The sequence below is a fragment of the Scyliorhinus canicula genome, chromosome 1, assembly GCF_902713615.1.
Source record: "Scyliorhinus canicula chromosome 1, sScyCan1.1, whole genome shotgun sequence".
Lineage (NCBI taxonomy): Eukaryota > Metazoa > Chordata > Chondrichthyes > Carcharhiniformes > Scyliorhinidae > Scyliorhinus > Scyliorhinus canicula.
The window spans coordinates 22,965,843-23,240,145 of record NC_052146.1 but is presented as its reverse complement, the minus strand read 5'-3'; the positions used below and the strand labels follow the sequence as shown (position 1 = coordinate 23,240,145).

General features: G+C 46.5%; 2 protein-coding genes across 4 annotated transcripts; one reads left to right on the top strand and one right to left on the bottom strand.

Annotated features, from left to right (window-relative positions):
* Positions 1–35,548: 35,548 nt before the first annotated feature.
* On the top strand, positions 35,549–37,835 carry aplnra (apelin receptor a). Its single transcript, XM_038822197.1, has one exon. The coding sequence runs from the start codon at positions 35,566–35,568 to the stop codon at positions 36,661–36,663; it is 1,098 nt and encodes a 365-aa protein (XP_038678125.1). The 5' UTR covers positions 35,549–35,565; the 3' UTR covers positions 36,664–37,835.
* Positions 37,836–104,779: 66,944 nt separating this feature from the next.
* morc2 (MORC family CW-type zinc finger 2) lies at positions 104,780–273,846 on the bottom strand. Of its 3 annotated transcripts, XM_038821895.1 has the most exons (26): positions 273,467–273,846; positions 226,055–226,108; positions 209,415–209,449; positions 205,835–205,903; positions 204,238–204,328; positions 202,705–202,813; positions 200,856–201,015; positions 198,654–198,765; positions 196,386–196,511; positions 195,294–195,373; positions 186,633–186,715; positions 177,552–177,637; positions 171,694–171,834; positions 170,375–170,529; positions 167,799–167,927; positions 152,629–152,734; positions 152,220–152,331; positions 146,855–146,929; positions 143,046–143,414; positions 136,278–136,436; positions 119,697–119,745; positions 117,817–117,958; positions 114,668–114,862; positions 112,618–112,711; positions 108,379–108,567; positions 104,780–105,044 (listed from the first exon to the last, which is right to left on the bottom strand). In XM_038821895.1, exons 1-26 carry the CDS (start codon positions 273,532–273,534, stop codon positions 104,976–104,978), a joined length of 3,057 nt encoding a protein of 1,018 aa, XP_038677823.1. In that variant the 5' UTR covers positions 273,535–273,846; the 3' UTR covers positions 104,780–104,975. The 3 variants fall into 3 exon arrangements, with proteins under 3 accessions (XP_038677823.1, XP_038677999.1, XP_038677912.1); XM_038822071.1 differs by lacking the exon at positions 209,415–209,449; XM_038821984.1 differs by lacking the exons at positions 226,055–226,108; positions 273,467–273,846 and adding an exon at positions 218,435–218,456.
* Positions 273,847–274,303: the final 457 nt, after the last annotated feature.

The following is a 274,303-nucleotide window of genomic DNA, read 5'->3' as shown; positions in this document are numbered from 1 at the left end:
AGGGGGCGGTGTATGAATATGGGGAGAAGGCGAGCAGGGTGTTGGCACACCAGCTCCGAAAGCGGGACGCGGCCAGAGAGATTGGGGGAGTGACGGATAGAGCTGGGAAGGTGGTGTGGAGGGGGGTAGATGTTAATGGGGTCTTCAGGGACTTCTATGGGGAACTGTACCGGTTGGAGCCCCCGGTGGAAGGGGGTGGAATGGGGCGCTTCTTGGACAAGCTGCGATTTCCGAAGGTGGAGGAGGGGCAGGTGGAAGGACTGGGGGCGCTGATCGAGCTGGAGGAGTTGGTTAAAGGGATAGGGAGCATGCAGTCGGGGAAGGCGCCGGGGCCGGGTGGGTTTCCGGCGGAATTCTATAAAAGGTATGTGGACCTATTGGGCCCCCTGTTGGTCCGGACCTTTAACAAGGCAAGGGAGGGGGAGGCTTTGCCCCCAACTATGTCACGGGCGCTGATTTCCTTGATCCTGAAGCGGGACAAGGACCCTCTGCAGTGTGGGTCATATAGGCCGATTTCGCTGCTAAATGTCGACGCCAAGCTGCTGGCAAAGATCCTGGCCACAAGAATAGAGGATTGCGTGCCCGGGGTCATTCATGAGGACCAGACGGGGTTTGTGAAGGGAAGGCAGTTACGAAGGCTCCTCAACGTTATTATGATGCCGGCTGTGGAAGGGGAGGCAGAGATAGTGGTGGCATTAGATGCGGAGAAGGCCTTTGATAGGGTTGAGTGGGAGTATTTGTGGGAGGTGTTGGAGAGGTTTGGGTTTGGGGAGGGGTTTATCCGGTGGTTGAGGCTGCTCTACGAGGCCCCGATGGCGAGTGTAGCCACGAATAGGAGGTCGTCGGAGTACTTTCGGCTGTACCGGGGGACGAGACAGGGGTGTCCCCTGTCCCCCTTGCTCTTTGCGTTGGCAATTGAGCCCCTGGCCATGGCATTGAGGGAGTCGGGGAACTGGAGGGGCCTGGTGCGGGGTGGGGAGGAGCATTGAGTGTAGCTTTATGCGGACGACCTGTTGCTGTATGTGGCGGACCCGGTGGGGGGGATGCCGGAGGTGATGAGGATTCTTAGTGAATTCGGGGGTTTCTCTGGGTATAAGCCGAACCTGGGCAAGAGTGAGTTGTTTGTGGTGCATCCAGGGGATCAAGAGGAGGGGATTGGTAGGCTCCCACTGAAGCAGGCTGGGAAGAGCTTCAGGTATCTAGGAGTCCCGGTGGCTAGGAGCTGGGGGGCCCTGCACAAGCTCAACCTCACAAGGTTGGTGGAGCAGATGGAGGAGGAGTTCAACGGTGGGATGTGTTACCGCTGTCACTGGCAGGGAGGGTGCAGTCCGTCAAGATGACGGTGCTCCAGAGGTTTTTGTTCATGTTCCAGTGCCTCCCCATCCTTATCCTGAAGGCCTTTTTTAGGAGGGTCAACAGGAGTATTACGGGATTTGTTTGGGCGCATGGGACTCCGAGGGTGAGAAGAGTGTGTGGGCACGAGCCTGGAGGTGCTGGTAACGGCGCCGTTGCCGCTCCCTCCAATGAGGTCTACCACGAGCCCGGTGGTGGCGGCTACCCTCAAAATTTGGGGTCAATGGAGACGGCATAGGGGAGAAGTGGGGGGCTCGATGGAGGCCCCGATACGGGGGAATCATCGGTTTGTCCCAGGGAGCAATGATGGCGGATTCCTGGGCTGGCACAGGGCAGGGGTTAGGAGGCTGAGGGACCTGTTTGTGGAGGGGAGGTTCGCGAGCTTGGGGGAGTTAGAGGGGAAGTTTGGGCTCCCCCCGGGGAACATGTTTCAGTACATGCAGGTGAGGGCGTTTGCCAGGCGGCAGGTGGAGGGGTTCCCCTTGCTGCCCCCACGAGGGGTGCGGGATCGGTTGCTCTCGGGGGTGTGGGTTGGAGGAGGGAGGATTTCGGACACATACCGGGTAATGCAGGAGGTTGACGAGGCCTCGGTGGAGGAACTAAGGGGAAATGGGAAGAGGAGCTGGGTGAGATTGAGGAGGGGATGTGGGCGGATGCCCTGGAGAGAGTGAATTCCTCCTCTTCCTGTGCGAGGCTTAGCCTCATACAGTTCAAGGTGCTGCATAGGGCCCACATGACTGGGACGAGGATGAGTAGGTTTTTCGGGGGCGAGGACAGGTGTGCTAGGTGCTTGGGGAGCCCAGCGAACCACGCCCATATGTTTTGGGCGTGCCCAGCACTGGGGGAGTTTTGGAAGTGGGTAGCAAGGACGGTGTCGAGGGTGGTGGGATCCAGGGTCAAGCCAGGCTGGGGACTCGCAATCTTTGGGGTTGCAATGGAGCCGGGAGTGCAGGAGGCGAAACAGGCCAGTGTCCTGGCCTTTGCGTCCCTAGTAGCCCGGCAGAGGATCTTGCTCCAATGGAAGGATGCGAGGCCCCCAAGCGTGGAGGCCTAGATCAATGATATGGCGGTGTTCATTAAATTGGAGAAGGTGAAATTTGCCCTGAGGGGATCAGTACAGGGGTTCTTTAGGCGATGGCAGCCTTTCCTGGACTTCCTGGCGGAACGGTAGGGAAATAGGCCGGCAGCAGCAGGAATCCGGCGGGGTAGGGGGGGGGGGGGGGGGGGGGGGTTTGGATCGGGGGGGAGGGAAAACTGTGTACATGGGTTTGTGGGATGTGGCGGGTGTTATCTCTTTCCCTTTTGTTGTTTGGGTGCTCTTTTGTTTTGTTCTTTTGTTTGCAGTTGCTTTTGAAGTTGGGTGGGTGTTGTTCTTGGGTTTTTACTGCGGTTGTTTTGTTAATATTGTTGTGATGTTTGTATTTTGTAAAAATCTTAATAAAAATTATTTTTTTAAAAAATGATTGTTTGTCTTGATTTCAGGGTTATAATGTCTTTTCCTTCCATAATCATTTCCACGAAGTCCCCAGATTCCTCCTGGGTGCATTTCCATTAAGGCAGCATGGTAGCACAGTGGTTAGCACTGTTACTTCACAGCTCCAGGGACTCGGGTTTGATTCCCGGCTTGGGTCACTGTCTGTGTGGAGTCTGCACGTTCTCCCCGTGTCTGCGTGGGTTTCCTCCGGGTGCTCCGGTTTCCTCCCACAAGTCCCGAAAGACATGCTGTTAGGTGAATTGGACATTCTGAATTTTCCCTCCGTGTACCCGAACAGACGCCGGAATGTGGCGACTGGGGGCGTTTCACAGTAACTTCATTGCAGTGTTAATGTAAGCCTACTTGTGACAATAAAGATTATTATTAAAACCATCTGGGACATTATGAGCTAGCACACTGCAATCAGGATTTTACTGTTTGCCAGCTACAATATTTGATCACGTACAGGATAGCAGATCAAGGGAAGAAGACTATAAACCCATAGGGGTAGTTTCAGGTGGGGCATAAAGCTTTGCATCATTGAGAGGTGGCTGAATGTTTGGACTAGTATACCAAAGGTGATCATAGAGCCAAATACTTCAAATCTCTTCAAGGTCAGATTGGACAAGTATCCAATAGAAAATGGCACAACATAATACAGTACTGACATAACAAAAGGCAACAGGACACTGGATTAAATAGACCTGAGGAGTTGGGTGTGTAAGGTTGTTTTGGGCAGTAACACAAATGGCTCAAGAGAAAATCAACAGCCTCCTTGGGCAGTTAAAATAGCAAAATGTAATACTAATTCTGATTTTGAACACATCTATTCCAAACCCCAGTGTGGTTTCAGAGCTAGAAGATCTACAACTGGCATGATCTTCTTCGGCCTACAACTGCAAGATAAAGGAGCTACTATATATTGCCTTCATCAATCTCACCAAGGCATTCACCATATCTGCAGAGGGTGTGCATTTGCAGACCAAGACTGATGGAAAGCTGTTAAATCTTGCTTACCTGAGATCCAAGACCAGCCTCATCAGAGCGCTACTCTCTGCTGACGAAGCCACACATTAACGTTCCATCCTGAGCTTCAGCAGTTTGATTTGACCATCAGTATTAGGAAGACAACTGCCATGGTCCAGGTTGCTGCCATTCCACCATCTATCAGCATTGACAGCATGACATTAGAGACTGTTGAGAGCCTCACATATATAGGTTACACAATCACTAGCAATCTGCACCTCAATGCTTCAATCAACACATGCATTGCAAAGGCTGCAGTTGTTTTTTTCAAGCTGAATAAGGAGTGTGGAGCAACAGCAATCTGACTGAGAACACCAAACTGCGAGGTCACCAAGCCTATGCCCTTGGCACACTCCTCTACTGTGGTGCGTTCTGGACAACATATGCCAGGCAGGAGAAAAGCCTTCACTATCTGAGGGGGATCCTTGGTATCTTGGGGTGGAATGGTGGCACAATGGTTAGCACTGCTGCCTCACAGCATCAGGGACCTGGCTTCAATCCCGGCCTTAGGTGACTGTATGTATGGAGTTTGCACTCTCTCCAACCATGCTGTTACCCCCGGTGCCGATGCCGACCACCACTCCAGCAAAATTCCCCGCCGTGCAATCAGAGAGGCGAAGGCCATGACATCGGCCTTCCTCCTCTCCATGAGCTCTGGCTTCTCTGAGACCCCAAATATCGTCACCAAAGGGTCCGGATCCACCTCCTCCTCCAAAATCCTGGCTAAGACTGCGAACACTCCCGCCCAGAATCTTCCCAATTTTTCACAACCCCAAAACATGTGGGCATGATTCGCTGGCCCCCGCCCACACCACTCATTTGCTACCCCCTGAAAGAACTCACTCATTCTCGCCCGAGTCATATGCACCCTGTGCACCACCTTGAACCGTATCAGGCTCATCCTTGCACAAGAGGAGGTCCCTTTTACCCTTCACAGTGCCTCACTCCATCCTCCCCAGTTGATCTCCATTCCCAACTCTGCTTCCCATTTCTCCTTGATCTTCACCACCCACTTGCCTCCCTGCTCCCCCCAGCCACTTATATATCCCATTTCGTCCCTTCCCTCCCACATCCGGAAGCAGCAGTAGCTCCAGCAGGGTGTATCCCGGCAATCTAGGGAACCCCCTCCAGACCTTTCGTACAAAGTCTCTAACCTGCAGATACCTAAACTCACTACCCCTCGGCAGCTCTACCCTCTCCCTTAGCTCCCCCAGACTTGCGAATCCTTCCTCCAAATACAAATCCCTCAACTTGACCAGCCCCACTTCCCTCCAGTTCCTGTATGCACTATCCATCCCCCCCGGCTCAAACCCATAATTCCCGCACAGCGGCGTTAGCACCGACATCCCTTCCACCCTAAAACTTTAACACACAGTTGATCCCACAGCACAAAGCACCATCTTGCGAGACAGACAGAATGTTGCCACTGCATTATTTGCTTTTATCTTCTGTGATACTACCAAAGAAGAATATCACCTTATGGTCTCTGAGCCTGGAGATTTCCTCTGTTTCTATCCATCCATACTATCTTCCACGTGAATTCACTTCAGCCATCATCACAGAGTTCTACATCCCACCCCAGGCAGAAGTGAAGAAGGAGCTGGACAAACTGTACACAGTTATAAACAACTAAGAAACAGAACACTGGAGGCCTTGTTCATTGGGGCTGGGGACTTCAACAAGACCAATCTAAAGAGTGTACTGCAAAAATTCCACCAGCACATCTCCTGTCCCACCAGAACACTCTTGACCACTGCTACTCAAATATCAAGGGCGCTTACCGTTCCTTCCCCCGACCGCACTTTGGGAAGTCAGACCATAAGACTGTGCTCCTTCTCCCGGCATACAAGCAGAAACTCAAGCGGGAGAATCCGGCTAAGAAGGTTGTGCAGTGCTGGTCTGAGGAGACAGAAGAGCACCTATGTGACTGCTTAGAGACAGTGGACTGGTCCATATTTAAGAACTCAGCGACAAACATAAATGAGTATGCCACCACCGTCACACACTTCATCAGCAAATGTGTGGACGACTGTGTGCCAAAGAAAGCAGTACGCACGTTCCCCAACCGGAAACCATGGCTCAATCGCGAGATTGACTCCCTCCTGAAGGACAGGTCTGAGGCGTTCAAGTCAGGTGACCCTGACCTATTAAAGAAATCCAGGTACGACCTCCGCAAAGCCATCCGAGATGCCAAGAGAAAATATCAGGCCAAGCTAGAGTCACAGACTAGCGTTACAGACTCTCAGCGGGCGCGGCAAGGCCTAAACAATATAACGGGCTACAAAGTGAAGTCGAGCAGTATCTCTGGCAGCAGCGCACCCCTCCCAGATGAACTCAATGCATTCTAAGTTTGGTTCGAGGAGGAAACCATCGATCCACTATCGAGTGCCTCAGCAGCCCATAATTCACCCATACCCACCATCACAGCTTCTGAAGTCAGATTGGCTTTCCTGAAAGTGAACCCTCGGAAGGCGACGGGTCTGGACGGGATCCCTGGTCATGCACTAAGAGCCTGCACGGACCAGCTGTTAGATTTGTTCGCGGACATCTTTAACCTGTCCCTACTCCGCTCCGAAGTCCCCATGTTGCTATATTTATCTGGTTATAAATACAGCAGTCAATATGGTCGCCTTCCTTAATCCTAATTATGTTTGCTCTAGAGTCGCCAGGTATTTTTCGATACCGCCACGAGGTTCAAACGCGAATACTGATCAAAGACTCGATACACCAGTTAGTTAGTTCAAAGTCAATACTATTTATTTACACACGCAGCAATATCTACTCATGCACAAAATACTACAAACTAAGCTATCTCTAACACTAACGCCTATACTTAACTTCGGGTGCCCACTCAGTCAGAGGAACAATGGCCGTTGTTCGGATCTGAGGCTGTTGGGTACGGAGAGGTAACAGGAGAACAGCTAAGGTCGTCCATCTGATGGCGAGCGTTGACCTTGGACTGACTTGCTTCTGGTGCAGCTGGTGGACGGGTCTCTCCGCTTCGAGAGCCGAGTCCAAGAGAGCGATTCTCTCTCCTGGGGCTTCTTCTTATACCTGAAGGGGCTTCGCGTGCTTTTGGGCGGGCCTTGAACTTGGCCCCAATCAATTGGGCCGTATCTTGATCGCTCGTATTGATCTTGACCAATATGTCCTAGGTGGCCATTGGCTTTGCTTTGTTTGTGTCTTTCTGGCGCCGGGATGTCTGAAATAGTTTCGGTTACTTGAGTGTCATTCCTTTGTTCCCGGAGATGGCCCAACCAATATGTTAATTGACCTACAGTTTCAGTCTCGTCTGGGAGTTGCCTTCTCAATACGCATCCAGGCTCTGTGCCTGCTTGCTTTCCTAACATTGTCCATATTTCCCTACAGCTATTGCAATCATCCATTTTGTATTCTGGAAGTGGCCATCCCAGATGGCTACACCCACTTGCTTCAAGAAGACCACCATCATACTGGTGCCAAAGGAAAACCAGGGAACGTGCCTCAATGACTAACGCCCGGTGGCTCTGAATTCAGTCACAATAAAGTACTTTGAGAGGTTGGTCATGAAGCGCATCTCCTCCATACTCCCAGAACGCCTAGATCCACTGCAATTCGCATACCGCCGCAACCGGTCCACAGCAGACACCATCTCCCTGGCCCTACACTCATCCCTAGAGCAGCTCGACAACAAGGGCTCCTACATCAGACTCCTATTTATTGACTACAGCTCCGCCTTCAACGCCATAATCCCAGCCAAGCTCATATCAAAGCTCCAAAATCTAGGACTTGGCTCCTCACTCTGCAACTGGATCCTCGACTTTCTGACCGATAGACCACAATCAGTAAGAATAAACAACACCTCCTCCACAATACTACTCAATACAGGGGCCCTGCAAGGCTGCGTACTTAGCCCCCTACTCTACTCCCTGTACAGACGACTGCGTGGCAAAATTTGGTTCCAACTCCATCATCAAGTTTGCTGACGATACGACCATAGTGGGCCAGATCTCGAATAACGATGAGTCAGAATACAGGAGGGAAATTGAGAACCTAGTGGAGTGGTGCAGCGACAACAATCTATCCCTCAATGCCAGCAAAACTAAAGAGCTGGTCATTGACTTCAGGAAGCAAAGTACTGTACACACCCCTGTCAGCATCAACGGGGCCGTGGTGGAGGTGAGTAGCAGTTTCAAATTGCTAGGGGTACACATCTCCAAAATTCTGTCCTGGTCCACCCACATCGACGCTGTGCTGTTCCTTGTGTCTTAATAAAGCTTGTAGTCTTAAAGTTGAAGTAGATGCTTTATTGTGAGTTCGTTCTCTCTTCAGTGCTTAACTTAAAGTTACTTCTGTGCTGCTAGTCTGTCTTGCTACCAGCTCCCGTTCCTCTGAAATGTGTCCTGACTTCATGTTCGTGTGTATTTATATCTCTCCCATGATCCCTCTCGTGCTTGTTCAGTTGTATTGCATCTACACAGATGTACAATCACCACATCCCCCCTTTTTTCTTTAAATATTTTCTGTACATTGTTGAAGAAAATTGTACAAAACAGTTAGATTACGTATGATATGTGTATCTATACAAGTGATGATGATATTGGATATTTTACAAAGCCAATTAATATTTATGAGTCCAATCTTAATAAAATCATTTATGAGTCCAAACTTGATGAATTTGTTTGTTGAGTTTTTTCTTTTTCGTTGTTGACGTGGTGATATTGATATTGCAACTCCGTTGTGAGTGGTGTCGGTGTTTTTGTTTTCTAAGTAACCAATAAGTCATCCCAAGGTGTTTGAATGGTCGAACCACTGATGTTGACTGACATGGACTTTGTTCTGTGCTTGTGGTATCGATTTAGTGTGTCATCTGCCTTGAAAGCTGGTGTGCTTGCTTGTTCTGGAGCATATGTGAATTTGTGAGATTCGTTGTCATGCCAATGGCATGTTTGTAGTCTTGTCATTGTTTTGCAGTGTGCTGTGGCATTGTCCTTCATGTGCAGAGTTGTACAGGTCATTGTTTCATTGTTGTTGTTTCTGTCGTTTATGTCTTTGTTGTTTTCGTTGTCATTCTTAGAACATAGAACATAGAACATAGAACATACAGCACAGAACAGGCCCTTCGGCCCTCAATGTTGTGCCGAGCAATGATCACCCTACTTAAACCCACGTAACCCGTAACCCAACAATCCCCCCATTAACCTTACACTACGGGCAATTTAGCATGGCCAATCCACCTAACCCGCACATCTTTGGACTGTGGGAGGAAACCGGAGCACCCGGAGGAAACCCACGCACACACAGGGAGGACGTGCAGACTCCACACAGACAGTGACCCAGAATCGAACCTGGGACCCTGGAGCTGTGAAGCATTGATGCTAACCACCATGCTACCGTGAGGCCCCTTGTTGCTGTTTTTGTCATTTCTGTCTTAGTTTTCTTCATTGTCGTTCTTGTTGCTGTTTTTGTCATTTCTGTCTTTGTTGTTTTCGTTGTCGTTCTTGTTGCTTCTGTTTTTGTTGTTTTTGTTGTTGTTCTTGTCGTGCTTGTTGTTGTCTTTGTTATGCTTCTTGTTGTTTTTGTTGTTCTTCTTGTAGTTTTTGTTGTTGTGCTTGTAGTTTTTGTTGTTGCTGTTGTTGTTCTTGTTTCTGCAGTGCTTCTTGCGATTTTTGTTGTTCTTATTGCGCTTCATGTTGCTTTTGTTCTTGCTGTTGTTGTTATTGTTTCTGCTGTGCTTCTTGTGGTTTTTGTTTTTCTTGTTGTGCTCAATGAGTGTCCCATGTGGATAATGTGAGTCATTGTCACAGTTATTGGTGCAAGTGTCCTTTGTGGTATCTGTTACATTGAACATTTCGTCTAGAGAATGGTGAGAATGATCTGATGTTGCATTGATGTTGGTGACATCAGTCATTTGTGGTGGATTTGATTCCTCTTCTTTGCTTCCTTTGTACTCCTCTTCTGGAGTCATTTGTGGTGGATTTGATTCCTCTTCTTTGCTTTCTTGGTGCTCCTCTTCTGGAGTCAAAATATTCACGATTTCATTCTCTTGTGGGTCTTGGTGCTCCTCTTCTGGAGTCAAAATTTTCACGATTTCTATTGACATGGTCTCTCTGGACTCATGAGTAGCCCTACTCTGTGCTTCTGTACAGACGAGCTGAGATCTGTCAGTCTCGCTGTGATCCTGCACCTCCTGTATGTCGAGTGTGATCACATTGTCACTGTTTTTACATGCAGTGGGCAGATTTACATTGTCTTCTTGATTATGTGAGCTTGGTAGACTTTCATAGTCTGCTTGTGGTTGCTCAGATACGGTGGGTTGACCTTCATGGTCTTGTTCATGCATGGTGTTCGCTATGAAGTGTTTGCTTGCTTCCATTTTGGAGTCTTTCAACGAGTTGTCTGTGGAGGCTTGTGTCACTCTCTTTGTGGAGGCTTGCGTCGCTCTCTTTGTGGAGTCTTTCATCGCTCGCTCAATGGAGTCCTTCATCACTCTCTCTGTGGAGCCTGTCATTGCTCTCTCTGTGGAGTCTTTCTGTGCTCTCTGTGTGGCATCGTCTTCGTCTTGGGTATTGCTATCATCCAATGTATCGACAATCTGCCATGGCACCATGGCATTGGATTCATCTACCATGAGTAGAGTCGTGTTGAGCTTTGCGACCATGTTGCTGATGCTGTGATCAGCATATCTGAATAATTCAGCCAACTCAGCCATGTCTGAGTAGTATTGTTCAAAAAACGAATCATCTTTTTTTGTTTCGGATTTAGTATCGTTCTCTTCACTTTGGGTGCTGCAGACAGCTTGTTCCAGGGTGTTGTGAGAGTTATTTTCAACTGCTGGTGTAAGTTCAGGCTTTGTTCTGTCTTTTGAAGTAAGAAAATTGGGTTTTACAGCTTTAAGTTTCTTGTTTTCAATTTTCAGATATTTCCCTTTTAAGTGGGCATGGTCCAGGTCCTCTGACATCATGACGCTTGTGACGTCATGCGTAGGAATCGATTGTGCATGCGCAAATTGATCTTCCTTTACTGTGCGGTTTTTTGTCTCTGAGCATACAGTACTGTTCAGATTCCATACAGTGCTCTTCACATTTTTTTAGTATTGCTTCTAATTTGGTGTTGTCTTCACCTTTCAAGTGTTTAAAGCAATTATAGATTTCTCTAGCTTCATGTCCTGCGATGAGCAGTGCTATTTTCATTTCTTCTGAGGCTGCTTTTAAATCATTAGCTATGATATATATATCGAACATTTGTTTAAATATTTTCCATTCGTTAGTTAAATTACCGGTTGTGTTCAGCTAAGGTGGGGTTCCAATCAATATCATCGAATTAGCGAAGTCTTCCCACGTCGAATGTCCGGTAGGAGTTTCCCCTGCCATTTTGGTCTTTCTGTGTCTGCAGCTTGTGTAATCTTATAGTAAGCATTCTGAAGCCAGTTCTGCTACCATGTGTTATTCCTTGTGTCTTAATAAAGCTCGTAGTCTTAAAGTTGAAGTAGATGCTTTATTGTGAGTTTGTTCTCTCTTCAGTGCTTAACTTAAAGTTACTTCTGTGCTGCTAGTCTGTCTTGCTACCAGCTCCCGTTCCTGTGAAGTGTGTCCTGACTTCCTGTTCGTGTGTATTTATATCTCTCCTGTGCTCCCTCTAGTGCTTGCTCAGTTGTATTGCATCTACACAGATGCACAATCACCACAGACGCTACCACAAAGAAAGCGCAACAGCGCCTATACTCCCTCAGGAAAAGAAGGAAATTCGGCATGTCCACATTAACGCTTACCAACTTTTCTCCCTGCTGGCTGGTTTAAGGTGGCCAGTGAACGGGAATGAGATGGGGGGAGGGGCTGCGCCCATCGGAGCCTGGTAGAACAGGTTTCGGTGTGTCTAACCAGGGTGAAATGTTGGGGGAAGGAACCATACTTTTCACTGTACTTCGGTACATGTGACAATAAATCAATCAATCAATCAATCACTCCTACTCATTTTTACAGATGCACCATAGAAAGCATCCTATCTGGCTGCATCACAGCCTGGTATGGCAACTGCTCAGCCCAAGACAGTAAGAAACTACAGAGTCGTGAACACAGCCCATTATTGACTCTGTCTACACATCAGGCTGCCTTGGGAAAGTGGGCAGCATAAACAAAGACCCCTCCCATTAGGGATATTCTCTGTTCCAGCCTCTTCCTTCAGGCAGAAGATACAAAAGTCTGAGAACACGCACTAACAGATTCAAAAGTAGCTTCTTACCATTCTCCTGAATGACCTTCTTATGAACTGAACTGATCTCTCCACACATCTTATCGACTGAATAGTACTATACTCTGTACGCTTCACCTGCTGTCTGTGTCTATGTATTTACATTGTGTATTTATCATATGTCCTATGTTATTTCATGTATGGAACGATCAGTCTGGACTGTATGCAGTACAATACTTTTCACTGTACCTCGGTACACATGACAATAAATCTGAATCTAAAAAAAATCTAAAAATCTAATTAAAGCAGTTTTTTAAAAAATGAAAATGTATATTTGGAAATACTCCTGTGAAGCACCTTTTGACTACATTAAAGGTGCTACATAAATGTAAATTGCTTGTTCTGTCAGTTACCCCTGACAAGCTTCAGGAGAGTCCATGTTCCTCTGTTACTGCTACTGCCTCTGGGGCAGCACGATGACTCTATAGTTATAATAATGATCTTTATTAGTGTCACAAGTGGGGCAGCACAATGGTGCAGTGGTTAGCACTGCTACCTAATGGCTGGCATGTGGCACAGTGGTTAGCACTGGGACTGTGGCGCTGAGGACCCGGGTTCGGATCCCGGCCCTGGGTCACTGTCCGTATGGAATTTGCACATTCTCCCCATATCTGCGTGGATTCACCCCCTCAACCTAAAGATGTGCAGGTTAGGTGGGTTGGCCACGCTAAATTGCCCCTTAAATGGAAAAAAAAAAATAATTGGGTACTCTAAATTTATGGGGAAAAAAAGCACTGCTACCTCACGGTGCCGAGGTCCCAGGTTCGATCCCAGCTCTGGGTCACTGCCCGTGTGGAGTTTACACATTCTCCCCATGTTTGCGTGGGTTTTGCCCCCACAATCCAAAAATGTGCAGGGTTGGTGGATTGGTCACGCTAAATTGCCCCTTAATTTAAAATATGAACACTGCGATGAAGTTACTGTGAAAATACTCTAGTCGCCAAACTCCAGCACCTGTCCGGGTACACGGTGGGAGAATTCAGAATGTCCAATTCACCAAACAAGCACGTCTTTCGGGACTTGTGGGAGGAAACCGGAGGACCCGGGGGAAACCAACACAGACATGGGGATGACGTGCACGGTTGGGTGGGGGGGGGGGGGTGGGGGGGGGGGGTGGGTGGGGGGGGGGGGTGGGTGGGGGGGGGGTGGGGTGGGGGGGGGGGGTGGGGGGTGGGGGGGGGGGGGGGGGGTGGGGGGGGGTGGGGGGGGGGGTGGGGGGGGGTGGGGGGGGTGGGGGGGGGGGTGGGGGGGGGGTGGGGGGGGTGGGGGGGGGGTGGGGGGGGGGGGGGGGGGGGTGGGGGGGGTGGGGGGGGTGGGGGGTGGGGGGGTGGGGGGGGGTGGGGGGGTGGGGGGGGTGGGGGGGGTGGGGGGGTGGGGGGGGGTGGGGGGGGGGTGGAGGGGGGGTGGGGGGGGGTGGGGGGGGGGTGGAGGGGGGGTGGGGGGGGGTGGGGGGGGTGGAGGGGGGTGGAGGGGGGTGGAGGGGGGGTGGAGGGGGGGTGGAGGGGGGGTGGAGGGGGGGTGGGGGGGGGTGGGGGAGGGGGGGGGTGGAGGGGGTGGGGGGGGGTGTGTGGGGGGTGGGGGGTGGAGGGGGTGGGGGTGGGGGAGAGGCGGAATCAGCCATGATCATAATGGATGGCAAAGCAGGCTTGAAGGGCCGAATGGCCTCTTCCTGCTTCATTTTCTATGTTTCTATGCATATGATTCTTATTTTAAAGAATACAATGAAATTTCCTCAATGTTTATATACTAAGTAAAAACAAAAAGGTCTCAACTTTAAAAAAAAAAATTTTAATTCAAATTTTTACATTTTAACAATCACACAACACAACATTTCCAACAGACACAGCGCTGAAAAAGGTCTGAAAACTTATCTTTGTGACGAACAGCTTTTCAACTATTAGCTGTCTAGTAAACCTTGGTTGAGTATCTGCCAGGCCCCCTGTTTTACCAACCATTTGAGGAGAACAAAACTGGATGTGACGCAGTGTTCTAAATGAGGTTTGTACAAGGACAGTTTGGTACTCATTTTCTATTTATATGCCCTGGGAATTTAACCAAACACACCCCAATTGCTTTTGCAGCACTGACCATGAACCTTCAGGAGATTCTTGTAGCAGTCTTAATTTTGCTCAAATGCCTTCCGTACACAATCCTACAGTACAAATTGGGGACCCTACTAGACCGTGTCAGTCTACTATTTGCTAGCTAAATACTGTATAACTATCTATGGATGGTCAAAGATCTTTTTCTATTAGAATGTTTAACATTTGAATAAGCACGTTTGGCATACTACGGAGATGGACAGACTAAAGAAGGCCCCAGGTTCCCTCTCTAATGCTGAGTTAACAGTCCACCAGTGCAATGGATGCTAAAATGTACATCAGTGTTGTGAGTAAGGAAGGAGAAATTCAGCCAAGATTCCCACACCTGATTGTTATCCAAATTGATATTGTAAAGTACTTGTACATGAACATTGGATCAGGAAAGGATTGGTTTCACCTGCGAAGTGGCTACAAGGTCAATGAGCTTGCTGACACCCACCGTCAGAGCTGACCCATGAACTATGACCAATTCAGTGAGGTACCAGACAAATCCAAACGGCAGCTGGTGCCTTCAAAGAAAACGAGGGACAAAATTGAGAAGAAGGAAAAGAAAGCTCCCATTTATCTTCTGACAATTGTGAGTTGGCTCTTCATGATCTTTTCTAATAGGTTTTTTTGAGAGGTAATTAAACAAAGAAAACCTACCCTGCCCCCACTCAATTTGACATTCCTGTTTAAGTACACAAGCCATTCAAAACATCCTCTTAGGTCTGAAAGCATTGGTAACGAGATGCAATTAATTACAAGAATTTCTTCTCATTTGCAGCACAGTAATGTGTAGTGACAGGTTTGCTGTTGATGAGTTGACCAAATAGTTTGATGATTTATTTAGCAGGTAACACAGACCATGGTTTAGTGAAGATAAGAGAATACGTTGTAAATATCAACAAGTTACTTGCCCAGTTAACAAACCATTGTTAGGACGGCACATGGTGCAGTGGTTAGCACTGCTGCCTTTGGTACTGAGAACCCAGGTTCGAATCCTGGCCCTGGGCCACTGCCCGTGTGGACTTTGCACATTCTCCCCATGTCTGCGTGGGTTTCACCCCCACAACCCAAAGATGTGCAGGTTAGGTGGATTGGTCATGCTAAATTGCCCTTGGATTGGAAAAATGAATAATTACTCTAAATTTATTTAAAAAAAACTTTTGTCAAATAATTTTGAAGTGCCCAGTTATTTTTCAGTTAGCAAACTTTAGCAGAATTTCTTCTGATTAAAACAAAATGGTCCCCACATGCTATATGAATAGAAGTGTCTGCATTGTTGTGAGTTGTGACGAACAGAGCCATTAGGGGAGCTATGGAAAGGTTCTAAACTTTGCCTACTGCAGACTGCACAGTGGTTAGCACTGCTGCCTTATGGCACTGAGGACCCCAGTTAGGTCCGGGCCCCAGGTCACTGTCCATGTGGAGTTTGCACATTCTCCCCATGTTTGCATGGGTCTCACCCCCCACCCCCACCAAGCCAAATAGGAGCAGGGTAGGTGGATTGGCCATATCTTATTAAAACAGTAAAAATATGTACAAGGCCAAACGGTACAAACACTAAATTTGCGTTGGAGAAACAGGGTACCCTCCCCCTAGGTACCATACACGTATTATGGAAACAGTTCAGAACACAGTTTTACAAAAAAACAAACGGTACAAGCACTAAACTTTGCGAAATCGCCCCTTAATTGGATAAAAAATAATTGGGTACTTTCAATTTTTTTAAACTCTGCCTTCTGTATTCTTAGATTGGGAGCTCAATGCGTCTTAAAATCACGCTGAATTATTCACATGTTAGTACAACAATTGACTGCATCTTTAACGACTTTTGACTTGCATTTTCAGCGCTATTGCCCTGTATGTGAAAATTATCAGCACGATCGGCGTTAAGGCCAGTGCATCCCCCAAAGGTTGCTTGGATTGGCACCCACCCATCAAAAGATGTCAGCTCCTTGTCACAACAACTGGTTCCCGTCAATAACATCACCTGCTGTTTAAACAGCAGCTTCAAAGACATTCTCTACACACTAAAACTTTCCCATCCCCAGTGTTCCCGGTTTTGTCCCCACCAGTAAACCATCTGCTCCTCATCCGGCTGCTCAGGAATCCAGTCCCCAAACGGCCCTATTAAGACCTTCCTTTGCATCCATTTTTCCAAAGTTTATCTTGTACACAAAGCTTAATCCAGGAAAAGAGAAACGACAGCATTTTAAACAACGGGATGGAGGAAAGTCTGCTGGATTGCCTGATCCATAGACAGACACCCTGGTGTCATGGGTAATCGTTCTTTGCCCGGAACAATCTCGGATTGTCCTAAACTAACGGTCCATTTCCCGCATCTTAAATAAATAATAAATAAATCTTTATTAGTGTCACAAGTAGGCTTACTTAACGGGCCAACAGGAGCAGATGACCAGCCTCAAGTTGTCAAACAACAAATTGCCTGTATTTTAAGACTATTATTTGAAGCTGAGCTGACTTCGATTGAAATCGAGTATGAAATTAACATCGAGCCCCCCCTCCCCAGGCCGAAACGCTGCTGTCTTCTCCCGTGTAACAGTTTCACTGTTGCAACCTTTTCTCTGGTTCAATAAATATTTTGTTCAAGTGAACTTTTTTTTAACGATACAAAGGAGCTGACTTTGGGATGTTTTTCTCTCCGAAATAAATGAGCAAAAAATAGAAAACGACACTTCAGCGATAAGCCTGTTTTTTCCCTAATATAAAGAAATCTCCGGAGAAATGTTTAAGTAATTAAGACGCGTTTGAAATTGCACCTCGGGACGGGAGAGGAAGCAGCTTGCTGCTTATCTTCCTTTAATAAGCTTTGTCTTTTCCCCACAACATGTACTTCTGATGATGTAGGATGGATAGTTTGTGTGTAGGAAATGGTCTTAAGGTCTCGGTGAAATATTATCGGTGTGTCACCGGTTAACCCCCGGAGTGCTGGAGCATTGTTTCCATCCATCAGCACAGATTGCAGCCGATCAATCACCCAGAGAAAGAACAGAAACTGGCTGGCGAAAGGTCTTCCCTTCACGGAACCAAAACAGTATGAAAACAAACAAAATAATTAATTCCAAAGCGCCAAGGAAAGAGCGATCTTCCCTGACAGTTTATTTTCGGAGTTTATCAAGAATAACAACTTGAAAACGCCCCCAGACGCCTCGCAGAGACATTTTAAAACAAAATATGACACCCAGGCCAGCCAGAAAATAAGAGATTAGGTCAAGTGATCAAAACCTTGATCAAAGAGGTAGTTTTTAAGGAGTATCTTCAACGCTGAAAGCGAAGGTAGAGGGGTGTAGGGAGCTGCACAGGATAATGAAGGAACAATAGTGGAACCGTAAAATTGGGGACGGCCAAGAGGAATTGGGAATTAGAAGTGGACAGAGATCTTTTAATAATCTTTATTAGTGTCACAGGTAGGCTTACATTAACACTGCAATGAAGTTACTGTGAAAAGCACCTAGTTGCCACGGCGCCTGTTCGGGTACACAGAGGGCGAATTCAGAATGTCCAATTCACCTAACAAGCACGTCTTTCGGGACTTGTGGGAGGAAACCGGAGCTCCCGGATGAAGCCCCTGCAGACACAGGGAGAACGTGCAGACTCCGCACAGTGACCCAAACCGGGAATCGAACCCGGGTCCCTGGCGCTGTGAAGCAACGGTGCTAACCACTGTGCTACCATGCCGCCTCAGAGAGTGGTGGGGCTGGAGAGGTGACAGATGTAGGGAGTGGCCAGGTTTTGGAGAGATTTGAAACCAGGATGAGAATTATAAGATTTCAGTAATGTTTAACCGGGAAGCAATATAGTTCAGCAAGAACAGGGCTGATGGCAGAATGGGATTTGGTGTGAGTTGGGGTGTGATCAGCAAAATTGGATCACCTCAAATTTGTGTGGGAGGTTAGCTAGGAGTGCATAAGTAGCAAAGGCAAAAATTGCTGTTGTTTTCTTCCCATAACAGTTTAATTTTTGGAAGAATTCAAACATTGTCTTGAATTTCCAGAATTTATTTTATAACTATATTTTTAATATATTTTTTAATTCATTCACAGGATGTGTGCATCACTGGCTGGGCCAGTATTTATTACCCACCCCTAATTGCCATCTATTTCATAGGGCATTTAAGAGTCATTAAATTGCTGTAGGTCTGGAGTCACATGTAGGCCAGACCAAGTAATGACAGCAGATTTCCTTCCCTAAAGGGCATTAGGGAACCAGATGAGTTTTTATGACAATCAACAATAGTGCCATGGTCATCATTAGACTTTTAATTTCAGATTTGTACCTACTGCCATGGTGGGATTTGAAGTAAATTTTATTTTTTTAAATAATAAACAGGTGGAACTGACTTTGGGATGTTTCACTTTGAGGGAAATAACTGAGCAGAATATAAAAAAATTACACTTCATCAGCTGGTCTGTTATTCACAACAGAATGTGAGGCAGGGGCACAGTTGGGTGTCGGGCAGCATGGTGACACAGTGGTTAGCACTGCAGCCTCACAGCCCCAAGTTTGATCCCGGCTCTGGGTCACTCTCATGTGGAATTTACACATTCACCCCGTGTTTGCATGGGTTTCACCCCCACAGCCCAAAGGTGTGCAGGGTAGGCGGAATGGCCACGCTAAATGGGTAGTACAGCAGCACAGTGGTTAGCACAGTTGCTTCACAGCTCCAGGATCCCAAGTTCGATTCCCGGCTTGTGTCACTGTCTGTATGGAGTCTCCCCGTGTTTGTGTGGGTTTCTTCTGGGTGCTCCGGTTTCTTCCCACAGTCCAAAAGATGTGCTGGTTAGGTGGACTGGCCATGTTTAAATTTCCCTTAGTGTCCAAAAAAGGTTAGGTGGGGTTAGATGGTCTTTCCAAGGGCCGGTCCAGACTCAGTGGGCCGAATGGCCTCCTTCTGCACTGTAAATTCTATGATTCTATAAAATTGCCCCTTAATTGGAAAAAATGAATTGGGTACATGGTTTCAATAATATTAAAGCTGGGAACTACACATTCAGGGGTGTGTGACTTTTCATAAGAACAGGCAGGAAGAAAGGGATGGTAGGGCAGCTTTATAAGGGTGATATGGAATAAGTACGAAAAATGATCTTGGATCAGAAGATGTAGAATCCACATAAGGGAGGCAAGATATAGAATCATAGAATTTACAGTGCAGAAGGAGGCCATTCGGCACATCAAGTCTGCCCGGCTCTTGGATAGAGCACCCTACTTAAGCCCACGCCTCCATCCCATCCCCGTAACCCAATGTAACCTTTCTGGACACTAAAGATTGGGTTGGATTGGATTTGTTTACTGTCACATGTACCAAGGTACAGTGAAAAGTATTTTTCTGCGAGCAGCTCAACAGATCATTAAGTACATGAAAAGAAAAGGAAATTAAAGAAAATACATAAAAGAAAATACATAAAAGGGTAACACAAGGTACACAATGTAACTACATAAGCACCAGCATCGGATAAAGCATACAGGGGTGTAGTGTTAATGAGATCTGTCCATAAGAGGGTCGTTTAGGAGTTTGTTTTTGAGTTTGTTCGTGCATGTTCTCAGACTTCTGTATCTCCTGCCTGATGGAAGAAGTTGGAAGAGTGAGTGAGCCGGGTGGGAGGAGTCTTTGATTAAACTGCCCGCTTTCCCCTGGCAGCGGGAGATGTAGATGGAGTCAATGGATGGGAGGCAGGTTTGTGTGATGGACTGGGCTGTGTTCACGACTCTGAAATTTCTTGCGGTCCTGGGCCGAGCAGTTGCCATACCAGGCTGTGACGCAGCCAGATAGGATGCTTTCTATGGTGCATCTGTAAAAGTTGATAAGAGTTAATGTGGACATGCCGAATTTCCTTAGTTTCCTGAGGAAGTAAAGGCGCTGATGTGCTTTCTTTGTGGTAGCGTCGACGTGGGTGGTCCAGGACAGATTTTTGGTGATGTGTACCCCATGGAATTTGAAACTGCTAACCATCTCCACCTCGGCCCCGTTGATGCTGACAGAGGTGTGTACAGTACTTTGCTTCCTGAGGTCAATGACCAGCTCTTTAGTTTTGCTGGCATTGAGGGAGTGATAGTTGTCGCTATACCACTCCACTAGGTTCTCTATCTCCCTCCTGTATTCTGACTCATCGTTATTCGAGATCCGGCCCACTATGGTCGTATCGTCAGCAAACTTGTTGATGGGGTTGGAACCAAATTTTGTCACGCAGTCGTGGATGTACAGGGAGTAGAGTAGGAGGTTAAGTATGCAGCCTTGTGGGGCCCCGGTATTGAGGACTATTGTGGAGGAGGTGTTGTTGTTTATTCTTACTGATTGTGGTCTATCGGTCAGAAAGTCGAGGATCCAGTTGCAGAGTGAAGAGCCAAGTCCTAGGTTTTGGCTTGATATGAGCTTGGCTGGGATTATGGTGTTAAAGGCAGAGCTGTAGTCAATAAATAGGAGTCTGACGTAGGAGTCCTTGTTGTCGAGATGCTCTAGGGATGAGTGTAGGGCTAGGGAGATGGCGTCTGCTGTGGACCGGTTGCTACGGTATGCGAATTGCAGTGGATCAAGGCGTTCTGGGAGTATGGAGGAGATGCGCTTCATGACATACCTCTCGACGCACTTCATTACGACTGAAGTCAGGGCCACCGGATGATAGTCATTGAGGCCCGTTGCCTGGTTCTTCTTTGGTACCAGTATGATGGTGGTCTTCTTGAAGCAGGTGGGGACCTCGAAGTGGAGTAGAGATAGGTTAAAGATGTCTGTGAATAGGCAGAGACTACAGGCGGAACTGGGGGCATTATCCACGAGCAGGGCCGTGGAACAGCTTGGGAAGGCGAGAGGAGTGGTGTACGAGCATGGGGAAAAGGCTAGCAGACTGTTAGCGCAGCAACTCAGGAGGAGGGAGGTGGCCAGGGAAATAGGTAGAGTGAGGGGCGAGGGGGGGCGCAAAGTGGAGGACCCGGCAGAATTGAATAGGGTATTCCGGGACTTCTATTGTAAGCTGTATACTTCGGAGCCGCCGGAAGAACTGGAGGGGATGAAAAGGTTTCTGGACGGGTTAACATTCCCAACAGTAGGTGGGGGCGAGTGGAAGAGCTGGGGGCCCCAATTAGAGTAGAGGAGGTTTTGGGGGGCCTTAAGGCCATGCAGTCGGGGAAGTCCCCGGGGCCGGATGGATACCCAGTAGAGTTTTATAGGAAGTTCTCTGAGCTGGTGGGCCCGGTCTTGGCGAGGGTTTTCAATGAGGCAAGAGACCGAGGGACCCTGCCGCCGACAATGTCACAAGCCACCATATCTCTGATATTGAAGCGGGGTAAAGACCCGGAGGCGTGCGGGTCCTACAGGCCAATCTCCCTGATTAATGTAGACGCCAAGCTCCTGGCAAAGGTACTGGCGGGTAGAATGGAGGACTGTGTACCGGAGGTGATTGGGGAGGATCAAACGGGGTTCGTGAAAGGTAGGCAGTTGGCGGCCAATCTGAGGAGATTACTCAATGTGATAATTTTTTATTTTTTTTTAAATAAATTTAGATTACCCAATTATTTTTTCCAATTAAGGGGCAATTTAGCGTGGCCAATCCACCTACTCTGCACATTTTTGGGTTGTGGGGGCGAAACCCACACAGACACGGGGAGAATGTGCAAACTCCACACGGACAGTGACCCAGAGCCGGGATCGAACCTGGGACCTCAGCACCGTGAGGCGGTTGTGCTAACCACTAGGCCACCGTGCTGCCCCTACTCAATGTGATAATGATGCCCCCGGCGGGTAGGGAGGTGGAGGTAGTGGTGGCAATGGATGCCGAGAAGGCCTTTGACCGGGTGGAGTGGGACTATCTATGGGAGGTGCTCGGACGGTTTGTGTTCGGGGAGGGATTGGTAGATTGGATCAAATTATTATACCCGGCCCCGAGGGCCAGCGTCAGGACCAACAGAGAAGTGTCGGAGTACTTTAGATTGTACCGAGGGACCAGACAGGGCTGCCCGCTCTCCCCGCTGCTGTTTGCGCTGGCCATAGAGCCGCTGGCGATTGCGTTGAGAGCCGCAGAGGGTTGGAAGGGGATGGTGAGGGGCGGGGTTGAACACAGGGTTTTTCTTTATGCAGACGACCTGCTCCTGTACGTGTCGGACCCAGTGGCCGGGATGGGAACTATACTCGGAATGCTGAGGAAGTTCGGCCAGTTCTCAGGATACAAATTAAATACGGTCAAGAGTGAAATGTTTGTGGTCCAGGCAAGGGGCCAGGAGAACAGATTGAGAGGGCTACCGTTTAGGCTGGTTGAGGAACATTTCCGGTATTTGGGAATCCAGGTGGCACGAGACTGGGGCAGGCTGCATAAGTTAAATTTGGCCAGGGTGGTGGAGCAAATGAAGGGAGAGTTTCGGAGATGGGATGCACTCCCGCTGTCGCTGGCAGGGAGAGTGCAGACTGTAAAGATGACAATCCTCCCTCGATTTTTGTTTTTATTCAGTGCCTCCCGATCTTTATCCCACAGTCCTTCTTCAAAAGAGTTAACGGGCTGATCATGAGCTTTGTCTGGGCGGGAAAGTCCCCGCGGGTGAAGAAGGCGATGTTGGAGAGGAGCCGCAGCGAGGGAGGGCTGGCTTTGCCGAGTCTGATCAATTATTACTGGGTGGCCAACATCGCTATGATAAGGAAGTGGATGGTGGGTACGGGGTTTATTTGGGAGCGGGTGGAGGCGGCTTCGTGCAGGGGCTCCAGCTTGGAAGCCCTGGTCACGGCTCCTCTACCGCTGCCACCGGCCAAGTACACCACCAGCCCGGTAGTGGTGGCGACCCTGCGGATATGGGGCCAGTGGAGGAGGCATGTGGGGGAGATGGGGGCGTCTGTCTGGGCGCCAATCTGCGACAACCATCGGTTTGCCCCCGGCAGTATGGATGGGGGGTTCCGAGTATGGAGGCGAGCGGGGGCGGGAAGGGTGGGTGATATGTTCCTGGAAGGGAGCTTCGCGAGTTTGAGGAGCTTGGAGGAGAAATTTGGGTTGGTAAGGGGAAATGATTTTAGATACCTACAGTTGCGTAACTTTGTTCGTAGACAGGTCCCATCTTTCCCACGCCTCCCGCCAATAGGGATCCTCGACAGAATAGTCTCTACGAGGGAAGAAGGGGAGGGCAGAGTCTCTGGTATAGGTGCTCATGAGGGAGGAAGGGTCCCAGACGGAGGAACTGAAACTTAAATGGGAGGAGGAGCTAGGTGGGGAAATGGAGGATGGGCTGTGGGCAGAGGCCCTGAGTAGGGTAAATTCGACCGCGACATGTGCTAGGCTCGGGCTGATCCAATTTAAGGTCGTTCACCGGGCCCATATGACGGTGGCTCGGATGAGCAAATTTTTCGGGATAGAGGACAAATGCGCTAGGTGCGCGGGAGGACCAGCGAACCATGTTCACATGTTTTGGGCATGCCCTAAGCTGAGGGGGTACTGGGAGGGATTTGCGGGGGTCATGTCCCAGGTGCAAAAAACAAGGGTGGTGATGAGTCCAGGGGTGGCAATTTTTGGGGTTTAGAGTAGAGTAGGAGGGAAAATATGGCGGGTAGTACCGGTGGGAGGGGAGCGGGCTTGTGCAATATGTTACGATGGAAGTATTGAAAGTACGTGGATGTTTGCACATTTTTGCCTTTTTTGCTTTCTTTCTGATGATGTCTGTAACTGTTTATAAAGCCAAAAACTACCTCAATAAAATTGTTTATTTAAAAAAAAAGATGTCTGTGAATACCTCTGCCAGCTGGTATGCGCAGGCTCTGAGTGCACGACCAGGTATCCCGTCCGGGCCCGTCGCCTTCCGTGGGTTCACTTTCAGGAGGCCGATCTGACTTTGGAAACTGTGATGGTGGGTATGGGTGAATTATGGGCTGCTGGGGCACTCGACAGCGGGTCGATGGTTTCCTGCTCGAACTGAGCATAGAATGCATTAAGTTCATCGGGGAGGGGAGCGCTGCTGCCAGAGATACTGCTCGGCTTCGCTTTGTAGCCCGTTATGTTGTTTAGTCCTTGCCACAACCGCCGAGAGTCTGTCTGTGAATAGCTTGGTTTGATATTCTCTCTTGGCATCTCGGATGGCTTTGCAGAGGTCGTACCTGGATTTCTTGTATAGGTCAGGGTCGTCTGACTTGAACACCTCAGACCTGTCCTTCAGTAGGGAATCAATCTCGCGATTGAGCCATGGTTTCCGGTTGGGGATCATAAGTACAGCTTTCTTTGGCACGTAGTCGTCCACACGTTTGCTGATGAAGTCTGTGGTGGTGGTGACATACTCATTTAAGTTGGTCGCTGAGTTCTTAAATATGGACTAGTCCACTGTCTCTAAGCAGTCACGTCGGAGCTCTTCTGTTTCCTCGGACCAGCACTGCACAACCTTCTTAGCCGGATTCTCCCGTTTGAGTTTCTGCTTGTATGCCGGGAGAAGGAGCACCATCTTATAGAACATAGAACATAGAACAGTACAGCACAGAACAGGCCCTTCGGCCCTCGATGTTGTGCCGAGCAATGATCACCCTACTCAAACCCACGTATCCACCCTATACCCATAACCCAACAACCCCCCCTTAACTTTACTTTTTAGGACACTACGGGCAATTTAGCATGGCCAATCCACCTAACCCGCACATCTTTGGACTGTGGGAGGAAACCGGAGCACCCGGAGGAAACCCACGCACACACGGGGAGGACGTGCAGACTCCGCACAGACAGTGACCCAGCCGGGAATCGAACCTGGGACCCTGGAGCTGTGAAGCATTTATGCTAACCACCATGCTACCGTGCTGCCCTGATCTGAGTTCCCAAAGTGCAGTTTTCCAAAGAGCAATTCAGCATGGCCAATCCACCTAATCTGCACGTCTTTGGACTGTGGGAGGAAACTGGAGCACCCGGAGGAAACCCACGCAGACACGGGAAGAATGTGAAAACTCCCCACACAGTCTCCCAAGATCAGAATCGAAGCCGGGTACCTGGCACTGTGAGACAGCACTGCTAACCACTGCTAACCACTGTTAAACACTGCTAACCACTGCTAACCACTGCTAACCACTGCTAAACACTGCTAACCACTGCTAACCACTGTGCCACTGTGCCACCTTAGGAAAGGCAAAAGAAAGTTGGCCATTATTTCAAAGGGAATGGAGTATAAGAATAGGGAAACATTGCTAAAACTATACAAGATACTAGTGGGACCACACCTGAATTATTGTGAACAGTTTTGGTCTCCTTAGCTAAGAAAGATATACTGGCATTGGAAGCAGTCCAGAAAAGGTTCACATTGTCTAAATATCATTCTCCGTCTCCCTCAACAGGGCAACCACAATTACTGCCAACGTTCCTGAATTAACTAGTTGGATTGGATTGGATTTGTTTATTGTCACGTGTACTGAGGTACAGTGAAAAGTATTTTTCTGCTTGCAGCTTAAACATTGAAATAATTTAGAACATAGAACATAGAACAGTGCAGCACAGAACAGGCCCTTCGGCCCTCGATGTTGTGCCGAGCAATGATCACCCTACTCAAACCCACGTATCCACCCTATACCCGTAACCCAACAACCCCCCCCTTAACCTTACTTTTTAGGACACTACGGGCAATTTAGCATGGCCAATCCACCTAACCCGCACATCTTTGGACTGTGGGAGGAAACCGGAGCACCCGGAGGAAACCCACGCACACACGGGGAGGACGTGCAGACTCCACACAGACAGTGACCCAGCCGGGAATCGAACCTGGGACCCTGGAGCTGTGAAGCATTTATGCTAACCACCATGCTACCGTGCTGCCCAAATTAGAACATAGAAAGAAAATACATAATTGGGCAACACAAAGAACACAATGTAAATACATAGACACCGGCATCGAGGGAAGCCTACAGGAGTGTAGTATTAATCAGGTCAGTCCATAAGAGGGTCGTTTCGGAGTCTGTTAACAGCAGGAAGAAGCTGTTTTTGAATCTGTTAGTGCGTGTTCTCAGACTTTTGTATCTTCTGCCCAATGGAAGATATTGGAAGAGTGAGTAAGCCGGGTGGGAGGGGTGTTTGATCATGCTGCCCGCTTTCCCCAGGCAGTGAGAGGTATAGAGAGTCGGTGGATGGGAGAGGACATTTACGTTTCAAACCCCTCACGCCATTGTCCCTCCATGATTGGTTCCCAAAGGTGGCTCATACTGACTGTGGTTCCACAAGTTCTGGTGGACTTTCAGTCTAAACAGCGGGCAATGACATTCCTTTTAACTGTAAAAACATCACAGCCCAGGCCAAACCTCTCCTCACCAAAGGGCCATTTTTTTTTTAAACAGACAATTTTATTGAGGTATTTTTGGCATTGTAAACAGTAACGATATACATTAGTGTGCAGATACCAATTACAAAAAACATAGTGCAAATAAACCACTCTCGCAGATAGACCTACCTATTCCTCCCCCCTACTCTACACTAATCTACACCCCCCCCCCCCCCCCCCCCCCCCCCCCCCCGCTGACGATCAGTTCCCCGCGAAGAAGTCAATGAATGGTTGCCACCCCAATAGTGATCCTCGTAAGGCGAACTTGATTTTTCCAAGCCGAGAAAGCTTGCCATGTCCGACAGCCATACTTCGGTCCTTGGGGGCTTTGAGTCCCTCCAGGCCAACTGTATTCGTCGCCGGGCTATCAGGGAAGCAAAGGCCACAACGCCGGCCTCTATCCCCTCCTGGACTCCCGGGTCTTCCGACACCCCAAAAATCGCCACCTCTGGACTCATCGCCACCCTTGTTTTCAGTGCCCGGGATATGACGTTCGCAAATCCCTGCCAGTATCCCCTGAGTTTTGGGCACGCCCAGAACATGTGGACATGGTTCGCTGGTCCTCCCCCACATCTAGCACATTTGTCCTCCAGCCCAAAGAATTTGCTCATCCGGGCCACTGTCATGTGGTCCCGGTGAACCACCTTGAACTGAATCAGACCGAGCCTGGCACATGTTGCGGTTGCATTTACCCGTCTGCCCATACGCCTCCCTCCAACTCCCCACCAAGCTCCTCCTCCCACTTGAGTTTCAGTTCCTCGGTCCATGCGTCCTCCGCTCCCATAATCTCCTTATAAATATCCGAGACTCTCCCCTCTCCTACCTCACCCCTGGAAATTACCCTGTCCTGGATCCCCCTTGGTGGAAGGCGTGGAAAGGACGGGACCTGTCTACGTACGAAATCCCACAGCTGCAAGTACCGAAAGTCATTCCCCCTCACCAGCCTGAACTTCTCCTCCAGTGCCCTCATGTTCGCGAAGCTCCCTTCCAGGAACAAGTCGCCCATCCTTCCCACCCCCGCCATCCGCCACGCACGAAACCCGCCATCCATCTTCCCCGGGACAAATCGGCGGTTGTCACATATCGGGGACCAGACCGACGCTCCCACTTCCCCCGCATGCTTCCTCCATTGGCTCCAAATCCGCAAAGCCGCCCCCACTATAGGGCTGGTGGAGTACCTGGCCGGCGGGAGCGGCAGGGGAGCCGTGACCAGGGCTGCCAAGCTGGTGCCCCTGCACGAAGCAGCCAAAAGGGCCATTTTTACCCCCACAGGGTAATTAAATCCGAGATCCTGATCCTAAAATGGATGAACTCTGCTGGCTTCACCCCACATCCCGATTTAAGAATCAGGCCAATTGAAATGTCCTTATTCCAGTGTTCAATTAACAAGGCACAGGTTGGGATTAAACCCGGAGGGAAAGCTTCCTGCTCTCTATGGCTCTCCACCACAGTGTGGTCCACGAGAAGAAGCCCAAGACTAGAAATTGGAACTTGTTGAGACAGACAACACTTTTTGGAATCTTAGGGGTTATCATCCGAATTGTTGGGTCATGTTTATGATTATTTTGAAGGAAATTTTGTAAAATTGCCCGTGTCTGTTAAGCTTTGGGCAAGAAACGACTCCACTCCGAAACTACTGCCTTGCCCAGGGACAGGGTCAACCCTCCAGCTGCGCCAGTATTACAGAAATGTCAGGGGAAATGGTGATTTAAAGAACAGTTAATGTGCTTTTAAATGGGACTTGTTCCTCAAATTGATAGAATTCAGAGTATTTGGGATTTAAACATTGCTAACACCTTTTTTGGTTTCTCATTAACATCCTCTTAACTTCGTTAGACAAATGTGAACAGGCCCAGATCATACAACAAATGGAGCAAGTTCTCTGTGACTTTTCACACTTGATTTATCCAAGCAGTTATTCTCACCTCTTCACAATCACCAACCAGTGAAATTCAGTTACTAATTGTGTTTACAATGCTCCAATCTCTTATCATGCATCACATTACTTTTCTATTTAATATGCACAGGACATTGAGCAGTTGACCATTTACCCTATGAACAGGCGTTCTCCAGAGGGTATCTGTTTCTCTGATTACTTTTTGGGGTCTGCTTATTGGGTGCTATAGAGGGGGTTCCTGATGCATTTCTAGGGTCTAAGGCTCACTGTTTAAGTCGGGTGCTGTCTGGGGGTCTGTGGCAGTTGGGTGCTGCCTGGGGGTGTGTGTCAGTTGGGTGCTGTCTGGGGGTCTCTGTGCCAGTTGGGTGCTGTCTGGGGGTCTCTGTGTCAGTTGGGTGCTGTCTGGGGGTCTCTGTGTCAGTTGGCTGCTGTCTGGGGGTCTCTGTGTCAGTTGGGTGCTGTCTGGGGGTCTGTGTCAGTTGGGTGCTATCTGGGGGGGTCTCTGTCAGTCGGGTGCTGTCTGGGGGTCTGTGTCATTTGGGTGCTGTCTGGGGGTCTCTGTGTCAGTTGGGTGCTGTCTGGGGGTCTGTGTCAGTTGGGTGCTGTCTGGGGGTCTCTGTGTCAGTTGGTGCTGTCTGGGGGTCTGTGTCAGTTGGGTGCTGTCTGGGGGTCTGTGTCAGTTGGGTGCTGTCTGGGGGTCTGTGTCAGTTGGGTGCTGTCTGGGGGTCTCTATGTCAGTTGGGTGCTGTCTGGGGGTCTTTGTCAGTTGGGTGCTGTCTGGGGGTCTCTGTGTCAGTTGGGTGCTGTCTGGGGGTCTCTGTGTCAGTTGGGTGCTGTCTGGGGGTCTGTGTCAGTTGGGTGCTGTCTGGGGGTCTGTGTCAGTTGGGTGCTGTCTGGGGGTCTGTCAGTTGGGTGCTGTCTGGGGGGGTCTCTGTCAGTCGGGTGCTGTCTGGGGGTCTGTGTCATTTGGGTGCTGTCTGGGGGTCTCTGTGTCAGTTGGGTGCTGTCTGGGGGTCTGTGTCAGTTGGGTGCTGTCTGGGGGTCTCTGTGTCAGTTGGTGCTGTCTGAGTGTCTCTGTGTCAGTTGGGTGCTGTCTGGGGGTCTGTGTCAGTTGGGTGCTGTCTGGGGGTCTGTGTCAGTTGGGTGCTGTCTGGGGAGCTCTGTGTCAGTTGGGTGCTGTCTGGGGGTCTCTGTGTCAGTTGGGGCTGTCTGGGGGTCTGTGTCAGTTGGGTGCTGTCTGGGGGTCTCTATGTCAGTTGGGTGCTGTCTGGGGGTCTCTGTGTCAGTTGGGTGCTGTCTGGGGGTCTGTGTCAGTTGGGTGCTGTCTGGGGGTCTTTGTCAGTTGGGTGCTGTCTGGGGGTCTGTCAGTTGGGTGCTGTCTGGGGGGGTCTCTGTCAGTCGGGTGCTGTCTGGGGGTCTGTGTCAGTTGGGTGCTGTCTGGGGGTCTGTGTCAGTTGGGTGCTGTCTGGGGGTCTCTATGTCAGTTGGGTGCTGTCTGGGGGTCTTTGTCAGTTGGGTGCTGTCTGGGGGTCTCTGTGTCAGTTGGGTGCTGTCTGGGGGTCTTTGTCAGTTGGGTGCTGTCTGGGGGTCTGTCAGTTGGGTGCTGTCTGGGGGGGTCTCTGTCAGTCGGGTGCTGTCTGGGGGTCTGTGTCATTTGGGTGCTGTCTGGGGGTCTCTGTGTCAGTTGGGTGCTGTCTGGGGGTCTGTGTCAGTTGGGTGCTGTCTGGGGGTCTCTGTGTCAGTTGGTGCTGTCTGGGGGTCTGTGTCAGTTGGGTGCTGTCTGGGGGTCTCTATGTCAGTTGGGTGCTGTCTGGGGGTCTTTGTCAGTTGGGTGCTGTCTGGGGGTCTGTCAGTTGGGTGCTGTCTGGGGGTCTCTGTGTCAGTCGGGTGCTGTCTGGGGGTCTCTGTGTCAGTTGGGTGCTGTCTGGGGGTCTGTGTCAGTTGGGTGCTGTCTGGGGGTCTCTGTGTCAGTTGGGTGCTGTCTGGGGGTCTCTAAATGTTGGGTGCTGTCTGGGGGTCTGTCAGTTGGGTGCTGTCTGGGGGTCTCTGTGTCAGTTGGGTGCTGTCTGGGGGTCTGTGTCAGTTGGGTGCTGTCTGGGGGTCTCTGTGTCAGTTGGGTGCTGTCTGGGGGTCTCTGTGTCAGTTGGGTGCTGTCTGGGGGGGTCTGTGTCAGTTTGGTGCTGTCTGGGGGTCTCTGTGTCAGTTGGGTGCTGTCTGGGGGTCTCAGTCAGTTGGGTGCTGTCTGGGGGGGGGGGTCTGCGTCAGTTGGGTGCTGTCTGGGGGTCTCTGTGTCAGTTGGGTGCTGTCTGGGGGTCTCTGTGTCAGTTGGGTGCTGTCTGGGGGTCTCTGTGTCAGCTGGGTGCTGCCTGGGGGTCTCAGTGTCAGCTGGGTGCTGTCTGGAGGTCTCTGTGTCAATTGGGTGCTGTCTGGGGAGCTCTGTGTCAGTTGGGTGCTGTCTGGGGGTCTCTGTGTCAGTTGGGTGCTGTCTGGGGGTCTCTGTGTCAGTTGGGTGCTGTCTGGGGGTCTCTGTGTCAGTTGCGTGCTGTCTGAGTGTCTCTGTGTCAGTTGGGTGCTGTCTGGGGGTCTCTGTGTCAATTGGGTGCTGTCTGGGGGTCTGTGTCAGTTGGGTGCTGTCTGGGGGTCTCTGTGTCAGTTGGGTGCTGTCTGGGGGTCTGTGTCAGTTGGGTGCTGTCTGGGGGGGTCTGTGTCAGTTGGGTGCTGTCTGGGGGGGTCTGTGTCAGTTGGGTGCTGTCTGGGGGGTGGCCTGTGTCAGTTGGGTGCTGTCTGGGGGTCTCTGTGTCAGTTGGGTGCTGTCTGGGGGTCTCTGTGTCAGTTGGGTGCTGTCTGGGGGGTCTCTGTCAGTTGGGTGCTGTCTGGGGGTCTCTGTGTCTGTTGGGTGCTGTCTGGGGGTCTCTGTGTCAGTTGGGTGCTGTCTGGGGGTCTCTGTGTCAGTTGGGGCTGTCTGGGGGTCTGTGTCAGTTGGGTGCTGTCTGGGGGTCTCTGTGTCAGTTGGGTGCTGTCTGGGGGTCTCTGTGTCAGTTGGGTGCTGTCTGGGGGGTCTGTGTCAGTTGGGTGCTGTCTGGGGGTCTCTGTGTCAGTCGGGTGCTGTCTGGGGGTCTCTGTGTCAGTCGGATGCTGTCTGGGGCTCTGTGTTAGTTGGGTGCTGTCTGGGGGTCTCTGTGCCAGTTGGGTGCTGTCTGGGGGTCTCTGTGTCAGTTGGGTGCTGTCTGGGGGTCTCTGTGCCAGTTGGGTGCTGTCTGGGGGTCTCTGTGTCAGTTGGGTGCTGTCTGGGGGTCTCTGTGTTAGTTGGGTGCTGTCTGGGGGTCTCTGTGTCAGTTGGGTGCTGTCTGGGGGTCTGTGTCAGTTGGGTGCTGTCTGGGGATCTCTGTGGCAGCTGGGTGCTGTCTGGGGTGGGTCTGTGTCAGTTGGGTGCTGTCTGGGGGTCTCTGTGTCAGTTGGGTGCTGTCTGGGGGTCTCTGTGTCAGTTGGGTGCTGTCTGGGGGTCTGTATGTCAGTTGGGTGCTGTCTGGGGGTCTCTGTGTCAGTTGGGTGCTGCCTGGGGGTCTGTGTCAGTTGGGTGCTGTCTGGGGGTCTCTGTGTCAATTGGGTGCTGTCTGGGGGTCTCTGTGTCAGTTGGGTGCTGTCTGGGGGTCTCTGTGTCAGTTGGGTGCTGTCTGGGGGTCTCTGTGTCAATTGGGTGCTGTCTGGGGGTCTCTGTGTCAGTTGGGTGCTGTCTGGGGGTCTGTGTCAGTTGGGTGCTGTCTGGGGGTCTCTGTGTCAGTCGGGTGCTGTCTGGGGGGTCTGTGTGTCAGTCGGGTGCTGTCTGGGGGTCTCTGTGTCAGTTGGGTGCTGCCTGGGGGTCTGTGTCAGTCGGGTGCTGTCTGGGGGGTCTGTGTGTCAGTCGGGTGCTGTCTGGGGGTCTGTGTCAGTTGGGTGCTGTCTGGGGGGTCTGTGTGTCAGTTGGGTGCTGCCTGGGGGTCTGTGTCAGTTGGGTGCTGTCTGGGGGTCTCTGTGTCAGTTGGGTGCTGTCTGGGGGTCTCTGTGTCAGTTGGGTGCTGTCTGGGGGTCTCTGTGTCAGTTGGGTGCTGTCTGGGGGGTCTGTGTGTCAGTCGGGTGCTGTCTGGGGGTCTCTGTGTCAGTTGGGTGCTGTCTGGGGGTCTCTGTCAGTTGGGTGCTGTCTGGGGGTCTGTGTCAGTTGGGTGCTGTATGGCGGTCTCTGTGTCATTTGGGTGCTGTCTGGGGGTCTGTCAGTTGGGTGCTGTCTGGGGGTCTCTGTGTCAGTCGGGTGCTGTCTGGGGGTCTCTGTGTCAGTCGGATGCTGTCTGGGGCTCTGTGTTAGTTGGGTGCTGTCTGGGGGTCTCTGTGTCAGTTGGGTGCTGTCTGGGGGTCTGTGTCAGTTGGGTGCTGTCTGGGGATCTCTGTGCCAGCTGGGTGCTGTCTGGGGTGGGTCTGTGTCAGTTGGGTGCTGTCTGGGGGTCTCTGTGTCAGTTGGGTGCTGTCTGGGGGTCTCTGTGTCAGTTGGGTGCTGTCTGGGGGTCTGTATGTCAGTTGGGTGCTGTCTGGGGGGGTCTCTGTCAGTTGGGTGCTGCCTGGGGGTCTGTGTCAGTTGGGTGCTGTCTGGGGGTCTCTGTGTCAGTTGGGTGCTGCCTGGGGGTCTGTGTCAGTTGGGTGCTGTCTGGGGGTCTCTGTGTCAATTGGGTGCTGTCTGGGGGTCTCTGTGTCAGTTGGGTGCTGTCTGGGGGTCTCTGTGTCAGTTGGGTGCTGTCTGGGGGTCTCTGTGTCAGTTGGGTGCTGTCTGGGGGTCTCTGTGTCAGTCGGGTGCTGTCTGGGGGGTCTGTGTGTCAGTCGGGTGCTGTCTGGGGGTCTCTGTGTCAGTTGGGTGCTGTCTGGGGGTCTGTGTCAGTTGGGTGCTGTCTGGGGGTCTCTGTGTCAGTTGGGTGCTGCCTGGGGGTCTGTGTCAGTTGGGTGCTGTCTGGGGGTCTCTGTGTCAATTGGGTGCTGTCTGGGGGTCTCTGTGTCAGTTGGGTGCTGTCTGGGGGTCTCTGTGTCAGTTGGGTGCTGTCTGGGGGTCTCTGTGTCAGTTGGGTGCTGTCTGGGGGGTCTGTGTGTCAGTCGGGTGCTGTCTGGGGGTCTCTGTGTCAGTTGGGTGCTGTCTGGGGGTCTCTGTCAGTTGGGTGCTGTCTGGGGGTCTGTGTCAGTTGGGTGCTGTCTGGGGGTCTGTGTCAGTTGGGTGCTGTATGGCGGTCTCTGTGTCATTTGGGTGCTGTCTGGGGGTCTGTCAGTTGGGTGCTGTCTGGGGGGTCTGTAAATATTTTGGGTACTGTGTGGGGGTCTGTGTATAATTTGTGGCTGGTTTAGCACTGGGCTAAATTGCTGGTTTTGAAAGCAGACCAAGGCAGGCCAGCAGCACGGTTCAATTCCCGTAGCAGCCTCCCCGAACAGGCGCCGGAATGTTTTTCACAGTAACTTGATTTGAAGCCTACTTGTGACAGTAAGCGATTTTCATTTCATTTCATTTCATTTGGGTGCTGTGTGGGGGTCTGTGTATAATGTGGGTGCTGTGTGGGGGTCTGTGTATAATGTGGGTGCTGTGTGGGGGTCTGTGTATAATGTGGGTGCTGTGTGGGGGTCTGTGTATAATGTGGGTGCTGTGTGGGGGTCTGTGTATAATGTGGGTGCTGTGTGGGGGTCTGTGTATAATGAGGGTGCTGTGTGGGGGTCTGTATAATGAGGGTGCTGCTTGGGGGTCTGTGTATAATATGGGTGCTGTGTGGGGGTCTCTGTGTCAGTTGGGTGCTGTGTGGGGGTCTGTATATTTTGGGTGCTGTGTGGGGGTATGTGTATAATGTGGGTGCTGTGTGTGGATCTGTGTGTAATGTGGGTGCTGTGTGGGGGTCTGTGTATAATGTGGGTGCTGTGTGGGGGTCTGTGTATAATGTGGGTGCTGTGTGGGGGTCTGTGTATAATTTGGGTGCTGTGTGGGGGTCTGTGTATAATGTGGGTGCTGTGTGGGGGCTGTGTATAATGTGGGGGTCTGTGTATAATGTGGGTGCTGTGTGGGGTCTGTGTATAATGTGGGTGCTGTGCGGGGGTCTGTGTATAATGTGGGTGCTGTGTGGGGGTCTGTGTATAATGTGGGTGCTGTGTGGGGGGCTGTGTATAATGTGGGTGCTGTGTGGGGGTCTGTGTATAATGTGGGTGTTGTGTGGGGGTCTGTGTATAATGTGGGATCTGTGTGGGGGTCTGTGTGCAATGTGGGGGTCTGTGTATAATGTGGGTGCTGTGTGGGGGTCTGTGTATAATGTGGGAGCTGTGTGGGGGTCTGTGTGCAATGTGGGGGTCTGTGTATAATGTGGGTGCTGTGTGGGGGTCTGTGTATAATGTGGGTGCTGTGTGGGGGTCTGTGTATAATGTGGGTGCTGTGTGGGGGTCTGTGTATAATGTGGGTGCTGTGTGGGGGTCTGTGTATAATGTGGGTGCTGTGTGGGGGTCTGTGTATAATGGCGGTGCTGTGTGGGGGTCTGTGTATAATGTGGGTGCTGTGTGGGGGTCTGTGTATAATGTGGGTGCTGTGTGGGGGTCTGTGTATAATGTGGGTGCTGTGTGGGGGTCTGTGTATAATGTGGGTGCTGTGTGGGGGTCTGTGTATAATGTGGGTGCTGTGTGGGGGTCTGTGTATAATGGCGGTGCTGTGTGGGGGTCTGTGTATAATGTGGGTGCTGTGTGGGGTCTGTGTATAATGTGGGTGCTGTGTGGGGGTCTATTTTTTAGTGTTCGCCTTTACAGATAACATTGTTTGCGCGAACGAGCTAATTTTGTGCAGAATAAAGTGACAGAATAAATCTGGTGGAGACAGATAGTCCCCGCTCCAGATCCAACTGGTGAAGAAAATCATTCCCACGTTGCGCATTGAAGACCTCAAACCCTGAGAGTGAATGAAAACCTGACAAAGTTCAACTCCTGGCGAAGGAAAGTACGGCTGGCATCCTGCCTCCTGATGTGATTGAAAATGAAATAAACCGCCTGTGGGGTGGGCGGGGACTTGTTGGTAACAGACCAAGTGAGTGTCTCTTTAAGAGTTGGAGTGGGTGTGTGTGTGGTTGGAGCTGTCCCTTTAAGAGCTGCTGATTGGTGATTGGGAAGGGGTTAGTGTTGGCAGGGGCGGACCCTGGGGTATATCAGCTCCAGCAGCAGCCCCACAGTCAGAAGCCACAGTCAGAAGCTACTTTGCGATGGATGTGTTTGTGATTCCGCTGGAGGAGGGCGATAACGACAATGACAGTTCCTATTATGACAGCGGGCCGCAGTGTGACTACACCGAGTGGGAGCACTCGTCCTCCTTGGTGCCCATCCTCTACATGCTGGTGTTTGTATTCGGGCTGTCGGGCAATGCAGTGGTTATGTGCACCGTGTGGAGGTCCCGCACCAAGAGGAGGTCAGCAGATATTTACATTGGCAACCTGGCCCTGGCTGACTTGGCCTTTGTGCTCACCCTGCCTCTGTGGGCTGTGTACTCGGCTCTGGACTATCACTGGCCATTCGGCTGGATTCTCTGCAAACTCAGCAGTTACCTGGTGATGATCAACATGTACGCCAGCGGCTTCTGCCTGACCTGCCTGAGCTTTGACCGCTACCTGGCCATTGTGCACTCTCTATCCAGTAACAAGGTGCGCTCCAGGAGGACCACACTCCTCTCACTCACCCTCATCTGGTTCCTGGCTGGCATCTTGGCCCTGCCAGCCTTACTCCTGCGCCGGACCAAGGGCAGCGAGAACCAGACGGCCTGTGCCATGGACTACAGCTGGGTGGCGAGTGAGAACACCGAACATTTGTGGGTGGGGGGGATCAGCCTGTTCGCCAGCACCATGGGCTTCCTGCTGCCTTTCCTCCTCATGTCCACCTTCTACTGTGCCATTGGCAACACGGTCACAAGGCACTTCCACAACGTCAAGAAGGAAGAGCAGAAGAAGAAGCGCCTGTTGAAGATCATCACCGCCCTGGTTCTGGTGTTTGCAGCCTGCTGGCTCCCATTCCACATCATCAAAGCCATTGACGCCTTCATCTGGCTGGAATTGATGGACATTCCCTCCTGCCCCTTCGATGAATTCCTCCACTTGGCCCATCCTTACGCTACCTGTATGGCCTACATCAACAGCTGCCTCAACCCCTTCCTCTACGCCTTCTTTGACCAGCGTTTCCGATCGCAGTGTCTGTGTGTGCTGCGCTGTTCCAGGTTAAAGAAAGCTCTGCACGCCCCCATCACCTCCATCTCCTCCAGCATGAGCAATCCCACCAAAACCGAGGCGCCTTCTTCTGCCACTAAAGTCTAACATTCCCCAGGAGAGAGACAGACACTCCAGGTCACCCCCAAGTACTTTCCCCTTCCTGCCTGTTCATCAAACCAATGTCCTCACCCACCCGGGACAAACTGCACCCGGGACAAACTGCACCCGGGACACACCCGGGACAAACTGCACCCGGGACAAACTGCACCCGGGACAAACTGCACCCGGGACACACCCGGGACAAACTGCACCCGGGACAAACTGCACCCGGGACAAACTGCACCCGGGACACACCCGGGACAAACTGCACCCGGGACAAACTGCACCCGGGACACACCCGGGACAAACTGCACCCGGGACACACCCGGGACAAACTGCACCCGGGACACACTGCACCCGGGACAAATTGCACCCGGGACACACCCGGGACAAACTGCACCAGGGACAAACTGCACTCGTCCCGCACTGGACCAGGGACACACTGCACCCGGGACGAACTGCACCAGGGACACACTGCACCCGGGACACTGCACCCGGGACAAACTGCACCCGGGACACACTGGACCCGGGACGCACTGGACCCGGGACGGTCCCGGGACGCACTGGACCCGGGACGGACCCGGGACACACTGGACCCGGGACGGTCCCAGGACACACTGGACCCGGGACAAACTGCACCACCGACATTTGGGCATTAGGAGGCTGGAATCGGCCAGTAATTCTCTCAATTCCCAAAGCAACCTCTTCCCAGGACATCCTGGAGATATTCCTGCTCAGTGCTCAAGCTCAGTGCTGGAGGTGATATTTTAATTCTAAGAACTTTAGGGATGTTGTGAATGGGGAGAGGGATTCTCCAAGGACAGGAGCTGGTTTCTTCTGTCTCAAGATGTCTTATCTTCCAGTGCCTTGTTTCCCCGCCACCTTCCCCATCTCTCTCCTCTTCTTCCTCCCTCTGCCCATCCCTCCCTCCCTCCCTCTGGCCTCTCCTCCCTTGCTCCCAGTGTGGTTTGAAATCAGTTCAGAACCCGGCTTGTACCTGAAGACAGAGCGACAATGAGTCTCGGAGTGGATGCTCCCTCTCCCCGGAGTGGGTGTTCTCTCCCCGGAGTGGGTGCTCTCTCCCCGGAGTGGGTGCTCCCTCTCCCCGGAGTGGATGCTCCCTCTCCCCGGAGTGGATGCTCTCTCTCCCCGGAGTGGATGCTCTCTCTCCCCGGAGTGGGTGCTCTCTCTCCCCGGAGTGGATGCTCTCTCCCCCCGGAGTGGATGCTCCCTCTCCCCGGAGTGGATGCTCCCTCTCCCCGGAGTGGATGCTCTCTCTCCCCGGAGTGGATGCTCCCTCTCCCCGGAGTGGGTGCTCTCTCTCCCCGGAGTGGATGCTCTCTCCCCCCGGAGTGGATGCTCCCTCTCCCCGGAGTGGATGCTCCCTCTCCCCGGAGTGGATGCTCTCTCTCCCCGGAGTGGATGCTCCCTCTCCCCGGAGTGGGTGCTCTCTCTCCCCGGAGTGGATGCTCCCTCTCCCCGGAGTGGGTGCTCTCTCTCCCCGGAGTGGGTGCTCTCTCTCCCCGGAGTGGGTGCTCCCTCTCCCCGGAGTGGGTGCTCTCTCTCCCCGGAGTGGGTGCTCTCTCTCCCCGGAGTGGATGCTCCCTCTCCCCGGAGTGGATGCTCCCTCTCCCCGGAGTGGATGCTCCCTCTCCCCGGAGTGGATGCTCTCTCTCCCCGGAGTGGATGCTCTCTCTCCCCGGAGTGGATGCTCTCTCCCCCCGGAGTGGATGTTCTCTCCCCCCGGAGGGGATGCTCTCTCTCCCCGGAGTGGATGCTCTCTCCCCCCGGAGTGGGTGCTCTCTCTCCCCGGAGTGGATGTTCTCTCCCCCCGGAGTGGATGCTCTCTCTCCCCGGAGTGAACTCTCTCAGTGAACATGCTGCCGATGTGAAGTCAGCCAGCTCTGGGAGAGCTGCTTTGCTGTGTGTCTTTGCTGTTTCCCAGCGCTCCCATGGCAAATTCACCAGGGCCAGATTTAAAAGGGAAATAGTGGGATGTATTTACTTTTACTTTTACATTTACCTTTTGCTTTTGGCGCTGCGTTAGCTTGTGCTGAAACGCTCGATAGGAAACTGAAATGTATTTTAGAATTATAACCTGCTGTTTTTGCTAATTTCCCAGTTAAAAGCATTGTATGACAATAGTATAATTGCTGTGTAAGCACAATAAACCTCAGAATTGATTTAATTTTAATTATTGATTCCTTTATGGAAAATCAGGGATCCAAACATTAAAGGAAGCAAAAGGACAGGTTTTACTCCGAATCACACGATTGTGAGGCCATTTGGCCCATTGCGACTGTACCAGTCCTCCAAATGGAGCATTCTGTCTTAGTGCCTTTCCCCTGTACCGCTGTATACTGTTTCTATTCAAGTCAACATCTCTGGGATCATAGCAAATGACTCACCTTTTTCTTATTTTGTAATTGTCCGGCCCGTTTTGCTCCTCGGCAAACACCATCCAGGTAACTTTGCAACCAGTTCCGGTTTTGATTTTATACTAATCGAGTTTTTAGTGCCGTTTTCAGTCTGCTATTAAACTGTGAGCTGATCAGATAGATCAATGTCTAGCTAGAAGTGAAAGTAAAAGTATTCTAAAAACAAAATAAGTAGGATGTGCCACTTTTAACATCACATTCTGAATTTCCTGGAGTGGGGTGCACTGCAGACAGTCAAAAAAGGTATGTGCTGTACTTTGGGAAAGGGCATGTGGGGAGAAAAGGGTGCACAGTGTTGCTGATCTTGAATACAGGTGCAGGATTGTGGACTACACCTACACACACTTTCTGTGAAGCAAACTATTTCCATGCCCAGTGTAATGAACCCAACAACGGGGAAAATTTTAGCTCCAGCCTTCGAATACTACTAGCGTTTCTATAATTGATCTTTCTTTCCCCCCAAATTTCCTCATCTTCTTTCAAAATGCTGGATCTGACTAAGAGACAATTGCATGACAACCTGGCAGCTCACCCCCTCTTTAAATGAAATGGAAATAGAAATGGTGGAAATGCAAGATGAGTAGATTAAGAAGAAACATGGTGATTTTTGTTTGGTGGTAGTGACTTCATCAGAGATAGGAAAACAAACAAGTCCCTTTCTAGTTGGCTAGTTAGTTTACAGTTTATTCTCATGAAACTTAAACAACTTTTAACGGGTCTCAGTGCAACAGGCTCACAAGACATCTGTTTCTTGTGACCACTACTTCTTCTAAGCCAATCTGCCACATTTCCCATGCATTCCGAGCTGGGATATGGCACCAGCACAATTTTCACAAGGTAAAAATAGCCTTAACTTCTGTCAATTTGTGCATTACATTCCCTAGAGTTAGATAAATGAGTGTGTCCTTGTGTGGAGAGAGTGTTCACCATATTAAGCAAATAGAAACTTTACCTATGTATATTTCTCATTCACTTGATTCAGAGACTCTTGCTGACTACTGCATTAGCATTTTGGTGCATATCAAACCACCAGTTAACCAAAAATAAATGCCCTGTTATGTCCATTTGTAACAGTCACTAAGCCACTCTGTTTTGGTAAGATCTATAGAAGGGGTTTGCTCAGCATCCCTTGTCATTGATTTGATGAGCAGCTAACCTATCTTTTTGTAGATGCAGCTGGAGCTTCTGTTTGTTTCTGATAGGTTCTGTTGCTGAGCGCTGTGGGGTGTAACTGAAATGTTTTTGGATCAATTATGAGCGCACTATAAGGATTAGTGGATTGTGTTGTGGCTGATTGGATGAAAGTTGGTGCATTGATTTGTGATAAGTATCAGTCAGACACTGGAGACTGTTAAATCTTATTTGTCATCATACCTGATGTTGCTGTACTACTTTGTATATTACATTTTACTTATTTGATTTGAATTGTTTCAGAGCTACTGAATCATTGTCTAACTGTGGATCAGTTTGACAACTTATATAATTACTACAATATCGGTCTATTATTGTGCTATTGTATAACGTGAGCTTGTGTCTTCCTTCAAAACCCTTTCTGTAAAAGTGTTCAATTGGAGAGTAAAGCTTCAAACATGTGTGGGCTGTGTTTTTCTTATTGCAGTTTAATATAACTAAATCAGCAATGCAGCGGCTCCTTCACATCTGTCTCAATTTGATCTCTTTAATTCACATTTTGCACCATCTCTGTATCTTGTACTCTGTCATTCTGTGTCTGTCCCTCACAGTTTCATTCATTCATCCAGTTTGTCTATTTTCCTCCACACTGTTTGCTGTTCAGTTCCATACTTTCCGCACTATCTCAGTTACTAGATATTTTCCTATCTTTCTTACTCATTATCATGCGTTCTCTGTATTGCTTCACATAAGCTGCTTTATGCAATTTGAAGAAGAAAATATCTTGCATTTATATTGCACCTTTCACTGTCTTGTGTTGACTCAAAGCACTTCACAGACAATTAGGTAGTTTTGAAGTGTTGCCACTGTAGTAAACATATCAGCCATTTTCTACACAGCAACCCCCCACAAACAGCAACACCACGTGTACCCTAAAATGAGATGCCATGCTAGCTAATGAAAGTATCATGTTCTACTACTCAGAGCTATGATCTCAGGATTAATGTATCAGGTCAACAGCTCTAATTTAGCCACTTTCAGTCATGGATGGTTGTGGATAATTAAGCAACTCGGAGGTGTATTGGGAGGAGCTTCAATCAATGTACTCATGGAATTCATGTATTCATCCTCCGTGATGGTAGAGCCCAGGACGTGAGTTCAAAAGACGAAGCTAAAGTGCTTGCTACCATCTTAAGTCATTGGTGCCGAGTTGGCGATCCTTCTCTGTGTCTTCCTGAGGTCCACACCCTCATTTTAAAAAACTGTGTATCAAAGAAGGTGACAGCACATAAACACCCCGCAAAACATATTTTCAAACAATCATCTCTACAGTTTGTAGAACATTTTCCCCTTTCTCACGCCCCCCCCCCCCCCCCCCACTCCCCACGTGATGAACAACTCCTCAAATATGGTCATGAACATCCCCCACCTTTTCTCAAACCCCTCTGCAGAGCCCCTTAACTCATACTTCATCTTTTCCAACCGCAGGAAGTTGTGCAGTTCGCCCGAGCAGGCTGCTATCCCCGGTGGCAATGCCGACCACCACTCTGTAAAATTTGTCAGTACAAATTTGTCAATACAAATTTGGCAATCAGAGAGGCAAAGAACACGACATCGGCCTTCCTCCTCTACATGAACCCTGGTTTTTCCAAAACCCCAATTATCGCCACAAACGGATCCACGTCCACCTCCTCCCTCACTATCTTGGCTAAGACCGCAAACACTCCCGCCCAGAATCTCTCCAATTTTTCACAACCTCAGAACATGTGGCGTGACTCACTGGTCCCCGCCCACACCTCTCGCACTCATCAGCCACCCCTGGAAGAACCCACTCATTCTCGCCCGAGTCATATGCACCCTGTGCACCACCTTAAACTATTATCAGGCTCATCCTTGCTGAAGAGGAAGTACCATTTGCCCTATGCAGTGCCTCACTCCATACTCCCCAGTTGATCTCCCCTCCCAACTCCTCTTCCCATTTCTCCTTGATCTTCACCACCCACCCACCTCCCTGCTCTCCCAGCCACTTGTATATATCCCCAATTATTCCCTTCCCTCCCACATCCGGAAGCAGCAGTCACTCCAGCAGGGTGTATCCCGGCAACCTAGGGAACTCCGTCCAGACCTTTTGCGCAAAGTCCCTAACCTGCAGATACCTGAACTCAGTCCCTCTCGGGAGCTCTACCCTCTCCCTTAGCTCTTCCAAATTGGCAAACCCTCCCTCCAAATACAAATCCCTCACCTTGATCAGCCCCACTTCCCTCCACCTCCTGTAAACACTATCCATCCCTTCCAGCTCAAACCCATGATTCACACAGCAGCGTTAACACCGACATCCCTTCCACCCGAAAATGCCTCCTCAACTGATTCCATGTCTACATTATGGACTGCACCACCGGGCTCCCTGAATAGCTACTCGGCGCCATTGGCAACACTGCTGTCACCATGGCCCTTAGGCTGGACCCATTACAAGTTTCCTCCTCCATCCTAACCCACTCTACCCCTTCTCCTTCCCACCACTGCCGCACCTTTTCCACATTCGCCGCCCAAAAGTAATAAAGCAGATTTGGCAACGTCAACCCCCTCCTGCTGTTTCTGCCTCTGTAGCAGGGTCCTCCTGAACGTCAGCATCTTTAACGCCTGCCTCTTTACTTCCTCCAACTGTGGAAACTGCAATTCGCCCAGAAACCATCCCATATCCCCCTCCTCTCCCCCCGGGTCCATCTTATACAGCCCCTGGTAATACTCCCTAAACACCTCATTTATCTGCTCTGACACCACATCCCAAGCCCCACTCCGTATCCACAATATTTTTGTGGTGTGCTAGCATGCGGCTCGCCTTCTCCCCTTACTCATAATCCACCCCTCTTTCCATACATAGCTGTCCTACCGCCCTTCCCATTGTCAGCCTGTCAATCTGCCCCTGCAACATTTTCTTCCTCGCCAATCCCTCTGTGGTGGGCAGCCTCAAATATTCCCTGCCGCCTCCACTATCTCGCTCATTTCCCTATCCGTGCGAGCCTTGAGATTTCCCCCCGGACCTTCAGTGCTTTCCACAAAATGGCCGCCAACACCGGCCCGTTCTGATTCAACTCTACATACTCCTTAACACACCGAAGGTCGACGCCCTCATAGATACTGGTCTTCACCTAATGCAGTGACATTAAAGAAATGTTCTGGACACAAAGAATACAAATCCCAACCACATCTGGGCCATGATTTATTTTAGTTCTCACATGGGATGTGGACGTCACTGGCAAGGTCAGCAATTGTTGCCATCCCTAATTACCCTCAAACTGAGTGGCAGTTAACCGTCACATGATGTAGGCCAACCTGGGTAAGGACACCAGCTTTCCTTCCCTTTTTAAAAATAAATTTCGAGTACACAATTATTTATTTTCCAATTAAGGGGCAATTTAGCGTGGCCAATCCACCTACTCTGCACAGCTTTGGGTTGTGGGGGTGAAACGCACGCAGACATAGGGAGAATGTGCAAACTCCACACGGACAGTGATCGAGGGCCGGGATTTGAACCCGGGTCCTCAACGCCGCAGTCCCAGTGCTATCCACTGCTCCACATGCCGCCCTCATGGTCAACATTTGACTTAATTCCAGATTTTTATTGAATTCAAATTTCGCCATCTGCCATCATGGGATTTTGAACCCAGGCCCCCAGAACATCATCCTGAGTCTCTGGATCACTATTTGTAGTCTAGTGACAATACCACTCCACCACTGGCTCCCCTGATGCCCTGAGTGTTGGAACCAGCTGCATCCCTAGCGAAGCTGTCTAGTGTATTTATGGATCTACCTGATAATCAATGCAAGCTAGAAAAAAATCTGGCTTCTGAATATCATTAAATAGAATCAATATAGGTGGAAATAAGGACTAGCAGGAGTCCGAAAACATTTTATAGACCCCCTAACAGTAGCTATACCATTGGGAAATGCATTAAACAATAAATGATTGGAGCTTGTAACAAAGGCAATGTAATAATCGTGGGGGAACGTTGATTTTCATATAGATTGGGACAATCAAATTGGTAAGAAAGGTTTAGATAATGAGTTTATAGAATGCTTTCATGACAGTTTCATAGATCAATTGTTTGTGGATACCACTAGGGGCTATCTTAGAGCTATTACAGTTTAATGAGGCAGGGTTAATCAACAATATGATGGTAAAAGATCATTTGGGAAATAGTGATCATAATACCATTGAATTCCATATTAAGCCTGGAAGTGACATAATCCAGTTACAAACAAGATTTTTAAACTTAAGCAAAGTACAAGAGGCAGGAAGGGAGAGCTGGCTACGGTTACTTGGGTAAATAGACTAAAAGTTATGGAGGTAAATGGACAATGGGGATCATTTAAAGAAACAATTCAAAATTGTCAACAAAAATACATTTAATTGAAAAACAAAAACTCAATGAGAAAGACCATCCATGGCTAACTCAGGAAATGAAGGATAGTATTAGATTAAAAGAAGAAGCTTGCAATATTGTAAAAAAAAAACAGCAGCAAGTCTGAGGATTGAGAGTGTTTAAGAAACCAGCAGAAGGCCATCAAAAAGTGAATAAAAAGGGAAAGAATAGAATGTTGTAAGCTAACCAGGAATGCAAAAACAGATTGCAGGAATCTTCCTAAGTATAGAAAGAGGAAGAGAGTGGCTAATGTTAAAGCAGACAGTAGAAATGATCATGGGGAATTAGGTAACTGCAGAGGCATTGAACAAATATTTTGTGTCCGTCTTCACAGTAGAAGACACAAGTTTCATACCAGAAATAGATGGTAACCTGGGGTCTAAAATAAGTAAGGAAATTAAGGATATTAATATCAGCAGAGAAAAAGTATTGGTGACGGGATTAAAACCTGACAAACTGCAGGGACTAAATGGCCCATCCCTAGGGTTCTAAAACCGGACATCGTTAAGTGGAGGGCACAGTAGACAACCACAAAGCGGAGACTCTCTGGGGTGGGGGGGGGCAATTGCAGGGCAGGCATTGAAGTTGCATTTTCAGCTGTTCAACGCACCGCTCAAAGACAGCACAGGTGGCATCATTATAACGGGTCTCCGCACTGACGCCACTATCCATGACCTCAGCGGGTATCCCATGTCCCCCAAGAGCCAACCTGTCATCCTTGGGTGGTTCTTGAAGAGACTGGGGATCTCCGAGTGCCCTAGGATGTAGCTCCTTGGGAAGTGTGCACAAATGTGCATGATACGGAGGTGGTAGTTGCACATAATCTGAACATTCAGGGAGTGCCCTGTTCATAAAGGGCGACACCTGATGCTCCGGTGTATGCAGAGCGACATGTGTGCCACTGATTGCCCCATGGAGCTGGGCCTCCCGGCAATGGTGCCCAATCCTGCAGCCCGGGCATCTTGGTGGGCCTGTTCCAGCTCAAAAATGATTAGTCTAATACCTTTTTTTAAAATAAATTTAGATTACCCAATTATTTTTTCTATTAAGGGGCAATTTTAGCGTGTCCAATCCATCTACTCTGCACATTTTTGGGTTGTGGGGGCGAAACCCATGCAAACACGGGGAGAATGTGCAAATTCCACACGGACAGTGACCCAGAGCCGGGATCGAACCTGGGACCTCAGCGCCGTGAGGCGGTTGTGCTAACCACTAGGCCACCGTGCTGCCCCGATTAGTCTAATACCTGAGAATACATGGTTTCCATGACCTCCTGATGCACCTGTGGCAAATGCCGCATAGGTCCCCACTCAAGCCCTGGAATGAATCGGTGGTGTAAAAGTTGAGGGGACTTTCACAGTCATTGGGAGCAGGTGTCCTCCACTGGGTGCAATGTCCGCGAGAACGTGGCACAGGTGTTGCAAAGTCTCTCTCCCGAGTCTCCTGTGGCACTTGCTGTCCGGCATGTCATTGAATGATCAACAAAGCCTGTACACCTTGGCTGTCGCTGGCCTCCCCTTCTCACTCCCTCCTCAGCCTGATGGGTGCCCAGGTCTTCAGGGTGTGCTGCGGCACCCTGCACATGGGGTGCCACCTCCAACCTGCTTCATTACTGCTGCTTTCTCCGGCATCTGGCCACCTTGGCTACCTTCAGCAACACGAGGGCAGCCGCTACGGGATGAACTCCAGCAATCCTTTTGGTATCTGTAAGGAATTGGAGAAGGAGATGGACTGACAATCAGTTAGGACTTCCATCCCGGGTCCCCGAAATCCTCCAAGTCTCTCCCATCCTTACGTATCCCGCCTTCTCTCAGAGTGCCAGTCAGCAAGTCAGTTGTGCTGACAAACCTTGCTCTGCACAATAAGGAGACATAAGACATGAGACCCTAGACCTCTGTCGGGAACATTTTGGAGACCGTGCACAGGTGTTCTCCCCTGATCCACACACTTATCCTTTGGTCACGAGAGAATTCCTAGCGTTGAAGGCCTGTTTTTTAGTGTTTGATTGTTGGCAGCTGCCTCTATCATGCTGATGCTCCTAGAGTTCAGGACACTGGCCAGACTTCAAAGTTTGCTGGACCTGCAGTGCACTATTTTGAGACAAGGCAGGTGTTCCCTTGAGGAGGCACTTGAGAGTTGAGGAGTGTGAAGTTGCATCACAACTAACAAAATGAATAACTCAGTTGAAATAGCATTTAGCTGTGAAGCTAGAGGCTGCTCACAGTCAAAGGGAGTGAAATTGTCTTTCATGAGAAAAGCTGCAGCAGGGCTCTGACCTGGAAGTGTTTGGTAGGACACACAGACTGCAGCTTGGTTCTCCACAGTATTTAAGGTTGGCTTGAAGGCCCCGCAGGCGCAAAGACCCTCATCCCCTCCCCATCCCAGGGGTGACGCCCAACATAGAACGCTTCAGGCCCCTAACCAAGCCAAACCCCCTCCCCCCACCCCAAGCACTGGGGCAGGGATTCTGGTGCCCTTGAGCTGCATGTCGGAAAATGGAAATGGCGACTCACCTCCTCACGTCACCTCGGCAGCCATTGAACCAGCTTCACGTTTTTGAAAAGGTGTACTAAAAGATGCCCACGTGATTTCTCACTGGGGAGTTGGTTAGTTCCAGGGAATACCCTGCGTTCGATTTCAATCTCGTTAATAAGATTGAAACGGATGCAAATTGGAGCCCGATGTGCGGCAATTTTGATCAACAAGCGAGTGCCCCTATCGGCCACCAGAATTGTGGTGGACCTCAATGGTAGGTATGTGATAGTAAGTGGGTCCTTGGCAGGAATTTTGATAGTTATGGTAAATGTATAAGCCCCTAACTGAGGGCGGCACGGTGGCGCAGTGGTTAGCACTGCTGCCTCACGGCGGCGAGGAGCCAGGTTCCATCCCGGCTCTGGGTCACTGTCCGTGTGGAGTTTGCACATTCTCCCCGTGTTTGCGTGGGTTTCACCCCCACAACCCAAAGATGTGCAGGGTAGGTGGATTGAACATGCTAAATTGCCCCTTAATTGGTAAAAAAAAATGAATTGGGTACTCTAAATTTATAAAAACAAAAGAAGAAAGGGCATTGAGGGCAGAATACCAGTGTTTGGTGGGGCGATCCTGGACAGATCGCCGCTACTGTAGGATCCTAACAACTAGGAAGCAGCTCTAAATGCACTTTGACTTGGTCTCCGCCGGAAAGGCTGTGAGACAGCTGCAACGCACGAGGGGTGTAGTGTATAAGCATGGCAAGAAAGCAGGCCGTCTGTTGGTGCTCCAGCTGAGTCGGCAGGCGGCCTCCAAGGAGATTGTACAGACTCAAGGGGCAGTTTAGTGACCGCACCAAGGGAAGTCAATGTGGCACTTGAGGCTTTCTATGGGGATCTTTATAGATCAGAGCCTCCAGAGGGCGCATCGGACATGGCGGAGGTTTTAGACAGGTTGCTCTTCCCGAAAGGAGAGGGCGAGAGTAGGGAGGGGTTAGAGGCCCCGCTAGGCTATGAGCAGGTGCTGAGGATGATTGGGTTCATGAAGATGGATAAGGCTCCGGGCATTGGCAGAGAATCCCGTTGAGTTTTACAAAAGATGTTCAGACCATTATGGTTATCATGTTTGACAACGCTTTAGCTCGTGGTTCCCTGCCTGATACACTTTCACAGACCTCCATCTCCCTCATCTTAAAGAAAGATAAGGACCCCACGGAGTGTGGTTCTTACGGGCCTATATTGCTGCTGAATGTGGATGACAAGGTATTGGCTCAGGTATTGGCTTTGCATTTAGAGCCATGTGTCCCAGGTATAGTTGCAGAAGACCAGACAGGATTTGTGAAGGGACAGCAACTGTCGGCTAATATATGACGGGTTCTAAACGTTGTCCTCTCGCCTTATTCGGCCTCCGAGCCTGAGGTGATTATGTCTATGGATGCAGAGAAAGCATTCAACAGGATAGTGTGGGAATACATCACTGAGGTGCTTGGGAGGCTTGGATTCAGGCAGATGTTTATTTCATGGGTGCAGCTTCAGTAGAGGGTCCCCATGGCTAGGGTTCACACCTTAATGTGACAAGCTCAGGATACTTCACACTGAGCACCGGTACAAGACAGGGGTGCCCATTGTCTCCGCTCCTTTTTACCCTGGCGATAGAACCCCTGGCGATAGCACTGATGCCTTCCGGGGATAGAGGGGGATAGATCGGGAAGGGAGCATAGCGTGTCCCTGTTTGCTGTGACCTGCTCTTATATCTCACGGATCTGGTCTCCTCTACAGATTAGGAAGCTGCTGAGGAAATTTGGTTCCTTCTCGGGCTATAAGTTAAACCTGGGAAAGTGGGAATACTTTCCGGTTAGTGTCCCGTGGAGGGGAACCGATCTGGGGGTATTACCCATCTGCCAGACCAGAGGTAGCTTCCGGTATCTGGGTATCCAAGTGGCAGATAATTGGTCTTGGCTTCATAAGTTAAACTATACCAGTCTGTTGGGTAGGGTGGGATCTAATTTGCAGAGGTGGGTAGATTCCCGATGTCCCTGACGGGTAGAGTCCAGAAGATCAAAGTGAATATTCTGCCGAGGTTCCTATTTTTGTTTCAATAACTCATAATTTTCTTGCTAAATCGTTCTTTGCGAAGGAGAACTGATGTGTTATGTACTCTGGGATAACACAGGCTGCAACTGGATGCAGCTTTGACCAAAAGATACTCCAGACCTTGATGTTAGTTCAATCTGATTTATTGAACAAGTAGCACAGTTCTCTACGAGTTTGACTCTCTGCTGACCTAAGTGTGGTTACTCTGTCTGACTGGACCAGACTAGCTCTTAGCCATGTGCTGGAGGTGTGATACTGTACATACACCCTGACTCACTCTGTAGATGTTCATCAGTGGAAAGAGGCGGAGTGTGAGTGCCTCATGCCTTTTATAGTGAGATACCACCCCTGAGTGTCCTGTCTGCTCATTGGTCATGTCCTGTTCACTGTGTTCATTAGCTGCCTGTCTGTATATCATTATCTGCATGTTTGCATATCACGACAGTGAACAAGTGAGTGAACCCCTTCACATGGGTGAGTAAGGCACCAAGAATTTGCAGGATGTATTTCCAGAGGGACCGGCAGTAGGGGGGCTTAGCACTGCCCAACTTCCTCATTTTTACTGGGCGGCCAATGAGGAGAAGGTGTTGGGGTGGTGTAGGGTATTGGATACCATGTGGGGAGGATAGAGGCAAGTTTGTGTAAGGGATCAGCCTGGGACTGTAGTGACAGCATCACTCCCATTCTCTCCAGCGAAGTACACCTCGAACCCAGTGGTGATTTCTACTTTGAGGATATGGAGGCAGCTCAGACAACATTACAAGCTGAGTGGCATGTCGTTATTGGCCCCTATATACAGGAACCATTTGTTTGCACCATTGGGTTTGTAAACCATTGGGCAGCAGGGTAGCATGGTGGTTAGCATAAATGCTTCACAGCTCCAGGGTCCCAGGTTCGATTCACGGCTGGGTCACTGTCTGTGTGGAGTCTGCACGTCCTCCCCCTGTGTGCGTGGGTTTCCTCCGGGTGCTCCGGTTTCCTCCCACAGTCCAAAGATGTGCGGGTTAGGTGGATTGGCCATGATAAATTGCCCGTAGTGTCCTAAAAAGTAAGGTTAAGGGGGGGGTTGTTGGGTTACGGGTATAGGGTGGATAAGTGGGGTTGAGTAGGGTGATCATTGATCGGCACAACATTGAGGGCCGAAGGGCCTGTTCTGTGCTGTACTGTTCTATGTTCTATGTTCTATTACAGCACAGTACAGGCCCTTCGGCCCTCGATGTTGCGCCGACCTGTGAAACCCCTCCAAAGCCCATCTACACTATCCCCTTATCGTCCATATGCCTATCCAATGACCATTTGAATGCGTTTAGTGTTGGCGAGTCTACTACTGTTGCAGGCAGGGCATTCCACGCCCTTACTACTCTCTGAGTAAAGAACCTACCTCTGACTTCTGTCCTATATCTATCTCCCCTCAATTTAAAGCTATGTCCCCTCGTGCTGGACATCACCATCCGAGGAAAAAGGCACTCAATGTCCACCCTATCTAATCCTCTGATCATCTTGTATGCCTCAATTAAGTCACCTCTTAACCTTCTTCTCTCTAACGAAAACAGCCTCAAGTCCCTCAGCCTTTCCTCGTAAGATTTTCCCTCCATACCAGGCAACATCCTTGTAAATCTCCTCTGTACCCTTTCCAATGCTTCCACATCCTTCCTATAATGCGGCGACCAGAACTGCACGCAATACTCCAAATGTGGCCGCACCAGAGTTTTGTACAACTGCAACATGACCTCAGGGCTCCGAAACTCAATTCCTCTACCAATAAAAGCTAACACACCGTACGCCTTCTTAACAACCCTCTCAACCTGGGTGGCAACTTTCAGGGATCTATGGATATGGACACCGAGATCTCTCTGCTCATCCACACTACCAAGAATCTTACCATTAGCCCAGTACTCTGTCTTCCTGTTATTCCTTCCAAAATGAATCACCTCACACTTTTCTGCATTAAACTCCATTTGCCACCTGTCAGCCCAGCTCTGCAGCTTATCTATGTCCCTCTGTAACTTGTAACATCCTTCTGCAGTGTCCAAAACTCCACCGACTTTAGTGTCATCTGCAAATTTACTCACCCATCCTTCTACGCCCTCCTCCAGGTCATTTATAAAAATGACAAACAACAGCGGCCCAAAACAGATCCTTGTGGTACACCACTAGTAACTGGACACCAGTCTGAACATTTCCCATCAACCACCACCCTTTGTCTTCTCCGAGCTAGCCAATTTCTGATCCAAACTGCTAAATCATCTTGAATCCCATGCCTCCGAATTTTCTGCACTAGCTTACCGTGGGGAACCTTATCAAACCCTTTACTGAAATCCATATACACCACATCAACTGCTTTACCCTCATCCACCTGTTTGGTCACTTTCTCAAATAATTCAATAAGGTTTGTGAGGCACGACCTACCCTTCACAAAACCATGTTGATTATCTCTAATCAAATTATTCCTTTCCAGATGATTATACATCCTGTCTCTTGTAAACTTTTCCAAGACTTTGCCCACAACAGAAGTACGGCTCACTGGTCTATAGTTACCGGGGTTATCTCTACTCCCCTTCTTGAACAAGGGGACAACATTTGCTATCCCCCAGTCTTCTGGCACTATTCCTGAAGACAAAGATGATTTAAAGATCAAAGCCAAAGGCTCAGCAATCTCCTCCCTAGCTCCCCAGAGAATCCTGGGATAAATCCCATCCGGCCCTGGGGACTTATCTATTTTAACACTTTCCAGAATCGCTAACACCTCCTCCTTATGTACCTCAAGCCCTTCTAGTCTAGTAGCCTGTATCTCAGTATTCTCCTCGACAATATTGTCTTTTTCCTGTGTGAATACGGACGAAAAATATTTATTTAGCACCTCTCGTATCTCCTCGGACTCCACGCACAACTTCCCACGACTGTCCTTGACTGGCCCTACTCTTACCCTCGTCATTCTTTTATTCCTGACATATCTATAGAAAGCTTTAGGGTTATCCTTGATCCTACCTGCCAAAGACTTCTCATGTCCCCTCCTGGCTCTTCTTAGCTCTCTCTTTAGAGCCTTCAAGCACTCTAACTGAACCATCACGTCTCATCATTACATAAGCCTCCTACTTCCTCTTGACAAGCGTTTCAACTGCTTTAGTAACCCATGGTTCCCTCGCTCGACCACTTCCTCCCAGCCTACCAGGTACATACTTATCAAGGACACGCATTAGCTGTTCCTTGAACATGCTCCACATTTCCATTGTGTGCACCCCCTGCAGTTTTCCTCTCCAGCCGATGCATCCTAAGTCTTGCCTCATCGCATCATAATTGCCTTTCCCCCAGATATGACTCTTGCCTTGCGGTATATGCCTATCCCTTTCCATCACTAAAGTAAACGTAATCGAATTGTGGTCACTATCACCGAAGTGCTCACCTACCTCCAAATCTGACACCTGTCCTGGTTCATTACCCAGTAAATCCAATACGGCCTCGCCTCTCGTTGGCCTATCTACATACTGCATCAGGAAACCCTCCTGCACACAGTGGACAAAAACGGACCCATCTAAAGTACTCGAACTATAGTGTTTCCAGTCAATATTTGGAAAGTTAAAGTCCCCCATAACAACTACCCTGTTACTTTCGCTCATATCCAGAATCATTTTTGCAATCCTTTCCTCTACATCTCTGGAACTTTTCGGAGGCCTATAGAAAAGCCCTAACAGGGTGACCTCTCCTTTCCTGTTTCTAAACTCAGCCCATACTACCTCAATATTCGAGTCCTCATCAAATGTCCTCTCAGCCACCGTAATACTGTCCTTGACTTTTAAGGTATGGGAAGAGAAGGGGCCAGTGTGCTTTAGAGACCTGTTTATGGAGGAACGGTTCGCCAAATGGAAGACGTTTATGTCAAAATTCCCACTCTCAGGAACACACGTGTACTGATACTTTCAATTGCGTGACCTAGTTCATGGGGCTTGTCCTGCTTTCCCCTTAGCATTGCAACCCTCCCTCCTGCAGCAAATCTTACGGTTGGCGAGGGATGAGGGGGCGAAGGTCTCAAATATCTATCTCATTGGAATCTGCGCCGCTTGATCGGGTGAAGGCGAAATGGAAGGAGTTGGGAACCATCCCAGATGAGGATGTGTAGAATGAGGTCCTCTGTAGGGAAAATTCCACCTCCTCTTGCACACAGTTCAGTCTGATCCAAGTGGTGCTCAGAGCTCATCTAACCAAAACTAGGATGAGTGTTTTTTTAAAAACTGAGCTGGAGGGCAGGTATGATGGGGCACTCATGCGCCCACCGATCATACCCACATGTTCTGGTCATGTCCAACGGTGTTAACCTTTTGGGTCTCCTTCTTTAATAAGAACATAAGAACTAGGAGCAGGAGTAGGCCATCTGGCCCCTCGAGCCTGCTCCGCTATTCAATGAGATCATGGCTGATCTTTTGTGGACTCAGCTCCACTTTCCGGCCAGAACACCATAACCCTTAATCCCTTTATTCTTCAAAAACCTATCTATCTTTATCTTAAAAACATTTAATGAAGGAGCCTCTACTGCTTCACTGGGCAAGGAATTCCATAGATTCACAACCCTTTGGGTGAAGAAGTTCCTCCTAAACTCAGTTCTAAATCTATTTCCCCTTATTTTGAGGCTATGCCCCCTAATTCTGCTTTCACCCGCCAGTGAAACAACTTGCCCACATCTGTCCTATCTATTCCCTTCATAATTTTATATGTTTCTATAAGATCCCCCCTCATCCTTCTAAATTCCAACGAGTACAGTCCCAGTGTACTCAACCTCTCCTCGTAATCCAACCCCTTCAGCTCTGGGATTAACCTAGTGAATCTCCTCTGCACACCCTCCAGTGCCAGTACGTCCTTTCTCAAGTAAGGAGACCAAAACTGAACACAATACTCCAGGTGTGGCCTCACTAACACCTTCTACAATTGCAGCATAACCTCCCTAGTCTTAAACTCCATCCCTCTAGCAATGAAGGACAAAATTCCATTTGCCTTCTTAATCACCTGTTGCACCTGTAAACCAATTTGTTGCGACTCATGCACTTTCACACCCAGGTCTCTCTGCATAGCAGCATGCTTTAATATTTTACCATTTAAATTATAATCCCGTTTGCTGTTATTCCTACCAAAATGGATAACCTCACATTTGTCAACATTGTATTCCATCTGCCAGACCCTCGCCCATTCACTTAACCTATCCAAATCCCTCTGCAGACTTCCAGTATCCTCTGAACTTTTTGCTTTACCACTCATCTTAGCGTCATCTGCAAACTTGGACACATTGCACTTGGTCCCCAACTCCAAATCATCTGTGTAAATTGTGAACAATTGTGGGCCCAACACTGATCCCTGAGGGACACCACTAGCTACTGATTGCCAACCAGAGAAACACCCATTAATCCCCATTCTTTGCTTTCTATTAATTAACCAATCCTCTATCCATGCTACTACTTTACCCTTAATGCCATTCATCTTTATCTTATGCAGCAACCTTTTGTGTGGCACCTTGTCAAAGGCTTTCTGGAAATCCAGATATACCACATCCATTGGCCCCCCGTTATCTACCGCACTGGTAATGTCCTCAAAAAATTCCACTAAATTAGTTAGGCATGACCTGCCCTTTATGAACCCATGCTGCGTCTGCCAAATGGGACAATTTCTATCCAGATGCCTCCCTATTTCTTCCTTGATAATAGATTCCAGCATCTTCTCTACCACCGAAGTTAAGCTCACTGGCCTATAATTACCCGCTGTCTGCCTACCTCCTTTTTTAAACAGTGGTGTCACATTTGCTAATTTCCAATCCGCCGGGACCACCCCAGAGTCTAGTGAAATTTGGTAAATTATCACTAGTGCATTTGCAATTTCCCTAGCCATCTCTTTTAGCACTCTGGGATGCATTCCATCAGGGCCAGGAGACTTGTCTACCTTTAGCCCCATTAGCTTGCCCATCACTACCTCCTTAGTGATAACAATCCTCTCAAGGTCCTCACCTGTCATAGCCTCATTTCTATCAGTCACTGGCATGTTATTTGTGTCTTCCACTATGAAGACCGACCTAAAAAACCTGTTCAGTTCCTCAGCCATTTCCTCATCTCCCATTATTAAAACTCCCTTCTCATCCTCTAAAGGACCATTATTTACCTTAGCCACCCTTTTTTGTTTTATATATTTGTAGAAACTTTTACTATCTGTTTTTATATTCTGAGCAAGTTTACTCTTGTAATCTATCTTACTCTTCTTTATAGCTTTTTTAGTAGCTTTCTGTTGCCCCCTAAAGATTTCCCAGTCCTCTAGTCTCCCACTAAACTTTGCCACTTTGTATGCTTTTTCCTTCAATTTGATACTTTCCCTTATTTCCTTAGATATCCACGGTCGATTTTCCCTCTTTCTACCATCCTTCCTTTTTGTTGGTATAAACCTTTGCTGAGCACTGTGAAAAATCACTTGGAAGGCTCTCCACTGTTCCTCAACTGTTCCACCATAAAGTCTTTGCTCCCAGTCTACCTTAGCTAGTTCTTCTCTCATCCCATTGGAATCTCCTTTGTTTAAGCACAAAACACGAGTATTTGATTTTACCTTCTCACCCTCCATCTGTATTTTAAATTCCACCATATTGTGATCGCTCCTTCCGAGAGGATCCCTAACTATGAGATCATGAATCAATGCTGTCTCATTACACAGGACAAGATCTAGGACCGCTTGTTCCCTTGTAGGTTCCATTACATACTGTTCTAGGAAATTATCGTGGATACATTCTATAAACTCCTCCTCAAGGCTGCCTTGAACAACCTGGTTAAACCAATCGACATGTAGATTAAAATCCCCCATGATAACTGCTGTACAATTTCTACATGCATCCATTATTTCTTTGTTTATTGCCTGCCCCACAATAATGTTACTATTTGGTGGCCTATAGACTACTCCTATCAGTGACTTTTTTGCCTTACTATTCCTGATTTCCACCCAAATTGATTCAACCTTATCCTCCATAGCACCGATCTCATCCCTTACTATTGCCCAGATGTCATCCTTAAATAACAGAGCTACACCACCTCCCTTACCATCCACTCTGTCCTTCCGAATAGTTTGATACCCTCGGATATTGAATACCCAGCCGTGACCATCCTTTAACCATGTTTCAGTAATGGCCACTAAATCATAGTCATTCACGATGATTTACGCCATCAACTCATTTACCTTATTCCAAATACTATGAGCATTCAAGTAAAGTATACTTATGTTGGCTTTTTTACCTCTGTTTTGAATCTTATCACCTCGATCAGTAACCTCTCCAAAATTATATTTCCTCTTAACTTTTCTCCTAATTTTCCTTGTCGTTGAACCCATATCTTCATGTAACAACCTGCCGCGTCGCTTACCATTAATGTTGTTACTTCCTGTTTTATTCCTTTTAGTATTACTGGGCCTATTCACTGAGCTACCCTCAGTCACTTTACCTTGTACTGTGGCCTTTTTGATTTTTGACTATGTCTCCTCTGCCTTGCACTTTCCCCCTTACTTCCTTTTGCTTCTGTTCCTATTCTACTACCTTCCAACTTCCTGCATCGGTTCCCATCCCCTGCCACATTAGTTTAAACCCTCCCCAACAGCTCTAGCAAACACCCCCAGTTGGTTCCAGTCCTGCCCAGGTGCAGACCATCCGGTTTGTACTGGTCCCACCTCCCCCAGAACCGGTTCCAATGCCCCAGGAATTTGAATCCCTCCCTCTTGCATCTCTCGAGCCACGCATTCATCCTATCTATCCTGACATCTATCCTGACATTCCTACTCTGACTAGCTCGTGGCACTGGTAGCAATCCTGAGATTACTACCTTTGAGGTCCTACTTTTTAGTTTAACTCCTAACTCCCTGAATTCAGCTTGTCGGACCTCGTCCCGTTTTTTACCTATATCGTTGGTGCCTATGTGCACCAGGACAGCTGGCTGTTCACCCCCCCCCCCCCCCCCCCCACAGAATGTCCTGCAGCCGATCCAAGACTTCCTTGACCCTTGCACCAGGGAGGCAACATACCATCCTGGAGTCTCGATTGCGTCCGCAGAACCGTCTGTCTATTCCCCTTACGATTGAGTCCCCTATCATTCTAGCCCTGCCATTCCTGCCCTGCTGTGCAGCAGAGCCAGCCACGGTGCCATGAACCTGGCTGCTGCTGCCTTCCACTGGTGAGCCATCTCTCAACAGTATCCAAAGCGGTATATCTGTTTTGCAGGGAGATCACCGCAGGGCACACCTGCACTGCCTTCCTACTCTTGCTCTTTCTTTTGGTCACCCATTTTCTATCTCCCTCAGTAACCTTCACCTGCGGTGTGACCAACTCGCTAAACGTGCTATCCATGACGTCCTCAGCATCGCGGGTGCTCCAAAGTGAGTCCATTCGCAGCTCCAGAGCCGTCAAGCGGTCTAACAGGAGCTGCAACTGAACACACTTCTTGCACGTGAAGGAACCAGGGACAGTGGACGTGTCCCTGAGCTCCCACATCGCACACATGGGAGCATGACACGGTTCTGGGATCTCCTGCCATGTCTTAAACCTTAGCACCATGTCAGCAGTTTGTAACATTGATCTGGAGCTTTGTCTGTTTGTGTTTCAGGGTATCGGGCTCACTGGGGCTGTGGAAAAGGGTAAAGGCGGATGCTCTCGCCTTTGCTTTGCTGATAGCCTGAAAGCACATTCTGCTGGGACGGCGAGCTTCTGCTCTGCTTAGTGCCTCGGTCTGGTTGGGTGACCTTATGGACATTTTAATATCTGGAAAAGGTTAAGTATACCATTAAGGAGGGCGGCACGGTGGCGCAGAGGGTAGCAGTGGGACTGCGGCGCTGAGGACCCAGGTTCGAATCCCGGCCCTGGGTCACTGTCTGTGTGGAGTTTGCACATTCTCCCCATGTCTGCGTGGGTTTCACCCCCACAACCCAAAAAGCAGCGCATAAGAGTGATCCTGCACAGGGCGGCACGTGGCACAGTGGTTAGCACTGCTGCCTATAGTGCTGAGGACCTGAGTTTGAATCGCAGCTCTGGGTCACTGTCCGCGTGGAGTTTGCACATTCTCCCAGTGTCTCCGTGGGTTTCGCCCCCACAACCCAAAGATGTGCGGGCTAGGTGGATTGGTCATGCTAAATTGCCCCTTAATTGGAAAAAAATAATTGGGTGCTCTAAATTTATATTAAAAAAAGAATGAACTTGCACAGAACTCTGTTGTTCAATAGTGCCACCGGTTTCCTTACCTCACCCCAGAATCAGAGTTAAATTTAGGAACATTGCTCAGGTGCCCAGACCAGGGCCTTATTAAGCTGAGTGAGGGCCTATCCATGCAGTAGCATAAAATGGAAACATCAGAAGCACAGTACTTTCTCAAGTCTAAAACTGTCACTACCCGTGTGTAAATGGAGACAAATTCAGAACACACAGCTTGAAAATATAGTGGTACTAAATGTACTCTCAGTTTCTTCCTGCAGACCAAAGAACAAAGAACAAAGAAAAGTACAGCACAGAAACAGGCCCTTCGGCCCTCCAAGCCTGTGCCGACCATGCTGCCCATCTAAACTAAAATCTTCTCCACTTCCTGGGTCCATATCCCTCTATTCCCATCCTATTCATGTATTTGTTAAGGTGCCCCTTAAATGTCACTATCGTCCCTGCTTCCACCACCTCCTCCGGCAGCGAGTTCCAGACACCCACTACCCTCTGTGTAAAAAAACTTGCCTCGTACATCTCCTCTAAACCTTGCCCCTCGCACCTTAAACCTATGCCCCCTAGTAACTTTTCACAGTAACTTCATTGAAGCCTACTCGTGACAATAAGCAATTTGCATTTGCATTGCATTGCAATTGGCCCCTCTACCCTGGGGAAAGCCTCTGACTATCCACTCTGTCTTTGGCCCTCATAATTTTGTAGACCTCTATCAGGTCGCCCCTCAACCTCCTTCGTTCCAGTGAGAACAAACCGAGTTTATTCAACCGCTCCTCATAGCTAAGGCCCTCCATACCAGGCAGCATCCTGGTAAATCTCTTCTGCATCCTCTCGAAAGCCTCCACATCCTTCTGGTAGTGTGGCGACCAGAATTGAACACTATACTCCAAGTGTGGCCTAACTAAGGTTCTATACAGCTGCAACATGACTTGCCAATTCCTATACTCAATGCCCCGGCCAATGAAGGCAAGCATGCCGTATGCCTTCTTGACTACCTTCTCCACATGTGTTGCCCCTTTCAGTGACCTGTGGACCTGTACACCTAGATCTCTCTGACTTTCAATACTCTTGGGGGTTCTACCATTCACTGTATATTCCCTATCTGCATTAGACCTTCCAAAATGCATTACCTCACATTTGTTCGGATTAAACTTCATCTGCCATCTCTCCGCCCAGGTCTCCAAACGATCTAAGTCCTGCTGTATTCTCTGACAGTCTTCATCGCTATCCGCAATTCCACCAACCTTTGTGTCGTCTGCAAACTTACTAATCAGACCAGTTACATTTTCCTCCAAATCATTTATATATACTACGAACAGCAAAGGTCCCAGCACTGATCCCTGCGGAACACCACAAGTCACAGCCGTCCAATCAGAAAAGCACCTTTCCATTGCTAGTCTCTGCCTTCTATGACCTAGCCAGTTCTGTATCCATCTCGCCAGCTCACCCCTGATCCCGTGTGACTTCACCTTTTGTACCAGTCTGCCATGAGGGACCTTGTCAAAGGCCTTACTGAAGTCCATATAGACAACATCCACTGCCCTATCTGCATCAATCATCTTTGTGACCTCTTCGAAAAACTCTATCAAATTAGTGAGACACGACCTCCCCTTCACAAAACCATGCTGCCTCTCATTAATACGTCCATTTGCTTCCAAATGGGAGTAGATCCTGTCTCGAAGAATTCTCTCCCGTAATTTCCCTACCACTGACATAAGGCTCACCGGCCTGTAGTTCCCTGGATTATCCTTGCTACCGTTCTTAAACAAAGGAACAACATTGGCTATTCTCCAGTCCTCCGGGACATCACCTGAAGACAGTGAGGATCCAAAGATTTCTGTCAAGGCCTCAGCAATTTCCTCTCTAGCCTCCTTCAGTATTCTGGGGTAGATCCCATCAAGCCCTGGGGACTTATCTACCGTAATATTTTTCAAGACGCCCAAGACATCGTCTTTTTGGATCTCAATGCGACCCAGGCTATCTACACACCCTTCTCCAGACTCGACGTCCATCAATTCCTTCTCTTTGGTGAATACTGATGCAAAGTATTGATTTAGTACCTCGCCCATTTCCTCTGGCTCCACACATAGATTCCCTTGCCTATCCTTCAGTGGGCCAGCCGTTTCCCTGACTACCCTCTTGCTTTTTATGTACGTGTAAAAAGCCTTTGGGATTTTCCTTAACCCTATTTGCCAATGACTTTTCGTGACCTCTTCTAGCCCTCCTGACCAGACAAAGAATTTGGGTTAAAGTGGCAATTAAAATGGAACGAGGGACTTATCCACAGTTCCCCATCAGTACTTGACCAATTTAAATATGCTCCAAATGGGAAATCAAGTCCCAATCAGCTAATATGACCTGAGCAGGGCAGCAACGATGTCCTTCCCACCAGCCCAATCCTGTCAGGACCCAAGTTCAGGCTGGAAGGTCACTTTCACATTTTTCCTTGTGAGCCAAGAGAAACAACAGGGTGCCTGCACATTACACTCTGCTCCTTTCAATATCACTTCAAAGAGCACTGCCAGCTGGGTAGGGTCAGATCCCGCTCACGGTGCGAGGCCGGTTGGCACGGTTATGGTTGATAGGTGGAGGGGAGGGGGGGAAGAGACCCCCAGACCGAACGGTAATGTGGAACGTGCAGCGGTTGGGTGGGTGGGCGGGCGGGCGGGGGGGGGGGGGGGGGGGACCAGTGAAGCCGGCAAGAGTGTTTTCACATTTGAAAAGGTTGAGAGCAGGCGTGGTGCTGTTGCTGGAGACCCACTGGCGTGGTGCTGTTGCTGGAGACCCACTGGCATGGTGCTGTTGCTGGAGACCCACTGGCGTGGTGCTGTTGTTGGAGACCCACTGGCGTGGTGCTGTTGCTGGAGACCCACTGGCGTGGTGCTGTTGCTGGAGACCCACTGGCATGGTGCTGTTGCTGGAGACCCACTGGCGTGGTGCTGTTGCTGGAGACCCACTGGCATGGTGCTGTTGCTGGAGACCCACTGGCATGGTGCTGTTGCTGGAGACCCACTGGCATGGTGCTGTTGCTGGAGACCCACTGGCATGGTGCTGTTGCTGGAGACCCACTGGCATGGTGCTGTTGCTGGAGACCCACTGGCATGGTGCTGTTGCTGGAGACCCACTGGCGTGGTGCTGTTGCAGGAGGGTGAAGGACCAGGTGAATGGTGGCACGGTAGCACAGTGGGCAGCACTGTTGCTTCACAGTGCCAGGGTGCCGGGTTTGATTCCCGGCTTGGGTCACTGTGTGGATTCTGCACGTTCTCCCCATGTCCGCGTGGGTTTCCTCTGGGTGCTCCGGTTTCCTCCCACAAGTCCCGAAAGACGTGATGTTAGGTAATTAGGACTTTGTGAATTCTCCCTCACTGTACCCGAACAGGCACTGGAATGTGGCGACTAGGGGCTTTTCACAGTAACTTCATTGCAGGGTTAATGTAAGCCTACTTGTGACAATAAAGATTATTATTAGACTTCGGAAGGGTTGGGTGAATAAAGAACAAAGAATAAGACAACCCAGGAACAGGCCCTTCGGCCCTCCAAGCCTGTACCGGTCATGATACCACCCGAGTTGAATCCCGGCCCTGGGTCACTGTCTGTGGGGAGTTTGCACATTCTACCCATGTCTGCATGGGTTTCACCCCCACAACCCAAAGATGTGCAGGTTAGGTGGATTGCCCCTTAATTGGGAAAAATAAATAATTGGGTACTTTAAACTTTAAAAAAATGATACCGCCCTTGGCCAAAACCCTCAGCATGTCCTTCTGCCGTATTCCTCTATATCCATCCTATCCATATATCTGTCGAGGTGCCTTTTCACCAAAATGGGGAGGTCTCGCCATTGGTGGTTTGGGAGGTGTTAAAGGTGATGGTAAGGGGTGAGATCATATAGTATAAAGCACAGGTGGATAGGGAAGCAAAAGAGAGTGGCTGGTCGATGAAATCTTGGAAATTGATGCCAAGTATGTGGAAGATCCCACTCTGGAGCCTTCGGTCGGTAGAAAAGAACTGCAGTTTACATGGAATGCGGTACACCAGGTGAGGCAGGCGGAGGGGATGGTGTACAAATATAGGGAGAAGGCCAGTTAGTTGTTAGCGGGTCAGCTTTGCTGGCAGCCGGCCACCTGGGAGATTGTTCAGGTCCGGGATGGGGCGAGGAGGTTGGTGATGGCGCAGACCAAGTGAACAGGGCACTTGAGGGTTTTTATGAAAGGTTGTATAGGTCGAGCCCCTGGAGGATGGGTCAGGTCTGAGGGACTTCTTGGGGGGGCTGGAGTGTCCTAAAGTAGGAGAGGAGATGAGGGGGGGGGGGGGTGGAGTGTCCTAAAGTAGGAGAGGAGATGGGGGGGGGGGGGGCTGGAGTGTCCTAAAGTAGGAGAGGAGATGAGGGGGGGGTGGGGGCTGGAGTGTCCTAAAGTAGGAGAGGAGATGGGGGGGGGGGGGGGGCTGGAGTGTCCTAAAGTAGGAGAGGAGATGGGGGGGGGGGGGGGGGCTGGAGTGTCCTAAAGTAGGAGAGGAGATGGGGGGGGGGGGCTGGAGTGTCCTAAAGTAGGAGAGGAGATGGGGGAGGGGGGGGGGGGGGCTGGAGTGTCCTAAAGTAGGAGAGGAGGAGAGGGCAGGACTGGAAGACCCAGTGAACAAAGAACAAAGGACAAAGAAAAGTACAGCACAGTAACAAGCCCTTTGGCCCTCCAAGCCCGTGCCGACCTTGATGCCCGTCTAAATTAAAATCTTCTACATTTCCGGGGTCCTTACCCCTCTATTCCCATCCTATTCATGTATTTGTCAAGATGCCCCTTAAACGTCACTATTGTCCCTACTGGAAGGCCGTGTGCAGGCGGTGAGGCACCTCCGGAATGCAGGTGGCTTGAGATTGGGTCCAGCTCCGTAAATGTAATTTCACAAGCTTGGTGGGTAAGGTCAAGGTAGATTTGTTGAGATGGGACAATCTCCCCCTACTGGAAAGCCGTGTGCAGGCGGTGAGGATGAATATCTTGCCGTGGTTTTAAATTTTATTCTAGTGTTTCCTGGTCTTTGCCAAAGGTGTTTTTATGGGGAGGGAGAACGGTTGATTTGGTTGTTTGTTTGGACAGGTAAGGTAGTGAGGAAGACGGTGCTTCAGAGAGGGTGTCAGTCGGGGGGTTTTGCCCCACAACCCACAGACGTACAGGATAGGTGGATTGGCCACGCTAAATTGTCCCTTAATTGGGGAAAAAAAATTGGGTACTCTAAATTTAGAAAAACAAGGTATATGCAGGTGTGGGATTTAGCAAATAAGGTTTTCCTGACGTTTCCAGTGATGCCAGTGGCTGGCGGGACCTGATGGAGTTCCTGTATCCTGAGAAGGTTAAGTTTGCTTTGAGGGGGCGAGACGGGGTCTATTTAGTCTTCGCTTTAAAATACCTTTGGCATTTTCACTGAGTTTGGTATTAATTGGTGGAGTGAGAGGGGTATTGTTCTTGTGTTCTTGATGTTTTGTATTGTTTTGTTTTATATATAAAATGTTTTTCTTCAGAAAATATTTTATTGAGGCATTTATAGTTTTAAAATTTTTAACATTCTCTACACATGTAAAAACCCCACAATAACACACCCAACTCCCCCATCCCTAAACCCTAACTACCCATACATTAGATTCCTTGCTCTTATAAGTCACTTCCATGCCTTCCCACCCTGGCTGACGATCAATGTTCCTTGAACATAGAACATAGAAGGGGGCCATTTGGCCCATCGAGTCTGCACCGACCCACTTAAGCCCTCACTTCCACCCTATCCCCGTAACCCAATAACCCCTCCTCACCTTTTTGGTCACTAAGGGCAATTTAGCATGGCCAATCCACCTAACCTGCGCGTCTTTGGACTGTGCCGGAGCCCGCAGTGCCAACAGCGGCCACAGTGTAGCCAGAGCCCGCAGTGCCAACTGTGGCCACAGTGTAGCCGGAGCCCGCAGTGCCAACCGCGGCCACAGTATAGCCGGAGCCCGCAGTGCCAACCGCGGCCACAGTATAGCCGGAGCCCCCAGTGCCAACCGCAGCCACAGTGTAGCCGGAGCCCGCAGTGCCAACTGTGGCCACAGTGTAGCCCGTGGCCACAGTGTAGCCGGTGCCCATAGTGCCAACTGTGGCCACAGTGTAGCCGGAGCCTGCAGTGCCAACCGCGGCCACAGTGTTGCCCATGGAACCTGGCTGGGCACGGGAGTATGCGCCGTGCTACAATGTTGGCCTTCCACCCCCCTGCAGACAATGGTGTTTAGCGTTTGACCAGCAATGCTGGCCGCCATGGTTATGGTCACAGCTCTGCGGGATTCCCTGTGGCTGCGTGAGCGGGGGCCCCTCGGAGAGGAGGTGGATGCTGCAGCAGCGGAGCGGGCAGCAGCGGAATGGCCAGCAGAGGACTGGGCTGCAGAAGAACGGTCTGCAGAGGGGCAGGTGGAGGCCGCACAGGCTGGAGGGATGGCCGCCCAACAGGCTGAGGAGGAGGAGTTGCCAAGGAGGCACCGCATTAGGCTCCGTGTGTACTGGCACCGCCTGTCAGGACCAGGCATGCCGTCGGAGACTCCGGCTGAGCAGAGAGACAGTGCGACACATCAGCCAGATGATGGTACACCTGACACCGCGGGAGTATGGGAGAGGACACCCGCTCCTGGTGACCGTCAAGGTGTGGGTCGCTCTGAAGTTCTATGCGATAGAGTCCTTTCAGTCGCCGAGTGTCCTGTCCGCGACCTCACAGATCTCGGCGCACAGGTGCATCTGCACCGTCACAGAGCCCTATATGCCCTGGCACCTCAATACATCCATTTCCATGTGGACTGAGCCCACCAGAATGCCCGGGCAGTGGGGTTCGCTGCCATCGCCGGGCGATAGACGGGGTGCATGTTGCCCCACGGGTACCTGCAGATATCAGGCTGCTCTACACTAACCAAAGGGGCGACTACTTGATGAACATCCAGCTGGTCTTTCCCGGTGACTCCTGACATGTTGAGGCCACCTCTCCTGCCCTCCCTCCCGGCTGCGGGGTTGGCTCCTTGGCGACGGGTTACCCGCTGCGGCCGTGGCTGCTGTCACCTATCCGGAGGCTACAGACCGACACAGAGACCCGCTACAACGACGCCCATACAGCAACCAGGAGTGTGATCGAGCAGTGCATCAGCATCCTGAAGGTGAGGTTCAGGTGCCTGGACCGGTCTGGAGGGGCCCTCCTGTATGATGCTGAGAGGGTCGCCCACATCATGGTGGCCTGCTCCATCCTCCACAACATCGCGCAGCAATGTGCTGGAGGAGGATGAGGAGGAAAGGCAGGCCTCATCCCATGAGGAAGATGCGGGGGAGGGGGACAATGAGCAGGACATGGGGCCCGGGCAGGCATGGGAGGTCACCTAACATCATCGCCAGGGCCAACAGCATGGGACGCTCTGATCGCCTCCAGGCTCACCGACTAGGAGGGAGGGGGTGGAGAGGGGTGCTGGGGGTGGAGAGAGCAGGTACGGGGGTGGCCAGGAGCATGGTCCCCCCCGCAGGACCTGCTCTGGTCTCCCCCCCCCCCCCCCCACCTCTGCCCAGCCCACCCCCACACCCATCAGGCAGAGCATCGAGGCAGGTTTTAATGGTGTTCACAGGTGTTTATTGTGCGGAAATAAATACACAGTCTGCCATGGCCCCTGTAACTAAACTGTGCCCTGCACCCGTGCCAACCTAACTGGTGTCTAACTTTCTGGCCTTACAGGTCCTAACACTACGTCTAGGTGGGTCCCCAGATGGTACAGCAGGGGTGGAGGCGTCCTGCTGTGACTCCTGCTCTGCTACAAGGGTCCCCGTTGATGCGCGTCTCCTGCGGCGATCTGGCCTGGATGGGCCTGGCCGCTGCTCGGATGTCCTGGGTGGTGTGGTGCCGCTGTGTTCTGCCCACTGCCCACCGGGGGGGGGGGGGGGGGGGGGGGGGTAGGTAAAGAGTCCGAGGTGCTGCAGTGTTCCGGCATCTCCCCTGCGGGAGTCACCAGCACGTCTCCCAGAGCCTCCTCCTCCCTCGGGGTGCCCGATGGCCCCTGGGCTACTCCATTGGGCACGGATCCAAGCAGAGCCATCCCCTCAAGCCCCCTCCCCCCCTCCTCCCCCCCTCCTTCCCCGCCCCCCGCTCTCTGCCCCCCCCCCCCCCCCCAACCTGGCACTGCCAGCCCTGGAGGCCCACTCTGGTCTGCTCACGGCCATGGAGCACAGGGAGTGGACCATCTCTGTCTGGGACTGCGCCACATCACGCTGCAACTGTGCCACCACACTGAGGGTTTGTGCCACATCAGCCAGTGACTGGGCCACCTCCCTCTGGGACGGGGCTGCCACACACAGTGCCTGCTCGACACCGGTCAGCGCCTGGGCAATGCCTTACAAAGTTCCCAGCCATGGCCTGCTGTGACTGGCCCACGCTGAGAAGCACTGCTGCAATCACCAGGTGGCTCTAGCACATGGCTGCCTTTGAGAGGGCAGCCCTGTCCTGGGCCTCAGCCACCACCTGCACAGAATTCACCGGGCGTTGGGCACACCGATCCATAGTCGAAACCGTCGCCACCAATGCCTCCACCTCTGGACGCCACCCTTAGCTGTGTTGCCCTGGATGGCAAACATGACCGGCACCATATCCTGCTCCTGCATACGGATGGATTCTTCCACTTGTGTCTGCAGTTGCTGGAATATCCGCTGTCATCCCCTCTTGTGGTCCCTGGTGTCTGACTGCATCTGCACTGTGGGTAGAACTGGATGTTCCAGAAGCCCAGCACCTGTCTGGGTGACAGTGGGTTCCTGGGACTGATCTGTCCTCCGATCCTCCAGCCCCTCGGCTGCTCCTACCACCCCCAGCTGTACCGGATCCGATGTGTGCTGTGCACAAGATAATGTCCCAGGAAGACCGATGTCTTGGCCTGTCATGGCGGCAAATTTGATGGAGTGGCTGTTGGCATCTGCACCGGGGGGGTAGCAGTTTGGTTTGGTGATCTGTACGACTTCCTGCGATTAGAGAAGACAAAGTATGAGTTTTTAAAAATAAATTTAGAGTACTCAATTGATTCTTTACAATTAAGGGGCAATTTAGCATGGCCAATCCACCTACTCTGCACATTTTTGGGTTGTGGGGGCGAAACCTACGCAAACACGGGGAGAATGTGCAAACTCCACACGGACAGTGACCCAGAGCCGGGATCGAACCTGGGACCTCAGTGCCGTGAGGCAGCAATGCTAACCCACTGCGCCACCGTGCTTCCCAAGATAAAGCATGAGTTAAAGGGCTCTTCAGAAGGGTTGGTGGAAAGATGGGGGATGATTGTGACTGTGTTTGAGGAGCTGTTCATCGCGAGGGGGGGGGGGGTGAAAAAGAGGAAAAGTCTTTACAGGCTGTATAGTTGATTGTAGGGAAGCATGTTTCCCGGGGTCTTTGTTCGCTGTCACCTGTTTTGATACATGTTTGTTATAAAATACATTTTAAAAAAAAGATGTGTCCCTGGAGCCTCTTCACTAATGTGCCCAACCGAGGTGATAGTCTCTGTGATGGTGGAAGGTGTAGGAAACAGCTGTGACGGAAAGTCCATGTCCTCCTCTGACCCGAACTCCGGGGTGTCCTGAGTCTCGGGCGGAGGGCTGGTGTTCGGGCTGCTCTCCCCGTCAAGCACTCGGTTGTCTGGGGTGGGGGGGGGGGGGGGGGGGGGGGGGGAAAACCGGCTCTAGCACTGCAAGGGGGTAGGGGGCTCCGGATGGACCGGCCCATCTCCGCAAGTCCTGTAAGACACAAAACAACATGTTAAATTAGACAGCGGTCGGATGGGGGAGGGGGGGTTGAGAGGTGTGTGGGGTGGGTGTGGGATTGGGGTGGGAGGTGGGTGTGGGATGAGGGAGGGGTGAGGGAGGTGTGGGTGGGGGGTGTGTTCAGACATGTGTCATGGGGATCCGCATCTAAGCAGGGTCTCACTTCTTCCTCAGCCACCGCCAAACTCCACCTCGGTGACCTCCCCTCTCCTCTGGCCCGCCGACTAGTCCAGTGCCCTCTGCTCGGGCATGGTGAGGGGCCGCAGTTCTGGCGTTCCCCCTCCGGTCTGATCTCGCTCCTGGCGGTTGTGCGTGGCCTTTTCCTGGGTGGGGGGTGCAGTGTGGGGCAAACAGGAACAGCGAAATCATGCAGCCCAGGGTTGGGTAGATGGTGGGCTCAGCGTGGGGCAAACAGGAACAGCGAAATCATGCAGCCCAGGGTTGGGTAGATGGTGGGCTCAGCTTGGGGCAAACAGGAACAGCGAAATCATGCAGCCCAGGGTTGGGTAGATGGTGGGCTCAGCGTGGGGCAAACAGGAACAGCGAAATCATGCAGCTCAGGGTTGGGCAGCTCAGGGTTGGGTAGATGGTGGGCTCAGCGTGGGGCAAACAGGAACAGCGAAATCATGCAGCCCAGGGTTGGGTAGATGGTGGGCTCAGTGGCCAGGACGCCCGGCCATGGCGGCTGACATGGGTGGTGGTATGTGGGGCAGGGTGGGGGTTTGCCATCCTCCGGGGGGTGGGGGGGGGTGGGGGGGGGGGTTAGTGCAAGGGGCATGAAGCAGCCAATTCACCCTATCAGTCCTGAGGAGTTTGTAGAGTTTCTTCCGGCACTACATGCCAGTCCAGACAATGTTGCCCATGGCGCTTATTGCCTCTTCCACCTGCGCCCAGGCACGGCGAACGGTGGCACCTACCGGCCTTCCTCCCTGCCAGGGTACAGGGCCATCTGCCTCTCCTCCGCGGCATCCATGAGGGTGTCCAGCTCAGCGGCCCTGAACCATGGCGCTGCTCTCCTTGCAGCCATCTTGTTGGCTGGAACGGTATGAATGGGGGGGATGGACTGTTTAAGTGAGGCTGTGGCGTGTGAGCATCATCTGCGCCAATCACGGACCCGGTGAATCCGACACCCTTTCCCGTGGAATTGATTGCGTTCCACGCGGCGATGGTTCGAGCCCATTTAAAGTAGCTGAATAGGTGTAGCTGTTGCGCTGTGGTTTCGGTCGTAAAACGCCACGGTTCCCACGCCGGGGTCAGCACTTAGTCTCAAAATCGGAGAATCCAGTCCTTAGTCTCGGAAACGGAGAATCATGCCCAAGAAAGGAGGTTGGAAGACATAAACATTAACAGTCTGTATGGTTCAGACAATGCAATTGTCCACTGAACTATTGAGGGTTGGCATTTTTAAACCTTTACAAGAATGTAAAGAAAATATTCAATACGGACACAGCTCTGATTGCTTCCTGCTGATAACACAGTGATTTAGGTCGGTTTTTCCTTCATTTCCTCTGACTCTTCCCCACAGAGTTGATCAGATTTGTTTGCTGCATGGTATGGTTTGGACACATTAAGTGTGTGGTTTGTACTCCTAGCTTGTTGGATTCAACAATTATAGAGGGGGAATCCTTTAAAACATTAGCTAAAATGATTCTTGACAATTACTGAACTTGTAGAAATATGAGTAAGTTATAATTGTTTGAATACTGTCCATGGCTGTTTCAAATGTTATGAATAATGTAATAATAATAATAATCGCTTTTTGTCACAAGTAGGCTTCAATGTAGTTACTGTGAAATGCCCCTGGTTGCCACATTCTGGCGCCTGTTCGGGGAGGCCGGTACTTGAATTGAACCTGCGCTGCTGGCCTTGTTCTGCATTACAAGCCAGCTATTTAGCCCACTGTGCTAAACCAGCCCCTAATGTACTACACGTTTTGATACGAAGGGTACATTTGTTGAGATTGAAACAATAACGTATCTGAGAGCAGATGTGACAAAGGAGTTTGAATGTAGGACAAAAGTCATGGGACAGTTAATTCATTTGGAGTTATTGATTAATGTCTAATTAACCAATCCCCTGTTAAGTGACTGACACTTTCCTGAACGAATCAAGGGGGTCTCAGCTGAGAATTAAAACCAATGAAACTAAGTAAGGGGCTAAACCCAGATAAGGATTCCCTTATGTGATCCGTCTAACTGTTGAGCAGAGAAAATTATAGCTGTCGAAGAATAAACATTTCAACAAAGGCCTTTGTTGAAATTACTTTTAATTTTGTAAAGTCACTTATTTCTTGAAGTTTTTGTTTCTACTTGTTGGTGCTTCAAGGACATTTCAAGGGACAAGGAAAAATCATTTTCCAATTAATTTTGTGTAAATGTACAAAAATGTATTTTTAAGAAATAAATTTTGCTTGCATTCATGCAACCGGACTGACTTATCTATGAGTGAGAGATAAGACGAATCTTACTGGCGATCCAGCCAGAAGAAGACAAAGGAAAAGATACTGAATCGCTTTCCGGAGTAGCGGACACGAAAGAACGGAGGCGAGGTAAGATATCGGCAAATCTGTGACCGTGTAGAAATCGAGTTCCTTAAGTTTTCTTTACAAAGCGAATGTGTCCGCTGTGATTGAAAAATGGGGAACTGTTGTGGTAGGCAGGGTCCGAAAGAAGTTTCTTTCGAAGACAAATTTCAGACAGTGAAAATTTACACAGAACAATGCTTTGATTTGCCTCAGGTCGGTAAGAATATTGAACAGTCCATTTTAAAGATATATGATTCTAAGGGACAATGGTCTGATAATATTCAAACAGCTTGGAAACACATAAATAAAAAGAAAGATAAAGAGCAAATGAAGTGGTGTTTGATTACAATGAGTCAGATTCACAAACGGAATGAGAAAGTTAAAAGGACGAATTATGACCGTGAGATTAAATAACAGAAAGAGCAGGTGCAAACAATTTGCGAAGAACTAAACAGACATTGAGCAAGAAGTGAGCGTTTGGAGTTATTAGAACAAGAAAATGCAAGGTGGGGCAGCACGGTGGCACAGTGGTTAGCATTGCTGCCTCACAGCGCCGAGGTCCCAGGTTCGATCCCAGCTCTGGGTCACTGCCTGTGTCGAGTTTGCACATAGAATCATAGAGTGCAGAAGGAGGCCATTCGGCCCATCGAGTCCGCACCGGCCCTTCGAAAGAGCACCCTACCCAATCCCACACCTCCACCCTATCCCCGTAACAGAGTAACCCCACCCAACACTAAGGGCAATTTTGGACACTGAGGGCAATTTTTTAGCATGACCAATCCACCTAACCTGCACATCTTTGGACTGTGGGAGGAAACCGGAGCACCCGGAGGAAACCCACGCACACACGGGGAGAACGTGCAGACTCCGCACAGACAGTGAACCAAGCCAGGAATCGAACCTGGGACCCTGAAGCTGTGAAGCAATTGTGCTAACCACCATGCTACCGTGCTGCCCATTCTCCCCGTGTTTGTGTGGGTTTCACTCCCATAACCCAAAGATGTGCGGGGTAGCTGGATTGGCCAAAATAAATTGCTCCTTAATTGGAAAAAATGAATTGGGTACTCTAAATTTACAAAAAAAGAAAACGCAAGATTTAAGAGTAAGATAAATAGTCTAAACCTAGTGGAAAATGGGTTACAATATGAAAAGAAAGAAGTGGAAAAATTAAGACAAGCCGAATCTAACATTCTTTGGAGTTGTGCTCCGGACTGGTTGGGATCCTTGGGACCCTCAGTGGTACAAGGTCTGGCTGTATTTTGTGGACTTATTCTTGCTGCATATCTTGCATTTTTGATAACCAAATGTGTCTGTAAGAGAATGACCAGAAACCCTGCAGTAGCAATACCTTAACAGAGCAGGGGAGGCTCTTTTTATTGGTTCCTTATTCCTGATATTATTACTAAATCTACTAATGTAAAGGTTTGTAACTCTTTTAAATGCTTGTAACCCATTCCAATCTTGATGGACAGGGTCCATCAAAGACAATTGTGAATGTGTTGTACTGAGCTTATATTCCTTTCGCTTTACTATTATTATACTATTATATTATTAATTTATTAATTCATTTATTTTATTAAGTTTAAAATAATAAAAAGGGGGGAGAATGTTGGATTCAACAATTATAGAGAGGGGTCCTTTAAAATGTTAGCTAAAATTATTCTTGAAAATTACTGAATTTGTAGAAATATGAGTAAGTTATAATTGTTTGAATACTGTCCATGGCTGTCTCAGATGTTAATGTATTACAAGTTCTGCTTGGAAGGGTACATTCGACAAGATTGAAACAATATCCTAGCTGAGACCAGACGTGATTTTGGAAGTTTGAACGTGGGACAAAGTCATGGGACAGTTAATTAATTTGGAGTCATTGATTAATGTTTAATTAACCAATCACCTGTTAAGTGACTGACACTTTCCTGAACGAATCAAAGGGGTCTCAGCTGAGAATTAGAACCAATGAAACTAAGTAAGGGGCTAAACCCAGATAAGGATTCCCTTAAGAATGTGATCCATCTAACTGATAAGCAGAGAAAATTATAGCCGTTGGAGAATAAACGAAAAATGGCAGTGACTTAGTAGTAATGCCACCAGACAAGCAATCCAGATACCCAGGCTAATGATCTAAAGACATGGGTTTTAATCCCACCCTGGCAGCTGTGGAATTTAAATTCCATTAATAAATCTGGAATTAGAAGCTAGTCTCCATGAAATCATTGTCGATTGTTGTTAAAAGCCCATCTGATTCACTAATCTCCTTTTGGGAAGGAGACCTCCTGTCCTTACCTGATTTGGCCTACATGTAACTCTAGACCTACAGTAATGTGGTTGATTCTTAAATGCCCTCTGAAATGGCCTAGCCAGGCATCCAACCGTGACAAAAAGGAACAAAACTGAATGGATCACCTGGCATCAACCTTGGCATTGGCAACGGTAAACCCAACCCTGCAGTGTCCGACGTACTAACATGTGGGGGCTTGTGCCAACATTGTGAGAACCGTCCCACAGACTAACCATGCATTACCTCAGCTACGAGGAGAGATTGAATAAACTGGGATTGTTCCCCCTGGAGAGATGGATGCTGAGGAGCGACCTGATTGAAGTTTATAAAATTATTAGGGATATGGATAGGGTGAACAGTTGGAGGCTTTTTCCCAGGGCGGAAATGACAATTACAAGGGGCACAAATTCAAGGTGAGGAGGGATAGGTTCAGTGAAGATGTGCGGGGGAAGTTTTTTACACAGTGGGTGGTGGTGGCCTGGAATGCACGGCCAAATTAGGTGGTTGGGGCAAATGCATTAGCCACCTTTAAGACTTATCTGGATCGGCACATGAACAGTTGGGTATAGAAGGATAGAAGCGATTGGTCTAGATAGAACACATGATCAGTGCAGGCTTGGAGGGCCAAAGGGCCTGTTCCTGTGCTGTATTGTCCTTTGTTCTCACATTTGTCTGGATTAAACTCCATTTGCTTGTAATTTGAAGTTTATTATTTGCATCCTTTTAAAATGTGGGCACGTGTGATCATTTGTTTTATTTGATGATTCCTGTTTCATTTTCACTGCCATTTTTTAAGAGTTAGCATAGGACTGGAATTGGATCATCCACCTAGCTGTGCTCTTAACAGTCTCACAGGCAGATGGAGCTGGGGGTTGGTGGTGGGTTGGGGGGGGGGGGGGCGTTAGCGGGTATCGGAAAGGTATTGGGTGGAACTAAAGGGTAACAGAAATTTCAAAACAAAGGATTGACAAAAATCACTTGAGAAACAGGAACAGAGGAAATATTTAAATAAGGAAGTTTTGAATAAGATTTTAGTGACATGGGAACACAATTCTTTTCATCATATAAAGAATATGAATGTGTGCCACTTGTGTCGGCAGGGAAGGAGTTGTTAACCATGTTTACAATTAATTCCAAAAGGTCCTGCTGGTCTGGGAGCTGAAAATAAGATTATGCAATTAGCAGCTTTGACGGGTAGAGTCTGCAATTGGACTCAAAGGTGCTTTTATAAATTATTTAAAATTGTTTAGGGAAGTGTGTGAGGCTGTTCCAGCAATTCCTGTCTAATCAGTAGCCCTTTTAATAAAATAGGGAAGAGGAATTATAAATCGTGACCATTTCCTTTCTCAAGACAGATGGCGAAAAAGTTGGCCTCTAAACACTCAATTTAACACAAACAAGAGTCTGTATTTAGCTCCATTCATAGTCACACTCCTTCAGCAGCCCTTTCACATTTTACCTCAGGCTCATTGAAGTGAGAATAATGACGGACAAAAGTTTAGCAACGTTTGTTTAGAAATTTGCTGATTTCTTTTTTAAAAAAAGGCAGGGGCATCTCGCCCGTGTTGCCAAATGATTTCCTTTTCTCCAGAGCCGTTCTGGTTTGTTGCTGTTGATTTCTCCCAATAAAAAGGGGCCCTGTGTGCGTGTGTGTGTGTGTGTGTTGGGTGTTCTGTGTGCCGAAGGCTCGGCCCCAGGCCACCTTCCTCCTCTTCCTCAGGAAGAAGACTGGGATCCAAACAGAATGGAGTGGGATTTGAAAAACAAACAGCCAATTTCACCGTTCACAGATAAACACTTTTACTCCAAACCCAGCCAGCTGTCGGAGATTTCCTGAGACCCGAGTCTCCTTGGAGACACGTTTTTAGGACTTGCTTCATTCGTTTATTCTGGCTTCAGAAGGGAGTTGCACACAATGTTGACTCATTCAACTAGACTTTTATCAAAGAGTTTGAACACGCTCCTATCAGAAGCTACCTCTGAAAGAATTAAATATTTTCTTTAGAAGCCAATGGGCTCAGATCTGTTGAAGAGAGGAAAGTTTAGTTTGAGCATGTTCCAAAGGGGAAAGCGAACAAATGTCTGAAGTTGATAGACAATAAATCCAGCTGCATTTATTAATTTTTAAAACGCACACCTCATCAAAGGATGGTAGCATTTAGAAAGGGAATCAGTGGAAGCAACGTGTGGTCGGTGGAGAAGACAGGCAGGGACTAGGGTTGCCTCCATAATGGGTACATATGATCAAGTGGTTGGCATGGCGGACCCTCGCTCACGGTAGCACAGTGGTTAGCACTGTTTCTTCGTACGCCTGGTTCCCAGGTTCGATTCCTGCTTGTGTCACTATCTGTGTGGAGTCTGTACATTCTCCCTGTGTCTGCGTGGGGTTTCCTCCGGGTGCTCCGGTTTCCTTCCACAAGTCCTGAAAGACGTGCTGTTAGGCGAATTGGACATTCAGAATTCTCCCTCCGTGAACCCAAACAGGTGCAGAAGTGTGGCGACTGGGGAATTTTCACAGTAACTTCATTGCAGTGTTAATGTAAGCCTACTTGTGACAATAAAGATTATTATTAAGAAAAGAATGTGGAGGAGGAAATAGGAAAGATTAACAGGGAAATAAACACAGACAGAGAGGGGGCTTTTAAAGGGTGAGGGGATGTGACAAGGTGCTTTGTCAGATAATCCAATTCTTGTTGCAAATGAGTCCTAACCAATGATATGCTGCTTAATTTGAATTCAACCCAATGATCAACATCTGGATTTGGATTTGTTTATTGTCACATGTACTGAGGTACAGTGAAAAGTATTTTTCTGTGAGCAGCTCAAACAGATCATTTAGTACATGAAAATAAAAGAAAAAGAAAATACATAACAGGGCAACACAAGGCACACAATGTAAATACATCGAAACCGGCAATTAGATGAAGCATACAGGAGTGTAGTGTTAATGAGGTCAGTCCACAAGAGGGTAATTTAGAAGTCTGGTAACAGTGGGGAAAAGGCCGTTTTGAATCTGTTAGTGTGTGTTCTCGGACATTTGTATCTCTTCGCCCAATGGAAGAAGTTGGAAGAGTGAATAAGCCGGGTGGGAGGGGGTCTTTGATTCTGCTGCCCGCTTTCCCCAGGCAGCGGGAGGTGTAAATGGAGTCAGTGGATGGGAGGTGGGTTTGTGTGATGGACTGGGCTGTGTTCATGACTTTCTGAAGTTTCTTGCGGTCTTGGGTCGAGCAGTTGCCATACCAGGCTGTGATGAAGTCAGACAGGATGTTCTGGAAAATCAATGTGGACAAGCCGAATTTCCTTAGTTTCCTGAGGAGGTAGAGGCGCTGTTGTGATTTCCTGGTGGCTGCGTCAATGTGGGTGGATCAGGACAGATTTTTGGTGGTGTGCACTCCTAGGAATTTGAGGCTGTCAAACCGATTCGGCCCCGTTGATGCTGACAGGGGTGTGTACAGTACTTTGCTTCCTGAAGTCAATGACCAGCTCTTTTGTTTTGCTGGCATTGAGGGAGATTGTTGTCATTACACCACGCCACTGAGTTCTCCAACTCCCTCCTGTATACTGACTCGTTGTTGTTCGAGATCCGACCCACTATAGTAGTATCTTCATGCAAATTTGTAGATAGAGTTGGAACCAAGTTTTGCCACACAGTGTGTTTGTATAGGAAGAATAGTAGGGGGCTAAGTACGCAGCCTCACGGGGCCCCGGTATTGAGGACTATTGTGGAGGAGATGTTGGTGTTCATTCTTACTGATTGTGGTCTGTTGGTCAGAAAGTCAAGGATCCAGTTGCAGAGGGAGGAGCCAAGTCCTAGGTTTGGAGCTTTGATATGAGCTTGGCTGGGATTATGGTGTTGAAGGCAGAACTGTAGTCAATAAATAGGAGTCTGATGTAGGAGTCCTTGTTGTCGAGATGCTCCAGGGATGGGTGTAAGGCCAGAGAGATGGCATCTGCTGTGGACCGGTTGTGGCAGTTTGCGAATTGCAGTGGATCTAGGCATCCTGGGAGTATGGAGTTGATGTGCTTCATGACCAACCTCTCACAGCACTTCATTATGATTGAACAATGATGAACATGATAGATCATTACCCATGTGTCCAAGAAGCGGCTTGTTAATCTGTGTTGTTCAGATTTTGGGGTGAGCTTTCCATCGCCCTATAAGAAGCTGTTGGTGCCATTCCGTGGGCAGAGAAGATGGTGGTCGTGTATGGTCTTGAGAATTGGAAATGTGGCTTCAAGTACGGGAATGAACCTTCAACCAGAACGAATCTCTGAAGACAGAGCTTTGAAATACAGTGAGGTACAACTGCTGGGGGAGGGGGGAGGGGGGAGGGGGGAGGGGGGGGGGGGGGGGGAGGAATGAGATGACTGACACTTCACCTTCAATCCCTCTGAACTGCAGTTGGTGTAGGTGAACCAGACAATTCCCCCGTTTTGATGCTTCCGTTTCCTGTCCAGATTTCTTTCCAACTGCTCTTTTCTTCAAAAACGATCTTCATTTCCCAAATGTCTCAGGCTAAAGATATGCTTAAAGCACAACATTGTGGATACTGAAAATCTAAAATAAAGTTATCTATATTGTACTCTTCCCCTCAGAAACTTGCAAGACCTGAATTTATTTTGCCTAAAATAAGACTAGAAATACCAGTCAAATGTCAGTAGAAAAAGTGATGCCAAATTTAAATGTCAGATCTAAAATAGATTCTTCTTTCCCTCTTCTTCCTTCTCTCTCCCCCCACCCACACACACACACGCGTGCTGCTAACCAGCCTTCTGTTTTGAGCATCTAAGTTTACTTTGCGTATTTCTATAATGCTATTAATAAAGCAATCTAGGCACATTTGACTAAATGCAACTCTGTAAAATGCAAGATGGAAAAGTACTGCCTTTTTTTTACATGGAAAAGTAGTCTGATTCCTTCCACTGTTCATTCTGCCCTTCAGTTTCTGCAATGTAGAAATGGTGCACAATTTGTAATCATAATTCAGTGTTATTCCCTGTAAGTACTATTTATATGTTTAATAAAATTATTTTGAAAAAAACCAATGATGAACATTGTTCCTATATTGCAATCGTTACATTGGCGACAAATCTCACTGGGACATCCAGGGATTGTGTAATTGCTGGATTAATGCAATCCTTTTTATTCTGTACCAGGTTGGTCAAGAAAGCTGTGACAGAAAGCTGTGCCAACAGCCTTCCTACCTATATGAAAAGGAAGTAAGAAATCAGCATGGATTGCCAATGAAAGGAAGAAAATATTCCCCTCAGCTGTGCAGACAAAAACAGCTAACATCCCCGGGCTATCTGACCTTGTCCCGCTGCAAAAATTAAACTCACCGGTGGACCTAGAATCCATTTTAAAAAGCACCTTGCAATCAAGTGTACCCACACAAGGAACTTTCGTAAATAAAGCTGGTTCCATCGTATTTCTGAAATGTTATCTTCTTAAAAGTCTCAACAAGCCTTTAATGTTCATGGACTTTGGACAACACCAACACCAGACCCATTTGAGTATTGCCCTCTGTAATTGTTTCTCCGGCACCCAAACGTATATTTACCTCCCCAGTCTCACCCTCCCCCCCCCCCCCCCCCCCCCCCCCCAAACAGATGCCTACTTATGTGTTGTAAATAATATTGCCAATTGTACAGAGTTGCTGCTGTTGAGCTGGTGCATAATTAAATTAGTTAGGCAGATCCTGCCTAACTAATTTAGTGGAATTTTTTGAGGACATTACCAGTGCGGTAGATAATGGGGAGCCAATGGATGTGGTATATCTGGATTTCCAGAAAGCTTTTGACAAGGTGCCACACAAAAGGTTGCTGCATTAGATAAAGATGCATGGCATTAAGGGTAAAGTAGTGGCATGGATAGAGGATTGGTTAATTAATAGAAAGCAAAGAGTGGGGATTAATGGGTGTTTCTCTGGTTGGCATCAGTAACTAGTGGTGTCCCTCAGGGATCAATGTTGGGCCCACAATTGTTCACAATTTACATTGATGATTTGGAGTTGGGGACCAAGTACAATGTGTCCAAGTTTGCAGATGACGCTAAGATGAGTGGTAAAGCAAAAAGTGCAGAGGATACTGGAAGTCTGCAGAGGGATTTGGATAGGTGAAGTGAATGGGCTAGGGTCTGGCAGATGGAATACAATGTTGACAAATGTGAGGTTATCCATTTTGGTAGGAATAACAGCAAAAGGGATTATTATTTAAATGATAAAATATTAAAACATGTTGCTGTGCAGAGACCTGGGTGTGCTCGTGCATGAGTCGCAAAAAAGTTGGTTAACAGGTGATTAAGAAGGCAAATGGAGTTTTGTCCTTCATTGCGAGAGGGATGGCGTTTAAGACTAGGGAGGTTATGCTGTAATTGTATAAGGTGTTAGTGAGGCCACACCTGGAGTATTGTGCTCAGTTTTGGTCTCCTTAACTGGGAAAGGACGTACTGGCGCTGGAGGGTGTGCAGAGGAGATTCACAAGGTTAATCCCAGAGCTGAAGGGGTTGGATTACGAGGAGAGATTGAGTAGACTGGGACTGTACTCGTTGGAATTTAGACGGATGCTGGCCGGGGGGGGGAGGGGGGGGGGGGGGGCCTCCTTCATGAAATGTTTTTAAGATAAAGATAGATAGTTTTTTGAAGAAAAAAGGGATTAAGGGTTATGGTGTTCGGGCCGGGAAGTGGAGCTGAGCCCACAAAAGATCAGCCATGATCTAATTGAATGGCGGAGCAGACTCGAGGGGCCAGATGGCCTACTCCTGCTCCTGCTCCTAGTTCTTATAATACCTTACCAGTTATTTTATTTTTTATTACTTTTTTTGGGTATGTTTGTGTGTGCCCTTCTCTTCTCTCTATATATAATCTTATTCTGTGTACATAACGGTAAATATACTTTGTTCAAAAACCCAATAAAAAGAATTTATTAAAAAATTAATGAAATTGGAGTTTGTTTTTCAGAAAAAGTTACAAAATGTTCTGGAAAATGCTGATGGGTCCTAAAAAAGCCACGCAGGAGAGGACAAATCTGTACAGACTGTATAGTTGATTGTAGGGAAGCATGGTTCCCAGGGTGTTTGCTGTAACATGTTTTGATACATGTTTGTAATAAAATACATTTAAAAAAAAAAGCTAAGCATGAACTACCATCACAATTTATACTGACAGGACTCTGGAATAAAAAGAAATGGAAATCTTGCTCTCCCCTTCATCCAGTGGCTCCTCCATGGTTGTTAGTAAATCAATAGTATCAATATGGAGGTCTTTCTGGCTCATTAAGTCTGACCCTCCTGCTGTTTGGTCACATGCTGAGAGGAGGGGTGGTGGTGGTGCGCTGGGTGGAGCTCCTCTCTACTCCTGAGTCTGTCAGAGGTTATAGAAGTGCAGAATGAATGCATCATGGTTGGGGGGGGGGGGGGGGGGGGGGGGGGGGGGGGTGAGAGAGAGAGAGTGAGTGATAGTGGGGTGACTGGGATGCTCCAGTTTTCTTCTCCACACTCCCGTTCATGCCCTCGTGGGCCTGAAATGGAGACTGCAGACTCCATCAGTAATGCTGAAGACCTTCGGTGACTGTGGGCAAACAGGATCATTAAATTTTAATTTTATAAAGTTCTTGTTGCTTTGCTCACAGTTAAGAAAGAAAAAATAAGTAGGTATTGACAACTAACATTCTTATTGGAGATCGGCTGAATCACTTTGACCAAAGTATACGATACAAAAGCGAAATTGATAGAAGTTTTCAAAATCGCGAAGGGTCTGAAGAGCGTAGAGACAGAGAGACTGTTCCAACTCATGCAAGGATGGAGAATTTGATTGGATTTGATTTATCATCTCGTGTACCGAGGTACGGTGAAAGGTATTGTTCTGTGTACGGTCCAGGCAAATTGTTCCATACATGAATACATAGGACATACTATAATAATGAATAATTATAGAACATACTAAAATAACGATTATAAAGATAAAGAGGACGTGTAGCGTACAGCGCACATGAGAGAACACATTTAAAGTAATTGGCAAAAGATACAAAAAATTAAATGAGATCTTCCTTTAATGCAGAGTGCGGTTAAAGGCTGAACCATTTTGCCTGAGTGCAGGTGGAGGCCAGTTTAAGCGAGGCATTCAAAATGGAACTTTAGACTGTTGGATGACAAGGAACACAGTGCAGGGAAGGAGGCAGGGGAATGGCACTAAGATTGGTAGAGCCAGTGCAGAAGTGATGGGGCGAACGGCCTCCGCTGTAACAATTCTGTGATACTATCATTCTGATAACCCAGTTGGGCTGAATGCCATGTTTCTTTATGTAAATTCCATGTCGGTTCTCTGATGCCATCGGGTGGAGGCAAGACGGATGGAAAGGATTCCTGCAGTGCTGTTTTTAATTTAAGATTTTTAATTAAAATTTCTTAATTTGCATAATGGATAATTTAAAATTATTTTGAAACCAAAGATTTACCTTTTGAATTGAAAGGATGAATTGTAACACATTAGAAGCAGAGAAAAGCTTCCTCAATCGCATGACAAGCTCGCAACACCCCCTTGTGGCCAGTGTAAACTTTTCAATTTCCCAGATTGGCCATCCTTGTAAATTCAATGATAATTTGAATGCAGTTTTGTGGACGCTGGCCAAATAGGTACCAGGTTGAAACAATTGTAAACTCTCCTAGGTGGGACCCCAACATTGTAATATTTTGCACAAAATGCCCACCTGCTGACATTTCCGTAAACGTTGCTGGGTGCCCTGGCTCAGAATACAAAAAGGACAATAGATGTACTGAATATTGCCACAGAAGGTCATATCCTCTCTGCTCTACTCTGATTTTGCCAACAAAAACAGCAGTTTTCAGTTGCCTTTGAGATGAAGAACAGCTATGGCTTCTGCACCTGTAATAAGCAAACAAGTCACCAGAAAGTGTTTAACCATATTATAGGTGAACTGCATCAATCTTCTCACTCCAGGGAGAGTTATTCCTTAAAAACATTCACTTTGTGTGATGAGCCTCAAGTTCTGGATCGTTACTGGGGAGAAAATACTAAAGCATGTGATGACTGGAAGATTTTAGGAATATTGGATTCTACATATTGTGTAATTTAAAGGTTAAAAGCCTGGGGGTTAGAGTGTTTGACTGCAGTGGTCATTAAAAAATAATTCTGTTTTGCAGGGCGTGGGTGTTTTTAGAAGGCAGAAGATGAAATTGACAAAGGAATGTGTTTTTTAGTCTGGGCTAATGGACTATAGTTTGACTGGGAAAGTCCCTGGGGAGCTAATTGCTTTGCAGCCTGCAGGGATCATTTGTTTTCCAGCTTGGAGCGATGAGGTCATTGCTGGGTGTAGCCAAGGAATGCAGAGAGACATTCTGAAAAGCTTTAGAGAGGCAGTTTCTGGAGAAAGCTTTGGAGAGAGGAGTTAAATTCTGATCTTCCTGACACTGAGTCCACAATTCTTCCGCAGTGAGATAGTTATAAAGGAGAGCCATGTAAAGCAGAGCAGTCTTGTCTGGGGACATGGAAGAAGCTGAAACACGCTGAGTGAGCCAGCTTTTTGAAGATATTTAGCCAGAGTCTGAAGGGGTTCTGAGAGGAGTCCAAATCTGTTCTTGTGATACAAGTATTAAGTATTACTCTATACCATGTTGATTTTAAAGATAGATTGAGATTATTGTTCAATGGTAAATTGAGTATTAGTGTTTAAGGGGTCATTGTAAGCTGTTCTTTTTGGGTATGAAGTTAAAGTTAATATTGTATTCACAATAAAGTTTTGTTTACATAACCCTATGTCTTCATGCAATCAGTCCTGGAGGTAATCATTCTTTCCACACAGTCTGACAAATAAACTAAAATATTGGCGATTCAGTCCAGTAACTTAGCCACTTGTTGGGATCGGGTCTGCGATCGTAATAAGAGCAAGTGCCTTCTCACGATCCCCACTTGTGAAACATGGTGCACAATAATGGTTTTTAAAAAATAAATTTAGAGTGTCCAATTATTTTTTTTCAATTAAGGGGCAATTTAGTGTGGCCAATCCACTTAATCTACACATCTTTGGGTTGTGGGGGTGAAACCCACCTTGACACGAGGAGAATGTGCAAACTCCACACGGACACTGACCTGGGGCCGGGATCGAACCCAGGTCCTCAGCACCGTCTGCAGCAGTGTGTGCTGCAGTGCCACCCAGTGTACAATGATGGTATTGCATCATACTGGAGTGTCCAACTTTTCATTGTTGGTTTGTGCTGATTTAACCAGTGGCTTACATTTAAACTTTTCCCCTGGACTGGAGATGAGAAACATCCACTGCTCTGGATCACAATCTTTTGCTCGACAGCCATAGATGTGGCAGAGGTTAGGAACAAGTAGGCATGATGCACATCCTGGCTCATATGGTGTATTTCCATGTTGATGTAAGCCATGGTACTTGTCTTTCAACATGAAAAACACTTTCTAAGGCAGAGAGAATACAAAAAATCTGTAAAAGGAATTTTATTCTATGGAACTGCTGTATGATTCTCATTGTAAAGACAGCAGGTTAAAGTCCAATAGGTTTGTTTTGAATCACTAGCTGCATATGGCGTTCGACTCATCAATCGACAGTCGCAACGCGCCCGAGCAAAATACCGCACCGACCTTCTCAGAAGACAAACACGGGACACAACCAACAGAGTACTCTTCGTCGTCCAGTACTTCCCTGGAGCGGAAAAACGACAACATCTTCTTCGCAGCCTTCAACATGTCATCGATGAAGACGAACATCTTGCCAAGGTCATCCCCACTACTTGCCTTCAAACCGCGCAACCTCAAACAAACCATTGTTTGCAGCAAACTACCCAGCCTTCAGAACAGCGACCACGACACCACACAACCCTGCCATGGCAATCTCTGCAAGACGTGGCAGATCATCGACATAGATACCACCATTACACGTGAGAACATCACCACCAGGTACGCGATACATACTCGTGCGACTTGGCCAACGTTGTCTACCTCATACGCTGCAGGAAAGGATGTCCCGAAGCGTGGTACATTGGCGAGACCATGCAGACGCTGTGACAACGGATGAACGGACATCACGCAACAATCGCCAGGCAGGAATGTTCCCTTCCAGTCGGGGAACAGTCGGGGCATTCAGCCTCTGATCTTCGGGTAAGCGTTCTCCAAGGTGGCATTCAGGACGCGCGACAACACAGAATCGCCGAGCAAAAACTTATAGCCAGGTTCCGCACACATGAGTACGGCCTCAACTGGGACCTTCGATTTATGTCGCATTACATTCACCTCCCACCATCTGGCCTGGGCTTGCAAAATCCTACCAACTGTCCTGGCTTGAGACAATTCACACCTCTTTAACCTGTGATTATCCCTCTCTCCAGTCTCCGTCTGAACCTGTAAACAGTTAATTACCTGCAAAGACTCGCATTCAAAGTATCGTATTGCATCTTTGACTTTGACTATATATATGTTTCTGGAACCCACCTCTTCATTCACCTGAGGAAGGAGCAGTGCTCCGAAAGCTAGTGATTCGAAACAAACCTGTTGGACTTTAACCTGGTGTTTTAAGACTTCTTACTGTGATCACCCCAGTCCAACGCCGGCATCTCCACATTATTGTGAAGAAGGTACTGAGATTTTCGAACATTCACAATGCTTGCTACCCGCTGGTAGAGTTACTAGGTTCCATTCCAAATACGTGATCAATAAGCCATTGTTACCCTCTTCATTTTCATTTCCAAGCGGCATTGTGGCTTCTCATATTTCCTCTTTTCTGCATTATTCCCATGCTGAGTTGATACACCTCCAACTCATTCTTTCCCACTCTCCGAACTGTGGAACTCTTTGCTTTTCTTGGTCTTTTATCCCCACTCAAAATCTTCAGCGTTTATACCTAAATTTGACATTACCGATTTAATTTCTCAACCACCTTGCCCTTTGCCACCTCGTTGGGTTAAAGTTCACCCCATGGCTCATCTTCGTTTCACTAACTACAGTGTCACAAGGCTGTGGCTTTTTTGAAAATATTATTTTCCAACTTCCAACTGGCTGGAAATATTGCAGTGTGAGCTGAGACAGAGCAAAGTGCTTAAAAAGGCAACTCCACATTCCAAGGTGAGGGTGAGAAACAAACAAGTCACCCTCATGAGTGGGGACATTTCTGCTAATCTGGAAAAGCACTGAAACTTGTAACTGTAAGGAAGACGCTAAAAGGCAATGGAGTGAGTATTGAAATAATGACCTCCACAGCAAGAAGCTTCCAAAATCTCTTGGAAATACACAATGGACGAAGAGTTACAAGGAGAGACTTGCACCGTTGTTAGGTTGAAGAGAGGGAACCCAACTCACCTGGTCACAACAATAGTTAAGATGACTTTTTTTTATTTTCCATAAATAAATGGATAGCATAGTGGTTAGCACTGTTAATTCACAGCATCAGGGTCCCAGGTTCGATTCCCAGCTTGGGTCACTGTCTGTGCAGAGTCTGCACATTCTCCCCGTGTCTGCGTGGATTTCCTGCAGGGGCACTGGTTTCCTCCCAAAAGACATGCTTGTAGGGTGAATTGGACATTCTGAATTCTCCCTCCGTGTACCCGAACAGGCGCTGGAGTGTGGCGACTGGGGTATTTTCACAGTAACTTAATTGCAGTGTTATGTAAGCCTACTTGTGACAATAAAGATTGTATTATATTATTATATATAAATAAATTAAAATCAGTGTTAAAATATTCTGGTTTAGATAACTATGTTAATCTATTGAAGTATCAGGGAAGTTTTTAAACAGGCTGAGTTCACATTAGCCCTCACGCATTAATACTGTGTTAGACTTGACAAGACTGTCTTGTAAGCCTTTTCTCATACTTGTTACTTCTCCAGTTTTCTTCTCATCTTACCTGTGGCTAGGGTTCAATACCACATACTGCAATCGGCCATAAACATGTGTTGCTTTCCAACAGCAGTTTAATAAATAGTCATCAGGAATAACATGGGAATGCTGTCTCACAGGAGCGCCGAGGTCAGTTAAATAAAATTGGTACAAAAATAGACTCCAGGTTTTGGCTTGGTGATTGTCCCTTTGAATCTTGTCAATCATTTTCCGTGTGGTGCATCGGGCTTGTAGCTATTTTTTGAATCTGACTCTCCTTTGTTCAAATCCACAATTGGTGGTGGACTATATATTTGCGGGAATTGAGAATATCATTGAAATTTTCCACTAAGGTTAGATTGGCCTCTGCATTGGGGAGAAATAGAAGGGGAAGAATCCTAGATAATGGGCTGGATTCTTTGTTTTGGGGACTATGTCCACACGTCGCCGTAAAAACTGTGGCCTTTCACGCCAGAAAAACTGGCGGGAAAGGGCCATATATTCATAGCCCTGCAGGGGGCTAGCAGTGAACCAGCGTGAAACTAGCAGCTTTTGCTGCAGATACAGGCACCTTCAGGTCAGAGGTCAGAGGTCAGAGGTCAGAGGCCGTGCGTGCGCACGGTGGCGGCCTCCAGCAGCCGCGCCATGGCGGACTCAGACCACAGAGCTGGACCTTAAACACAGTGCCCCCAATCGGCCACGCACCTGACCTGGACCGCCTGCCCAAAAATACCCCGATATCCCGAAGGTTGCCACCATAGGGTCCGGCCCGACCTCCTCCCCCACAATATTTGCTAGCATAGAACATAGAACAGTACAGCACAGAACAGGCCCTTCGGCCCTCAATGTTGTGCCGAGCCATGATCACCCTACTCAAACCCATGTATCCACCCTATACCCGTAACCCAACAACCCCCCCCCCCTTAACCTTACTTTTTTTTATTAGGACACTACGGGCAATTTAGCATGGCCAATCCACCTAACCCGCACATCTTTGGACTGTGGGAGGAAACCGGAGCACCCGGAGGAAACCCACGCACACAGGGGGAGGACGTGCAGACTCCACACAGACAGTGACCCAGCCGGGAATCGAACCTGGGACCCTGTAGCTGTGAAGCATTTATGCTAACCACCATGCTACCCTGCTGCCCGAACACTCTCGGCCCAGTATCTCTCTAACTTCTCACAGCCCCAGAGCACATGTGCATGGTTTGCTGATCTCTACACTTCTCACTATCTGTTGCCACTTCCTGAAAGAAGCCTCTCATCCTCGCCCGAGTCATGTGCACCTTAGTACCACCTTAAACTCATCCTCGCACATGAGGCGGCGAGGTCTATAAAGCTGCAACATAACTTGCCAATTTTAAAAATCAATGTCCTGGCCAATGAAGGCAAGCATGTCATATGCCTTCTTGACTACCTTCCTCCACCTGCGTTGCCACTTTCAGTGACTGTGTACTTGTACACCCAGATCCCTCTGCCTATCAATACCCTTGAGAGTTCTGCCATTTACTGTATATTTCCCATCTGTATTAGACCTTCCAAAATGCATTGCCTCACAATTGTCCAGATTAAACTCCACCTGCCACCTCTCCGCCCAAGTCTCCAACTGATCTATATACTGCTGTATCCTCTGATAGTCCTCATCGCTATCCGCAATTCCACCAACCTTTGTGTCGTTCGCAAACTCACTAATCAGACCAGTTATATTTTCCTCCAAATCATTTATATATATATATATATATATATATATATATATATATATATATATATATACACACACACGTATATTACAAACAGCAAAGGTCCTAGCACTGACCCCTGAGGAAAGCCACTAGTCACAGCACTCCATTCAGAAACGCACTCTTCCATTGGTACCCTGTGTCTTCTATGACCGAGCCAGTTCTGTATCCAGATTGCAAACTCACATCTGATCCTGTGCAACTTCACCTTCTGTATCAGTCTGCCATGAGGGATCTTGTCAAAGGCCTTACTGAAGTCCATGTAGACAACATCTATTGCTTTACTCTCATCAATCACCTTCGTAACTTCCTCGAAAAACTCGACCTCCCCTTCACAAAACCATGTTGCCTCTCCCTAATATGTCCACTTACTTCCAAGCGGGAGTAAATCCTGTCTCAAAGAATCCTCTCCAATAATTTCTCTACCACAGATGTAAGGCTCATCGGCCTGTGATTACCTGGATTATCCTTGCTACCCTTCTTAAACAAAGGAACAACATTGGCTATTCTCCAATCCTCTGGGACCACCCTTGTAGCCAGTGAGGAGGCAAAGTTTTCTCTCAAGGCCCCAGCAATTTCCTCTCTTGCCTCTCCCAGTATTCTGGGGTACGTCCCATCAGGTCCTGGGGACCTGTCTACCTTAATGATTTTCCAAGACCCCCATTACCGCCTCCTTTTTGATCTCAACATGATCCAAACTATCTACTCAAACTATCTACCAAGTCCTTTTCTTTGGTGAATACTGACGCAAAGTACTCATTTAGTACCTCGCCCATTTCCTCTGGATCCATAGATTCTCCCCCTTGTCCTTGGGTGGGCCAACCCTCTCTCTGGCTACCTCTTGCTCTTTATACATGTATAAAAAGCCTTGGGAGTTCCCTTAATCCTGCTGGCCAATGACTTTTCGTGACCCCTTTTAGTCCTCCTGAATCCTTGCTTAAGTTTCTTTCTACTTTCCTTGTATTCCACACTTTGTGTGTTCCCAGCTTTCGAGCTTTGACAAATGCTTCCTTTTTATTTTTGACTAGGCTCACAATATCTCTCATTATCCAAGGTTCCCGAAACTTGCCATACTTACCCTCCATCCTCACAGGAAAATGCCGGTCCTGAATGCCTATCAACTTATGCTTGAAAGCCTCCCACATGCCAGGTGTTGATTTTTTAAAAGTATAAATTTAGAGTAGCCAATTATTTTTTCTCCCAGTTTATTAGGGGCAATTTCACGTGGCCAATCCACCTGACCTGCAAATCTTTGGGTTGTGGGGGCGAAACCTACGCAGACATGGGGAGAATGTGCAAACTCCATACGGACAGTGACCCAGGATCGAGACTTGAATCTGCGTCCTCAGCCGCAGTCCCAGTGTGCGCCACATGCCACACCTATCAGATGTTGATTTGTCCTCAAATATCTGCCCCCAATCTACATTCTTCAGTTCCTGCCTAATGTCGCTGTCATTAGCCTTCCCCCAATTTAACACGTTCACCAAGAGGATTACACATATCTGTATCCATCGGTATCTTAAAGCTTACTGAATTGAGGTCACTGTTCCCGAACTGCTCCCCCAGTGAAACATCGACCACCTGACTGGGCTCGTTCCCCAATACCAGGTCCAGTACAGCCCCTTCCCTAGTTGGACTATCTACATACTGTCTCAAGAAGCCCTCCTGGATGCTCCTTACAAACTCTGCCTCATTCATGCCCCTACCACTGAGTGAGTCTCAGTCAATATAGTAGAAGTGAAAATCACCCACCACAACAACCCTGTTACTTTTAATATGTTTCCAAATCTGGCTACATATCCATTCCTCTATCTCCCACTAGCTGTTGGGAGACCTATAGAAAACCCCCAACATTGTGAGAGCACCCTTCCTATTCCTGAGCTCTACCCATATTGCCTTGCTGTATGATCCCTCCGAGGTGTCCTCCCGCAGTACTGCTGTGATATTCTCCTTAACCAGTAGTGCAAATCCCGCACCACTTTTACATCCTCCTCTATCCCGCCTGAAACATCTGTATCCTGGAACGTTAAGCTGCCAATCCTGTCCTTCCCTCAACCAGGTCTCTGTAATGGCAACATCATAGTTCCAAGTACTAATCCAAGCTCAAATTCATCTTGCACCTGTTCTTTCTCGCATTGGAACAAATGCACTTCAGTCCACCAGACCCTCTTTGATAAGCAACCACAGCCTGCCTGCTCTTCCTCCGAGTCTTACTGGCCCTACTGTCTAGTTCCCCTTCAGTTAATTCATCTTTGCTTTAGTTCCCACCCCCCTGCCAAACTAGTTTAAATCCGCCCGTGACACTAGCAAACCTCCCGGCCCGAATATTTATGCTCCTCCAATTTAAATGCAGCCCATCCTTCTTGTCCAGGTCCCACCTGCTCCAGAAGAGATCCCAATGGTCCAGACATCTGAAACCCTCCCTCTTACATCAGCTGTTTAGCCACATCTTGAGCTGCACTATCTTCCTATTTCTAGCCCACTGTCACATGGCACAGGGAGTAACCCTAGAGTTCTGCTTTTTAAACTTTCTACCCGACTCTCTAAAATGCTGCTGCAGGACCTCGTCACTCTTCCTGCCTATGTCGTTAGTAACAATATGTACCATGACTTCGCGCTTCAGAATGCTTTCTACCCATTCAGAGGCATCCTGGACCCTGCCACCAGGGAGGCAACATACCATCCTGGAGTCTCTTTCACGTCTACAGAAGCGCCTTTCTCTACCCCCAACTATAGAGTCCCCTATAACAGGGTCTGGTTTAGCACAGTGGGTTAAACAGCTGACTTGTAATGCACAACAAGGCAGCAGCGTGGGCTCAATTCCCACACAGGTGCCGGAATGTGGCAACTAGGGGCTTTTCACAGTAACTTCATTGAAGCCTACTTGTGACAATAAGCAATTATTATTATATTGTATTATCTTTTGCTCTAGTGCCCTTTGTCCCTCCCTGCTTAACAACAGAGCCAGCCATAGTGCCACTGCTCTGGCTGTTGCTGCTGTTGCTATCCCCTGACAGACCATCTCCCCCAACAATATCCAAAATGGTATGCTTGTTGGAGAGAGGGACGACCATTCCACCCAATCGAATCCTTCTGCGCATCCATGGACACTACGACTGGTATCCGTCCTCTCGACGGGGTCATAATCACGTTCAACAATCGCCTTATATTACAGAGTTGCCTGCCCTTGACAAAAATGATTGGTCTTCCACAACCATCCCCAGGGCACAATCTTCCATCCTTCCCCGCCCACCAGCTTGGTCAGCACTTTTACAGCCGTGTTTAACAGCGATATGGACTGTACGACCCACATTCTAACGGGTCCTTCCCCCTCTTCGGTATTAATGTAATCATTGCCCGAATCATCTCCAGCAGCTCCCCCTTCTCCAGTGCCTCACTATCCCCCAGCAGATGCAGTGCCAGTTCTGTCGCAAACTCCTTATAAAATTCCGCCTAGTAATCATCCGGCTTCGGGGCCTTTCCCGACTTCATGCCGCTTATACTTTCCAATACGTCCATCAGCCCCAAAGGTTCCACTAGCGCCTGCCTCTTCCTCCAGCTGGGGGAACTCCAGCCCAACCAAAAACCACCCCTTATCCCTCTCTTCACCCCCCGGATCCACCCTGTACAGTTCCTTATAGTATTCCCTAAACGCCTCATTTATCTTCCCCGGCTACAGCGCCATCTCCCCTGCCTCTGTCCATACCCTCAAAATTTCCCTGGATGCTGCCAACATATGACTTCCCTTCTCCTGAACTCATATTGCACCCCCCTTGCCCTGCTCAGCTGTCCCACCGCCCTCCCCATCGTCAACCTATCAAATTGCCCCTGTAGCTTTTTCCTTCTTGTTAATCCATCTGCAATGTCACTGGTTAGTCACTGACTAGCACAATGGAAGATGGTTGTTGGACACACCAGAATATTTGTTTTAACAGTTCCTTAAAGTAGTGTCCAGCTATCTTCAGCTACTCCATGAACAATCTTCCCTCCATAGTAATGCTATAAGTGGGACTGTTCACTGATGATTGCAGGGTTCAGTCCCATTCACAACTCCTCAGATACTGAAGCCGTCCATGGTCACATGCAGCATGATACAGGCAAAATTCAGGCTTGGGCAGCTAAGTTGGAAGTAACATTTTTGCCACACGGGAGATAGTGGTCAAGTCACTGGAGTAGTAATCCTGAGGCCCAGGTTAATGTTCCTGGGACATGGGTTCATATTCCACCACAGCAACTTGTGGAATTGTAATTGAATTAATAAATATGGATTATAACGTTGGTGACCATGACAACTATCATCGATTAGTGTAAAAACCCATCAGGTTCACTAGTGTCCTTTAGGACAGAAAATCTGCCATATTGACAAAGTCTGGCCTATGTGACTCCAGATTCATAGCAATGTGGTTGACTGTCATCTGAAATGGCCAAGCAAGGTTCAAAGACAATTAGAGATGGGCAAGAAAAACCAGGCTTCCCACAGGGTTCAGTATTGGGGCCGCAGCTGTTCACCATATATATTAATGATCTGGATGAAGGGACTGGGGGCATTCTAGCGAAGTTTGCCGATGATACGAAGTTAGGTGGTCAGGCAGGTAGTGCTGAGGAAGTGGGGAGGCTGCAGAAGGATCTAGACAGTTTGGGAGAGTGGTGCAGGAAATGGCTGATGCAATTCAACGTGAGAAAATGTGAGGTCTTGCACTTTGGAAAAAAGAATCCAAGCATAGACTACTTTCTAAACGGTGAGAAAATTCATAATGCCAAAGTACAAAGGGATCTGGGAGTGCTAGTCGAGGATTCCCTAAAGGTAAACATGCAGGTTGAATCTGTGATTAAGAATGCGAATGCAATGTTGTCATTTATCTCAAGAGGATTGGAATATAAAAGCAGCAAAGTGCTACTGAGCCTTTATAAGGCTCTGGTTAGGCCCCATTTGGAGTACTGTGTCCAGTTTTGGGCCCCACATCTCAGGAAGGACATACTGGCACTGGAGCGTGTCCAGCGGAGATTCACACGGATGATCCCTGGAATGGCGGGTCTAACATATGATGAACGGCTGAGGATCCTGGGATTGTATTCTTTGGAGTTTAGAAGGTTAAGGGGAGATCTAATAGAAACTTACAAGATAATACATGGCTTAGAAAGGGTGGACGCAAAGAAACTGTTTCCGTTAGGCGAGGAGACGAGGACCCGTGGGCACAGCCTTAGAATTAGAGGGGGTAAATTCAGAACAGAAATGCGGAGACATTTCTTCAGCCAGAGAGTGGTGGGCCTGTGGAATTCATTGCCGCGGAGTGCAGTGGAGGCCGGGACGTTAAATGGCTTCAAGGCAGAGATAGATAAATTCTTGATGTCGCGAGGAATTAAGGGCTACGGGGAGAATGCTGGTAGGTGGAGTTGAAATGCCCATCAGCCATGATTGAATGGCGGAGTGGACTCGATGGGCCGAATGGCCTTACTTCCACTCCTATGTCTTATGGTCTTAAACACCATACCCCATGAAAAAAACACAAGTGGCAGGTAATGAGGGAAAATCCAACCATGTCCTCTTGACAATCAACAGCATTATCACGGAATCTCTCACCATCAACATCATTAAGATTAGAAGCTGAACATAAATCCCGTGGCTGCAAGAGCTGGTCATTCTTTGGGAAGTCCATGCTGGGTCACTCACCTCCTGACTCCCCAAAGCCTGTCCATTATCTGTAGGGCACATCAGGACCGTAATGGAAACCTCTACACCTACTGAGCGCAGCTCCAACACTCAAAAAGCTTGATATCAAACAGAACAAATCAGTGCATATACACAAGGCTCTTTAACCAGATGCACTGCAATAACTTTCCAAAGCTCAGTCAAAAACCCCTCCAACCCCATGACCTCCTCCACCAACTAGAAGATCAAGGGCAGCAGATGTGAGGGCACGCCAGCACTTGCAAGCTCCGCTCCAAGTCACACAAGATATTGACTTTGAACTACATCATCATTCCTTCAGTCACTGAGCCAAAATTGTGGAACTCCCTCCCTAACAGCATTGTGGGTACACCTACACCACATTGACCACAGTAATTTAAGGTGGCAGCTCACCATCACCGTTTCAAGGGCAATTAGGATGGGCAACAAATGTTTGCCTTGCCAGCAATACTCAGATACCACAAATGGATAATAAGTGCATTCGTTTTTTAAAATAGGACTACGTAAGCATATTGGAGTAGAAACTATTTTTTGTTCTACTTGCCCTCACCCGACATGTTAGTTATGTGTATCCAGGTGTTGGGTTATGGTGTGGGATTGAAAATGATCAAAGTGACCCATTAATTGAAAGAGCAAAGGTTTTTCAAATGTCTTTGTTAGGATCCAGCCAGGTGTGAAGCTTCAAGAAATTGTCAAATTAGTTTTTTCCATGCAAGGTTAAACCAGGCTGTTGTTCAATAAGTCAGTGCACAGGTCAGTTTATAAGACCAGCACATTCTGAAGTACTGCCTAATATATCTCAATTATTTATATTTATCTTGCAATGTAAGCTGTAGCTTTCAGTCAAACTAGAGCATGGGGATCCTAGAAATTATTACCAATTACTAGCTTGCTGGGGAAAACATCAAAAATGTTAGGGCAGCACGGTGGCGCAGTGGTTAGCACTGCTGTCTCACGACACTGTGGTTCCAGGTTTGATCCCAGCCCCGTCCGTGTGGAGTTTGCACATTCTCCCCGTCTTTGCGTCGGTCTCACCCGCACAATCCAAAGATGTGCAGGGTAGGTGGATTGGCCACACTAGAACATACAGTGCAGAAGGAGGTGAAGTTAAAACTCACCACTATTCTTAGAATTCCCCCTATACCAAAAAAAGGTCGATATTCTAAATGGTGAACAGGGATTCTCGCTCCCTGACTCCAATGCAGGCTTCTGTGGGTGCTATTCAGGTCAAACTATCTTTTCAAGTTATCCCCCGGTATAACCCATACCTTCACCGAAGAATTTTACCTACTTACCCCTTAATAGCATTGATGTCCTGGGTCCTGCGTTATTAAGGAAGTGAAGTAAGCTAATAACCACTTTTTCAGGTTAAGTTATTTTTATTATTATATTTTTTCTTTTAAAAGCTGCAAACACTTTCTTTACAGAAAGGAAAAAAGATCTTGCTTCTGGCTGCTGCTGGTTGCTTCAAGCCCACCGTGGCAATCGATCGTCTTAAAATCTGGTCTTCTTGAGTTGTATTCGCTGGTGAACTCGGTTGCTGTGTCCTGTTCTTCCCATGCACCGAGCTGTGAGAGCTGGCTCTGCTAGCTATCTCTAAGCTGACTCTGACTCCTGTTTAAATTCTAGTCTTCCTTAGAAAACTCGGCTGCTTGCCTTGTCTTTCCCATGACCGAGCTCTCTCTCTCTCTCTCTCTCTCTCTCTGAGTTCTCCTCCCCTTCTCTCCTGTTGCTGGTGCTGTTCTCTGTGCTCTGCTGCTGCTCCCTGGGTTTATATTCTCTTTCTGAGAGTTATTAAGTTTTAACAACTTTATTGTAAATGGGCTTGTTTCACTTTGATAGTTTATAAGTATCTTTGATGTAAACATCTTACTACAACTAATTATTCATTTTGGGCATATCGTCTCCTCTCAGATCTGATTAAACAATGCTTTGGTTTCAATAGGTGTTACTTTTAATTCTGTGATTTCAAATCGTTTAATTTTCCAATTGTCCCCAGCTCATAACTTTGCCTTTGATTTTGACTTACATGATGTTTCTCGTAGACAGGTCGTCTCCAATTTTCTTTTAATTGTTTGATGTTCATAGAATTTTACACTTTAAAATTGACACCAAATTCGACTGAGTATCTTCCATCCTTTCCAGCTGTTTACTAAGAGAGTTTATTTCAATTAAGGTGTGAAACTTTGCTTTTAGCGGTATGCTAGAATTTAACTTGGTTATGACTTGAAAGACTTGCCTGTTTTAAACATTCGTCACTTAATGCAATTGAAACTCTCATCCATGCTTTTTCAGATGCTTCCTGAGATAGTTACATTCCATGAAGGTGTGAGCCATTGTTTTAGCTTACCACATGAGACCGGTGTGTTTGATTAGCCTGCTTGTGAGCAAGAATCTGCATTTTACAACCCTGCTCTTTGAAGCTGCTATGAAACTTTTGTGGGATCTTTCCCTGTATCCTCTCAAACCAGATATTGCCAGACTTCCATGTTTCAAATGACACATTTTTCTGTATTTTCAAGAACAGAGGCCATTCGGCCCATCGAGTCTGCACCGACCCACTTAAGCCCTCACTTCCACCCTATCCCCGTAACCCCAACTAACCTTTTTGGTCACTAAGGGCAATTTATCATGGCCAATCCACCTAACCTGCACATCTTTGGACTGTGGGAGGAAACCGGAGCCTCCGGAGAAAACCCACGTAGACACGGGGAGAATGTGCAGACTCCGCACAGACAGTGACCCAGCGGGGAATCGAACCTGGGACTCTGGCGCTGTGAAGCCACAGTGCTATCCACTTGTGCTGCCGTGCTGCCCTAAATTTCCCTTTAATTGGAAAAAATGAATTGGGTACTGTAAATTTATATACAAACTGTTAAAGATGTTGGGGGGGGGGGGGGGGGGGGGGTGAGTCCAAAATACAAATGGTGCTAGGGCATTGAACATATTCTTACACTTACCTTGTCTGAGCGCCAGACCTATACAATACAGCCACTAGGCGAGCTAGATGCAGGATGAAGTTGCCCTAGTCTACTTGAAAAATGCCATACCCGACCCAGCGTCTAGTTCTTGCTGTCCCCAGGGAGTCATTTCCGGTTGAATCAGTCTTGTGATTTAAATAGATTGGCAGTGGCTACTGAAATTGACAAAACTCACTTTGAGGCACCCAAAATGTTTACTTTTTCTGCTTGGATCATGATTCCAGAATTTTCCGATTGGCCAGGTTAACTAACCTTACACCTCGTAAATGTAAAATAGATTAAGATAACATTGAGTTAGAACAGTTTTAATACATGCACAATGAACATTATTTTCTCAATATAATTTATACATTTGCTATCATTTTAGCAATCGGTAAACTGGTTTTTTAGAAGATGGGATTGATTTAAAGATGATTATATAAAGTATGAATCAGCAATGGTTAAGTGCAGAATGGACTTCATCTTATTGTGCAATATTATTCAAAGCTTAAAGAACAGAAACTACTGGAAATATTCAGTAAATCTGCGTTGTAACCCTGCATGGGGATCATCCAACTGGGGATACAATCATAGAATTTACAGTGCAGGAGGCCATTCGGCCCATCAAGTCTGCACTGACCCTTGGAAAGAACACCCTTCTTAAGCCCACACCTCCACCTTATCCCTACAATCCCACCCAATCTTTTGGACACCAAGGATGATTGTTCCCTACTGCTGATTGGGTTGTGAGTTAACCAGCACTCGTATAACAGGTCAGAAAGGAGTGAGGACGCGGAGATGTGTAACCCGGTCCTGTCTGAATACTGCTGTGCCGCTGAATAAACACCTTTCTTATGAACTCTTTGGACTCCCCCGTGCCGTTACTTCAGTCCAGCAGCATTTTCTCTGAAGACAGAAACAATGTTTCTGGTATGGTAATGTTTCAGGTCTTGGACAGTTCATCAGAACTGGCAAAGTTCACAGGGTCCCAGGTTCGATTCTGGCTTGGGTCACTGTCTGTGCGGAGTCTGCACGTCCTCCCCGTGTGTGCGTGGGTTTCCTCCGGGTGCTTCGGTTTCCTCCCACAGTCCAAAGATGTGCAGGTTAGGTGGATTGGCCATGATAAATTGCCCTTAGTGTCCAAAATTGCCCTTAGTGTTGGGTACGGTTACTGGGTTGTGGGGATAGGGTGGAGGTGTTGACCTTGGGTAGGATGCTCTTTCCAAGAGCTGGTGCAGACTTGATGGGCCGAATGGCCTCCTTCTGCACTGTAAATTCTATGTAATGACACTCTGCTTCCTGACGCCTATCACTTCAATTTTCTACCATGGTCCCACTCTGACTTTTCTGCTCTTGGCCTGCTGCAGTGTTCTGATGAAGCTCAAGGAACCACACCCACCGTACAGCCTTCTAGACACAACCCTGAGCTCAACAAATTTAGAACATTAACTTGTTGACATGTCATTTGCTCGCTGGTTTCTTTATTCCTTTATTTTCCTTTCACACATCTTGTTCCTTGTCCCATTACCACTCCTCTTAGTTTTTCAGCATGAAACCTTTTATCATTTGATCTGCCTTGCCCTCCACCCCATCAGACTTTTCCTTTTATTCTTCTTTCCTCCGTTTACTTACTCAGTACTTACTAAAATGTTAACTTTTCGCCCATGAATGGTGTCAGGCCTGAAACTGTTTCTCTCACAGATGCTGTAGCCTCGCAGATTTTTTTTAAACAGCACTTTTCTCCCTAGGTTTCCAGCACATGTATTTTGCTTTCTTTTTTTAAAAATAATTTTTATTCAAAATTTTCATAAAATATCAACAATAGAAAGTAACAATTTTTTTTTTTACAAAGAACAGAATAAACAGTCACCCCCCCCCCCCCCCCCCCCCCCCGGCGCATACACAAAGGAAGAGGTAAATTAACACCCGCCATTCGCACAAACCCCCCCCCCCCCCAACGTATACATAGAAAAAGAAATAAATCACGTCCGCCATTAGCATAGAACTATGCCCGTCCCTTCGGTCCAAAACAATGAAACGACCCCCCCCCCCCCCCCCCCCCGGGCTGCTGCTGCTGCTGGCCTTTTCCTACCGTTCTGCCAGGAAATCCAGAAATGGCTGCCACCTCCTGTAAAACCCCTGCACTGATCCCCTTAGGGCAAATTTCACCTTCTCCAATTTAATAAACCCCGCCATATCGTTGATCCAGGCCTCCACACTTGGGGGCCTCGCATCCTTCCATTGAAGAAGAATCCTCCGCCGGGCTACTAGGGACACAAAGGCCAGAACACGGGCCTCTTTCGCCTCCTGCACTCCCGGCTCCACTGCAACACCAAAAATTGCGAGTCCCCAGCCTGGATTGACCCTGGATCCTACCACCCTCGACACCGTCCTTGCTACGTACTTCCAAAATTCCCCCAGCGCTGGGCATGCCCAGAACATATGGGCATGATTTGCTGGGCTCCGAGCACCTGATACACCTGTCCTCACTCCCGAAAAACCGGCTCATCCTTGTCCCAGTCATGCGAGTCCTATGCAGTACCTTAAACTGTATGAGGCCAAGCCTCGCACAAGAGTTCAACTTCCCCAGGGCGTCTGCCCACGTCCCCTCCTCTATCTCCTCACGCAGCTCCTCCTCCCATTTACCCTTCAGCTCCTCGACCGAGGCCTCATCCATCTCCTGCATCACCTGTACGCTGCCGAGATCCTTCCCTCACCAACCCACACCCCCGAGAGCACCCTGTCCTGGACCCCACGCGGCGGCAGCAGAGGAAACCCCGCCACATGACAAACGCCCTTACCTACATGTACCTAAAGGCGCTCCCCGGAGGGAGCCCGAACTTCCCCTCCAGCTCACCCAGGCTCGCAAACTTCCCGTCTACAAACAGGTCCCTCAACCTCCTGATACCCACCCTGTGCCAACTCAGGAAGCCGCCATCAATTCTCCCCGGGACAAACCGGTGGTTGCCCCGTATCGGGGGCCCCACCTCCCCCCGTGCCTTCTCCATTGCCCCCAAATTTTAAGGGTAGCCGCCACCACCGGGCTCGTGGTATACCTCGTTGGAGGGAGCGGCAACGGTGCCGTTACCAGCGCCTCTAGGCTCGTGCCCATACAGCACGCCATCTCCATCCTCTTCCATGCTGCCCCCTCCATCACCCATTTACGCGCCATCGCTGCATTGGCAGCCCAATAGTACCCACAGAGGTTGGGCAGCGCCACCCCCCCCCTATCCCTGCCCCGCTCCAAGAACACCCTTCTCACCCTCGGGGTCCCGTGTGCCCACAAACCCCGTAATGCTCTTGTTAACCCGCCTGAAAAAGGCCTTCGGGATAAGGATGGGGAGGCACTGGAACAGGAACAGAAATCTCGGGAGCACCGTCATTTTGACTGATTGCACCCTACCCGCCAGAGACAGCGGCAACATGTCCCATCTCTTGAACTCTTCCTCCATTTGCTCCACCAACCTTGTGAGGTTAAGCTTATGCAAGGCCCCCCAACTTCTGGCCACCTGAACCCCCAAGTACCTGAAGCTCCTCTCTGCCCTTTTCAGTGGGAGCCTGCCAATCCCCCCCCTCCTGATCCCCTGGGTGTACCACAAACAGCTCGCTCTTCCCCAAGTTGAGCTTGTATCCTGAGAAATCCCCAAACAGCCGGAGAATCCCCATCACCTCCGGCATTCCCCCAACCTGGTCCGCCACATACAACAATAGGTCATCCGCATAGAGCGACACTCGGTGCTCCTCCCCACCCCGGACCAGCTCCCTCCAATTCCCCGACCCCCCCCCCCCCCCCCCCCCCCCCCCCCCCCCAGTGCCATAGCCAGAGGTTCAATTGCCAGTGCAAAGAGCAGGGGGGACAAGGGACACCCCTGCCTCGTCCCTCGAAATTGCCGAAAATACTCCGACCTCCTCCTATTCGTGGCCACGCTCGCCATCGGGGCCTCATACAACAACCTCACCCAACAAACTAACTCCTCCCCAAACCCGAACCTTTCCACACCTCCCACAAGTATCCCCACTCAACCCTATCAAAGGCCTTCTCTGCATCCAGCGCCACCACAATCTCCGCCTCCCCTTCTACCGCCAGCATCATTATAATGTTTAAGAGCCTCCATATGTTGGTGTTCAGCTGCCCCATCTTCACAAACCCCGTTTGATCCTCGTGGATAATCTGCGGCACACAGTCCTCTATCCTCGCGGCTAAGATCTTTGCCAACAGCTTGGCGTCCACATTCAAAAGTGAGATCGGCCTGTATGACCCACACTGCAGGGGATCCTTGAGCCGCTTAAGAATCAAGGAGATCAGCACCCGAGGCATCGTCAGGGGCGAAGCCCCCCTTCCCTTGCCTCGTTAAAGGTCCTAACCAACAGGGGGCCCAGCAGGTCTGCATACATCTTGTAAAATTCAGCCGGGAACCCATCCGGCCCCGGCGCCTTCCCCGACTGCATGCTCCCTATCCCTTTGACCAGCTCAACCGGCGTCCCCAGTCCCTTCACCACCCTCGGGAATCTCAGCCTGTCCAAAAAGCACCCCCCCCCCCCCCCCCCCCCCCCGAGGGTTCGGACCGATACAGTTTCTCATAAAAGTCCCTGAAGACTCCATTAATGTCTACCCCTCTTCGCACCACATTTCCTCCCCGATCCTTAACTCCACCAATCTCCTTAGCCGCATCCCGCTTACGGAGCTGGCGTGCCAGCATCCTGCTCGCCTTCTCCCCATATTCATACACCACTCCCTGTGCCTTCCTCCACTGAGCTTCCGCCTTTCTGGTGGTCAACAAGTCGAACTCAGCCTGGAGGCTGCGCCGCTCCCTCAGCAATCCCTCCTCCGGAGCCTCCGCGTATCTCCTGTCCACCCTCACCATCTCCCCCACCAGTCTCTCCCCCTCTCTCTGCTCCCTTCTCTCCGTGGGCTCGAATGGAGATCAACTCCCCCCTAACCACTGCCTTCAGCGCCTCCCAGACCGTCCCCACTCGGGACCTCCACATTGCCATTGGTCTCCAGGTACCTCTCGATACATCCTCAAACCCGTCCCCCCACCTCCTCGTCCGCCAGCAGCCCCACCTCCAAGCGCCAAAGCAGGCACTGGTCTCTCTCCTCCCCCAGCTCGAGGTCCACCCAGTGCGGGGCATGGTCGGAAATGGCTATCGCCGAATACTCAGCATCTTCCACCCTCGCAATCAGCGCCTACTCATAATGAAGAAGCCGATCCGGGAATAGGCCTTATGCACATGGGAGAAGTATGAAAATTCCCTGGCCCTCGGCCTCGCAAACCTCCATGGATCCACCCTTCCCATCTGGTCCATAAACCCCCTCAACACCTTAGCCGTCGCAGGCCTCCTACCCATCCTGGAACTGGATCGATCCAGTGGCGGATCCAGCACCGTGTTGAAATCCCCCCCCCCCATTATCAGACCCCCCGCCTCCAAATCTGGAATCCGGCCCAACATGCACCGCATGAAACCCGCATCGTCCCAATTCGGGGCGTATACATTATCCAGCACCACCCGCTCCCCTTGCAGCTTGCCACTCACCATCACATACCTCCTGCCACTGTTTGCCACCACATTCAACGCCTCAAACTACACCCTCTTCTCCACCAGGATCGCCACCCCCCGATTTTTTGCATCCAGCCCCGAATGAAACACTTGGCTCACCCATCCCTTCCTCAATCTAACCTGATCTGCCGCCTTCAGCCCCTTCAGGTACGCAAACACTCGGGCCCGTTTGTTCGGCCCATTCAGTCCCCTCACATTCCAGGTGATCAGCCGGATCAGGGGACTGCCTACCCCCCTCCCCCGTCGACTAGCCATCACCCTTCCGTAGTCCGCCACGTGCCCGCGCCCCCCGCTCAGCCCATTCCCCACAGTGACAGACCCCCACCCCGACCCCATCTACAGGCTCCAGCTGTCTGGGCCATTCCAGCAGCAACCCGGTACCCCCCCCCCCCCCCTCCCTCCCCCCCCAGCTGCATAACCCCATCCATCGTACTTCCGTAAGTCAGCCGACTCCTGCTGCTCCCGCCACCCCAATGACCCCCCCCTCCACCCAGTGCAACACAACCACCTCCCCAGTGCCGGCCCCGCCCACCGCCCCTCTAGCACGGGAAAAGACGGGAACATGACCCAACAGGACCCCACCCAAACTCTCAACCAGTGAACAAAATACAGACCCCAAGCATGACAAAACAGCCAAGTAAACAGATAACAGTCCCAAACAAGCAAAAAAAAGGACAGAACAGCAAAAAAAAAAAAATCATCCAATAGAACCGATAAAGCGAAAGGATACCAAGGAGGACAAAGCCTCCGGGCTGTATACAACATTCCCCAGCCCTCAGTCCAAGTCCAGCTTCTCTGCCTGAACAAAAGTCCAGGCCTCCTCCAGGGAGTCAAAATATAGCTGGCAATCTTTATACGTGACCCACAGGTGTACCGGCTGTAACAAGCCAAACTTGACCCCCTTCTTGTGGAGCACTGCCTTCGCCCGGTTAAAGCCAGCCCTTCTCTTCGCCACCTCCGCACTCCTGTCCTGGTATATCCTGACCTCCGCATTCTCCCACTTGCTACTCCTCTCCTTCGCCCAACGCAGCACACACTCGCCGTCGACAAAGCGTTGAAAACGGACCAGCACCACCCGAGGCGGCTCGTTTGGCCTGGGTTTCCTCAGCAGTACCCGATGGGGACCCTCCAGCTCCAAAGGCCCCTGGAACGACCTCGCACCCATTAGCGTGTTCAGCATCATGGCCACATAGGCCATCAAATCCGAACCTTCCAGCCCCTCTGGGAGGCCCAGGATCCGCAGGTTCTTCCGACGGGCCCGGTTCTGCATCTCCTCCATCCTCGCTGACCACTTCTTATGGAGTGCCTCGTGTGACTCCACCTTCACTGCCAGGCCCAGGAGTTCGTCTTCGCTCTCCGAGGCCTTTTGCCGAAGCTCTCGGATTTCCACACCCTGCGCTGTCTGGGTGGGTCGCCATGAGCTTGTCCAGGGAGGCCTTAAACGGCTCCAGAATCTCTGCCTTCAGCTCCTTAAAGGAGCGCTGAAGCAGCTCCTGCTGCTCTCGCGCCCACTGCTGCCATGCTGCTGCTGCTTCCCCGCCCGCCGCCATCTTGCTTCTTCTGCCTCGCACCTTTCTCTGCTCCAAAGCCGATTTTTTGACCGCTCCGCTCCTAGTCCAGGCCATCCACCAGCGGAGAATCTTAGAGGAAGTATTCCCACACGGGGAAAAGTCCAACCATCACCGCTACGGGCCCTTAAAAGAGCCCAAAAGACCGAAAAAAGCGGGAGCTACCAAACGTGCGGCGTAGCTCCGTATCACCGCAACCGGAAGTCGTATTTTGCTTTCTTATTATTATGCAAAGCTTTCCAATCCTGAATATTTGCGTACAAGAGTGACTCTACCTCAGGGACAACTTTTTCTCATCAGCTGTACTGGATCTCAACAACCTGGTAATGAAGCATTCAGGTAAAATGATTCCTGGTTTCTATTTGGCCAGCTAAAGGTGTGAGGTGTTTCTCCTCCCTCACTTTTTCTCTCACTAAGTGGCTTGTCATGAGTATTTTACAACCTATCTCAACTGCACAAAGATTTGAAGCCATGAACCCATATCATATAAATCTGTGTAGTGTGATGGGATATTAATCATCTTCAACCTAGTTTTGCAAAGAAAACATTTGGCTAAGGCTAATAATGTTCAAACTTTCTGGATCAAAGCAGGGAACAGTGATGCTAGAGGAGGATAGTCCCACAAAAAAAACTTACTCCAACTTACCTTGCACGTTACTGAATGAAATAGTTCAGTTGACTACCCTCAGTTTGGAGTGAGAAAGTTGTGGGTTCAAGACTTTCACTCAACACTGACATTCCAGACATGAGGGAGTAAACATTTGGAATTATACATGACAATAGTGGTCCATAGTATCCCTACAGTGCAGGAGGTGGCCATTCGGCCCATTGAGTGTGCAACGACCTTCCGACAGAGTGTACTACCCAGGCCCACTCCCCTGCCCTATCCCTGCATATTGATCATCAGCAACCCACCTAGCGCGTGCTTCTTTGGACTGTGGGAGTAAACCGGAGCACTCGGAGGAAATCCACGCAGACACGAGGAGAAAGTGCAAACTTCACAGTCACCTAAAGCTGGAATCGAACCCGAGTCCTTGCCCCTGTGAGAAAGCAGTGCTAACTACTGTGCTGCCCACATCAACTGGCAACATCAGCTCCATTCACCCTGGTTGTAAAGTACATTTGTCATGAGGGTAATGTCAAGCTTAGATGTAATGCACAAAGCAGCTGAATCGGCTAATACCACCATCAATAAAACATGAAGAATGTGTTGGGGTACTAGAGGCATGGCAATATCCATGGAACTATGTCCTGACATATCAGCAATTTTAGCAGAGGAAACAAGAGAAGGGAAGTGTACAAGGAATACATAGAAATTTCAACACGGACAATTGTAGACTGGTGTTGTAACCTGGAAAGTTTATGGGAAAATAAACAGTGGCAAGATATGCATGAGACTGAGACTGGCAAAAATGGTACAGTTGTATTTTTAATAAATATAATACAAAATTCCAAGCCCATTGAACAAGGTGTAAAACTTTAAAGCTAAAACCTCAAAATGAAGTAACTTTTTTCTAAAACACTGCTAACATTTTTTTAGTCCACTTTGCAGTGTGCCAGATAGAGTTTCTATCTACCACTTGGTGGCAGGCATGGATGCATCCACTTCAGTCCACTTTTGTGATTAGTTCCTCAATGTACGCATCAAGCTCATCATCTGTGTTAATTTCAATATCCTGTTAAAGCAAACATAATGATCAATAAAAACCAATATCCAGTCCTTTACTACACCGTTTCACAGAATGATGAAATGCAAGGACAGTGTAAGCAAATATACATTTCTGAAATGGCTTTCTCCTCTCCTGTAGTAGCCGACTCCAGCACAAGTACACTTTCACTTGTTCTGCAGTATTCAAGTATCTTACTCAAGTGTACATTCTTCATGTGTGACTAGACAGCAGGGACAGGAAGCTTTTAACAGAGCCCAGTGCTGTTTGTGCACTGCCCATTACAGGGTGCTGGATGGTATTCATAGATGGGAACAATAGCTGACTTTCTCCTCTCATTGTGGTCAATTGTGGATCCTCAGCTGAGATCATGGACTGGGAAAGACAACCTTCAACATGGCTCAGTTGAAATAAGTTTTCATTAGATAAGCTGAAGTGAACAAACTCCAAAACATTAACAACACTAAACTAGGGCAGTCCAGAGTAAATTCCAAATGAACTCTCAGCAGCTCATTTCACCAATCTCAACCGTCTGCACTGAGATGTGTTAGTTGGGTTCCAACTTCTTTTCCGGGCAAACTGTTTAATGATTGCTAACATTTGCCTTGAAAAGGCCGTTTTAAAATGCATGTTTCCATAAAATTCTCAAGGACTGTACACAACACTGAGCATTTGCCTCCTGTCCAGTCACAGATACAGGTTTTCATTCCACAACAGGCCTTCTGACCCGAGTTGTGGCTAGAGGATTTCTCCAGCCTAACACCACTTCAAATTATGGAAGGGAGACAGGACAGAAGATCTTTCGGTCAGTTGTGTTCATGTCAGCTTCTGCAAGAGCAACTCAATTGGCTCCACTCACCCATCTATTAACAGTAAACCTGCAGCTTTGTTCTCTTCACATTGAAAGCCAAATGAGGGAAGAATCTATCAGATTTGAACATTTACTGGAAAACCTGATTATTGAAATTGGAGGCATAACATTTTTGATGCATTTAGTACTGAAATGTGTTTGTGTAAGATTAACGATCGTCTTGTATTGCAATAATTTTGCACCATTCCATTTTTGGTGTGTTAAGTATCTCAGCTTTCAGCTGTGTTTTCTTAGAGAGCTCAGGTATGGGTACAATAGGCAAAATGATTTCCTTCTGGGTGTAATTTATCCATTTTGGGACTACGTTCCGCGGTGAGGGCGGGAACGTGGAATGTTTCCCACTGTGGAGGATGGCAGGAAAACGCGCCAATTCTTCCGGCCCTGACCTGATTAATTATCCACCCAGGTGCTTTACACCATGTTCAGTGGCAGGGCAGGCCTGGGTGGTGGGTAGTCTGTCATCCTATCCAGGCGCCAAGGTGCCCAACATGATTGAAGAAGGCGGACCTTCTGAAAATGATAACGGATTTGCAGAAACATTTTCAGGCTGTAAGATGGACCCCTCTCCTGGACACCTAATCTGGAAGGTCCACCTGTAGATGCAGCCCCACCCACGTTTGTGGTGGTGCAGTAATGCGGGCAGCCTCCATCCTGAACTCCAGAGGCAGCTCCAGGCATTATTCAGGTGAGTTCCAACATCAACTGGTCACATTTTCCTGCAATGTTGCACGCTGGCATATTTTCCAGCCAGCATTGCGGAGAATCTGACATGGTGGGGAGTGGGGCCCTTCAACTGCATCCCATTAACAGGAGGTTCATGCTGGCCCATGGTAGCTTTTCCAAGCTACCATGGCAAGCACTAGCGGAAGACCCAGCGTGAAATCAATTTCCGTATCTCCCCCAACACCCACCATCGAACTGTCCAGCGGGCAGCTTGGGAGAAATCTGCCCGTGATTTCTGTGATGAACAAATGTGCCAAGTAGCGTTATGCAAGGGAATGGCCTCATCCTCTTCTTCATACTGCCCCTTAATGATACCATCTGAAGATACAGAGTCAGCTTCCACTTGCACACTAATGACAAACTCTTAACTTGCAGTCCATCTGCTGCTGAAACCCGAACGTGCTTTTGTCACCTGCGGACTTGACAATTTCACTGTTCTCCTGGCTACCCTTCTGATCTTCAGAACCAGCACCCAAAACTCTGTTGCCTGCATCTTAAGTCATATCAACTCCCACTTTCCCTACATTTTCTCTCAATTCCCCACTCCCATGCCTCACATTTACAATTCTCACACTGGCAACCCTCTTTCCTAACCCTAACGTCTTTAAAAAAATTAATTTATAGTGTCACTGGCTGGGTCAGCATTTATTGCCTTTCCCGAGTTGCCCTTCAGAAGGCGGTGAGCTGTCTTCTTGAACTGCTGCAGTTCCGGAGGCACAGGTACACCCACTGTGCTGTTAGGGAGGGAATTCCTGGACTTTGACCCAACGAGAGTGAAGGAACGACAATATACCTCCCAGTCAGGAAAGTGCCTTAGAGGGGAACCTCCAGGAGCTGGTGTTCCCAGGTTTCTGCTGCTCTTGTCCTTCTAGATGGTAGTAGCTGTGGGTTTGGAAGGTGCTGCCTAAGGAACGTTGATGAGTTACTGGAGCGCATCTTGTAGATGGTACACATGGCTGGCACTGTTCGTTGGCGATGGAGAGATTGAATGTTTGTGGAAGGGGTAGCAATTAAGCGGACTGCTTTGTCCTGGACGGTGAGAGTTTCTTGAGTGTTGTTGGAGCTGCACTCATCAAGAGTATTCCACCACACTCCGGACTTGTGTCTTGTAAATGTTTAACAGGCTTTGGGGATTCCTAGCCTCTGTCCTGCTCTGGTAGCCACAGCATTTATGTGGCCAGTCCAGTTCAGTTGGGGATTGCTTCCCTGGGGTGCGAGAGCGGGAGGGAGTCAGTGGTTGTGTGTGTGGGTGGGTGAACGTAGAAGGTGTGTGGAAGGGAGGGAGATGGTGGGAGAGGGAGGCAGAGGGAAGGGAATGTGTTTTTTTGGCTCACACCGAGTCTCGGGGTTCTCATTCACCCTCACAGAATAAGAGGCACTCTCACCCACAGCAGGCGAGAGAGTGACTCCCAGAGCACTTGGAGTGAGCCGGACATGCAGACTCTCACCCTTTCACCAACCCGTCATTATTTCTGACTTTTAAAAATTATCAATTATTCTAACTCTTGTTTGCTCAGCAATTTATTTCATTTTCATATGTCAGCTTCTCATTAAAAATTGAGTTGAATGGTGTGTCAAACCTTATCTTTCCGGAATTTGCTTTGTGATTCATGCACTAGAACACCCAGATCCCTCTGCACCTTAGAGCTCTGCAATCTCTCGTCATTCAGATAAGAATTATTTTTTTCTTGCTATATAAACGCAATATCCATAATCTCGAACATCTACTCATTCAACAAGCAGTGTTACCTCTTGAACTTTCCTCAACAGCTCCACTATGTTATTCCGCAGTTTACAGAGTTTTTCCTGCGCATCTGTTAGCTCTGCATCATTCTGTTGCAACTTTTTTTCAGTTGCTCGGACACGCTCTTCAGCCCGGGTCTGGTAGGCAGTGCAGAGGTTCTTCAAACCCTCCTCATACTGTTCAAAATAATCTTTCTGTTTTTGTGTGAGAAGAAAATATATCATTTCAGAGTAGCAATTAAAAGAAAGCGTCTTCAATGGATCTGTAATTTTATCCATCAAAACCTTTACCTCTTCGGTGCAAATACTTTCCCCGCCAAGTAAAGAGCGTTTGGGTTCAAATCCCACTCTGGAGATTTGAGCACAAACGTAAGCTGACACTCAATGCAGCACCGAATGCTGCAATGTCAAAAGCACACTGGTTTGGATCAACAATTTGTCACATGGAAAGTGGTGATTGCATACTATTGTCTGCCATTCCATTTTGCATTAACTTGTGCTGCTAATGTTCCTCCCCATGGATCGTCTGCAACTCTAGACATGTATATTAGAAAGGATCTGGGTCAGAGCAGCAATACCAGCCATGCGCCACAAAACGCTGGGATGCATTGGCAATTCTCTATGTTTTCAGTCACAATTTTACCATGATGGAGAGATATCAATTCAAGACATCAGACTTTCCCAAAAGGTGAGGGAGGGCTTCAGTGTGGATAGTCAGCCAATCAACAAAAAAAAAATGTACATCAAAGCATCCTCTGCTTCTAATAAAGTGTTTCATAACAAATTAATTACTCTTGAAGTGCAGCCATTATAATGTCCACAAATATGACAGGATCTCATAAGCACAAAATAAATTCTTCTCTGATGAACTTTACTTTTCCTCAAAATGTGCAACAGGATCTTTTCCATCCACCCGAACAGTCTTGGCTTACCATCTCAACCAAAAGACTATGAAACATATTGTCCGATCTTTTCTTACCCAAGAGGTAATTTAGCGTGGCCAATCCACCTATCCTGCACATCTTTGGGTTGTGGGGGTGAGATCCACGGAGAGAATGTGCAAACTCCACATGGACAGTGACCCAGGGCCGGATTGAACCCGGGTCCTCGGCGCTGTGAGGTAGCAATGCCAACCACTGTGCCACCGTTCTGCCCCATATTGTCCAATCTTGAGACAGAGTATGCTGGCAGCGGCAGGAAGGTGGAATATTTCCTGCTGTGGAAGCAGATGGAAAAACATGCCAAACCTTCTAGCCTTGACCTCATTAATTATGCAGCTTGGTATTTTACGCCGTATTCAGTGATGGAGCAGGCCTGGATGATGCGTGGTCTGCCGTGTTTGGGTGCCATATTGAAAAGGCGCCCAACATCACTGACCCACCAATAAAGGAAAAAGATGGACCACCTGAACAAGATGTCAGATCTTCAGGCGCACACCGAGACTGGAAGATGGATCTTCAGGAACATTGAGGTAGGAAAATGGATCCCTCCAGGCACCGAATCTGGAAGATCCACCTGCAGATGCAACGTGGGCCTATTCTCTGGTGGTAGCCCCAGGCATTGTTCAAGTGAGTCCAGACATCTGCACACCATATTGCTCCAAATGTGTTGCACGCCGATACTACAGAGAATCTGTTGTTCGGGTCGGGCCTTCAACTGCGTCCCATTAACGGGATGCAAGTGAGGTCGAGGCTGTACCCAATTCATTTTTTTACAATTAAGGGCAATTTAGCTTGGCCAATCCACCTACCCTGCACATCTTTTGGGTAGTGGGGGCGAAACCCACGCAAACACGGAGAGAATGTGCAAACTCAACATGGACAGTGACCCAGAGCCGGGATCGAACCTGGGACCTCAGTGCCGTGAGACAGAAGTGCTAACCACTGCGCCACCGTGCTGCCCTTTTGCGGTTTTTCTGATCCACCATGGTAGGCACTAACGGAAAATCCGGCTTTAAATTCAGGGCAGCGCGAAACTGATCTCTGGGCCTCCTGCCAGCCATCGAACCGGCTGGCAGGGTTGGGTGAATTCCGTCTAATATCTCAGTACTGCACTGAAGTACGAGTCTTGCTTATGTGCTCACATACTGAAGTGGGCAAGTACCCACATACAAAAATTATACCAAATTAGCCAAGTTAATTCTTGTGCAAATCCTACTTGATTTATACTGCAACACTTGCTGAACAGGTAGCAAGTCTTTAGCATCTCCTAAAACCACCACATGCTAATTTCTACTTCAGATGGTTCCCCCCAGAGGATTTAAATATCTTGTAGTTTCCATTTCCACTTCCTTTAGAGGCAGCTATATGGGGCCAACTTCCCCCAATTGATTGTAGCTATTAGATGGGATCTTGTTTGGTGGTCTGCGCACCCCATTTCATGGCTTGGGAGGATCGCCCTAATTAAAATGAACATATTGCCCAGATTGTTATATTCTTTACAAATGCTGCCTATTCTGCTGTTGGCTAGTCATTAAAGAAATTAATGGAATGAACAGTACATTTATTTGGAACAAAAAGAAACCTCGTCTGAAGTCTGCTGAGCTCCAGTTACCAGATGCTGGGTCTTCAGAGCTTTGAGGTTGGTCCCCCAACTAGAAGGGAGATCTAAACTCACTTCCACTCTCTCTCATTTCCAGGGCAGTCCAGACTTCTCACCTGCTCTTATCGCCCATGGATTTGATACCTGAAGAGATAGAGGCATTTGTAGGCTGGGAGACATGTTCAGAGATGCCTCCTCATCATCCTTTGAGCAGCTATGTCAGAAATTTGGCATCCTAAGGCAATCCATTAAAAAAAAATATTTACAGCTTACAGGCTTTATCCTTAAAAGGACTTCCCTGCATCTTGACTCCTCAATTTCCACAGTGGAATGAATCCTGATTTCTGTGGAACCTAAACAATTGATTAGTAAGTTCAATGATGTTTTGAACTCCACGGTCTGCATCACCACACAACGTCCTGCAGGCACTGGAAAAACTTAGCTATCAAGATTGATGAGGAAACATGGGATAATGTCGGTAGAATTTCTGTTTACATGAAGGAGACCCAGTTCAAGATAGTAAACCGTACTCGTATTACGGGTAGTTTTAGACACAGGTCAGATCCTGCCTCATCCCCGGTGTGCCTAAAGTGCCAGGTAGTTGAGGACGATAATATACATCGTCTATGGGCCTGTGTCAAGATTCAATCCTATTGGTCATGTGCGGTCAGGACTGGAGAGAATTTGAGAGAGCGTTAGAGTCTAATCTGTATTTATAATTCTGTGCCTCTTGGATGGGAGAATCACAGATTCTAACGAGAAAAGGCTATAAAATATTCTGACCGTTGCTGTAAAAATATCCTATGCTCCTGGATTAGTGACAAATACCCTTCTATCCAAAACTGGCATAGGATGATCATGGAATATATCCCTGTGGAATTTTGTACATCTGTTCATCGCTCTAAATCCGATGCATTTCATAAAGTATGAACCCCCCACAGTGGGGCAGTCGGTTAGCCCTGCTGCCTCACGGCGCCGAGGTCCCAGGTTCGATCCTGGCTCTGGGTCACTGTCCATGTGGAGTTTGCACATTCTCCCTGTGTTTGTGTTGGTTTTGTCCCCATAACCCAAAGATGTGCAGGGTAGGTGAATTTGACCACGCTAAATTGTCCCTTAATTGGAAAAAATTAATTGGGTATTCTAAATTTTTTTAAAAAAAATCCTTATGTTCCACTTTGGCTGACTTGCCTTTGCAAAACTTACCCTGAGCGAATTCATTTTATTTTAGTTCAACTCAATTTAATCCATTTCAAGTTGTTAGCCTGAATTCTAAATTCAATAATTTGGAGTGTGTTTCCTTCTGCACTATTAGGATTTTGCCCTCTTTTCCCCACTCACAGTGACATCTTGTTGTTGGATTAATCCAGCATTTAAGCTAGAGGCTCTGGTTCTTCAACTGACCTGTTCCGAATCTATTCTATACAGTGTTGCTTGTGTTTAGGCTTGCAATAACTCTTGTTCTGTCTGTACCCATTTTGCTTCAATTCATCTGTTATTTGTTGTGTTAATTATTTTTAAAAATAGGAAAAAAACCTAATAAAAAATATATTTAACAAACTACCCTCTACCCCAACCGATGCAGTTTCTGAAAAATCACAGAACGTATACAATACAGAAACTGGGGTGGGAGTAAGAAAGTGTGTGGATGGGGAGGGGAGCACAGACATGTTAATAAATGTTTCACACCTTTGTGCTAAAACTTACCAGCGGAAATGAAGCCAGCTCTTCCGGTGTCATTGAACTCAACTCCTCCTTTGTTATCCTGTAATTTGGTGGCAGAAAATATCGCAAAGCGTTTCTAAGTAGAAGGAAAAAAATAATTTTAATTAAACTATATTCATCCTTCCGTGTGGAGTTTGCACATTCTCCCCATGTTTGCGTGGGTTTTGCCCTCCACAACCCAAAGATGTGCAGGCTAGGTGGATTGGCCATGCTAAATTGCTCCTTAATTGGAAAAAATTAATTGGGTACTCTAAATTTATATAAGAAAAAAAAGAAAACTATATTCATCCTTAAAATACCATACATAAACTTGAGAACAGATTGGCGCAATACCTCATCTCAAGCATAACCACATGGCTATGTGTCTGGTGCCGATCCATGAACTGAAAGCAAGCAGCCACACAAATACTGAAGTTTGAAGTAATAGTGGGAGCTTCCCCCGGCATTCAATTGATCAATTTACTGTGTAATGTAGTCATGATCCGTAAGATCTAGGTTCAATTCCTGCAAAGATGTGAAGAGCGTTCAAATTTCAACTGCCACAGAAGTGAGGGATATTATCCTCAACTCCAGTATACGAAGACAAATGGGCAGGAGTTTCAACTCCTGATTAATACCCTGTGACCCCTGCTGGAAAATGCAGAGAAGGACAAATTGTGACTGGCCTCAGATCTAATATCTGATATCTAATATTGGACATCAAGAATTACCATTTGGGCAAGGGCCACCAAATGCGATGTATCCCAGAATAAGCCTTAAAAGGAGCGAAATATGGAGAAATGTTCCTCATTTGTTTCTGAAGGAGAAAGTGGACAATCAGTACACATCAGTTTTAATCAGAACAATGCCACAATCATGTTCCTTAGGGTTTAGACATTTACCGTGACCTTCAAATGGAAGGTAGACATGGTGAGGTGAGAGTGACTACCCTTAATATCAAGGCAGCATTTAACTGGGTATATATCAAGTAGTCCCAGCAAAACTGGAGTCAATGGGAATCAGGGCGGTAAACTCTGGTTGGAGTCATACCCCTGGGGCTGGTTTAGCTCACTGGGCTAAATCGCTGGCTTTTAAAGCAGACCAAGCAGGCCAGCAGTACGGTTCAATTCCCGTACCAGCGTCCCTGGACAGGCGCCGGAATGTGGCGACTAGGGGTTTTTCACAGTAACTTCATTGAAGCCTACTCGTGACAATAAGTGATGTTCATTTTAATTTTTCACCTAGCGCAAAGGAAGTTGATTGTGGTTGTTGGAAGTCAATCACCTCAGTTCCAGGACATCACTACAGGAGTTCCTCAAGGTTGGGCTCTAGGCCCAATAATCTTCAGTTGTCTCATCAACTATCTTCTTTCCATCATAAAGGTCAGAAGTGGGGATGTTTGCCGATGATTGCACAATAGGGCGACACGGTAGCACAGTGGTTAGCACCACTGCTTTACAGTGCCAGGGCCACAGGTTCGATTCCCAGCACGGGTCACTGTGTGTGCGGAGTCTGCATGTTCTCCCTAATCCTGTGTGGGTAACAGCTCTGACTTTCATCTACAAGGCAAGACGCCAGTGTGATCAATAAGGTGGACTCCATTCAGGACAAAGCAGCTCACTTGATTGGTACCCATTTCCTAAACATTCAACTCTTCCACCTCTGATGCACAGCGGAAGAAGCGTGAACCACCTACAAGACGCACTGCAGAGACACTGCAAGGTTCCTTAGGCTGCACCTTCTAAACCCATGACTACTACCATCATGAAGGACAAGAGCAGCAGATACCTGGAAATACCACCACAGGAGTTTCCCCTCCAAGCCACTCACCATCCTGACTTGGAAATATATTCTTCACTGTCGCTGGGGCAACATCCTGGAAATCCTTTCCCAACAGCGCAGTGGGTGTACCTGTACCACATTGACTGCAGCAGTTTAAGAAGTCAGCTCACCACCACCTTCTTAAGGACAATTAGGAATGGATACTAAATGCAGGCCTCGCCAGCAATGCCTTCATCCCGTAGAAAAAAGTAATGAGCCATCATTCTCTCACCTGAAGCTGACCACTAGTGCTTCGACAGTCTCTTTGCTAGTTGTCGGTTGTGTAGTGTCTGGCTCCATCCTGGTGCTGTCTGAAGTTGATCCCGTTTCCACAGAGATGTCCTCCTCCACGCCCAGTGTGTCAGGTGTTGGGTATTCCGGAGATGGTGGTTTCATCAGCCTCACATCCATACTTGCCTTCTCAACCCTGCAGGAATAAAACACATCAAAATGAGACAATTAAAACACCAAAAATGATAACCGATACAGTTACCATATGCCCGTTGGCTGCTTTTACAGCGATTAACCGGTTTTGCAAACTACTTATGGTCATTTGCAACATTTTAGAAATTGAGATTTGTGTAAACACGAACACATTAGAAGGCATAAATCAATCAGGGGCGAATCGGTGCCATGCTGACAGATGGACTTGGGAAGGACTGGCCAACAGGCTGGCCGGATGGATCAAGACACGCATCAGAGATGGACATCCAAAGGCAGTCCGACTGACATCCAAAGAAACACAGCAATCGAGTGGAAGACGAAAAGTGAAACAGACTGAAGGAAGAAAACTGATTGGAGAACCAAAGAATCAAACAGATTGAGAGCTGGCTATGTTTTAATCATGATTCTGCTGACTCCAAATTGTTTTTGGAAATGATTTTATGAGTGGGTCGCATAAAATTAAATCAATTTCCAAAATATAAAAAAAAAGGTTAATGGCATGTTATCCTTCATCTGGTCATATAGACCTAGCTAGTTTGCACCTGGAGTATGGGTATTGCACATCAGGAAGGATATATTGGCATTAGAGATAGTGCCGCACAGATTCACAAGAAAGATACCTGGACGAAAAAGATTAATTTATAAGAACAGGTTAAATAGACTGGTGTTGAATTTGCTCAAATATAGAAGATATTTCCACAGTGGTCTGACCAAGGTGTTTAAGATGATTAAAGGATACAATAAGGAATGGAGAAATCGTTTTGTCTGATGGAGGAATTCCAGCACAAAGAACAACATGATTTTAAAACATGAGCCAACCTGTTTAAAACATCCCGCACAGAAAGGCAGTGGAAATCTAGAACTCCTCTTATTAAAAGGTTGCTGCGGCTAGGTCAATTAAAAATTTAAAAACTAAGATTTCTGTTGGGTCTGGGTATTAAAGAATAGAGACACAAGTCAAGTGAATGGATTCATGTTACAGATGAGACATGGTTTCACTGTACAGAAGTAGAGGCTCGAGGCTGACTGGCCTACTCTTTTCATTGCATTTATTACCACTGTACCGCTACTTGATCTGCTGCTGAAAATACTTGGAAATCTAAGCCAAATGCATTCCATGCAATCCCAAAATCTTGACCATGCTGACATAAATCTAAGCTGTCTAGGTCAAAGTAAATGGGGTTCCACCTCATAATAAGTGTGCGTATATTCCTTACTAGACAAATGAAAAGGTGACATTTCTTCGTTTCTTTGAATACTCAAGAAGGGGAAAGAGTTCTACATGTGTCAGATATTGTATTGCTCCGAATAAAAAACTGGATCTTCAAAACATTGCGACGAGTGTGAGAGCCTACAGCACAATATCGCTTTATACAGTTAGCAAATTCAGAATGAAGTTGGTTCAGGCACGTAGTTTCAGCACATTGTTTGGCAACGTTGAAGGATGCTTTTCTTTGCTTCAAAGATCTTCTTCACTTGATCTAGCACTAAAGGCCAACACTGGGTACCAAAAGCAAAATACTGATCCAATCGCAACAGTTTGCATTAGAAATACAAACGTTCGGGCAGCACGGTGGCCTAGTGGTTAGCACAACCGCCTCACGGCGCTGAGGTCCCAGGTTCGATCCCGACTCTGGGTCACTGTCCGTGTGGAGTTTGCACGTTCTCCCCGTGTCTGCGTGGGTTTCGCCCCCAAAACCCAAAAATGTGCAGAGTAGGTGGATTGGCCACGCTAAATTGCCCCTTAATTGGAAAAAATAATTGGCTAATCTAAATTAAAAAAAAAGAAATACAAACGTTCAAAAGAATAGAGCAATATGAACGTACGAATTAGCAGCAGTAGGGCATTCGATAAGGCAAATTACTGCGGATGCTGGAATCTGAAACGAAAGAGAAAATGCTGGAAAATCTCAGCAGGTCTGGCAGCATCAGTAGGGAAAGAGAAAAGCTTTGACAAAGAGTCATCGGACTCGAATCGTTAGCTCTTTTCTCTCCCTACAGATGCTGCCAGACCTGCTGAGATTTTCCAGCATTTTCTCTTTCGTTAGTAGGGCATTTGAGCCTGCTCTGCCATTTAATCAGATCATGACTGATCTGTTTGTCGCTTCAACTCTATTTTCCCCGTCTGCTCCTAAAACCATTGAGTGGCTCATCAATCAAGAAATCTGTTTTACTCGGCCATAAAATTAATCAAGGACTCTCCCCCCACTGCTCTCTGGAGAAAATAATTCTATAAGCTCATTATTCTTTGATACACTTTGAGACTCCATTACTAGAGAGCACACAGATCCTAGTTCTAGTGAGAAGCTACTGTGATGGAAGGATAGATTTGTTTGAATGCATATTTTCAGGTTCCAAGTATTGAACATTGTTCAAAACATTGCATTACTTTGGAAAATGACATATGACAAAACAAACATTGAATAGTTTGGATGTCTGCAGATCAGATCTTTTATAAACTGAGCAACTTAGGTGCCAAGTCAAGACTTTCCATCAGACACCACCAAGGTTTATAGAGAGGAGAGAAGACAGAGTTGATCAGAAAGTGGTGGCAACAACACAGTGAACGAGTTTTAAAATACACTTTTCTGCATAAGGAAAGCAAAACTGAGAGAAGGTGAGGAGTCCGCTGCTATGAAGTCCTGGGTCAAAGCCAGTTGACGTAGAAGACAGTATGATTCCAAAATAATCAGATGAGGTAGAACAGCTCTGGAAATAGGACAAGTGATTTGCTACTCAAAACGGCATTTTCATTGTTTGCAGAGCTTCCAAAACAACACTGGTTCTTGGACAGATGACATACTGCAACAAATTGGTCCTATTTATAACTGAGGTTTATTCCAGGTTACTGAGGGACTGCCACATTGAAACAGCATATGTGCGTCTGGTGCTGTGCAGCAGGGAGAGAGAAGGAAAGAAACAAAATAATATTCTCACCATCTGTCTCTTGGAGTGGTTGCAGTTGGAACATAATCAAACTTGACCTTCCACCGAACAGACTGTTTATTTGCCGCAACATCAGTAACTCGCCCGGTGTACCACTCCTTATTCACCTTTACTTCTACAAGAAGCCCTCGGTCTGCACAGGAACAACAAAAAGTTTCAACAACAAATATGTGGGGAAGGTGCCAGAGGACTGGAGAACAGCTAATGTAATAATAATTGCTAATTGTCACAAGTAGGCTTCAATGAAGTTACTGTGAAAAGCCCCTAGTCGCCACATTCGGTGCCCGTTCGGGGAGGCTGATACGGGAATTGAACCCGCTGCTGGCATTGTTCTGCATTACAAGCCAGCTGTTCAGTCCACTGTGCTAAACCAGCTCCATATGTGGTCCCACTATTTAAGAAAGGCTGTCGAGACAACCCAGGGAACTACAGACCAGTGAGTCTCATGTCAGTGGTTGGGAAACTACTAGAGATGATTCTGAAGGAGAGAATCTATCTCCACTTGGAGAGGCAAACTTTGATCACGGATAGTCAGCATGTCTTTGTCATGTAGTTTACATGGATTTCAGCAAAGCCTTTGACAAGGTCCCACATGGGAGACTTATTAAGAAGGCAAATGCACATGGGATACAGGGTAATTTGAGACATAGGGTGATGCTAGACGACTGATTTAGTGTCTGGAAGCCAGTGGCGTACCACAGCAATCTGTGCTGGGCCCCCCATTGTTTGTCATTTATATGAATGACATAGATGACTATGTGGGGGGTCAGATCAGTAAGTCTGCTGCTGCTGACACAAAGATTAGCCGGGTGGTTAACTGTGAGGTTGAGTGTCTTGGTTTACAGGAAGATATAGACGGGATGGTCAAACGGGCGGATAAGTGGCAGATGGAATTTAACCCTGAAAAGTGTGAGGTGATAGACTTTGGAAGGAGTGATTTAACAAGAAAGTATATTATGAAAGATCTGACACTGGGAAGTTCCGAAGAACAAAGGGACCGTGGCGTATTTGTCCATAGATCTCTGAAAGAAGGGCAAGTTATAGGGTAATGAAAAAAACATATGGGACAAACGGAGCACAGATTACAAAAGCATGAAGGTCATGATGGAGCTGTATAGAACTTTGGTGAGGCCAGAGCTGGAGTACTGTGTGCAATTCTGGTCGCCACATTATAGGAAGGATGTAATTGCACTGGAGGGGGTAGATTCACCAGAAGGTTGCCTGGGATGGAACATTTAAGTTATAAAGAGAGGTTGGATAGGCTTGGGTTGTTTTCGCTGGAGCAGAGAAGACTGAGGGGTGACCTGGTTGAGGTGTGCAAGATTATGAGGGGGATGGACAGGGTGGATAGGGAGCGGCTGTTCCCCTTAGTAGAAGGGCTAGTTACGAGGGGACACAAGTTCAAAGTGAGTGGTGGGAGGTTTAGAGGAGAAACCTTTTACTCAGAGAGTGGTGATGGTCTGGAATGGACTGCCTGGAAGGGTGGTAGAGGCGGGATGTCTCACATCCTTTAAAAAGTACCTGGATGAGTACTTGGCACATCATAACATGCAAGACTATGGGCCAAGTGGCATTAGGTAGGCAGATCAGGGCCTTTCAGGCGTCGGTGCAGACATGATGGGCCGAAGGGCCTCTTCTGCACTGTAGTATTCTGTGATACCCATTACATTGAGGGAAAGAGTTTTTAAAAGCACACAGTACTCCTTACAAAATCTTCCAAACCTATCCCATGGCATGGCCACAAGGTTAACTTGTTTCCCACAGAACATTAACACACACGCCAGAAGGATGACCAACACATTCCACCAGTTCAATATTCTTCAACAAACAAGCAATGCACTCGATCAGAAAATAGAATCACATATTCTCACCTTTTGAAGTGTTGATCTCCTCCTCAACCTCTCCTCCACTATCTGAAATCTTGTAACAAAATACACAGTTAGACACTTCTCATGGGCAAGTACAAATCCTAGCTCGATAGTTCACAGAAGTAAAAGTTGCTTCCATCTACAACAAAACAGCAGGCACAAATACACTACTATATTAATTTAGATCCTACAAGAAGAAAGGAATAACATGCAAGATTAAAGGGACACTGTTTTAACTAAGTGTTGAAAGACAATTCCTGCCACCTTACTATAGTCCAAAAATAACAGTAAAATACCTTTTCCTGATTGTTTTATAGGCTTCAGTGACATTTTATGTGAAGCAAGTGGACTGTTCTCACAAAACCGGCCTATTTCTTCCCTTTCTTCTCATATAGTTACGAACTGTCACCATTACCAGGGTACTCTTTTAAACTACTCAACAGAAGGAAAATAGTTCAAAACACTGTAATGCTGCACACTGTCGTGGTGGCTGTGGGGATGGAGTGGGGAAAATTGTGCCCTGTATCACGAAATGATCCAACATGTTGGATCTCCAACTTTAAGCACTGTGTTGTTAATTTAAAAGGTGTTGATGTCTCGACTAGTCAGTATAGGGGGCTCTAGGCTCCATATAAGCTAGGAATGTGTCAGGTTTCAAAACTAGCCTATGCTGAGTTAGTAGTTCTTTAGCTAGCCTATGATCGGAGTGCTGAAATTGAAGCTCAAAAGTACTTTCAGTGAGGAGATATTGGCTGTGTCTCTGCTGCATTTAATTAAGCTGGAAATGTTTGTTGATACTGGATGAGGAGTCTTGGACTCAGCTGCAAAAACATTCCCATTTTAGGTTCACCTAAGTACTTATTATTTAGGCAAGATACTGGATGGTGAACAGCATCATGATAACATTCTCAGCAGCTCAGGAAGCCAAGTGAAAAACGGCAACAAAAAAAGTGATCTGTCTGGGAACAGTGCAATGAAGCATTCTGGGAAGAGTGTCCTGCAGTCAGCATTGCAGTGAAGTACAGGGTCAGGATCCGACCCGGGTGAGACCAGGCAGCATGAGGCCTAGAAAAGTCCCAGGAAAAGCAGCAAGAGCGCACCGAGGGAGGAGCAAGAGCACCAGGGCCCTGACCTGGGCAAGGCTAGGCAGCACGGGGTCCAGTTTAAAGGTTGTCTAGAAGGATCGTTTAGATTCATTTATTTGGAGAAAGAGGCAAGACTTCAGTAAAGAGCACAGAGAGGGGAGGCTGGAGTAAAGAGTGGAGAGAGGACCAAGACTTCAGTAAACAGTGCGGGGAGAGGGGGCAGGAATTCAATAAACAGCGCGGAGAGAGGTAGGTGAGTTCAATAAAATGTGTCGAGAAGAGAGAGTTCAATAAAAAGTAGAGAGAGAGAGAGAAGCCTAGAAGTGGGCAGCACCTAGGTGAGTGGAAGAGGAGACTACTGCACCAGACAGTCAGCAATACCTAGAGTTTGAGTAGAGGCTACAATGCAGAGAGCTGGTTGCTAAGTAGTGCAAAAGTTGTTTTTCTCCAATTTAAAGCTACATTAAAGAAAATAAAGAGTTCTACTTTAAAAAAAATAAAATTATTTTACTTGGAATAAATTTAACGTAAGCGTGTTTTAACTTAAAGTATGACTGGGAGGGCAGCACGGTGGCGCAGTGGGTTAGCCCTGCTGCCTCATGGCGCCGAGGTCCCAGGTTCGATCCCGGCTCTGGGTCACTGTCCGTGTGGAGTTTGCACATTCTCCCAGTGTTTGCGTGGGTTTCACCCCCACAACCCAAAGATGTGCAGGGTAGGTGGATTGACCACGCTAAATTGCCCCTTAATTGGAAAAAATGAATTGGGTACTCTAAATTTATTTTTTTTAAAAGAAGAAAAAAAAGTATGACTGGGGTGCTCAGTCCTGTGTTTTGTGTGGCCTGCAGCATATGTGAATTCCTAGACGCTCCGTGCAGTCTGGATGACCACATTTGCATGAAGTGCCACTGGTTTGACCAGCCTGAGAGCTGGGTTTGGAGTTACGAGCGTTGGCTGGATGCACAGTGGTACATCCGTTAAGCTGAGAGGAAGCCAAGAGGTTTGTGGATAGCTCGTTTTTAGATGTGGTCACCCCACAGCTTAAGGGAGTGCAGTCAGAGAGGGAATAGGTGACCACCAGTCAAAAGGGGGGGGGGGGGGGGGGGGGGCAAGGCAGGTAGTCAGGAAATGCCCCAGAGTACATTGTAAAATGGTGAGAATGATTATTCCTCTGAGGATGCGGCCAGAGCCAAGTTCACAGCACTGTGGGTGGCTCGGCTGCACAAAGAGGGAGGATTAAGAGTGGAAGAGCAATAGTGATCGGAGACTGAATAGTGAGAGGCGCAGTCAGGCATTTCTGTGGGCTGCAGACACGGCTCCAGAATGGTGTGGTGCCTCTTTGGTGCTAGGGTCAGGGATGTCATTGAGTGGCTGCAGGGCATTCTGAAGGGGGTGGGTGAACAGTCAGAGGTCATGGTTCACATTGGTACCAACGACATAGACAGAAAGAGTGATGAGATTTTACAGCAAGAATTTGGGGAGCTAGGTAGCAGATTGAAAAGCAAGACCTTAGAGGTTGCAAACTCTGGATTACTCCCACTGCCACATGCTAGTGAGCATAGGAATAGGAGGATAGAACAGGTGAATGCGTGGCTGAAGAGATGGTGTAGGAGGGAGGGCTTTAGTTTCTTGGATCGTTGGCTCTGTTTCTGGTGAAGGTGGCACCTGTACAAGTCAGACAGGTTGCATTTGAATCGGAATGGGACCAATATCCTTGCAGGGAGGTTTGTCAATGCTGCTTGGGGCAGGGGATTTAAAATAATTTGGCTGGGGGATGGATCACAGTGTTGAGGTACAGTACGGCGTCATGCACAGCTAAATATAGAAGAATAACCGGATCAGTCTGGAAGGCTTAGCAAAGATAGACCTGTGAAGGCACTGTAAATAGGGCAAGACTGGCTGGTATTTACTTTAATGCATGGAATCTTCTAGGTAAGGCCAATGAACCGATGGCAGCATATCATCATTGCTATAACAGATGTGGAGATGCCGGCGTTGGACTGGGGTGAGCACAGTAAGAAGTCTTACAACACCAGGTTAAAGTCCAACAGGTTTGTTTCAAACACTAGCTTTCGGAGCACTGCTCCTTCATCAGGTGAATGAAGAGGTAGGTTCCAGAAACATATATATATATATATAAAGTCAAAGATGCAAGACGAAACTTAAAATGCGAGCATTTGCAGGTAATTAAGTCTTTACAGATCCAGAGAGGGTAATCCAGAGGTTAAAGAGGTGTGAATTGTCTCAAGCCAGGACGGTTGGTAGGATTTTGCAAGCCCAGGCCAGATGGTGGGGTAGGGCGGGGTGGGGGGAGGAGAGAGAGAAAGAGATGTGATGCGACATGAATCCAAGGCCCCGTACTCATGAGGCCGTACTCATGTGTGCGGTACTTGGCTATAAATTTCTGTTCAGCGATTCTGTGTTGTCGTGTGTCCTGAAGGTTGCCTTGGAGAACGCTTACCCAAACATTAGAGGCTGAATGCCCTTGACTGCTGAAGTGTTCCCTGACTGGAAGGTAACATTCCTGCCTGGCGAGTGCCACGCAATGTCCGTTCATCCGTTGTCGCAGCGTCTGCATGGTCGCGCCAATGTACCACGCTTCGGGACATCCTTTCCTACAGCGTGTGAGGTAGACAACGTTGGCTGTGTCACACGAATATGTACCGCGTACCTGGTGGGTGGTGTTCTCACGTGTAATGGTGGTACCCATGTCGATGATCTGGCACGTCTTGCACAGATTGCAATGGCAGAGTTGTGTGGTGTCGTGGTCGCTGTTCTGAAGGCTGGGTTGTTTGCTGCAAACAATGGTTTGTTTGAGGTTGCATGGTTGTTTGAAGGCAAGTAGTGGGGGTGTGAGGATGACCTGGGCAAGATGTTCATCTTCATTGATGACGTTTTGAAGGCTGCAACGAAGATGTCGTAGTTTTTCCACTCCAGGGAAGTACTGGACGACGAAGGCTACTCCGCTGGTTGTGTCCCGTGTTTGTCTACTGAGGAGGTCGGTGCCATTTTTTGCTGTAGCGCGTTGGAACTGTCGATCGATGAGTCGAGCGCCATATCCCGTTCGTACGAGGGCATCTTTCAGCATCTGTAGATGTTGGTTACGCTCCTCCTCGTCTGAGCAGATCCTGTGTTAACTGAGGGCTCGTCTATAGAGGGTGGCTTCTTTAATATGTTTAGGGTGGAAGCTGGAGAAGTGGAGCATCGTGAGGTTATCCGTGGGCTTGCGGTAAAGCGAAGTACTGAGGTGACCGTCCTTGATGGAGAGGAGTATGTCCAAGAATGCAACCGATTTTGGAGAGTAGTCCATGGTGAGTCTGATGGTGGGATGGAACTTATTGATGTCATTGTGTAATCGTTTCAGTGATTCTTCGTCGTGGGTCCAAAGGAAAAAAATGTCATTGTTGTATCTGCTGTATAACGTCGGTTGAAAGTCCTGTGCAGTGAGGAGGTTTTGTTCAAACTTGTGCATGAAGATGTTGGCATATTGAGCTGCGAATTTGGTCCCCATGGCTATTCCATGTGTCTGGATGAAAAACTTGTTCTGATCCAGAATGAAGCAGATGAGTTCCAGAATTGAGTCTGGAGATTGGCAGTTGTCGGTGTTGAGCACTGAGGCTGTTGCAGCAATGCCGTCGTCATGGGGGATGACGAGACGTCCATTGTGACGAGGAATATTCCTAGTTGAACTGATCCAAGCGTGCTGAGTTTCTGTAAGAAGTCAGTCATATCGCAACAGAAGCTGGGAGTTCCTTGTACGATGGGTTTCAAGATGCCCTCGATGTAGCCTATGTACGATAGGACGGCCTTGTGTATTTTCGGGAGGCAGTAGAGATCTCCAACGCGGGGAGTACGTGGGATGAGAGCATTTAGGGTGCTCTGAAGGTCTGGATCCAAGGTCTTGATCAGTCTGTTGAGTTGGCGAGTGTGTTCCTTGGTCAGATCTGTGGGTAACTGTCTGTAGTGTTCCTGGTTGTTGAGTTGTTTGTACACTTCTTTGCAGTAGTCCATTCTGTTCAGTATGACCCCTCCTCTGTCTGCTGGTTTGATGACGATGTTGGGTTGGTCTTGAGAGCGCGGATGGCGTCGCGTTGTGCTTGGGTGACATTCATGGCTGACTTGTGAATGCAACTAATGAATCTGGCATTCACGCTACACCTGACGGCTTGAGCATACATGTCGACGCTAGGGCAGTGGCCTTCCGGAGGGATACAATTCGACTCTTTCCTTTACAGTTGCCGCACCGCAGATCTCTCGGTCTGCTGTTCCCGGTTCATTGGTTGTCTCATTGGGTTTGCTGTCACTATAACAGACATGGTTGAGGAAGGGGGTGGTCTGGCAGCTCAATATTCTGGTATAGAATCTTCAGGCGGGGAGGGTGGAACTAATACGTTAGCAGGCTACTCAATTGTGGCCATATGGGTGGAAATCAAAAAGAAAAAGGGCCAATCACGTTGCTGGGAGTGTATTATAATCCCCCACAGGGAGAGACAGAAGAGCAGATATGAAGGCAAATCTCAGAGAAGTGCAAAAACAATAGGGTAATAAGTGATTTCAACTTCCCCAATATTATTTGGACTAGTGTGAAAGGCTTAGGAGGTGTAGAATTCTTAAAGCGCACCCTGGAGAGCTTTTTGATCCAACACGTAGAAAGTTCTACAAGGGGGGGGGGGGGGGGGGGTTCCTGACCTAGTTTTAAAATTTAAATTGTTTTTTTCACTTTTTCCAATTATGGGGCAATTTAGCGTAGCCAATCCACCTAGCGAGCACTTCTTTGGGTTGTGGGGGCGAAACCCATGCAACCCACTGGGAGAAAGTGCAAACGCCACACGGACAGTGACCCAGAGCCGGGACCTTGGCACCATGAGACAGCAGCACTAACCACTGTGCCATCGTGCTGCCCTACTTGACCTAGTTTTAGAGAATTAAGTCGGGCAGGTGGTAGTAGTGTCAGTGGGGGAGCATTTCCGTGATGGGGACCATGGGTGCAATTCAGCCACAGTGTTGCGCCTGGCCCAAAGAAAAGCCCCAACAAATGCCGGAGAATAGTGGGGTGAATCTCAACATTGCAGCTGCTAAGAATCACCCTGCCAAACACGCCCGAAAGCGGACTTATTTTCTGCTGAATCACACCCCGTAACTTATTAAGGTGGTTATGAAAAAGGACAAAGATGGACCGAAAATGGACCTGGTGGCCTGCACCCTAGGGTATTAACGTTGCAGAGATAGTGGATGCATCGGCTATATTTCAGAGTTCCCTGGATTCTGGAAAAGTCTCGGTGGATTGGAAACACACTAATATGAGGCCCCTATTCAAAAAGGGAGAGAGGCAAAAAGTAGGAAACTATAGACCAGTTAGCTTGACCTCTGTGGTGGGGAAGTTGCTGGAATCAATCAGTACGGAGATGACTGAACATTTGGAAAGACAAACCTCAATCCATCATTGTCAGCATGGCTTTATAAAGGGAAGGTCATGCTTGACAAACTTGCTCGGGTCCATGTGTGAGGGGGGGGGGGGGGGGGCATGGTAGCATAGTGGTTAGCACAGGTGCTTCACAGCTCCAAGGTCCCAGGTTCGATTCCCGGTTTGGGTCACAGTCTATGCAGAATTTGCACTTTCTGCCCGTGTCTGCGCGAGTTTGCTCCGGGTGCTCCGGTTTCCTCCCACAGTCCAGAAATGTGTAGGTTTGGTGGATTAGCCATGCTAAATTGCCCTTAGTGTCCAAAAAGGTTGGGTTGAGTTACTGGGATAGGGTGGGGGTGTGGGCTTAGGTAGGGTGCTCTTTCCAAGGGCCGGTGTCGACTCAATGGGCCGAATAGCCTCCTTCTGAACTGTAAATTCTATGATTCCTTTGAAGAGGTAACCAGCAAGATGTGTTATGGGCCAGGGTTTAGAGAACCCCGAAATGTATCATTCAGTTCACCTGACCTACAACTTTGAATAGATTGTAGTTATGGGGAACACACAGGCCTACTTTGCAGGTGTGGTGCTTCAGAGAGCTAAAGTACTTTTAAATTAAAACAATGTTTATTTATGAAACCAGTTAACACTTTATAAACCCACAGTAAACATCTTATCAATACCAATCATCCCCACATATACAATATTTTGTAAGTAACCCTTAATCTTTCCCTGCAACATCCATAAGACAAAAGACCCTTTTTAACACAGAGGTCAGGTTTAAGTTCTCTACTGAGAGCAGTTATCATTTTGAAATCACCCAAATGATATGGAGACAGTCTTTAGATTGCAGAGATCCTTATACAGCTGCTTGCTTTTCCTGCAGCCATCTAGCTCTCAAAATGAAACTAATACGCACCCTGTAGCAGATAGACCAAAGTGAAAGTAAAAGCAGACAGACAGCCCAGCTCCACTCACTCTCTGACATCACTGCAGCCATCTGACAAACACCTTAAAGGTACACCCACTACAGCTATTTTAAAAACACCCATTTCTTAAAGGTACTCTCACATGACAGATGGAAAATGGGGAACCTGTGGATATGGTATATCTAGACTTCCAGAAGGCGTTTGGTCAGGTGCCGTATAGAAGACTGATCCATAAGGTGAGATCGCAGGGGACTGGGGGTAGAATACTAGATTAGATTGAGGATTGGCTGACTGACAGAAAGCAGAGGGTGGGGATAAATGGGTCCTTCCCTGGCTGGCGATCTAGCGTAGTGCTGCAGGGGTCAGTCCTTGGACATCAACTGTTTACAATCTATATAAATGATCTGCAAGCAGGGATTGAGTGTAACATAGCAAAATGTGTGGATTACACTAAAATAGGTCAGAAAACATGTAGTGAAGAGGAAATAAAGATTTTCATACATACTCTAGGAGATTGGGCCAAAATTTGGCAGATGGAGTTGAGTGTGGATAAGTGTGAGGTTATCCATTTTGGTGACAAAATAGAAAGGCAAATTATTATCTAAACGGAATGCAGATTCAAGATGCGTCTGGGCAGAGGGATCTGGGTGCCTTTGTTCATGAAATGCAGAAAGTCGGTATCCAGGTGCAGCATGAAATTTAAAAGGCAAATGGAATGTTGCCGTTTATTGCAAAAGGACTTGAATATAAAAGTAGAGAAGTGTTGTTGCAATTGTATAGAGTGTTAGTGAGATCACATCTGTAGTACTGCGTCCAGTTTTGGTGTATTTATTTGAGGAAGAACGTGGTGGCATTGGAAGCAGTTCAGAGAAAGTTCACCAGATTGATTCCGGGAATGAAGGGGTCGACGTACGAGGAGAGATTAAACAGTTTGGGCTTATACTCGCTGGAGTTTAGAAGGATGAGAGGGGATCTGATTGAGGTATATAAAATACTAAAAGGGATTAATAAAGTAAACGTAGACCAAATATTCCCCCTTGTGGGGCGATTTTTATAGGATAAGACAAGATCTGGCCAAAGTGGGCTGGCAGCAGCTACTTATAGGAAAATCCACATCAGAGCAGTGGAAATCATGATCCTATACCAGAAAGTTCAGAGAACCCTATATATCAAGGGAAATACAAGGTTGGGTCAGGGACAAAAACAAGGGAGATTTATGGCAGATACAGAGGGCTGAAAACAATGGATGCCTTAAGTGTGCAGGAAGTGCAGGGGATACTTAAAAAAAAGTTCAGGAGATCCAAGAAGGGGCATGAAAAATCTATAAGTACCACGGTGTTTGATAAGTATATCAAGGGCAAATAACCTGGGAAGGAGTAGGGCCTATTAGCGACCAAAGTGGCAATGTGTGTGGAGCCGAACGACGTAGGAGGTATTCAATGAGTATTTTGCATCTGTGGTCACTATGGAGAAGGACGATGTAGGTATAGAAAGCATGGAGAGGGACTGTGAGTTAATTGAACAGATTAGCACCAGAGGAAAGTGTTATGGCGGCACGATAGCACAGTGGTTAGCATTGTTGCTTCACAGTGCCAGAGATCCAGGTTTGATTCCCAGCTTGGAACACTATGCGGACTCTGCACGTTCTCCCCGCGTCTGCATGGGTTTCCTCCGGGTTCCTCCTACAAGTTCCGAAAGATGTGCTTGTTAGGTAATTTGGACATTCTGAATTATCCCTCAGTGTTTCCAAACAGGCGCAGAGTGTGGCGACTGGGGGCTTTTCACTGTAACTTCATTGCAGTGTTAATGTAAGCCTACTTGTGACACTAATAAAGAGTATTATTAGCAGTTTTAGCGGGCTTAAAAGTAGATAAATCCCCAAGCTCAGATATCCTATGCTGCTGTGTGATGCAGGAGAGGAGATTTCAGGAGCTCTGGTGCTAATTTTCAAATCCTCTCTGGCCACAAGAGAGGTGCCAGAGGACTGGAGGACAGCTAATGTGGTACCATTGTTCAAGAAGGGAAGTAAAGAAGAACCAGATAATTACAAGTCAGTATGTCTAACATCAGTGATAGGGAAATTAATGGAAAAAATTCTGAGGACAGAATTAATCCACACTTGGGAGAGGCAAGGATTAATCAAGATTAGTCATCATAGCTTTATCAAGGAGAGATTGTGTTTAATAGATTTGATTGAATTTTTCAAGGAGGTGTGTAGATGAAGGATGTGCACTTTGTAGGCTACATGAACTTCAATTAGGCTTTTGACAAGGTCTCGCATGGGAGATTGATCAAGCTGCGAAAGCCCATGGGATCCTGGGCAATTTGGCAAATTGGATCCAAAATTGGCTTAGTGGTAGGAGGCAGAGGGTGTCGGTTGAAGGTTGTTTTTGTTTTTGTGACTGGAAGCCGGTGTCCAGTGGTGTATCGGCGGAATTGGTGCTGGGTCCCTTGCTGTTTGCAGTATATATTAATGATTTAGATGGGAAGGTGGGTGGTCTGATCAGTCAGTTTCCAGATGACATGAAAATTGATGGTGTGGAGAGAGGAGGAAAGCGTCAGGTCACAGAACAACATAGACAGGCTAGTCAGATGGTCAGAACAGTGGCAAATGGAATTTAACCCTGAAAAGTGTGAGGTGGTGCAGTTTTTGGGAGGATAGGTCGATGAGGTGGTTTTGTGAAGGGTAGGTCGTGCCTCACAAACCTCATTGAGTTCTTCGAGAAGGTGACCAAACAGGTGGATGAGGGTAAAGCAGTTGATGTGGTGTATATGGATTTCAGTAAAGCGTTTGATAAGGTTCCCCACGGTAGGCTATTTCAGAAAATACAGAGGAATGGGATTCAGGGTGATTTAGCAGTTTGGATCAGAAATTGGCTAGCTGATAGAAGACAAAGAGTGGTGGTTGATGGGAAATGCTCTGACTGGTGTCCAGTTACTAGTGGTGTGCCACAAGGATCTGTTCTGGGGCCGTTGCTGTTTGTCACTTTTATAAATGACCTGGAGGAGGGCGTAGAAGGATGGGTGAGTAAATTTACAGATGACACTAAAGTCAGTGGAGTTGTGGACAGTGCAGAAGGATGTTACAAGTTACAGAGGGACATAGATAAGCTGCAGAGTTGGGCTGACAGGTGGCAAATGGAGTTTAATGCAGAAAAGTGTGAGGTGATTCATTTTGGAAGGAATAACAGAAAGGCAGAGTACTGGGCTAATGGTAAGATTCTTGGTAGTGTGGACGAGCAGAGAGATCTCGGTGTCCATGTCCATAGATCCCTGAAAGTTGCCACCCAGGTTGAGAGGGTTGTTAAGAAGGCGTACAGTGTGTTAGCTTTTATTGGTAGAGGAATTGAGTTTTGGAGCCACGAGGTCATGTTGCAGTTGTACAAAACTCTGATGCGGCCGCATTTGGAGTAGTGTGTGCAGTTCTGGTCGCCACATTATAGGAAGGATGTGGAAGCATTGGAAAGGGTACAGAGGAGATTTACAAGAATGTTGCCTGGTATGGAGGGAGCGGAGCTACTGATTGGTTGTTCCGGGGAGATTTGCATACGTGCATTGCGGTCAGCCTAATTTGGAGGTGTACCTGCGATAGAGACCCAAGGAGTTCGAGTGCAAGCAAGCATCCAGCAGAGGGCAGCAGAGCGGAGCTACTGATTGGTTGTTCCGGGGAGATTTGCATACGTGCAGTGCGGTCAGCCTAATTTGGAGGTGTACCTGCGATAGAGACCCAAGGAGTTCGAGTGCAAGCAAGCATCCAGCAGAGGGCAGCAGAGCGGAGCTACTGATTGGTTGTTCCGGGGAGATTTGCATACGTGCAGTGCGGTCAGCCTAATTTGAAGGTGGTTTGTGAAGGGGCTGTTGTCAAGTGACAATTACACTTCCTCAGTGTTTCCCTCCCTACCCCCTCCTCTAACCAAACAAAAAACAACCGTGGTTGTCGGGAAGGTAAGTGTCTCTCTTTAAAAACTTACCTTGAAGGGTGACATCACAGCAAAGCAGTGACCTGATTGGCTGGCAAGGAAAGTGCACCAATTAGCAGTTGCTGGGAGAAATTTAACTCTTCGTGTGTTGGTAAGTATTGTGATCGGTAAGTAAAATCTTTATTCCTTTCACTTATTAATTATTTGATACTATATTTGTAATCAGTTAAGGTAAAGGGTAAAAATGGCAGGAGATCCCAGACCTGTGTTATGCTCCTCGTGCGCAATGTGGGAGTTCAGGGACGCGGCCGATGCCCCTGACTTCTTCATGTGCGGGAAGTGTGTCCAGCTGCAGCTCCTGTTAGACCGCATGACGGCTCTGGAGCTGCGGATGGACTTACTTTGGAGCATCCGCGATGCTGAGGAGGTCGTGGATAGCACGTTCAGTGAGTTGGTCACACCGCAGATTAGGATTGGTGACGGAGACAGGGAATGGGTGACCAAAAGGCAGAGGAAGAGCAGGAAGGCAGTGCAGGTGTCCCCTGCGGTCATCTCCCTCCAAAACAGGTATACCGTTTTGGATACTGTTGGGGGAGATGACTCACCAGGGGAAGGCAGTAGTAGCCAGGCTCATGGCACCATGGCTAGCTCTGCTGCACAGAAGGGCGGGAAAAAGACTGGCAGGGCTATATAGTCATAGGGGATTCAATTGTAAGGGGAGTAGACAGACGTTTCTGTGGTCGAAAACGAGACTCCCGAATGGTCTGTTGCCTCCCGGGTGCTCGGGTCAGGGATGTCTCCGATCGGCTGCAGGACATACTGAAGGGAGAGGGTGAACAGCCAGTTGTCGTGGTGCATATAGGCACCAACGATATAGGTAAAAAAAGGGATGAGGTCCTACAATCAGAATTTAGGGAGTTAGGAGATAAGTTAAAAAGTAGGACCTCAAAGGTAGTAATCTCAGGATTGCTACCAGTGCCACGGGACAGTCAGAGTAGAAATTCAAGAATAGTCAGAATGAATACGTGGCTTGAGAGATGGTGCAGGAGGGAGGGGGTTCAGATTTTTGGGACATTGGAACCGGTTCTGGGGCGGTGGGACCATTACAAACCGGATGGTCTACACCTGGGCAGGACTGGAACCAATGTCCTAGGGGGTGCTTTTGCTAACACTGTTGGGGAGGTTTAAACTAATGTGGCAGGGGGATGGGAACCAGATTAGGAAGTTAGAGGTCAGTAAAGAAGCAGCAACTAAAGCCAGTAAGGTACGAGACAATAAACTCAATGTGACTAAGGGGAAGAGTAGACAGGGAAGAGATGATGAACGCAAAGGTGGTCTGAGGTGCATTTGTTTTAATGCGAGAAGTGTAGCAGGTAAGGCAGATGAATTTAGGGCTTGGATCAGTACCTGGGAATATGATGCTATTGGTATTACTGAGACTTGGTTGAGGGAAGGGCAGGACTGGCAACTGAATATCCCAGGGTATAGATGCTTCAGGAGGGATAGAGAGGGAGGTAGAAGGGGTGGAGGAGTTGCATTACTCGTCAGAGATTATATCACAGCTGTGATTAAGGAGGGCATGATGGAGGATTCGAGCACTGAGGCAATATGGGTGGAGCTGAGAAATAGGAAGGGTGCAGTAACATTGTTGGGACTTTACTACAGGCCTCCCAAAAGCGAGCATGAAGTAGAGGTACCAATATGCAGACAGATTATAGAAAAATGTAGGAGCAATGGGGTGGTTGTGATGGGAGATTTTAACTTCCCCAACATTGAATGGGATTTGTGTAGTGTTGGAGGCGTAGATGGAGCAGAGTTTGTAAGGAGCATCCAGGAGAGTTTTTTAGAGCAGTATGTAAATAGTCCAACTCGGGAAGGGGCCATACTGGATCTGGTATTGGGGAACGATCCCGGCCAGGTGGTTGATGTTTCAGTCGGTGATTACTTTGGGAATAGCGATCACAATTTCGTAAAGTTTTAGAATACTCATGGACAAGGACAAGAGGGGTCCGAAAGGAAGAGTACTAAATTGGGGAAAGGCAGAGTATAACAAAATTCGGCAGGAGCTAGGGAATGTGGATTGGGAGCAGCTGTTTAAGGATAAATCCACATTTGAAATGTGGAAGTCTTTTAAGGAAAGGTTGATTAGAGTGCAGGACAGACATGTTCCTGTGAAAATGAAAGATAGAAACGGCAAGATTAGGGAACCATGGATGACGGGTGAAAGTGAGAGACTAGCTAAAATGAAAAAGGAAGCATACATAGGATCGAAGCAACTCAAAACTGAAGCTTTGAAGGAATATCGGGAAAGTAGAACGAATCTCAAGCGCGCAATAAAGAGGGCTAAAAGGGGTCATGAAATATCTTTGGCTAACAGGGTTAAGGAAAATCCTAAAGCACTTTATTCGTATGTAAGGAGCAAGAGGGTAACTAGAGAAAGGATTGGCCCACTTAAAAGACAAAAGAGGGAATTTATGCGTGGACTCAGAGGAAATGGGTGAGATTCTTAATGAGTACTTTGCATCAGCATTCACAAAGGAGAGGGACAAGACGGATGTTGAGGCTAGGGATGGATGTTTAAATACTCTCGGTCAAGTTGTCATACGGAAGGGGGAAGTTTTGGGTATTCTAAAAGACATTAAGGTGGACAAGTCCCCAGGACCGGATGGGATCTATCCCAGGTTACTGAGGGAAGCGAGGGTCGAAATAGCTGGGGCCTTAACAGATATCTTTGCAGCATCCTCGAGCACGGGTGAGGTCTCGGAGGACTGGAGAATTGCTAATGTTGTCCCTTTGTTTAAGAAGGGTAGCAGGGATAATCCAGGGAATTATAGGCCTGTGAGCTTGACGTCAGTGGTAGGCAAACTGTTGGAGAAGATACTGAGGGATAGGATCTATTCACATCTGGAAGAAAATAGACTTATCAGTGATAGGCAGCATGGTTTTGTGCAGGGAAGGTCATGTCTTACAAACCTAATAGAATTCTTTGAGGAAGTGACAAAGTTAATTGATGAGAGAAGGGCTGTAGATGTCGTATACATGGACTTTAGTAAGGCGTTTGATAAGGTTTCCCATGGCAGGTTGATGGAAAAAGTGAAGTCGTATGGGGTGCAGGATGTACTAGCTAGATAGATAAAGAACTGGCTGGGCAACAGGAGACAGAGAGTAGTGGTGCAAGCGAGTGTCTCAAAATGGAGAAGGGTGACTAGTGGTGTTCCACAGGGATCCGTGCTCGGACCACTGTTGTTTGTGATCTACATAAATGACCTGGAGGAAGGTATAGGTGGTCTGATTAGCAAGTTTGCAGATGATACTAAGATTGGTGGAGTTGCAGATAGCGAGGAGGACTGTCAGAGAATACAACAAAATATAGATAGATTGGAGAGTTGGGCAGAGAAATGGCAGATGGAGTTCAATCCAGGCAAATGCGAGGTGATGCATTTTGGAAGATCAAATTCAAGAGCGGACTATATGGCCAATGGAAGGGTCTTGGGGAAAATTGATGTGCAGAGAGATCTGGGAGTTCAGGTCCATTGCACCCTGAAGGTGGCAACGCAGGTTGATAGAGTAGTCAATAAGGCATACAGCATGCTTGCCTTCATCGGACGGGGTATTGAGTACAAGAGTTGGCAGGTCATGTTACAGTTGTATAGGACTTTGGTTCGGCCACATTTGGAATACTGCGTGCAGTTCTGGTCGCCACATTACCAGAAGGATGTGGATGCCTTGGAGAGGGTGCAGAGGAGGTTCACCAGGATGTTGCCTGGTATGGAGGGTGCTAGCTATGAAGAAAGGTTGAGTAGATTAGGATTGTTTTCGTTGGAAAGACGGAGGTTGAGGGGGGACCTGATTGAGGTCTACAAAATTATGAGAGGTATGGACAGGAACAAGCTTTTCCCAAGAGTGGGGGTGTCAGTTACAAGGGGTCATGATTTCAAGGTGAGAGGGGGAAAGTTTAAGGGAGATGTGCGTGGAAAGTTTTTTACGCAGAGGGTGGTGGGTGCCTGGAACGCTTTACCAGCGGAGGTGGTAGAGGCGGGCACGATAGCATCATTTAAGAAGCATCTAGACAGGTATATGAATGGGCGGGAACAGAGGGAAGTAGACCTTGGAAAATAGGAGACAGGTTTAGATAAAGGATCTGGATCGGCGCAGGCTGGGAGGGCCGAAGGGCCTGTTCCTGTGCCTTACTTTTCTTTGTTCTTTGTAAGGCTGAAGGACTTGAGGCTGTTTTCGTTAGAGAGAAGGTTAAGAGGGGACTTAATTGAGGCATACAAGATGATCAGAGGATTAGATAGGGTGGACATTGAGAGCCTTTTTCCTCAGATGGTGATGTCCAGCACGAGGGGACATAGCTTTAAATTGAGGGGAGATAGATATAGGACAGATGTCAGAGGTAGGTTCTTTACTCAGAGAGTAGTAAGGGCGTGGAATGCCCTGCCTGCAACAGTAGTGGACTCGCCAACACTAAACGCATTCAAATGGTCATTGGATAGGCATATGGACGATAAGGGAATAGTGTAGATGGGCTTTAGAAGGGTTTCACAGGACGGTGCAACATTGTGGGCCGAAGGGCCTGTACTGCGCTGTAATGTTCTATGTTCTAAGGCAGCATATGGGGTACTTATAGAGCAGGAATGTTATAATGGAGCTGTATAAAACGCTTGTTAGGCCACAGCTAGAGTACTGAGTTCAGTTCTGGTCGCCATACTATAGGAAGGATTTGATTGCACTAGAAAGGGTGCAAAGGATATTCACCAGGATGTTGCCTGGGCTGGAGTGTTTCAGCTAATGAAGAGGGTTAGGCTGGGATTGTTCTCCTTACAACAGAGAAGGCTGAGGGGGGAACTGATTGAGATGTACAAAATTATGAAGGATAAGGAAGGTAGGAAGCCACTTTCCCCTTTAGTTGAGGGGTCAATAACCACAGGGCACAGATTTAAGTAAAGGAGAGGAGATTTGAGGACAATAATTTCACCCAGAGGGTGGTTGGAATCTGGAGCTCGCTATCTGAGGGGTGAGAGGCGGAAAACCTGTACAACATTGAAGAAGCATTTAGATGAGCAATTGAAATGTCATAGCGTACAAGACACGATTTTCTTTCTGTGCTGTAAAACTCTACGACTCTATTGGGAGCAAATAACCTGCTCATTTTCCAAGTGACTGAAGAATAAATGGCACAGAGACACTCAAGGGAGGAAATGAATGAGTGGGTAAACAAGGGGGCTGGATCTCCAGTTTGACAATACTACCTCCACAACATCGGTTATGTCCTTTTTAAGGCGCTTTGACTCCGAAATCTTTGCTGATATCTTCACTTTCCTTTCCTCTTGCTCCTCTTCCTCTTCGTCTTCCTCCTCCTCTTCCTCACTGCTTTCTATTACCGTATTCCTTTTTCTTGTCCCTGCAGACTATGGAAAGATTTTCAGTTTTTAAAAAAAAAGCTCTGGAATTAAAAAGTGCTGAAATAAAATTGTCTGACAAATTCCAGGCAATTCGGAGTAGGGCATTTTTTGACTAATTTCTTGGGGGCAGTATTCGAAGTTCCCTGCTAGTTTTCTTGATTCCCCTTTTAATCAACTCGTGCCGTAACCTGGGTTAAATGGGAGAACAATCTCCCAATGCCTCTGGTCCTATGCAAGCACCTGCTGGAAGGAATGTGGAGGCCAAATTAGTTCCTTGGGCTTTTCTCAGGGCCCCATTCTCCCTTGCTCAACAAAATACCTGACTTCTGCTTGGTACCTTGCCTAATCCAGAAATAGTGGGCGGGATTCTCTGATCCTGAGGCTAAGTGTTGATGCCGTCGTAAATGCCGTCCCTACAGGGGGCCAGCATGGCACTGGAGCGACCCACGCCGCTCCAGCTGCCAATCCCAGCGTCAACTGGGCGCCGCGGGGTCCGCGCATGCGCAGTGGCACCGGCACCAACGAGCACATGCACAGTGGCTCCTTTCTCTGCGCCGGCCCCGACACAACATGGCATAGGGCTAGAGGGACCGCGTGGAAGAAAGGAGGCCCCCAGGCCGTGAGGCCAGCCCGCCAATCGGTAGGCCCCGATGGTGGGCCAGACAAAAGTGGAGCCCCTCCCCCGGGGTCGGACCCCCACCCCCCAACTTGAAAGTAAAAAGCTATGTATCACGAGACTTCAGCCAGAAATATATTGCTGAATTAATAGATGATGCAATACAAGTCAAGCAGGCAATGCCAGCAGATTACCAAACAGAACGTTAAAAAAAATAAAGGATTAAATTTTTTTTCATAATAATCGATACAAAGCAGAAGAAAACAAGAGAGAGGAAAAAAACCCAATCAAATCTAAAGGTGAAACACACAACCCATAATTAACTTAAGTACTAAACCTAACTTAAATGTACTAATAACTGATGATGACTTAAAAAAGGCAATAAATGATTGCAATCTTAGATAGAACCTCTCCACCGACCCCCTGATGGTGGATTTGACCTTTTCCAAATGCAGAAATGGCATCAAGTCTTCCAACCAAGCAATATTCGCCTCCAGGCTGTCAGCAAGGTAAAGGCAACAATATCCACCTCTACCCCAGACTGAATCACCGGCAAATCTAACACACCAAGTTTGGCCACCAGCAGACACGGATCTAAATCCGCATGGAGTATCTCCGACACGGTATTAAAGAATGAAGCCTAGAAACTTACGAGTTTGGGACAAGACCAAAATATGTGTGTATGACTAGCTGGATCAAGAGAACGGCGACCATCTGCATTTGGGAAGAACCCATTCATCCTTGCTCTAGTCAAGTGTGACCTGTGTAACACCGTAAACTGAATCAAGTTCAGCTGGGCACATGATGTCGGGGAGTTAACCCTGTGAAGTGGGGGGGGGGGGGGGGGGGGGGGCGCGCAGTTACTACTACGAAGATGCTTACCTGTAAATATGTATGTTAATTTTTGCGTGTTTGTTTTTGTTTGTTTTTTTTTTGTTTCTCTCTCCTAACAATTTGTAATTTGTTCAATATAAAATACGAAAACTGAATAAAAACATTTATAAAAAAAAAAACCCTGTGAAGTGCATTGCATCAATCCCCATCAGTAAGAACGGGGCCAACCTAAACCGAGCAAACCTCCCCTTCAGAAACAGGTCCCCAAACTGCTCCAGACCCTTCAATTCCCAAGATTTAAATGCTGGGTGAAACCCAGACAGCAGGAAAAGTGCTTGTGGCAAATAGGGACTAACAAAGAAAGGAAAAGGAGATTAAAATGCTGTCTTGTTTCCAAATCCTGAGAGGAGACTACCACTGGGTTTGAGGAAAATCTGACAGCAGAAAAAGGCCATGGTGCAGCGGTTATGGCAAGAAGAGTAGAAGTAGAGCAGGAACGAGCCTCCATCTGTCCCCAAATAGAATTGGGATCACTAATCCACAACAGTATTTTTTGAATGTTAGCAGCTCAGGAATAGAACAATAAATTGGGGAGGTCCAAGTCCCCCTTGTAAGCAGAATGCTGCGGAATCTTACCTGCCCAAGTAAAAGAGGATATGAATTTATTAACTGTGATAAAAAAGGACCTGGGAGAAAAATGGGAGGATACTGAAAGAAAAAGAAAAACCTCGGGATGACGTTCATTTTAATAAGTCTGAACCCTACCTGCCAAGGAGGAAGGCTATTCCACCATTGCAAATCTGTTTTGTTACTATTAACCAGAATCATGTAGTTCAACTTACGAAGTGAGGCCCAGTTGTGGGCCACCTGACCCCGAGATAACGAAAAGTTATCTTAGATAAGTAAAACATAACGTCCCCAATTGCTTCCCAGGGGAATTAACTGGGAAACATTCACATTTGCTTAAATTCAATTTATACCCAGAGAAGGAGCCAAAGGTGTTAAGCAACTTCATTATGTCGTCGATGGAGGTAGCTGGGTCAGTAACATAAAAAGTAGATTGTCCACGTAGAGGGATAGCCGATGTTCCACCCCATCCCGATAAATACCATTCCACTGACTCAAGGGCCTCAGCGCTCTAGAGAACGGCTCTATTTATTACCAGAGTGAACAGGAGTGGAGAAAGTGGGCAGCCTAGTGCCCTTATTCAAGGGAAAAGAGAGTTCAGAGTGTTTGTACAAACACTGGCAGTTGGGGAATTATATAGCAGGCTAATCCAGGATGCAAATTTATGAATCTCAAATAAATACTCCCACTCCACTGCATCAAATGCCCTTTCAGCACCCACAGAAACTATCATCTCAAGCTCGGATAGTGAGATGGGGGAAAGGATTTAGCTCTTGCGGCTAAAAGGGTCAAGGGGTTTGGAAAGAAAGCGGGAGTGGGAAACTGAATTTGCATGATCAGCCACGATCATATCGAATGGTGGTGCAGGCTCGAAGGGCAGATTGACCCACTCCTGTTCCTATTTTCTATGTTTCTATGATAATATTTAAGAGGCAACAACAGTTTTCCCTTCACGAAGCACCTTTGATGTAAGGCTCCAACTGCAGCGCCAACACCTTAGCGAGTAGCTTGATGCCTGTACTCAAGAACGACATAGGACAGCAGTACGAACTACACTCTGTCGGGTCTTTGTCTTTCTTACGAAGCAGGGAAATGAAAGCTTGAGTGAGGGTCGGAGGTCGTGACCCCCAGGATAGGGAATCATTAAACATGTCCAATAACAATGGCACAAGTTCAGGGAACATCTTGTAGAATTCAATTGGAAAGTCATCCAGGCCAGGGGCCAGACTGCGTCAGCCCAATACATTTTAAAATCTCGTCTGAGCATAGCAGGGAGTCCAACTCACTTTTCCTATCCACCTCAACCATTGGGTTGGGTAGCCCATCCAGAAAGTCAGACACGACCGATTTATCTGCAGGGGGCTCCGATCTATAAAGATCGTGGTTAAAGATTTAAAAACCACATTGACCCGGGCAGGGGTGGAAACGAGGTTGCCACCCGAATTAAATATCTGAGTGATCACTCGGGAGGCTGTCTGCAGTTTTGAGTTGGTGAGCCAGAAGACGACTGGCTTTCTCCCTGTACTCCTCGAACGTACCCTAGAGTGTTGTAACTGATGTACCATCCTCCCAGTAGACAATAGCTCAAACTGGATCTGTAATTTATTTCCTATATGCCAATAGCTCCGGAATAGGATCAAGCGAGTACTGGTGATCCACCTCTAGAATGGAATCCATCAGACTCTGCTGCTCCCGCCTAGCTGTCTTCAACACATACACCCTGCAAGAGATAACCTCCTCTGGAGGACTGCCTTAAGATTCTTCCACAGTGTGGAAGGTGGAATTGAATCGCACCCATTAGATTTTATATACTCGTCTATGGCTGTTTACATTTTATCAGCTAAGAGTGTAGTGTCAAACCTACAAAGTGAATGCTGGGTGGGATCAGACTCTAGCAACAAATCAATGAAGTATGGAGCATGGTCTGAAATAACAATTGCTGAGTACTCAGCCGTCACCACCGAAGGAGGGAGACCCTACCAGCACCACCACCACCTCCATCTCCATCTGAGCCACGGCCATCCCAATGGAACCAGGGATTTAGGCTTGGAACGATCCAACCTAGGCTCCAAAAAATAATTCAGTTCGTCACCTAAAATGAATTCGTCACCGAAGATGAGTTTCGGGAGGGAGACCAGCAGGGAGTTAATAAAATTTGTATCATCCCAGTTCGGAGTGTAAATGCTGACCAGAACATCTGGGGTGCTCAAGAGGGAACAACAAACAACGCACTGACAACTGGGGTTGGCTATAATCTTAGAGGAGGACAACTGAATTCTCTTGTTAATTAAAATCACTGTACCCGGGCCCGGCCATCAAAACCAGAACAAAAAACCTGCCCCAACTCCAAACTGTCTGATATGGTCTGGTCACTGACCCACAAGTGGATCTCTTGCTAACAAAAACCACATTGGATGTTAAACACTTGAGATGGGCAAATGCCCTCGATCTCTTCACTGGGCCATTCAACCCGCCCCCCGCCAATCTGGAGACAGCCATTGCCACCAAGTGAGATTAACCAAGGGGCACTGAAAAGGTGAAGCAAAAAGATCCAAGATATCCACCAAACCAAGTCAAAAGACTGGACAAAGAAAAATCAACAGGCATAGATAGATAGATAGAGAAATACAGCACAGAACAGGCCCTTCGGCCCACGATGTTGTGCCGAACTTTTGTCCTAGGTTAATCATAGAATTTTGGACAATTTTTCATGGCCAATCCACCCAACCTGCACATCTTTGGACTAGTCAGCAAATTACCCCCCCCCAACTCCCAACATCATCACCATTGAATGTGACCACACCCAAAAGCAAATAAGAGTGAGGCAAACGAAAACCCTCCCTACTACTAAAAGTTACATTTAACAAAGCCAAACAAAACAAAAACTCTAAGCTCATTTTCTAAAAAACCTCTAGTGAGCTGCAGCAAACCCTTCAAAACCACTCACGTTAACTAGTTAGGAGAGACTCTCCCACTGAAGAAGAAATAAAATAAAAGACTCCCAAAACCCTATTTCCCTTGCACGCCCCACATGCGACTAAATGTTGCGCCAAGCTTTTCTTCCCTTTTTTAAAAAAAGGAAAGGAAACCATATATTAATATAAAGAACAAAAACCCAACAATAACAAGTAAAAAATAAGCCCAAGAACAATAAATACAACATGGCTGTCAACAGAACCATAAACCACATTATCTTTTAAGAAACCTTTTACCTTTTAACAAAAGCACCTTCATCCCCTGGCATATTGAAAAAAAATAACCTCTGTCCTCGAATGTTATTCTAAGACGGGCTGAATACACCATCCCAAACCTGATTTCACTTTTATACAGGGTGGCTTTCAATTCATTGAGCGTGGCTTTTGTTCACCAACTCAGTGCCTATGTCCTGATATAACCTAATGGAGTGGCCTTCCCGCTTGAAATCACGGTGCTCCCTTGCCCACCACAGAATCATCTCATTCTCCGTATAACTGCAAAATCTCGCAATCACCACATGCGATGGATCTTCAGATCAAGGCTTTGGCTGGAATGAGCGATGGGTCCGGTGGAGATGCAAATCCACCCTCACCCACCACCTTAAAGAACATGTCCAAGAAATATTCTGTGGGGATATGGCCCGCAACCCCCCTTGGCAACCCCAAAATCTTGTTCTGCCTCCTGGACCTATTTTCCAGGTCATTCAACTTGGCTCTGTGATTTGTTTGTATCAGCTATCGGTCAGATTGGACTCCAGCGTGGCAATCCGATCACTATGAGCCGATAAATCCACCATTTATACTTAATAGTGGCTCTCTGGACTTCGACGGTCTAGTTAATTTTTCCCAGAGCCCCATGAATAGGGGCCAAAGCCTCATCGACTGATCTTCTCAGCTTCTCTGACACGATTTGTCGGTAGTTCTCATACTCATTCGCCAAGTTATTGGTGAGGACCCGGCCGTTAATGGAGTGGCAAGGGAGAGAGAATCTGACTCGGCTATCTTACTTGGCGTTGAGCTCCAAGAAGCTTCAGGCTCCAATGACAATTTGTTTCCTCTAAGCTTTCTTATCCTTGTTTTTTCAAGGTATTTCAGTAAAGACTGAAGTCCGCTCCAATAATTAATATAAGTTTCCACGGCACAAACAACCTGTGGTGCCTAGAAGTTCAGTTCTCCAGCAGGAGTGGCACTGTGGTGGTACAGTGGTTAGGACTGCTGCCTCACAGTGCCAGGGACCTGGGCTCGATTCTGATCTCAGATGACTGTGTGGAGTTTGCACTTTCTCCACGTGTTTCTGCATTACGCCACCAGGAGTAAAAACAAAACAGATCTAGAACCTTGAATATATGATATAACACAAAACAAAGGCCAAAAATGGATGGTGAAGCAAATGGAGAATTTGTATGGTGCAACCGAAGGTTTTTCGGAGGCTCAGTTTAAGAAGTCTTGTTGAAACAATTTAAGGCATTTATTCTGCATGCAACACGTACTGACTTATAAGTCAAAATAACTGCCTATTCCCCAGCATGGATACCCGTCACATTGATAAGCATCTTTAAATACCTGTGCTCCCCTACTATGCGTCTCCTTCCTGAGCCCCAAGTTCTTTGCTCCTTTCCCCGGTTGACTCTTCAAGCTTGCAGAGACAGCAGGAGCATTCCTCAGAGAGGTAGAAGGCTGAGCTCCAACTCTGGAAGAGGCAGCACTTTGTTTAGCAGAGACTAATGGTCGCTGCTGGGACCGTCCTGTGTTGACTGCTGCTTTCTTATTCGTAAAGTTGGTGTGAGTGGTCATGGCTTTGCTTACAGATCGAGTTGCAGATCCCCTTCGTGGTAAAGCTTGGGGCTTTGGAGGCGGATGGCTTGGAGCATTTTTGATGATATCAGCTAGAGGAGGTGATCGTGGTCGCTGATTACTTGTAGATGACTGGCCCTACAGACAAATTAAAGCATTACTTTTAAGAAAACACAAAGCTCTTCAGAGTGACTGCAAAAAGATGTCAGATTATTTATGTCAAATATATCTATCATTGGCTGTATTTCTTTCCTTCAGATCTCAGAGACAACCATACAAAGGCTACACGAACAGAAATGTTTCCACATCTCCATCAATTTTTATTTTGGCACTGGCTTAAAAGAATAAACTGTAGATTGTTTGCGGATGTATTTCCCTGAAAGATGAAATTAAGGTCTCTTCTCAAGCAACTGCAAAAGCCCCATGTGAATTGTGCTTTGACAGTCTCAATCCAGCTCCTAATGGCAGAGTTCAAACCATGAATGTTGAATGCTGCTGCAGACAATGAACTGGCAATCTCCTTTAGATAGATTCCATGCAAGCTAATCTGGGAGGTCCTCAGTGGTTTTGGAAACCTGTCTCGAAGAAACTTTGCACTTTAACTAGTTTCCATTATCTTAACTATTATTGATATTAGGCCTCTCATCACTGTATTCTCATTTTACTAATTCGGTGATTACCATTTTACATTGGTGGCAGAGTGGTTAGCACTGCTGCCTCACAGTGCCGTGGTCCCAGGTTCGATCCCAGTCCTGGGTCACTGTCCATGCGGAGTTTGCACATTCTCCCCGTGTCTGCGTGGGTTTTGCCCCCACAACCCAAAAATGTGCAGGGTAGGTGGAGTGACCATGCTAAATTGCCCCTTAAATGGAAATGTGAGTAACTAATACTCAAAATTTAGTTTTTAAAAAAAGGGGGAAAAACATCTTACATAAAATATCCTTTACACTAACTGACCACCAAAGTTTACATGTCATGATGAATTCATTCTTGCTGTGGCGCCACTGAGGTACAGAAGTACTGCTTTTAGAACTACCCAATCGACTGATGGTCTCATCACAGATGCTGCATTCTGATTCTACAGTGAAGCTGAGCAAGCACTCAGCTTCAAACCTCATCGCAGATTCAGACATGGACACAGGAGCTGAATGCCAGGAGATATCTGTCCTAAACATGAAGGGATCAACTAATAATGCTTTAAAGGAGTAATTTAGAAACGGAAGTTAATGGGGGGGTGTGTGTGTAAAAGGTGAACCTTCCAGGAGTTGTATCATCCTGATACAAGGATGATAATTAATGGCTACCAGGATCAGTCAATGCAGTACCAAGTTGCACAGGAATTCGCAGGGAATTGCCCTTCTCCCAATAATCATAAGCTAGATCATCAATGATCTTCCCTCTGTCATAGGATACCTAGTAGGGCCATTCGCAAACAATTCCAGTTCGTATCTCCATTGTAACTCCCCCAGAATGAAGTATCTCATGTCAGTCTTCTGCAGGATTTGCATTACACCCTGATTTGGGTTGATAAATAACAAATTCAACCACTTAAGTGGCTGATAATGACCACTTCAAACAAGAAAATGGTCAACCAATTCCCCTTAGTCTTCACCAGCACTACAATGCCAAGTCCCACATCGACATGCTAGGAATCGGTGAGCAGAAATGTAGCTAGACACAAACCAGTTACAAGACAATGGAAGCAGGTAGGTGCTCTGCAACAAGTGGCTTGCTTCATATTTCCCCCATCGACAAGGCTAAAGTAAGGAGCGTGATGAGATCATCACAACTCATCTAATTTGGTGCAGGTGCAACGTCCACGTCTGAAAAGCTTGACACCATGCAGGATAGAACAGCATGCTAAAATTGTTCCTGTCACTAGGCACAATATTCATCTCCTCCGTCACCAGTATACAGTGGGATTACACTCTCCAAACTATAATTTACTTTGGCAGTACAATCTCCCCCAAATACTCCATCATCAAGCAGGGTGAAAAGAGCAAGTGTGTGGAAAAGCAATCATCTCCAGGATCCCCTCCAAATCACACATCCAGACCTGGGCACCTTCGTTGAGCCATTTTCCTGGAATTTCCTATCCACCAGGAAGGCCCAATGGCATCTTTGTACTAGTACTCACCACATCCCAAGTGTAAATTAGGAAAAAAAACTGCCTATACTGTGTTATCGTCAGGGCAATTATACTACCCCTTGTTCACCCATGGTCATTTCCTCTCATCATTTAGAGACATCAGAAAGAACTCACTGCCCCATAGTGCAGTGGAATCTGAGTCATTAAATGGTTTCAAGAAGGAGATAGATATATTTCTGATTAAAAAATTGATTAAAGGGATAAGGGGAACAGGTAGGGAGGTGGATTTGAGACCAGGAAGAGATCAGCTGTGATCTGATTGAATGGTAGAGCAGGCTCTAAGGGCTGAATTGCCTCTTTCTGCTCCTAATTCCTATGTTCCTAACCTTGATTTCCATGCTCCAACTGCGTGCTGGAAAAATAAGTCATATCTACACCCCAGGAGGAAGAAGCATAGGCCAGTTGTCCGGATACACAGGCTAGTAAAATTAAACTTCATGGTGCTAAAGTTACTTTTTGAACAAAGATATAACAAAGTGGCAGTTTCACACCAAATATATATACTGTACATTAAAAGGTTATGACAAATTAATGTTATAAGATTTGGAGTTCGGGAGCCACAGACAGAAGAACTCGACTGCCTACCTTGAGCAAGTAATTTTTAAGGTATTTATTTTTTTTAATATATAAATTTAGTGTACCCAATCATTTTTCCAATTAAGGGGCAATTTAGCGTGGCCAATCCACCTAGCTTGCACGTTTTTGGGTTGTGGGGGCGAAACCACAACCACGCAGACACGGGGAGAATGTGCAAACTCCACACGGACAGTGATTTAAGGTATTTATTAAGTAACATTTCAGATACGGTGCATTAGCTATAGATGAAAAGTATAAGCAAAAGTGACAGTTACAAGCAGCTCACTGATCCTGGTGGACAAACGGACAGTTCGTACAGAGTGCTTTGATCTCAGTAGCTTGTGATAGCAGCATTCTGCCCTCGGGTCAAACTGTTGGCAAACTCCTCCCTCAGTTTCCTTCCATCCTCCCTTGCTCATCTTCCATCTCAAGGGGACAGCCTGATGAGCGCTGCTCCCTGACAAGCACTCATTAATATACTTTATTTCTAGGGGCTGGTAGTTTACCTTATGTCAAATCATAGGACAGATAACAAAGATGTCAAGATGGTCTGCCTCCCTCCCCATTCACCACTGTGGCTTGAGGTCATTGGGGTACGCAGGGCGCCAGAAGAGTTCCTGCCATTGGTTCAGAAATGTTTGTGGAGCTTAGTGACCTCCATGTGCGGAGTGAAAGCTTTGTAACCTGTACCTCTCCCTTGTTTTGGTCCCTGGTTCCTTAGAATTGTTTTTTTCAGAGAAAAATAAATGCTGTTCTAGCTATGCCCAGACAATTAAAAAAAAAAAGAAATTTAAATAATGTATAATGCCCAATTTCTGGATTCCACAGCACTCTTTGTCTTAACACTACGTACCTCCAGTGAGGGATTGCGGCTGACCTCCAGTGGTAGTTTCCTTAAATCGGCCTGCGAACGGATAGGCATGTTTTGCTGGAAACAAACATCAGAAATCAGAACCAACAGCAAAAAAAAATCCACTTTAAATCAACAAAATCAAAAAAAAAATTAACATGAAATACTTTAATTTCCCATCAATTATTTTGTTGAAAATAAAGTAGAAACATTTCAAACTCTACAGACATTTTATGCTGAGGATTTAAACATACTTGAGATTTAGCATGGCATTTGTTTCATTCAGTTTTTCATAGTTGATAAGGGGTTAAAAACCAATTCCACGATCAGAAACTAGAGGTTTATTTTGATACAAATATTACAGATCCTGTTTTGTTTCATGTCGGTGTCTAACAGAGCAAACCGTTCAATTCAGACAGAAACATATTGTGGAATCTTTTCGAATGTGTTTGATTGGCAGTTTAAAAAAAAACTAAATCAAGTTATTTAAATTTGTTTTGTGCGAGTCACTTCCTTTCAAAAGAATATCAGTCTTGTTTAAATTGTTATGGGGTGGTGAAATGGAGAGTGAAGGCTCATCTGAAGTCACCATATTTTGGCAGGTTGGAGTATGGACAGTGAGAAAAAGATCACCCTTAAGGGGACATTTTAAACTTAGCATCTCAGCTATGAATAAACTTGACAATTCCTGTAAAACCTACATTGTAGCATTCTTACTATTCATTACTTCTCTAATTGGCCATTTTCAACACTATAAACCCAAGTTTTATAGTCGAGTGCAGCATTATTTTGTTACCCATGGTAGATCAAGGCAGTTAAAACTGATAAGCTGCAATAAAGTGAAGAGGATTGCCAATTGGTTAGATATCCAGACAAGAGAGTATTACCTGAAATAGTAACTGTGGGAAGGTGCTGAATCAAGAAAATGTATTATAAAAGAATGAAACCATAAAACGCAATCATTTTATAAAATGTATCAGTTTAAATCAGTTTACATTTAGCTTGTCAGGTGACATACTGGAGGGAAAAAAATCAGCAGCATGGCTCAAACTACAGGGCAAATGTGTTACAATTACATTAGAGCTTGGCATTAGAATGGGATATGAATGGCAAACCAACATTACCTCTCCACAGGACTTTATTTAAAAGAACATTTACACCAAAATTCAATCACAAGTCAAGCAATTAAATAAACATTAAAAAGATTGAGACTTAAATGTTTTTCTGCTCATCCAGGTGAGGGTATTTAGTACCGTTATATAAAATCTCTTTCCCCTCACTTCTGTCATCTAGTGTTAGCATCAAAAAGAAAAAGAAATAGAATTTAGAACTATATAGCACTTCTTGTGATGTCAGGATGTCCTTAAGAGCTATTAAGCCAATGATGCTTTTGAATAGCAACTGTAGAGGGGTTTCACAGGTCGGCGCAACATCGAGGGCCGAAGGGCCTGTACTGCGCTGTAATGTTCTATGTTCTATTATCAGGAATAAAAGAATGACTAGGGTAAGAGTAGGGCCAGTCAAGGACAGCAGTGGGAAGTTGTGCATGGAGCCCGAGGAGATAGGAGAGCTACTAAATGAATATTTTTTGTCAGTATTCACACAGAAAAAAGACAATGTTGTCGAGAATAATACTGAGATACAGGCTACTAGACTAGAAGGGCTTGAGGTTCATAAGGAGGAGGTGTTAGCGATTCTGGAAAGTGTGAAAATAGATAAGTCCCCTGGGCCAGATGGGATTTATCCTAGGATTCTCTGGGAAGCTAGGGAGGAGATTGCTGAGCCTTTGGCGTTGATCTTTAAGTCATCTTTGTCTCCAGGAATAGTGCCAGAAGACTGGAGGATAGCAAATGTTGTCCCCTTGTTCAAGAAGGGGAGGAGAGACAACCCCGGTAACTATGGACCAGTGAGCCTTACTTCGGTTGTGGGCAAAGTCTTGGAAAGGTTTATAAGAGATGGGATGTATAATCATCTGGAAAGGAATAATTTGATTAGTGATAGTCAACATGGTTTTGTGAAGGGTAGGTCGTGCCTCACAAACCTTATTGAGTTCTTTGAGAAGGTGACCAAACAGGTTGATGAGGGTAAAGCAGTTGATGTGGTGTATATGGATTTCAGTAAAGAGTTTGAAAAGGTTCCCCACGGTAGGCTATTTCAGAAAATACGGAGGCATGGGATTCAGGGTGATTTAGCAGTTTGGATCAGAAATTGGCTAGCTGGAAGAAGACAAAGGGTGGTGGTTGATGGGAAATGTTCAGACTGGTGTCCAGTTACTAGTGGTGTACCACAAGGATCTGTTTTGGGGCCACTGCTGTTTGTCATTTTTATAAATGACCTGGAGGGCGTAGAAGGATGGGTGAGTAAATTTGCAGATGACACTAAAGTCGGTGGAGTTGTGGACAGTGCAGAAGGATGTTACAAGTTGCAGAGGGACATAGATAAGCTGCAGAGTGCAGCTGCAAGTGGCAAATGGAGTTTAATGCAGAAAAGTGTGAGGTGATTCATTTTGGAAGGAATAACAGGAAGACAGAGTACTGGGCTAATGGTAAGACTCTTGGTAGTGTGGATAAGCAGAGAGATCTCGGTGTCCATGTCCATAGATCCCTGAAAGTTGCCACCCAGGTTGAGGGGGTTGTTAAGAAGGCGTACGGTGACCCTTTGCTGCCCTCGCGGGGGACGATGGACAGAGTGCTTTTGGGGGTGTGGGTCGGAGAGGGGAAGCTGTCTGACATCTATAAGGTAATGCAGGAGGTGGAGGAGTCGTCAGTGGAGGAGCTGAAGGCTAAATGGGAGGGGGAACTTGGGGAGCAGATAGAGGACGGGACTTCGGCGGATGCCTTGGAGAGAGTCAACTCTTCCTCCTCATGTGCGAGGCTTAGTCTCATCCAATTTAAGGTGCTGCACCGGGCCCACATGTCCGGGACTAGGATGAGTAGGTTCTTTGGGGGTGAGGACAGGTGAACCAGATGTTCGGGGAGTCCAGCGAATCATGCCCAGCACTGGAAGCATTCTGGAAGGGGGTGGCGGGGACGGTGTCGAGGGTGGTAGGATCCAGGGTCAAACGAGGGTGGGGACTCGCGATTTTCGGAGTTGCGGCGGAGCCGGGAGTGCAGGAAGCGAAAGAGGCCGGTGTCCTGGCCTTTGCGTCCCTAGTAGCCCGGCGGAGGATCTTGCTGCAGTGGAAGGATGCGAGGCCCCCATGTGTGGAGACCTGGGTCAATGACATGGCGGGATTTATAAAGTTGGAAAGGGTCAAATTTGCCCTGAGAGGATCAGTACAAGGGTTCTATAAACGGTGGCAGCCTTTTCTGGACTTACTGGCTCAAAGATAGGTATCTTGGTCAATAGCAGCAGCAACCCGGGGGGGGGGGGGGGGTTCCTTATTATAGTTTCCAATTTTTTTTTCTGCTACAGTTATGTAACTTAACATTGTGTTAATTTAAGTTGCTGTTAATATGTTGGGTTGTTCATTGAGGAGGGGCGAAGGTTCATGATTGTTGTCATTATTGTTATTGTTGGTATTTTAGTATGGTTTGATGTTGTATAAATTCAAAATTTTTCAACAAAAATTATTTTTTTTTAACAAAGAAGGCGTACGGTGTGTTAGCTTTTATTGGTAGAGGAATTGAGTTTTGGAGTCATGAGGTCATGTTGCAATTGTATAAACCTCTGTTGCGGCCGCATTTGGAGTTTTGCGTGCAGTTCTGGTCGCCGCATTATAGGAAGGATGTGGAAGCATTGGAAAGGGTGCAGAGGTGATTTACCAGGATGTTGCCTGGTATGGAGGGAAGATCTTATGAAGAAAGGCTGAGGGACTTGAGGCTGTTTTCGTTACAGAGAAGAAGGTTAAGAGGTGACTTAATTGAGGCATACAAGATAATCAGAGGATTAGATAGGGTGGACAGTGAGCCTTTTTCCTCGGATGGTGATGTCTAGCACGAGGGGACATAGCTTTAAAATGAGGGGAGATAAATATAGGACAGATGTCAGAGGTAGGTTCTTTACTCAGAGTAGTAAGGGCGCGGAATGCCCTGCCTGCAACAGTAGTGGACTCGCCAACACTAAGGGCATTCAAATGGTAATTGGATAGACATATGGATGATAAGGGAATAGTGTAGATGGGCTTTAGAGGAGTTTCACAGGTCGGCGCAATATTGAGGGCTGAAGGGCCTGTACTGTGCTGTAATGTTCTATGTTGCAATGTAGGAAATGCGGCAGTCAGTTTGCACACACAGCAAGGTTTCACAAACAGCAATGAGACAATGATTGGATTATCTGCTTTTGTTATGTTACTGAGAGATTAAAATATTGCTAAAGACATGGGAGACAACTGCCTTAGTGTTCTTGTATTTGGGAACTTTTATTTTCATCTGATGTGCAGCACTCCCTCATTACTGCACCGAATGTCAGCCTAGGTTTTTGTGCTCATGTTCTAGAGTGGTACACAAATGCACACCTTCAAAGTTAGCGACAGTTAGTATGTCACAGCTAAGTATCAATTAAAGCTTACTCATTGCAAATGAGTAGTGATTTCATGCAATTGGTCCACAGCCTAAACCAGGGGTGAGCAAACTACGGCCCGCGGGCCACATGCGGCCCACCAAAGGTCTTTATGCGGCCCACCAAGATCAAGTCATAAAAAAAAAGTTAATGTGGGGGGCTGTTGGGTTACTGGTATAGGGTGGATACGTTGACTTGAGTAGGGTGATCATTGCTCGGCACAACATCGAGGGCCGAAGGGCCTGTTCTGTGCTGTACTGTTCTATGTTCTATATGAGGCGCCCAGAATCATAACCGGGTGAAGCTCCATTTTTGAAAAGTAGAGATAAAGAGGGCTAAAGGCAGGATGCCGCCGGGGGAAGCGCTGAGGTATATGCCGCACGCTAATTGGTTACAACCGGGACTATTAATACTATGCGGCCCTTTAAAATTGTGAATTTCTGAATGTGGCCCTTGCACGGAAAAGTTTGCCCACCCCTGGCCTAAACTGATCTGGCACAAGGATATTTACAGCTGGCAGGCAGAGCAGAGTTTTGTCCCATAAGTCTCCACCCCAAGGACCAGTTTGCAGCTCACACAAATGTACTTTTCAGTCGGCAATGTACCTCCAGATAGTTAAAGAGGCTCACGACATTTGGGGCATACAGCTGAGCGTCATTGGCACTTTTCGAACTATAGCCCAAGCACAAGTTAGCAGAGAAAATGGGCTTAAAAAGCAGTTGAAGGAATGTGGTAAAGTAAGTGTTCAAGAACCATGGCGAACTCAGCCTTCAGCTCATAAGCTTAAACACTTGGAATTACCGGATGAAAATGAAAATTTAAAAATTGTCCCATTTATACCAAATTTAATTTATGTCCTGCTCTTTACCTTCAATGCTTCTAACTTCTTTTGCTGTGCCTCTATTTTCTCCTCATGAGATTTCACCTCTTTTCGGAGTGCGCCTATTGGTACATTTTGCTTTTGTTCTGGAGCATCACACCTGAAGAAAAACAAAGACAGTATAGGTTGACAAATGGGAGCTGAGTTAAAGTTTTGCCCTTACAGTAAACACTTCTATCTACTATGCCATTTCAAATAGATTCTGGCTTTGAAGTATTTGGTACAGTACTCTCCAAATGGGAGTTTTATCTTCCACAGACCTCAGGACTGCTGTATCATCCATCCAGGTTAAATCAAGGAGAGGGGCTCCCAACGCCACCTAACACTGTTAGGCGTTGCAGGATAGGACATAAAAAGACTTATCTCAGCTGTGTGTTTGGTATTTGGTCATACATACCGATTCTGTATGTGGTCAGGACTCATCGAACATGCCCAACTGTCTGGATATTCCTTACCGACATCGTCTACTCTGTAGGGAAGTGTCCGCCATTTTAAACATTGATCTATAAAGCAGGTACAAAAAAAGTTAGTTCACAAAAGTGCTTAATTTTGGAAAGAAATATTTAATTTCAGTATTTTCTGACTGATCACTATTTCATCGCACCAGTTTCATCAATGTAAAAGTCCTTCTAATCACCCTCCAATCCACCCCCATTTCTTTAGTTTTCTACCCATCTGTCTGACCATCGACTTTTCTTGGTGCCAGTGGTTTGATTACCTCATCCAAGTCACTATGCTTCATTCAAGACGTCAGACAGTGAACATCAGCAACACTGGAGCATGTGAATCTTTTCTTCTTCAGGCTGCCAAAGCATGCAGTAGTAAGAATGCTGAGCGGCCAAGAAATAGAATCATTCCAAAACTATGTTTAAGCTTTTTTAAAAAATAGCCAAGGGAGAAAAACCTCTCCTATAAAGACTTCCTTTAAGAATTTGGCTATGGAGTTGAGGAAACAGCACTGATGCATTTGTCTTCCCCAACTTTCAATGGTAAAGGAATGGAAACAGGAAACAGGGGCTGGAAGCACTGCTAGAACTGGGAGAAATCATGGAGAGTATCCATTCCATGCAGATGCGGAAGGCACTGGGACCAGACAGGTTCCTGGCAGACCTCTACAAAAGGTTTGTGACGGCACTAGCCCCGCACCTACGGGAGACGTTCACAGATTCGCTGGCGAGGGGCACCCTTTCGCCTACGCTAGCACAAGTCTCAATCTCACTGATACCTAAAAAAGACGAAGACCCAACAGAATGCGGGTCCTACAGACCCATTTCGCTGTTAAACGTAGACATGAAAATACTGGCCAAGATCCTAGTCAAAAGGCTGGAGGACTGTGTACCAGAGGTGGTTGCAGAAGACCAGACAGGCTTTGTCAAGGGGGTAGATAGTTAACGTCAAACATCAGATGCCTGCTGAAAGTGATCATGACCTCAACCGGGGAGAAAACACCCACGGTGATCATCTCCCTGGATGCAGAAAAGGTCTTCGCCAGAGTCGAATGGAAATACCTCAGAGGTACTGGAGCGGTTTGGGCTTGGAGCAGGGTTCACCGCTTGGGTGAAACTCCTGTACAACGCTCCCACAGCGAGCGTATGGATAAATACAACCAGCTCCAAGTACTTCCAGCTGCACAGAGGTAAAAGGCAGAGATGCCCGCTGTCCCCGCAGCTGTTCGACCTAGCGATCGAACTTAGGGCTGCAAAGAACTGGATCCAGAGAGCCATGATGTGGCTCAACCTCAAACCATTGTTTGCAGCAAACTACCCAGCCTTCAGAACAGCGACCACGACACCACACAACCCTGCCAGGGCAATCTCTGCAAGACGTGCCAGATCATCGACATGCATACCACCATTACACATGAGAACACCACCCACCAGGTACGCGGTACATACTCGTGTGACTCGGCCAATGTTGTCTACCTCATACGCTGCAGGAAAGGATGTCCCGAAGCATGGTACATTGGCGCGACCATGCAGACGCTGCGACAACGAATGAACGGGCATCGCGCGACCATCACCAGGCAGGAATGTTCCCTTCCAGTCGGGGAACACTTCAGCAGTCAAGGGCATTCAGCCTCTGATCTCCGGGTAAGCGTTCTCCAAGGCGGCCTTCAGGACAGGCGACAATGCAGAATTGCCGAGCAGAAACTTATAGCCAAGTTCCGCACACATGAGTGCGCCCCCCCCCCCCGCCTGGCCTGGACTTGCAAAATCCTACCAACTGTCCTGGTTTGAGACAATTCACACCTCTTTAACCTGGGATTACCCCTATCTCTGGATCTGTAAAGATTTGATTACCCGCAAATGCTCGTATTCTAAGCATTGTCTGGCATCTTTGACTTGTCTATATATATGTTTCTGGAACATATCTCTTCATTCACCTGAGGAAGGAGCAGTGCTCCGAAAGCTTGTGTTTGAAACAAACATGTTGGACTTTAACCTGGTGTTGTAAGACTTCTTACTGGATCCAGAGAGGAGACAGAGGGCACAGAGTCTCACTCTAAGTGGATGACCTGCTCCTCAACATCTCGGTACCGCAAAGCAGCATGGAAGGAACTATGGTGCGCTTGAAAGAGTTTGGAGCTTTCTCAGGCTACAAACTCAACCTGAGCAAAAGTGAGGTCTTCCCAGTGAACCCGCTAGGGGGAGGGGCAGATCTGGAGGGAATGCCATTTAAACAAGCCCGACACAAATTCTGCTACTTGGGGATCCAAATCACTCATGACTGGACAAGGATCCACAAATGTAACCTGACCAGCCTGATGGGGGAAGTAAAAAAGGACCTGCAGAGATGGAATCCACCCCAAGGTCTTCTTCAACTCAGTAGAAAAACTGATCATGGCATTTGAGTATGTGTGCGTGCGTGTTGGGGGCGGGGGTGGGGGGGGGGGGGAGGGGGTGGAAGAGAGAGAGAGAAAAGAAGAACACAAGGATCTTGCGTTCTGCAGAGAGCTTGAACCATGGGGCGCCTAGCCCTCCCAAACTGCAATATTAACTCAGGACGGCAACCATGGAGAGGGTAAAGGGGTGGAGAAAAGAGCCAGAATCAGAGCGAGTGCCCGCCACCCCACACAATCAGGAAGGATAAACAACACCTCCTCCGCGAAGGTCCTTAATACTGGGGCCCCGCAGGGCCTACTTAGCCCCCACTATCCCCCTATACACACATGACTGCATGGCAAAATGTGGCTCCAACTCTATCTACTAGTGGGCCGGATCTTGACCAATGATGAGCCAAAATACAGGAGGGAGATAGAGAACCTAGTGGAGTGGTGTAACTACAACAGCCTCTGGCTGACAGCTTCAAATTCCAAGGTGTGTACATCACCAACAATCTGTCCTGGTCCACCCACGCAGCGCTACCACAAAGAAAGCACAACAGTGCCTATACTTTCTCAGGAAACTAAGGAAATTCAACATGACTCTTACCAACTTTTACAGATGTACCATAGAAAGCATCCTATCTGGCTGCATCACAGCCGGCATGGCAACTACTCGGCCCAAGACCGTAAGAAACTACAGAGTCATGAATACCGTCCAGTCCATCACACGAACCCGCCTCCCATCCATTGACTCTGTCTATACCTCCCACTACCTTGGGAAAGCGGGCAGCATAATCAAAGACCCCTTTGAACTTACTTGCGGTCCTGGGCAGAGCAGTTTCAATACCAGGCTGGGATACAGCCAGATATTTGTAGAAACTCTTACACTCCTTTTAAGGAAATGGATCTGTTCAGTCAGCAGATTCGCCTACATAACCCGGTAGCTGATACAGGTGACCAGCGATCCTCCTCAAATCGGTAAGAAAACTTCTAATGACAGTCGTGCTTTGTGGCCAAATGTGATTAGCTGCTGTTCCCTTCTAAAGTCATTTATTTAGGGCAAAGAAACCACGTAGGTTAATGCAACTGGTGCTGAGGAGTAAAAAATATGAAAAAGATAAACTAGGGATGCATTATAGGCCACTGGATTAACAGAGGGAAGGAGACTGCCTTTTCAAAGAAGATTCAAGGCATGATGACAGCAAAGCTACATTGGTTAAACAGAATTTTTATTGCACGGAAACAGGTCATTTGACCCAAATGCTGAGTGTGCCTGTTCGCCACCAACCTCCTTCCACTCTTCATTTCACCCCATCAGCATATATTTTATTATTTTCTCTCTCATGTACTTAATCTACCTTCCCCTTAAATGCAACTATGCTTATTATCTCAACTGTTCAATGGAGCAATGAGGTCCACATTGTCATCAACTAAGCCAAGAAATACCTGCAAAGATGGAACACACTCTCACTCTCCCTCGCGGGGAGTGTCCAGACGATCAAAATGAACGTACTGCCCAGGTTCCATTTTCTGTTTAGATCCATTCCGATCTACATCCCCAAGGCTTTTTTCAAAGCGCTGGACGAACTAATCATAGCGTTCGTACGGGGGGGAATGCTAGGTTCCCAAAGAAGGTCCTACAAAATACAACATCCAGGGGGGGGCTAGCCCTCCCAAACCTACAATTCTACCACTAGGCGGCAACAGCCGAGCGAGTAAGGGGATGGATCCAGGAGCCAGAGGCCGCGTGGGTGCGCGCGGAGGAGGCCTCCTGCGTGGGGACCTCCCTCCGGGCCCTCGCCACGGCAGCACTCCCATCCCCACCCAAAAAACACTCCAGCAGCACAATGGTGACAGCCACCCTCCAATCCTGGAATCAACTGCGGCAGCAATTTGGCCTGACAAAAATGTCGGACAAGGTTCCCATCTGCAACAACCATAGGTTCACACCAGCACTGACTGACGCCACCTTCATAAGGTGGAGGCAGGACGGAGGGACATTGACAGTCAGGGACCTATACATGGACGGCAGGATCGCTAAACTGGACGAACTGACAGAGAAATTTTGGCTAGCCAGGGGGAACGAACTACGGTATCTGCAGCTCAAAAACTTCTTATGAAAGGAGACAACGACGTACCCACAACCGCCACGACAGACACTACTGGAAGACCTACTGGACGCAAGCATCCTAGATAAAGGGAACTGTAGCGACATGTATGACCGACTGGTAGAAAGGGCCGACCCCGTACTGGACGCAACAAGAAAGAAATGGGAGGACGACCTGGGGATTGAGATAGGGTGGGGACTGTGGAGCGAGGCACTGCATAGGGTCAACTCCACCGCCACGTGCGCAAGGCTCAGCCTGTCGCAACTAAAAGTGGTACATAGAGCCCACTTAACAAGAACCCACGTTTGGGCCGGTGGTGCCCTGTGTGGATGTTTTTGGGGGGGGGGGGGGGGGGGGGGGGGGGGGGGGGGGGGGGGGGGGGGGGGGGGGGGGGGGGGGGGGGGGGGGGGGGGGGGGGGGGGGGGGGGGGCATTTAAAAATGGCGTCTCAATCTCGCTACACTGGGGAGATCCGGCGACTGGAGTTCCCCAGCGTCCAAAAATATTTTTTTTAAAGGGCAGCACGGTAGCATTGTGGATAGCACAATCGCTTCACAGCTCCAGGGTCCCAGGTTCGATTCCGGCTTGGGTCACTGTCTGTGCGGAGTCTGCACATCCTCCCCGTGTGTGCGTGGGTTTCCTCCAGGTGCTCCGGTTTCTTCCCACAGTCCAAAGATGTGCAGGTTAGGTGGATTGGCCATGATAAATTGCCCTTAGTGTCCAAAATTGCCCTTAGTGTTGGGTGGGGTTACTGGGTTATGGGGATAGGGTGGAGGTGTTAACCTTGGGTAGGGTGCTCTTTCCAGGAGCCGGTGCAGACTCGATGGGCCGAATGGCCTCCTTCTGCATTGTAGATTCTATGAACCCGTATGAGTAGGTTCTTCCCGGAGGTGGAGGACAGATGTGAACGGTGCCAGAGAGGCCCGGCCAACCACGCCCACATGTTCTGGTCTTGCCCCAGACTTGTGGAGTACTGGACAGCCTTCTTCGAGGCTATGTCCAAAGTGGTGGGGGTGAGGGTGGAGCCATGCCCGATAGTGGCGGTCTTCGGGGTTTCAGACAAGCCAGATCTATTCCTGGGGAGGAGGGCGGTCGCCCTTGCCTTTGCCTCCCTGATCGCCCGCCGTAGAATCCTGTTTGGCTGGCGGTCAGCAGCACCACCCAGAGCTGCAGACTGGCTGTCCGACCTCTCGGAATCTCTCCAAATGGGGAAAATCAAATTCGCCATCCGAGGGTCAGACGACGGCTTCCACAGAATGTGGGAGCCATTCATGCAACTGGTCCGGGACCTGTTTGTGGCCAATGAACAAGAGGAAGAATAGCAGGGTGGCCAAGAATCAGGGGAAAATGGTCGGGAGTCGGGGGAAGGTAGCCGGGGCATGGAGGGGAGAGATGGACTTGGGGGGGGGCAGTCCCCGCCCCCCGCAAGCAGTTGCCTACTTATGTGGGGTGGGTAATTTTGCCAGATGTACAGAGATGCCGCTGTCGAGCTGGTGCACAATACCCCACCAGTTATTCCATTCTCCTCTAAATGTGTGTGTGTGTATATATATATATATATATATATATATACACACACACACGTGTTTCTTATTCTGTATACATAACGGTAATTATACCTTGTTCAAAAAACTCAATAAAAACATTTATTAAAAAAAAACGAAGTCAAGAAATTTCTCCTGATTTCCTTATTGGATTTCCTACCCTCCTACTACCTACACCCCCCCCCCCCCCCTCACCCAACCATCCAAAGTCAATGATTTTAATTAGATGGTCCACAGCGCTGTGGAATTGTCCAGGGTAAGGACATAGAAAAATACAGCACAGAACAGGCCCTTTGGCCCACGATGTTGTGCCGAACCTTTGTCCTAGAGTAACATTTCTGGACATTTGCCACCTAAAGCCTTACCTGGGAACTTCTGAGAGGAATTTGCCAGTGCATTTTAGAGTACCCCCCCCCACACGTAGAAATATCTTCTCGTTACCTACCTTATCATCCCATCATAATTTTAATGACCGTTTTCAGGTCATTTCTCAATCTTTCCTTATAATAATAACTTATTGTCGCAAGTAGGCTTCAATGAAGTTACTGTGAAAAGCCCTTCGTCGTCACATTCCGCCGCCTGTTCGGGGAGGCCGGTACGGGAATTGAACCCGCGCTGCTGGCATTGTTCTGCACTGCAAGCCAGCTATTTAGCCCACTGTGCTAAACCAAAAGAGCCCCAAGTGTATTCAGTCTTTACCGATATCTGTATCCCCCTCAGGTTGGAGAAATTAAGCTGGCAAAGATAGCCTTCAGGGCATGTTCCTAAAGTGTAATTGGGGAATAATGTTGCGGAACCAACCATGGAACATGTTATTTTAGACCTGAGAATGTGTAAAGAGACAGAATTAATTAGTGATCTTATTTTGAAGGATCCTCTAGATAAGAATGATAATAACAGGATGAATTTATCACATTCAGTTTGAGAGTGAGAAACTTGGATCTGAAACTAATACCTTGAACTTAAATAAAGATCATCACAATGGTATGATGATAGAGTTGGCTAAAGTGGATTGGGAAAATAGTGCAAGAGAGGTGCAGTGGCAAACATTTAAGATCACAGAGCGCCCAAAGTCGACGTGGGCAGGGGTGGATGTGAAACCCACTCCCATCCATGATCGCGTTACACTTGCCGGCCAATTAATAGCCATCCAGCGTGAAACACATTCTGTGAAAAGCTGAGCGCTGTCAGGAAGGGCAGGAAGAAAGCAGATGTCAAGAAAAAGGAATATGTGGGTCGGTACTTCCAAAGTGCTCCCTCTGGGCACAGTCACTGTGGAGCTGTCTGAGCGAACTACGGACCTGTAAAAAATACATACAAGAAAAACGGTGCCACCTGTGTCTAGGCAGCAGACTTCAGTCTCCAGGCATATTTGTTAATTTTTTTGAGTCCTGAATTTCATCACGCCTGAGATCGAGGTTGTAGCTTAAACTAAAGGCTGCTTTGCCAATCAACCTGACCACTGACTCGTAAAGCAGACAAGTAATGTAAATTACTAGTTAACTGCTGTTTAATTAATTTAAGTTAGCTTCTTGGTCATTAGTGGTGTGTTTTTGACTAGTGCATGCCCAGCCACCAACCAAAATATCACATGAGGGCGCGATGATATTGGGATGTGCGGCTGACATTTTCCAGTGTTGATTTTACGCGCTTCTGGGGAGGGAGTAGGTTTGCCCGAGCAACCTAACATTTTGGCCAAAGACTCTCATCAGAAAGTTGAACCATCCATGGTTAACAAAGGAGGTTAACAATGCTAGCAAATTTATATATAAAGAAATTATGTACAACGCTGCAAAGATTAGTAATAGGTAGAAGATTGGAAAACTTATGGAAGCCAGCAACAGGTATCCAAAAACAAAGAGGGAAAAATTAGAACGAGAGTAAACTAGGAAGAAATATAAAAAGAGAGCCTTGGAGGATTAAACTGGGGCATTACAATTAGAAACAAATAAAATGACAGATTTTTGAACAATGCTTTATACTTGACTTAGAAGATACTAAGAGCACCCAAGAAGTAGAAACTCAAGGGAAAAAAGGGATGTGTGGGAGAGAGAGAAATGCAAAACAATTAGTATCTCGATGGAAAAGGTATGAGGAAATCTAATGAGACTAAATGCTGACAAGTGGCTGCAAAGATAGTGGATACATTGGTTGTACGAGTACCAGACCCAGTGTCTGCAAAGCGTGGAACAAGATGTGTGCTGGATGCGGAGATTTTCGAGATTTTGGGTCCTGGGTTGGGGAACAGAACAATTTAACTGATTTCTCCACAAAGCTGGATTCAGCCAGGATGGGAAAAAGGAAGGGATGAGGGGTGTACCAGGCCAAGATTAACTAATGGGGAAGAGAGTCAGAAGAGAGTCAGAGTCATTTACAGGTTGGCAAACCATAGCTAGTGGAGTGCCACAGGGATTAGCACTGGGACCGTACCTATTTACGATTTATGTTGATGCCTTGGGGAGTGCATTGTAGCCAAATGTGCAGATGATACAAAGATAGGTGGGGAAGCAAGATGTGAGGATAAGAGTCTGCAAACGAAGATAAATAGGTTGTGAGTGCGCAAGAATGTGATACATGGAGCATAATGTGGGAAAATGAGAAGTTATACACTTTGGTAAGGATAGAAAAATAATATTTAAATAGAAAGAGACTACAGAATGCCTTGGTACTGAGCGATCTGCTGTTCCTCATATATAAATCACAAAAGTTAGCATGCAGGTACAGCAAGTAATTAAGGCAAATGGAATGAAGACCTTTATTGAAAGGGGGATGGGGGTATAGAAGTAGGGAAGTCTTGCTACAGTTATAGGGGGCGTTGGTGAGAACACATTTAGAGTACGGTGCACAATTTTGTCTTGCTGAAGGATATACCTGCATTGCAATTAGGAAGAGGATCAATAGGTTGATTCCTGAGATTAAGGGGTTGGTTTATGAAAAAAGGTTGAGTATGTTGGGCCAATACTCATTGGAGCTTAGAAGAACGAACGGTAATCTTATTGAAACATGAAAAAATTCTGAGGAGGCTTGGCTGGGTAGATGCCGAAAGTATGTTTTCCCTTGTGGGCGAATCTAGAACTAGGGGACAGCTCCAAAACAAAGGATCTCCCATTTAAATGGCGATGAGGAGGAATTTCAATCTTTGGAATTCTGTACACCAGAGGACAGTGGAGGCAGGGTCACTGAATTTATTCAAGGCTGAGCTAGACAGAGCTTTGAACCACAAGGGAGTCAAAGATTATGGAAAGGCAAGCAGGAAAGTGGAGTTGAGGCCACAATTAGATCAGCCATGAGGTTGATCTAATTGATCTACTGAATGGTAGAGCATGACATAGGAGTCGAATGGCCTTATGGTTTAGAGCAAGTATGGTAGTGCACATTTTCACCTCTTATTTTAAGTGACCCAGAAAACATAGGAAATGAATGATGCGTCATGCTTGGGGTACAGCCACTACAATCAATCAATTTCAACATGATTTTGGAGCAGAAACACAAGGACCAGAGCTAAATACAAGGAACTAAGGCAATTGAGTTAAAGAAATTGATTTTAAAGATATAATGATTGAGAATAGATATTTATATAGAATTAAAAGTTAAGACTACACAATTCCCTATCGTCCCCTTAAGTCTTCTCCACCGTTCAATATGATCATGGCTAATAGAACATAGAACAAACAGTACAGGCCCTTCAGCCCACGATGTTGTGCCGACCATTTATCCTAATCTAAGATCAACCGAACCTACACCCCTTACAATTTACTACTATCCATGTGCCTGTCCATGAGTCGCTTAAATGTCCCTAATGACTTTGACTCCACCACCTCCGCTGGCAGTGCATGCTACGCACCCACCACACTCTGTGTAAATAACCTACCTCTGACATCTCCCCTATACTTAATCAACTTAAATTTTATGTTTCCTCGTGACAGCCATTTCCGCCCTGGGGAAAAGTCTCTGGCTATCCATTCTATCCATGCCTCTCATCACTTTGTACACCTCTATCAAGTCACCTCTCTTCCTTCTCCGCTCCAGTGAGAAAAGCTCACTCAACCTTTCTTCATAAGACATGCCCTCCAGTCCAGGCAGCATTCTGGTAAATCTCCTCTGCACCCTCTCCAAAGCATCCACATCCTTCCTATAATGAGGCGACCAGAACTGGACACAATATTCCAAGTGTGGTCTAACCAGGGTTTTATAAAGCTGCAGCAAAACCTCGCGTTTCTTAAACTCAATCCCCCTGTTAATGAAAATCAACACACCATATGCCTTCTTAACAACCCTATCAACCTGGGTGGCAACTTTGAGGGATCTATGTACGTGGACCCCAAGACCCCCCTGTTCCTCCACACTTCCAAGAATCCTGCTTTTAACCCTGGTATTCAGCATTCAAATTCGACCTTCCAAAATGAAACACTTCACATTTATCTAGGTTGAACTCCATCTGCCACTTCTCAGCCCAGCTCTGCATCCTGTTGTAACCTGCAACAGCCCTCAACACTATCTACAACTCCACCAACCTTCGTGTCATCGGCAAACTTACTAACACATCCTTCCACTTCCTCATCCAAGTCATTTATAAAAACCACAAAGAGCAGAGGTCCCAGAATAGATCCCTGCGGGACACCACTGGTCACCGACCTCCAGGCGGAATACTTTCCATCCACTACCAGTCTAATCTTAGACTTCACTTCCCCACCCGCTTCCCATATTCCTGGATTCCTTGAGCGCCAAAAATCCGTGTCCTGGTCTTAAATGTAATCAATGATGGAGCATCCATAACCCTCTAGGGTAGAGAATTCCAAAGATTCATAAGTCTAAGTGAAGTGAAGTACGAAAGATAATCAAAAATAATTAAATCACAAAGAGAGATAAGGAAGAACAAAGACAACAAATCCTGCAGGGAAAATGGAGAAGACATGCACTGGGACAAGTTCAGAAAGGAAGGTCAAAGGCACTTGGCAACAAAGAACAGTCAGATGTAAAAACAGAACTACAAATTATCTTGACCATTTCAAAAGCAAGCAGGCAATGAGGTGAGAATCCAAATAGATACAAATGGGTTAGAAACAGGATGAACACAAGTTTCCACAAGCTAAGACGTGAACAACAGTCCTTCCATATGCAGAGAAAGCCTAAGTAAAATTACCTTCTATATTAACCACATCGAGTTAAGCTTGCTGAAAAGCTCAAAATAAATATAGGCTCATTATTTTTACCCCAAAGAAGTTGGGGAAGAGATTTGTGAGGCAGTCACTGTAAAGGAGACACAAAAAAAAACTAGGGAAATAACATTAGAGATAGTGGCCCTTATTTTAAAATATAACAATCCAAGCAATTACAGTTGTCTTGTGTCAGTAACATGTAAAATATGGAACCTATTAACAGTAAACATGAGGATTATCTGGACAGTATTAACTTAGTAGACTAGGGTCAACGTGAATTCAGAATGGAAAGATTGTACTTAAATGATCTCCTTGGATAGCACGGTGGTGCAGTAGTTCGCACTGCTGCCTCATGGCACTGAGGACCCAGGTTCAATCCCGGCCCGAGGGCACTGTCCATGTGGAGTCTGCACATTCTCCCCATGTCTGAATGAGTTTCAAACCACAACCCAAAGAAATGCTGGGTAGATGGATTGGCCACACTGAAATTGCCCCTTAATTGGGGAAAAAAAAATGATCTCCTTGATTTTATTTTGTGAAGAAGGTACAACTTAAGTGGACTACAGAAATCCGACAAAATAGTATACCAAGACTTCCAAAAGATAAATGTGCAATTTCATGTGAAAGTTCATCAGTTAATTCAGGGTCAATCAAAGCAATAGATTAGAAATTGGCTGATCATACATCAGTCGCTAAAGGTAAGTATGAAGGTGCAGCAGGCGGGAAAGGCAGCAAATGGTATGTTGGCCTTCATAGCGAGAGGATTCAACTAATGGAGCAGGGATGCCTTGATACAATGATACAGGGCCTTGGTAAGACCAAACCTAGAATTTTACGTGCAGTTTTGGTCTCCTCATCAGAGGAAGGATGTTCTTGCTATAGAGGGAGTGCAGAAGAGGTTTACCAGACTGATTTCTGGGATGGTGGGACTGACATTGGAGGAGAGATTCAGTCGGTTAGAATTATATTCTCCGGGGTTTAGGAGAGGGGGGCTGGGAGAGAGAAAGAGAAGAGAGAGAGATAGAGGAGGAGGAGGAAAAGAATCCCATAGATGAAGGAAGAATGTTCCCGATGGTGGGGGTGTCCAGAGCCAAGAATCATAGTCTAAGAATATGGGTTAAACCTTTCAGGACCGGGCAGCACGGTGGCACAGTGGTTAGCATTGCTGCCTACGGCGCTGAGGACCCGGGTTCGAATCCCGGCCCTGGGTCACTGTCCGTGTGGAGTTTGCACATTCTCCCTGTGTCTGCGTGGGTTTCACCCCCACAACCCAAAGATGTGCAGGATAGGTAGATTGGCCACTCTAAATTGCCCCTTAATTGGAAAAAATAATTGGGTACTCTAAATTTATAAAAAAAGAAAAAAAAAAAACCTTTCAGGACCAAGATGAGAAATTCACCCAGTGATTAGCAAACCTGTGCACTTGCTACCACAGGAAGCAATTGAGGCCAAAATATTGTCTGTTTCCAAGGAGTTAGATATAGCTCTTCGGGCTAGTTTTTTTACATAGAATTTACAGTGCAAAAGGAGGCCATTCGGCCCATCGAGTCTGCACCGGCTCCTGGAAAGAGCACCCTACCCAAGGTTAACACTTCCACCCTAACCCCATAACCCAGTAACCCCACCCAACACTAAGGGCAATTTTGGACACTAAGGGCAATTTATCATGGCCAATCCACCTAACCTGCACATCTATGGACTGTGGGAGGAAACCGGAGCACCCGGAGGAAACCCACGCACACACGGGGAGGATGTGCAGACTCCGCACAGACAGTGACCCAAGCCGGAATCGAACCTGGGACCCTGGAGCTGTGAAGCGATTGTGCTATCCACAATGCTACCATGCTGCCCCTTGTGGTCAAAGAATAAAAAGGGAAAAGCAGGAACAGGTTATAGAGTTTGATGTTCAGCCGTGATCATATTGAATGGCAGAGCAGACTCAAAATGCCGAATGGCCTACTCCTGCTCCTATTTTCTATGTTAGATAAATTTAGGACTGAAAGTTTTTTTGGTTTGAGTGATCAAACTTTCAGCTATTTAATACATCAGTTTTCAATACAATTTTTCTTCGGAACTGTGTGCAATATAGTCACTAGACGTGATGGTTATTACCAATTTCCTTTGAGCAATTGTGTTTCTTGGTTCAAACTCAAGTGTCTTAATTATGATTCCTTTTCTATTGTGTATAGTGCATGGTTTTCGAGTGGTATGCTGAACGAATGCAATGCATGCTGTGGAGCTGGGCCATTCAAATCAAGAAATTCTGAATTTCTATTCTTGGTCTGTGCTCAGCTGCCTGATCAAGTCAAGATCAAACTGGAAGACCGCAGCACTTATTTGGAGAAAAGAGTAGAGCACGGGAGGCGGAGTGGTGGTGGTGGAGAGAGTCAGGCAGCTTTTCACTATTACAAAGGAACCGGTTACGAGATTGGACTTACCTTATCGTCAGACAGAGGTCAGGAACTCCAAATCCGGACAGGCCCCGGGAGTTTCCATGCATGCGCGGACTGGGAGTAATATGTGCATGTGTAACACTGAGTCTGAAGTTCTTCAGGCCAAGGACACAGGCCCAGTGCGCCTGTGTCAGAAGTAAAATGGCGCAAAACCCCATATCATGTGATTGGGAACACTGCGCTATCGAGAAGAGTCCCAGGCAGGGGACAGGGAGAGGTCCCAGTTAAGAGGAAGGAAAGAGAGGAGCAAAGGAAGAGGTTCCAAGCAAAAGAGGGTTGTGGCTGACAGACTTTAAGTAATGGAAGCTCAGGAGAAGTCATGAGGAACTAAGGCAACAGCAGATGTCGGTGACTCTGTGCTATGGGTTATCGAGGTGAATGTACCCTTTTTAAAGGGGGAGAATTGTGCATGGTACATTGCTCGTGAGTTGGTGCTGGAGTGCAGCCTCGGGAATGCAGAGCAATGGAGTCTCAGGAGAAGAGATTGAAACCCTGCGAGACAGGCCATCGTTGAGGCCATCCTAGTTGGATTGTCGTTTGCAGAGAATTCCAACGCAAGATTTCTAAGGACTGGAATCCCTCATGAGAAAGACAGTTACAATGCCATTTATTGTGCGGTACAGTGTGTTTGGCCACCGTTTGACTGCTCGTTAACTCTGAATGTTAGGAGCATACGGTACATATTTCAAATCGTTTCAGCTTTCTGACCTTGTATAGTAAAGTTTATTTTTGTTTATTCAAAATGTATGGAATCTTGTGGCTTTATTCTCAAAGTATCACAAACTTTGTCTACCTTAAGCAAAAAGTTACTAGTCCCTAACTGGATTGTATGAAAAACTTGGGGGGTTCTGGTCCAGAATCATAACAAACCCTACTGGAATCTCACATGGATACTGGGCAAGGGATGAGAGAAGAACATGCTCAATTCGCTGGCCAATGTTCATTGTCTAAGCTCACCAGCCTTAAGGGGCTGGTTTAGCACAGGGCTGAAGAGCTGGCTTTTAAAGCAGACCAAGGCAGGCCAGGAGCACAGTTCAATTTCCGTACCAGCCTCCCCAAACAGGCGGCGTAATGTGGTGACTGGGGGCTTTTCACAGTAACTTCATTTGAAGCCTACTTGTGACAATAAGCGATTTTAATTTCATTAATTTTTCATTTCACGCAGAAAAGAAAGGCCATTTAGTTGGCTTGGAATCACAGACAGCAGCCAAATTCAATAAGGCAGGCGTAGGGAAAGAAAGTTGGGGGAATTGGCATGTGCAGATAAATGATGCAAAATGCAGATAAAAATGCATGTGCTAGTTGCCATGTATAAAATGAAAGAAGACACAAGAGCAACAACTTCAGCATCTAATGCTTAAAGTAGCTTCTCGGTGCGCGGAAGAATACTGGGATTTTCTGAATTATCCCTAACCTAATTGATATTTGCTTATGGAACTTACCAACTTTATGCACAGAAAGCATTGTGGGTAAGACGTACCGCACTGAATGGTGGTTGGGATCTCCATAGCACGTCGTCTCTTGTATACAGTCCCATCAGAAGGTGGTTGATTCCAGTTGGCTGACATATAGCCAAACTCATCCCAGAATTTCAATATCCCCTTCTGTGCTGTAAGCCAAGAGAATTTTTATTATTAACTTTATAAGAGATCATAACGTAAAAACACAGTACATTTAGTTTGATTGGCACGAGATTATTATGTGAATGCGAGTATGACGGGACAACTACAATTAACACGAGATTAAATTTAAAGCCTTGCTGGGAGCTAATAAACATGCTTCTTCAGTACGGAGGAGTCTCCTAGAACCAGGTTCAGAATGACAGTGCTGGATGTCAATGGGATCACCTGGACAGTCTCATGTTTAAAAATAAAAACAGATCAGAGAAACTGGCAATAAAAAATAATGTTCTAAAACAGGTAGGATCTTTGGAGAGGGCAAGATAAGATTAACGCTTCAGTCAGGTACAAGATAAATAAGCTATTGCGATTACTTAATGCCCTAAAACTGGTTGGACTGGTCCAGTCAAATCTGTGCTGTCAAGCAAAATTGCTATTCTGTACGATCTGTATGACAGCTAGAACAAATGGCTCATTCAGGTTTCGGGAACTGTGGGATTGAATGCACTCGGCGATCTTGTTCTTTTTTTTTTATAAATTTAGAGTACCCAATTATTTTTTCCAATTAAGGGGCAATTTAGCATGGCCAATCCACCTATCCTGCACATCTTTTTGGGTTGTGGGGGCGAAACCCACGCAGACACGGGGAGAATGTGCAAACTCCACACAGACAGTGACCCAGGGCCGGGATTCGAACCCGGGTCCTCAGCGCCGTAGGCAGCAATGCTAACCACTGTGCCACCGTCGATCTTGTTCTGAGTTGCAGGCTGAGACTGTGATGCAGCATTGAGGGGATAATTTGAACAAGAAAAAAAGTTTGATTGATCCACACAACAAGAGGGCAGCACGGTAGCATAGTGGTGAGCACAATTGTTTCACAGCTCCAGGGTCCCAGGTTCGACTTGCGGCTTGGGTCGCTGTCTGTGTGGAGTCTGCACGTTCTCCCCGTGTGTGCGTGGGTTTCCTCCGGGCGCTCCGGTTTCCTCCCACAGTCCAAAGATGTGCAGGTTAGGTGGATTGGCCATGCTAAATTTCCCTTATTGTCCAAAATTGCCTTTTGTGTTGGGTGGGGTTACTGGGTTATGGGGATAGGGTGGAGGTGTGGGCTTGGGTAGGGTGCTCTTTCCAAGAGCCGATGCAGACTCGATGGGCCGAATGGCCTCCTTCTGCATTGTAAAATTCTATGATTTCAAGAATAACGAAACAAGTTGCTTTGAAGCTCTCAAGGGATCTTCCCCCCTCCCTCACAGACAAACACAAAATGCTTGAAATCCCGAGCGAAAATGAGCTGCAAAAACACGTGGACCTCATCCAAAAGTTATCCATCCCATCACAATGCAATTTTACTCCCACAGTTGATTTTACTTCACAGCTAACAAGCATGTGATCCCCAGAGAAGATGTGAATCTATAGAGAAGGGAAGCAATTATATTTTCAATTGTACTGCTGTTCTCCCTGGTGACAGTTCTCATCAAGGCTTCTCACTGTACAATGAAAAATAAATTAACATAGGTAATAATGTTAACAGTTTAAAACAAAAACATGCAAGAATAAGGATCATCTTGCAATCCAGTCGTCATTTTACTTTTTGTTTTAGATAGCAACAATAAACCCTCCACGATCATCCTCAACACCGGTGCCCCACAAGGCTGTGTCCTCAGCCCCCTAACTTGTACACCTATGACTGTGTGGCCAAATTCCCCTCCAATTCAAATTTGATGACACCACTGTAGTTGGTCGGATTTCAAACAATGACGAGACAGAGTATAGGAATGAGATAGAGAATCTGGTGTACTGGTGTGACGACAATAATCTCTCCCTCAATGTCAACAAAACGAAGGAGATTATCATCGACTTCAGGAAGCGTATCGGACATACTCTCTTTTACCTTCTTCCATCAGGAAAAATATACCAAAGTTTGAGGTCACGTACCAACCGACTCAAGAACAGCTTCTTCCCTACTGCCACCAGACTTTTAAATGGACCTACCTCGTATTAAGTTGATCTTTTCTCCACACCTTGCTATAACTGTAACAGTATATTCTGCAGTCTCTCCTTCCTTCCCTATGTACGGTATGCATTGTTTGTACAGCATGCAAGAAATAATACTTTTCACTGTATACTCATACATGTGACAATAATAAATCAAATCAAATCTAAAGAATAAGCTAATTGCATTAAAAAAATGAAAAGGCTGGCAGACAACAGCCTGCGAGCCATGGATAAACTGGGAATGCTTTGGCAATGACATCAATTCAAATACTGTATTAATTCAGCTCCCTTACAACTCAAGTCATTTGACAGGTATCACTAGCACTGCTTCTAAACAAAAAAAGTAAAGGAAAAAAATACATGCGCTCAACAGCTAAAATGATCAAATAGGTTCAGGAGAAGCCCAGAAGTTCCAGTTTAGTCAAGTTACAAATCCTCTTCTTACCAATGCCAATGTCTTTCCAATACTGTACGAGGTGCTCGCCCATGGCTCTTAGAAGATGCCGATACTCTTTAGCATCTGCAAAGTCCTGTTTGTTGTGGGTGGGCTCCAGAACTAGGTATGGGATGTCTACCACGCCCACTACTCCACCACATGAACTGAGGATAAACAAAAAGGAAATCAAGTTACAAATATAATTTCTTCTTTCTTTGGCATATTCTTATCCACACCATTAACTCTCTAGGTTCAATTTAATGCTCCATTATACAATCTCCAACTGTCATGAATTCCAAATTGTCAAAAACATCACCCGGATCCTGTTACACACTACGGTCTGCTCATTTGCCCTGACTGACATCCTAGCCTCTAGCGGAATTGAATTTAGAATCTTAATGCTGATTAGTATCTTCCTTTATAACTTCACCAAAAGCTGCTACTTCACTTTTCTGGAACCCTGTAGTTCCATGTCTTCCAGTTCTCAGACTCCAGCCGAAGCATCATTCCTTCCCTTTCTCTTTCTTTCATGGTAGGAGCTTCAAACTCTATTCATAGAATTTACAGTACAGGAAGAGGTCATTCGGCCCATAGAGTCTGCACCGACCCTTGGAAACAGCACCTCACTCAAATCCAGGCCTCCACCCTATACCCATAACCTAGTAAACCCATCTAAATTTTTGGACACGAAGGGGCAATTTAGTATGACCAATCCATCTAACCTGCACTTCTTTGGACTGTGGGAGGAAACTGGACCACTCGGAGGAAACCCACGCAGACATGGGGAGAATGTGCCAATTCCACACAGACAGTTACCCGAGGCCGGAATTGAACCCGGGTCCCTGGAGCCGTGAGGGAGCCGTGAGGCAGCAGTGCTAACCACTGTACAACCGTGCCATCCATTCTCTGAAATCCGACCCAAATTTCACCACTTCTGTAGCACTGTCCCTACTTAACTTTATAACCCTCATCCTTTTATTGTAGTTAACTAAAATACATCAGTAGGTGACTGCTGTGTTGTCTTTTATATTCACCAGATGACTTAATGACATGGCAACCTGTCATATGGAGACACGGTAAGTACCACAGTACAGGAAAAAGTTGTGCCATGGCCATGATTCCTCAAATGGAGTTCCTACTTCACGGACAATGGGGGAGGATGCAGAAGGGACATGGAACATTTTCTCAAAACAACCAGGTTGCCCATATTCTAGCATTTTTGTAGCGTGGAACTGACAGAAAACTTAGCAGGTCACCAAAGGAATGTTAATATAAGCATCTAAGCAAGACATTTAAGCCCATGTCCAGGCAATTTTCAGGGTACTCACACTCCTCCTTCCAACTGTGGTCCGACTTTCTCATACATCTTAATGAGACGACTGCAGTTATAAATGAACATCCCATCCAGGTCACGATGTTCAATGTTCACACCAAAAATAAAGCACATTTCCTTTGGCTCCTTCAAGGCTCTGCAAGAGTCAGAAACAAAATGTTAACAGAGAACTCCATTACAAAGGATCCTCATTGGGAAGCCAGGCATGAGAGTAAAAGAAACATTTTTGCCCAGTATGTCGTATAATTTACTAGCTTTTGAAACACCAAATTGACAGTAAGGAAAGTAGTTACATGTGGATGGTGACCAAGGAATAAATAGATATTTGCCTTAAGCTAGACGGCATCACTGACAATTTTCCGACAATTGCACTGAAGACCTGTGCTCCAGAACTGGCCACACCCCTAGCCAAGCTGATCCAGTACAGCTACAACACTGGCATCTGCCCGGCAATGTGGAAAATTGTCCAGGTGTGTCCTGTGCACAAGAAACAGGATAAATCCAACCCAGCCAATTATTGTCCTATCAGTCCACTGTCCATCATCAGCAAAGTGATGGAAGGAGTCACCAACAGTGCTATCAAGCGGCACTTTTACTCAGCAATAACCTGTACATGGACACTCAGTTTGGGTTCCGCCAGGGTCACTCAGCTCCTGACCTCACTACAGCCTTGGTTTTAACATGGACAAATGGGCAGAACGCCAGAGGTGAGGCGAGAGCAACTTCCCTTGACGTCGGCAGCATTAGATCGAGTATGGCATTAAGGAGCCCTAGCTAAACTGGAGTCAATGGGAATCAGGGGGAAAATGCTCCGCTGGTCAGAGTCGTACCAGGCACAAAGGAAGATGGTTGTGGTGATTGGAGGTGAATCATCTCAGCTCCGCGGCAGCATGGTGGCACAGTGGTTAGCACTGCTGCCTACGGCGCTGAGGACCCGGGTTCGATCCCGGCCCCGGGTCACTGTCCGTGTGGAATTTGCACATTCTCCCAGTGTCTGCATGGGTCTCACCCCACAACCCAAAGATGTGCAGGTTAGATGGATTGGCTACAATAAATTGCTCCATAATTGGAAAAAAATAATTAGATACTCTAAGTATTTTTTAAAAACCATCTCAGCTCCGGGACAATAGTGCAAAAGTTCTTCAAGGTAGTGTCCTAGGCCCAACCAACTTCAGCTGCTTCATCAATGACCTCCATTCCATTATAAAGGTCAGAAATGGGGATGTTCGCAGAAGACTGCACAATGTTCAGCGCCATTTGCGACTCCTCAGATAATCAAGGTGCTGGATGGCATCTCGGCCTGCGAATTACCCAGTGGAATAAAGATCTTGGTGCCCCAATCACAAATTCACTCTCTTTTTCGCTCATCACCCGCAAAGCTTCACATGTTTAGTCATTCCCTCATCCAGTTTAACATGACACATACTAAATTGATTTATAAACAAAGTGGGAAACCTGCCCAGTGGTACAGCAAACTAAATGGGTGAGTAGCTCAAGGATGTGGACCAGAGAAATCCTAGCCTGTGCTGAATTAACTCATCTTGATTCTTGACCTGCCAATTGAACAAAAAGTTGACATGAAAAAGTGTGCACTGCAGGCAGCCAGACTGTACATATTTTTTTCCTTTTGGTTCAGTGTGCACAACTCCTTTCTAGCATAATGTTATCAATGCACCTAAGCTAGATCCTTGGCAATATGGACCGATGGACCTAAGCTTCCATCGGACCCGGATCACTGAACCACCCCAGCATCTTCTCAATATTGGCCGCCCAATAATAGTAAAGCAAACTGGGCAATGCCAGACCCTCCCCGACTGTCAGTGCCTCAAATCCTTAGGGTCTTACCCACTCTTATAGAGGTTGCTACCAACTTATTAACCTTAATAAAAAATGATTTAGGGAGAAAAGTGGGGAGACACTGAAAAAGAAACAAAAACCTCGGTAGGATATTCGTTTTTTAAAATAAATATTTTTATTGGTTTCATAATTATTTATAACATATGTTGTGTATAATACACAGTAGCGCTAATATAGATATACAGCCGGACATAAAAAAGAAAAGAAAAAAACCCAGAAACAGGATCTACAAACTTAGTGGGCAGCATGGTAGCACAGTGGTTAGCATTGTTGCTTCACAGCTCCAGGGTCCTAGGTTCAATTCACGGCTTGGGTCACTGTGCAGAGTCTGCATGTTCTCCCCATGTCTCTGTGGGTTTCCTCCGGGTACTTGGGTTTCCTCCCACAAGAGGTGCTGTTAGGTAATTTGGACATTCTGAATTTTCCCTCTGTGTACCCGACCAGGCGCCGCAATGTGGCGACTAGGGGCTTTTCACAGTAACTTCATTGCAGTGTTAATGTGAGCCTACTTGTGACAATAAAGATGATTATGGTGTGTATGTCAGGACGACAGAAAAAGTAATCTGGAAAATAAATCATATGGGGGCAGACAGTTATGTCTCCCCGAGACAAAATCTATGTACAGGTATAGAGGTCCCCTATTTGTGAGCCCCCAGAGGTCAGCTGCCATTGTCGTCTTGTTTCATAGAATCATAGAATTTACAGTGCAGAAGGAGGCCATTGAGCCCATCGAGTCTGTATCGGCCCAAAGGCCACACCTCCACCCCATCCCCGTAACCCAGTAACCTCATCCCACCTTTTTGGACACTAAGGGCAATTTAGCATGGCCATTCCACCTAACCTGTACATCTTTGGAATATGGGAGGAAACCGGAGCACCCAAAAGAAACCCACGCAGACACGGGGAGAACGTGCAGACTCCACAAAGACAGTGACCAAAGCTGGGAATCGAACCTGGGACCCTGGAGCTGTGAAGCAACCCACTTGAACTGTACTGCTTCGCTCCCATCTTCGCTGTCTCCTGGTACTCAAATGCACCAGAAGTGAGCCAGGTGTCCTGCCTCTTATAAGAACATAAGAACTAGGAGCAGGAGTAGGCCATCTGGCCCCTCGAGCCTGCTCCGCCATTCAATGAGATCATGGCTGATCTTTTGTGCACTCAGCTCCACTTTCCGGCCCGAACACCATAACCCTTAATCCCTTTATTCTTCAAAAAACTATCTATCTTTACCTTAAAAACATTTAATGAAGGAGCCTCTACTGCTTCACTGGGCAAGGAATTCCATAGATTCACAACCCTTTGGGTGAAGAAGTTCCTCCTAAACTCAGTCCTAAATCTACTTCCCCTTATTTTGAGGCTATGTACTCAGGCCAAGCTGCCACTCAAATCCCTAAATTTTGCCAACCCCCAGCAAAACAAAGTTGCTTGGCTCATTAAACCAAGCAAAACTGACTCAACCAGCTGCAGCTCCATCCCAACCTCGATCCCATTAGCTAGCTAAAGTACTGTTAATGAGGCAGCCCTCACACAGGGTAAAGAAAGAAAAAGAAAACACTATTGCCCGACCCAGGTATATCCAGCACCACCAAAAAGACAATCGACAATGGTTTCATGGTCATCATTAGACTTGCAATTCCAGATTTTTATTGAATTCAAATTTCACCATCTGCAGTGGTGGGGTTTGAGCCTGGATCCCCAGAGCATTACTCTGGGCCTCTGATTTGCTAGTCCAGCGACAATACCACTACACCACCACCTCCCCATACTTCACGGTATACAATGTCAAATGACTATAATGTTGCCCGACATGAGGAAATAAAAAACATTAAGCTTTCTAAAATGTTTTTCTCCATTCAAAATATGCAGATTATGGGGCTACATGATAGAAATGATTACAATTATGAAAGGATGAGGGTGGCACGGTGGCTAGCACTGCTACCTCATAGCACCAGAGACCTGGGTTCAATTCCGGCCTTGGTTGATTGTCTGTGTGTTTACACATCCTCCCTGTGTCTGCATGTGTTTCCTACAGGTGCTCTGGTTTCCTCCCACAGTCCAAAGATGTGCAGGTTAGGTATATTGCCCATGCTAAATTGCCCCTTAGCGTCCAAAGATATGCAGGTTAGGTAGGGTCACGGGGATGGGGCACAGGAGTAGGTCTAGGTAGGGTGCTCTTTTGGAGGGTCGATGCAGACTCAATGGGCTGAATGGCCTCCTACTGCACTGTAGGGATTCTATGAAGATGATACAGGGCAGATGGAGGCAGACTATTTTGAAAATTTGAGGGATCTGGAACAAGAGACCATAGCTATAAGATTTTAGAACTGTGCAAAATAAATTGCTTTACACAGAGACTTGAGACCGAAATTCACTGCTGGGGCTAGGAGCAAAAAGTATGTCTATACTCATTAGATTGGGCAGGTGGATATACCAAAGGGGAGTAAAGGGATCTAAAAACTGCTGGGTAAATGTGATTAAGATGATTTGCTTGCATGACAGATGGGTCAAACATCCTGTTCCATGTTCCAACATTCAACCTGGGCTTTGGATTAACATTCCATTCAAACATGTCACCTTTGACAGTGTGGTATTCCATCAGTACTACAATGAAGTAGGTAATATGCTGAAGTCCCAAATTACGGTGTGAAGTATAATCTACCTCTAGGCAACAGGGTCACTGAGTCAAGCTTATACTTGGATTCAACAATTATAGAGGGGGTCCTTTAAAATTAGCTAAAATATATGGGAAATTAAAATGATTCTTGAAAATGATTGCATTTGTAGACATGCGAGTGAGTTATAAAATTGGCGAAACTTTTGAATACTGTCCATGACTGTCTCAAATGTTGCAAATAATGTACTGCAAGTAAGAGATATGAGGGTACATTCAACGAGCTTGAAACAATTTCGTAACTGAGACCAGACGTGATGCAGAGAGTTTGAACGTGGGACAACAGTCGTGGGAAAGATAATTAATTTGGAGCAATTGATTAATGCCGGTAATCTCTAAAGTGGTGCACGTGAAACTGGACCCAGGCCCTTGGGAGACCATATTTGGGCCGTCGGACCAGCCGGACTTGGAAACGGGCGCGGTGGCAGATGTTGTAGCCTTCGCCTTGTTGATCGCCCGAAGGCGGATCCTGTTAGGGTGGAGGTCAACCTCTCCACCCTGTGCCCTGGCGTGGCAGGGGGGACCTGCTGGAATTCTTGGGTTGGGGGCTGGGAGGGTTGGGGGGAGAGGGACTATGTGTTAGTGGTGACTGGGTGATTCCTGATTCCTCTTTGTCATTTATTTATGTTAACATGCGGGCTAATGTTTGGGGGTTTGGTGGGAGGATGGGATTGTTGTTATTGATATGGGAAGGACATTACATTCGTTACTGATTATTGGTTATTGTTGGGTGTAAATTTGGGAGAAAATGTGAAAAAGGAGAATAAAATAAAATATATATTTTTTTTAAAGTGACTGACACTTTCCTGAACGAATCAAGGGGGTCTCAGCTGAGAATTAGAACCAATAAAACTAAGCAAGCTGCTAAACCCAGATAAGGATTCCCTTAAGAATGTCATCCGTTTGACTGATTAGAGAGAAGAATTTTAGCTGTCGGAGAATCCTTGAAGCTTTTGTGAAAATTACTTTTAAGGCCTTTTGTTGAAATGACTTTTAATTTGTAAATCTGGAGTCACTTTTATCTTGAAGCTTTTTGCTTTCACTCTTCAGTGTCTCAAGGACATTTCGGAAAAATCTTTCGATTTAATTTTATGTGAATGTACCAAAATGAGCTCTTGAAGAAAGAAACAGTGCTTGTATATCCATTCAAACCGGACTGAGACCTTACCTATTAGCGAGAGATAAAGGGAAGCTAACTCTATCTGAGACAGGCTTAGACTTTTTGGATAATAAATCATTTCCAAGCAAAATGCTAATGAGCCAGAACACTGGATTTGGCACTGATTTCTTGATTTAAAACAACAATCTCACCACACAAATCTCACCTAAGTTTTGCCTCGTGTATTCGTTTCTTCACATCAGCTTCTCTGCTCAGGTTGAATGCAGCATCCTGCACCTGTCGCAGATGAACCTGTGAAATCAAATTATTCTGAATTATTACTTGCAATTTTTGGTTGAAGACGGTGTGTGTGTGTGAGAGACACCTGTAACTTCTAAAATAGGTCATGCGCAGGAAAATACCATCCCACTTACACAAATCTTACTGGATTTCTGAAAATACCAGATAGGAGAGGTAAGTTTGCCATTTGGCCCCTTAAGCTTGCTCCGCCGTTCAGTAAGATCACGGTGGATCTGTTTGTATTGAGTTCCACATTGCCGGTCTATCTCTGATGACATTTCATCCCCATGCCTTCAAGTACCTCTCCCTCAAAAATATTCACTGACCCCACTTCCACCGCCTTTTAAGGAATTGTTCCAAAGTCGCACAACCCTCAGAACAAAATTCTCCAGACCTGTCCTAGGATGGTGTTGTTAATTTTAAAACAACTCCCACTAGTTCTGAACTCATGCACAAGAGGAACCATTCTTTTATTTTTAAACTTTGTTTTCCTTTTTCTTTTCTCACAGCAAAAAGAAACAAAAGATTAACATGGTGGAAGAATTAAAATTATACAACACATTTATTCTGTCAACTGCACTGATGATTAAAAATACAATATTACATCAGCACTTCTTGTTTAGAAAAGTTCCATGTACAGTGTTGAAAAAGCAGATAAACAAGAATTTGATAACTGGTCCCTGTAGAAGTTGCTTCCTTACATAGAGTACCAGTGAAAATGACTCTAGGAAATATATGGGAAAGCACTGTTAAAAGAAAGGAGAGGCAAATAAAATATATATAATGAGTGGTGTTGGGTTGGGGTGGGGACGTGCTCTCTATGGTTTAGTTCATGTGAACAATATTCCCATTACTGGGATTCACTTTGAAATAATCTTTTGCTCTGTAAACATAATGCATTCATGATTCTTTCCATCTCAAATAGCTATCTGACTCTGACAACCAAAATTCATAGGTGGGCATACGGGTTTCAGCCACTTGAGAGCGATCCTTTTAATGTCAGCTATAAGCAAAATTTGTAAAAGTTAGTTATATTTTCTTCCTTCCATCCTCTCTGGAATTGTACCTCCTGGAGCAGTTAGAGGGGATATGTGGGATGTCCATTTGGAGTACCTCAGCCAATATTTTGGATATCATCCCAATACTTTCTCAACTTTGGGCATGACCAGAATGTGAGCGTGTAATGACCACTTGGTTCCCTGCGCAGTCTCTCCAGCAACTACCTGTGGGGGAGGGACCAATGTTTTCAGTAATATATGTGGTGTTCTGAAGTATCTATTTATATTCTCTGCAGTTATTTGAATAGGTAACAAGATGGGCCTCAGAATAAAGTTCATTTTAGTCTTTCACCGGTATCGCCTGTTGCAGTTTAACTTCCAATTTCCTTTTAATGTGTAAGGAATTGCCAGACACCATGGAGAGCATGTCTGATATATACAGGATATTATTTTTCCCCAGGTACACCTCGTTGGACGTTTACACAGCAAGACTGTATTGGAGATGGACTTTGTATTTTGTTTAGCTTTTCATGTTTTAAAAGAAAATGCCTTATCTGTAGGTATTTAAAACCGGCTGTATTTGGAAAACAAAATCCCCCTCTGATCTGCTCAAATGATTTGAGTATCCTGCTGAAGTAACTGGTGAAGGAAGGTGAAACCATATTCGGACCATTTCTTAAAGCCCTCATGATGCATGGAGGGCATGACATTTTTTATAGACCCAATAGTGGTCAGAGCAGAGACTGAACCAAGTAAATCAAAGGATTCCTGAATTTCTTCCCAAATATTGATGATCAGTCTAGTCTATTCATTAGTTCTACAGTCTCTTATGCTATTACCCATAAATGAATGGCAGCGCTGTTAATGCAAGTTGTTTCAGCCATCAGGTTTCTATTATGTCTGTTAACCAAGATGTCATAGATTTTAGCTGCCCAAAAATAGAATTTAAAATTGGGGAGTGCTAAACCTCCTTCCGACTTTGTAAACTGGGATGTTTTAAATCACGTTCTGGTCGTTTTCCTTGCCATATACAATGGCAAGGAAATTGAAGCGTATTGAATGTAGATTTTGGAATCTGAATACCGTAATTTCCGGACTATAAATCGCACCTGATTATAAGCCGCACCCACTGATTTTTTTTTAAAAAAAATTATTTTGAACATAAATAAGCCGCACACGTATATAAGCCACAGGTGCTTACCGGTACATTGAAACAAATGAGCTTTACACAGGCTTTAACGAAATACGGCTTGTAACAAAAATAAAAAATTAGCGGTAAAGAATAGCCTACCAAGAAAGTCATTGGTCACTGTGGAGCGAAATCAATCCGATTAAGCTCTTAAGATTAACATAGAATCATCAGTTTGAAACATTAAAAATAAATAAATCATGTGTAAAAAGAAGTCTTTTATTACTGATCGTAATCAAGATATCACCAACCCAGGTGATCACGATGTGGAGATGCCGGCGTTGGACTGGGGTGAGCACAGTAAGAAGTCTTACAACACCAGGTTAAAGTCCAACAGGTTTGTTTCAAACACGAGCTTTCGGAGCACGGCTCCTTCTTCAGGTGAATGGAAAGGCTTGTTCCAGAAATGTTTATATAGACACAGTCAGAGATGCCCCGGAATGCGAGCACCTGCAGGCAATCAAATCATCAAAGATGCAGAGAGAGAGGTAACTCCAGGTTAAAGAGGTGATCACAGTCACTATCCTCCTCTTGTGCACTGAAACCACTGAAGTCATCTCCTTCGGTGTCAGAGTTGAATAGCCTCAGAATTGCTTCATCCGATGTTGGATTGTTTTCATTGTCGCTCTCATCACTTTCATCTGGAGGCAAATTTCCCGCTGAGCTCATGCTGCCCTCTTCAACACGCAGCAATCCAGCTTTTCGAAACCCGTTGATGATAGTGGATTTTTTAACAATGCTCCACGCTGTCAGGACCCACTGGCAGACTTGACCATAAGTTGCTCTTCGCATGCGGCCCGTTTTAGTGAAGGATTTCTCCCCATTTGTCATCCAAGCCTCCCACTGAACACGAAGCGCCACCTTAAATGCACGATTTAAACTGATGTCGAGTGGCTGTAAATACTTTGTTGTGCCCCCAGGAATCACAGCTGGAATTGAGTTTGTCCTCTTGATGGCTTCTTTCACAGAATCTGTTATGTGGGCCCTCATGCTGTCCAAAACGAGCAATGCCTTGTTCCTGTGAAAGAATCCTCCCGGTCGCTTGCCGTAGCACTCCGTATGCCATTCATGCATTAGGCTTTCCGTCATCCATCCTTTCTTGTTGACTTTCACAACAATTCCTGTAGGGAATTTTTCTTTTGGTATCGTCGTGCGTTTAAAAATCACCATCGGTGGAAGCTTTTCTCCCGATGCCGTGCAACTCAGAACACAGGTGAAGTGCGTTTTTTCATGCCCAGTTGTTTTCAGCATGACGGATGATTCACCTTTCCTGTTGACAGTCCGAGTGAGAGGCAGGTCAAACGTCAGAGGAACCTCATCCATATTTATGATATTGTGCGGGCCAATGGAATGCTCCGCTATCTTTGCATCAATGAATTTGCGGAAGTTTGAAATTTTTTCCTCGTAGTTGGGAGGGAGCTGCTGACACAAACTCGTCCGTACCCTGATGGACAGGCCTTTACGTCTCATAAATCTGAGACACCACGATGGTCCACCTCTAAAATTCTCAAACTTCATTGCGGTGGCGATTGTTTTGGCTTTCAGTCGGATCTGTACAGTTGAAATACCTCGGCCGTCTGCTCTCTGCATGTTGACCCAGTCTTCGAGCTCATTTTCTAGTTCGGGCCATCTGCTTTTCTTCCCTCTGAAAGCTTTTGTTGTCTTTTTGCACTGAGTCAATTCCTCACGCTGCTGTTTCCAACGTCTTATCATCGACTCATTAAGACCAAGCTCTAGTGCAGCAGCTCTATTTCCTTTTCCAACAGCCAGATCAATCGCCTTCAACTTGAAAGCTGCATCATATGCATTTCTACGTGTCTTTGCCATGATGAGGGTGACAAAATGACTACCGTAATCAGAATGATGGGATGTTTGAGCGCGCTTGATTTAACAGTAAACTAAAAAGTTACATTGTTTTACCTTAACCCGTTACGCAATTTCATTGGTTTAGTGAAAGCGGGAAAAATCCATAAATAAGCCGCGTCGTTGTATAAGCCGCGAGGTTCAAAACGTGGGAAAGAAGTAGCGGCTTATAGTCCGGAAATTACGGTAGGTAGCATTTGAGGACATTCATCCTAATACATCAATCCGCCTTAACAGAGAGAGGGGTAGGGTCAGCCACCATCCAGATCATTCTTGATTATAATAAAACTGGCGTAATTTGCTTCATATATTCTTACAATTGATGGTGGGACAAGAATACTGCGATATTTAATGCCCCAACTAGGCCATTTAAAGGCAATTTGCACCTTAATATGGTTGGGGATCTGCCACTTATTTCCATTGCTTCAGTTTTATCAACATTAATTTTGTAACCAGAGTAACAGCCAAACTTTTTAATACTCTCTTTCAGAAAACGTAAGGATATTGTACAATCTGATAAGCATAGAATCATAGAATCCCTACAATGCAGAAGGAGGCCATTCGGTCCATCAAATCTGCACCGGCCCTTGGAGAGAGAACCCTACTTAAACCCACATCTTCACCCTAACCCCGTAACCCCACCTAACCGTTTGACACGAAGGGGCAATTTAGCATGGCCAATCCACCAAATTGCACACCTTTGGACTATGCGAGGAAACCCATGCAGACACAGGGAGAAGGTGCAAACTCTATGCAGACAGTCACCCAAAGCTGTAATTGAACCCGGGATCCTGGAGCTGTGAGGCAGCAGTGCTAACCACTGTGCCACCGTAACGCCCCCACAGCATAATTTTTAAATACCTACAGATAATTTGTGCTTTTCTTCTTCAGCTATAACCCCTTTTATGTCTGTATTGCCTCTCACCATTGTTCTATGTATAGGGTGAACAGAAAGGGGGACAGAGTACAACCCCGTCTTGTCCCACTCCAGACTAAAGGCCTTAGAAATATGACCATTCAATCTAATGGAGATCCGTGGATTTGAATAGAGGATCTGGACCCACCTCGCAAAGTTGGGTCCTAACACCCCAGGCGGTCTAACGCCAGAAATAGGCAGATCCATGATACTTGGTCAAATGCCTTTTCAGCATCTAAAGGCAAGATCATAGCCTCAGCACCACGACCTTGAGCATAACTCATAATATTACGGAGTCTGCGTAGATTATCTCCAGAGTTTAGTCTGTAGGTTTGTATTGATGTTAGAATTTGCAGGTCGCAATTAAGTGATGATATGGGGGCGATATAACACACACTCTGTTGGGTCCCTACCCTCCTTATAAATGACAGTTATGACAGCATCTCTCCATGAAGGAGCCAATAAGTGACGATAGGCCTGTTGTGAGTGGATACAGATCTGTGGAATAAGATTACTACACTCCTTCTCCCTGATGCAAGAGGAAAAGAAAACCTGGTTTGCTCAAGATCTGTCCAGCTTACTATGTCCTTTGTCTGACAAATGTGTTTCTTGTACAAAATGCAATTTTGCAGCTTGGGTGTTTCAACTGACCGAGTATCTTTTTTCTTTTAATAGGTTATGCAACCGTTTCACATTATAACTAACTACCGTTAACACAATCTGTATTCAATTAATGTGAGGTGCACCCAGCTTGACAAGTAGTCTAATATCAGAGAAGAGTGCGTTGAGATAGGGGGAAAAGAAAAAATGTGTCTTTAACATTGTTCCTTTGAGAATACTGTGGGGTAGAAACTATGTACACCAAAGGTTTAACCACAAATTTGACCCATATCCAAGTGGAATTAGGCCTAAAATAAAGATTATTTAAACCAACAAAAGCGAGGCTTAGCGTCTCCGTATTCAACTTGTTAATATGTAATTGTGTATAATAAAAAGAAATCTCCAGAGCAGACCTTCCGCTGCTTAGGTCTTCAGCTGCATTGGTGATGGGGCAGCTGAACAAAGTCTCCTGTTTAAACAGAGGGAGCCGTCCTCTCTTGGCTATGGTCAGCTAAGACCGCTCCACTCACACCCCCCACCCCCCCGCCCAACTGTTCTCCCCCGCCCAACTGTCCCCAACCCCACCCGGTATAAGACTGGCTAAAAAAGAAAGAAATTCTCAGCTACTTATAAAGTGATATCCCTAAACAACAGTGTCACTTCAGCTAGCTAACCTTACACCAGATTTCCTGAGCTGCAGCTATCAAGCTGACCGCAATGGAGTTAACTAACTCAGTCAGTGGGTAAGGTACAAGTTAAAGAATCTGCAATTTAAATAGTTTCATTTCATTCCCACTGATATTGGATATGCATCGCACCACTGCTTTAACACTGCCCTCCCTCATCGCATCTCTAAAGCAGAGCCTCTACATCACAAATCATCAAGCGGCTAAGCAGGGAATCATATCGTCTTTGATTTCTACCAGCAGTGTGCCATCCAATGTGGTGCATTTCCCTCTCCAGCGCTTGCCCCCAGAAAGTCACGGTGATGCCCAGGTGTTTCATTCCCTCTGCAGCCTCCATGCCGATGAAAAGGTGTCGCTTCCATCCTTGAGATAGACTCTTAACATTGCCCGGTAAGGTGTTTGGAATCTTCTTCTCTCTAAGCCATTTCTTCATAGCTGTTTATTCATGTCTTTTCCGCTGGTGAGGTGGTGAGTGGTTCTGATCTGGTGTGATACGCCTTTCTTTGAATTGGAGGTTTTTCTTAGGCCTTGAGAACATACAGTTTTGTCCGGAAGCTGAGAAATTTCACCACAAATGATCTTGAGGGGGTGCATTATCAACCGATGACTTTTGTTGCAGCGATCTGTGAGCCCGTTCTGATTGTACTGGAAAATCGACCAGGAGTTTAAGTAGGTCCCTGAGAAAGCTTTCAACCCGAGATAATGTCCCGGTTTCTGGCACCCCATAAATTCGCGGGTGTTCCGTATCATGAAATTTGAGGTGCTCATATCTGTCTAACTGCTTGTCACTCCGGAGTGAATAAGAGAACTGCCTGCCGCTGAGTATGTTTTGCTATCCTCAACCTACTAATTCTGTCCTCAGGCTCCACTACCCTCTTTCCAAAACCCCTGACAGTTTGTTCCAGTTCTGAGATTGAATTTTTTATTTTCCCAAGGCATCATTTACTTTTTTTCTGAATTTTCTCAGCTCAGTCAGGATAGTGCTCAGCTCAGACGTTTCCATACCTGAATATGGTGTTCTCCATACCTGAATATGGTGTTCGGGCAGGCCCGCTGTTGCCATGTGGAGATCGGCTGCGGCTTCTCGTTTCTTTATGTCATCCTGAACCATTTTCACTTCATCTCTCTTGCGTCTCGGACTTTTGCTCATTCTATGTCTATATCTACACTAAGTATTTTGGACTGATTTAATTAGTGGGTGGAGGTGGATTCTTGTCAGGGGCAAACAGAGCAACATTCAGCAGGCAGCCATTAGGTTCTCCAGCTCGCTCAGTCGGAAACATCCTTTTGATGTCCACCTTATCAATAATGTTCAGGACCTTATATACTTCAACAAAGTCATCCCTCACTCTTCTTTTCCCCTCCTTTTTTTAAAATTTAGAATACCCAATTATTTATTTCTAATTAAGGAGCAATTTAGCGTGGTCAATCCACCTAGCCTGCACATCTTTGGATTGTGGGGGCGAAACCCACGCAAACAGTGAGAGAATGTGCAAACACATTGTCAGCAATGCCTCAAATAAATGAAGCATAACATCCTTTTATACTCAATTCTTCGCATAACAAAATATAGCATTCCATTAGTCTTCTTGATTACATGCTGCACCTGCATACCAATTTGTAACTTGTGCACAACACCCAAACCCCTCTGCACTTCATCATTCTGCAGTAATTCTCAATTTGACCATCCCACATTGTACTATCAAATCCGACAAACTGTCAGATATTAAAGACCAAAGAATTAGAAACTAGAGCCTCTCCTAACTTCATATACAATGTCAAGCACAAAAATCCTAAACATTAAAATTATGATGCAGAATATAAACATACATGAAATGAGGAGGTCTATTCTAATAGTTAATTACACCTTGTAATAATGTTTTCTATTGAATATTAGCGGTGGTAATTAGCCGAGCAGCAAATTCTGCCTCTTCATCTTGCAGCCCTTTGGTACACAGTTGACTTTGAAGATCCATTAACTATAGAGCTATTTGGAGTTCTTCATGCTGAATAACCAGGGGTGGGATTCTCCGTCCCACCGCACCCATTTTCTGGTGCAGCGTGCCCCCACCGGCAGCGGGATCCTCCATCCCGGCTACTGGCCAATGGGGTTTCCCATTGTGGGCACCCTCACGCCGTTGGGAAATCCGCAGGTGTGAGTGTACTGCCAGCGAAGAACCCAGCCCCAGATTTCATAGGAAGTCTGATCTTCTTTAGAACTCCTGATTTTAACATCTTAAATGGCAAAATCAAATCTTATGTTAACTTTCAGAAGTGATACTTTATGCATAAACACATTTGACATTCAAAATAAAGTAGAATCAATATAATTTTACACAACCTCTTGGTCATACAAAGGTATATATACATAGAAAGCACTTCTAAATCAAAGCAACAATGTTGATGAACAGAAAAAGAAAATCTTGATGTTGAAAGTATGTTGATTCACCGGAGGAAGGAGCAGTGCTCCGAAAGCTAGTGATTCGAAACAAACCGGTTGGACTTTAACCTGGTGTTGTAAGACTGTGCTCACCCCAGTCCAACACCGGCATCTCCACATCATTGATGTTGAAAGGCATAAATAAACCATTTAACCTATTGTAACTGCTTGTTATAGGTGGATACTTTACTCCAACATACAAGACACATACAAATTTGTGCACATAATTCATATTAAGGTACATGAGTTGCATAGGATTAATAATACGTGATGACTGTGTTGTCATTGTTCAAAATACGAGTCAAACTGGCTCACCCTCGCTTCCCTGCTCAAGTCGTCTCCCAACTTTAATACGAGGGATCGTGCTTTGCTTTCTGCTTCCCGTGACTTCTCCTCAGCTGGAAACAATACAACAACATGAGGCAGGTTCACACATTCAGGACTTTTTAAAGAAAAAGAAACACACAAATATCTGACTGTGGAAACCCCAGAGAGTTCAACTTTGAAATTTTCCTTCCTTTTCACTCGTTAGAGCTGCTCCTGCCAGGCACTATACCTGACAAGGAGATGGTTCAATGACTTTGAAGCTGCTGGCAATGGTGATCTGAAATCTGCAACTTCAACACAAGTAAGTCCAAGGAGGTTTGCTTTTGCCCTCGTCTAATTGTTCGGAGATGAAAATACTAAAAAAAAATCCAGGTGATAACTTACTTCTTATCACCATGTGGTGCAGTGTAGCCCTAAATATTGAGACAAGCACATTCTGCATTTTCAGTGAATAATGCAGTGCTTCCTTCATGACTTAATAAACCACACAACATAATAACGTCTCATACGGACACAAATGTCTCAGGTTTAATACTAATTTCAATACCTTTGTCCTGATTTACAAATCCATTTTCTGCATAGTTCCACCAAACTCCTTTGGCTCTACTGGTAAGTGAGATTTTTGAATTGACTGGGTCAAATGCCAGTCTTCATGTTGTGACTTTTTTGTGTCATTAAAGACACCATAGTCAAGCCCTGACATGCGTCTTTGATGGTGTAGCACGCAACCTGAGCATCTGGATTCCTTTTCAGTATCAGTGGGACAGCCGTCAGTCATGGTACTGCCTCCCTCCTTAAAGCCCTCTTGTCTTGTTAATTCACTCAATATTTTGCAAGAGCTTCCTCAAAATACATCGGCTTGACTATATTTTTGTCACTGTTTAATGGAATATTAGCCATTGCAAAATGACTCGAGTACAGGAGTAGTGAAGTCTTGCTTCAATTGTTAAAGCTTGGTTAGGCGCCACATGGAGTACTGTGTGCAGTTATGTTTCCCTCACCGCAGAAAGGATATTGTTGGCGTAAAGGAAATGCAGTGAAGGTTTCTCAGACTTGTTGCAGGGATAGGTGCACTGTCTTATGAAGAGATTGGGCAAACAGGACCAGTCTTCTCCAGAGCTTCGAAGAATGAGAGGTGATCTCATTGAAACCTAAAAAATACTTGAAAGGAATAGACAGGGCAGAGGCAGGTCAGGTTGGTTGGGGAGTCTAGAACCAGAGGTCATAATTTCTAAATAAGGATTGCGAGGAGGAGAAATTTCTTTACAGAGGGTTCCGAATCTGTGGACTTCTCTACACCAGAGCGCAAGGGAAGCTCAGTCATTGAGTGTTTAAGGTAGAGATTGACAGCGTTTTAATCAACAATAACATAAAGGGTTATGTGAATAGTGTGGGTAAAAGACATTGAAGTACCCGATCAGCCAAGATCTTATTAAATGGCAGAGCAGGATCAATGGGTTGAATGGACTACTCCTGTTCCTATGTTCAACTTCTACTGCAGTCCATCATCCATTTCTCCTCCGAATCAGATAGGAACATTCAATGTTACTTGTTATAGAAAAAAACAAGCTATTGCGGATTTAATAAATTGAGTAGAAGGGACCTATACTCGTTGGGAGTTTAAAAGAATGAGAAGTTATCCCACTACAACAATCAAGATTCTGAAAGAGCTGGACAGGGAAGTTGCTGATAATCAGTTTCTCCTGGTTTAAGCAGTCTAGAACAAGGGGGCATAATCTCAGAAAAAATGGGCAGCCATTTAGGGATGAGATGAGGTGATATTTGTGCACTGAGGGTTATGAATCTTGGAATTCTCTGTCCCAGAGGACTGTGGGTGCTCTGATGTGTACCTTCAAGCCTGATATTGATTGATTTTTGGACACAAAGCGAATCGGGGGAGATGGGGATCAGACAGGAAAGTGGAGTTTAAAGTGAAGATGAATCATGATTTTAATAAATGGTGAAGCACGCATGAGATGCTGTACAGCTTCCGACTGTCGGATTTCTAAGTGTACAAATTTCAGCAAGGGCAAAATACACTCAAATTCTGAGCATTCGATCCCATGAAAATGACAATCGTCTTTTAAAAATCTATATAGTTATTATGTGACAGCCTCACTGCGCCGAGGTCCCAGGTTCGATCCCGGCCCCGGGTCACTGTCCGTGTGAAGTTTGCACATTCTCCCCGTGTTTGCGTGGGTTTCGTCCCCACAACCCAAAAAATGTGCAAACTAGGTGGATTGAACATGCTAAATTGCCCCTTAATTGGAAAAATGAATTGGGTACTCTAAATTTATAAAAAAATTTTAAAAAATAGTTATTACGTGAAACTTTCAGAAAGGCAACGGGCTGGTTTATCAACTTTTACCCCATACTAAATATTTTATCCTTCTCTCTGCACCCCCACCTTCATACCCGAGCCCTGCTCTATATTCTGTACAACCAGGACATCATTTGGTCTAAGACGGGTATGAATTTGCATGCAGGACCCAGACCTGCGTTTCACTTACCATTTCAAATCACCGTCCTGCTTTCATGTCCACATGTCCATCCTTGGCCTGCTGCAATGTTCCAGTGAAAACCAGCACAAATTGGAAGACTAGCACTTCATCTTCCGATTAGGCATTTTACAGCCTTCTGGACTTAACATTGAGTTAAACAGTTTCAGACTGAACTCCCTCCTCCACCTTCTTTATTTCTATCACTTTATTTTCTAAATCGATGTTTTTTCCTCCTCATAATTGTGTTCCCCCCCCCCCGTCCCCGGTGTTCCCAGATGCCCTTTGATACACTTCTTACATTTGTTCTGCCATTAACACATACTAATCTATCAGCACCCTTCTCGGCCTGGATCACTCCCATTTACATTCCCTTTGTCTTTCTATCCACAACATCTTTATCACTCTCCAGTTATCGCTGGCCCTCTAGCCTCCCCCTCACTCTTTTCCTTCCATTTCCTATGGTGCAATTGTTTACAGGCAAATATTTCATGGTGACAAAGGTTTCCAAATATCTCAATATTATTCACAAGTCCAGAGAGCGAGTATCAACAGGTTATTTATAGCTCCTATCCTCAACGTTCACATGGGTGCACTTCCAGCAGAATTCACCCCTCCCCCCCCAGGTTGTGTAGGTTCCACGCCAGCCATTTGGCCCATCATGGGAGATGGGGTGCGCTCTGTAAAGTATTTTTTAAATGATTGTGGGAAAGCGCTGTAATATTTCCAATATCCCTGGAGTGAAATTTCTACCCTGGCGTCTATAAGTCGCAGTGCTTCTTCTGCGTCGCCTGCTGCACTTCTACGTTCCTGCCGAGATTCAGAAACGTGAGACTCAACCAGTTTCTATGTCGTCGGCCCATCGATCTCGGGTGATCTCAGCAGCTGTCGCAGACAACATACTCGGCGCCGAAATTGGGGTTCTGATCATCACGCGTTCTCCGACCACACTTTTGGCAATGTGGCCGGCTCTCCCCATCATCCTCGGGGCACCAATATCCTGGGAAGGAGGTTTTCTAGTACTCTTCGTGAGGGTTTAAACTAATTTGGCAGGAGAATGGGAACCGGATTTGCAGCACAGCAATTAAGGTAGCCGATGTTCAGGGCGTCGAAGCGTGTAGTGAGACAGCGGGGAAGTTAACACTGACAAAGGAGAGTACTTGCAGACATGGAGTTGGGTTGAAGTGTGTATACTTCAACGCAAGAAGCATCAGGAATAAGGTGGGTGAATTTAAGGCACGGATCGGTACTTGGGACTACGATGTTGTGGCCATCACGGAAACTTGGATAGAAGAGGGGCAGAAATGGTTTGTTGGAGGTTCCTGGTTAAAGATGTTTCAATAAGATTAGGGAGAGTGGTAAAAGTGGTTTGGGGGGGGGGGGGTGTGGCATTGTTAATTAGAGATAGTATAACAGCTGCAGAAAGGCAGTTCGAGGAGGATCTGCCGACTGAGGTAGTATGGGTTGAAGTCAGAAATAGGAAGGGAGCAGTCACCTTGTTGAGAGTTTTCTGTAGGCCCCCCAGGGGCTGTTTAGCACAGGGCTAATTTGCTGGCTTTGAAAGCAGACCAAGCAGGCCAGCAGCACGGTTCGATTCCCGTAACAGCCTCCCCGAACAGGCGCCGGAATGTGGCGACTAGGGGCTTTTCACGGTAACTTCATTGAAGCCTACTCATGACAATAAGCGATTTTCATTTTTTTTCATTTCAATAGCAGCAGAGATGTGGAGGAACAGATTGAGAAACATTTTGGAAAGGTGCAGAAGTCACAGGGTAGTAGTCATGGGTGACTTCAACTTCCCAAATATTGAGTGGAAACTCTTTAGATCAAATAGTTTGGATGGGGTGGTGTTTGTGCACTGTGTCCAGGAAGCGTTTCTAACATTGTATGTAGATTGTCCGACCAGAGGGGAGGCCATATTGGATTTGGTACTTGGTAATGAACCAGGACAAGTGATAGATTTGTTAGTGGGGGAGCATTTTGGAGATAGTGCTCTCACAATTCTGTGACTTTCACTTCAGTAATGGAGAGGGATAGGGGCACGCAACATGGCAAGGTTTACAATTGGGGGAAGGGTAAATACAATGCTGTCAAACAAGAACTGAAGTGCATAAGTTGGCAACATAGGCTGCCAGGAAAGGACACAATTGACATGTGGAACTTGTTTAAGGAACAGATAGTACATGTCCTTGATATGCATGTCCCTGTCAGGCAGGAAAGAGATGGTCGAGTGAGGGAACCATGGTTGACAAGAGAGGTTGAATGTCTTGTTCAGAGGAAGGAGGAGACTTATGTAAGGCTGAGGAAACAAGGTTCAGACAGGGAGCTGGAGGGATACATGATAGCCAGGAGGGAACTGAAGAAAGGGATTAGGAGAGCTAAGAGAGGGCATGAAAAATATTTAGTCAGTAGGATCAAGGAAAACCCCAAGGCCTTTTACACATATGCGAGACATATGAGAATGACGAGAGCGAGGGTAGGTCCAATCAAGGTCAGTAGCGGGAGATTGCGTATCGAGTCTGAAGAGATAGGAGAGGTCTTGAACGAGTACTTTTCTTCAGTATTTACGAATGACAGGGGCCATATTGTTGGAGAGAACAGTGTGAAACAGACTGGTAAGCTCGAGGAGATACTTGTAAGGAAGGAAGATGTATTAGGCATTTTGAAAAACTTGAGGATAGATCCCGGGCCTGACGGGATATATCTAAGGATTCTATGGGAAGCAAGAGATGAAATTGCAGAGCCGTTGGCAATGATCTTTTCGTCCTCGCTGTCAACAGGGGTGGTACCAGGGGATTGGAGAGTGGCGAATGTCCTGCCCCTGTTCAAAAAAGGGAATAGGGATAACCCTGGGAATTACAGGCCAGTTAGTCTTACTTCGGTGGTCGGCAAAGGAATGGAAAGGGGACTGAGGGATAGGATTTCTGAACATCTGGAAAGACACTGCTTGATTAGGGATAGTCAGCACGGATTTGTGAGGGGTAGGTCTTGCCTCACAAGTCTTATTGAATTCTTTGAGGACGTGACCAAGCACGTGGATGAAGGTAAAGCAGTGGATGTGGTGTACATGGATTTTAGTAAGGCATTTGATAAGGTTCCCCATGGTAGGCGTATGCAGAAAGTAAGGAGGCATGGGATAATGGTAAATTTGGCCAGTTGGATAACAAACTGGCTAACCAATTGAAGTCAGACAGTGGTGGTGGATGGCAAATATTCAGCCTGGAGCCCAGTTATCAGTGGCGCACCGCAGGGATCAGTTCTGGGTCCTCTGCTGTTTGTGATTTTCATTAATGACTTGGATGAGGGAGTTGAAGGGTGGGTCAGCAAATGTGCAGACGATACGAAGATTGGTGGAGTTGTGGATAGTGAGGAGGGCTGCTGGCAGCTGCAAAGAGACATAGATAGGATGCAGAGCTGGGCTGGGAAGTGGCAGATGGAGTTTAACCCTGAAAAGTGAGAGGCTGTCCATTTTGGAAGGACAAATATGAATGCGGAATACAGGGTTAACGGTAGGGTTCTTGGTAATATGGAGGAGCAGAGAGATCTTGGGGTCTATGTTCATAGATCTTTGAAAGTCCCAGTGAACCACACCCATATGTTTTGGGCATGTCCGGCCTTGGAGGGGTTTTGGAAGGGGGTGGCGGGGACTTTGTCTGAAGTGGTCGGGTCTAGGGTCAGGCCGGGCTGGGGGCTCGCGATCTTTGGGGTAGCTTCGGAGCCTGGAGTGCAGGAGGCGAGAGTGTAGATTAATTTGTTCTTAATCTAGGACAAAAGTTCGCCACAACATCGTGGGCCGAATGGCCTGTTCTGTGCTTTATTTTCTATGTTCAATGTTCTGTCAGCAGTAGCTCCCAAGATCCTAACTCGGCTTCGGAATGGTCTCTGAGGCTGCCCTTTTTGAGGCAATCGGCTCAGACCCCACTGTCCCGGGATGAAGAGGGAGTTCGAAATGAAGGGCGGGCCAAATTATGGACCCTGCAGCTCCTGCAATCATTTCTCCACATGCTCTCGGGACAGCGAAAGCTCAATGGCACCGCTTAAATCCAAGGTGGGCTCTGCCAAAAGCTTCCTGAGAAGCCGCGTTGTTTATGCCACACACTAGGCTATCCCTCAATATTTTGGAGAGGGACAGCCGCTTGAAGTTGTAAGTGGGTCAAGAGGTCAGTGGCCGCACAGCCGTATTAATTTTTTAAAACTATTTTATTCAGTTTTTAAACATTTTATACTAAAACAAAACAATCCCCAACAAAAAGATTTACTGTACCGAGGTACAGTGAAAAGTATTACTCTGCATACAGACCAGGCAGATTGTTCCATACATGAAAAACGTAGGACATATGATAAATGCACAATGTAAATAAACAGACATCGGGTGAAGCATATGGAGTGTACTATCACAGCTTTTGGTGGATCATTCGCCATTGGCTTCAGCCGGGCGACCGATCAAGCTCAAAGAGGGAGGTGTTCTCCTCCCCCAACAACTTGGGCTCTCCAGCCCCTCGGGGAGTTCCACAAACCGAAGATCTGCTGTCGTGACCGGTTCTCCAGGTCCTCCACTTTGACTCTCAGCTTTTTATTACTTTCCCCACCTTCTGTAGCTCCTCTCCCATCGAGGCAAGCTGGTCGCTGTGCCACGACAATGCCTCCTCCACTCCCTTTAACACCTCACCATGCTCCCGTACCGTCTCCGGCATCTTTCCAAGAGCCTCCTTTATTGGGGCTAGCGGACCCCACACCAGCTGTACGAGCATTCCCATCATCTCATTCCCATGCCGCTCAAAATGCTTGCCAAACTGCGGCTCAAACTCCGCTATCACCTCGGCTAGCACATCCACCGTAATGGGCGCAGCTGCACCCAGCCAGCCTGCTCCCACCATCTTTTCTCCGATAGAATTCCGCGCCGAACTCAGACCCGCAGGCGGACTAATGCTCGTTCTTCTTCATGCCGCATTCTTTCCTTGGAATTTTGGTATACTCAAATTCCCACAACTTCACTGAAGACAATTTATATAAAGGTTCGCCCTAAAACTGGGTGAAAAGGGTCTAAAAATGAGAACTCTAGCAAGAGCCAGCCAACGTGCAACCTACACCTACATGTCGCCACCCAAAGCGACAAGCTCATCAATGGATTCGGAGTCCGGTGAAGCTGGGTAAGTCCATATGCTCCCAAATGTCTGGGCCCCACAGGAGGTCAAAACGATGACTTTTCAACGTCTTTCCCCAAGATCTTGCTCGCCTCACTGGCACAGCATACTGGTTCCAGTCTTCCAGACCGGCACTCTCCACCCCCCGTCGCCAGTCAGCAATTCGCGGAAGCCAGCGGTTTATTTTAACTATATACAATATTCTGCTCAAGGCATCTCGTTTCAAGTACAGTCCTTGCTACAAGAACTAACCACACCAGGCTCTGCTTTGGACCAGCTTTTATACTCATTCATAACGAGCCCCAGCTGGGTGGCCTCAGCCCCCTCCCTAGGAAGCTCATACTCCACGCATCCTACAGGGAGATCAACAGTGGATTCCCTGTGGTCCTCGTGGGGTTATAACAGTTACACATGCACGATGCAATACTGAGTTGTTCAAGTAAGGAAGGTCTTCAGTTTTATCCTTGTTCCATGTTTGGTTTACAATTGGCATTAGCACTCCCAGATGATAAAGTATTTTTTAAAAAACACATCAAAAATTTTACATACCTCATCACTGTCCAGCATGAGTTACAAGTATGCCCATGATTTAACTGCTGCCCTCATCTGACACCTTCATCCAAATTTTCTCCCTGCCCCCAGTGAAGTATCTCACTTATAATAGTTTACATTCCGATGAAAAATGGCAAGTGAAGTATTCATACTCTCGACATTGTACTTCAGCTGAGGTGACTAGATAGAGATCAGAGGCAGGAACCCTCCATGCACCCCAGGTCAATGTGTCTTTCCCCTCGTCCGCAGCTGAGTTCTCTTAATTCAGTATCAGCCAGAACTTAACTTGGGACATAGTTGACCAACATAATTAACTTCCACCACAGGGTTTACATTATTAAGAAAGTGCTACTGTGAGAACCATATTCAGTTCTTTATCATTTATAACATTTAACATCCTTCAAAAATGATGCAATGGAAAAATGTTAAATATTATTTTCCCTTTTTTTACATACCTATTTTCATTAGATGCTCAGCTTTTTTCACTTCCTGTTCTGCACGGGTCTTAAACCGATTTGATGTATACTTGTACATTCTGTGAAAGGGAGAGAAGTTAATCAGGGCACAAGACCAAGACACAGAAACTTGAAATGACCCATGCAGAAATCATTTACAACAAGATTTTGCAATTCAAATTTACATATAAAAATTAAGTTTGACTAGCATTTTTAAAAAATAAATTTAAGTACCCAATTATTATTATTATTTTTCCAATTAAGGGGCAATTTATCGTGGCCAATCCACCTACCCTGCACACCTTTGGGTTGTGGGGGTGAAACCCACGCAGACATGGGGAGAATGTACAAACTCCACACAGTGACCCAGGGCCGGGATTCGAACCCGGGTCCTCAGCGTCGCAGTCCCAGTGCTATCCACTGCGCCACATGCCGCCAGGTTTGACTAGCATAATAATTAATTCAAGATCTTAAACTATTAGGTGACATTATTTTGGCACTCGTGTAGAACTGACTCTCAAATGTAAAGAAAGTTCCATTCGCAAAAAAACATGGCCTTTACTCAAAATAACATAGGAAACGGAGGTGGGCATTCAGCTCTTCAAGCCTGTTCCATCATTCAATTAAATCACAGCTGAATCGTACATCAGCTCCATTTAATCGCTGTTGCTGTATACCCATAGGAGTTGTGGGTTCAAGTCTCAGTTCAGAGACTCGAGTTCAAACTCTTGGCTGACATTCCAGTGCAGAACGGAGGGAATGCTACAATGTCAAGAAGTTCCATCTTTCAAACGAGATGCTAAACTGAGACCGCATACCTGTCCTCGTGAATGGATGTAAAAGATCCTAATTTGAAAAGAACAAAGGATTTCTCCTCAATGTTCTGGTCAATATTCATTTCAACCAACATCATTTATAAAGAGTCTGCTCATCACCACACTACTGTTTGTATGAACTTGCTATGTGTAAATTTGTCGGCACCTTTACTCTGACAGCGACTGCACTGTATAGCACTTTAGGACACCTTGAGATAGCGAAAGGCACTATGTAGATGCAAATCTGTCTCTTTGACACAAAGGTTCCTGCATTTACCTGGGTTTAAACAAGCAGCAGGAGAGTCGCTTCGTTCGCACCTTGTGACCCTGGATAAAAATTCTCATCCGAGGGTCGATGTACAGTACAGCTGTGTAAGCCCTAAAGGAGCGCCGCTCTGGTTTTCTGTAAAAGAAATACATCCATTAGAGCAAAAAAATTAATGGTTGCTCACAATCACACAGTAATCTTCAGTGACCAGCTGTCTACTCACTTGAAACCCGATCTTAGGAGGCTTAGTGATCCAGTTTCCGAGAACAGAAGCCTGTCCACTAGGGAAAATCCTGGGCGAGTCCCTGCATGTGCAAAGCTAAATTACTGGATCACTCCCACATTAATTTTATAATGTCAATGAGCTAAAATGGGTTTCAGGGAGGACAAGTTGGGAGGGACAAGAAGAAGGGGCAAAGACCAACACAGGGATCGTCCCATAAACGCTTCATAGGGACTATGCAGCATTCCAAAGAGAGGAGCATTAAGTTAACATCTAAATTTTAAAAGCAATATTTTAATGGAAGTTTGTAGTTGGAGCTTTTTTTCTTTATCATCTCAGTGAAATGAAAGGGAGGAGGAGTAGAAAGAAAAGAGGCAAACCCCTCATTTGCCTTTATAATTCTGTTACCAGATGACAGTAACCTTGGAACTATGTCTTTAGATTGCTTATCATTTCTTTTACTTCTGTAATTTTCAAATATGAATATCTAAAATGCTTGGTTCATATCAAATAGATTAACTATTGTGAAAACCACGAACAAGCAGCAGCAGACCAGTTTTCAATCTTATTGACAACATGACTCAACCACAACACTCAATTAAGTTGAGTTTCTGTGTCAAAGTATTTCAGTCGATAATTGTTTTAAGTTCTACTTTCACTTCTGGGGGCAGATCTTTGCAGTGATTAGTATTGTTGCCTCATGGCGCCAAGGACCCGGGTTCGATCCCGGCCCTGGGTCATTGTCCATGTGGAGTTTGCACATTCTCCCCATGTGTGTGTGGATCTCACACCCACAACCTAACAATGTGCAGTGTAGGTGGATTGGCCATGCTAAATTGTCCCTTAATTGGAAAGAAAAGAATTGGCTACTCAAATTTTGAAACAAGCACTGATACCTCAAAGCGCCAGGGACCCGGGTTCAATTCCGGCCTTGGGTGACTGTCTGTGTGGAGTTTGTATGTTTTCCCCTGGTCTGCGTGGGTTTCCTCCAGGTGCTCAAGTTTCCTCCCATACTCTTTGGACTGTGGGTTAGGTAGATTGGCCATGCTAAATTGCCCCTTAGTGCCCAGGGATGTGCAAGTTAGTTAGGATTGCAGTGTGGAAAGGGAAGTGGATTTAGGTAGAGTGCTCTTTTGGAGGATTGGTGCAGACTCGATGGACCGAATGGCCTTCTGCACTGCAGAGATTCTATGATTCTGGGTAGCCTAAAAGACTGCAGAATCCACATTCTCCTTGGAAATAGACAATAATCTTACACAATGCTTCTTCAACACCAGTGAGAAAGTGCTGCTATCAGTGGGACTTCATCCTGTGTTTTATACACAGCATTTTAATATCGTGCCACGTATCAAATCCCATGGGTTTACACTTTGTACCATTTGGGCGACATGGTTGCACAATGGTAAGCACCGTTGCTTCACAATGCCAGGGTCCCAGGTGCGATTCCTGCTTGGATCACTGTCTGTGCGGAGTCTGCACGCTCTCCCCGTGTCTGCGTCGGTTTCCTCCGGGTGCTCCGGTTTCCTCCCACAAGTCCCGAAAGACGTGCTTGTAGGTGAATTGGCCATTCTGAATTCTCCCTCTGTGGACCCGAACAGGCGCCGGAATGTGGCGACTAGGGGCTTTTCACAATATTTTTGTTGCAGTATTAATGTAAGCCTACTTGTGACAATAATAAAGATTATTACTATTACTTGAAGTTGCTAACTCCATTTCACTTCAGGGCAGCACTGTGGCACAGTGGACCCGAGTTCTCATGACGCCGAGGACCCAGGTTCAATTCCAGCCCTGGGTCACTGTCCATGTGGAGTTTCCCCTCATGTCTGCGTGGGTCTCACCCCTACAACCCAAAAAATTGTGCAGATGTAAATTGGCCATGCTGAATTGCAAAAACAATAATTGGGAACTCTAAATTTAGTTTTAAAAAACTCCATTTCACTCCTGAGGTTGAGTCAATAATACATTGAGACTTTGTTTATTACAAGCTGGGCTGTTTTAGATGGTTTCTGTTCCCCAATCTAAAATGTCTCTAGTGCCTCAGACTAATTACTTACACTCCTTCAAGTTGTGGTCCTGCCATCAGAATATCAGTAGGATCAGAGGTAACATCCAGTTCCGGTTCCCCATTATCCATCAGTTTAAGGTTATAAACAATCACCAAAGTCCCTGCAAAGGATGAAAAGAAAATTGTTCAGAATGCAGTACAGGATTATAAAAATATATACTTCAGAACAGTCCATCCTTACAACCCTCTGCTCTGTCACACATTTCAAATACATTCTTTAAGGCCTCCTCAGCAATTTATAACCTAATTATGAAAGAAGCAGAATGTTACACCACACAAACAAGCCACTTACCTCATCAAAGCTGTATCAAGTCTGCAATATTTTTCTCCACAATCTATGCTAACGCTACTCTCCTGCTTGCGCACCAGTTCGTTAATATTCTTTTTTCTCATATACAATTCAACAGATGTCCTTGTTTTCTTTCCATTTATAGCTATAAATTCAAGAGTCTACTTTTGAAAAATGTTGTCTACTTGTGTTATTATCTTTAACAGCCTATGTATCCGTACGCCAGTTCCTCTATTTGAAACCTTTGCAGAATTATTTTTCCATTCTTACTTCCAAAACCATTCATCTCGTTATCCTATGCCCGCGGCAATCTTTCACATTCTTCTGAAATTTGCCACTACACAATATCAGAGGTTGTAGGTTATCAAATTTCCTCAATGGCGAGGTGGTGGCCTACTGGTATTGTCACTGGACTGGTGATCCAGAGACACAGGGTAATAGTCTGGAGACCCAGTTTCAAACCCCACCATGGCAGATAGTGGAAACTGAACTCAATAAATATCTGGAATTAAAACATGACTATGAAATCACTGTCAATGTTCCTAATAACCCAGCTGGTTCAATAATATCCCATAGGGAAGGAAATCTGCCATTCATACCAGGTCTGGGCTACACGTGACTCCAGACCCACAGCAATGTGGCCGACTCTGAAATGCCCTCTGAAATGGCCTAGCAAGCCACTCAGTTGTATTAAAAAACCTGCCACAAAGTCTCAACACATGGACTGCAGCTCACCATCACCTTCTTTCTCATGGGGCAATTAGGGATGGGCAACAAATTCTGGCCTAGCCAGCCCACATCCAGTAAAAATGATTTTAAATTTAGATCATTTATGGCCTCATTGGTGATCATAACACAGAATGCTATTCCATAGAACACTCATCATTTTCTTTCCAGTCTAAGAGTCATCCATTAGTCCCTGAATTTTGCTTTTTGCCTTGAAAGCCTATTTCCACTTGTCCACATGACCTTGAATTCCATATGCTTTTATCTTTACCTTTTGCATGATACCTTATTGTGCTTTTGAAAATCTATATTCAGCACATTTTCCTTATCTATCATTTTTCCAAAGAATTCCAATGTTGGTCAAGTATTTTTCTGTCCACCAGTGACACAGTTGTTGTACCCAAATTTTGCTTTAGTCCTGTCATGAGAATGTCACTTTAAGAAATGTTTGGCTGCTCATGTTACTGCAGTGATGTCAGAGTGTGGGTGGAGCTGAGCTCTGGCTCTGCTTTTTAGTTTCGTTTTGAGAAAAGCCTGGGTGTGTCTGATTTTTTTGGTTTCGTTTTAGTTGGTTTCATTGTAGAGCTGAAGCCAGACAAAGCAAGTGTACTGTTGTTCTCTCTGACATGAAAAAACTATCTCTTGATCATTTGGTTAATTCAGAATTATAACTGTATTCAGTAGTGAATTTAAACCTGATGTGCTTCTGTTAAAAGGTGTTTCCATTGTCTTCTGGATGTTGTTTGGGAATTTATGAAGGATTACTTAGTATTGTATTCTTTGGGGGTTATATTTGAATTAATGGTTGCCAAGATGTTCACTGTATGTTTTAAAAAGGTTAACTTGATTTCATAGAATAAACATTGTTTTCCTTTCAAAAATACTTTTCCACTTTCTGCTGCACCATACCTGTAGTATGGGCCGTGTCTCCCCATACCACGATCTAGTAAAAGTTGTGGGTCAGGTGAACTCCATGATACACTTTGGGGTTCTCTAAACCCTGGCCATAACAGTCCTTTTTGGTCACTGTGCCTAACTTACTTCCTATTTGGTGCTGTTTTCACAATTTTATATCTACATTTGCAGTAAAGCACTTGGGGCTTCATTATGCAAAAGTAGATATAAAATTGTGAATCCTTTTGTGTTGTAATTTTTGCCAAATTACAAGGTCCTTACCGTTACGGTCTTTGATTTTATCAAACTGCTCCATGACCTCAGATTCAGATTTGAATGGCGAATACTTGTAGATAAGTTCCGTTTCGATGGCAAATTTCTCAGGGTTCTCGGTGATGGGCTCTCTGGTTCTGGAATTCCATGTTGGAAGTGGAACTATCACCTTCCCCCCCAAAAAAAAAGACATGTGTTATTAAAAACGAAACATGCACAGATAATAGTCAGGACATTATCATCCCCACCTGTGTGTGCATGAGCTATTAAACATAAGATATTAAACCATAAGACATGGGCACTTCCTGATTGGTGAAGGCTGCGTAATAATAACCAGAAGCCTCCAGCTCAAGTCCTGGTCCATACAGAATTATTTGATCGCAGCTTGGCTGGCAGCAGGGCTATTAACCTGAATCTAGTGGAGTACTGCAACGACAACAATCTACCTCTGAATGCCAGCAAAACTAAAGAACTCGTCATTGACTTCACGAAGCAAAATACTGCACACACCATTGGCTGCATCAACGAGGACCAGCTGGAGATGGTTATCAGCTACCACATAGAAAGCATAACAGTGCCTACACTTCCTCAGGAAACTAAGGAAATTCGGCATGTCCACACTGACTCTTACCAACTTTTACAGATGCACCATAGAAAGCATCCTATCTGGCTTCATCACAGCCTGGTATGGCAACTTCTCAGCCCAAGACCGCAAGAAACTTCAGAGAGTCGTGGACGCAGCCCAGCCCATCACACGAACCTGCCTCCCATCCACTGACTCGTATCTACACCTCCCGCTGCCTGGGGAAAGCGGGCAGCATAATCAAAGACCCCTACCACCCGGCTTACTCGCTCTTCCATTGGGCAGGTGATACAAAAGTCTGAGAACACGCCCGAACAGATTCAAAAACAGCTTCTTCCCCGCTGTTACCAAACTCCTCAATGACCCACTTTTGGACTGATCTGATCAATACTACACTCCTGTATGCTTCACCCGATGCCGGTGTCTATGCATTTACATTGTGTACTTTGTGTTGCCCTATTTTTTTATTTTATTTTCATGTACTAAATGGTCTGTTTGAGCTGCTTGCAGAAAAATACTTTTCACTGTATCTTTTCACCGTTCACTGTGGCAATAAACCAGTCCAATCCAACTAAAACGGCCTCCCGCTATCTTAGTTTGAGACAGGAGAAACGGACAGGGTTCCCGCTCCTCACCCACTGACCACAACTTGTGAGTGAACAGATGTGGGAATTATGGCGGGACAGGAGTGGGATAATTTGGTACACACCATTTAATCTCACCGTAAAAAAATATTCAAGTTGGGGCAGCATGGTGGCACAGTGGGTTAGCCCTGATGCCTCACGGCACCGAGGTTCCAGATTCAATCTCGACTCTGGGTCACTGTCAGTGTAGAGTTTGCACATTCACCCCGTGCTTGCGTAGGTTTCGCCCCCCCACAACCCAAAGATGTGCAGGGTAGGTGGATTGGCCACACTAAATTGCCCCTTAATTGGAAAAAATGAATTGGGTATTCTAAATTTATATAATAAAAAGGTATGGAAAATATGGAAAGGGGCTGGTTTAGCTCACTCAGCTAAATCGCTGGCTTTTAAAGCAGACCAAGCAGGCCAGCAGCACGGTTCGATTCCCGTACCAGCCTCCCCGGCAGGCGCCGGAATGTGGCGACTAGGGGCTTTTCACAGTAACTTCATTGAAGCCTACTCGTGACAATAAGCGATTTTCATTTTTCATTTCATTTCATTTAATTTCCATTTCATTTCATTTCTTCAATTGGGCGCAATGAAACCAGTGAGACAAATATGCAGAACGGTTTAGTTTTAAAATAAAACTAACCTCATCAATCCCTTCCTCTTCATGAAATGTTCGTGAAAGGAAAACACAGGTCATCGTCTCCTCTTTTTTTGAGAAAAGAATGAAGTCTTTCCCAATTCGCATTGAACCACTGCATAGAGTATAGTGAAAAGAAAAATCCAAGATATTTAAATGTTAAAATAATCTGTGTTTTATTCAACATTAGCTCTATGACATGCCTAACACCTGCACAGAAGTTAACTATTCTCAAATCCGCTGCAAAAGAAATCTAATAGCAGAATATTTTTTGTCAGGATAGGCTGTTATTTGGAGATGGTAATGCTCCTACAACATTATTACTGTTGCCCTTCATTGTGGTAAAGATTGGGAGCGAATAAGATGCTGTCAAATTAACAAAATTGTGCTTGCTCATCATTCTCATAGCCTACCTTTCTTCAAGGCCTCAGCTCACCTTTTTGTTCCAATTTCTTCCAGACTTGAATCACCTTCCTCAAGCTTTAGATATCTAGTCTCTGGCCTTTTCTACACCCCACCCCTTTTGCACATAGTCAGAGTGCTCAAAAGCTTTGATCCTGCTCTTTCAAACTCCCTACCTAATTCTTTCAAACTTTCCCCTTCCCATCTTTTAAAAAACTCTTCGGGCAAGCTTTTAATCACTCCTCTCAATTTCTAACTCCATGGATCAACACTTTTTCCTTGATCTATCTCTATAAAGGACAAAATCTGCCGCTCACTACCAACCGTCCCATCAAAAGAAATGTTACCATTAAACACGAGCTTTTGTTCAAATGGAAGCATTTTGCCTATGACTGTTTGGACAGTGATGGCTTTATTGAGGTTTGGCTAGTTCCAGGTATATGACTACAGAAATTTTCAAAATCTACAAAGGAGGAGGAAGTTGATGAGAACTTCAGCTTTTAAACATTTAACTTTTCATTGTTTAAATGTTCGTCAATTATGAAATGGCAATGGAAAATACAAAAACCCCATCATCACTTCAACAAGGGTGGCACGGTGGCGCAGTGGTTAGCACTGCTGTCTCACAGCACCGAGGACCTGGGTTCCGGGTCACTGTCTGTGTGGAGTTTGCACATTCTCCCAGAGTCTGCGTGGGTCTCACCCCCACAACCCAAACATGTGCACAGTAGGTGGATTGGCCACGCCAATTAATTGGAAATAAAAAATTGTCCCTTAATTGGAAATAAAAGGAACTGGCTACTTTAAAATTTAAAAAATATATAATCACTTGTACTGCAGTCAGCAGTATCCATCGTGTTAGAAGAACAATCCAATGACCGTTTCCCCAAGACATATTATAACACAAAACAACAGGCGGGATGGCTCGATCCCGGTCCCAAGTCACTGTCCTTGGGGAGTTTGCATTCTTCCTGTGTCTGCCTGGATCGCACCCCCATAACCCAAAAAGATGTGCAACGTAGGTGGATTGGCTATGCTAAATTGACCCTTAATTGGAAAAAAAATAAATGGATACTCTAAATTTATTTTAAAAATAAATACACAAAACAAGTATTAATTGAAAATTGAAAAACATACGACTTGAGTCCATTTCCATACTGTCCAATCTGCGTGGATTCTGGAGTCCTTTTGGCAGATTTCCCGAACTGGATGACGCTGGCAGCCTCATCTGTTGGAAGGAACAACGTAGAAAAGTCCCCAGTAAAAGAAAACCCAAGCATCGAACATAATGCTAATTCCAGCAGCACAGGACCATGGTTGGGGCAATGTCAATAAACGTGCACAACCCATCGTTACCTAAAAGCTATGGTGCTTGAAATTATGTTTTAGGTGAGATAAAAATGACATTGTGACAAATGGATTTTGCTAGTGGCTGGGAAAGGGAAACAAACCATGGTTTGTGTCATTCACCACTCATTGAATACCACCAGGTTTAAAGCTACCAAGAGACAGTAATCAGCAAGGTCAAGGTTTGCACACTTGGGCAGATTTGCAACATTAGTTTTTACAATTAATATATGCCTTTTTCAAGCATAGTCATACACAACTCAAGGGCACGGTGCCATGGAGTAGTGTGCAGTGCCACACAAAGTCTTACAGCATCTGCCACCCCATTGTGAAGTCTTCTATGTATCACGAAATCCTCTAAAGAGTAAACAATATCAATCTGCGGGCATTTTGGCTTACTGGCAGGGATGACTTAGTGCAAACAGATCAGTCTCTAGTTTGGAAATCTTGAACAAAGGGAGCAGGGAGGAAATAAAATCTTACCTTCCTGTAGCTTGAAGCCCAACAGTTAACCGCCTACAAAACAGTGGCGACACTTCAAAATAATTCACTGGCTTTCTAATTGCAAGTTTATTCTTGGTGCAACATTATTGCAGGTAATACTTCAACTTGTTGAACTTCATTTATATTTCCCCCAGTACCCTTTGGATGACCTCTGGAAAGCCGAGTCAAAATTTCACTCAATGTTCCGAACAAAATTAACTTCAGTGTAATTAATCCAACTGTAATGAGAACAATTTATAGCCTTGAGCTGTGCAATAAATAATCCGCCCCTTTCTAGCATGGACTGGCTGCAATTTTGAAAACTTCCTCTGCATGGTATTGAATTTTTTTAAATGTCCCATATTCGATCCTTCCAAGGCATCATGAACAATTCTTTGCATTGCTGGGGAAAGGCAAAAAGAATGCCAAATGTAATTATTAGCAGTGTAAGAAATCAAACCTGGCTCTTGGACTGCATGGCAGGTTGCGAGCATTGTAGTCTTGAAACTGCAGAAAAGAAACTCAACCTGCCATGTCACTGGAGTCCACTAACTGGCTTCAACTGAAGTGCACAAAACAGTAATAACTACTACTGCTGTTTCCAAAATGGAGTCATCAAATTAAACTTGCTATTGGCAGCTGCTCTTGAACAGTCTGCATTGTCTTTCAGTTCTTATTCCCATGGCAAAAGCTCCTCACCTCTCTTCACATTAACAGCAGGGCAGGGATCCAGAAATTGGCCCCGATTGTTTTGCATACCCCTGATACAATATGTTTTTCGCCAAAATTGCCCTTCCACTGCAATTATTCATCTTGAGTTACACCTCCTGCTATACCTCTGTTTGAATTGTATCTCTTATCTGTGCCAATTCTCAAGCATCACATCAGGATGATGTTTACTTACTGCAATCCATTCCAGCTCCATCGTCCAGAAAACATAACATAAACGTTCCTCGCAAATCTATATTACGAACTGAAAAACAGATTAATTTTAGCTAGAACCACAGGGGACATAAAATATGTTTAAGTACTTCTAACATGAAGTAGTCAAATGCCAAGCTTAGCATGGCTTAAGAGCTGACTGAGAATCCCTCTAGTTAACCTCACCTCAGATGGGTGGCATAGTGGTTAGCACTGCTACCTCAGCGCCAGGGACCTGGTTTCAATTCTGGCCTTGGGTTACTGTTTGTGTGGAGTTTGCATTTGCTCTTATTTTCCACTGGTGCTCCAACTTGCTTACACAGTCCAAAAATGTCAGGCCATGCCAAATTGACCTTTCGTGTCCAAAGTTCGGTGGGATTATGGGGATCGGGCAGGGTAGTGAAACTAGGTTAGGGTGCTCTTACAGGTCAGTTTACTCAATGGGCTGAATGGCCTCCTTCTGTCCTGTAGGAATTCTATGGCTTTAAGACCATCAGAGCAACATACGTAATGCCCATAACAGCCATCATCTCTGAATAATACTGCCAAATTACCATGATTAATTGCAAGTAAAGGGTTGTTTATACCGTGGACTCTAAAGCATCAGGAATCAATGGAGACTGTCCCTTCCCCAATTAAGATTTTTTATCATTGGTACAAAGAGACTTCCATCTGTACGACGTGAGATATAGACCTAGGTCTTAGTTGCAAAAGGAAACTATAAACTACTAAACTACGCAGTTCACATCTGCTTATATTAAATTAAATTAAAAGGGGATAACATAGGAGGAAGGAATTGCATGCAGGTGTTGGCATGGGACGGATGAATAAGATAATGGAATTCGTGGTCAAGTATAGTAATTTGAAAGCAACTGTTTTGCATGTTTGCACTCACAGGATTAAAAATCCTGCATATGGCAATCACTTCTTTCACTTAAAAAAAATTATTCATACAATGTTCGTGTCAGTGGCAAAACCAGCATTTGGTGCTCATTCGTAGTTACCATGAGGCAGTAGTGGATTGTCAGGGTCCAACGTAGTGTCAGTACACCATTAGTTAGGGAGGAGTTCCAGGTGGTTGACCCAAAGATAGTGATATAGCTTCAAGTCAGGATGGTGAGACTTGGATTGAAGTTTGCATGCTGCACTGTTCCCCAACATTTGCTGCTCTTGTCTTTCTGGGTGGTAGAGTGGCAGGTTTAGAAGATGCGGTTAAAGGAGCTTGACCAGTTGCCGAAATGCATCTTGTACACATTTGCTGTTGTGTGCTGGTGGTGGGAGCAAATGTTTACAGGGTTCTGGAGTGCCAATCAAACAAGCTGCTTTGTCCTGAATGGTGTGGAGCTTCCAAGTGTTGTTGGAGTCCCACCCTTCCAGGCAAGGGCAGAGCTTTCCATCACACTCCTGACTTATGCATTGCAGGTAGCGGACAGACTTTGGGGAGTCAGGTCGTGTTACTTGTCACAGAATTCCCAGCCTCTGACCTGCTCTTGTGCCTTCAGTATTTATACAGCTAGCTCATTTAAGTTTATGGCGAATGGAGATTCCAGAATGCTAACAGTGAGAAGTTCAGCAATGGCAATACACCTGAACATCAAGGAAAGATGCTTAAGATTCTCTCTTGTTAGAGAGAACACAGAGTGGCCCAACTGTCACCCTTGCTTAATGTGGCTTGACTGAAAACTGAAAACCCTCAGGTCATGTTCCCCTTCTCTGAATTTGTATTACTTTTTTTGCTGATGCAATTGCAGAGAAGCTTCGAGTAAATTACCATACAAAGCTTTCCTCTATTTATTTTTCACCAGTTCTTTATTGTTGTATAACCTGAACTTGTTCTTCTCATTTGCTGATTTCCAATTTATTAGCTATGTCTACTGACTATCCAAGAAGTCAACCAACAAGTTTTGCTACCATTAGGGTAGAGTTAAATTTGTTCTTTTTAAGTTCATTCAGTTAATTTAGGGGTAGTGTGTAGATCAGGTACACAAATTTTTTTATTTTTTTTTAGAATAAATTTAATGTACTCAATTATTTTTTTTCCCAAAATAACTGGCAATTTAGTGTGGCCGATCTCCCAACCTGCACATCTTTGGGTGGTGGGGGTGAAACCCACGGACAACAGGGAGAATGTGCAAACTCCTTATGGACAGTGACCCAGAGCCAGGATTCGAACCCGAGTCCTCAGCGCTGTAAGCAGTGCTAACCAGTTTGCCACATGCTACCCAATCAGCTACACAATTTTCTTTAAAATTTAGAGTATCCAATCTACCTACCCTGCTCATCTTTGGGTTGTGGGGATGAAACCCACGCAAACACGGGGTGAATGTGCAAACTCCACACGGACACTGACCCTGAGCTGGGATCGAACATGGGACGGCAGCGCAGTGAGACATCAGTGCTAATCACTGCGCCACCGGCTGCCCTCCGATCAGGTACATAAATAACATACACATGAAAAACGTGCGACAAACTATTATCATTTTACAATAACCCTTGCTGGAAAATGGATATGACAAAGGCTAGTGTGTGGAGAGTATGCCCTTCATTATTAAAAGACCTGCAACGTACAACATCTCCATTATTTGCCTCACGGCGCCAAAGTCCCAGGTTCGATCTAGGCTCTGGGTCACTGTCCATGTGGAGTTTGCACATTCTCCCATGTTTGCGTGGGTTTCGCCCTCACAACCCAAAGATGTGCAGGGTAGTGGATTGGCCACACTAAATTGCCCCTTAATTGGAAAAAATAATTGGGTACTCTAAATTTATTTTAAAAAAAACAAAAAAAATCTCTATTATTTTTATGTGGTACATAAGATTACCAGCATCCTTGGAACACTAACCCAGGACAGAAATAAAGAGCAGACAAAGAGAATTAGGCAACTTAAATACTTACTATATTGTGCAAAGTGAAAAGAGGTTCCAGAAAGGTACTTTGGAGACCATTTAAAAAAACAAAATGTCTCACTCTGCGCTCACTTCACTCAAAAAAGTGTTCAACTGAATGATGCCTTCATGCAAATGACTATATGGTCTGAGCAATTCTGTTCTTGAATGGTATAAACTTGTGTTCCTGTTTATACAATTTTATTACAGCTCATCGTGTACATTGAGACATAATTGTTCCGTGGTGTGATATTCATCCAATCAAGTGTAGAACAGGGGTAATCAAGACCCAAGTAATGACAAGACATGAAACTGGTGTGTACATGGTGTGCTTTTGAAAGCCATCATCCATCTGCTTCTCAAGGCAGGATCCACATGAAATTTCCTGCCTGACTGCGTGGGCAGTAGACCTGCTCCCAGACCTTTGCCAGTATTCAACAATCTGTTCTCAGGTATTGGAGAGCAGCCCAGGAACAGGAACTAGCCAATTTTTATTTCTTCTCAGAAACATTCAATCTTTATTCAGCTCCCCTCCTCAGCACAACATAATACTTGGGGATATTACTGGGTGCAGACTTGAATCAACAATCTGTGGTACAACACTATCGCTAGTTTCAAGATTTCCTTTTTCATGCACCTGATTAATTTAGATAGATAGAAGTAATTACATCTTAACTCACCAGTGTAAATGTCCACTCTTGTTGCAGCTGCATCCCTATAAAATTTAACAGAGAAAGAAATAATTGACTGAAATCTAAGATGGAAAATTTAATTTGAGGACATACTGCCCAATACACCACAAGTAAAATCTTTCAAGGTTCTCTACAACCATTTTTTCAGTACTGGGTCTCTGGTTAGAGGTTATTCATGAAGGCCCAGGGCAGCACGGTGGCCTAGTGGTTAGCACAACTGCCTCACGGCACTGAGGTCCCAGGTTCGATCCCGGCTCTGGGTCACTGTCTGTGTGGAGTTTGCACATTCTCCACGTGTCTGCGTGGGTTTCACCCCCACAACCCAAAAATGTGCAGAGTGGATTGGCCATGCTAAATTGCCCCTTAATTGGAAAAAATAATTGGGTAATCTAAATTAAAAAAAAAAAAAATTCATGAAGACCCACCGTCTCAACCTTGCTCCTCACCGGAGGTGTGGCAATCCTCAGGTTAAGCCAGTTCTCCTCCTTAAAAGGGGAAAGCAGCTTGTGGTCATCTGGGACTATGGCTACTTTACCTTACTGAACCTCTGGGCTGTACAGAATGCTAGCATATTTTGGAAAATATGCTTATAGGGGCAGAAAATACACACTTGAAGCAATTCACATTAAATATAGCATGATACAGTAGAGATCACACGTTAATTTTTACAGGGCTTAATTCCTCCCCTCACCTCTCCGTCCTTTTCCAAATGTGTACGTGACTTCAGAGCCCAGAATGTGTGTTCCGGCAATAGCCAACTCACTAATTTCTTTAAACCGATATTTGAAAGAATAGAAAACTGTGATAAATGTACAGAAAATCTATCAATACCTTAAGCAGCAACTTGATTATTCTCTTTTCAGGTATTGACTGACGGGGCAGCACGGTAGCACAAGTGGATAGCACTGTGGCTTCACAGCCCCAGGGTCCCAGGTTCGATTCCCCGCTGGGTCACTGTCTGTGCGGAGTCTGCACGTTCTCCCCGCGTCTGCATAGGTTTCCTCCGGGTGCTCTGGTTTCCTCCCACAGTCCAAAGACTTGCAGGTTAGGTGGATTGGACATGATAAACTGGCCGTAGTGACTGAAAAGGTTAGGAGTTATTGGATTACGGGGATAGGGTGGAAGTGAGGGCTTAAGTGGGTCGGTGCAGACTCGATGGGCCAAATGGCCTCCTTCTGCACAGTATGTTCTATGTACTCTGAGCCTTTCTGTCATTTTTAGTTCTGAATTGTGTAATTTCTGTTAATGATACTGAAACGAGGAAAAATTAAATGCAGGAGCCATTAAACATGCAATTTCATTTCATTTCTAACATTTTAGTGCAGTAATATATCCTCAATCCCAATTGGAAGGTAGATCAGATGTTGGAGTAGAGATGTTATCAGTTCTCGAACAGGGTTTAGAAAAGATTTACTGAGTTACACAAGAACCTAAGAAATAAAAAGAGTCTGTGTACAGGCCCTCCAGTCGTCTTCACCATTCATGGCTGACCTTTGATCTCAATTCCAGTTTTCTATTTGGATCCCCAGACTATAAATGTAAATGTCATTACAGTCCCAGAGGACTATAGGCTGCTCTCCCCTTTGAGAGCTGACAGGTGGTGATTTAACCTGAGGGTCACCGCACCTCAGGCTATGGGCAAGCTGAGAAGGCAGGGCCTTCATGAATAACCACAGCTGGTACAGGAATTGAACCTGCGCTGTTGATGTCGCTCCGCACCGCAGACCAGCCAACTGAGCTAACCAACCCCTCCAAGGATTCCAGATTATTCTGGAGTCCAAAAATCCAGTTTTGAGTATCCTGGATTGAACTTACAGTCAACGGTGATTGATGATTCCAACAATTCACAATCCTGAGTAGAGAAATTTCTCTTCATAGTCTTCGATAATTGACTCTTATCCTGAGATCATGTCCCCTAGTTCAAGGCTCTCCAGCCAGGGAAACAATCTCTCGTGTTTACCCTGCCAAGCCCCACTCTTCGATTTCCTACATGTTTCAATGAAATCACCTCTCATTCTCTGAACTTCAGAGAACATAGGTCCATGCTGCTCAAACTCTCTTTGGAGGCTCGTTTCAGGAATTAATCCTGTGTACCTCTGCTACACTGCCAATTATATCCTTCCTTACATAAGGAAACAAAGACTGTACACAGTACTCCAGATGTGGTCTCACCAAAGCCCTATACAACTGTGTCAAGACTTCCTTACTCTTGCACTCAAATCCTTTTGCAAACAGTCCAACATGTTATCTGCCGAACTGACCGCTTCCTGTAACTGCATTGTGTTTCTCGTACAAGAGCAGCCCTTTCTCACCATTAAAACGTATTCTGATCTTCTATCCTTCCTACCAAAATGAACTTCACATTTCCCTACATTATATTCCACGTGCCCGTCTACTTAACCTATCTATATTCCTTTTCAACATCAGTGCCCTCCTCACAGTTACTGTCTAACCTAACTTGGATGAAGGAACTGACAGTAATGCATCCAAGTCATTAATATGGATTGTAAATAGCTGAAGTCCCAGCACTGAACAAACAACCCATTATTCACAGACTGTCAATTTGAAAATAACCTTGTTTATTCCCATTCTTGTTTTCTGTCCCTTAATCCTCAATCCTCTATCCATGCTAATACATTATCCCCAACACACACTGAAGGAGACAGCAGTGTTTCCTTCAGGAAGTTATTTGTGGCCTCACACCCACTGGATAAGCAAAGTAGCAACATAATGACATCCCAAGTCTTCGGAATTCATCAAAAGGCTTAACTGTAGATGGAGGTCCTCACCTGCTGCAAACCTGGCAAAGCTTGAAAAATTTCCAAACTCAATTTCAGAGTATAACAATTTTACACATTATGTTCAATATCCCTCTATTCATTGTTTGCAGATCATGCATGCAATCGGTCTAGTTTTTGTTTTGTTCTCTTCTCTGCTGAAGGTACTCAGCCTTGCTGGGGTTAGGATCCACTAGTGGCAGTTATCCTCCGGTATCTCATCCAATTCAGGAGTAGGCCATCTGGCCCCTCGAGCCTGCTCTGCCATTCAATGAGATCATGGCTGATCTTTTGTGGACTCAGCTCCACTTTCCGGCCCGAACACTATAACCTTTAATCCCTTTATTCTTCAAAAAACGATCTATCTTGATCTTAAAAACATTTCATGAAGGAGCCTCAACTGCTTCACTGGGCAAGAAATTCCATAGATTCACAACCCTTTGGGTGAAGAAGTTCCTCCTAAACTCAGTCCTAAATCTACTTCCCCTTATTTTGAGGCTATGCCCCCTAGTTCTGCTTTCACCCGCCAGTGGAAACAAGTCATCAGTCCAGACAAGGAGTCTCAACAGGTTATTCAAATATGTAAGGTATCACAATGATGCCTGATATTGCCACTGTGCTTGCCTGTAGAAGGACAAATTTTGGTTGATTTCAATTCTGCAACCTAAGTGCACTGGGGTTAATTTTTGCACTCTTACTGCCACACTGGTTTAAGATCAGGCCAGGCATCAGACCTTGGACCTCACTGATCCATTCAGCTCTACTCTTACCAAGTGAACCAGAGAACCATTGTTTACATTTCATTTTTATACTAAAGGGCCCTCAGACGGAGTTGTGCAGCAAGTACAGTTTTACTACAAATTAAAGAAATTGATAGCTGCACGTGTTACAGGAAGAGAATCAAGCTTAATACAGGGAGATTCACCGCAAATCACATGGCACAGACGGTGTTCCAAAAACACTTCTTGTAAGGTAACATTGCAGACTGTTTATTTTAAGCAATTCAGTAGACCTTTCATGAACAAATTACTGCACCACTTATTCAGAGCCAAGAGCTGGGTAAAAAATAATCAGTTTGGAAGCGTTAGATTTCTCAACAACAATGAAAAAACAGCAAATAAAAATATACAAAATACTGCAGATGCTGGAAATTGGAAACAGAAATAAAAATGTTGGAAATACTTGGGTCAGTTGGAGAGAGAAACCGTTAACTTTTCAGTTGACTTTTCTTCCTTGCAGCAAGTAATTAAAATTCTGGAATGCTCGACTTGGGTATGGAGGAGTCAGATTCAATCGTGACTTTCAAAATGGAATTGGATAATTATCCAAAGAGGAAAAATTTGCAAGGCTACATGGAAAAGTCATGGAGTAGGACTAGTTGGTACGGGTTAGCCGACTTGCTTTGCAGAAAACGACATCGACACACAACAAGCCAAATGGCCTCCTCTCTTGAGCTGTAACAATTATGACCCATTCTAAGGTGCATAATATTCACAAGAAAAAAAATACTGCAATGATAAAATCTGAAATGAAAATTCTGCAAAAAGATACAGAAAGAGGCGGGCAATCCCATAGGAAAGGTTTCTTCTTCAAGACTTTCCACACAAAATGTTGACCTATCTTTCTCTTTCAGCTGTTGTGATATGGAGATGCCGGTGTTTGACTGCGGTGGGCACAGTAAGAAGTCTTACAACACCAGGTTAAAGTACAACAGGTTTGTTTCGAATCACTAGCTTTCGGAGTGCAGCTCCTTCATCGGGTGAGCTGTTGTGACCAGTTAGCTATGAGGAGAGGTTAGATAAACTCAGTCTGTTCTCACTGGAATGAAGGAGGTTGAGAGGCGACCTGATAGAGATCTACAAGATTATGAGTGACATGGACAGAGTGGATAGTCAAAGCTCTTTCCTAGGGTAGGAGAGTCAAGTACAAGGGGACATAGGTTTAAAATGCGTGGGGAAAAGTTTGGAACTGATGTGCGAGGCAAGTTTTTTTTTTACACAAGTGGGTGGTAAATATATGTAATGTGCTGCCTGAGGTGGTGGTGGGAGCAGGTCCGATTGCGGCATTTAAGGGGCACCTAGACAAATATATGAATAGAGTGGGAATGGAAGGATACGGACTCCACAAGTGCATATGGTTTTAGTTTAGGCAGGTACCATGATTGGCGCAGGCTTGGAGGGCCGAAGGGCCTGTCCTTGTGCTGTATTGTTCTTGGTTATAAATTATTTGTTTTTTGAAATCCTATGCACTGTAGGTTGAACCATTGCGGCAGTGTTATGTGAACGTTTGCCATTTTCACTAGGGAACACATAGCCTTGCCCAAAATGCATGAAAAATCAGTAGAAACCTGCCCGTGCTTTAAGTCTTAAACAATAGAATACATAGCAGGAGTGAGAGAAGTTTGCCAACTTTAAAACAAAATGTCAGGATAAAGCTTAGGGCATGTAAACTTTCTGAATAGTGTGTCCCCACTCAATATTATGTCTGTAGAAAATGCCAAACACTTTGCCCACACAAAAAAGAATGTAGGTTGTTCTTGCATGTTCCTCAGCAACTCAATTAGGTAATGAATCAATCACCCCCTCTCTTTCAAGTCTGTTGACATCATCCTCTCCTCCAAATAACAGTTGACCTTGCCACCCCACCTCCAACTTCCCTTTCCTCTCAAGTCCTTCAATGTACTGCTGCCTCCCAAATGCTTACTTGTCTTTCCCAGAACTCCCATGATTGAATCCCTCCTGCCACAGTATCAACATGGCTATCTAAAATCGCAAACTCTATCCCTCTCCTTGGCAACTGAAGTTTAATTAGATGGTTTTCAACTTTTGCCCCGTATTTGACCAGAGATCAATTTCCAACCACTTACCAACATTACAAAGACCATAAGACATCGGAGCAGAATTAGGCCATTCGGTCCATCGAGTCTCCTCCACCATTCAATCATTGCTGATATTTTTCTCATCCCCATTCTCCTGCCTTCTTCCCATAACCCCGACCCCCTTATTATCAAGAACCTATCTATCGCTGTCTTAAAGACACTCAGTGATCTGGCGTCTGCAGCCTTTTGTGGCATTGAGTTCCACAGATTCACCACCCTCTGGCTGAAGAAATTCCTCTTCATCTCTGTTTCAAAGGATCGTCCCTTTAATCTGAGATTGTGCCCTCTGGTTCTAGTTTTTCCTACAATTGCAAACATCCTCTCCACATCCACTCTATCCAGGACACGCAGTATCTTGTAGTTTCAATAAGATCCCCCCATATCCTTCTAAACTCCAATGAGTACAGACTCAGAGTCCTCAACCATTCCTCATTCGACAAGCTCTTCATTCCAGGGAAAACAAAGGCAGTTTATTTCCACCACCATAAAATCGTCCAACATCATCTGCTGTTGAAGCCTTCGTCCATGCCTTTGTTACCTCTGCACTCCAGGGTGGCTTCCCATATTTTACCCTCTGTAAACATGATCTCATTCAAAACCTTGCTGCTTGCGTCGTCGCTCACAAGGAGTCCAATTCACCTTTCACACCTGCCCTTGCTGACCTGCATTGTCTAATCAGGAGCCAATACTCGGATTTTCAAATTCTCATTGCCGTTATCAAAGCCCATTCTGGTCACACACCCCCCCCCCCCCCCTGTAATCTCTTCCAGTACCACAAACTTATATCTGTAACCCTCCAATTCTAGGCTCGAACATCCTCACTTATAATCACTGCAGCACTGTCGTCCATGCTTTAAGATACCATGGGCCTAAGCTCTGTGTTATACAGTGTTTTAATAAGCACCTTCCTATTTGATTGTGTAGGGATGCCTTCAACAAAAGTGCACATGCGTGTGATGTCATTGGGAGTGCAGGCTTGTGTGGGTTTTCAGTTTAACCACAAGGAGCTCGAGTAAAGTTGTGTTTAGCTGCTGCTGGAATCAGAGACCAAACTGCATTATTACCCGAGTTTTTTCTGAAGTAAAGAAGATTTAGCTTTTACAACACATTTGTGGTCAAATTACCACATCTTTCTGGCAACGAGGATTAAAAAAGGAAAGAAAAAGGTTTGAGGTGCCAGGTGGTGACAAAAAGCTTTGTATAGTCAGTAGCTAGTTCGCAATGTGGTCAGCGGCAATGGTTGCGTAGAGGAGGCGGCATAGTGGTATTGTCGCTGGACCAGTCAATCAGAGACCCAGACTAATGCTCTGGGGATCCAGGTTCAAATCCCACCACTGCAGATGGTGAAATTTGAATTCCATTACAAAAAAATCTGGAAATAATACTCTAATGATAACCATGAAACCACTTTTTTTTGTCATTAAAACCCATCTGGTTCATTAATGTCCTTTAGGGAAGGAAATCTGCTGTCCTTACTTGGTCTAGCCTACATGTGACACCAACCCCACAGTAATGTGGTTGACTCTTAACTGTCCCCTCAAGGGCCTGCGACACCCACGACCCATGGAATTTTTAAAAATCAGATTGTGGAGGGGCACGAGGATGGGACTGAGTATGTGGAAAGTTTGAAACATTATTTCCTGACAAATGGAATTGCAGAAAAGACTAAAAAGTATTCAATTCACTGTAGCGTGTGGAGCGTAACCTTACAAGCTAATGAGGAATTTAGCAACACAACGGAAACCAGGGAACATTTCATTTGCGGAGTTAGTTGCACTCATTCAGAATCATCACCATCATAAGCCCTCAGTGATTGTCCAACACTTTAAGTTCTATGGTCATTTTCAAAAGGCAGGACAGTCTAAAGCTGCTATTGTTGCTGAACTGCTTCAGAGAAGAAGGTTAAGAGGTGACTTAATAGAGGCATACAAAATGATCAGAGGGTTAGATAGGGTGGACAGCGAGAGCCTTCTCCCGCGGATGGAGGTGGCTAGCACGAGGGGACATAGCCTTAAATTGAGGGGTAATAGATATAGGACAGAGGTCAGAGGTGGGTTTTTTTACGCAAAGAGTGGTGAGGCCGTGGAATGTCCTACCTGCAACAGTAGTGAACTCGCCAACATTGAGGGCATTTAAAAATTTATTGGATAAGCATATGGATGATAAGGGCATAGTGTAGGTTAGATGGCCTTTAGTTTTTTTTCCATGTCGGTGCAACATCGAGGGCCGAAGGGCCTGTACTGCGCTGTATCGTTCTATGTTCTAACTCTCTGTGCACAGTATTTCGGTCAATGTTAGAGGATATACTCTGGGACAGATTGGAATGTGGCATTAATGAAAACAGCGCAGTGTGTTGTTTGTTGGGGGAAGCCACATGAACTTTCAAGAAAGCTATACAAATTTCGCAGGACAAGGAGATGGCTGCCAACAATGCGCAGGATATTCAAAAGGCATATAGTTGGGCACAGGTGGATGCAGTACGTAAAGTGCGAAAGAAGCCAGCAAACAAAAAGGCAAATGTAGTGGAATGTTTCAAGCATGGAGGCACACACTATGCCAATCACTGCATGCTCAAGGGCAGTGTGTGCCAGAATTGCAACAAAAAGGGACACTTGGCTAAAAAGTGCAGGAGTGCTAAGAGCAAGTCAAAGGCTGGACAGGGAATTTCAAACTCAAATAAGCCTCAGTCTGCTACGCATCACCTGGAAAGTATAGAGCAGGAGGAGTACTCCTACGACATGTTCAATGTGAGTGAGCTGCGTGCAGAGCTTATTTGTGCCACAGTGGAGGTCGACGGACAGAAACGCAAGATGGAGATGGACATAGGAGCCTTTCTCGATCAGTGTGGAAACCTTCAGGATTTGGGGTCAGCCCATACCCAGTCAGGGTTCAACCTTCAAACGTACATCAGTGCGACTATACCATTACTTGGAGCGTTTTGAGGTGGACATTGTGCACAACCGCAAAGAAGCAATAGCATGGCTCCTGGCAGTAAAAGAACATGGGTCTAGTCTACTCGGACGTGACTAGCTCAGGAAAATTCAGTTGAACTGGGGTGAGACAAAGCACACAACAGAGACAGAGGATGCGATTTAGAAATATCCTGAGATTTTCAAAGACAAACTGGGGCACTACAGTTAAGTTAATAGTGGATCCTCAGACTACCCATCACTTTTTCAAGCCCATGACAGTGCCCTACACCATGAAAGCTAAAGTGGAAGAGAGGTTTGAATTCAAAGGCTGGGAATCATCGGGCCCATCAAGATTTCAAGCTGGGCCGGTTTTTAAAAGTGATGTTACTGTGCATATACATGGAGATTATCAATAATCAGATTTCCAAGCTGGATGCTTACCCACTGCTGAGGGTAGAAGATCTGCTTCCAACTCTGGCAGGAAGGAAGACGTTTTCCAAATTTGACATAGGTCCCTAACATCAGATCTTATTACAGGAGAACTCAAAACAGTATGTCACAATCAACACCCATAAGGGTTTGTTCAAAAATATAACCGTCTGGTTTTTGGGGTGTCTTCCAGCCTGGCAGTTTTTCAAAGGAAAATCCATTGCAGGGGATTCCTCGTATAGCAGGTTATTTGGACGATATCCTGATCACAGGGAGAACGGAGGAGAAGCAGATCAACAACCTGGATTAAGCGTTGAAGAGATTTTCAGAGACAGGTCTGTGTCTGAAGTGTAGCAAATGCATCTTCCAGGCAGAGTGTGGAATATCTGGGTCATAGAATCACAGTGTAAGGTCAGTCCCCTGTGGAGGAATGAGATTGAGCTATCAAGGAATCTCCATAAGAATGTGTCCAAGCAATATTATTAAAAATTCAAAAATAAGCTGGTACCTCTGATGGTGATGTTTGAGGAGGCGATAGGGAACAGGGTGTTACCATAAACTTTGGGGCAGGCACGATTTCCCTGTTACTTAAGAAAGATAAGGATCCTATGGAGTGTGGGTCGTATAGGCCCATATCACTTTTAAACGTGGACGCAAAGATATTGGCGAAGCTATTGGCAGGTAGGCTGGAGGAGTGCCTCCCGAAGATGATAGGTGAAGAGCAGATGTGAGAGAGAGGCAGATCTTTTCGAACATTAGGAGGGTATTGAACGTGGTTATGGTACTGACGGAGGGGAAGGAAACAGAGGTGGTTGTGGTACTGGATGCGAGGAAGCGTTTGACCGGGTAGAATGGGGGTACTTGATGGCAGTTCTAGAGCGGTTTGGAATTGGACCCAGATTTGTGGACTGGGTAAAGCTATTATATAAGGAGCCGAGGGCCAGTGTCCACACAAATAACATTAGCTCAAAATACTTTCCTCTCCACCATGGGACTAGGCGAGACGGGGATGTCCTATGCCCCCCCCCCCCCCCCCCCCCCCCCTGCTGTTTGCACCCACGATTGAGCCATTGGCCATCGCATTAAGAAGTTTGGGGGTAGTGCGGGGGGGGGGGGGGGAAGAGAGAGAGAGAGAGAGAGAGAGAGAGAGAGGAGAGAGAGAGAGAGAGAGAGAGAGAGAGAGCGAGAGAGAGAGAGAATAGAGCATAGGGTGTCCTTATATGCCGATGACTTGCTATTATACGTGTCGGATCCGAGTGTGCCAATAGGAGGAATACTGGAGCTGTTTCGGGTATTTGGGTCTTTCTCGGGGTACAAATTAAATCTAGACAAGAGTGAATATTCTGTGGTGTCTCGGCCAGGGATGGGGGGGCTGCAATTCCGTAAGATACACACTTAAGATACCTGGGATGTCTTGCATGGGGACCTCCCTCCGGGCCCTCGCCACGGCAGCACTCCCATCCCCACCCAAAAAACACTCCAGCAGCCCAGTGGTGACAGCCACCCTCCAACCCTGGAACCAACTGCGGCAGCAATTTGGCCTGACCAAAATGTCGGTCAAGGCTCCCATCTGCAACAACCATAGGTTCACACCAGCACTGACTGACGCCACCTTCAAAAGGTGGAGGCAGGACGGGGGGACACTGACAGTCAGGGACCTATACACGGACGACAGGATCGCAACACTGGACGAACTGACAGAGAAATTTTGGCTAGCCGGGGGGAACGAGCTACGGTACCTGCAGCTCAAAAAATTCTTACGAAAGGAGACAAGGACGTACCCACAACCGCCACGACAAACACTACTGGAAGACCTACTGGACGCAAGTATCCTAGAGAAAGGGAACTGTAGTGACATGTATGACCGACTGGTAGAAAGGGCCGACACCGTACTGGACGCAACAAGGAGGAAATGGGAAGATGACCTGGGGATTGAGATAGGGTGGGGACTCTGGAGCGAAGCACTGCATAGGGTCAACTCCACCTCCACATGCGCAAGGCTCAGCCTGACGCAACTAAAAGTGGTACATAGAGCCCACTTAACAAGAAACCGTATGAGTAGGTTCTTCCCGGAGGTGGAGGACAGATGTGAACGGTGCCAAAGAGGCCCGGCCAACCACGCCCACATGTTCTGGTCTTGCCTCAGACTTGTGGAGTACTGGACAGCCTTCTTCGAGGCTATGTCCAAAGTGGTGGGGGTGAGAGTGGAGCCATGCCCGATAGTGGCGGTCTTCGGGGTTTCAGACCAGCCAGGTCTATTCCTGGGGAGGAGGGCAGACGCCCTTGCCTTTGCCTCCCTGATCGCCCGCCGTAGAATCTTGTTTGGCTGGCGGTCAGCAGCACCGCCCAGAGCTGCAGACTGGCTGTCCGACCTCTCGGAATCTCTCCAAATGGAGAAAATCAAATTCGCCATCCGAGGGTCAGACGACGGCTTCCACAGAACGTGGGAGCCATTCATGCAATTGGGAATGTAAAATATGTAAAATATAAGGGGGCAGCCACAGTTGTTACTATGAAGATGCTTACCTGTAAATATACATGTCAATTTTTGCGTGTTTCTTTTTCTAATAATTTGTAATTTGTTGGATATAAAATATGAAAACTCAATAAAAAACATTTCCAAAAAAAGAAGATACCTGGGATGCAGGTTGTTCGAGTGAAGGGATGATTACCTCGTTCATAATGAGGATGGTAGGTGGCCAGAGTTAGAAAGGTGCTGCTACAGAGAGGAAGGCAGGGGGGAGGGGGGGTTTGGGTCTTCCGAACCTGATGTATTATTATTGGGCTTCGAATGTGGAGAAGGTACGGAGCTGGGTCAGAGGGGTTGACTCCCAATGGATACTGTGCCCAATGGGCATGCACATTACATTCGTTACTGATTATTGTTTATTGTTGGGTGCAAATTTGGGAGAAAATGTGAAAAAGACTTTCTGGGTTTAGTGAACTACAAAAGGAATTTCTGCCAAACCTTTCAACACTGTTGGTGCCACTATCTGCTGCTCCACAAAGAGATCAAATGGAAGTGGGGGCCAGGACAAGGGTGCTTTCAAGGACCTGAAAACGCTGCTACAATCAGTTAATCTGCTGGCACACTTTCATCAGGACCGAGAGCTTGTTTTGTCATGTAATGGCTCACCTTATGGGATCGGGGCAGTGCTCTCTCATCCAGGCGTTCATTCATCATATGTACAGATCACAAGCCATTATTGAGCTTTTTGAATGAGTCGAGATGCATTCCTCCCATGGCCTTGGTGAGATTGCAGCGCTGGGCTCTCAGCATTATCAGCCTACCAGTACAACATTGTGTACAGGGCAGGGAAGGGCAATGGAAACTCAGCCATGCCGAGTCGTCTTCCCTTGCCAGGCATGCCGACCAAGACTATTTCCTCCAGAGACATTTTTCCTGCTTGAATGGCTTTCAAATTCTCCTGTGAATGCCAAACAGATTAAACAGTGGGAGGACAGAAATCCTGTTTTGTCCCGGTGAGAAAATTCCTTAAGCAGGGTTGGCCTCCTGTTGTAGATGATGAAGAACGGAGACCAAAAGTGAAACACAAGGATGAGCTGTGTGCAGGATGGTTACACTCTTTGGGGTCTAGAGTGGTAATTCCAACCCCTGGTCATATGCAAATCGTAGATGAAGTCAATGAGGCTCATCTGGGTGCCTCCAGAGTGAAAAGTTTAGCAAGGCCATATGTTTGGTGGCCAAAAATGGATCAGGTCTTGGAGAACAAGGTGAAACGCTGCTGTGTGTCAAATAAATCACCAGCGTCACTCCATCCATGTGCGTGACCCGACAGTCCCTAGTCTAGACTTCATGTGGACTTTGAAGAACCTTTTATGGGTCAGATATTTTTGGCATCGTGAATGTGCTTCTAAGTGTTCAGAACTGCACATCATCATCAGCAATATTGCAGCTTCCATTACAATAGAGAAGCTACACCAAGTTTTTGCGCCTCATAGCTTACCGGATTCTCTGGTTTCTGATAATACGATGTTTTTAATTGATACGTTCCCAGAGTTTATGCAAAAAAAAAAGTAATACATCACGTGCATACTGCTCATCATCGAGGGTCGAATGGTTTAGCAGAGTGAGCTGTACAGGCACTGAAAGGAGGAATGAAGAGAATGGTAGACGGTTCTTTGGAAACTAAGTTCTCTCGGTTCTTGGTTCAGTGTCGTATCATGCCACAAACGACAACAGGACTTTCACCAGCTGAAATGTCGATGGATAGGAAGCCAGAATCTCACCTGGATCTGTTATATCCAGAGGCCAAAGTGAGAATGGGAAAGATACAGGAAATGCACAAGGACAGGCATGACTGCTGTGTGAAGGAGACATTCCAGTCTGGATGACTGTGTCTACGTCAGGAATTTCAGCAGTAACTAACGATAGCTGCCTGGAGTTATACTGATGCAAAGTGATCCAGTATTGCTCGCGATGACGTTAGACACCAAGGTCACATTCATCTATGCCACGACTCAAGAGAGCTAACTTTCCGGATCACACAGCAGAAGGAAATGCTGCTATGGAAATTCGACAGGAAATGGTTCCTGTTGCTCAGGGCATCCAGTGGATGCTACCCTGGGAGAGGTGGAAGGACTTCCTCTCACTAACAGCCAACCTTCGCCCTCAAGTCAAGCTCAACTGAACCCAAGACTCACCAGTGTCTACTGTGTCACCACTGGTTCAAACCAGATCTCAATGTAGGCGTAAAATTCCTGAAAGATTGACATATTAGTTGCGACAAGTGTGTTATGTTTGTTGTTGTTTCTTCTTAAGGGGAATTGAAATTTAAGGGGAGAAGTGTTTTAGCGATTTTTTATGGTGTTTTAATAAGCATCTCGTCTTTGACCATGTGTATGGATGTCGTCAACAAAAGTGCACATGCACGTTTAACGTCATTGGGAGTGCGGGCTTGCAGTATAGCCACAAGGAGCTGGTGTATAGTTGTGTTTAACTGCTGCTGGTGTCTGGGGACAAACTGTATTATTACCTCAATATTTTCCGATGCAAAGATTTAACTTTTACAAAGCGTTTGACTACCTTTCTTGTGGTCAAGCTACCACACTCTGCAATTCTCTTCCTTAACTGCTTTTTTTCCTTTAACACACTCCTGAAAACGAAAGTCTTCACTCATTCATCTACCTTAATATCTCCTTCTGTTGCTTGATGTCAAATTTTGATCGATACTAACGCTTGTGACATATTACATAAACGCAAGTTTTGTTGTTAACAATGTTGGCAACAGAGGGCAGCATGGTGGCGCAGTGGGTTAGCACTGTGGCCTCACGGCGCTGAGGTCCCAGGTTTGATCCCGCCTCTGTGTCACTGTCCGTGTGGAGTTTGCACATTCTCCCCGTGTTTCCGTGAGTTTCGCACACACAACCCGAAAATTTGCAAGCTAGGTGGATTGGCCACGCTAAATTGCCCCTTAATTGGAAAAAGATGAATTGGGTACTCTAAATTTTAAAAAAAACAATGTTAGCAACAGATTTTGTATTAACCAGGAAAGGGAGAGATGATTACCTAAAAGCAATTACTAAAAGATGAAAATTATATTCCTTTCAAACGTACAACTCAAATTTGCCAATGTTAAAATTGAAAATTCTGAGGAAACAAAGCACTGGAACATGCCATCACTAAAACTAGCTGCATTCTGATCATTGTGCTGTTCTGCTCCAAGGAATTGTTCAATATATGTGTACACAATCACATTTATTTTTCTATTTCTTTTAAAATTTAGAATATCCAATTCTTTTTTTCCCCAATTAAGAGGCAATTTAGCGTGGCCAATTCACCTACCCTTTTTTTTTTAAAATAATTTTTATTGAAAAATTTTGATTTTATACAACATTGACACACCTTAGTAAAATACCGAAAATAACAATAATATTAACAATCATATACATTCGCCCCACCTCCATGAACAACACAGCATTTTAACAACAACGCAAATTAACACACTATAAAGTTACAGAATAGGCACTACAATAGTGCACCCCCCCCTCTCAGGGCAAATTTGACCTTTTCCAATTTTATAAATCCTGCCATGTCACTGATCCAGGTCTCCACGCTTGCCTTGCATCCTTCCACTGTAACAGAATCGTTCGGCAGGCTACTAGGGACGCAAAGGCCAGGACACCGGCCTCTTTCGCCTCCTGCACTCCCGGCTCTACCCCAACTCCAAAGATCACGAGTCCCCACCCTGGTTTGACCCTGAATCAAACCACCCTCGACACCGTCTCTGCCACCCCCTTCCAGAATTCTTCCAGTGCTGGGCATGCCCAGAACACATGGGCGTGGTTCGCTGGGCTCCCCGAGCATCTGGTGCACCTATCCTCACCCCCAAAGAACTTACTCATCCCCAATTCACCTACCCTGCACATCTTTTTGGGTTGTGGGGGTGAGACCTACGCAGAGACGAGAATGTATAAACTCCACACGGACAGTGACCCGGGGTCGGGATCAAACCCGGGTCCTCAGCGCCATGAGGCAGCAGTGCTAATCACTGCGCCACCGTGCCGCCCACACAATCACATTTATATAGCACCTTACCTACCCCTACCCTCCCCCCCCCCCCAATCTAAAACCATAAGCTTGAGCATTCACATTTTTGAATATAACTTTACCAGTGTCTCGTTAAAGGGTCATGCATGAAATTTGGTCAGGGCTGTCCGGGAGCGTGAACATTGCTGCAGCATCATGAATAATCTGCATCTTCCCTCCAGTTCAAAAGGTAAATTGTACGGGTTCAAAAACAGGCCTCTTAAAATACTTCACTGTGCGATATTGTCTTGCTCTGCAATGAGTGGTATCAGGCTTGGTGATTTCAGTTGTGAGTTTTAAGTGTAATGTCACCACTGCTAGTTACCTGCCAACGGCACTTGTTCCCTCATATGTAGCATTTCTGCCATTGCCACTGCAATCCATATTCAGAAATTGAAACTTGGCTTGATTGTCATTCCAGGCTCCTACTCAAGATTCACATTGTGGTTCTTTCCAATCCTCCCACCCAAGCAATAGAAATCCATTCCTAACGTCTCTGAGGCCTCTTGTCTCAAAACCACAATAATCCAGCAATGCCCAATCCCAGAGCAGTGCTTGCTCAGTGGGCGCTCATCGGTGTCTCACTGTGTGAATGTAATAGGCACCCCTCTTGGACACGCTGCTCAAGTTGATGAAGGAAATGGCCAATTGTCCATGTCCAACAAGGGGTACATTCACATTACATTGCAGACATCCCCACCTCCCCATTGGAAAGCTTCATTCAACTCCAGCTAGAGAATCACTGCTGAGAAACTATTCTATTAATATAATTTAATTAGTGGATCAGGCAGACAGTAAACTCGGTATTTATTCTGAGTACGGAGAAAGGAAGGAGGATCATTCAAGTGGAATGAATGTTCTCGGGCAGGGGGAAGAAGTGCATTTTGTCAACATTTCTCAAGTCGGCTAAGCACAACATGAAATAGAGAATCCAAGTGGCTTTAATGACACTGGATTCATGGAGTAAATGAAGAAAGGACAACAGAAAATACCTGCAACAATTTCACTCATTATCATTTCAAGGAAGTTTCTAAATGTGAAAAAGATAACAGCTATAGATTTCAACAAAATCATGCTCTTACCTGGCATTGTCCACCAGCTCTGCCAAAGCTCCAAAAAGAAACTCATGAGTGGTTCTGAAATTTAAAACAAGAAAATTGTTTTAAAAAGATACTCATTCTCCGTCTTGCCATGAGAATTTCAGTAAAGCTTGGTTGCATACAAGAAAAATTCTGCAGTGTTAAATGGTATTAGAACAGTCAAGTCGAACGATGAACAGGTGAGGTTTTCATATATCCATTTGAACAGTCAAATAAGCACAGCAACGCAATCTTTTTCTTCCAGGAGAAATCCGGGAAGAATTTCTTGTGACTTTGAACAGGCAGCTATTTCTGCAATGGAAGAATGTTTTCCAGGAGTAACGATACAAGGATGTTTCTTCCATTTCGCTCATAACGTGTACAAGCACCTTAAACAGTTTGGGTGCCAGGTTTTATATAACAATGATTCCGAATTTGCTTTAAGAGCTAAAATGATCATAGCCTTATGCTTCGTGCCTGTTCGTTACTTGGATAACTACATCGATACCCTGTCCGAAGACTTGCCGGTAGAACTTCAATCGCTGCTTAACTGGTTTGAAGATAATTACGTACGACGACCAATGAGAAGAGGCAATGGCAGGCGGCCCCCTCTTTTTCCTTCAGAGATGTGGAACCAGTACAATCGCACAATCAACGGAGAGGACCGAACTAACAATCACGCAGAAGCAGCACATAGAAAGGTATATGCGGAATTAGGAGTTCACCACCCCATTATATGGAAATTTATTGATAGACTGAGAAAAATTCAAAACAACCGAGATGCATATTATGAACAATTGGTTGCTGGCCATGCTCCAAAACAAAAACTTCTTAAGTATGTGAGAGCTGACGAGCGCATTTTGAATATTGTGCACCAGTTTGATGAGAGAGAACCATTAGAATATTTGCATGGTATAGCCCACAATTACGAAATACATTAAATTACTGAGTTTTAATTATTACTTTCTTTTTCTTTTATGCCAGAATAAAGGTTTCGTATTTTTATCCAGAATAAAGGTTTCGTATTTTTATCCAGAATAAAGGTTTTGTATTTTTATCCGGAATAAAGGTTTCGTATTTTTATCCAGAATAAAGGTTTCGTATTTTTATCCAGAATAAAAGTTTCGTATTTTTATCCTAGTTTAATTTAATCCATTTATTTACATGCTTTGGCGCCAAACCGTGGTGGGCCAAAAAAATGAGCGCCATAACAACTGAGCGCCAAAAAAACGGCGCCAAAAGATCGGGGCCAAAAAGGCGGCTCCAAAAAGCACCCGACCCTTAGAGAAGACCAACGAGACGGTAAAAGTGCAATGCACTGCGATAAAGTGTGTGGAGGCAGGGCAGCACATTGGTTAGCACTAGGACTGCGGCGCAATGCAGCATTTTACTGCTGCTCGACACACTGGGTATGAAGTAAGCCTCTCTAAAACCAACTTTACCTACAAGGGAGCGCCAGCTATCCACCCTGCTACACTCTTGCCCGCGCCCTCAGAAGCAGAACATCTCTATGATCACGACTGTTTACAATTGGTTAAAGCCACCACAACCCATCAACCTGATTTATTGAATCACCCACCACCGATGGGCCAGCAAACCGACCAAATGATACGACCCTCCTGGCTGGCTATGCAGTAATAATTCCATTCAAGATAGTGGAAGCTTTTGCTCTGTCTTCGGTAATGTCTGCTCAAGTGGCCTAATAGTTTGCCCTTACTAAAGCATGTATTCTAGCTAAAAATAAAACAGTCAATATTTATACTGATTCCTGATCTGCTTTGGGGTAGTACATGATTGTGGCCAATTATGGAAAAACAGGGGATTCATAACTTCCTCCGACTAACCTATTAAACATGCTAAATTGGTTTTAAATTTACTAGCTGCTGTTCAGCTGCCCAGCAAGATAGCCGTTTAAAAGTGTGATGTACATACTACCGCAGATGATGAAGTCTCACGCGGCAATAGTTTTGCTGAGAAAATAGTGAAGGAAGTGACTCTCAAACAGCAGCCACAACTGCAAGCGGCTGCAGTGAACTTCCATCCACCATAACAGAACCAAAGTTAAAACAGGCCCAGGAGCAAGCCTCCCCACAGGAGCATCGCTCTTGGCTAAAAGCAGGTTGCTATCAAGACAATCATCAAATCTGGATCCGGGCAGCATGGTGGCGCAGTGGGTTAGCCCTACTGCCTCATGGCGCCGAGGTCCCAGGTTTGATCCCGGCTCTGGGTCACTGTCAGTGTGGAGTTTGCACATTCTCCCCGTGTTTGCATGGGTTTCGCTCCCACAACCCAAAGATGTGCAGGCTAGGTGGATTGGCCATGCTAAATTGCCCCTTAATTGGAAATTTAAAAAAAAAATAAAAAATCTGGATCCACTCAGATACCCACACGGTATTCCCCAGAAGCTTGTTTCTGCCACTATGTCACCTTGCCCATGGGCAAGCTCATGTGGGCAAAGGAGGAATGACACATGCCATATGTCAACAATGATATGCACGAGGTATCACGGTAACAATTGAAAAAGTAGCCCGCACATGTCTGATTTGTCAAAGGAATAATCGGTGATAGTGGACATGTTTCCACAGTGGGTAGAGGCTTTTCTCACCAAAAGAGATGATGCTAGAACCATGGTAAATATTCTGTTAAAGGAAATAATACCTAGGTTTGGGATATCAATGGGTATTAACAGTGACAGGGGAACTCATTTCACTAGCAAATTGACCAAAGCCCTAACAGAAGCCATGGGATTCGATTGGAAATTGCATACATCATATCAGCCACAATCCTCAGGAATGTTGGAAAGGGCAGATGGAATAATTAAAACTGCAGTTACAAAAGTGTCAACAAAATGGGTTGCTATGGCCAGATGCCATAACCCATAGTAATGTATGCCCTGAGAAATCAGAGAAATCGTAATACGGGTTTAACGATATATTAATGGAACATTCCATGACAACTGGAACTAAACCCCAATGACTCCAGCGGCAGTATCCTTAATATGGGCAGATGAGGCATCACTAAAATATGCCCAGGCCATGTGTGAAACCACTGAAAAAAATACATGAAAAGGTGCGAAGGCTCAGATGCAACCAAAAGAGGGAAATATACACCCTCTGAACCTGGAGATCAAGTATATGTGAAAGCACTAAACAAAGATTCTTTTTCTCCTCGGTGGAAAGGACCCGACCAAGTGCCACTAACAACCCGAACAGCCATTAAAGTAAAAGAAAAGCCAGATGGGATCCACGCAACTCATTGTGAACTACATCATACGGAGCTTTGAGAGTACTAGCGAAGCACTGACCTGAAAAGAATGACAGCGCTACTGTTCTTCTATATTATCATATTAATCCAACATCATGTAGAGGGTAAACTGCAGACTAACACCTTGATATGCATGTCTCACTCATTCGCAGAGAGGGTAAATAAATTCAGTTGTTGGGTTTGTACACAAATTCCCAGATGCTCGGGTGGGCTTCCCTGTTCGTCTTATCCCATTCACCAGTAAAGAGAAATAGTACAGGATGTGGTGAAGATACACAGAATCTTGTTAGATTGGAGATTAGCTGGATACAATATGAATAGGTTTGAGGAATGGTGGGGGCCTAGGTTTAATGTAACACCTCAACCGCCCTGGTTGATCCTTCCCAATTATACAGGAGTCCCAAAAGGAAGTATATGCTTTAAGAATCATAAAACATATGGGACCCACTCAGTAGCACGAGTCAGTGTGATCAGACCTTGAATTGGCAACCCCCTATGTTCCACCTTACAGCTAAAGGACTATTCATCTTTAATTGGACAGGAGTTGAAAATCAAACTAGCGGAGGCTCCTGGGAAGGTGATCCGATTAGACTAATGATGACTGATAGTAAAGGAAACCTGACCGCATATAACGGTACGTATTTTATCTGTGGCCGTAAGGCATACCCTTGGTTACCAGAAAATTGGGAAGGCTCCTGCTATTTGGGATACGTAGTCCCTTATGTGCATCAGGTTCAGCAATTGTAGGACCATCCCCATCACAGGACAACACAAAGTATTATGACATGGGCACAAATGCTGGGAACAATGAAACCACCATTAGGAAAAGCCACTAATTCATACGAACTACACAAACTACGAGACAACCTTGAGCAGGGAGCTGGTGATACTGCAGAAGCTGTTAATCAGATAGAAACTGAGATGGTTGCTAAAAGAGAGGTTGCCCTGCAGAATAGAATGGCTCTAGATTTCTTGTTAGCTGAAAAGGGAGGTACTTGTGCCCGTGCCTCCTTGGTACCAGGCACATAACACACAGGGAACTGTTCTACGTCCATTCGCCTTACATTATAAACCACCCTTCTCTACAGATGACACGATAATGTACTTAAAGGTATTGATCAGAAGATTAACAAGGAAGGAATGGTGGAAGGGAAATTAAGGAGTTGCCAACTTAGAAGCATGCTGGGAAATGCTGGACTATATAGTTTAACACTGCTTTTGAACGAAAATAAGTAGGTCAGGTAACATAAACGAAATCCTGCTTAATATTTTGGTCTCGGCCTTATTATGATAACACATTGTCCTCCGAAAGATAATAAAATGTGTACTCGAGTTGTTTTTAGCCAAGGGCAAGAACATACGTCCTACATATTTCATTTTACGTACTTTCCAAGGTCTATTTAATATAAACATGGCTGTTTACTTCAAGCTGTTACTTCAGACTATAAAAATATGCTTCCTTCAATTAAACCTCAGTGTTGTGGACTGGCTAAAAAGCCAGAAAACACTCTCTCCGCAAATATATGTGTGTAAATAAATTTGCTTAAATCGAACCTTGAAGAATTTGTCTTTGTTATAATTTCCACGACAGTGCGCAAGTTGATTGAGGTTTCTGTGAGGCAGTTGGATGTAGGGGGGTGGTTATGTGGGCAGCACGATAGCACAGTGGTTAGCACTGTTGCTTCACAGCGCTAGGGTCCCAGGTTCGATTTGCGGCTTGGGTCACTATCTGTGTGGAGTCTGCAGGTTCTCCCCGTTTCTGTGTGGGCTTCCTCCAGACACTCCAGTTTCCTCCCACAAGTCCCAAAAGATGTGCTTGTTAGGTGAATTGGACATTCTGAATTCCCCCTCAGTGCACCCGAACAGGCACCTGTGTGAGGTGACTAGGGCATTTTCCACAGTAATTTCATTGCAGTGTCATTGTAAGCCTACTTGTGACACTAATAAAGATTATTACCATGTGGAATTGTTGGGATTTCTCATACATGTTCACATTTCTTTGTGCTTGGATGGGATGATGGTTTTGAATGTTGGATTTGGGTGTGGGCTTAATGTTAAGGGGGAGGCAAACTTGTACTTTGTGCAATAATTGTTATGGAAAATATATGGCTCCCAGTTGGAGTACGATGTTTCACAAGTTTTTGATCTGCTGTGTCTTTTTTCTGTCAGTATTTTTCTTCACTCTGGGTGGGGGCTGCCCTGCTAGACGAACAAAGGGAGCGGAGCAGCAGCTCATTATATTAGTTTAGATTTGGATAATGAGCTTAGTGTTTTTGTTCTGTTTGGGGTTAGGGTTCGAAGAAGTACTGTTTAGAGGTTTTTGTTCGCCTTTTTGTTATTTGTATGTATATTTGGGGTGGTATTGTTCAAAGGCAGAGGAGGTGGGGGCAAGGATAGCTTGCCGACATTGACTGTTTTTGTTGTTTTATCTTGCTGGTGGGCTTCGTGGCCATCTTGGGTGGGCCTGGTGCCTGTACTCTCTAAGCAGGATGATACTCTCTAAGGATGACCCCGCTGGGTGGAAATAGCTGATTCCAGTTCGATGGAGGAGGTGGGAATCCCCCAATTCGATTAGTCATCTGGAATGTAAGGGGGTTGCACGGCCCAGTGAAAAAATCAAGGGTTTGCTTACCTGAAAAGTTTGAGTGCTGGTGTATTTTTGTAGGAGACTATGTAGGTAAGGGACCAGCCTAGGTTGCGGAAGGGATGGACGAGTCAAGTATTTCACTCAGGTTTCGGCGGTAGGACCCGGCTGGGAGGCAATTTTGATCAATAAAGGCGTACAGATCCATAGTGTTTTTTTACACCCGAGAAATGAAGATTTTTCTTTTCTCTTCCATGCCCAACAGGTTTACACATTGTACTGACCTTATTGTGGTGGGTAGGTGTCTCTTTCCCTGGTGAAGAGGGCGGGGTATTCACCGATTGTGATTTCGGACCATGCTCGACATTTTCTGGATTTGATGCTAGTCAGGTCCCTCTCAACATCCACATGGTGATTGGATATGGCGTTGTTGGAGGACAAAAGATTTTGCGAACACATGTCCTCTGCCATTGGGGAACGTTAGATTTAATAAAAGTCTATCTCACTTTCTACATTGTGGGAAGCCCTTACACTTGAACAGTCCTCTATTTCCCTGATCCTGAAGGACAAGGACCCTACAGAAAGATGAAGAAATCCATCTTCACCTCCGTCTGCAGCACCAGCAAGTCCGAGACACCAAACATGGCCTGAAGGACAAGGACCCTACAGAATGTCCGTCGTTCAATCCATTTCCCATTTGAATGCAGATGCTAAATTACTCACAACAATCTGGTGCTGCGGTTGGAGCTCTGCCTTCCAAAGATGGTGGCGAGGACCAGACAGGCTTCGTCAAGGGTCTGCAATTGTCGCCCAATCTACATCCTCTGTTAAATATTGGCCTTTCCCCTCTCTTGTGCTCGAACCGGAGATGATTATATCTACGTACGCCAAAAAAGCGTTTGATAGGGTGGAGTGGGAATATCTCTTTGGGATAGTTGGGAGGGTTGGTTTTGGGCAAAATTTCATATCCTGGATTTGGATACTATATAGGGCCTCCACTGCTAGCGTTTGCACCAATGCCTTAAGCTTGGATCATTTTTTATTGACTAGGGGTGAGGCAGGTATATCCACTGTCTCCCTTTCTATTTGCTTTAGCAATTGAATCGCCAGCCATAGCATTTTCATCTTCCAATCAGTGGATGGGGATAAATCCCCCACCCGCCCCCACGACTGGGTCTCGCTCAATAAATTAAATTATGTTAGTCTGGTGAATGGGGTCAAATCTGATTTGTGGAAGTGGGACAATCTCCCCCTACCCTTGGCGGGCAGGGTTCAGACTATTAAAATGGATGTCCAACCAAAGTTTTTATTTATTTTTCAGTGTCTCCCCACTTTTCTCCCCAAACCCTTTTTTGCCAGAGTTAATAAATTAGTGTGCTCTTTTATTTGGGCGGATAAGACTCCCAGGATCTTTAGGGCATTTCTCCAGAGGGATAGACTGTCATGTTTAGCTTTACCCAATTTGTTATTTTATTATTGAGCATAAAATATTGAGAAAATGCTGGGGTGGCTTAGTGGGGACAAATGGAGGTGAGGCACATTCTTTTAGGGGCTCTAGTGTAGGTGATTTAGTAACTGCCTCGCTTCCGTTCTCTCCTGTGGAATTTCTTCAAATCTAGTAGTGGTGAGAATCTGGAAAGAGTTCAGATAGCACTTCAAAATGTAGCTCCATGTCGTTGTTGGCCTCTATCTGTAATAATCATCTTTTTATGCCAGTGGGCCTAGACTCGACGTTTAGGTCATGGGAGGGCTAGGGCCTGGAGGGGTTTGGGGACTTGTTTGTGGTTTCGCAGTTTTGAGGAGTTGGAAAAATTTGAACTCCGAGAAAAATTTGTTCAGATATGTCCAAGTTTGCAATTTTTTTGCGGAAGGCCCTTCCTTCATTTCCCGTGGCACCGCCATCATCCCTTTTGGAGAGGATTTTATCTTTGGTGGGTCTGGTGTGGGAACATTTCAGGTATTTATGATCAGATTTTGTGAAATGAAAATGAAATGAAAATCGCTGATTGTCACAAGTAGGCTTCAATGAAGTTACTGTGAAAATCCCCTAGTCGCCACATTCCGGCGCCTGTTCGGGGGGGCTGGTACGGTCACCAGACCCGCTACATTGAATCATAGAATTTACAGTGCAGAAGGATGCCACTCGACCCATTGAGTCTGCACCTTGAAAGAGCACCCTACTTAAACCCAAGCCTCCACCCTATCCCCATAACCCCATTTAACCGTTGGGCACTAAGGGGCAATTTAGAGTGCCCTTTAATGTAAAACTGGAGCCTTGTCGTTGGTGGCCATGTTTGGGGTCTCGGACTTGCTGGTGCTGCAAACGGAGGTGAAGATGGATTTCTTCATCTTTGCCTCGTTAATAGCCCAGAGGAGAGTTCTGATTGGATGGAGGTCTTCGAATCTGCCCAGTGCCGCTGCCTGGTTGGGTGACCTCATGGAGTTCCTACATTTGGAGATGGTCAAGTACACCAATAGAGAAAGATAGAAGGATTCTAACCAAGATGGCAGCCTTTCATTACCTATTTTAAAGAGTTAGTCACCATCTGTTATTCAGGGGGTTTTAGTTTATTGTTGGCGGGGGGGGTTGGGTTAAGGATTGGATGTGTTCTTGATTGTGCTCTTTTTACATTGTAACTTGAAGCATCTGTTTTATATTATGTTATTTTGTTCAATAAAAATATTTTTAACCAAGGATTATGGTCATGCAAGAGTGAAATCTGAAATTAAGAAACTTACAAACCAGACACAAATGTTGCCAGTAGGTTATATAGCACATCAACAGTTATGTCACTTAGGCGTTTTGTTTCAACTTTAGACAATGTGGTTTATTACTTTGCGACAATTCTAGAGAAATAATTGTTGAGAAATACTCAATCCCTCAAGTGTCCCAACCTGTAACCAGCGGCATGTCATTCTCGCATTACATAAATCCCTTCAGATACAACTCAACCCTGAACGAAGACGGCACGTGACACAGTGGCTAGCACTGCTGCCTCAAGGCACAGAGAACCCAGGTTTGATCCCAGCCCCGGGTCACTATCCGTATGGAGTTTACACATTCTGCCCGTGTCTGCGTGGGTCTCACCCCCACAACCCAAAAGATGTGCAGCATAGATGGATTGGCCACCTTAATTTTCCCCTTAATTGGGAAAAAAAACACTTTGAACTGAAGCTATAAACCTACTTTCCAAAATTTAAGTGGGCACGATACAAAATCCAACTGACATCACTGTTCCTATCACCACTTAAGCAGACACTGGCAGTTGTAAAATTTTACTGTCAGAAACCTTCAGGATATTTTTATTTTGCAAGCTGCCAAATGCAGCGTTACACAACACTTGTTTCGACACTTTACAAATTGAGAACCTTGGAGCAGCAATGGAGATGTTAAATGTTCACAAACTCCTGGGATTCATTCTCAAAGTCAGTCTGCAGTTTCCCCATTAAATTGTTCTGCTCCAGTGAAATCAAATTCCCATGTCACCCACAGTTGAGGTTGCACTTTTTCCATCAATGGTAAAGGTTAGCGTACAAATAAAAGACTGTATTTATCTGAAGGGAATAATAAAGCCAACAAGTCTACTACATCTAAACACAGATATTCCCCTCAATAATGAACTTGCATCTCAATGTTCAAGCATCCTGCTTTGGTCACATGATTTGGTCACTTCAAAGGAGGGAAAATCCCAAGATATTCTGTAAGTATATCAATGGGAAGCGGATAACTAGGGAAAAAGTAGGGCCCATTAGGGACCAAGGGGGGAATCTGTGGGTGGAACCAGAGGGCACTGTAGGGTGTTAAATGAATATTTCACATCCGTTTTCACCCAAGAAAATGAGGAAACAGATATGCACCTCGGGGATTTGGATTTGTTTATTGTCACGTGGACCGAGGTACAGTGAAAATTATTTTTCTGCGAGCAGCTCAACAGATCATTCAGTACATGGAAAGAAAAGGAAATAAAAGAAAATACATAATAGGACAACACAAGGTACACAATGTAACTACGTAAGCACCGGCATCGGATGAAGCATACAGGGGTGTAGTGTTTTTAAAAAAAAATATTTTATTAAGGTATTTCTTTTGGCATTGTAACAGCAACAATATAAACAATGTACATAAAAATATAAACATCGAGCAAATACCACCTCCCTCCCCCACAGGTCCCACCATTAATTAACCCCCTAATCTACGCTAACCTTAACCCCCCCCCGATGACGATTAATTCTCTGCAAAGAAGTCGATGGGTGGTTGCCACCTCCAGACGTACCCTAACAATGACCCTCTCATGGCGAACTTAATTTTCTCCAGGCAGAGAAAGCTAGCCATGTCCTTGAATCCCTCAATGCTAGTAACATCCGCCTCCGGGCTACCAGGGAAGCAAAGGTCAGAACGTCTGCCTCTTTCTCCTGGATTCCCAGATCCTGCGACACCCTGAAAATAGCGACCTCTGGACTCAATGCCACCCTTGTATTTAATACCTTGGACATGACGTCTGCAAACCCCTGCCAAAATCCCCTCAGCTTTGGACATGCCCAGAACATGTGCACATGGTTCACTGGTCCTCCCACACCACTTTGCACACTTATCCTCCACCCCGAAGAATCTGCTCCTCCGGGTCACTGTCTGTCACGTGTGCCCGGTGCACGACCTTGAATTGAAACAGGCTGAGTCTGGCACATGTCACGGTCGCATTGACTCTACTCAACGCGTCCGCCCAAAGGCCTTCCTCTATCTCTCCCCCCAGCTCCTCCCCCGCTTTTGCTTCAGCTCCTCGGTCTGCATCTCCTCTGATCCCATAAGCTCCTCATAAATGTCAGAAACGCTCCCCTTTACCTATCCATCCTCTAGAAACCACCCTATCCTGAATCCCACTTAGCGGCCGGAATGGGAAGGTTGATACCTCAGGGGTGTAGTGGTAATGAGGTCAGTCCACAAGAGGGTCGTTTAGGAGTCTGGTAACAGCGGGGAAGAAGCTGTTTTTGAGTCTGTTTGTGTATGTTCTCAGACTTCTGTATTTCCTGGTTTAGCACAGGGCTAAATAGCTGACTTTTAAAGCAGACCCAGGCAGGCCAGCAGCGCGGGTTAAATTCCCATACCAGCCTCCCCGAACAGGCGTCGGAATGAGGCGACTAGGGGCTTTTCACAGTAAATTCATTTGAAGCCTACTTGTGACAATAAATGATTTTCATTTCATTTCCTGCCCGATGGAAGAAGTTGGAAGAATGAGTAAGCCGGGTGGGAGGGGTCTTTAATTATGCTGCCCGCTTTCCCCAGGCAGCGGGAGGTGTAGATGTAGTCAATGGATAGAGGCAGGTTCGTGTGTAGGGAGAGAGACTGAAGTTATTGAGCAAGTTGTTATAGGGAGGGTAACAATAGAAGGGTGTTTTTCGGAATGGAAGGTTGTGACTAGTGGTATTCCACAGGGATCTGTGCTAGGGCCTCTGTTGTTTGTAGTATACATAAACGATTTGGAGGAAAATGTAGCTGGTCTGATTAGTAAATTCGCAGATAACACCAAGATTGGTGGAGTGGCAGATATTGTTGAGGATTGTCAGAGGATACAGCAGGACATAAGATAGGTTGAAACTTGAGCAGAGAAATGGCAAATGGAGTTTAATCCAGAAAAGTGTGAGGTAATTCATTTTGGTTGGTCTAACAGAGGGGAAATATACTGTAAATGGCAAAACTCTTAGGAATATAGAAAGTCAGAGAGATCAGGTGTGCAGGTCCACAGATCTTTGAAAGCGGCAACACAAGTGTTCAGAGAATTTACAGTGCAGAAGATGGCCATTCAGCCCATCGGGTCTGCACCGGCTCTTGGAAAGAGCACCCTACCCAAGCCCACACCAATCTATGCCCAAAACACAGTAACCCCACTCAACAAACACTAAGGGCAATTTGGACACGAAGGGCAATTTAGCATGGCCAATCCACCTAAACCTGCACATCTTTGGACAGTGGGAGGAAACCGGAGCACCCGGAGGAAACCCACGCACACATGGTGAGAACGTGCAGACTCCGCACAGACAGTGACCCAGCCGGGAATCGAACCTGGGACCCTGGAGCTGTGAAGCAATTGTGCTAACCACTAGGCTACCGTGCTGCCCACAAGGTAGTCACGAAAGCATACGGAATACTTGCCTTCATTGGACGGGCATAGAGTATAAAAACTAGCAAGTCACGCTACAGTTGTATAGAACCTTGGTACGGCCACACTTGGAATACTGCGCACAATTCTGATCGCCAAACTATTCTGATCGCCAAACTACCAGAAGGATGTGGAGGCTTTGGAGAGGGTGCAGAGGAGGTTTACCAGGATGTTGCCTGGTCTGGAGGGTGTTAGCTATGTGGAGAGGCTGAATAGACTCTGATTGTTTTCATTAGAATGACGGAGGTTGAGGGGTGACCTGATAGAAGTCTACAAGATTATGAAGAGCATGGATAGAGTAGATGGGCAGGCACTCTTTCCCAGGGTGGAGGTATCACTCACCAGGGGGCATAGGTTTAAGGTTCATGGGGCAAAGTTTAGAGGGGATGTACGAGGCAGGTTTTTTTTTTTTTACACAGAGGGTGGTGAGTGCCTGGAACGTGTTGCCAGGGGAGGTTGTGAAAGCAGATACATTAACGGCATTCAAAAGGTATCTCGACAAATACATGGATAGGATGGGATTTGAGGGATCCGGCACTAGGAAGTGCTAAGGGTTCTGGTCAAGGGTGGTACCATGACCGGTACAGGCTTGGAGGGCGGAAGGGCCTGTTCCTGTGCTGTTTTGTTCTTTAGAGGGACACAGTATTGGAGGTGTTGGCAGACTTAAAAGTGGTGAAATCTCCAGGTCCGGACAAATTGTGTCCCAGGAAAGCAATGGAGGAGATTGCAGGGGCGGTGATCCAAATTTTTAATTCTTCTCTGGCCACTATTTCAGAAAGGTTGTAGGGATAAGCTAGGGAACTACAGGCCAGTGAGTCTCATGTCAGTGGTGGGGAAACTAATGGAGAAAATTCTGAAGGAGAGAATCTATTTCCACTTGGAGAGGCAAAGTTTGATCAGGAATAATCAGCATGGCTTTGTCAGAGGGTGTCTAACAAATTTGATTGAATGTTTTGAGCAAGTGACTAAAAGTGTAGATGAGGGTAGTGCAGTTGGTGTAGTTTACATGGATTTGACCAAACCATTTCACAAGGGAGGCTTATAAAGAAGGCAACTGCACGTGGAATACAGGGGAACTGATGCATTGGATTCAAAGCTGGCTGAGCTATAGGAAACAGAGGGTGATGACAGACGGCTGCTTCAGTGACTGGAAACCAGTGTCCAGTGGCGTACCACAGGGATCTGTGCTGGGTCCGCTATTATTCATCATTTATAGAAGTGACTTAAATGACTATGTGGGGTGTAGGATCAGTAAGTTTGCAGATGACACAAAGACAGGCCGGCTGGTTAACAGTGAGGCTGAGGGTCTTCGATTACAGGAAGATATAAACAGGATGGTCAAATGGGCAGAAAAGTGGGAGATGGAATTTAATCCTGAAAGTGAGGGGCATAGGCAGCATGTAGTGCAGTGGTTAGCACTGGGACTGCGGCGCTGAGGACCCGGGTTCGAATCTCGGCCCTGGGTCGCTGTCCGTGCAGAGTTTGCACATTCTCCCCATGTCTGTGTGGGTTTCACCCCCACAACCCAAAATTTGGAGGTTAAGTGGATTGGCCATGCTAAATTGCCCCTAAAAAAATTGGAAAATAAATAATTGGTTACTCTAAATTTTAAGAAAAAAAAAGTGAGAGGCATTACACTTTGGAAGGAGCAATTTGGCACGGAAATATTCAATGAATGGGACCACACTGTGAAGTCCATAAAACCATAAGAAATAGGAACAGAATTAGCCACTCGGCCCATCGAGTCTGCTCCACCATTCAATCATAGCTGATGTTTTTCTCATCCCCATTCCCCGATGCCCTTATTGATCAAAAACCTATCTACCTCTGTTTTAAAGACACTCAGTGATTTGGCCTCCACAGCCTTCTGCGGCAAAGAGTTCCACAGATTCACCAACCTCTGGCTGAAGAAATTCCTCATCTCTGTTTTAAAGGATGGTCCCTTAAGTCTGAGATTGTGCCATCTGGTTCTAGTTTTTCCTACAAGTGGAAACATCCTCTCCACATCCACTCTATCCAAGCCACGCAGTATCCTGTAAGTTTCAATAAAATTCCCCCTCATCTTTCTAAACTCCAACGAGTACAGTTCCAGAGTCCTCAATGATTCCTCACATGACAAGCACTTAATTCCATACGGGGCCCAAAACTTCCTTAGATACGGGGCCCAAAACTGCTCATAATACACCAAATGGGGTCTGACCAGACCTGTATATAGCCTCAGAAGTATATCCCTGGTCTTGTATTCTAGCCCTCTCGACATGAATGCTAACATTGCATTTGCCTTCCTAACTGCCAACTGAACCTGCACGTTAACCTTAAAAGAATCGTGAACAAGGACTCCCAAGTTCCTTTGTGCTTCTGATTTTCTAAATATCTTCCCATTTAGAAAATAGGCTGTGCCTCCATTTCTCCCTCCAAAGTGCATAACCTCACACTTTTCCACATTGTATTCCATCTGCCACTTCTTTGCCCACTCTCCTAGCTTGTCCAAGTCCTTCTGCAGCCTGCCTGCTTCCTCAATACTACCTGCCCCTCTACAGATCTTTGTATCACCTGCAAACTTAGCAACAGTGCCTTCAGTTCTTTCCTCCAGATCATTAATGTATATTGAGACACGTTATGGTCCCAGCACAGACCTATGAGGCACACCACTAGTCACCGGCTGCCATCCTGAAAAAGACCGCTTTATCCCCACTCTCTGCCTTCTGCCAGTCAGTCAATCCTCTATCCATGCCAGGATCTTATCCTGAACACCATGGGCTCTTAACTTATTAACAGTCTCCTATGCGGCACCTTGTCAAAGGCCTTCTGGAAATCTAAGTAAATCAAGTCCGCTGGTTCTCCTTTGTTTAACTTCCTTGTTACTTCCTCAAAGAACTCTTAACAGATTTGTCAGACATGACCTCCCCTTGACGAAGCCGTGCTGACTCAATCCTATTTTATCATGCACTTCCAAGCACTCTGCAATCTCATCTTTAATAATGGGACTCTCAAATCTTACCAATGACCGAAGTCAGGCTAACTGGCCTATAATTTCCCGTCTTCTGCCTCCCTCCCTTCTTCAACAGTGGTGTTGCATTAGCCACTTTCCAGTCCTCTGGGACCCTTCCTGCCTCCAGTGATTCCTGAAAGATCATTACCAATGCCTCTACAATCTCCTGAGCTACCTCTTTTAGGACCCTGGGGTGTAGTCCATCCGGTCCAGGGGATTTATCCACCTTCAGACCTTTCAGTTTCCCCAGAACCTTCTCCTTAGTCCTGGGGAACAAAGAGACCGTGGCATGTTTGGAAATAGATCTCTGAAGGCAGAAGGGGTTGTTAATAGGGCGGTAAAAAGGGCATATGGTACATTTGCCTTTATTATCGCGGCATAGATTACAAAAGCAAGGACGTCATGCTGGAGTTATATGGAACATTGGTGAGGCCGCAGCTGAGTACTGTGTGCAGCAACATTTCACCAGGATGTTGCCTGGGATGGAACATTTTAGTTATGAAGAGAGGTTGGATAGGCTTGGGTTGTTTTTGCTGAAGCAGAGAAGACTGACGGGTGACCTGATCAATGTGTACAATATTATGAGGGGCATAGACAGGGTGGATAGGGAACAGCTGTCCCCCTTAGTTGAAGGGTCGGTTACGAGGGGACACAAGTTCAAGGTGAGGGGCGGGAGGCTTTGTGGGGGGGGGGGGGGGGGGGGGGTTTGAAGAAAAACCTTTTTACCCAGAAGGTGGCGGCGGTCTGGAACGCACTACCTAGGAGGGTGGTAGAGGTAGGTTGCCTCACATCCTTTAAAAAGTACCTGGATGAGTACTTGGCACTTCTTAACATTCAAGGCTATAGGCCAAATGCTGGCAAATGGGATTAGGATTGGCAGATCAGGCGCCTTTCAATGGGCTGAAGGGCCTTTTCTGCACTGTATTTTTCTGTGTCAGTGATTCTGCCACGGTGCAATCCTTCAAAATAAAAAACAAATAAAAACTGGGCTAGAACGTCCTCATGAAAACACACTGTAATGCAGGAAAATACCAAGTTTAATTGTGGACTTGTCCTCAGTATTCCTGCCTTTGGGCAGGGCTCTGAGTAGGGGAGAAACAGGATGTTTACTATCCATTATCCAATGTTCATGGCTAGATATTGCAAGTGCATGCACAACAAGTAAAAATATGATCAGATACAAATTTGATGTCCATAGCCATCTTGTCAGACAGTATTTTCAGTCTGTTTGCCTACATTAAGAACGAGCATCTGGTGGGTGGCACGGTGGTTAGCACTACTGCCTCAAGGCGCCGAGGACCCGGGTTCGATCCCGGCCCACTGTCCGTGTGGAGTTTGCACATTCTCCCCATTGCTGCGTGGGTCTCACCCCCGCAACCCAAAGATGTACAGGGTAGGTGAATTGGCCATGCAAAATTGCCCCTTAATTTAAAAAAAGAACGAGCATCTGGTTGAGATACAAAAAGCCCCTGGATGTCTAGCATGCCCGTGATACCCGCCCACTCCCTGTGCTCTTTTAACAGTGCAAAGACATTTGCAATGTGCATTCATCGCCCCATGTGCTGTACAATGATAACCTTGGAATAAGAATAGAGGGAGAAATGAAAATCAGTTTTAAGAGACAGTGAAAAGTTTGGGACAAGACCAAAACATACGAGTGTGGTTAGCTGGCACAAGCAAGCAACTATCACACTTGCCTTCACATCCTGGAAAATCTACTCATCCTCGCCTTGGTCCAATGTGCTCTGTGTAATACTTTAAACTGAATTAGACTCAGGTCGGGCGCAGGAAAAAGTGGAGAAGAGAAAAGAAGGAAAAGTCTTACGAGAATAATCATGGATTTGAAAGTAACGAGAGAAGTTAGTAATAGGCAATTAAAATTTGCCAGCCAGCTCCTCAAAACTGGTGAATCTCCCTTCACGAATAGGTCCCCAAAATGCATACGTCCCTTTTCCTTCAATGACTTAAATGAAGGGTTCAGGTCAAAGGCAAAAAGAGGTGATTATTACAAATCGGGTTCAAATGCTGCCAAAACGGTTTCCAAATCCTGGAAGAAAGTTTTTAAAACCCCTGCAGGGTAGAAAGGCAGTGGTGCAGTAATTATAGCGTGGAGTGCAGCAATTATGGCGTTAAGAGAGGAGGTGGTGCATGAGCAAGCCTAAAACAAGCCCGGATTGCCAAGCCAATGCAGGATTTTTTAAATGTTGGCAGCCCATTAGCAAAACAAAATATTTGGGAGAGCCAAGCCTCCTGATTCTCAGTCCCTCTGGAGTTGAGCACTGCAGACTCTGGGGCAATAACCCACCCAAATAAAAGGAGAAGTCAATTTGTAGATCTCAATTTTTTTTTAAAATAGGGAATAAACTGAAAGAAAAACAGAAATCTGGGAAACACATTAATTTTCTTTGTTTGGATCTTACCTGCCAGGGACAGAGGGAGGGTATCCTACCTCCTCAGATTCACTTTGACATTACTGATGAGGCTTGAGGAATTTAGTTTGTGAAGGGAGGATAAATTATGAGTTACATGGACGCCCCAAGTACTGGAAACTGTTGTTAGAGAGGCAAAACGGCAATGAACTAAATTGAGGTCCTCTAGCAGGTGGAGTCATTGGAAAACACTCTCTCTTCCCTACGCTTGGTTTACATAAGAACACAAGAACTAGGAGCAGGGGTAGGCCATCTGGCCCCTCGAGCCTGCTCCGCCATTCAACGAGATCATGGCTGATCCTCTGTGGACTCAGCTCCACTTTCCGGCCCGAACACCATAACCCTTAATCCCTTTATTCCTCAAAAAACTATCTATCTCTATTTTAAAAACATTTAATGAAGGAGCCTCAACTGCTTCACTGGGCAAGAAATTCCTTAGATTCACAACCCTTTGGGTGAAGTAGTTCCTCCTAAACTCAGTCCTAAATCTACTACCCCTTATTCTGAGGCTATGCCCCCTAGTTCTGCTTTCACCCGCCAGTGGAAACAACCTGCCCGCATCTATCCTATCTATTCCCTTCATAATTTTAAATGTTTCTATAAGATCCCCCCTCATCCTTCTAAATTCCAACGAGTACAGTCCCAGTCTACCCAACCTCTCCTCATAATCCAACCCCTTCAGCTCTGGGATTAACCTAGTGAATCTCCTCTGCACACCCTCCAGTGCCAGTACGTCCTTTCTCAAGTAAGGCGACCAAAACTGAACACAATACTCCAAGTGTGGCCTCACTAACACCGTATACAATTGCAACATAACCTCCCTAGTCTTAAACTCCATCCCTCTAGCAATGAAGGACAAAGTTCCATTTGCCTTCTTAATCACCTGTAAACCAACTTTCTGTGACTCATGCACTAGCACACTCAGGCCTCTCTGCACAGCAGCATGCTTTAATATTTTATTGTTTAAATAATAATCCCGTTTGCTGTTATTCCTACCAAAATGGTAACCTCACATTTGTCAACATTGTATTCCATCTGCCAGACCCTAGCCCATTCACTTAACCTATCCAAATCCCTCTGCAGACTTCCAGTATCCTCTGCACTGTTCGCTTTACCACTCATCTTAGTGTCATCTGCAAACTTGGACACATTGCCCTTGGTCCACAACTCCAAATCATCTATGTAAATTGTGAACAATTGTGGGCCCAACACGGATCCCTGAGGGACACCACTAGCTACTGATTGCCAACCAGAGAAACACCCATTAATCCCTGTTCTTTGCTTTCTATTAATCAACCAATCCTCTATCCATGCTACTACTTTACCCTTAATGCCATGCATCTTTATCTTATGCAGCAACCTTTTGTGTGGCACATCGTCAAAAGCTTTCTGGAAATCCAGATGTACCACATCCATTGGTTTCCCCGTTATCTACCGCACTGGTAATGTCCTCAAAAATTTCCACTAAATTAGTTAGGCACGACCTGCCCTTTATGAACCCAAGCTGCGTCTGCCCAATGGGACAATTTCTATCCAGATGCCTCGCTATTTCTTCCTTGATGATAGATTCCAGCATCTTCCCTACTACCGACGTTAAGCTCACTGGCCTATAATTTCCTGCTCTCTGCCTACCTCCTTTTTTAAACAGTGGTGTCACGTTTGCTAATTTCCAATCCACCGGGACCACCCCAGAGTCTAGTGAAATTTGGTAAATCATCACTAGTGCATCTGCAATTTCCCTAGCCATCTCTTTTAGCACTCTGGGATACATTCCATCAGGGCCAGGAGACTTGTCTACCTTTAGCCCCATTAGCTTGCCCATCACTACCTCCTTAGTGATAACAATCCTCTCAAGGTCCTCACCTGTCATAGCCTCATTTCTATCAGTCACTGGCATGTTATTTGTGTCTTACATTGTGAAGACCGATCCAAAAAACCTGTTCAGTTCCTCAGCCATTTCCTCATCTCCCATTATTAAAACTCCCTTCTCATCCTCTAAAGGACCAAAATTTACCTTAGCCACTCTTTTTTGTTTTATATATTTGTAAACACTTTTACTGTCTGTTTTTATATTCTGAGCAAGTTTACTCTCATACTCTATCTTACTCTTCTTTATAGCTTTTTTAGTAGCTTTCTGTTGCCCCCTAAAGATTTCCCAGTCCTCTAGTCTCCCACCAAACTTTGCCACTTTGTATGCTTTTTCCTTCAATTTGATACTCTCCCTTATTTCCTTAGATATCCACGGTCGATTTGCCCTCTTTCTACCGTCTTTCCTTTTTGTTGGTATAAACCTTTGCTGAGCAATGTGAAAAATCGCTTGGAAGGTTCTCCACTGTTCCACCATAAAGTCTTTGCTCCCAGTCTACCTTAGATAGTTCTTCTCTCACCCTCCATCTGTATTTTAAATTCCACCATATTGTGATCGCTCCTTCTGAGAGGATCCCTCACTATGAGATCATGAATGAATCCTGTCTCATTACACAGGACAAGATCCAGGACCGCTTGTTCCCTCGCAGGTTCCATTACATACTGTTCTAGGAAACTATCGCGGATACATTCTATAAGCTCCTCCTCAAGGTTGCCTTGACCAACCTGGTTAAACCAATCGATGTGTAGATTAAAATCCCCCATAACTGTTGTACCATTTCTACATGCATAAGTTATTTCTTTGTTTATTGCCTGCCCCACCATAACGTTACTATTTGGTGGCCGATAGACTACTCCTATCAGTGACTTTTACGCCTTACTATTCCTGATTTCCACCCAAATGGATTCAACCTTATCCTCCATAGCACCGATGTTTATAGCCAGAAAAGGTACCAAATGTAGTGAGCGTCCTCATTATGCAATCTATGGAAAGTGTCGGGTCCGTAATGTGCAGAAGGAGGTCGTCTGCATAAAGTGACACCTGATGCACCACTTCATTCCGGCAAATACCCTTCCATTGATCAGAGGCCCTCAAAGCTACTGAGAGAGGCTCAAAAGGCAAAGAGCATCGGGGAGAGAGGACAGCCCTGTCTAGTGCCTCAAGGGAAAGTAATGAGAGTACAGTGTTTGCGCAAATACTGTCTGTAGGAGAATTATACAATAGACAAATCCAGGAGGTAAATTTTGGGCCGAATCCAAAACTCCCAAGAGTAGTAGTTTGTCCTATTCCACCCTTTCAAATGTTTTTTCTGCATCTAATGATACTATATAACCTCAGGTTTTAGCACTGTGGAGAGGGTGACGTTCAGAAGGTGTTGCATATTGGCCGACAATTGTCAACACTTCACAAAGCCATTTGGTCCTCTGATATTATGCCTGGGAGACAAGGCTCCAAATGGAGTGCCAGGACCTTAGCTCGCAGCTTAACATCCATTCAAAAGTGAGATTGGTCGGGCAGCATGGTGGGTTAGCCCTGCTGTCTCACAGCAGCGTGGTCCCAGGTTCGATCCCGGCTCTGGGTCCCTGTCCGTGTTAACTTTGCACATTTTCCCCGTGTTTGTATGGGTTTCGCCCCCACAACCCAAAGATGTGCAGGGTAGATGGATTGGTCATGCTAAATTGCCCCTTAATTGGAAAAAAAAATGAATTTGGCACTCTAATTTATAAAAAAAAAGAAAAAAAGAAAGTGAGATTGGTCGATATGAACCAGACTCTGCTGGGTTCTTTGTTCCCTTTATACCCATTAAGGGTATGTGCTGCTCCAAGAACTTTTATTTATAAAGCTCAGCTGTGAAGCTGTCAGGACCCGGGGCTTTGCCAGATTGCAGCATCCCAATACACTTTAAAATCTCTCCCAGGCGTAATGGGGAATCCAATTCTTGTCTCCTACTCTCTTAGATAGTCAGGATATGCAAATCGTCCAGAAAACTTGTCATATTTGTTTTGTCCAGAGGGGGTTCTAACTCATACAGGTCACGGGAATAGGATCTGAAAGTAACATTGACCTGGAGAGGAGCGGAAACAAGATTGCTAAGAATTATAGGGATCTCTTGAGAGGCAGTCTGCTGATTGAATGATGAGCCAGAAGACGACTGGCTTTCTCCCACTGCTCATAGAAGGTGCGCCTGGAGGGCCGTAACTGACGCCCAGCCTTACTAATAGATACCAGTTTTAATTGAAATTCTAACTTTTTCCTGTGCATCAGGAGCTTTGGAGGTGGGACAATTGAGCAATGGCAGTCCACCACCAAGATGGAGTCCACCAACCTCTGTTGCTCCAACTGTTCCATTTTCAGGGTATAAGCCGTATATGAAATAATCTTCCCCCTTATGACGGCCTTGAGAGCCTCCCAAAGTATGGAGGAAGAGATTGAATCCAATTTGTTGAGTTTAATGAAATCCTCTATGGAAGTAGGCAAACACTCAAAATTCTTAGGGTGATAACAATGGTGCCTTGTCTCCAGGGTGGGCATTGGGAAGGGCCAGAACCAAACAGTAAATCAACAGAATATGGGACATGATCGAGATGACCATCGCCGAGTAGTCAGCTGCAACTACCGAGGGGAGAAATGCCTTCTCAAAAATCCATTTGAGAATATACACTGTTGCTGCACAAATAGAAAAAAGGAAACTTTACCATTTGAGTGCCCAAAAACCATGGATCAACCCCACCCATCTGCTCCATAAAAGAGGACAAAGCTCTGGTCATCCCAGGTGGGACAAGAAATTTTGGTTTGGAACAATCCAATTTAGGGTCCCAAGACACAGTTCAGGTCACCTCTTAGAACCATCTGGTGTGAACTGGGAAGAGAATTCACAAGAGAATTTATAAAGTTTTGAGTCGTCCCAGTTGGGGGCATAGATGTTTACCAGGACTACTGGAGCATTCGCTAGGCAAGCCACAAACAATAATATAGCTATAAACTGAGGAGGAGAATTGTATTCTCTTATGAATCAAGATTGCTGTGCCACTGGCCCTGCCATTAAAATTGGAGGTGAAGACCTGCCCCATCTAATCTTACGTCACCGTGTCTGGTCCTTTACATGCAAGTGGGATTCCTGGGAAAAAAACATCAGAGTTTAGATTCTTAGGATGGCAAAAGCCCTAGACCTAGACTGTTTTAATGGGCCATTCAGACCTCGTTCCAGGTCCAAGGAGGAATACCAGGCAAGTGATCTCGGGAAGAAAAAGTGAAAATGAAAAATGAAATGAAAATCACTTATTGTCACAAGTAGGCTTCAAGTGAAGTTACTGTGAAAAGCCCCTAGTCGCCACATTCCGGCGCCCGTTTGGGAAGGCTGTTACGGGAGACTCACCCAAGACGGCCACTGAGCCAAGTCATACGACTTGACAATAAAGGACTCACACCACCAGCCAACTGACATTAAAACCAATCCCTGCCCTCTCCACCTCTACAACACTATCCCTATCCGCCCCCAATTAACAAAGCCCCACTGATTATACAATCTAAGCTCATTTTCACAAACTGTTTGTGAAGAGCTGCAGCAAACCCTCCCTCACTACTTCCATTAGCTAACTTCATCATTAGTCGAGACTCCCTGTTCAATTTACAGCTCAACAACATTCAAATATCAAACCTAGCATTTCAACATTAACGGGCAAGTTATTCTTTTCCAAGCAGCAGAGCATTTAATACAACAATAATGAATTTTTAAAAAACAAACACCCTTCCTTTCCTTAAATGCTGACATGCTTGTGATACTTGTACCATTTTTATTCTGAATATCAATGCATTTGGTACCAAGCCTTCCAACAGAATATATTTAATTTACACCATTATTGGTTCCTGGCACTACCAAGTTCCATGTAGCTTAATTACCACCTTAACATGATTCCCTGAAATTCTGTGATTCCCTGCTCTTTACCTCCGATTCATTTATCTTTGCCCTCAACAGGATTTGTTTTGTTGGTTATTCTACATTTGTTTAGGTCCAACACAGCTTCAAACTACAAGGCAACAGTCAGCCGCTTGAGGATCCATTAGACTGAGCTCTACTATCTAGCCTAACATACAATAGAACTTACCAATTGCTCCACTCCCCAGTCACAATGGCAAAGTAAAGAACTACCTGGTAACAGAACAAATAAGTTGGCAAAAGTCTGAACACTGCAGTAAAAATTAATGGGCTGCCAACATAATAGAAATTTAAAAAGGTACTTACTGTACCTTATTACACATATGCATATGTCAGAAACAAACTGCTGACAAAAAGTTCAAAGCAGAGGTTCCTTCAATGTGATAACAAAGTCCAACGAATGCATCTTGGCACAAAAAAAATCCTTCGTATAATGAATCAGTTACTCTCCTGCAAAAAATAGTCGACTATCAGCATTTACTGGTATCTATCAGAAAACTACTTGAATTACAAATATTCATCATCTCTTGACATGAATCCATCAATCTCAATTTTCCACCCTATAATTCTGACCGATGAAGCACCACTAGTGACAACTATGTACCCTTGTCCCGGCAAACATATACTTTATTACCTGCACTTCATTGGGTATCCTCACAATGAAAATAGCTTGATAAGGAACAATTCTGCTCAAGCAGAGAGATGAGTGAAAGGGTAAATGATCAAGAATGATGTAATAAAGGCTTATAACATAAGTCACTCAACAATCACCTCTCCTGGATGATCTATTCTTTTAGAACAATTACAACGGTCCCGTGTGTATAAGAAAAAATGGCTTCAGATGCCTGGCACCAATCATTAATTAGTCTCGAAAGCAAGTAATACATGGAGTAATCCTCACCCAAAGGGAGTTCAGTGTCTCATAAGAACAAGGAGCAGGAGCAAGAGCCGGGGGCAGGGGGGGGGGGGGGGGGGGGGGGGGGGGGGGGGGGGGGGAGAAGGAGGACCTGCTGATGGGCACGAAGGAGGAGGGGTAGTCCCACGTGGGGTGCTATGGAGAGAGGGGCGCGGCTAGGAGGGGTCCTAGTCCGGGGGGTACCGGGTTGCTGCTGAAAAGGTCAGGAAGGAGCTGGAGGACGCAGGGGGTGCTGGAAGGGGGGTGGGGGGAGTTGCCGCCGTGGGGAACTGGCAGAGCGGGGGACGCTGGCCAGTGGTGGGCAGGGGATGGGTTATGGCTAATCGGCAGGGGAGGGCGGCAGGGAGCCCTCTGATCCGGCTGATAACCTAGAACGTGAGGGGGCCGGTCAAACGCGCCCGGGTATTTGCGCACTTGAAGGAGCTGAAGGCGGATGTGGCCATGCTCCAAGAGACACACCTTAAAGTGGCGGACCAGGTTCGGCTGAGGAAGGGATGGGTGGGCCAAGTATTTCACTCAGGGCTGGATGAGAAGAGTCAGGGGGTGGCGATCCTGGTGGGGAAGGTGACGTTTGAGGCGTTAAATGTGGTGGCTGACAGTGGCGGGAGGTATGTGATGGTGAGTGGTAAGCTGCAGGGGGAGCGGGTGGTGCTGGTGAATGTTTACGCCCCAAATTGGGACGATGCGGGGTTTATGCGGCGTATGTTGGGCCGCATTCCGGACCTGGAGGTGGGGGGAGACTTCAACACGGTACTGGATCCCCCATTGGATCGATCCAAGTCCCGGACGGGTAGGAGGCCGGCGGCGGCTAAGGTGTTGAGGAGATTTATGGACCATATGGGGGGGGGGTGGATCCCTGGAGGTTTGCGAGGCCAAGGGCCAGGGAGTACTCGTTTTTCTCCCACGTGCATAAGGCCTATTCGAGGATTGATTTTTTTTGTTCTGAGCAGGGGGCTGGTTTCGAGGGTGGAGGATGTTGATTACTCTGCCATTGCCATTTCAGATCATGCCCCGCACTGGGTGGACCTCGGGCTGGGGGAGGAGAGGGACCAACGTCTGCTCTGGCGCTTGGAGGTGGGGCTGCTGGCAGATGAGGAGGTGGCCGAGAGGGTTCGGGGTGTATTGAGAGGTACCTTGAGGCCAACAACAACGGGGAGGTCCGAGTGGGGATGGTCTGGGAGGCATTGAAGGCGGTGATTAGAGGGGAGTTGATTTCCATCCGAACCCATAGGGAGAGGGGGGAGGAGAGGGAGAGACTGATATGGGAGATGGTGAGGATGGATAGGAGATATGCAAAGGCTCCGGAGGAGGGATTGCTGGGGGAGAGGCGTAGCCTTCAGGCCAGGTTCGACCTATTGACTACCAGAAAGGCGGAAGCTCAGTGGAGGAAAGCATAGGGGGCGGTGTATGAATATGGGGAGACGGCGAGCAGGATGCTGGCACACCAGCTCAGAAAGCGGGACGCGGCCAGGGAGATTGGGGGAGTGACGGATAGAGCTGGGAAGGTGGTGCGGAGGGGGGGTAGATGTTAATGGGGTCTTCAGGGACTTCTATGGGGAACTGTACTAGTCTGAACCCCCGGTGGAGGGGGCTGGAATGGGGCGCTTCTTGGACAAGCTGCGATTTCCGAGGGTGGAGGAGGGGCAGGTGGAAGGACTGGGGGCGCCGATCGAGCTGGAGGAGTTGGTTAAAGGGATAGGGAGCATGCAGTCGGGGAAGGCGCCGGGGCCGGGTGAGTTTCCGGCGGAATTCTATAAAAGGTATGTGGACCTATTGGGCCCCCTGGGTGCACTGATTTCCTTGATCCTGAAGCGGGACAAGGACCCTCTGCAGTGTGGGTCATATAGGCCGATCTCGCTGCTAAATGTAGATGCCAAGCTGCTGGCAAAGATCCTAGCCACAAGAATAGAGGATTGTGTGCCGGGGGTCATTCATGAGGACCAGACGGGGTTTGTGAAGGGAAGGCAGTTGAATACAAACGTACGAAGGCTCCTCAACGTTATTATGATGCCGGCTGTGGAAGGGGAGGCGGAGATAGTGGTGGCATTAGATGCGGAGAAGGCCTTTGGCAGGGTTGAGTGGGAGTATCTGTGGGACGTGTTGTAGAGGTTTGGGTTTGGGGAGGGGTTTATCCGTTGGGTGAGGTTGCTCTATGAGGCCCCGATGGCGAGTGTAGCCACGAATAGGAGGTCGTCGGAGTACTTTCGGCTGTACCGGGGGACGAGACAGGGGTGTCCCCTTGCTCTTTGCGTTAGCAATTGAGCCCCTGGCCATGGCGTTGAGGGAGTCAGGGAACTGGAGGGGCCTGGTGCGGGGTGGGGAGGAGCGAGTGTAGCTTTATGCGGACGACCTGTCGCTGTATGTGGCGGACCCGGTGGGGGGGATGCCGGAGGTGATGAGGATTCTTAGTGAATTTGGGGGCTTCTCTGGGTATAAGTTGAACCTGGGCAAGAGCGAGTTGTTCGTGGTGCACCCGGGGGATCAGGAGGGGGGGATTGGTAGGCTCCCACTGAAGCAGGCAGGGAAGAGCTTCAGGTACCTAGGGGTCCAGGTGGCTGGGAGCTGGGGGGCCCTGCACAAGCTCAACCTCAAGGTTGGTGGAACATATGGAGGAGGAGTTCAAAAGGTGGGATATGTTACCGCTGTTACTGGCGGGGAGGGTGCAGTCCGTTAAGATGACGGTGCTCCCGAGGTTTTTGTTCCTGTTCCAGTGCCTCCCCATCCTTATCCCGTAGGCCTTTTTTAGGAGGGTCAACAGGAGTATTACGGGATTTGTGAGTGTGCATGGGACTCCGAGGGTGAGATGAGTGTTCCTGGAACAGGGCAGGGATATGGGGGGGGCTGGCATTGCCCAACCTCTGTGGGTACTATTGGGCTGCCAACGCAGCGATGGTGCGTAAGTGGGTAATGGACGGGGAAGGGGCAGCATGGAAGAGGATGGAGGTGGCGTCCTGTGTGGGTACGAGCCTGGAGGCGCTGGTAACGGCACCGTTGCCGCTCCCTCCAACGAGGTATACCACGACCTCGGTGGTGGCGTCTACCCTCAAAATTTGGGGGCAATGGAGACGGCATAGGGGAGAAGTGGGGGGCTCGATGGAGGCCCCGATACGGGGGAACCATCGGTTTGTCCCAGGGAGCATTGATGGCGGATTTCTGGGCTGGTACAGGGTAGGGGTTAGGAGGTTGAGGGGCCTGTTTGTGGAGGGGAGGTTCGCGAGCTTGGGGGAGTTAGAGGGGAAGTTTGGGCTCCCTCTGGGGAACATGTTTCGGTACATGCAGGTGAGGGCGTTTGCCAGGTGGCAGATGGAGGGGTTCCCCTTGTTGCCCCCACGTGGGGTACGGGACAGGGTGCTCTCGGGGGTGTGGGTTGGAGGAGGGAGGATTTCGGACACATACCGGGTAATGCAGGAGGTAGACGAGGCCTTGGTGGAGGAACTGAAGGGGAAATGGGAAGAGGAGTTGGGTGAGGAGATTGAGGAGGGGACGTGGGCGGATGCCCTGGAGAGAGTGAATTCCTCCTCTTCCTGTGCGAGGCTTAGCCTCATACAGTTCAAGGTGCTGCATAGGGCCCACATGACTGGGATGAGGATGAGTAAGTTTTTCGGGGGCGAAGACAGGTGTGCATATGTTTTGGGCATGCCCAGCGCTGGGGGAGTTAACCACCATGCTACCCTGCTGCCCCCTAAATGATCATGACTGATCTAACCTCAGCATCATCACCTTCCTGCCTGTGTCCCATAACCTTCAACCTGCTACTAAATATCTATCTCCTCAAATCTGCTTAGTGTTCGGGCAGCATGGCAGCGCAATGGTTACAACTGCTGCCTCACGGCCCCGAGTACCCAGGTTCAATCCCAGACCACTGTCTGTGTGGAGTTTGCATTCCCCCGTGTCACCCCAAAGATGTGCAGTGTAGGTGGATTGGCCATGCTAATTTGTCCCTTAATTGGTGAAAAAAAAGCAATTGGGTACTCTAAAGTTCTTCTTTTTTTTAAATTTGTTTAGTGTTCTGGCGTCCACTGCACTCTCGGGTTGAGAATTCCACAGATTCACGACCCTTTGAGTGATGTAAATGCTCTTCATTTGTATTAAATCTGCCACCCTTTAGCCTAAAATTATGGCGCCTCGTTCTAGAATGTCCAACAGGGGGAAGCATCAACTCTACCTCTCCCGTCAATCCCCTTTAGCATCTTATACATCTTAATTAGATCTTCGCTCATTCATCTAGGCTTCAGCGAGTATTGGCCTAAACTGCTTAATCTCTTTTCATAAGACAAGTCCTTCATTCCTGGAATCAATCTTGTGAACCTTCTCTGAACTGCCTCTAATGCACTTACCTCCTTTCTCAAGTAAAGGGACCAAAACTATACGCAGTACTCCACATGCAATCTCGCCATGCCCCATACAGTTCAACAGCACCTCCCTACTTTTATACTCTATTCCATTAGCAATGAATGCCAAAATTCCATTTGCCTTCCTTATTACCTGCTACCATTGCATACTAACTTAATGCGATTCATGCATGAGAACACAGATCTCCCTGCACCGAAGCATTTTGACGTTTCTCTCCATTTGTATAATAAATTGTCTTTATATCCCTCTGACAAAAATGGATAGCCTCACTTTTAAATTAACTTTTTACGTATCATATCAAAGGAGGAACATTTACACCAAACAATACCAACATATAATAGAAAAAATAAGCGACAACAGTAACAGGAACACCAACAACCATAATACTGCCCAGAGTAATCACTATTCTAATCAACCTCTCTCTTCCCCCCCAATCTATCAGCTAACAGTGACCAAATCAAGTGCAAAATGAACAGCCGCCATTAATCTTAGAACCTGTCAATCGACCATCTTATTGTGAACATGACCTTCGCGGTACAAGAATCCATTAAATCACCCAGCCACAAGGGCAGCATGGTGGCGCAGTGGGTTAGCATTGCTGCTCACGGCGCCGAGGTCCCTGGTTCGATCCTGACTCTGGGTCACTGTCCATGTGGAGTTTGCACATTCTCCCCGTGTTTGAGTGGGTCTCGCCCCCACAACCCAAAGATGTGCAGGGTAGGTAAATTGGCCACGCTAGGTTCGTCCCGAGAAACATTGATGGGGGATTTCAGGGTTGGCACAGAGCGGGCATCAGACAGCTGAGGGACCTGTTTATTGATGGGAGGTTTGCGAGCCTGGGGGAGTTGGAGGAGAAATTTGGGCTCCCCTCGGGGAACATGTTCAGGTATCTGCAGGTAAAGGCATTTGCTAGACGGCAGGTGGAGGGATTCCCTTCGCTTCCCGCGAGGGGGGTGAGCAACAGGGTGCTTTCGGGGGTCTGGGTCGGAGAGGGGAAGATATCTGATATCTACAAGGTTATGCAGGAGGTGGAGGAGGCGCCAGTAGAGGAGCTGAAAACTAAGTGGGAGGGGGAACTGGGGGAACAGATCGAGGACGGGACATGGGCTGATGCCCTGGAGAGGGTTCATTCTTCCTCCTCGTGTGCGCGGCTTAGCCTCATCCAATTCAAGGTGCTGCACCAGGCCCACATGACTGGGACGAGGATGAGTAGGTTCTTTGGGGGGGGTGAAGACAGGTGTGTCAGGTGCTCGGGGAGTCCAGCGAACCATGCCCATATGTTCTGGGCATGCCCGGCACTGGAGGAGTTCTGGAAGGGGGTGGCGAGGACGGTGTCAAGGGTGGTGGGATCCAGGGTCAAGCCAGGATGGGGACTTGCGATTTTTGGGGTTGGGGTGGAGCCGGGAGTGCAGGAGGCGAAAGAGGCCGGTGTGCTGGCCTTTGCGTCCCTAGTAGCCCGGCGAAGGATTTTGCTACAATGGAAGGATGCGAGGCCCCCAAGCGTGGAGACCTGGATTAATGACATGGCGGGCTTCATTAAGCTTGAGACGGTCAAATTCGCCCTGAGAGGGTCAGTACAAGGGTTCTTTAAACGGTGGCAACCTTTCCTCGACTTTCTGGCTCAACGATAGGGTACTGGGACAGTAGCAGCAGCAACCGGGGGGGGGGGGGGGCGCGGCGAGATGACTATGTTTGTTTATTTAATTTTAAGTTATTTTTAAGTTCTCTTGTTGGGGGTGGGGGGGATATGATACATGCGTTGATACGGTCTGGGGGGTGTTACAGTTGTTATGGGTTATTTTGTTGCATTTCATCGTTTGTTGTTATATTTTATATTTTCTGTAAAAAATTCCAATAAAAATTATTTAAAAAAAAGAAGAATTGGCCACACTAAATTGCCCCTTAATTGGAAAACATGAATTGGGTACTCTAAATTTTTTTTTAAATCAAAGAAAATCACCCAGCCATGCTTGGCGTTGCCAGTCTCCAGCTCAGCAGTATTTGCTGCTGTGCCAACAACGATGCAAATGCTGCCGCCCACAGCTCCGGTTGGTCCAACACTCCAAACATAGCGACTAACAGAACAGTGCTCCAAGTCAAGATTTAGGATTGCAGATATTGGGCGAAAAAAGGACCTCCAATAGCCCACGAATTTGGTACAAGACCAGAACATGTGCATATGGTGAGCAGGCCCTTTGAGCAACTCTCACACGTATCCTCAACCCCCTCAAAAAAAATCGGCTCATCCTGGCCCTGTTGAGGTGCGTCCTAAACACAATCTTCAGTTGTATCAAGCTGAGTCTTGCACAGGATGACGTAGCATTTACCCGAAGGGACTCATTCCACACCTCCTCCAAAATGGGCCCTCGCCTCATCCACCAAAACCTGCTCTTATCCCATAACCCTCCTAATACCCAGATGTACTGTCCTCCAACCTCGCACACGATAGAATCCTTTCCAGCAAGCTGGGCGGCATGCCTTCGGGAAATTTGAAAATGCTCACCAGACAAGTCCAGCACTTGAAAATAGTTGAACCTACATGATTTCCCAAGCTCTGCTTTCTCCTTCAACTCCTCCAAACTTGTGAACCACCCCTTCAAAAACAAGTCATTCTCCCTCTCTAGCTCCTTATCTTTCTATCCCCTGAATGCAGCATCCAATCTCGCTGGCTCAAATGTGATTCCTACCAGTTTGGGGCCCATCATGACATTGCCCTCAGCTTGAAATGCTGACGCAGTTGCTGCCATATTTAACGTGGAGACTACCACTGGATTCACAGAATATTTCGCCGGCAGAAAAGGCAGGACGTCATCACCAGGGCCTCCAAACCCGTTCCTCTACATGCCCCAGACTCCACCTGTACCCAAAGAAATTCTGATCCACAAACCACCCGAGCACTTTCTCCGCATTGGCAGCCTAGTAATAATGTAACAAATTTGTCAGTGCCAACCCTCCCACCTGCCTCTCTCTCTGTTGTACTCAATTCCAGATCAGAGATGCTCTGCCTGCCCATATGAAGCCCATTATGATCTGCTCCACTTCAGGAAAAACGTCTTGGCAGAAAAAACTGGGAGGCACTGAAATAAGAATGCAAACCGCGGCAAAATGTTCATCTTAATAGATTGAACACCACCTGCCAGCGACAGCAGAAGGCTGTCCTATCTCTCTCGGTCTGCCCTGACTCTGCTCACCAGGCTTGTGAAATTCAGTTTACACAGTTGCATCCAGTCCCAAGTCACCTGAACCTTTATATAGCGGAAACTGGTCTCAGTTAGACCAGAAAGATTGGGTGGTACAGCCCACACTCTGGGGTCCTTGTCCTTCTTCGGAAGGAGGGAAATGGATGCCGCTTTCAACCTTTCTGGAAGGGAACCCCATGCCAATGAGTTACTGAACATCACCAGACTACTACTCAGAGAGTAGTAGGGGTGTGGAACGCCCTGCCTGCAACAGTAGTAGACTCGCCAACTTTAAGGGCATTTAAGTGGTCACTGGATAGACATATGGATGAAAATGGAATAGTGTAGGTCAGATAGGCTTCAGATGGTTTCACAGGTCGGCGAAACATCGAGGGCCGAAGGGCCCGTACTGCGCTGTAGTGTCCTATGTTCTATGTACCTGTACCATTGGGGCCAGCTGGTCTGTGAACATTTTGTAAAATTCTACTGGGACCCACCAGGTCCCGGCGTCTTCCCTGCCTGCATCTTACCCAAAGACCCTGTGAAACTCCAGCCTATACAGCACCTCTAATGTCTCCTGCAACTCATCCCCCACCTGAGGGAACTCCAGGCCCTCAATAAACTTAACCATCTCCTGCTCATCCTCTGGCAGCTCCAACCTGTAAAGTAAATCCCACACCTGCAGCCTCTTGCCGCCTTAGCTGAACAGTCCTTAGTGAACAGTCGCCTGGCCGTCTCCCCATACTCATACACCACCCCCTTTACACGCTGCATCCATTGAACCATCTGACAGAAGGACAAACTGCATTTACAGCTTTTTCCTACATGCTAAAAGCTCTGGAATTGGGTCACTCGCATATTCCCTAACAACCTGTAGAATTTAACCTACTACCTGTTGACACTCCCGCATGTTCACCCTGTCCGTATGTGACTTATACAAGATGATCTCCTCCACCCCCTCCCAACCATCGCTTTTAATGCCTCCCACACTAATTTTAAGACCATCCCATTCTCATTTCATTCAATGTAGTTCTTAATGGCCCCTTAAAGATTTTCGCACAGAACCCGGGATCCGATAACATAGCCACGTCCAGCCTCCAATTTTAAATCCATCAGGTGCAGCACGTGGTTGGAAATCACTGCTGCCGAGTACTCCGCACTCTTCACCCCAGTTAGCAAGGTCCTACCCATAACAAGAAAAAATTGATAACACGAATACACCTCATATACTAGTGAAAAAACCCCGAAAACTCCTTACCCCACGGATGCCTCTTCCATAAATGCTGTGAGCACCTTCGCCATCCCCGAAGGGACCAATGATCTGGGCCTGGAGCGGTCCACCCTTGGATTCAAGACACTATTGAAATCTCCCCCTAAAATTAGCTGCCATGTGTCCAGTTTCATAAAATTGACATTGTCCCAATTCAGGGCATACATATTCACCATCACCACAGCCCTCCTCTTCGACGTTCACTGCTCCTGAAAAAAAATCTTCCTGCTAATCAGAATTGACACCTCCCGTGTCATACTGTCAAGCCCGGAGTGAAACACCTGGCTCATCCAGGCCTTCCACAACCTGATCTGGTACCACACACGCAGATGAACACCACATCGGCCACCAGCCCTTTTAAATGGGGAAAATTCTTTTGCTCTTTCCTCAATACCGGGGCCCGGCAAGGCTGCGTACTTAGCCCCCTACTATACTCTCTCCACACGCATGAATGTATGGCAAAATTTGGCTCCAACTCAATCTACAAGTTTGCTGATGACACAACTGTAGCGGGTCGGACCTCAAACAACGATGAGTCAGAGTGCAGGAGGGAGATTGAGAACCTAATGGAGTGGTGTAACAAAAGCAATCTCTCCCTCAACATCAGCAAAACTAAGGAGCTGGTAATTGACCTCAGGAAGCGAAGTATCGTACAAACTCCTGTCTGCATCAATGGTGCCAAGTTGGAGATGATTGACAGCCTCAAATTCCTATGTGTGCACATCACCAACAATCTGTCCTGGTGCACCCAGTCGACACTACGCCCAAGAAAGCACAACAGCGTCTATACTTCCTCAGACACTAAGGAAATTCAGCATGTCCACATTCATTCTTACCATATTTTACAGATGCACCATAGAAAGCATCCTACCTGGCTGAATCACAGCCGTACATAGAACATAGAACAGTACAGCACAGAACAGGCCCTTCGGCCCTCGATGTTGTGCCGAGCAATGATCACCCTACTCAAACCCACGTATCCACCCTATACCCGTAACCCAACAACTCCCCCCTTAACCTTACTTTTTTTTTTAAGGACACTACGGGCAATTTAGCATGGCCAATCCACCTAACCCGCACATCTTTGGACTGTGGGAGGAAACCGGAGCACCCGGAGGAAACCCACGCACACACGGGGAGGACGTGCAGACTCCGCACAGACAGTGACCCAGCCGGGAATCGAACCTGGGACCCTGGAGCTGTGAAGCATTTATGCTAACCACCATGCTACCGTGCTGCCCACACCCGTGTTTGGCAACTACTCGGCCCACGACCGTATGAAGCTACAGAGAGTCGTGAACAGCCCAGTCCATCACACAAAACCGCTTCCCATTCATCGACTCTGTCTACACCGCTGCCTTGGGAAAACGGGCGGCATAATCAAAGACCCCTCCCACCCGAGTTATTCTCTCTTCCAACTTCTTGCATCGGCAGTAGATACAAAAATCTGAGAACGCACACTAAAGTTCAAAAACAACTTCCCCGCTGTTACCACACTCCTGAATTACCCTCTTATGCACTGAACTGATCGCTCTACATCTTCTCTACTTAGTACTACACTCAGTATGCTTCCTCCGATGTTTGTATCTATGTATTTACATTGTGTCTTGTGTACGTTGGGCGCGTGGTGGCACAATGGTTAGCACGGTTGCTTCACAGCGCCAGGGACCCGGATCCAATATCCAGCTTGGGTCACTGTCTGTATGGAGTCTGCACATTCTCCCCATGTCTGCGTGGTTTTCCTCCACATGCAGTGTTAACATAAGGCAACATGAGACACTAAAAGATTATTTATCGTATGTCCTATGATTCTTTTCATGTTTGGAACGATCCGTCTGGACTGTACGCAGAACAATGCTTTACACGTGCACGTGACAATAAATCAAATCCAAATCCAATCCAATAGATCCCCCACGAAACCCCCTTGAGTCAGTCATTGCATCGTTTTGCAAAGCCGGCAATGCTACCACTGGGCGGCCACTGCGGAAAGAGTGAGAGGAAGTCAGAAATAGCATGGATAAGGATGGAGAAGAGTTCCTGCATAGAGACATCCCTCCAGGCCCTTGCCCCAACAACACTTCCATCTCCGCCAGCCAACCACTCGACAAGCCCAGTGATAATAGCCACGCTCCGGAAATGGAACCAGCAGCAGCATTTCGGCCTGACCGAAGTGTCCATCATGGCCCCCACCCACTGCAACAACTACAGATTTGTGCCAGCCACAATGGACGCCACCTTTAAGAGGTGGAGTCGGGGGGGGGGGGCGCACTGGCGGTTCGGGAAGTCTGCACGGACGACAAGCTAATGACGGTAGGGGCTGACGGAGAGGTTGCAACTGCCCCAAGGGATTAACTATGACATTTCCAAATCAAAAACTTCCTCCACAAGGAGACCACGTCATACCATGGATACCAAGACACTCGATTACAGAGAAACTGCTGGATGCGGGCAACCGAAGAAGGGGGCCCTATATGGGAGACTGTTAAAAGAGGCGTGTTCCCTACTGAACGAGACACGGAAAAACTGGGAGGAAGAACTAGGGATAGAAATAGGATGGGATTCTGGAGCGAAGCACTGAACAGGGTAAACTCCACCTCCACAAGGCTAGGCCTAATGCAGCTGAAAGTAGTGCACAGAGCGCACCTAACCAAAGCCCCAATGAGCAGGTTCTTCTCGGAGATGGAGGCCAAATGTGAACGGTGCCAGGGAGGCTTGGCCAACCAGAACTCTTCATGGGGAGGGGGCCAACGCCCGCTGAAGAATCCTGCTTGGCGTCGTTCAGCAGCATCACCCAAAGCTACAGACTGGCTGCCCGACCAGTCGGAATTTCTCCAACTGGAGAAAATCAAATTCGCAATCCAGGGGTCGGAGAGGGAGAGATGTGGAAGCCACTCACCAACTTGTTCCAGGACCTGTTTGTAGCAACCAAAAGGGGGGAGAGAATGCACATATTGTAAAGGAAATGGTGGGCAGCACGGTAGCACAGTGGTTAGCACCGTGGCTTCACAGTACCAGGGTCCCGGGTTTGATTCCCGGCTGGGTCACTGTCTGTGTGGAGTCTGCACCTTCTCCCAATGTCTGCGTGGGTGTCCTCCGGTGCTCCGGTTTCCTCCCACTATTCCCAAAAGACGCGCTGTTAGGTAACTTGGACTGAGAATGAGTACTTTTTGCCCTCAGTCTGGTTCAGCAAATATACTGAGTTGGAATTGTAAGTAAAATTAATTACTTTATTTGCGCGGTACGCCGGCGAACTTATTCTGACACAATGGCACTGACTCCACCAGAGTCGGTCGAATCCACATAAGTAAGAAAAAAACAAACATGCTGTCACATATATACTGCTGTCTTTTCCGTAAATTGAATGAGGTTCCATGCATGGCCAAATAAAATAACTTGGCAACAATAATATTCTCATAGGTTCCCCTTACATTCCTTTGGTCTAACGGTCTTTTGCTAGTATCTGCCTTCACAGAGCAACTCAGTGGCTACCCCCCCCCCCCCCCCCCAGTCATACATTCTCAGAATTCCATAGCCACACAACTGCACCTCTTTGCAAGCACAAGCCAGAGATCTTTGCAAAGTCCGACAACCTAGTTCCTCCCTCCCTCATAGCACGATCCACTCCTGACTTGGCCTAATTACCCATCATGCTCCATTGCCATGCCTTTCTGTTCATTTCCTCATTCCCTCCTTTTATCATTCTATGATAACTACTGTTCCTCCTGACCAACATTCCCTTCTCTATGTCCAGTATTCGGCCGCCCCCAACGGCCCGTCATCCAATCTGGGCTACCCGTCCTTAATACTCGTCCAGGTAAATTTTCCACGGTAATTCCATCTTTTGCTGTAATGCCTCATGGGTCCTTACCATCAGGATTCTAGGGGTTCCTATTTGCTCCAGTGCGACCTGCATTCGGCCCATCACGCATTTAAGTATGGCTATGCCTACAAAAATGCAACTGATTGCAACGGCTAAATACATGGCCATGTTTATCATCCAATCCGTCCACCCTCCGAATCCCCAATCACCCCAGGAGCCTGGGTTCTTCATGCTGTCTAACTGTTCTCGTATGCAGTCCATAAATTTAGTGATGTTTGAGGTTAGGTCCTGAATCCCCATGGTACATTTTCCCTTCACTATGGCGCATACCCCACCTTCACGGCCAGGAGATAATCAATAGCGTATCGGTTCTGCATGCAATCGTAGTTGGGACAATTCTTCCATTATTGCCCCAAGAGCCCCTAATATTTCATTTCCCAAAATGGTGAGGCCACAGATGAGGTAGTTACGATTGCTGACCGCCACAGTCCCCCCCCCACTCCTCCCAGTGTCAAGCTACTGAGGATTCCCCATCCTTCTGAGTGGCCTCGATTGGGTGCCATAACTTGGGGTTTTTTCCAGTTCTTGCAGAATTCAGCTGAGACTGCCCAGTATGCCAATCTATTGTGAAGGGTCCACTTGGAGGGGCAGGGGACTCTGGTGGGGACTAGAGTTCCGACAGTGACTTGTCTGGGAAACGGGGGTGACAATACATTGGTCGCTGTGCCATTAAAGAAACTGTAGCCTTTGTCTGTGTATAGGCTGTCATCACAGTAGGAATATGTGTTGACCAGGGATCCTCTGGTGGCCCAGTCTATCCAGTTGCTAGTTATCCACCGGACATCCGGGGCAACGGGGAAGGCTCCGTTTCCGGTAATCATGTGAGACATTTGAAAATGAAAAAAATGAAAATCGCTTATTGTCACGAGTAGGCTTCAAATGAAGTTACTGTGAAAAGCCCCTAGTCGCCACATTCCGGCGCCTGTTCGGGGAGGCTGGTATGGGAATCGAACCGTGCTGCTGGCCTGCTTTCAAAGCCAGCGATTTAGCTGTGTGCTAAACAGCCCCTTTGTGTGCTAAACAGCCCCTTTGCCCAGCTGCAAAGGAGCTGGAGGCCTGCTGTCAACGGGACGCAGGTGGTTTTGTGACAGATGCATTGGCTTGACGTCTGGGTTACGCGACACCTCTGTTCAGTGCAGGTGGAGAGCAGACATGTTATATTTTTTTCCACCCGCACCACCATATATCCTTATCCCTTATTAAGGAAGCAGTTTTTGTACGACCGGGCGTCTCTATTGGTCGTGAACTGTTTGGGTAGGTACTCTCCCGAACTATGGACCTCGCCCTCGTGTGAGTGGGAATTATCCTGGGGAAGGGGAAGGCAATATGCTGGTGGGGCTGAATCAGGGTCATAAGGGGAAGTAACCCGGTCGGGTGGTGGCCCAGAATACTGGCAGTGGACCATCCTTTGGGGAGGTCTCCATAGTGGTGAAACCGAAAATAGTTGGGTTACCGAGGGGGGGTCCGGGTAGCAGACATCCCGTCTGTGGCCATACCGGCGATGATAGGTCTGGAGGAAGAGATTTATGGTCCCCAGATTCCCTCCTTCTGGGTCCTGAGTGAGGTGAGCATGATTTCTGTTAACCCGCGTTCCCTCCTTAACTCCCGCTACTCCCTTCCTTTCTGGTTACGAGTTTTGCTCTCTCTCGTGCTTCCTTCACCTTCCCCTCGACATAGTCTTACCCTTGTGGTGCCAGTCTTGTTACATCCAAAATCAAATTTACATTTAGTCCAAAAACAGGGCAATAATCTATATGCGCAATGCAACGGTTGGCGTATTCCCAGTTGGAAGCAGAACTCCTTGTTAATCTGACCAACAAAGTGGGGTCCGTTGTCGGAACTTAACTGAGCTGGTATCCCATACCGAGGAATGATTTGTCTCATTAGAACCTTGACTATGGTGGCAACTTTATTATCAGTGGTCGGATATGCCTCGATCCATTTACAAAACACGTCAACAATAACCAATACATATTTATAACATTGGCATCTTTCCACCTCAATGTAATCCATTTAGAGCATTTCAAAGGGATCGCTGGGCAAAAGGGTTTCCCCCATCTCACAAGGATTACCCTTGCCGGTGTTATACTGTTGGCAGATTAAACACCGGTTACTTATGTTTTGGGCAAGCATCTGTATTTTGGGGTGCCACCAAGTGTCCAGTAGCAAGTCGCTAGTCCCCTGAGCCCCACAGTGAGTTGCAAAGTGTACACATTCAATGACCCACAACGCTAGCACATCGGACAAGCAAGTCTGATTTGCTAGAGTGATCCATAAACGAGATACAGGATTATATGTACAACCTAACTTTTTCCACAATTGTTTATCAACATCAGGAGCACCCCTCTGTAACCTTATGACGTCTTAGATGGTTGGCATTGGTTTGTCAGAGGCAGACTTGTCTCTTCCGGAACTTTTAGTCTGGATCATTATCTTAGCACAACCACCTGCTGAGTCTGCGCAGCTGTCCGCTCCTCATGGTCTGCGCGTCTGTTACCAACATCAACGGGGGTCTTACCGTTGGTATGGGCCGCGCATTTAATGACAGAAATTTGCGCGGGTAAGGAGGGCCTGCAGTAGGTCATTAACTAACTTTCGGTGGGATATCTCAGTTCCCGCCGAGGTGAGGAATCCCCTATTTTTCCCAGAGTTGTCCAAAATCATGGACTACTACTACGGGGCAGCACGGTGGCATTGTGGATAGCACAATCGCTTCACAGCTGCAGGGTCGCAGGTTCGATTCCGGATTGGGTCACTGTCTGTGCGGAGTCTGCACATCCTCCCCGTGTGTGCGTGGGTTTCCTCCGGGTGCTCCGGTTTCCTCCCACAGTCCAAAGATGTGCAGGTTAGGTGGATTGGCCATGCTAAATTGCCCTTAGTGTCCAAAATTGCCCTTAGTGTTGGGTGGGGTTATGGGGATAGGGTGGAGGTGTTGACCTTGGGTAGGATGCTCTTTCCAAGAGCCGGTGCAGACTCGATGGGCCGAACGGCCTCCTTCTGCACTGTAAATTCTATGAAAGCATACCTCGAATCGGTATAAATGTTCACCCGGTGGTCCGTCCCGTGTATGCAGGCGTGGGTGAGGGCAAAGAGTACAGCTTGCTGGGCCGAATAGGGGGTTTGGAAAGCTGCTGACAACGTCCACCACTGGGGTTTGTGGAAACGTAACACTGTTGTCGCGGCCTCCATGATTGGATCTTACCTCCTCGTCCTCACATTCCAGCCGAAACTGGAAAATACACAGTAAATCTCAGGCAAGCAAATTGCACTCCAATCCAGCAGTCGACTCATTCTCGTATGTTACCTTCACTGGTTCCGAAATGGGAAACTGACGTACCTGGCCTTGGAACCCCGACAATTTCTGGGTGTGGTTGGATAATGGTAGTTGGAGTTCCGATTTCACCGAAGGCATGGCTGCTCCGGTGTTGATCATAAAAGGGTAATATTAAAAGGTTGGAGATGGCGTCCTGTGGAGGCACAAGCCTGGGGGCCCTGGTAATGGCGCCGTTGCCGCTCCCTCCTACGAGGTATACCACGAGTCCGGTGGTGGCGGCTACCCTCAAGATTTGGGGGCAGTGGAGGTGACATAGGGGGGAAGTGGGGGGTTCGATGGAGGCTCCGCTAAGGGGGAACCATCGGTTCGTCCCGGGGAACATTGATGGGGGGTTCCTGGGGTGGCACAGAGCGGGTATCAGAAAGCTGAGGGACCTGTTCATTGACGGGAGGTTTGCGAGCCTGGGAGAATTGGAGGAGAAATTTGAGCTCCCCTCGGGGAACATGTTCAGGTACCTGCAGGTAAAGGCATTTGCTAGGCAGCAGGTGGAGGGATTCCCTTTGCTGCCCGCGAGGGGGGTGAGGGACAGGGAGCTTTCGGGGGTCTGGGTCGGGGATGGGAAGGTATCTGATATCTACAAGGTAATGCAGGAGGTGGAGGAGGCGTCAGTAGAGGAGCTAAAGGCTAAGTGGGAGGGGGAGCTGATCAAGGATGGGACATGGGCGGATGCCCTGGAGAGGGTCAACTCTTCCTCATGTGCGCGGCTTAGCCTCATCCAATTCAAGGTGCTGCACCGGGCCCATATGTCCGGGACTAGGATGAGTAGGTTCTTTGGGGGCGAAGACAGGTGTCAGGTGTTCGGGGAGTCCAGCGAACCATGCCCACATGTTCTGGGCATGCCCGGCACTGGAGGAGTTCTGGAAGGGGGTGGCGAGGACGGTGTCGAGGGTGGTAGGATCCAGGGTCAAGCCAGGCTGGGGACTCGCAATTTTTGGGGTTGGGGTGGAGCCGGGAGTGCAGGAGGCGAGAGAGGCCGGTGTTTTGGCCTTTGCATCCCTAGAAGCCCGGCGGAGGATCTTGCTACAGCGGAAGGATGCGAGACCCCAAGCGTGGAGACCTGGATCAATGACATGGCGCGTTTTATTAAGCTGGAGAAGGTCAAATTCGCCCTGAGAGGATCGGTACAAGGGTTCTTTATGTGGTGGCAGCCTTTCCCCGATTTTCTGGCTCAACGATAGGGAACTAGGTCAGCTTTTTGGAAATGTTTTTTATTGAGTTTTCATATTTTATATCCAACAAATTACAAATTATTAGAAAAAAACACGCAAAAATTAACATGTATATTTACAGGCAAGCATCTTCATAATAACAACTGTGGCCACCTCCTTTGACCGACATACATATTTTACATTCCCCAATATGGCCGAGACACATGTTTAGAGGCATTTATTTACAATTTGGTTTCGGGCCTTAGCTTGCCATCAGACTGTCGCTTGCGGCTTTGTCCGTCCTTTTTTTTTGCGATAATTTTTATTCAAGTTTTCAACAACAAATTTTATTACAACAGAGAAAAACAGTAACCCCTCCCCTCCAATACAAAAACAATAAATTAACAAGAAAAAGAAATAAGCATAAAACCATGAGAACAAACCCCCATATCGAACCCGTAGCCCCCCCCCCCCCCCCCCCCCCCCCCCCCCCCCCCCCCCCCAACGGGCTACCTTCCCCCGATTCCCGACCATTTTCCCCTGATTCTTGGCCACCCGGCTATTCTTCCTCTTGCTAGTTGGCCACAAACAGGTCCCGGAACAATTGCATGAATGGCTCCCACGTTCTGTGGAAGCAGTCATCTGACCCTCGAATGGCGAATTTGATTTTCTCCATTTCTCCATTTGGAGAGATTCCGAGAGGTCGGACAGCCAGTCTGCAGCTCTGGGTGGTGCTGCTGACCGCCAGCCAAACAGGATTCTACAGCGGGCGATCAGGGAGGCAAAGGCAAGGGCGTCCGCCCTCCTCCCCAGGAATAGATCTGGCTGGTCTGAACATGTGGGCGCGGTTGGCCGGGCCTCTTTGGCACCGTTCACATCTGTCCTCCACCTCCGGGAAGAACCTACTCATACGGTTTCTTGTTAAGTGGGCTCTATGTACCACTTTTAGTTGTGTCAGGCTGAGCCTTGCGCACGTGGAGGTGGAGTTGACCCTATGCAGTGCTTCGCTCCAGAGTCCCCACCCTATCTCAATCCCCAGGTCATCCTCCCATTTCTTTCTTGTTGCGTCCAGTACGGTGTCGGCCCTTTCTACCAGTCGGTCATACATGTTGAATGGGGGCAGCATGGTGGCACAGTGGTTAGCATTGCTGCCTACGGTGCTAAGGACCCGGGTTCGAATCCCGGCCCTGGGTCATTCTCCATGTGGAATTTGCACATTCTCCCCGTGTTTGCGTGGGTTTCACCCCCACAACCCAAAGATGTGCAGGATAGGTGGATTGGCCACGCTAAATTGCCCCTTAATTGGAAAAAAATAATTGGGCACTCTAAATTTATTTATTTTTTAAAATACATGTTGAATGGGCATTCTTGATGCCAATGATCTGTTTGGCCACAGTTGAAGCATGAATTATTCCCTTTATATCTCTGCCCTCGTCCCCTTCTGCCGGTTGACCATTGACCCTGTACAGAGGGTGGTGGTTGCAAGGTTGCCGGTGCATACGTAGTGAGGGGCCAAGGGTCCATTTGGGTGGGTATGATATTCTCCCCCATACTGGTCCACCCACCCGAGGTCACAATATTGGGGTTCCATCTGATGGGCCACCGTACCAGCACTCGGTTGGGGTCTCTGATCATCCTTTTTCATCACATACTAATTTTTGTAACTGGGCCTCCTTCTCGGCCTTGGCCCTGGCCCTCCTTCCAGTAAAACCTAACAGCTTGGCCATCTGGGAGGGGTTGTTCTCTGTCCAATTCATGTTGTTACATTTACAGCGGTGGCCACGGAAGGTTGTAGACAATGCATTAACATGGTGCAATATCGAGAGGAATTCTGACCATTTTGATAGGGTACATCGCCTGATTGCCCGCGATAGATTTCATTAAAGCGTTCCAGAAATTCCTCCGGCTCCTCCGTCTTTTTAGGTTTGATGTCTAAAATGGCAGAGATGTTTATGGGCTTTTGAAACGTAGCACTTAATGCATTTAAGATTTGTGCCCATCTATCACTGTCTAGGGCATGGGCCTGTTGAAGTGCCGCATGTTCGGCGACATTTAAGTTGTTACGGTGACTGCGGTATTCTGCTGGGGTTAAAACCTGTTGGACTAGAGCCCAGAGGTCCCTGGAGTCTGCTTGATAAACTGCGATAGTGGTCCTCAGATAGTCCACAAAGGCAACAGGGATTTCTTCCTATCTGGGATTGCAGCTAGAATAGCCATCATCTCATTGGGTCTCCACGGAAAATATGCATCTATCGTGGGCTGAGCTGCCGCAATAGGGGCATTAGGGTTGGTTCATTGCAGTGCTAATGTAAGCCTACTTGTGACAATAATAAAGATTATTAGATGTAAATATATACAATGATAGTTTGTTTATGGTTTGTTTTTCTCACTCTTTGGTTTATAATACTTCTGTAATTTTAATTTTGCCTTGGTGGCTTTTGTTTGATATTATGCACGGTTATGGCACTTGTAATTTAACGTATGATGAAATGTGTAACATAAAAAATGTGAAAACCAATAAAAACCATTTATTAAAAAAAAAGTTACATACAACATCACACACAAGAGGCCAAAATAGACCTTGTTACAGTGGTCACAACTTCTTCTCTCGGATGAAAGCCCCTCTGCTTGCTCCAGCATGTCAAAACATTAATCATTCAAGTTCATCGTAACTTATGAACGCGCCAGGCACACCAGTCAAACCTCACGGCCATCTTATAAAACACCGCTTTTGCCTTGGCGCAATAGTCAGCACTGGGATTGCGGCGCTGAGGACCCGGGTTCGAATCCTGGCCCTGGGTCACTGTCCATGTGGAGTTTGCACATTCTTCCCATGTCTGCTTGGGTTTCAACCCCACAACCCAAAGATGTGCTGGTTAGATGGATTGGCCATGATAAGTCGCCCCTTAATTGGAAAAGAAAAATAATTGGCCGCTCTAAATTTATTTTAAAAAAGAAAAGATTTCAGAAAAACACTGTCGGCTTCGAACCGTCCGCTTCCTCTGGCAGCCCCACCAACCTGCGGTTTAGCCGCCGTGACCAGTTTTCGAGAACCGCCAGTTTACGTTTCAGGCTCTTGTTGTTTTCCACCACCATCGACAACTCTCTGCCTCAATTGAGGCAAACCAATCCTAGTGCCCTGGCAAGGCCTCTTCAATTCCTTTTAGCGCCTCGCCTTGTGTCCTCACCGCAATTGCATCAATTTGTTTGCCCACTCACCTGAACTATCTGTATCCATTTGTAATGTCTTATTTCTTCATTGCAACTTGCTTTCCTACCTATTTTAGTGTCATCTTCAAATTTGACGATAATACCTTCTATCCCTGCATCCAAGTCATTAATATATGCCCCCGAGAACCGAGCCTGTGGCAAACCACTAGTTACAGCTTGTAAAAGACCCCACTCTACTTTCTCTATTCAAGCTGATATATTTCCTCCAACCCCCTGAGATCTTACCTTGAGCATTAACCTTTTATGCGGCACCTTCTGGAAGTCCAGATACACTACATTCGACAGAGTCATATCAAAAAAGTTCTTCACTGCAGTCTTTAAAATTTCTGTTTATTTACCCAATCGAAAACATGATTGAACCACAACATACATCACCCTACATTTCAAGAAGAATCCTAAATTTGACACATACCTATTTGGTTTGCACATGGCAGCAGAGACGGCACACATGTAGCTATGATTACAGCAGCTGGTATTGCAATTTGACTGATCCATGACGTGCGCAATCAGTCCCTTGAAGTCCAATAAATACTGTCGCAATTTCTTCACCCCGACCCCCAGACAGTTGCGGATGCTCCATTTACGGCTGAGATAAACAGATTTTTGGTGTCTCAGGAAATCGAGGCATTGGGGAACAGGTGGGAATGTGTTGAAGCCATAAACTGATTGTACTGAATGATGAAGCAGACTCAATAGGCCGTATGGTCTATCCTGCTCTGGTTTCTTATGCTTGCATTCCTTTCCAAATTCAATCTGTGCCAGGTGGTGCAGAGTTGGAAAACTAATTTACATTCTCGTTCTTGCCCTGTGGCTGTGTTACCTATGCCTATTCAAAATATACAATCTTTTTATTTATAAAGTTAGTGTACCCAATTAATTATTTTCCAATTAAGGGATAATTTAGCGTGCTCAATCCACCTACCTTGCACATCTTTGGCTTGTGGAGGCAAAACCCACACAAACACGGGGAGAATGTGCAAACTCCACACAGACAGTGACCCAGAGCCGGGATCGAACCTGGGACCTCAGCGCCGTGAGGCAGCAGGGCTAGCCCACTGCGCCGCCCTAAAATATACAATCTTTAAATAAATGTCCTCTGATCTGATCACACCCCCAATATTTTTACCACTTTAAAGTACTTATATGTTGGTACAATTCGTTGCTGACATACTATCCAATTGATTTAACTGTCAAGTATTTCATTTTCTTCTGGAATATTCCATATTGGCACAGTATGGTAGCACAGTGGTTAGCACTGTTGCTTCATAGCGTCAGGGTCCCAAGTTCGATTCCCGGCTTGGGTTACTGTCTGTGCGGAGTCTGCAAGTCTGCACGTTCTCCCAGGTCTGCATGGGTTTCCTCCGGGTGCTCCGGTTTCCTTCCACAAGTTCCGAAAGACGTGCTGTTAGGTAATTTGGACACTCTGAATTCTCCCTCAGTGTACCTGGATAGGCACTATCAGTGTACCTGGATAGGCACTAGAGGGTGACGACTGGGAATTTTCACAGTAACTTCATTGCCGTCTTAATGTAAGCCTACTTATGACAATAACAAAGATTCTTATATTGTTTAGCTTACAGATGAGCAATATTAAATATGGCATATGGGGTGGCGTAGTAGTATCGTCACTGCACAAGTAAACTAGAGCATAATGCTCTGGGGACCCAGGTTCAAATCCTGCAGGATGTGAAATTTGAATTCAATAAATATCTAAAATTTTAAAAGTCTAATATGATCATGAAACCTTTGCCAATTGTCGTAAAAGCCCATCTGGTTCACTAATGTCCTTTGGAGAAGGAAATTTGCCGTCCATACCTGGTCTGATCGACAGGTGACTCCAGACCCACAGCAATGTGGTTGACTCTTAACTGCCCCCTCAAGGGCAATTAGGGATGAGCAATAAATGCTGGCATAGCATGCGCCGCCCACATCCCATGAACGAATATATTCAAAAATAATTTGATGACTTGAAGTTGCAACCATTGCTTCCCCTGTCTGAAAAAAATCTTCTCCATCACCAAGTTAGCCTCTTGTACCCCAATTTTAAAGCATACAGGAGAACACAAACCAATTCTTTTGACTGAAGAATCTGCAAAGTGCTCACTTCACATAAAGGACAAAAATACAAATTAGTTACATAAAATAAGAGTAGCCAAAAGGAATGAATTTAAGATACTAAACAACTGACAACAAACATGAATGACACTGACACTAATGGGGTAAACACCGGAAAAGTATAGTCTTGTGGGGAGAGAACTCATGAGTAATTTTAATGCTTTGATTTCTTATCACCTCTCATTTAAACAAAATGCCTGCATGCCATTATTGATCAAACGTGGATTCAAACCGATTATTCAATCCAAAAGCCTGCACTCTTTAATCATATTTGGCTACCTCACAATTGCGAATTGTACCGATGTACAACCACCTTTTTCAACCTTTAGGTTAGTCAGAAGACCTTCTGCGTTAACAAGTTGTTGTGCCACCTTGCTTACAACACCCTGCCTGGGCAGAAACTCATCTTTATTTAGATGGGCACCAATAGATCCGCACCTATTATTATATGCACGTATTTTAAATTAGTGGAGGCCAGGAATTTGCATATTCGACTACTGCTAAATCAAAGGTTTTTTTGCACTGTATTTCAAACATTGAATTAAACACTTTAGAATTTCGAAGTTGCATAAACAGAAAGGCATACATCGCGAATACATTGAATGTTAAAAAAATTATAGATATAAAATATATAAATAAATGCCCCCTCTCCCCCCCCCCCCCCAAACACAGTTGAGTCACATTTCCAAAACACAATCCATGTGATGCTTTAAACCTTAGCCCCGATAGAGGCGATTTTCTCGCCCTATTTTGGTACTCACGAGTTGGTGTGCAGATATTCGAAGGTCAGTTGAGCTCGGTTCAGGCAATTGTAATTTGTACCAGCCATGGCGCCTTCCCTTCTCTTCTAACGCCGCCCCCTCCCTCGCTCGCTCGGGCTGCGAAACTCGGGCCTCTCCGTGTAGAAATTCCCCAGCCGCATTTAACGTTCGCGACCAATTAATTGACACGTTTTTTTCTTTCGCCACCCTCCCCTCAGCTCCGGCCTCAGAGGCACAAAACGCTGCTTCCCTTCCTCACCCTCGGGCCCGGCCTGGGTGGGTGTGTATTTTTTTTGTGTGCCCGGCCCGGTTACCTCACCGCCTTCCCTCCAGCTCCATCGACCGCATCACCGCCACACACTCTCTTTGAAAACTAACTGCAGTCCCCCCCACGGCCCGACTGCGCAGGCGCGGCGCCGTCACCCACCTCGACAGCGCAGGCGCGGCGCCATCACCCACCCCCGACTGCGCAGGCGCGGCGCCGTCACCCTCCTCAACCCACCCCGACCGCGCAGGCGCGACGCCGTCACCCTCCTCCACCCACCGCGCCTGCGTCGCTGCTCCTCCAGCCATGGCACTGAGATGGGGCGGGATTGATCAAGCCGGAAAAGATAGGGAACAGAAGGTGGGATAGCGATGAGAGAGTTGTCATAGCGCAAGACCAGGTGGAGAAGTCAGGAAATAAAGGCGAATGTGGGGGAAAACACTGGGAAAACATGGATGACGAGAGAAATAGAGATAGAGAAAATAGCAGGAAGGAGATTCAAGGGAAGAAAGGATTCTCACATCCCTAAATCACGTTCTCTATTCAGAATTAAACATATTCTTAAACCTATG

Excerpts from the sequence above, each read along its gene's own strand:
- aplnra (XM_038822197.1), top strand. The coding sequence starts at position 35,566 with ATGGATGTGTTTGTGATTCCGCTGGAGGAGGGCGATAACGACAATGAC.
- morc2 (XM_038821895.1), bottom strand. The coding sequence starts at position 273,534 with ATGGCTGGTACAAATTACAATTGCCTGAACCGAGCTCAACTGACCTTC. Across the intron at positions 198,766-200,855 it reads TAAAATCAAAGACCGTAACG|GGACTTTGGTGATTGTTTAT; the intron begins GTAAGGACCTTG and ends CATCCTTTGCAG. Across the intron at positions 143,415-146,854 it reads GCCGCAATCCCTCACTGGAG|GGCCAGTCATCTACAAGTAA; the intron begins GTACGTAGTGTT and ends ATTTGTCTGTAG.